The following is a 288,358-nucleotide window of genomic DNA, read 5'->3' on the forward strand; positions in this document are numbered from 1 at the left end:
GTAGTGTTATACTATATAACCATATTACCTCTGCAGAATGTACTTTGCTTCTACACGTGTCATACTTTTAGTTTCAGGGGAGTAGAGTACCCTGTACACAAGGACAGCAAAATGTTAGACAGATATATATACCTTGGACATTTGTGGACTGGGACTACAAGTAATGTTACATAGTTACATAGTTAGTACGGTTGAAAAAAGACATACGTCCATCAAGTTCAAGCAGGGAATTGAAGGGTAGGGGTGAGGTTGCGATATTGGGGAAGGAATGGGATTTTATATTTCTGCATAAGCATTAATGTTATTTTGTTCCAGGAATGTATCTAATCCTGTTTTAAAGCTATTCATTTTTCCTGCAGTGACCAGTTCCTGAGGTAGACTGTTCCATAAGTTCACATTTCTCATGGTAAAGAAGGCGTGTCGCCCCTTGAGACTAAACTTTTTCTTCTCCAGGCGGAGGGAGTGCCCCCTCGTCCTTTGGGGGGGTTTAACCTGGAACAGTTTTTCTCCATATTTTTTGTATGGGCCATTAATATACTTATATACATTTATCATATCCCCCCTTAAACGTCTCTTCTCAAGACTAAACAATTGTAACTCCTTTAATCGCTCCTCATAGCTAAGATGTTCCATGCCCCATATTAGTTTAGTCGCGCGTCTCTGCACCCTTTCCAGCTCCACAGTGTCCCTTTTATGGACTGGTGCCCAAAACTGAACAGCATATTCCAGGTGAGGCCGTACCAATGCTTTATAAAGGGGGAGTATTATGTCCCTGTCCCTCGAGTCCATGCCTCTTTTTATACATGACAATATCCTGCCGGCCTTGGAAGCAGCAGCCTGACATTGCATGCTATTCTGTAGTCTGTGATCTACAAGTACACCCAGATCCTTCTCTACCAGTGACTCTGCCAGTTTAATCCCCCCTAAGACATACGACGCATGCATGTTATTAGTACCCAGATGCATAACTTTACATTTATCCACATTAAACCTCATTTGCCAAGTTAATGCCCAGACACTTAGTCTATCCAAGTCATCTTGTAACCTATACACATCCTCTATAGACTGAACCTCTGTAGACTGTACCGTGTTACAGTCCTAACTTGAGTGTTTACATATGAACTCACTATGTGTGGTACATAACCTTATACACTATGTTGTGAGCTAATATTTGTACCTTGTGGGAATTTGTCCTTGTGTTGAGGTAGTGGCTACGCTTTTCCTGACCGGGTCAGGATACCTCCTATATAAATTGCCATGAACAACAGACACGGTACACCAGTGATTCCCGACCGGGGTGCTGCGGGATTTTGTCGTGAATTTTAATTTTTTTTTATTTCCCGCCCCGACCTGCGCACTGTGCACACAGTGTCTCTCGGCGTCCCCCAGTGTCCCTCTCCCCCCTGTGGCGCAGTGAGCCGAAAATGGTGCCCTGCTACACCGAAGAGGGGAAGAAGCTGTGGAACTGCAAGCTGCGCCGGATTCCTGTGCCAGCTTACTTAAGGTACAGTACCCTTTCTACCCCTCTGTTACCCCTTTTCAACCCTGTCCAACCCCAACCCCCCGTCATCCATGTCCACCTTCCCCCGTCACCCATGTCCACCTCCCCCCGCCACCCATGTCTGCATCCCCATCAACCCCCCTGTCACCCATGTCCACCCCTTCACCCATGTCCACCCCCCCTTTCACAGATGTCCACCCCCCCTTCACCCATGTCCACCTCCCCCTTCACCCACGTCCATCTCCATAACCCATGTCCACCCCCACCCCGTCACCCATGTCCACCCTCCTGTCATTCATGTCTGCCTTCTCCACCCCCAGTCTACGCTGTCACCCCTTTGTCACCCCTCTCTTACCCCCTTGTCACCCCTGTTCACCTCCCGCCCTCATCCATGTCCACCTTGGCCACCCCCCTATTCACCCCTCTGTCACCAATGTTCATCCTCCTGTCCACCCTCCAATCTACCCCTCTGTCACCAATGTCTACCCCCCCTATTTACCCCTCTGTCATCCCAGTCCACCCCTCTCTGTCACTCCTGTCCACCCCTCTTTTACCCCTTGTCACCTTCCTGTCATCCATGTCCACCTTGGCCACCCCCCCCTATCCACCTCTCTGTCATCCCTGTCCATCCCCCTGTCACCCATGTTCACTCTCCATTGTCCACCCCTCGGACCACATCCTTGTGACCCATGTCCACCCCCTATTCACCCCTCTGTCCCTTTGTCACGCCTGTCCACCCCTCTGTCACCCCTTACACCCCTCTGTCACCCATGTAAACTCCTCTCCACATCTGTCACCATATACACCTCTCTACAACCATATGACACCCATGTATACTCCTATTAACCTCTCTGTCCCTTTGTCACGCCTGTCCACCCCTCTGTCACCCCCTACACCCCTCTGTCACCCATGTACACTCCTCTACACCCCTCTGTCACCCATGCACACACCTCTACACCCCTCTGTCACCCATGTAAACTCCTTTACACCCCTCTGTCACCCATGTACACCCCTCTGTCACCCTCTATGCCCCCTTGTCACTCATGTACACTCCTTGTGTGATGGCGCGGATCAGATGGAGAAGAAAAGGGAATGACGCTGAATAGAGAAGACGTCATTTGAGAGTTGCTGTCTAAAGCAGCACTGTAACCTACATACCCACAGATAAATAGATATTGCATAGTTTTTTTTTGTTTTTTTTTTTGCTTGTCAACCTTGGTACATTTTGTACAAACACATTGGCCCTCATTTACTGAAGTCCAACCGACTCTTTTTCTCGGTTATTGCGCCTAAATTTTTGTCGCAACAATTGTGCGACTATTTATGCAACGAAAATTTTGTCGCACAACCGATACATTAGAAAACACTCGGAGTGTTCTTTTTTCACTCTGAAATTGGCGTGTTTTATGCAAAAAATGGGCGTTTTACCGACAAAAAATAGTCGGAGTACTTCCAAAATCACTCGAGAAAAAGTGTGAGTTTGCCTCACACAATAAGCGACAGCCAAGAGGCCGAGTGAAATTCCAAAAATGGAGTGATTTCTAACAAGGGACTGTTTGCCATTGTGTTTTTTGTGAAAGTAACTTGTTTTATAACCTGAAAACCTTTTGTACAGTTAAACACTTTTATGAATAAAATATTGAATGATTTTGTGATAGTTAATGTTTATATATTTCTTTTTAACACATTTGCAATATTAGGTTTAAATCAATTTACACCCAAGCTGATAAACAAGGATAATTGTTGTAATGTTTGAAAAATTATAACACATGAATTCTTTTGATTCATGGAAACATTTTTAAACAAACAAACCTAAACCATTTTGACTCACACAACTAATTTCTTTAGCTCGGAGTTTGTGAGACACAATTGACTAGTGCGACAGAAAAATCACCGACATGTGTGACAGAATAGTAAATAAGCCTGAAATAAAAGACGAGTGATATTGAAATCACTCCAGAATAAACACTCCACTCTTAGTAAATCACAATAACCACAATAAATCACAATAACATTTTATTACAATATACAATAACCATTATAGTACACCAACATAAGTATTTACTTGTGCAAAGAGAATGAGGAAAAATATATTACTCTAACGGTATATACATATTTTCATTGTACCGCTCCACAGTCCTGGTACACTTTGGGAGATCTTAGTAAGGAATCACAGCTAAAAGCTGGGCACATACACTTACGCCACTGGTTACAAATAAACTTCTTGACAAGTTCGTCAGGCACTTCTTAAATGTTGCATAATCTGTGGAGAACAAAAAGTACTTCACAAGGAAAGTTAGTGATATACAGTAGAATTATCATCGGTAGATTCCTTTAACTTGGGAACTTGCCATCCCAGCCACGCTGGTCGGACTGCTTCCGAGGCTGGGACATGTAATGGGGTCCACGGGACTGTGCCCCCCTCCGTGGACTCTGTAATAGTGGGGTTGATGGTGACCACTATTTTCACTGCAGCGGCTTGTGCCAGAAGGCGCTCCCTCATGTATCGAATGAGTCCAGGCTCATCCCCAAACAGGTAATGTAATGGTGGTGACTAGTGTTGCTCGCAAATATTCGCAATGCGAATTTTATTCGCGAATATCGCGTATTATCGTTTTTTAAATTTTTTTTTTTTTTTCACAGTACACATCACAGTGATCATCCCTCTCTGCTTCCAGCTTGTGTGGTGTAAAGAAGGCTCTAATACTACTGTGTGAGACTGGTGCGCGCATTTTCGCATATGCGGAAATTTGCATATGCTAATTTTCGCATATGCGAATTGTCGCTTATGCTAATTTTTTTATATGCTAATTTTCGCATATGTTAATTTTTGCATTCGCGAATTTTCGCTTATACGAAAATAAAACGAGAATATTACGAATATTCGCGAATTCGAATATGGCCTATGCCGCTCAACACTAGTGGTGACTGAGGGCGTACAGCAGACTTCTGGGCCTGGGGGTTTTGCTCTGGGCTAGGGGTCGAAGGAGGGGTAGAGAAAGCTGTCTCAGCCGGGGTACTCACTTCTGACCAGGACCCCCAGGTCCAGTTGTGAGGGGACAGCCTCACCGACGATGATGCACAAGAAGATGCCGGCGTTCCATCCTCCGGGGTCGGTGGCCAGTCTCCATCGTCCTCGGACAGTGGGACTTGGTAGCAGGCCTTTACGGCCCCCGAGATCTTCTGGAGACGGTCAGTTACCTCTTGAAACAGGTGCGCAGCGACAACTTTCCAGGCCTACGGCACCATGTTGGGACTCTCTGCACGTGTGCTTGCCTGTTCCGCAATGTTGCTCCACCTGCTGAGTTCGGGCAAACTGGGAGGATCCAGAAGCGCTGCTCCTTTTATGCAGGACTTCCGGAAAATGGCGGTGGGCCAGAAGTGCTTCAGCGGTGTAGCACTGACTTCCGCTACCCCGGCAACAAGGGGCCAATATTCACAGTTCCACTTTGGCATGGATACAGCAACATGGCTTCCACGCCCAAGGGTGGGACGCTGATCAGCACTTGACATTTTGGCGCGCTTCTCTGGCACATCTTTAACCCTTGCAGGTACAGGCAATACTTGGCAACATAACATAGCTTCAGACCTAATCTTGCACATGGCTGACACTAGAGGTGCACCGAAATGGAAATTTCAGAACCGAAACAAAACTGAAATAAAAATAAATGTCCGGCCGAAACCGATAACAAAACCGAAAATGACTTCTCCCCGTCTTCTGGTAAAATGCAGCGCTCCGCTCATTAGATTAGATTCCCCCACATTAGATTGCCAGCTCCCCCACATTAGGTCGGGAGTTCCCCCACATTAATAGGCAGCTCCCCCACATTAATAGGCAGCTCCCCCACAATAGTAGGCAGCTCCCCCACATTAATAGGCAGCTCCCCCACATTAATAGGCAGCTCCCCAACAATAGTAGGCAGCTCCCCCACATTAGGTCAGCATTTCCCCCACAATAGTAGGCAGTTCCCCCAACAATATTAGGCAGTTCCCCCCACATTTGTAGGCAGCTCCCCCCCCCCCACATTAGGTCGGCATTTCCCCCACAATAGTAGGCAGGTTCCCCACAATAGTAGGCAGCTCCCCCCAACAATATTAGGCAGCTCCCCCCACATTTGTAGGCAGCTCCCCCCCCCCCACATTAGGTCAGCAGTTCCCCCACAATAGTAGGCAGATTCCCCACAATAGTAGGCAGTTCCCCCACAATATTAGGCAGCTCCCCCCAACAATATTAGGCAGCTCCCCCCACATTTGTAGGCAGCTCCCCCCCACAATATTAGGCAGCTCCCCCCACATTTGTAGGCAGCTCCACCCGACAATAGAAGGCAGTTCCCCAACAATATTAGGCAGCTCCCCCCAAATTTGTAGGCAGCTCCCCCCCACAATAATAGGCAGCTCCCCCCCCAACAATATTAGGCAGCTCCCCCCACATTTGTAGGCAGCTCCCCCCCACAATATTAGGCAGCTCCCCCCACATTTGTAGGCAGCTCCCGCCCACAATATTAGGCAACTCCCCCCACATTTGTAGGCAGCTCCCCCCCACAATATTAGGCAGCTCCCCCCCAACAATATTAGGCAGCTCCCCCCACATTAGGTCAGCAGTTCCCCCACAATAATAGGCAGCTTCCCCCCACCCCACAGACATACAGCCTCCAGCCATACACAGTGTATGGCTGGAGGCTGTATGTCTGTACTGCTGCCCCCACAGTGATCCGGTCACCGCTCCTCCGGCCCGGGGTCACATCTACTGCTATGGCCTATGGACCATAGCAGTAGGTGCCGGGACCGGAGGAGCGGTGACCGGAACACTCAAGAAGATGACGCGCCGCCGGTCACTTACCAGGCCCCGGCCAGCGCACGTTCTCCTGCGACGATCCTGCGGTCCTCCTGCGTCTCTATGGTTGTACGCACGGGACGTCAGTGACGTCCTGTGCGTGCGACCATAGAGGCGGAGAAGCGAGGCACCAAAGGAGGATCGCAGGAGGACGCCGGGGAATATATGCCGGCGGACATCCTTATGTCCCGAAAAGATTTTTCGTGACACAGGGATGTCCGGGATAGGAATACTTCTTTTTATGTGCCCGGGCCGGCTCCCGTGTGTGGCTGCAGTCGGGGGCCGGCCAGAACATATAAAACCTAATACTGTATACTAAAAACCAGGGGGCCTCCAGTAGTTGTGAAACTACAACTCCCAGCATGCCCGGACAGACTTTGCAGGTCCGGGCATGCTGGGAGTTGTAGCTTCACAACAGCTGGAGGCCCCCTGGTTTTTAGTATACAGTATTAGGTTTTATATGCTCTGGCTGGCCCCCGCCTGCAGCCACACACGGGAGCCGGCCCGGGCACATAAAAAGAAGTATTCCTATCCCGGAGAGCGCGCCCCCCCCCCCCCCCCAGATGTTGTGCCCAGTGCGGCCGCCCCCCCCTGCACCCCCCACGCTACGCCTCTGCCACTGGCAGTGTTTGTAACTTGTGCTGTGGGCGGGCAGGGGAGGTGGGTCATTATCGGCAAATTTTTTGTTGTTTCGGCATTTCCCCGAAATAGCTATTTTCGGCCGATATGTATCGGCCGCCGATATATCGGTGCATCCCTAGCTGACACAGTACTTTTCTCCACATCCCCCTCTATTTCACAAGTGCCACGAGTAAACCACTTTTCATTTGCAAAGTCCCATACACTTTCTGGCATAGACTTAATTCGCATCGGCATGCGGTTTTTGCAGACAATATTGGACACGGTTCAGACTTGGGAAGGACTTGTGGCATAAGGCGCATACCCGTATTCTGTCTGTAGGATGCCAAAAGTTGTGGTAGCAGGGTGTGATGGGGGCAGATGTTGTTACCCTAGGGGCAGATGGCATTAACCCCTTGTATTCGTGATGCCAGGGCACGGTTTAACCTAAAACCACCCGAAGGTATACCGCTGGATCCTGGGCTAGGCACGGGGGCAATAAAGTTACAGACAACGGTAGCTTTACTGAGGGTAGACAGTTGGTAAATTCTATACAGTTCAGCCAGGGCCCAAGGAGGTGACCAGTGACGCAGAGACCTTAAGGGCTTGCTGGGACTTGTAGTAGGATTGGACAATTGAATGTAGACCACGTTGACTTGACAGATGACAGGGACTGACTTGACTTGATTCATAAAGCTGTGACTTTAGCTTACTTGAATTGATGGTGGCTGGAGGACTTGACTTTGAGGTCTCAAACACTCTGGACACACACACTTTGCACGACGGGATAGGAGGTCAGGATAGGAGGTCGGGATAGGAGGACGGGATATGGGGTTAAGATATGACAACAATATATGAGGACGGGATATGAAGTCAAAAGCTTCCTCCTTTGTTTATTTTCCTCCCCAACAAGGATTAGGATACAATACATTGCAGAACATATGTACAGGGGGGAAACAGGTACAAGGGGCCCTGGGGACACTGAAGAAGGCTGCCTGACGGGGCAGCAAGGGTATGGGTCAACATCTCCCGTATTGGGCCACCACAATAACTTCATTACCACTGTACAAGACTAATCCTTAAAGGAAAACTCCGATGCAGCCCCCCCTGAAAAAAAAAATGTATGCCATAATGTAGCCCATTAAAATACCTTTTGATGGAGCCCTCAATCTTTTTGAAGGGCCCAGCCATTTTCGCGTTATGTGCCTGGCCCGCGCTGTAAAAACTACATCTCCCAGCATGCCCGCTCGTCACATCCGGCCAGCTCCTGCCTGTATCTCCCCTGCTCGGCCCCCTCCAGAAATTATAATAAATCACGCCCCCTCCGCGTTTGCTGAACTGAGCCTATGGCAGCTCAGCTCAGCGCATATATGAATATATTAGTGAGGGGGGAGTAGCCGACTCCGGGCTGGGAGGACGGCAGAGCCCGCAATGACTCATGGGAGGTATGAGTCACTGGGCTAAGTTGCCGGCGGCGCGCTCGGAATAAGCGGTCGAGCGTCATCAAATGCAGGTAAAGGACCCAGCTTCTGGTCGGCGAAAAAATGCAGGAGAAGACCGGGAAAAGGGCCATATGGAAAGCGCAAGTATATTAGAATGTTCTATAACTTTGCTTGATGCTTCTTTTGCCCCAGAAAAGATTTGCATCGAGTACTCCTTTAAAGGAAATCTGTCATCAGAATCACCCGCACTAAACCTGTTACACAGGCTTGTAGTGCGGGTGATCCTGATTAAAACGCTCCTTACCTGGTTAAAAATGGTTCAGCGCTTCTTAAGATATCTGTATTTTTAGTTTTCTGTTATTCCCTGGCTTAGGACTCAGTGGGAGGTGTTATCATCTGGGACTCGGCCACACGTCATTCTAGCTGGGCGGAGCTGCCGCCCGGCTCATGAATATTCATGAACTTATCCTCCTGGCCTAATTCTTCTTTCTCGGTCTGTTTGTGAATAAATACACCCTCCGTCCCTCCCTTCCTCCCGCTTCCGGGTGTACGGAACGCGGCGCATGCGCGGCCCTCCACACCAGAGCGAGAAAGAAGAATTAGACCAGGAGGATAAGTTCATGAATATTCATGAGCCGGGCAGCAGCTCCGCCCAGCTAGAATGACGTGTGGCCGAGTCCCAGATGATAACACTTCCCACTGAGTCCCAAGCCAGGGAATAACAGAAAACTAAAAATATAGATATCTTAAGAAGCGCTGAACCATTTTTAACCAGGTAAGGAGCGTTTTAATCAGGATCACCCGCACTACAAGCCTGTGTAACAGGTTTAGTGCGGGTGATTCTGATGACAGATTTCCTTTAACAGCTGGTCTGTACGTTCTTAAAAAAAAAAGTGTAAAAAAAAAGGCGCAAAAAATAGCTTTAGGTGCAGCACTTCACATAAATAGAGACAAATCTACACACAATACAGCTCTAAAGACAATGATAAATGCCCCCATATGTCTTTGCAATAGAGGAGAATGCCGAACTATGGTCTCTCTGAATAACACTAATCTTTTGGACCGTCTACAGATGGAATTAGTGCTGCCACTTCAGGGAGACTTCCCAAGATGTGCCTTTCCGAGTGTTGTGTCACAAACATCACCCCTAAGTGAGCATAGTGAAGTCTACATTTTGCACCCTGTACAACAGTGAACCAACCTGTGAAGACCCTAATCAGTAGTTTTAGTAACATTGGACTGGGAACTTGAGAGTCAGAGAACATATACATACATCTGCATTAGACATTACACATACACGTGCTAAGGCAGCACATAAGGATTGGTAAATTCAGTAAAGCTGCTCTAAAACCAAGGGAGAGTGACAAATATCCATTATTTTGGCTAAAAAGCTGTAACATTTCAAACTATACCAAAACAACTGTGTTTTAAGGAAGTAGGAAAGAGGAAGTTTAAGGAAAGAGTTAAAGTTGTTTCATTTAAAGGGGTACTCCGGCCCTAAGACATCTTATCCCGTATCCAAGGATTGGGGATAAGATGTCTGTTCGAGGGGGTCCCAACGCTGGGGACCCCCCGCAATCTCTCATGCAGCACCAACTGTCTCAGCTGCACGAAGCATCATCACGCCCCCCTCCCATAGACTTGAATTGAGCGGGCGGGACGTTATGTCCCAAGGGGGCGGAGTCGTGACATTACGATACTCCAGCCCCGTGGACATGAGGCTTCAGACACGGAGCGATCATTGCTTTGTGCAGCAGAGACAGGTGCATGAGAGATTGTGGGGGTCCCCAGCGGCGGGACCCCCGCAAACAGACATCTTAGGGCTGGTGTACCCCTTTAATCCTGGTGCCCAGAGGTCTCATTCTTGCTTTCTGTATACAGGAACAGATGGATTGACAAAAAGATAGTCCTAGGGTTCACAGAGGTACATAAGGTTAGTCCGCCACTCTGCCATGTGACACAAATCAAGGACCACTACACCCACCAAAACCCTCTGCACTTCCTGTAGCCACCACAATAAGATTGTTAGGACACATTACTGACCTGTGACATACACAATGGGATTCAGAATGTGCGGTTTTATAGTATTGCAAGGACACATTACTGACCTGACGTATACAAAGATGCAGAATGTGGGTTATTATTGTATTGTGGGAATATATTATCATATACACCAGGGGTATCATAGTATTGTGAGGACACATCATAGACCAGGAGATACAGAATGTTGGTTATTATAGTATTGTGAGGACACATATACACCATGATATGCATAATGTTGGTTATTATAGTATTGTGAGGACACATCATAGACCAGGATATGCATAATGTTGGTTATTATAGTATTGTGAGGACACATCATAGACCAGGATATGCATAATGTTGGTTATTATTGTATTGTGTGGATATATTATCATATACACCAGGGGTATCATAGTATTGTGAGGACACATCATAGACCAGGAGATACAGAATGTTGGTTATTATAGTATTGTGAGGACACATATACACCATGATATGCATAATGTTGGTTATTATAGTATTGTGAGGACACATCATAGACCAGGATATGCATAATGTTGGTTATTATAGTATTGTGAGGACACATCATAGACCAGGATATGCATAATGTTGGTTATTATTGTATTGTGTGGATATATTATCATATACACCAGGGGTATCATAGTATTGTGAGGACACATCATAGACCAGGAGATACAGAATGTTGGTTATTATAGTATTGTGAGGACACATATACACCAGGATATGCATAATATGGGTTATTATTGTATTGTGGGAATATATTATCATATACACCAGGGGTATCATAGTATTGTGAGGACACATCATAGACCAGGATATGCATAATGTTGGTTATAATAGTATTGTGAGGACACATCATAGACCAGGAGATACAGAATGTTGGTTATTATAGTATTGTGAGGACACATCATAGACCAGGATATGCATAATGTTGGTTATTGTCACGATTCGGCTGGCTGGAGGTGGATCCTCTGTGCCAGAGAGGGATTGGCGTGGACCGTGTTGGTGGACCGGTTCTAAGTTGCTACTGGTATTCACCAGAGCCTGCCGCAATCGGGATGGTCTTGCAGCGGCGGTAGCAACCAGGTCGTATCCACCAGCAACGGCTCAACCTCTCTGACTGCTGAAGATAAGCGCGGTACATGGGAGTAGACAAGAGCAAGGTCGGACGTAGCAAAAGGTCAGGGCAGGCAGCAAGGATCGTAGTCAGGGGCAACGGCAGGAGGTCTGGAACACAGGCTAGGAACACACAAGGGAATGCTTTCACTGGCACAATGGCAACAAGATCCGGCGAGGGAGTGCAGGGGAAGTGAGGCATAAGTAGGGAGTGCACAGGTGATGACACTGATCAGGCCTGCTGCACCAATCAGTGGCGCAGTGGCCCTTTAAATTGCAGAGACCCGGAGCGCGCGCGCCCTAAGGAGCGGGGGCGCGCGCGCCGGGACAACACAGACGGGGAACGGGTCAGGTACGGGAGCCGGGATGCGCATCGCGAGCGGGCGCCTCCCGCGTCGCGAATCGCATCCCGGCTGGGAGTGATATTGCAGCGCACCCGGTCAGCAGGTCTGACCGGGGCGCTGCGAATGAAAGGATGCTGCGAGCGCTCCGGGGAGGAACGGGGACCCGGAGCGCTCGGTGTAACAGTACCCCCCCCCCCTTGGGTCTCCCCCTCTTCTTGGAGCCTGAGAACCTGAGGATAAGACTTTTGTCTAGGATGTTGTCCTCAGGTTCCCAAGATCTCCCAATCCACCAAGAAGAATTTTTTACCTCTGACTGTCTTGGAGGCTCGAATCTCCTTCACCGAGGAGACGTCAGACGAACCGGAAACAGGAGTGGGAGAAACAACTTTGGGAGAGAAGCGGTTAAGGATGAGTGGTTTAAGGAGAGAGACATGGAAGGCATTGGGAATACGGAGAGAAGGAGGAAGAAGGAGTTTGTAAGAGACAGGGTTAATCTGGCACAAGATTTTGAAAGGACCAAGATAGCGTGGTCCCAGTTTATAACTGGGGACACGAAAGCAGACATACTTAGCGGAGAGCCATACCTTGTCTCCGGGAGCAAAAATGGGGGGAGTTCTTCTTTTTTTATCAGCAAATTTTTTCATCCGGGATGAAGCCTGTAAAAGAGAATTTTGGGTTTCTTTCCATATGGTGGAAAGATCTCGAGTCACTTTATCCACAGCGGGCAAACCAGAGGGCAAGGGAGTGGGGAGGGGAGGAAGAGGGTGACGGCCTTACACCACGAAAAATGAGGATTTAGCAGAAGATTCAGAGACTCTGAAGTTGTATGAGAATTCGGCCCATGGTAGAAGATCTGCCCAGTCATTCTGGCGGGAGGAAACAAAATGCCGTAAATAGTCACCCAGGACCTGATTAATTCTTTCTACTTGCCCATTGGATTGGGGATGATAAGAAGAAGAGAAGTTTAATTTGATCTTGAGCTGTTTACAGAGGGCCCTCCAGAATTTAGACACAAATTGGACGCCTCTATCCGAGATGATATGCGTGGGCAAACCGTGAAGGCGAAAAATGTGTATAAAAAATTGCTTTGCCAACTGAGGCGCTGAAGGAAGGCCAGGAAGAGGAATAAAATGTGCCATCTTGGAAAATCGATCAACGACCACCCAAACAACTGTGTTGCCACGGGATGAGGGCAAGTCCGTAATAAAGTCCATACCAATCTGTGACCAAGGTTGTTCAGTAACAGGCAGAGGATGAAGGAGACCAGCAGGCTTCTGGCGAGGAGTCTTATCCCGGGCACAGACAGTACAGGCCCGCACGAAATCAACAACATCAGTCTCCAGAGTCGGCCACCAATAAAATCGAGAGATGAGTTGAAAGGATTTTTTGATGCCCGCATGGCCTGCGAGGTGGGAGGAGTGTCCCCACTTGAGAATCCCGAGACGCTGGCGTGGAGAAACGAAGGTCTTCCCTGGAGGAGTTTGCCTGATGGAAGCTGGAGAAGTGGAGATCAGACAGTCCGGAGGAATGATGTGTTGCGGAGAGGCCTCTACTTCAGAGGCATCTGAAGAACGAGAGAAGGCCCTAATGTTCTTGTCAGCAGGGCGAAAATGGATTTCAAAGTTAAAACGGGCAAAGAACAATGACCACCTAGCCTGGCGAGGGTTCAGTCATAGGAGAGATTCTTGTGATCAGTGTATATAATAACTGGATATTTGGATCCCTCCAGCAGGTGCCTCCATTCCTCAAGCGCCAATTTTATGGCCAGTAGTTCTCGATCACCAATGGAGTAGTTTTTCTCCGCCGGAGAGAAGGTCCTAGAAAAAAACCCCACAAGTAACAGCATGCCCGGAAGAATTTTTTTGTAGAAGAACTGCTCCAGCTCCCACGGAGGAGGCGTCTACCTCCAATAAGAAGGGTTTAGATGGGTCAGGTCTGGAGAGCACGGGAGCAGAAGAAAAGGCAGACTTGAGATGTTTAAATGCGTCTTCCGCTTGAGGAGACCAGGACTTAGGATTGGCATTTTTCTTGGTTAGAGCCACGATAGGGGCCACAAAAGTGGAGAAGTGTGGAATGAATTGTCTGTAATAATTGGCGAACCCCAAAAAACGTTGGATAGCACGGGGTCCGGAGGGGCGTGGCCAATCTAATACGGCAGATAGTTTATCTGGGTCCATTTGTAGTCCCTGGCCAGAGACTAAGTACCTAGGAAAGGAAGAGACTGACATTCAAAGAGACATTTTTCCATTTTGGCATAAAGTTGATTGTCCCGAAGTCTCTAAAGAACCATGCGGACATGCTGGCGGTGTTCTTCTAAGTTGGCAGAAAAAATCTGAATATCGTCCAGGTAAACCACAACACAGGTATATAGGAGATCACGAAAAATTTCATTAACAAAGTCTTGGAAGACGGCAGGGGCGTTGCACAGGCCAAAGGGCATGACCAGATACTCAAAGTGTCCATCTCTGGTGTTAAATGCAGTCTTCCATTCATCCCCCTCCCTGATGCGGATGAGATTATAAGCACCTCTTAAGTCCAGCTTGGTAAAGATGTGGGCGCCTTGTAGGCAATCAAAGAGTTCCGAGATAAGAGGTAAGGGGTAGCGTTTTTTTACCGTGATTTTATTAAGTCCGCGGTAATCAATGCAAGGGCGTAGGGAGCCATCTTTTTTGGAGACAAAAAAAAATCCAGCGCCGGCAGGAGAGGAGGACTTGCGGATAAACCCCTTTTTTAAATTCTCCTGGATGTACTCCGACATGGCTTGGGTTTCTGGAGCAGACAGAGGATAGATTCTGCCCCGGGGTGGAGTAGTACCCGGGAGGAGGTCAATAGGACAGTCATAAGGCCTGTGAGGAGGCAAAGTCTCTTGCAAAAACATCAGCATAGTCCAGATAGGCCTTAGGAAGACCAGATACCGGGGGAACCACAGGGTCACGACTGTGAGTACTGGGAACCGGTTTAAGACAGTCTTTGTGGCAAGAAGTACCCCAGTTCTTGATTTCCCCTGTGGTCCAATCAAGGGTTGGGGAATGGTGTTGAAGCCACGGTAATCCAAGAAGAATTTCTGAAGTGCAGTTAGAGAGGACCAAAAATTTAATTTTTTCGTGATGGGGTCCGATGCACATTAGGAGAGGTTCTGTGCGGTAACGCACGGTACAGTCCAATCTTTCATTGTTAACAGAATTGATGTAGAGGGGTCTGGCGAGACTGGTCACCGGGCTGTTGAACCTGTTGATGAGAGAGGCCAAAATAAAATTTCCTGCAGATCCGGAATCCAAGAAGGCCATAGCAGAGAAGGAGAAGGTAGAAGAAGATATCCGCACAGGCACAGTAAGGCGTGGAGAAGCAGAGTTCACATCAAGAGCTGTCTCACCTTTGTGCGGAGTCAGTGTGCGTCTTTCCTGGCGGGGAGGGCGGATAGGACAATCCTTCAAGAAATGTTCGGTACCGGCACAGTACAGGCAAAGATTCTCCATGCGGAGTCGTGTCCTCTCTTGAGGTGTCAAGCGAGACCGGTCAACTTGCATAGCCTCCACGGCGGGAGGCACAGGAACGGATTGCAGAGGACCAGAGGAGAGAGGAGCCGGGGAGAGAAACCGCCTCGTGCGAACAAAGTCCATATCCTGGCGGAGCTCCTGACGACTTTCGGAAAAACGCATGTCAATGGGGGTGGCAAGATGAATAAGTTCATGCAGGTTAGCAGGAATTTCTCGTGCGGCCAGCACATCTTTTATGTTACTGGATAGGCCTTTTTTAAAGGTCGCGCAGAGGGCCTCGTTATTCCAGGATAATTCGGAGGCAAGAGTATGGAATTGGATGGCGTACTCGCCAACAGAAGAATTACCCTGGACCAGGTTCAGCAGGGCAGTCTCGGCAGAAGAGGCTCGGGCAGGTTCCTCAAAGACACTTCGAATCTCCGTGAAGAAGGAGTGTACAGAGGCTGTGACAGGGTCATTGCGGTCCCAGAGCGGTGTGGCCCATGACAGAGCTTTCCCAGACAGAAGGCTGACTACGAAAGCCACCTTAGACCTTTCAGTAGGAAACTGGTCCGACATCATCTCCAAGTGCAGGGAACATTGCGAAAGAAAACCACGGCAAAACTTAGAGTCCCCATCAAATTTATCCGGCAAGGATAATCGAAGGCTGGAAGCGGCCACTCGCTGCGGAGGAGGTGCAGGAGCTGGCGGAGGAGAAGATTGCTGGAGCTGTGGTAGTAGCTGCTGTAGCATCACGGTTAGTTGAGACAGCTGGTGGCCTTGTTGCGCTATCTGTTGCGACTGCTGGGCGACAACCGTGGTGAGGTCGGCGACAATTGGCAGCGGGACCTCAGTGGGATCCATGGCCGGATCTACTGTCACGATTCGGGTGGCTGGAGGTGGATCCTCTGTGCCAGAGAGGGTTTGGCGTGGACCGTGTTGGTGGACCGGTTCTAAGTTGCTACTGGTATTCACCAGAGCCCGCCGCAAAGCGGGATGGTCTTGCAGCGGCGGTAGCAACCAGGTCGTATCCACCAGCAACGGCTCAACCTCTCTGACTGCTGAAGATAAGCGCGGTACAAGGGAGTAGACAAGAGCAAGGTCGGACGTAGCAAAAGGTCAGGGCAGGCAGCAAGGATCGTAGTCAGGGGCAATGGCAGGAGGTCTGGAACACAGGCTAGGAACACACAAGGGAACGCTTTCACTGGCACAATGGTAACAAGATCCGGCGAGGGAGTGCAGGGGAAGTGAGGTATAAGTAGGGAGTGCACAGGTGATGACACTGATCAGGCCTGCTGCGCCAATCAGTGACGCAGTGGCCCTTTAAATTGCAGAGACCCGGCGCGTGCGCGCCCTAAGGAGCGGGGCCGCGCGCGCCGGGACAACACAGACGGGGAACGGGTCAGGTACGGGAGCCGGGATGCGCATCGCGAGCGGGCGCCTCCCGCGTCGCGAATCGCATCCCGGCTGGGAGTGATATTGCAGCGCACCCAATCAGCAGGTCTGACCGGGGCGCTGCGAATGAGAGGATGCTGCGAGCGCTCCGGGGAGGAGCGGGGACCCGGAGCGCTCGGCGTAACAGTTATTATTGTATTGTGTGAATATATTATCATATACACCAGGGGTATCATAGTATTGTGAGGACACATCATAGACCAGGATATGCATAATGTTGGTTATTATAGTATTGTGAGGACACATCATAGACCAGGAGATACAGAATGTTGGTTATTATAGTATTGTGAGGACACATCATAGACCAGGATATGCATAATGTTGGTTATTATAGTATTGTGGGAATATATTATCATATACACCAGGGGTATCATAGTATTGTGAGGACACATCATAGACCAGGATATGCATAATGTTGGTTATTATAGTATTGTGGGAATATATTATCATATACACCAGGGGTATCATAGTATTGTGATGATACATCATAGACCAGGAGATACAGAATGTTGGTTATTATAGTATTGTGAAGACATATCATTTACACCAGGATATGTAGAATATAGGCTAGTTTTGTAAGGACACATTATTGACCCGTCATATCCACCAGGATATGCAGAATGTTGGTTATTATTGTATTAAGAGGACATAACATATAGACCAGGAGATGCAGAATGTGGGTTATTATAGTATTATGAGAACACATTATTATACAGACCAGGATATACAGAATGTGGGTTATTATAGTATTGTGAGGACATAACATAGGAGGTCGGGATAGGAGGTCGGGATAGGAGGTCGAGATAGGAGGACGGGATAGGACGACGGGATAGGAGGTTGAGATAGGAGGTCAAAATAGGAGGACGGGATAGGAGGTCGGGATAGGTCAAGATAGGAGGACAGGATAGGAGGTCTAGATAGGAGGTCAAGATAGGAGAATGGGATAGGAGGTCTAGATAGGAGGTCAAGATAGGAGGATGGGATAGGAGGACGGCATAGGAGGTCTAGATAGGAGGTCAAGATAGGAGGATGGGATAGGAGGTCTAGATAGGAGGTCAAGATAGGAGGATGGGATAGGAGGACGGCATAGGAGGTCTAGATAGGAGGTCAAGATAGGAGGATGGGATAGGAGGTCTAGATAGGAGGTCAAGATAGGAGGATGGGATAGGAGGTCGAGATAGGAGGTCGGGATAGGAGGTCGGGATAGGAGGACGGGATAGGAGGTCGGGATAGGAGGTCAAGATAGGAGGACGGGATAGGAGGACGGGATAGGAGGACGGGATAGGAGGACGGGATAGGAGGACGGGATAGGAGGACGGGATAGGAGGACGAGATAGGAGGATGGGATAGGAGGACGGGATAGGAGGGTGGGATAGGAGGTCGGGATAGGAGGACGGCATAGGAGGTCGGGATAGGAGGGTGGGATAGGAGGACGGCATAGGAGGTCGGGATAGGAGGACGGGATAGGAGGGTGGGATAGGAGGACGGCATAGGAGGTCGGGATAGGAGGGTGGGATAGGAGGACGGGATAGGAGGGTGGGATAGGAGGACGGGATAGGAGGTCGGGATAGGAGGGTGGGATAGGACAGGATATGAGGTCGGGATAGGAGGACGGGATAGGAGGACAGGATATGAGGACGGGATATGAGGTTAGGATATGACAACAATATATGAGGACGGGATATGAAGTCAAAAGCTTCCTCCTTTGTCTATTTTCCTCCCCAACAAGGATTAGGAAGGAAAACCGCCTGTACTCAGCTAGTATATATACCAGGAGATACATAATGTCACTACACCTGGACACCCTGCCTGCTCCCTAGTAATAAAGTTGGTGGCACCCTGGCACAGGCAGGGGGCAGCTCCATGCAGTATATGCAGTGTATTCTCTGTAGAGTTCAGGCTGGGGCGGCACTGCAGGTTGTGTATGTAATGACAGGCTGCCAGGGCCCAGCCATGAAAGAAAGGGGGGCTGTGAGGGAGAGCCAGGAATAGGAGGGGGAGGAGGAGAGGGAGCGGACCTGCTGCATTTTCTACAGCATCGAGGCGTCATCATCTGCATCTACCCAGGAAAGGAGGGATCAGCGGCGGCGGCAGCCCGGGCTTCAATGTGAACGGGGGGAAATCGCCTGCGCATCTCCTCGGAGCGGGGGGGAAGGGGCTGTATCTGGGGAGCCCGCACCGGCCGCCCCTGCCCCCCTTGTGTATCGGGCTGTATTCGGGGGGTGAGCCATGAATTCAGCAGAGCAGACCGTGACATGGCTCATCACACTGGGGGTGCTGGAGTCCCCCAAGAAGACCATTTCCGACCCGGAGGGCTTCCTGCAGGGGTCCCTGAAGGACGGGGTGGTGCTGTGCAGGCTGCTGGAGCGGCTGCTGCCGGGCACCATAGACAAGGTAAGGAGGGGGGGGGGGGGGGGGGGGGGGTCATCCTCTGGGGCACTGAAGAGGTTAATGTGCAGCCCCTCCACCGCCCCCCATTCTGAAGGGTTATGGGGCCGACAGCTGGAGGTGGAGGAGGTGCCCGAATGCTAGGAGTCATTGTCCCTCGTACATATGGCAGATGTGTGTATACATGGGTATATATAGACTGTATATAGGCCGCTGCCCTAGTACACAGAGCAGAGGGCATTGTAGTGTGATGGGTGCAGTGGTGGACCCTAGCTGGGATGTGAGGGGCTATCCAGGCTTCCACACAAGGAGATGGCTATGACAGCTGTGCTCTTTGTCAGTGTGAGATCTTCCCAGACACTCCTACTGGTGGAGATCCACACTACAGCCAATGGCAGGCCGAGGAGGCTTCTGGGTCACATGCTGCTGGCCATCACCTCAATGATAGCCAGGGGTTCCCAACCACGGGGCCTCCAGCTGTTGCAAAACTACAACTCCCAGCATGCCCAGACAGCCGAAGGCTGTCTGGGCATGCTGGGAATTGTAGTTTTGCAACAGCTGGAGGCACCCTGCTTGGGAAACACTGACCTAGATACTGTCTATTGATCACTAGTGATGAGCATCATATTCGAATTTGCATGTTTGCAAAATTCGCATATTCGCTATGTTCATTCCCTTTTTTTTCCCATGCGAAAATTGGCATGAAAAATGCGCAGAAAAATTTAGCATGTGAAAAAAACAAACAAAAAAAAATTTGCAGTAAAAATTTGCATGTGAAAAACAAAACAAAACAAAAAAAAAACAAGGAATATTCGTCATTACGAATCTATATAGCACTATATTCTAAATATTCGCCAAATCGCAAAAGTGCTGATATTGGCGATTAAAAATTAGCATTCCGAATATTCGTGCTCAACACTGTTGATCACATGACGTGTATAGAATAGAAGTACTGTCTAAATTCACCTATGGGGACGAGGCGCTGCTGTATTTTCTCGCTTTGTTATACATTGCATCTTGTGCTGTTATTTCCAGGTTTTACACTATTAGTGATTGTAAACATTTAGCATTGTGGTTTTATAGACAGGTGTAAACAAACAAATACATATCAGCATGATTGTTATGTTTTAGATAGCGTTATGTTTTAGATAGCACACTCTTTTAGGTGTTTCAGTACTATCTTAGTCCCAGGGAATCAATGTGTCTCAAGTGCCTGTAAGGGTACGTTCCCACACGGCGTATTTTGCTGCGTATTTGCTGCGTATTTGGTGCTGCGTATTTTCCTACCCATTGACTTCAACAGAGAAAATAAAATACGCAGCAGCAAATACGCAGCAAATACGCCGTGTGGGAATATACCCTAAGGGTGCATTCCCACCTGGCGTATTTTGCTGCGTATTTGCTGCTGCGTATTTTCCTACCCATTGACTTCAATGGGAAAATAAAATATGCAGCAGCAGTTACGCAACAAATACGCATCAAATACGCCAGGTGGGAACGTACCCTAAGGGTGCATTGCCACCTGCCGTATTTTGCTGCGTATTTTGCTGCGTATTTTGCTGCGTATTTGCTGCTGCAAATTTTCCTACCCATTGACTTCAATGGGAAAATAAAATATGCAGCAGCAAATACGCATCAAATACGCCAGGTGGGAACGTACCCTAAAACATTATATATGTGCCAGCTTGTAAAGTGCCATACATGCTTGCATATATACTTATAGGGGGAGGGGGGAATTTATCAATACCTGGGCAGTAAGGACTTATTAAATCATTGGCACTGTTTTGGCAGGGGGGGGTTATAGACACGTGGGTGACCTGCGAGGTCCCAAGGGCTCTATACTCTTTAAGGGTACGTTCCCACACGGCGTATTTTGCTGCGTATTTGCTGCGTATTTGGTGCTGCGTATTTTCCTACCCATTGACTTCAACAGAGAAAATAAAATACGCAGCAGCAAATACGCAGCAAATACGCCGTGTGGGAATGTACCCTAAGGGTACGTTCCCACACAGCATATTTGCTGCGTATTTGCTGCTGCGTATTTTATTTTCCCTGTTGAAGTCAATGGGTAGGAAAATACGCAGCACCAAATACGCAGCAAAATCCGCCACGTGGGAATGCACCCTTAATAAAACATTTATGGACAATCCAGAAAATAAGTGTGTTATCCTATCACTAAGGTAAACAGATAAAGGTTACCAAATAGTTTCTATTGCTATAGCGGAATCCAGGTTGTCTACCTATTATTGCCTCAAAACCTTAAAGGGGTTATCCAGGACAAAAACTTTTTTTTATATATCAACTGGCTCCAGAAAGTTAAACAGATTTGTAAATGACTTCTATTAAAAAATCTTAATCCTTTCAGTACTTATGAGCTTCTGAAGTTAAGGTTGTTGTTTTCTGTCTAAGTGCTCTCTGATGACACGTGTCTCAGGAACCGCCCAGTATAGAAGCAAATCCCCATAGCAAACCTCTTCTAAACTGGGTGTTTCCCGAGACACGTGTCATCAGAGAGCATTTAGACAGAAAAGAACAACCTTAACTTTAGAAGCTCATAAGTACTGAAAGGATTAAGATTTTTTAATAGAAGTAATTTACAAATCTGTTTATCTTTCTGGAGACAGTTGATATATAAAAAAAAGTTTTTTCCTGGATAACCCCTTTAACCCCTTAAGGACTGGGGCTTTTTCCGTTTTTTCGTTTTCAATTTTTCCTCCTTAACTTTAAAAAATCATAACTCTTTAAAATTTTCACCTAAAATTCTATATGATGGATTATTTTTTGCGCCACCAATTCTACTTTGTAATGACATAAGTCATTTTACCCAAAAATCTACAGCGAAACGGAAAAAAAAAATCATTGTGCGACAAAACTGAAAAAAAATGCCATTTTGTAACTTTTGGGGGCTTCTGTTTCTACGTAGTAAATTTTTCGGTAAAAATGACACCTTACCTTTATTCTCTAGGTCCATACGGTTAAAATGATACCCTACTTGTATAGGTTTGATTTTGTATTACTACTGAAAAAAAAATCATAACTACATGCAGGAAAATTTATACGTTTAAAATTGTCATTTTCTGAGCCCTATAACTTTTTTATTTTTCCATGTTCAGGGGGCTATAAGGGCTAATTTTTTGCGCCGTGATGTTTTTTTCGGTACCATTCTTGCATTGATTGGACTTTTTGATAGCTTTTTATTAATCTGTTCATGATATAAAAAGTGACCAAAAATACGCTATTTTGGACTTTTGAATTTTTTTGCGCATACACCATTGAACGTGCGGTTTAAAAAGCGGTATATTTTTATAATTCGGACATTTCGGCACGCGGCGATACCACATATATTTATTTTTATTTTTATTTACACAGTTTTTTTTTTATTCTTGGAAATGCTGGGTGATTCAAACTTTTATTAGGGGAAGGGATCATTGAAATGGTTAATGATTTTTTTTACACTTTTCTTATGCCATATTATAGCCCCTAGGGGGGGCTATAACATGGCATTTACTGATCTTTAACAATGATTGATGCATCTCCCTAGGAATGCATCAATCAGTGTTTTCGGCGATTGAATGATGAAGCCTGGATCTCAGGCTTGAATCATTCAATCGGCGATCGGACTTCAGGAAGGAAGGTAAGAGAACTTGCTCCTGAAGTATAGCTGTTCGGGATGCCGCGATTTCATCGCAGCGATCCCGAACAGCTACCTGAGCTAGCCGGGCACTTTTAATTTCGGTTTTAGCCGCGCGGCTCAGCTTTGAGCGCGCGGCTAAAGGGTTAATAGCGATCGTGGTGCCGCGCGCTATTAGCGGCGGGTCCTGGCTTCACTATGACGCTGGGCCCGCCGTGATATGATGCGGGGTTACTGTGTAACCCCGCTTTATATCACGGGAGCAGAACCAAGGACGTTCTCTAACGTCCTTCGTCCTTAACAGGTTAAAGGGGTACTCCAGTGGAAAACATATATATATATATATATATATATATATATATATATATATATATATTTTTTTTTTTTTTTTTTTTTAAATCAACTGGTGCCAGAAAGTTAAACAGATTTGTAAATGACTTCTATTTAAAAATCTTAATCCTTCCAGTACTTATCAGCTGCTGTGTAATACAGAGGAAGTTCTTTTCTTTTTGAATTTCTTTTCTGTCTTACCACAGTGCTCTCTGCTGACACCTCTGTCCATGTCAGGAACTGTCCAGAGCAGGATAGTTTTGCTATGGGGATTTATTCCTGTTCTGGACAGTTCCTGACATGGACAGAGGTGTCAGCAGAGAGCACTGTGTGAGACAGAAAACAACAACTCAACTTCCTGTGTAGTATACAGCAGCTGATAAATACTGGAGGGACTAAGATTTTTAAATAGAAGTAATACACAAATCTGTTTAACTTTCTGGCACCAGTTGATAAAAATAAAAAAGAATGTTTTCCAGCCAGAGATTGCCGAAGACAGCGCTTTGGCTCTGCCATAGAGCTGTGTTGAGGGGGCGTGTCGGCCACCGCTTCGTGCGGAGGTCGACGCGCCCCCTTCCCGCGGGCTGTCGGGGCTCCGTACAGGAGATCGCAGGGGGCCCCAGCGGTCGGACCCCCGCGATCTCAAACTTATCCCCTATCCTTAGGATAGGGGATAAGTTGTTCACCACTGGGTTCACCACTGGACTGCTCCTTTAAGGACCGAGCGATTTCACGTTTTTGCATTTTCATTTTTTCCTCCTTGCCTTTAAAAAATCATAACCCTTTCAATTTTGCACCTAAAAATCTGTATTATGGCTTATTTTTTGCGCCACCAATTCTACTTTGCAGTGACATTAGTCATTTTACCAAAAAATCCACGGCGAAACGGAAAAAAAAAATCATTGTACGACAAACTTGAAGAAAAAATGGCATTTTGTAAATTTTGGGGGCTTCCGTTTCTACGCAGTACATTTTTTGTTAAAAATGACACCTTATCTTTATTCTGTAGGTCCATACGGTTAAAATGATACCCTACTTGTATAGGTTTGATTTTGTATTACTTCAGAAAAAAATCATAATTACATGCAGGAAAATGTATACGTTTAAAATTGTCATTTTCTGAGCCCTATAACCTTTTTATTTTTCTGTGTACAGGGCGCTATGAGGGCTCATTTTTTGCGCTGTGATCTGAAGTTTTTAGTGGTACCATTTTTGTTCTGACCAGACTTTTTGATCACTTTTTATTCATCAAAAATGCGCTATTTTGCACTTTGAAATTTTTTGGGGCGTACGCCATTGAACGTGTGGTTTTAAAAGCAGTATATTTTTATAACTCGGACATTTCCGCACGCGGTGATACCACATATGTTTATTTTTATTTACACTGTTTTATTTAGTTACTAGGAAATGCCGGGTGATTTAAACTTTTAATTCAGAAGGGAATACCTGAAAGGGTTAAAGGGGTACTCCGGTGAAAACCTTTTTTCTTTTAAATCAACTGGTGCCAGAAAGTTAAACATATTTGTAAATTACTTCTATTAAAAAATCTTAATCCTTCCTGTACTTATTAGCTGCTGAATACTACAGAGGAAATTCCTTTCTTTTTGGAATGCTCTCTGATGACATCACGAGCACAGTGCGCTCTGCTGACATTATTATAATAAGTCTTTATTTATTTATTGTTGTCCTTAGTGGGATTTGAACCCAAGACCCCAGCACTGCAAGGCAGCAGTGCTAGCCACTAAGCCACCATGCTGCCCTTAGCATACATCTGCTATGCACGGTTGCTAAAATGGACAGATATGTCAGCAGAGAGCACTGTGCTCGTGATGTCATCAGTGTTCCAAAAAGAAAGGAATTTCCTCTGTAGCATTCAGCAGCTAATAAGTACTGGAAGGATTAAGATTTTTTAATAGAAGTAATTTACAAATATGTTTAACTTTCTGGCACCAGTTGATTTAAAAGAAAAAAGGTTTTCACCGGAGTACCCCTTTAACTTCTTTTTGACACTTTTTTTTGCGAGCTCATAGCTCCTATAGGGACCTATGAGCTTGCAATGGCTGATTGCATACACAGATTGTTGCCTTGCCGTTGCATGGTAACAAGCTGTGGAATCGGCGGTTGATTGCTCCATCCTGTAACTCTGGCATGGAGCAATCAATCAGAGCCGGGACGCTGACGGAAGAAGGTAGGGACCTTCTTCTCTCTGGGTAGCTGATCGGGGCATTTTTTATCGCGATGACCCCGATCAGCCCGACTGAGCAGCCGGGAAGCATTTACTTTCACTTTCGATGCGGCGCTCAGCTTTGAGCGCCGCATCGGAAGGGTTAATAGCGCGTGGCCGAACAATCGCGGCCGCACGCTATTAGCCGCGGGTCCCGGCTTTAAATAGGCGCCGGGACCATCCCGCTATGACGCCGGGACCCCGCGTTATAGACAGGGACCGGACTTAGGACGTACTCATACGTCCTAAGTCCTTAAGGAGTTAAAAGAACTAAGGGCATACCTGTACGCCCCGGAATCCTTAAAGCGTACCCGTCAGATCCAACAAAAACATTTTTTTAAATATATCACTCAGTACCTAATCCTGACCATGTACATCTCATTTTTATGTGTCTAGCACCTTTTATTATTATTTTTTTATTACACTTTTAATTTAGCTCACTAGTCTGAATTCCTCTCAAAGGGAGGGGGCGTGGCCTCATTGTGCAGGTCTCCGCCCCCGCCCTCAGCATGCTGTCTGCTCACATCTCCCCTAGCATTAGCAAAACTACAACTCCCAGCTTGTCCTCACTGACAGTAGAGGGACACAAGCTGACAGTGGGAGGATTTTTCCTCCAGCTGCGACCCCTGTGCTCACAGCTGTCAATCAAGGAAGTGTGTCCATGACATAGGTGATGATGCATGGACACAGCAGGACTAGTATGTGTCCAAGCAGGCAGGGGGGGCAGTTGTGTGACTGGCTTTTTCAGTATGAAATATTGAACATTTTCTAATGAGAGCAATTGCAAAACCTATTGGTTATACATGCTTTACAACATATCAAAAGTTTTTGTATCTGACAGTGCCCATTTAAAGGGGTTACTCCGGTGGAAAACAATTTTTTTCATATCAACTGGATCCAGAAAGTTTGTAAATTACTTCTATTAAAAAATCTTAATCCTTCCAGTACTTATCATCTGCTGTATGCTCAACAGGAAGTTGAGTAGTTCTTTTTTAGTCTGATTACAGTGCTCTCTGCTGACACCTCTGTCCATGTCAGGAACTGTCCAGAGCAGGAGAAAATCCCCATAGCAAACCTCTCTTCTCTGGACAGTTCCTGATATGAACAGAGGTGTCAGCAGAGAGCACTGTGGCCAGACAGAAAAGAACAACTCAACTTCCTCTGTAGTATACAGCAGCTGATGGTTCTGGAAGGATTATGATTTTTAAATAGAAGTAATTTACAAATCAGTGTAACTTTCTGGCACCAGTTGATTTGAAATTTTTTTCCCCACCGGAGTACCACTTAAAGATCACTGATGTGGCACTTCATTTTCAATATCTGTAGGGATTTCAGGCCAGTTTATTCTTAGGATAGGTGGCCTCTATTCATATGTAATTAGTTTATAAATCTAATTATCTTAGATCTTATTTTTGACATGCTGCTCAGATAGTGAAATTTTCAAAAAATATAACAAAGGATACAAAATAGAGTATGATAAGAAAGCTCTGCCATTACAGTGTCCGTAACAATATGAAACACAAGTGCAAGGAGCATTATTATGATCAATGTAGATTTGCCCATACACATTAGACCAGTGCTTCCTTCTAAGGGTATGTTCACACAGTAGGAAAATGTGCAGAATGTGGGCCCGGAAAACACGGGCGGACATACCGCACATTTGAATAATCCAACGGGCACTAGGAACACTCCGAAATATGCTGTCTCATAAACGGCAATGCATTTCCGAGCAAAATCTACAAAAAGAATAGACAAGTCTATTCTTTTTGCAGACAACAGAATTGGGATTTGTGCGGCAGAAACACAGTGTGCACAGTGCAGCAGAATCATATTGAAATCAATGGAACTCTGCAGCGTAATGTCTGTGCGGAATATTCTGGCGGGATTTTGCACGGGCATTCCGTTGTGTAAACATAAAACTGTGAGGCCTTACCACATTTTTGGAAAGCCACAGGACAGGATAGGGGATACAGTGGGGCAAAAAAGTATTTAGTCAGCCACCAATTGTGCAAGTTCTCCCACTTAAAAAGATGAGATGCGCCTGTAATTTTCATCATAGGTATACCTCAACTATGAGAGACATAATGAGAAAAAAAATCCATAAAATCACCTTGTCTGATTTTTAAACAATTTATTTGCAAATTATAGTGGAAGATAAGTATTTGGTCACCTACAAACAAGCAAGATTTCTGGCTCTCACAGACCCGTGACTTCTTCTTTAAGAGTCTCCTCTGTCCTCCACTTGTAACCTGTATTAATGGCACCTGTTTGAACTAGTTATCAGTATAAAAGGCACCTGTCCACAACCTCAAACAGTCACACTCCAAACTCCCCTATTTCCAAGACCAAAGAGCTGTCGAAGGACACCAGAAACAAAATTGTAGACCTGCACCAGGCTGGGAAGACTGAATCTGCAATAGATAGAAAAGCAGCATGGTGTAAAGAAATCAACTGTGGGAGCAATTATTAGAAAATGGAAGACATACAACACCACCGATAATCTCCCATGATCTGGGGCTCCACGCAAGATCTCACCCCGTGGTGTCAAAATGATCACAAGAACAGTGAGCAAAAATCCCAGAAACACATCGGGGGACCTAGTGAATGACCTGTAGAGAGCTGGGACCAAAGTAATAAAGGTTACCATCAGTAACACACTACGACGCCAGGGACTCAAATCATGCAGTGACAGAACGTGTCCCCCTACTTAAAGGAGTAGTCCAGTCCTGAAAAACTTATCACCCAATCCTAAGGATAGGGGATTAGATTCAGATCGCTGGGGGCCCCGAGATCTCCTGTACGGGGCCTCGGCAGCCTTAGTCATACCCCCTCAATACAACTCTATGGCAGAGCCAGAGCGATACCTTCGGCAATCTCCGGCTCTGCCATGGCGCTGTATTGAGGGTGTGTGTCGGCTGCCGCTTCATGCGGTGGTCAACATGCCCCCTTCATGCGGTGTGTTGGTAAAAACTCAACTCATCGTGTTTGGAGGGGAAAGAATGCTGAGTTGCATCCAAAGAACACCATACCTACTGTGAAGCCTGGGGGTGGAAACATCATGCTTTGGGGCTGTTTTTCTGCTAAGGGACCAGGACGACTGATCCGTGTAAAGGAAAGAATGAATGGGGCCATGTATCTTGAGATTTTAAGTTAAAACCTTCTTCCATTAGCAAGGGCATTGAAGATAAAACAAAGCTGGGTCTTTCAGCATGACAATGATCACAAACACACCGCCCAGGCAACGAAGGAGTGGCCTCATAAGAACCATTTCAAGGTCCTGGAGTGACTTAGCCAGTCTCCAGATCTCAACCCTATAGAAAACCTTCGGAGGGAGTTTAAAGTCTGTGTTGTCACAGTGACTGCCCCAAATCATCACTGCTCTCGAGGAGCATTTGCAAGCTTATGACTAACTCCAATACCTTTAAATCATGTGTCACTAATATCAGTTATAATATTAAAAGTTACATTAACTGTCAAACACATCATGTTGTATACAGTATTACCTGTTTAGAATGTATGCTTCAATACATTGGATGTACCAGTCGAAAATTAAAAATCAGAATACAAGAACATCTCAATTTACCTTCACCAGGTCAATTTTCAAATAGATCCTTGTCGGGCATAGCCAAACATATAATAGAAAAACATGATGGCATCGTTCCCAGGATAGAAGTTACAGGTCTGGAGAGAGTACATCCTCCTCGTAGAGGAGGGGACTGGTGCAAGTCCTTGTTCAGACGGGAGGCGTTTTGGATCCTGTGTATGGATTCACGCTTCCCGTCTGGACTCAATTATAGACATGATTTGTCATATATATACTAGTCATTATACATCCTTCATAATGTCAAGTGTATATAGATGTATGTTTACTTATTTATATACACATTTATTATTATTATTATCTTTATTTTTATTATTTTTCATTCATGTCCTAATACTAGATCACGGTGGTTTTATTTAACGGGACTGTGTTGCATTGTTTTCCCCACCTGTGGGTACACACCCATGGGTGTTTCTTCCTCTCCTATGGGATATGACGATATAAAAGGAAGTCTTGCTGGGTTTTGTAGTTGCCATGACTAAGACTTAGCGTTAAGTCGAAACGCGTCGGTGCGTTCGGTGTTGTTCTTTCTTACATTGCTTTTATTGTTTGCTCATGCACTGGATTTTTTATATGAAGAAATAAAGTTGAATGTTTTATCCAGCCTTGGGAGCCGGAACTTCCTTTTCTCTTTCCTGATTGCTTCACCTGAGGACTTGGCCTCAGAGACCATCCGGAGCTCCCGCTGGTGCAGGTGTATTGTGCTATCTTCTATATACCTTGAAGACGACTTGGTGAGCTGATTCTTTTTATCTATTGTTACTGCTCTCGAGGAGACCTGCATGGAGGAATGGGCCAAAATACCAGTAACAGTGTGTGAAAACTTACATAAAACGTTTGACCTCTGTCATTGCCCAACAAAGGATATATAACAAAGTAGGGATGCACCGAAAAGGAAATATTGGTCCAAAACCAAAAATTTAGGCTGTGCTTGGCCGAAAACTGAAACCGAAAATGCATTGCCCCCGTCAGGAGCCCCCACCATACGCAGTGGCAACCAGTTAAATGACGGACATCTGATCAATCTCCGATGTCCGTCATTGCAGGCAGATGTTAGCTGCTGATAGCAGCAGACATCTCCCTGTCATGATGCAGACCTGACCCGCGGCCTGCGTCATGTCCTCGGACGATAATCTTCGGCGGACGAAATTGAACTTTTGTTATTGACCAAATACTTATTTTCCACCATAATTTGCAAATAAATTATTTAAAAATCAGACAATGTGATTTTATGAATTTTTTTTCTCATAGTTGAGGTATACCACTGTCCATTTTAGGAACTATCCAGAGCAGGAGAAAATCCTCATAGAAAACATATGCTGCTCTGGACATTTCCTAAAATGGACAGGAGAGGTCAGCAGAGAGCACTGTGGTCATGACATCAGAGAAATCTAAAAAGATAAGCATTTCTTCTGTAGTAAATATCCCCTAAAAAGTACTGGAAGGATTAAGATTTTTTTAATAGAAGTAATTTACAAATCTGTTTAACTTTCTGGCACCAGTTGATTTAAAAAAAAAAAAAAAAAAGTTTTCCAGGGGAGTACCCCTTTAAGTAGTGGAAAATGGAAGTGGCCTATCCAACGCTTGATGGACACAAACAGAGCCTGACGGACACCAAAGGCTTTAATGGGGTCCAGCACTCCGCATTCAGGGGCAATGTCCGCACAGAGATATTCCATGTGAACATAGCCTTAATTCTGAGATAGCAGATGTCCATATGATGGATTATTGCTATCTTTCTTTGAGCAGCAATTCTTAATAAAGACTGTTTAAACAATTGCTTCATTTTGTATTCCGGAAATAATAAAAGAAATATATGCAAAGGTGTTCAGAGCCTTTATTGTAGTTATCTTATGGATAAAAACGTATCCCCTATCCGCAGGAATCCGAGCACTGGGCCCCCCTGCAATCTCCTGTATGGAGCTCCGGCTCTTCCCTGGAGCAGCGCATCACGACCCCCGCCCAAATCGGGGGGCCGTCATGCCCCCCTCCATATAGCTGTATGGCCCCAGCACTCGATCCCCCCGCGATCGAAGTTTTTTCATGAAACTACATTTTACACCAGTTTAAACCATATTAGGCAAGGTTCACATTGCCGTTTGCATCCGACCCGTTAAGGGTTCGATCGGCTTTTTTTTTCTTTTGTTGAGCTGATCAAACCCTGAAACGGGTCGGATTCAAACAGCTACTGTCTGGTCCCGACAGCCCCCATTCACTTGCATCGGGCCTGTTGGTGATCCGGTAATTTAGCAGAAATTTTGAGAGAAAAAAAGATAGCGCTCTCACCATTTTTTTCTCCGCTAAACTTGATGTAACTGCCAGCGGAGCTCCACCTAACGGAGCCCGATGACAATGTGAACGAGGCCTTAGATGTGCATACAGATTTACTGGAAATTAATCATTATGTTGACACATTTGTAAAAACTATAATGATATTTATTTTAATGTGAATCTAACGTAGACACGAAATATCGACGGAGTTTGATTAAAACATGGCCGAGGGCAATGTCACCCTGACTAAAGGACCTTTGCTGTTCCCTCTTAATTATTGTCTATGAGCAACTGCATAATTCTGAGAGCTGGAAAAATATCACGTAGGATTTATTTCATTGGTGGAAGCTGGTTGTTATCTGAGAGATTGGTTGGTATATTCAAGACAGTTTTGGCAGTGTGTTCCAACTAGTGTGTGTCCAGCTGTTGCAAAACTACAATTCCCAGTATGCCCGGACAGCCGTTGGCTGTCCAAGCATGCTGGGAGTAGTAGTTTTGCAACAGCTGAAGGTACACTTTTTGGAAAACACTGGTCTGTGGATAGTCTTATCTCTCTCACCCATCCTAGACTTTAGATTGCTAGCAGTATCTACCAAAACTGTCTCATTTTGCCCTAAAAAAACTGACAAACTGATGAATTTGTTTATTCAGCTGGCAATTGACCCTGATATGAAAGGTTGTTTACAAAACCCCAAGGGCTCGTTCACACAGTGGCGGATTTGATTGCAAACTCGCAGCGTGTTTCCTGCTGCGAGTTTGAATGGGGGCTGCGGCGGATTATCAGGGGCGGGCTTTCCGCCAGCTGCTGATAATCCGCCGCAGCCCCCATTCAAACTCGCAGCAGGAAACACGCAGTGGGAAACACGAGTTTGCAATCAAATCCGCCACTGTGTGACTGTGCCCCTAGAATAGGTTATAAAAGACTCACGATATTGAAGTTATCTTCACCATTATGTCGTGTTCTTGCATAGATGTGAGGCTAGGTTTCCACTTCGGGTTTTTTCTGGCAGTTTTTGGAAAGCCGCCACTGCAGTTTTTGAGCAAAAGCCAGAAATGTATTCAAAAGGAATAGGACATATAAAGGAAGGACTTACACTTCTCCTCCCTTATGGATCCACTTCTGACTTTGGCTCAAAAACTGTAGTGACAGTTTTCTAAAAACTGCCAGAAAAAAAAACAAGTGGAAACCTAGCCTTAGTGATGTGGTCCTGGATGACACATCTAGGGCTGCAACTAAGGATCATTTTCATAATCGATTAGTTATCTGATCATTTGTTCGATTAATGGAATTTTAAAAAACAGGATTAGGGGACCAGGAAAGAGTTAAAGGCATTATGGGGTGTGATTTTTTTTCCCCCTATTTTTTTATTTTTTATATAACAATGCCCATTCTACAGTATATATATATATATATATATATATATATATATATATATATAAAAAACAGCGAGTTGTGCTCCGTGTCTGGTTCCGGTCTCCTAACTATCGATGAATCGATTATTGTTGACAACAATTTCTAATATACAGGGTGGGCCATTTATATGGATACACCTTAATAAAATGGGAATGGTTTGTGATATTAACTTCCTGTTTGTGGCACATTAGTATATGTGAGGGGGGAAATGTTTCAAGATGGGTGGTGACCATAGCGGCCATTTTGAAGTCGGCTATTTTGAATCCAACTTTTGTTTTTTCAATAGGAAAAGGGTCATGTGACACATCAAACTTATTGGGAATTTCGCAATAAAAACAATGATGTGCTTGGTTTTAACGTAACGTTATTCTTTCATGAGTTATTTTCAAGTTTCTGACCACTTATAAAATGTGTTCAATGTGCTGCCCATTGTGTTGGATTGTCAATACAACCCTCTTCTCCCACTCTTCACACACTGATAGCAACACCGCAGGAGAAATGCTAGCACAGGCTTCCAGTATCTGTAGTTTCAGGTGCTGCACATCTTGTATCTTCACAGCATAGACAAATGCCTTCAGATGACCCCAAAGATAAAAGTCTAAGGGGGTCAGATCGGGAGATCTTGGGGGCCATCAACTGGCCCACGACTACCAATCCACTTGACCCTCTTCCTATTGAAAAAACAAAAGTTGGATTCACAATGGCCGACTTCAAAATGGCCGCCATGGTCACCACCCATCTTGAAAAGTTTCCCCTCCTCACATTTACTAATGTGCCACAAACAAGAAGTTAATATCCCCAACCATTCCCATTTTATTAAGGTGTATCCATATAAATGGCCCACCCTGTAGATTTTAATCCATTTATCCCCAGTTATCCACTCCTAACCGGAGAATATTCCCTAAATGTCCCATCTATCCTGGTTGTAGCGGGTGTAGGTGGGCAGTAAGCTGAAAACAGCAGAATGGCTAACCTTTTTAAGTGCTATGCCATGTTATCTGTCATAATACATCCCTAGAAAACAATAAATTGGCAGTATTTTATGACAAAACCAACTAAATGTTAATAGAGAATCTTAAAGGGTAGCTCCCACCATCCTATTTTTTTTTGCTAGCCTGTTCGCACCCCCCCCCCCGCTACAGCACTAGCCCATTCCCTCCTCACCCCCCCCCGCCCCGCATATCCCGTTCCCTCATTACACTTGCAGTTACTGCAGAGTCCGGCAGCCGGCGTGCAGGGACAGCAGCGGCAACGAGGCAGCGGCGGTGATGTGCGGGAGGAGTGGCCTCCCAGCCAGTGGCCGGGGAGCCAATGCGCTCGCTCCCGTCTGTCTGATTGACAGGCAGGGTGCAAGTGCAGCCTAACTGTAAAAGGACTGATTGCCACTCCAAAATCAGTCCTTTTTGGGTGGCCGGTTTTTAAATGTAAATTAAACCTTTTTAATGAAAAAAAAAAAAATAATAAAAGTATATTAGAGATATGTTGTAGTACATAAGTACTACAACATATCAAAAAATAAAGTTGGTGACAGTGCCCATTTAATATAAGACTACATACAGATTTTCTAAGCAGTCCTGGTTACATCTGCTCCAAGGCAGATGGATGTTCAACCAAACTGTTATGAATCCTATACAGCTCCGGAGACAAAATGATGTTACCCATCTGGTGCCAATAGAATTAAATAGGATGCCAGTCAGGGGGGTAACAGGGCAAGCATCTAAAAGTGTTATGTAACCTATTGGTTGCCTTTTTGGCTACTATGTTTTTCTCATTGGCTAGTATGTGTAGCAAATTATTGATAGCTCTTATCTTTGTATCTGGTCTACTGTACAGTTCTTTAGGTTGTAATCCATGCTGATCTGTTATGTAAAGTAGAGGACAATACCGTAGGGAGTGTACCACACAAACCTCAGGAAGGATCCTATTACTTGTTTCCCTGGAGTTCATCCTTTTCCACCATCTGGTGCAGTGAACTCCAGTGATTGACTGCATATTGGCTGCAACTCCAGAAGAGTCCCGTGAGCAGGAGCATAACTATAAGGGCGGTACATGACCCTGGTGCCACATAAGGAAATATTAATATTGCAAGGAAAATTCTTTGAGACAATCACCCGAAATTGCATTGAAAAGAGACCAACGTACAAAAGATACAGGAGAAATGAAAATGTGTCATAAAAAGGGTTGGTGGATTTAGGGTGCATTCACTCCACGTTTGCGAGATCCGGCTGGGAAATTTAAATACCGGGCGCTCCTGTATCCCAGCCGGACCGAAGCCGAATCTCATTTTTGCCCCATATACGGTTTTGTGGCCAGACTGAAAACTGTGGTATACTATCTGACTCCGGTTGGCACATTTAAATGAATGTGATTCGACACTGTTCCAGCTGGCATACTGGAGCACCTGGTTTAGAAATGTCTTAAACCTGGTGTGAATGCACCCTTACTGGATTATGACCCATTATTTACTATCACTGTTCTGCTCCTTGTCATTTAGCTCCGGACTTTATTATGTCTGTTGTCTTTGTTCTGTGACATCACTATGGACATTTTTCCCTTACTGTGATTTACCCTTTCCCATGACTGTACTCATGTATGGTAACATCACTGTTTGTTGTTCCTGTCTTGTGCATACATTGTGTCCATGATTATAGTTCTGTGGCATCACTGTGTACAATAACACCTTCCTGTGAAGTCTGTGAGCATCATCCTTACTGTGACATCACTGTGACTATTATTGCTGTGCTGTTACCTCACTTTGGTCATTACTCTTGTGCTGAGACATCACACTGGTGCACAGAGATCACTTTATTATACATGTGTCTATTATCCTTGTTCTGTGACATCACACTGGTGCACAGAGATCACTTTATTATACCTGTGTCTATTATCCTGTGTATATTATCCTTGTGCTGTGACATCACACTGGTGCACAGAGATCACTTTATTATACCTGTGTCTATTATCCTTGTACTGTGACATCACACTGGTGCACAGAGATCACTTTATTATACCTGTGTCTATTATCCTTGTGCTGTGACATCACACTGGTGCACAGAGATCACTTTATTATACCTGTGTCTATTATCCTTGTGCTGTGACATCACACTGGTGCACAGAGATCACTTTATTATACGTGTGTCTATTATCCTTGTGCTGTGACATCACACTGGTGCACAGAGATCACTTTATTATGCCTGTGTCTATTATCCTTGTTCTGTGACATCACACTGGTGCACAGAGATCACTTTATTATACCTGTGTCTATTATCCTTGTGCTGTGACATCACACTGGTGCACAGAGATCACTTTATTATACCTGTGTCTATTATCCTTGTACTGTGACATCACACTGGTGCACAGAGATCACTTTATTATGCCTGTGTCTATTATCCTTGTTCTGTGACATCACACTGGTGCACAGAGATCACTGTATTATACCTGTGTCTATTATCCTTGTGCTGTGACATCACACTGGTGCACAGAGATCACTTTATTATACCTGTGTCTATTATCCTTGTGCTGTGATATCACACTGGTGCACAGAGATCACTTTATTATACCTGTGTCTATTATCCTTGTGCTGTGACATCACACTGGTGCAGAGATCACTTTATTATACCTGTGTCTATTATCCTTGTGCTGTGACATCACACTGGTGCAGAGATCACTTTATTATACCTGTGTCTATTATCCTTGTGCTGTGACATCACACTGGTGCACAGAGATCACTTTATTATACCTGTGTATATTATCCTTGTGCTGTGACATCACACTGGTGCACAGAGATCACTTTATTATACCTGTGTCTATTATCCTTGCGCTGTGACATCTCTTTTTTTAAGTGATGTCACAGTACATGCTATATTCACCTGCGCTGACAGTCCTGGTCATTTGCCTCTTTTGGGTTCCTCTGACATATAGAAGCCAGACACTCACTGCTGCCCATCATTAACCCTTTAGACTGTGAACAATGCCAATCACGGCATGTAAACATATCTAGGATAGGTCAGTGGGCTAATTGGACCCCCCAAACATGATTGCGGGGGTCCAATGAGCTACAATGACAGAAGTGGGTCCCTTCACCTTCCCCCTGCTGCCAGATCATCCTTCCAATAATACAGCCTGGCTGTAGCAGTGGAGCGCCGATCTCACTGTATAATGCTATGCAATAGGCATAGCATTATACAGCAAATGCAATCTAATGATTTCATATAAATGTTTCCTTTTGGGACTTTTAAAAACATTTTTTTATTTTACACTCCATTCCAATAGGAGGCTTGGGTCCCTGTTCTTAAGATCACAGAGGGATTAAAAAAAAAAAAAGGAATGCGGACACATACTGCCTGAGGACATTTATTGGCATACATTTGATATAGGCTGTGGTGAGATTTCCTGATGTATACGGCAAATGTACACCACAAAAGTCGTATGAAAAAAGCCTTGTTGGAGGAGTATGTTAGAAGGTTGACTACCTTTGGTACATTTCCCAAGTGTATACTTAGGCTGCGTTCACATCACGATTTCTCCATCTGACTTAAGTACATGTTTTTCTAACTTAAAATCGTATGAAATTGTATATAAAGTCGGATCCATTGACCTCCATAAAAAAAAAAAAAATCGGATCCATTACACACATCCGATTTGATCCGCATGGTTGGCACCGACTGACCAATCACAGCTCCCAGGTGGGATATGAACTTACAGCTCCATAACCTCTTATTCCCTGGCGGGAGCCCTGATTGGTTGTCCCTGACTGACTAATCACGGCTCCAGGCAGAGAATATGAATTTACAGCGCCATAATTTAATATTCCCTGCTGGAAGCCCTGATTCGTCCGCACCGCCTGACCATTCACTGCTCCCAGCAGGGAATATGAACTAATGGGAGGCGGTCAGGGTGCAGGGCCATAGATGTCCCCCTAAATGTTTGGGATATGGACTGAACTTGGTCACCAGCAGACTATGTTCAGTCTATTAATCTCAGTGGACCCGCTGGCAGTACACCGCGGTATACATTGGCTTACCTTGCTGATGGACACTTCCATACTGGAGACTAGAGATGAGCGAACTTACAGTAAATTTGATTCGTCACGAACTTCTCGGCTTGGCAGTTGATAACTTATCCTGCATAAATTAGTTCAGCTTTCAGGTGCTCCCGTGGGCTGGAAAAGGTGGATACAGTCCTAGGAGACTCTTTCCTAGGAATGTATCCACCTTTTCCAGCCCACCGGAGCACCTGAAGGCTGAACTAATTTACGCAGGATAAGTCATCAACTGCCGAGCCGAGAAGTTTGTGACGAATCGAATTTACTGTAAGTTCGCTCATCTCTACTGGAGACATTAGGTGTGAACAGAACCTAAATATTCACCGTATTCTAATACATTTTCATACAAGTTGCGGAAGTCAGGTGATGTAGAAGTGACATGTCTGATTCACCAATGTGTCTGTGTAGGCCAGCAGTCTTCAAACTGTGGCCCTACAGATGTTGCAAAACTACAACTCCCAGCATGCCTGGACAGCCAACGGCTGTCCGGGCATGCTGGGAATTGTAGTTTTGCAACATCTGGAGGGCCACAGTTTGAAGAACACTGGTGTAGGCTTAGGCCAGTGTTTTCCAACCATGGTTCCTCCAGGTGTGGCAAAACTACAACTCCCAGCATGCCCTGACAGCCTATGTTCACACACAGTATTTTTAACCAGAAGCAGGAGTGGAGCCAATACAGAGAAAAACTATAGTGGAAAGACTTGCAGCTTTGTTTCCCTTCTAGTTTGGGATATGAGAAGCCATCTTTAGGCTGGGTCCACATCACATTTGGGCCCGGTACTGCTGGTGTACATCAAAATATCTCAAAATACAAGAGGGTGATGCGGCCTAAGCTTTCTATAGACCAAATGTCCTCTACTAGTGACGTCTGGTCTGTTTATGTATCTGTATAGTTATGATTTGTTTCTAAATATGATTTAATATTACACAATCTTGGTAGACTACTCTGTGGTGACCCGCACATAAAACAGACCAGATGTAGTCGCTAGTACCTTATGTTTAAGTCCATGACTGTGCCACGGTATATGTTGGCATATCTTTATATGTATGCCCTTGGCTATAGCCCAAACGTGAGGTGAAGCAATTACAGAACATGGCCATACAAGTAATAGACAGAACATGGCCATACAAGTAATAGACGGCCTCATGATGGCCCTCAGGCAGGTGGTTTGTAACCTGGCGGATCTTTTGGTCCCTATGGAGATAAGCGCCAAAGGTGTCTGGCAGCCGCTTGTCCCTATCTGAAATGCAAGGCTTGGCTGATCGTGGATGTGGTTACATAGCTGGGTGTCAGATATATACTAATGACAGAATACAATATCCCCCCCCCCCCTCCCCGCCAGTGGCGGGGTTCTCTTAGGGGGCTCCGGCAGTGGCGGGGTTCTCTTAGGGGGCTCCGGCAGTGGCGGGGTTCTTCTAGGGGGCTCCGGCAGTGGCGGGGTTCTCTTAGGGGGCTCCGGCAGTGGCGGGGTTCTTCTAGGGGCTCCGGCAGTGGCGGGGTTCTTCTAGGGGGCTCCGGCAGTGGCGGGGTTCTCTTAGGGGGCTCCGGCAGTGGCGGGGTTCTCTTAGGGGGCTCCGGCAGTGGCGGGGTTCTCCTAGGGGGCTCCGGCAGTGGCGGGGTTCTCCTAGGGGGCTCCGGCAGTGGCGGGGTTCTCCTAGGGGGCTCCGGCAGTGGCGGGGTTCTTCTAGGGGGCTCCGGCAGTGGCGGGGTTCTCCGAGGGGGCTCCGGCAGTGGCGGGGTTCTCCGAGGGGGCTCCGGCAGTGGCGGGGTTCTCCGAGGGGGCTCCGGCAGTGGCGGGGTTCTCCTAGGGGGCTCCGGCAGTGGCGGGGTTCTCCGAGGGGGCTCCGGCAGTGGCGGGGTTCTCTGAGGGGGCTCCGGCAGTGGCGGGGTTCTCTGAGGGGGCTCCGGCAGTGGCGGGGTTCTCTTAGGGGGCTCCGGCAGTGGCGGGGTTCTCTTAGGGGGCTCCGGCAGTGGCGGGGTTCTCCTAGGGGGCTCCGGCAGTGGCGGGGTTCTCCTAGGGGGCTCCGGCAGTGGCGGGGTTCTCCTAGGGGGCTCCGGCAGTGGCGGGGTTCTCTTAGGGGGCTCCGGCAGTGGCGGGGTTCTCTGAGGGGGCTCCGGCAGTGGCGGGGTTCTCTTAGGGGGCTCCGGCAGTGGCGGGGTTCTCTGAGGGGGCTCCGGCAGTGGCGGGGTTCTCTTAGGGGGCTCCGGCAGTGGCGGGGTTCTCTTAGGGGGCTCCGGCAGTGGCGGGGTTCTCCTAGGGGGCTCCGGCAGTGGCGGGGTTCTCCTAGGGGGCTCCGGCAGTGGCGGGGTTCTCCTAGGGGGCTCCGGCAGTGGCGGGGTTCTCTTAGGGGGCTCCGGCAGTGGCGGGGTTCTCTTAGGGGGCTCCGGCAGTGGCGGGGTTCTCCTAGGGGGCTCCGGCAGTGGCGGGGTTCTCTGAGGGGGCTCCGGCAGTGGCGGGGTTCTCTGAGGGGGCTCCGGCAGTGGCGGGGTTCTTCTAGGGGGCTCCGGCAGTGGCGGGGTTCTCCTAGGGGGCTCCGGCAGTGGCGGGGTTCTCTGAGGGGGCTCCGGCAGTGGCGGGGTTCTCTGAGGGGGCTCCGGCAGTGGCGGGGTTCTCTGAGGGGGCTCCGGCAGTGGCGGGGTTCTCTGAGGGGGCTCCGGCAGTGGCGGGGTTCTTCTAGGGGGCTCCGGCAGTGGCGGGGTTCTCCTAGGGGGCTCCGGCAGTGGCGGGGTTCTCCTAGGGGGCTCCGGCAGTGGCGGGGTTCTCTGAGGGGGCTCCGGCAGTGGCGGGGGTCTTCTGGCACATCACTGGAGCACAGGTAATGTGGCCCTAGGGGCTCTGCACGGAGGGGGAGGCCCCGTCTTCCCTGCACTACACGTCATTTCCTGAGCTGGGATTTGTTTCCTGGTGGCATTAAAAAAGAAGCCGCAGAAAGAGGAGATAAATCTATAAGGTGCGGAACCTCCTGCAGACCGCAACCAGTGACCTGTACGGGGATGAGGCGGGGGTCCTGTGTTCAGTCTGGGGGGATTCCCGGGGTTATCTGTCCTGCCTCTAATCCGGTGTCTGTCTGTCTGTCCTGCAGGTGTACCCGGAACCGCGCACCGAGGCCGAGTGCCTGGGAAACATCAGGGAGTTCCTCAAGGGCTGCAGCCACTTCAATTTGGAGGTGAGTGCCCCCCCCCCCTATAGATGTGTTCTGGATTATTGGACTGTCTGCTGTCACACTGTTTCCCCTATAGATATGTGCTGGATTATTGGACGGTCTGCTGTCACACTGTTTTCTCCTATAGATATGTGCTGGATTATTGGACTGTCTGCTGTCACACTGTTTTCTCCTATAGATATGTGCTGGATTATTGGACTGTCTGCTGTCACACTGTTTTCCCCTATAGATATGTGCTGGATTATTGGACGGTCTGCTGTCACACTGTTTCCCCTATAGATATGTGCTGGATTATTGGACGGTCTGCTGTCACACTGTTTCCCCTATAGATATGTGCTGGATTATTGGACGGTCTGCTGTCACACTGTTTCCCCTATAGATATGTGCTGGATTATTGGACGGTCTGCTGTCACACTGTTTCTCCTATAGATATGTGCTGGATTATTGGACGGTCTGCTGTCACACTGTTTTCTCCTATAGATATGTGCTGGATTATTGGACTGTCTGCTGTCACACTGTTTCCCCTATAGATATGTGCTGGATTATTGGACGGTCTGCTGTCACACTGTTTTCTCCTATAGATATGTGCTGGATTATTGGACTGTATGCTGTCACACTGTTTCCCCTATAGATATGTGCTGGATTATTGGACGGTCTGCTGTCACACTGTTTCCCCTATAGATATGTGCTGGATTATTGGACTGTCTGCTGTCACATTGTTTTTCCTATAGATATGTGCTGGATTATTGGACTGTCTGCTGTCACACTGTTTTCTCCTATAGATATGTGCTGGATTATTGGACTGTCTGCTGTCACACTGTTTTCCCCTATAGATATGTGCTGGATTATTGGACGGTCTGCTGTCACACTGTTTCCCCTATAGATATGTGCTGGATTATTGGACGGTCTGCTGTCACACTGTTTCCCCTATAGATATGTGCTGGATTATTGGACGGTCTGCTGTCACACTGTTTCCCCTATAGATATGTGCTGGATTATTGGACGGTCTGCTGTCACACTGTTTCTCCTATAGATATGTGCTGGATTATTGGACGGTCTGCTGTCACACTGTTTTCTCCTATAGATATGTGCTGGATTATTGGACTGTCTGCTGTCACACTGTTTTTCCCTATAGATATAGATATGTGCTGGATTATTGGACGGTCTGCTGTCACACTGTTTTCTCCTATAGATATGTGCTGGATTATTGGACGGTCTGCTGTCACACTGTTTCTCCTATAGATATGTGCTGGATTATTGGACGGTCTGCTGTCACACTGTTTTCTCCTATAGATATGTGCTGGATTATTGGACTGTCTGCTGTCACACTGTTTTTCCCTATAGATATAGATATGTGCTGGATTATTGGACGGTCTGCTGTCACACTGTTTTCTCCTATAGATATGTGCTGGATTATTGGACGGTCTGCTGTCACACTGTTTTCCCCTATAGATATGTGCTGGATTATTGGACTGTCTGCTGTCACACTGTTTTCCCCTATAGATATGTGCTGGATTATTGGACGGTCTGCTGTCACACTGTTTTTCCCTATAGATATAGATATGTGCTGGATTATTGGACGGTCTGCTGTCACACTGTTTTCTCCTATAGATATGTGCTGGATTATTGGACTGTCTGCTGTCACACTGTTTTTCCCTATAGATATAGATATATGCTGGATTATTGGACTGTCTGCTGTCACACTTTTTCTCCTATAGATATGTGCTGGATTATTGGACGGTCTGCTGTCACACTGTTTCCCCTATAGGTATGTGCTGGATTATTGGACTGTCTGCTGTCACATTGTTTTTCCTATAGATATGTGCTGGATTATTGGACTGTCTGCTGTCACACTGTTTTCCCCTATAGATATGTGCTGGATTATTGGACGGTCTGCTGTCACACTGTTTCCCCTATAGATATGTGCTGGATTATTGGACGGTCTGCTGTCACACTGTTTCCCCTATAGATATGTGCTGGATTATTGGACGGTCTGCTGTCACACTGTTTCCCCTATAGATATGTGCTGGATTATTGGACTGTCTGCTGTCACACTGTTTTTCCCTATAGATATAGATATGTGCTGGATTATTGGACGGTCTGCTGTCACACTGTTTTCTCCTATAGATATGTGCTGGATTATTGGACTGTCTGCTGTCACACTGTTTTTCCCTATAGATATAGATATATGCTGGATTATTGGACTGTCTGCTGTCACACTGTTTTCTCCTATAGATATGTGCTGGATTATTGGACGGTCTGCTGTCACACTGTTTCCCCTATAGATATGTGCTGGATTATTGGACTGTCTGCTGTCACATTGTTTTTCCTATAGATATGTGCTGGATTATTGGACGGTCTGCTGTCACACTGTTTTCTCCTATAGATATGTGCTGGATTATTGGACGGTCTGCTGTCACACTGTTTCCCCTATAGATATGTGCTGGATTATTGGACTGTCTGCTGTCACACTGTTTTCCCCTATAGATATGTGCTGGATTATTGGACGATCTGCTGTCACCTTGTTTTCCCTATAGATATATGCTGGATTATTGGATGGTCTGCTGTCACACTGTTTCTCCTATAGATATAGATATGTGCTGGATTATTGGACGGTCTGCTGTCACACTGTTTTCTCCTATAGATATGTGCTGGATTATTGGACGGTCTGCTGTCACACTGTCTTTTTCTATAGATGTGTTCTGGATTATTGGACTGTATGCTGTCACACTGTCTTTATCTATAGATATATGCTGGATTATTGGACGGTCTGCTGTCACACTGTATTTATCTATAGATATGTGCTGGATTATTGGACGGTCTGCTGTCACACTGTATTTATCTATAGATGTGTTCTGGATTATTGGACGGTCTGCTGTCACACTGTTTCCCCTATAGATATATGCTGGATTATTGGACGGTCTGCTGTCACACTGTTTCCCCTATAGATATGTGCTGGATTATTGGACTGTCTGCTGTCACACTGTTTTTCCCTATAGATATAGATATGTGCTGGATTATTGGACGGTCTGCTGTCACACTGTTTTCTCCTATAGATATGTGCTGGATTATTGGACTGTATGCTGTCACACTGTTTTCCCCTATAGATATTTGCTGGATTATTGGACGGTCTGCTGTCACACTGTTTTCTCCTATAGATATGTGCTGGATTATTGGACTGTCTGCTGTCACACTGTTTTCCCCTATAGATATTTCCTGGATTATTGGACGGTCTGCTGTCACACTGTTTTTCCCTATAGATATGTGCTGGATTATTGGACTGTATGCTGTCACACTGTTTTCCCCTATAGATATTTGCTGGATTATTGGACGGTCTGCTGTCACACTGTTTTCACTCATAGATATGTGCTGGATTATTGGACGGTCTGCTGTCACACTGTCTTTTTCTATAGATGTGTTCTGGATTATTGGACTGTATGCTGTCACACTGTCTTTATCTATAGATATTTGCTGGATTATTGGACTGTCTGCTGTCACACTGTATTTATCTATAGATATATGCTGGATTTTTGGACTGTCTGCTGTCACACTGTTTTCCCCTATAGATATGTGCTGGATTATTGGACGGTCTGCTGTCACACTGTTTTCCCCTATAGATATGTGCTGGATTATTGGACGGTCTGCTGTCACACTGTTTTCTCCTATAGATATATGCTGGATTATTGGACGGTCTGCCGTCACACTGTTTTCTCCTATAGATATGTGCTGGATTATTGGACGGTCTGCTGTCACACTGTTTCCCCTATAGATATAGATATGTGCTGGATTATTGGACGGTCTGCTGTCACACTGTCTTATAGATATGTGCTGGATTATTGGACGGTTTGCTGTCACACTGTTTCTCCTATAGATATAGATGTGTTCTGGATTATTGGACGGTCTGCTGTCACACTGTTTCTCCTATAGATATAGATGTGTTCTGGATTATTGGACGGTCTGCTGTCACACTGTTTCTCCTATAGATGTGTTCTGGATTATTGGACGGTCTGCTGTCACACTGTTTCTCCTATAGATATGTGCTGGATTATTGGACGGTCTGCTGTCACACTGTTTTCCCCTATATATGTGTCCTGGATTATTGGACGGTCTGCTGTCACACTGTTTCTCCTATAGATATAGATGTGTTCTGGATTATTGGACGGTCTGCTGTCACACTGTTTTCCCCTATAGATTTGTCCTGGATTATTGGACGGTCTGCTGTCACACTGTTTCTCCTATAGATATAGATGTGTTCTGGATTATTGGACGGTCTGCTGTCACACTGTTTCTCCTATAGATATAGATGTGTTCTGGATTATTGGACTGTCTGCTGTCACACTGTTTTCCCCTATAGATATGTGCTGGATTATTGGACGGTCTGCTGTCACACTGTTTCCCCTATAGATATAGATATGTGCTGGATTATTGGACGGTCTGCTGTCACACTGTTTTATGGATATGTGCTGGATTATTGGACGGTCTGCTGTCACACTGTTTCTCCTATAGATATAGATATGTGCTGGATTATTGGACTGTCTGCTGTCACACTGTTTTCCCCTATAGATATGTGCTGGATTATTGGACGGTCTGCTGTCACACTGTATTTATCTATAGATATATGCTGGATTATTGGACGGTCTGCTGTCACACTGTTTCTCCTATAGATATGTGCTGGATTATTGGACGGTCTGCTGTCACACTGTTTTCTCCTATAGATATGTGCTGGATTATTGGACTGTATGCTCTCACACTGTTTTCCCCTATAGATATTTGCTGGATTATTGGACGGTCTGCTGTCACACTGTTTTCTCCTATAGATATGTGCTGGATTATTGGACTGTATGCTGTCACACTGTTTTCCCCTATAGATATTTGCTGGATTATTGGACGGTCTGCTGTCACACTGTTTTCCCCTATAGATATTTGCTGGATTATTGGACGGTCTGCTGTCACACTGTTTTCACTCATAGATATGTGCTGGATTATTGGACGGTCTGCTGTCACACTGTTTTTCCCTATAGATATGTGCTGGATTATTGGACTGTCTGCTGTCACACTGTCTTTTTCTATAGATATATGATGGATTTTTGGACTGTCTGCTGTCACACTGTTTCCCCTATAGATATATGCAGGATTATTGGACGGTCTGCCGTCACACTGTTTTCTCCTATAGATATGTGCTGGATTATTGGACGGTCTGCTGTCACACTGTTTCCCCTATAGATATAGATATGTGCTGGATTATTGGACGGTCTGCTGTCACACTGTTTTATAGATATGTGCTGGATTATTGGATGGTCTGCTGTCACACTGTCTTATAGATATGTGCTGGATTATTGGATGGTCTGCTGTCACACTGTCTTATAGATATGTGCTGGATTATTGGACGGTCTGCTGTCACACTGTTTCTCCTATAGATATAGATGTGTTCTGGATTATTGGACGGTCTGCTGTCACACTGTTTCTCCTATAGATATAGATGTGTTCTGGATTATTGGACGGTCTGCTGTCACACTGTTTTCCCCTATAGATATGTGCTGGATTATTGGACGGTCTGCTGTCACACTGTTTTCTCCTATAGATATGTGCTGGATTATTGGACGGTCTGCTGTCACACTGTTTCCCCTATAGATATAGATATGTGCTGGATTATTGGACGGTCTGCTGTCACACTGTCTTATAGATATGTGCTGGATTATTGGACGGTCTGCTGTCACACTGTTTCTCCTATAGATATAGATGTGTTCTGGATTATTGGACGGTCTGCTGTCACACTGTTTTCTCCTATAGATATAGATGTGTTCTGGATTATTGGACGGTCTGCTGTAACACTGTTTCTCCTATAGATATGTGCTGGATTATTGGACGGTCTGCTGTCACACTGTTTCTCCTATAGATATAGATGTGTTCTGGATTATTGGACGGTCTGCTGTCACACTGTTTCTCCTATAGATATAGATGTGTTCTGGATTATTGGACGGTCTGCTGTCACACTGTTTCCCCTATAGATATGTGCTGGATTATTGGACGGTCTGCTGTCACACTGTTTCTCCTATAGATATGTGCTGGATTATTGGACGGTCTGCTGTCACACTGTTTTCTCCTATAGATATGTGCTGGATTATTGGACTGTATGCTCTCACACTGTTTTCCCCTATAGATATTTGCTGGATTATTGGACGGTCTACTGTCACACTGTTTTCTCCTAGAGATATGTGCTGGATTATTGGACTGTCTGCTGTCACACTGTTTTCCCCTATAGATATTTGCTGGATTATTGGACGGTCTGCTGTCACACTGTTTTTCCCTATAGATATGTGCTGGATTATTGGACTCTATGCTGTCACACTGTTTTCCCCTATAGATATTTGCTGGATTATTGGACTGTCTGCTGTCACACTGTTTTCACTCATAGATATGTGCTGGATTATTGGACGGTCTGCTGTCACACTGTCTTTTTCTATAGATGTGTTCTGGATTATTGGACGGTCTGCTGTCACACTGTCTTTATCTATAGATATGTGCTGGATTATTGGACGGTCTGCTGTCACACTGTATTTATCTATAGATGTGTTCTGGACTATTGGACGGTCTGCTGTCACACTGTCTTTTTCTATAGATATATGCTGGATTATTGGACGGTCTGCTGTCACACTGTTTCCCCTATAGATATATGCTGGATTATTGGACGGTCTGCCGTCACACTGTTTTCTCCTATAGATATGTGCTGGATTATTGGACGGTCTTCTGTCACACTGTTTCCCCTATAGATATAGATATGTGCTGGATTATTGGACGGTCTGCTGTCACACTGTTTCTCCTATAGATATAGATGTGTTCTGGATTATTGGACGGTCTGCTGTCACACTGTTTTCCCCTATAGATATGTGCTGGATTATTGGACGGTCTGCTGTCACACTGTTTCTCCTATAGATATAGATGTGTTCTGGATTATTGGACGGTCTGCTGTCACACTGTTTTCCCCTATAGATATGTGCTGGATTATTGGACGGTCTGCTGTCACACTGTTTTCTCCTATAGATATGTGCTGGATTATTGGACGGTCTGCTGTCACACTGTTTCCCCTATAGATATAGATATGTGCTGGATTATTGGACGGTCTGCTGTCACACTGTTTCTCCTATAGATATAGATGTGTTCTGGATTATTGGACGGTCTGCTGTCACACTGTTTCTCCTATAGATATAGATGTGTTCTGGATTATTGGACGGTCTGCTGTCACACTGTTTCTCCTATAGATATAGATGTGTTCTGGATTATTGGACTGTCTGCTGTCACACTGTTTTCCCCTATAGATATGTGCTGGATTATTGGACGGTCTGCTGTCACACTGTTTTCTCCTATAGATATGTGCTGGATTATTGGACGGTCTGCTGTCACACTGTCTTATAGATATGTGCTGGATTATTGGACGGTCTGCTGTCACACTGTTTCTCCTATAGATATAGATATGTGCTGGATTATTGGACTGTCTGCTGTCACACTGTTTTCCCCTATAGATATGTGCTGGATTATTGGACGGTCTGCTGTCACACTGTTTCTCCTATAGATATGTGCTGGATTATTGGACTGTATGCTGTCACACTGTTTTCTCCTATAGATATGTGCTGGATTATTGGACTGTATGCTCTCACACTGTTTTCCCCTATAGATATTTGCTGGATTATTGGACGGTCTGCTGTCACACTGTTTCCCCTATAGATATGTGCTGGATTATTGGACGGTCTGCTGTCACACTGTCTTTTTCTATAGATGTGTTCTGGATTATTGGACGATCTGCTGTCACCTTGTTTTCCCTATAGATATATGCTGGATTATTGGATGGTCTGCTGTCACACTGTTTCTCCTATAGATATAGATATGTGCTGGATTATTGGACGGTCTGCTGTCACACTGTTTTCTCCTATAGATATGTGCTGGATTATTGGACGGTCTGCTGTCACACTGTCTTTTTCTATAGATGTGTTCTGGATTATTGGACTGTATGCTGTCACACTGTCTTTATCTATAGATATATGCTGGATTATTGGACGGTCTGCTGTCACACTGTATTTATCTATAGATATGTGCTGGATTATTGGACGGTCTGCTGTCACACTGTATTTATCTATAGATGTGTTCTGGATTATTGGACGGTCTGCTGTCACACTGTTTCCCCTATAGATATATGCTGGATTATTGGACGGTCTGCTGTCACACTGTTTCCCCTATAGATATGTGCTGGATTATTGGACTGTCTGCTGTCACACTGTTTTTCCCTATAGATATAGATATGTGCTGGATTATTGGACGGTCTGCTGTCACACTGTTTTCTCCTATAGATATGTGCTGGATTATTGGACTGTATGCTGTCACACTGTTTTCCCCTATAGATATTTGCTGGATTATTGGACGGTCTGCTGTCACACTGTTTTCTCCTATAGATATGTGCTGGATTATTGGACTGTCTGCTGTCACACTGTTTTCCCCTATAGATATTTGCTGGATTATTGGACGGTCTGCTGTCACACTGTTTTCACTCATAGATATGTGCTGGATTATTGGACGGTCTGCTGTCACACTGTCTTTTTCTATAGATGTGTTCTGGATTATTGGACTGTATGCTGTCACACTGTCTTTATCTATAGATATTTGCTGGATTATTGGACTGTCTGCTGTCACACTGTATTTATCTATAGATATATGCTGGATTTTTGGACTGTCTGCTGTCACACTGTTTTCCCCTATAGATATGTGCTGGATTATTGGACGGTCTGCTGTCACACTGTTTTCCCCTATAGATATGTGCTGGATTATTGGACGGTCTGCTGTCACACTGTTTTCTCCTATAGATATATGCTGGATTATTGGACGGTCTGCCGTCACACTGTTTTCTCCTATAGATATGTGCTGGATTATTGGACGGTCTGCTGTCACACTGTTTCCCCTATAGATATAGATATGTGCTGGATTATTGGACGGTCTGCTGTCACACTGTCTTATAGATATGTGCTGGATTATTGGACGGTTTGCTGTCACACTGTTTCTCCTATAGATATAGATGTGTTCTGGATTATTGGACGGTCTGCTGTCACACTGTTTCTCCTATAGATATAGATGTGTTCTGGATTATTGGACGGTCTGCTGTCACACTGTTTCTCCTATAGATGTGTTCTGGATTATTGGACGGTCTGCTGTCACACTGTTTCTCCTATAGATATGTGCTGGATTATTGGACGGTCTGCTGTCACACTGTTTTCCCCTATATATGTGTCCTGGATTATTGGACGGTCTGCTGTCACACTGTTTCTCCTATAGATATAGATGTGTTCTGGATTATTGGACGGTCTGCTGTCACACTGTTTTCCCCTATAGATTTGTCCTGGATTATTGGACGGTCTGCTGTCACACTGTTTCTCCTATAGATATAGATGTGTTCTGGATTATTGGACGGTCTGCTGTCACACTGTTTCTCCTATAGATATAGATGTGTTCTGGATTATTGGACTGTCTGCTGTCACACTGTTTTCCCCTATAGATATGTGCTGGATTATTGGACGGTCTGCTGTCACACTGTTTCCCCTATAGATATAGATATGTGCTGGATTATTGGACGGTCTGCTGTCACACTGTTTTATGGATATGTGCTGGATTATTGGACGGTCTGCTGTCACACTGTTTCTCCTATAGATATAGATATGTGCTGGATTATTGGACTGTCTGCTGTCACACTGTTTTCCCCTATAGATATGTGCTGGATTATTGGACGGTCTGCTGTCACACTGTATTTATCTATAGATATATGCTGGATTATTGGACGGTCTGCTGTCACACTGTTTCTCCTATAGATATGTGCTGGATTATTGGACGGTCTGCTGTCACACTGTTTTCTCCTATAGATATGTGCTGGATTATTGGACTGTATGCTCTCACACTGTTTTCCCCTATAGATATTTGCTGGATTATTGGACGGTCTGCTGTCACACTGTTTTCTCCTATAGATATGTGCTGGATTATTGGACTGTATGCTGTCACACTGTTTTCCCCTATAGATATTTGCTGGATTATTGGACGGTCTGCTGTCACACTGTTTTCCCCTATAGATATTTGCTGGATTATTGGACGGTCTGCTGTCACACTGTTTTCCCCTATAGATATGTGCTGGATTATTGGACTGTATGCTGTCACACTGTTTTCCCCTATAGATATTTGCTGGATTATTGGACTGTCTGCTGTCACACTGTTTTCACTCATAGATATGTGCTGGATTATTGGACGGTCTGCTGTCACACTGTTTTTCCCTATAGATATGTGCTGGATTATTGGACTGTCTGCTGTCACACTGTCTTTTTCTATAGATATATGATGGATTTTTGGACTGTCTGCTGTCAAACTGTTTCCCCTATAGATATATGCAGGATTATTGGACGGTCTGCCGTCACACTGTTTTCTCCTATAGATATGTGCTGGATTATTGGACGGTCTGCTGTCACACTGTTTCCCCTATAGATATAGATATGTGCTGGATTATTGGACGGTCTGCTGTCACACTGTTTCCCCTATAGATATAGATATGTGCTGGATTATTGGACGGTCTGCTGTCACACTGTTTTATAGATATGTGCTGGATTATTGGATGGTCTGCTGTCACACTGTCTTATAGATATGTGCTGGATTATTGGATGGTCTGCTGTCACACTGTCTTATAGATATGTGCTGGATTATTGGACGGTCTGCTGTCACACTGTTTCTCCTATAGATATAGATGTGTTCTGGATTATTGGACGGTCTGCTGTCACACTGTTTCTCCTATAGATATAGATGTGTTCTGGATTATTGGACGGTCTGCTGTCACACTGTTTTCCCCTATAGATATGTGCTGGATTATTGGACGGTCTGCTGTCACACTGTTTTCTCCTATAGATATGTGCTGGATTATTGGACGGTCTGCTGTCACACTGTTTCCCCTATAGATATAGATATGTGCTGGATTATTGGACGGTCTGCTGTCACACTGTCTTATAGATATGTGCTGGATTATTGGACGGTCTGCTGTCACACTGTTTCTCCTATAGATATAGATGTGTTCTGGATTATTGGACGGTCTGCTGTCACACTGTTTTCTCCTATAGATATAGATGTGTTCTGGATTATTGGACGGTCTGCTGTAACACTGTTTCTCCTATAGATATGTGCTGGATTATTGGACGGTCTGCTGTCACACTGTTTCTCCTATAGATATAGATGTGTTCTGGATTATTGGACGGTCTGCTGTCACACTGTTTCTCCTATAGATATAGATGTGTTCTGGATTATTGGACGGTCTGCTGTCACACTGTTTCCCCTATAGATATGTGCTGGATTATTGGACGGTCTGCTGTCACACTGTTTCTCCTATAGATATGTGCTGGATTATTGGACGGTCTGCTGTCACACTGTTTTCTCCTATAGATATGTGCTGGATTATTGGACTGTATGCTCTCACACTGTTTTCCCCTATAGATATTTGCTGGATTATTGGACGGTCTACTGTCACACTGTTTTCTCCTAGAGATATGTGCTGGATTATTGGACTGTCTGCTGTCACACTGTTTTCCCCTATAGATATTTGCTGGATTATTGGACGGTCTGCTGTCACACTGTTTTTCCCTATAGATATGTGCTGGATTATTGGACTCTATGCTGTCACACTGTTTTCCCCTATAGATATTTGCTGGATTATTGGACTGTCTGCTGTCACACTGTTTTCACTCATAGATATGTGCTGGATTATTGGACGGTCTGCTGTCACACTGTCTTTTTCTATAGATGTGTTCTGGATTATTGGACGGTCTGCTGTCACACTGTCTTTATCTATAGATATGTGCTGGATTATTGGACGGTCTGCTGTCACACTGTATTTATCTATAGATGTGTTCTGGACTATTGGACGGTCTGCTGTCACACTGTCTTTTTCTATAGATATATGCTGGATTATTGGACGGTCTGCTGTCACACTGTTTCCCCTATAGATATATGCTGGATTATTGGACGGTCTGCCGTCACACTGTTTTCTCCTATAGATATGTGCTGGATTATTGGACGGTCTTCTGTCACACTGTTTCCCCTATAGATATAGATATGTGCTGGATTATTGGACGGTCTGCTGTCACACTGTTTCTCCTATAGATATAGATGTGTTCTGGATTATTGGACGGTCTGCTGTCACACTGTTTTCCCCTATAGATATGTGCTGGATTATTGGACGGTCTGCTGTCACACTGTTTCTCCTATAGATATAGATGTGTTCTGGATTATTGGACGGTCTGCTGTCACACTGTTTTCCCCTATAGATATGTGCTGGATTATTGGACGGTCTGCTGTCACACTGTTTTCTCCTATAGATATGTGCTGGATTATTGGACGGTCTGCTGTCACACTGTTTCCCCTATAGATATAGATATGTGCTGGATTATTGGACGGTCTGCTGTCACACTGTTTCTCCTATAGATATAGATGTGTTCTGGATTATTGGACGGTCTGCTGTCACACTGTTTCTCCTATAGATATAGATGTGTTCTGGATTATTGGACGGTCTGCTGTCACACTGTTTCTCCTATAGATATAGATGTGTTCTGGATTATTGGACTGTCTGCTGTCACACTGTTTTCCCCTATAGATATGTGCTGGATTATTGGACGGTCTGCTGTCACACTGTTTTCTCCTATAGATATGTGCTGGATTATTGGACGGTCTGCTGTCACACTGTCTTATAGATATGTGCTGGATTATTGGACGGTCTGCTGTCACACTGTTTCTCCTATAGATATAGATATGTGCTGGATTATTGGACTGTCTGCTGTCACACTGTTTTCCCCTATAGATATGTGCTGGATTATTGGACTGTATGCTGTCACACTGTTTCTCCTATAGATATGTGCTGGATTATTGGACTGTATGCTGTCACACTGTTTTCTCCTATAGATATGTGCTGGATTATTGGACTGTATGCTCTCACACTGTTTTCCCCTATAGATATTTGCTGGATTATTGGACGGTCTGCTGTCACACTGTTTTCTCCTATAGATATGTGCTGGATTATTGGACTGTATGCTGTCACACTGTTTTCCCCTATAGATATTTGCTGGATTATTGGACGGTCTGCTGTCACACTGTTTTCCCCTATAGATATTTGCTGGATTATTGGACGGTCTGCTGTCACACTGTATTTATCTATAGATATATGCTGGATTATTGGACGGTCTGCTGTCACACTGTTTTTCCCTATAGATATGTGCTGGATTATTGGACTGTCTGCTGTCACACTGTCTTTTTCTATAGATATATGCTGGATTTTTGGACTGTCTGCTGTCACACTGTTTCCCCTATAGATATATGCTGGATTATTGGACGGTCTGCCGCCACACTGTTTTCTCCTATAGATATGTGCTGGATTATTGGACGGTCTGCTGTCACACTGTTTCCCCTATAGATATAGATATGTGCTGGATTATTGGACGGTCTGCTGTCACACTGTTTCCCCTATAGATATAGATATGTGCTGGATTATTGGACGGTCTGCTGTCACACTGTTTCTCCTATAGATATAGATGTGTTCTGGATTATTGGACGGTCTGCTGTCACACTGTTTCTCCTATAGATATAGATGTGTTCTGGATTATTGGACGGTCTGCTGTAACACTGTTTCTCCTATAGATATGTGCTGGATTATTGGACGGTCTGCTGTCACACTGTTTCTCCTATAGATATAGATGTGTTCTGGATTATTGGACGGTCTGCTGTCACACTGTTTTCCCCTATAGATATGTGCTGGATTATTGGACGGTCTGCTGTCACACTGTTTTCTCCTATAGATATGTGCTGGATTATTGGACGGTCTGCTGTCACACTGTTTCCCCTATAGATATAGATATGTGCTGAATTATTGGACGGTCTGCTGTCACACTGTTTTATAGATATGTGCTGGATTATTGGACGGTCTGCTGTCACACTGTCTTATAGATATGTGCTGGATTATTGGAAGGTCTGCTGTCACACTGTTTCTCCTATAGATATAGATGTGTTCTGGATTATTGGACGGTCTGCTGTCACACTGTTTTCTCCTATAGATATAGATGTGTTCTGGATTATTGGACGGTCTGCTGTAACACTGTTTCTCCTATAGATATGTGCTGGATTATTGGACGGTCTGCTGTCACACTGTTTCTCCTATAGATATAGATGTGTTCTGGATTATTGGACGGTCTGCTGTCACACTGTTTCTCCTATAGATATAGATGTGTTCTGGATTATTGGACGGTCTGCTGTCACACTGTTTTCCCCTATAGATATGTGCTGGATTATTGGACGGTCTGCTGTCACACTGTTTTCCCCTATAGATATGTGCTGGATTATTGGACTGTATGCTCTCACACTGTTTTCCCCTATAGATATTTGCTGGATTATTGGACGGTCTACTGTCACACTGTTTTCTCCTAGAGATATGTGCTGGATTATTGGACTGTCTGCTGTCACACTGTTTTCCCCTATAGATATTTGCTGGATTATTGGACTGTCTGCTGTCACACTGTTTTTCCCTATAGATATGTGCTGGATTATTGGACTCTATGCTGTCACACTGTTTTCCCCTATAGATATTTGCTGGATTATTGGACGGTCTGCTGTCACACTGTTTTCACTCATAGATATGTGCTGGATTATTGGACGGTCTGCTGTCACACTGTCTTTTTCTATAGATGTGTTCTGGATTATTGGACTGTATGCTGTCACACTGTCTTTATCTATAGATATGTGCTGGATTATTGGACGGTCTGCTGTCACACTGTCTTTTTCTATAGATATATGCTGGATTATTGGACTGTCTGCTGTCACACTGTATTTATCTATAGATATATGCTGGATTATTGGACGGTCTGCTGTCACACTGTTTCCCCTATAGATATATGCTGGATTATTGGACGGTCTGCCGTCACACTGTTTTCTCCTATAGATATGTGCTGGATTATTGGACGGTCTTCTGTCACACTGTTTCCCCTATAGATATAGATATGTGCTGGATTATTGGACGGTCTGCTGTCACACTGTTTCTCCTATAGATATAGATGTGTTCTGGATTATTGGACGGTCTGCTGTCACACTGTTTTCCCCTATAGATATGTGCTGGATTATTGGACGGTCTGCTGTCACACTGTTTCTCCTATAGATATAGATGTGTTCTGGATTATTGGACGGTCTGCTGTCACACTGTTTTCCCCTATAGATATGTGCTGGATTATTGGACGGTCTGCTGTCACACTGTTTTCTCCTATAGATATGTGCTGGATTATTGGACGGTCTGCTGTCACACTGTTTCCCCTATAGATATAGATATGTGCTGGATTATTGGACGGTCTGCTGTCACACTGTTTCTCCTATAGATATAGATGTGTTCTGGATTATTGGACGGTCTGCTGTCACACTGTTTCTCCTATAGATATAGATGTGTTCTGGATTATTGGACGGTCTGCTGTCACACTGTTTTCCCCTATAGATATGTGCTGGATTATTGGACGGTCTGCTGTCACACTGTTTTCCCCTATAGATGTGTCCTGGATTATTGGACGGTCTGCTGTCACACTGTTTTCCCCTATAGATATAGATGTGTTCTGGATTATTGGACGGTCTGCTGTCACACTGTTTTCCCCTATAGATATGTGCTGGATTATTGGACTGTCTGCTGTCACACTGTTTCCCCCTATAGATATATGCTGGATTATTGGACGGTCTGCTGTCACACTGTATCTATAGATGTGTCCTGGATTATTGGACGGTCTGCTGTCACACTGTTTTCCCCTATAGATATGTGCTGGATTATTGGACGGTCTGCTGTCACACTGTTTTCTCCTATAGATATGTGCTGGATTATTGGACGGTCTGCTGTCACACTGTCTTTTTCTATAGATGTGTTCTGGACTATTGGACGGTCTGCTGTCACACTGTCTTTTTCTATAGATATATGCTGGATTATTGGACTGTCTGCTGTCACACTGTATTTATCTATAGATATATGCTGGATTTTTGGACTGTCTGCTGTCACACTGTTTCCCCTATAGATATATGCTGGATTATTGGACGGTCTGCTGTCACACTGTTTCCCCTATAGATATAGATATGTGCTGGATTATTGGACGGTCTGCTGTCACACTGTCTTATAGATATGTGCTGGATTATTGGACGGTCTGCTGTCACACTGTTTCTCCTATAGATATATTGTGTTCTGGATTATTGGACGGTCTGCTGTCACACTGTTTTCCCCTATAGATATGTGCTGGATTATTGGACGGTCTGCTGTCACACTGTTTTCCCCTATAGATGTGTCCTGGATTATTGGACGGTCTGCTGTCACACTGTTTCTCCTATAGATATAGATGTGTTCTGGATTATTGGACGGTCTGCTGTCACACTGTCTTATAGATATGTGCTGGATTATTGGACGGTCTGCTGTCACACTGTTTCTCCTATAGATATAGATGTGCTCTGGATTATTGGACGGTCTGCTGTCACACTGTTTTCCCCTATAGATATGTGCTGGATTATTGGACTGTCTGCTGTCACACTGTTTCTCCTATAGATATAGATGTGTTCTGGATTATTGGACGGTCTGCTGTCACACTGTTTTCCCCTATAGATGTGTCCTGGATTATTGGACGGTCTGCTGTCACACTGTTTCCCCCTATAGATATATGCTGGATTATTGGACGGTCTGCTGTCACACTGTATCTATAGATGTGTCCTGGATTATTGGACGGTCTGCTGTCACACTGTTTTCCCCTATAGATATGTGCTGGATTATTGGACGGTCTGCTGTCACACTGTTTCTCCTATAGATATGTGCTGGATTATTGGACGGTCTGCTGTCACACTGTTTTCTCCTATAGATATGTGCTGGATTATTGGACGGTCTGCTGTCACACTGTTTCCCCTATAGATATAGATATGTGCTGGATTATTGGACGGTCTGCTGTCACACTGTTTTATAGATATGTGCTGGATTATTGGACGGTCTGCTGTCACACTGTCTTATAGATATGTGCTGGATTATTGGACGGTCTGCTGTCACACTGTTTTATAGATATGTGCTGGATTATTGGACGGTCTGCTGTCACACTGTTTTATAGATATGTGCTGGATTATTGGACGGTCTGCTGTCACACTGTCTTATAGATATGTGCTGGATTATTGGACGATCTGCTGTCACACTGTTTCTCCTATAGATATAGATGTGTTCTGGATTATTGGACGGTCTGCTGTCACACTGTTTTCCCCTATAGATGTGTCCTGGATTATTGGACGGTCTGCTGTCACACTGTTTCTCCTATAGATATAGATGTGTTCTGGATTATTGGACGGTCTGCTGTCACACTGTTTTCCCCTATAGATATGTGCTGGATTATTGGACTGTCTGCTGTCACACTGTTTCTCCTATAGATATAGATGTGTTCTGGATTATTGGACGGTCTGCTGTCACACTGTTTTCCCCTATAGATGTGTCCTGGATTATTGGACGGTCTGCTGTCACACTGTTTCCCCTATAGATATAGATATGTGCTGGATTATTGGACGGTCTGCTGTCACACTGTTTCTCCTACAGATATAGATGTGTTCTGGATTATTGGACGGTCTGCTGTCACACTGTTTCTCCTATAGATATGTGCTGGATTATTGGCCTGTCTGCTGTCACACTGTTTCCCCCTATAGATATATGCTGGATTATTGGACGGTCTGCTGTCACACTGTATCTATAGATGTGTCCTGGATTATTGGACGGTGTGCTGTCACACTGTTTTCCCCTATAGATATGTGCTGGATTATTGGACGGTCTGCTGTCACACTGTTTTCCCCTATAGATATGTGCTGGATTATTGGACGGTCTGCTGTCACACTGTTTCCCCTATAGATATAGATATGTGCTGGATTATTGGACGGTCTGCTGTCACACTGTTTCTCCTATAGATATAGATGTGTTCTGGATTATTGGACGGTCTGCTGTCACACTGTTTTCCCCTATAGATGTGTCCTGGATTATTGGACGGTCTGCTGTCACACTGTTTCTCCTACAGATATAGATGTGTTCTGGATTATTGGACGGTCTGCTGTCACACTGTTTTCCCCTATAGATATGTGCTGGATTATTGGACTGTCTGCTGTCACACTTTCGCCTATAGATATAGATGTGTTCTGGATTATTGGACGGTCTGCTGTCACACTGTTTTCCCCTATAGATGTGTCCTGGATTATTGGACGGTCTGCTGTCACACTGTTTCTCCTACAGATATAGATGTGTTCTGGATTATTGGACGGTCTGCTGTCACACTGTTTTCCCCTATAGATATGTGCTGGATTATTGGACTGTCTGCTGTCACACTGTTTCCCCCTATAGATATATGCTGGATTATTGGACGGTCTGCTGTCACACTGTATCTATAGATGTGTCCTGGATTATTGGACGGTCTGCTGTCACACTGTTTTCCCCTATAGATATGTGCTGGATTATTGGACTGTATGCTGTCACACTGTTTTCCCCTATAGATATGTGCTGGATTATTGGACGGTCTGCTGTCACACTGTTTTCTCCTATAGATATGTGCTGGATTATTGGACGGTCTGCTGTCACACTGTCTTTTTCTATAGATGTGTTCTGGACTATTGGACGGTCTGCTGTCACACTGTCTTTTTCTATAGATATATGCTGGATTATTGGACTGTCTGCTGTCACACTGTATTTATCTATAGATATATGCTGGATTTTTGGACTGTCTGCTGTCACACTGTTTCCCCTATAGATATATGCTGGATTATTGGACGGTCTGCCGTCACACTGTTTTCTCCTATAGATATGTGCTGGATTATTGGACGGTCTGCTGTCACACTGTTTCCCCTATAGATATAGATATGTGCTGGATTATTGGACGGTCTGCTGTCACACTGTTTCTCCTATAGATATAGATGTGTTCTGGATTATTGGACGGTCTGCTGTCACACTGTCTTATAGATATGTGCTGGATTATTGGACGGTCTGCTGTCACACTGTTTCTCCTATAGATATAGATGTGTTCTGGATTATTGGACGGTCTGCTGTCACACTGTTTTCCCCTATAGATATGTGCTGGATTATTGGACGGTCTGCTGTCACACTGTTTTATAGATATGTGCTGGATTATTGGACGGTCTGCTGTCACACTGTTTTATAGATATGTGCTGGATTATTGGACGGTCTGCTGTCACACTGTTTCCCCCTATAGATATGTGCTGGATTATTGGACGGTCTGCTGTCACATTGTTTTCCCTATAGATATATGCTGGATTATTGGACGTTCTGCTGTCACACTGTTTTCCCTATAGATATAGATGTGTCCTGGATTATTGGACTGTCTGCTGTCACACTGTTTTCCCCTATAGATATGTGCTGGATTATTGGACGGTCTGCTGTCACATTGTTTTCCCTATAGATATATGCTGGATTATTGGATGGTCTGCTGTCACACTGTTTCCCCTATAGATATATGCTGGATTAGTGGACGGTCTGCTGTCACACTGTCTTTTTCTATAGATATGTGCTGGATTATTGGACTGTCTGCTGTCACACTGTTTCCCCTATAGATATATGCTGGATTATTGGACGGTCTGCTGTCACACTGTATTTATCTATAGATATATGCTGGATTATTGGACGGTCTGCTGTCACACTGTCTTTTTCTATAGATGTGTTCTGGATTATTGGACGGTCTGCTGTCACACTGTCTTTTTCTATAGATATATGCTGGATTATTGGACGGTCTGCTGTCACACTGTCTTTATCTATAGATATATGCTGGATTATTGGACGGTCTGCTGTCACACTGTCTTTTTCTATAGATATATGCTGGATTATTGGACGGTCTGCTGTCACACTGTTTCTCCTATAGATATGTGCTGGATTATTGGACTGTCTGCTGTCACACTGTTTCCCCTATAGATATATGATGGATTATTGGACGGTCTGCTGTCACACTGTATTTATCTATAGATATATGCTGGATTATTGGACGGTCTGCTGTCACACTGTATTTATCTATAGATGTGTTCTGGATTGTTGGATGGTCTGCTGTCACACTGTCTTTTTCTATAGATATATGCTGGATTATTGGACGGTCTGCTGTCACACTGTTTTCCTCTATAGATATTTGCTGGATTATTGGACGGTCTGCTGTCACACTGTTTCCCCTATAGATATGTGCTGGATTATTGGACTGTATGCTGTCACACTGTTTCCCCCTATAGATATATGCTGGATTATTGGACGGTCTGCCGTCACACTGTTTTCTCCTATAGATATGTGCTGGATTATTGGACTGTCTGCTGTCACACTGTTTCTCCTATTGATATGTGCTGGATTATTGGACTGTCTGCTGTCACACTGTTTTCCCCTATAGATATATGCTGGATTATTGGACTGTCTGCTGTCACACTGTTTTCCCCTATAGATATATGCTGGATTATTGGACTGTATGCTGTCACACTGTATCTATAGATGTGTCCTGGATTATTGGACGGTCTGCTGTCACACTGTTTCCCCCTATAGATATAGATATGTGCTGGATTATTGGACTGTATGCTGTCACACTGTTTTCTCCTATAGATATGTGCTGGATTATTGGACTGTCTGCTGTCACACTGTTTTCCCTATAGATATGTGCTGGATTATTGGACGGTCTGCTGTCACACTGTTTCTCCTATAGATATAGATGTGTTCTGGATTATTGGACGGTCTGCTGTCACACTGTTTCTCCTATAGATATAGATGTGTTCTGGATTATTGGACTGTCTGCTGTCACACTGTTTTTATCTATAGATATATGCTGGATTATTGGACGGTCTGCTGTCACACTGTATTTATCTATAGATATATGCTGGATTATTGGACGGTCTGCTGTCACACTGTTTTCTCCTATAGATATGTGCTGGATTATTGGACGGTCTGCTGTCACACTGTTTTCTCCTATAGATATGTGCTGGATTATTGGACGGTCTGCTGTCACACTGTATTTATCTATAGATATATGCTGGATTATTGGACGGTCTGCTGTCACACTGTCTTTTTCATAGATATATGCTGGATTATTGGACTGTCTGCTGTCACACTGTATTTATCTATAGATATATGCTGGATTATTGGACGGTCTGCTGTCACACTGTTTTCTCCTATAGATATGTGCTGGATTATTGGACGGTCTGCTGTCACACTGTTTTCTCCTATAGATATGTGCTGGATTATTGGACGGTCTGCTGTCACACTGTATTTATCTATAGATGTGTTCTGGATTATTGGACGGTCTGCTGTCACACTGTTTTCTCCTATAGATATGTGCTGGATTATTGGACGGTCTGCTGTCACACTGTATTTATCTATAGATATATGCTGGATTATTGGACGGTCTGCTGTCACACTGTCTTTTTCATAGATATATGCTGGATTATTGGACTGTCTGCTGTCACACTGTATTTATCTATAGATATATGCTGGATTATTGGACTGTCTGCTGTCACACTGTTTCTCCTATAGATATGTGCTGGATTATTGGACGGTCTGCTGTCACACTGTTTTATAGATATGTGCTGGATTATTGGACGGTCTGCTGTCACACTGTTTCTCCTATAGATATAGATGTGTTCTGGATTATTGGACGGTCTGCTGTCACACTGTTTCCCCTATAGATATAGATATATGCTGGATTATTGGACGGTCTGCTGTCACACTGTTTCTCCTATAGATATAGATGTGTCCTGGATTATTGGACGGTCTGCTGTCACACTGTTTTCTCCTATAGATATGTGCTGGATTATTGGACGGTCTGCTGTCACACTGTTTTTCCTATAGATATGTGCTGGATTATTGGACTGTCTGCTTTCACACTGTTTCCCCTATAGATATATGCTGGATTATTGGACGGTCTGCTGTCACACTGTATTTATCTATAGATATATGCTGGATTATTGGACGGTCTGCTGTCACACTGTATTTATCTATAGATATGTGCTGGATTATTGGACGGTCTGCTGTCACACTGTCTTTTTCTATAGATGTGTTCTGGATTATTGGACTGTATGCTGTCACACTGTCTGTATCTATAGATATATGCTGGATTATTGGACTGTCTGCTGTCACACTGTATTTATCTATAGATATATGCTGGATTATTGGACTGTCTGCTTTCACACTGTTTCCCCTATAGATATATGCTGGATTATTGGACGGTCTGCTGTCACACTGTATTTATCTATAGATATATGCTGGATTATTGGACGGTCTGCTGTCACACTGTTTTCTCCTATAGATATGTGCTGGATTATTGGACGGTCTGCTGTCACACTGTCTTTTTCTATAGATGTGTTCTGGATTATTGGACTGTATGCTGTCACACTGTCTGTATCTATAGATATATGCTGGATTATTGGACTGTCTGCTGTCACACTGTATTTATCTATAGATATATGCTGGATTATTGGACGGTCTGCTGTCACACTGTATTTATCTATAGATGTGTTCTGGATTATTGGACGGTCTGCTGTCACACTGTCTTTTTCTATAGATATGTGCTGGATTATTGGACGGTCTGCTGTCACACTGTTTCTCCTATAGATATAGATGTGTTCTGGATTATTGGACGGTCTGCTGTCACACTGTTTTCCCCTATAGATATGTGCTGGATTATTGGACTGTCTGCTGTCACACTGTTTTCCCCTATAGATATGTGCTGGATTATTGGACGGTCTGCTGTCACACTGTTTCTCCTATAGATATGTGCTGGATTATTGGACGGTCTGCTGTCACACTGTTTCTCCTATAGATATATGCTGGATTATTGGACGGTATGCTGTCACACTGTATCTATAGATGTGTCCTGGATTATTGGACTGTCTGCTGTCACACTGTTTCCCCCTATAGATATGTGCTGGATTATTGGACGGTCTGCTGTCACACTGTTTTCCCCTATAGATATGTGCTGGATTATTGGACTGTCTGCTGTCACACTGTTTCTCCTATAGATATGTGCTGGATTATTGGACGGTCTGCTGTCACATTGTTTTCCCTATAGATATATGCTGGATTATTGGACGGTCTGCTGTCACACTGTCTTTATCTATAGATATATGCTGGATTATTGGACTGTCTGCTGTCACACTGTCTTTTTCTATAGATATGTGCTGGATTATTGGACGGTCTGCTGTCACACTGTCTTTTTCTATAGATATATGCTGGATTATTGGACGGTCTGCTGTCACACTGTTTTCCCCTATAGATATGTGCTGGATTTTTGGACTGTCTGCTGTCACACTGTTTCTCCTATAGATATGTGCTGGATTATTGGACTGTCTGCTGTCACACTGTTTCTCCTATAGATATGTGCTGGATTATTGGACGGTCTGCTGTCACACTGTTTCCCCTATAGATATAGATATGTGCTGGATTATTGGACGGTCTGCTGTCACACTGTTTCTCCTATAGATATAGATGTGTTCTGGATTATTGGACGGTCTGCTGTCACACTGTTTCCCCTATAGATATAGATATGTGCTGGATTATTGGACGGTCTGCTGTCACACTGTTTCTCCTATAGATATAGATGTGTGCTGGATTTTTGGACGGTCTGCTGTCACACTGTATTTATCTATAGATATATGCTGGATTATTGGACGGTCTGCTGTCACACTGTTTTCTCCTATAGATATGTGCTGGATTATTGGACGGTCTGCTGTCACACTGTTTTCTCCTATAGATATGTGCTGGATTATTGGACGGTCTGCTGTCACACTGTCTTTTTCTATAGATGTGTTCTGGATTATTGGACTGTATGCTGTCACACTGTCTTTATCTATAGATATATGCTGGATTATTGGACTGTCTGCTGTCACACTGTATTTATCTATAGATATGTGCTGGATTATTGGACGGTCTGCTGTCACACTGTTTTCCCCTATAGATATTTGCTGGATTATTGGACGGTCTGCTGTCACACTGTTTCCCCCTATAGATATATGCTGGATTATTGGACGGTCTGCCGTCACACATTTTTCTCCTATAGATATGTGCTGGATTATTGGACGGTCTGCTGTCACACTGTTTTCCCCTATAGATATGTGCTGGATTATTGGACTGTCTGCTGTCACACTGTTTCTCCTATAGATATGTGCTGGATTATTGGACTGTCTGCTGTCACACTGTTTTCCCCTATAGATATATGCTGGATTATTGGACGGTCTGCTGTCACACTGTATCTATAGATGTGTCCTGGATTATTGGACGGTCTGCTGTCACACTGTTTTCCCCTATAGATGTGTCCTGGATTATTGGACGGTCTGCTGTCACACTGTTTCTCCTATAGATATGTGCTGGATTATTGGACTGTCTGCTGTCACACTGTATCTATAGATGTGTTCTGGATTATTGGACGGTCTGCTGTCACACTGTTTCCCCCTTTAGATATGTGCTGGGTTATTGGACGGTCTGCTGTCACACTGTTTCCCCTATAGATATAGATATGTGCTGGATTATTGGACGGTCTGCTGTCACACTGTTTTCCCTATAGATATGTGCTGAATTATTGGACGGTCTGCTGTCACACTGTTTCTCCTATAGATATAGATGTGTTCTGGATTATTGGACGGTCTGCTGTCACACTGTTTCCCCTATAGATATAGATATGTGCTGGATTATTGGACGGTCTACTGTCACACTGTTTCCCCTATAGATATAGATGTGTTCTGGATTATTGGACGGTCTGCTATCACACTGTTTCCCCTATAGATATAGATATGTGCTGGATTATTGGACGGTCTGCTGTCACACTGTTTTCCCCTATAGATATGTGCTGGATTATTGGACGGTCTGCCGTCACACTGTTTTCTCCTATAGATATGTGGTGGATTATTGGACTGTCTGCTGTCACACTGTATTTATCTATAGATATATGCGGGATTATTTGACTGTATGCTGTCACACTGTTTTCCCCTATAGATCTATGCTGGATTATTGGACGGTCTGCTGTCACACTGTTTTCCCCTATAGATATATGCTGGATTATTGGACGGTCTGCTGTCACACTGTATTTATCTATAGATGTGTTCTGGATTATTGGACGGTCTGCTGTCACACTGTCTTTTTCTATAGATATATGCTGGATTATTGGACGGTCTGGTGTCACACTGTCTTTTTCTACTTTTTCTATAGATATATGCTGGATTTTTGGACTGTCTGCTGTCACACTGTTTCTCCTATAGATATGTGCTGGATTATTGGACGGTCTGCTGTCACACTGTTTTCCCCTATAGATATGTGCTGGATTATTGGACTATTGGACGGTCTGCTGTCACACTGTTTCTCCTATAGATATGTGCTGGATTATTGGACTGTCTGCTGTCACACTGTTTCCCCCTATAGATATATGCTGGATTATTGGACGGTCTGCTGTCACACTGTATCTATAGATGTGTCCTGGATTATTGGACGGTCTGCTGTCACACTGTTTCTCCTATAGATATGTGCTGGATTATTGGACTGTCTGCTGTCACACTGTTTCCCCCTATAGATATATGCTGGATTATTGGACGGTCTGCTGTCACACTGTTTTCCCCTATAGATATAGATATGTGCTGGATTATTGGACGGTCTGCTGTCACACTGTTTTCTCCTATAGATATGTGCTGGATTATTGGATGGTCTGCTGTCACACTGTTTCCCCTATAGATATAGATATGTGCTGGATTATTGGACTGTCTGCTGTCACACTGTTTCTCCTATAGATATAGATGTGTTCTGGATTATTGGACGGTCTGCTGTCACACTGTTTCTCCTATAGATATAGATGTGTTCTGGATTATTGGACGGTCTGCTGTCACACTGTTTCTCCTATAGATATGTGCTGGATTATTGGATGGTCTGCTGTCACACTGTTTCCCCTATAGATATAGATATGTGCTGGATTATTGGACTGTCTGCTGTCACACTGTCTTTTTCTATAGATATGTGCTGGATTATTGGACGGTCTGCTGTCACACTGTTTCCCCTATAGATATATGCTGGATTATTGGACTGTCTGCTGTCACACTGTATTTATCTATAGATATATGCTGGATTATTGGACGGTCTGCTGTCACACTGTCTTTTTCTATAGATGTGTTCTGGATTATTGGACGGTCTGCCGTCACACTGTTTTCTCCTATAGATATGTGCTGGATTATTGGACGGTCTGCTGTCACACTGTCTTTTTCTATAGATGTGTTCTGGATTATTGGACGGTCTGCTGTCACACTGTTTTCTCCTATAGATATGTGCTGGATTATTGGACTGTCTGCTGTCACACTGTATTTATCTATAGATATATGCTGGATTATTGGACGGTCTGCTGTCACACTGTCTTTTTCTATAGATGTGTTCTGGATTATTGGACTGTATGCTGTCACACTGTATTTATCTATAGATATATGCTGGATTATTGGACGGTCTGCTGTCACACTGTATTTATCTATAGATATATGCTGGATTTTTGGACTGTCTGCTGTCACACTGTTTCTCCTATAGATATATGCTGGATTATTGGACGGTCTGCTGTCACACTGTTTTATAGATATGTGCTGGATTATTGGACTGTCTGCTGTCACACTGTTTCTCCTATAGATATGTGCTGGATTATTGGACGGTCTGCTGTCACACTGTTTCCCCTATAGATATAGATATGTGCTGGATTATTGGACGGTCTGCTGTCACACTGTTTCCCCTATAGATATAGATATGTGCTGGATTATTGGACGATCTGCTGTCACACTGTATTTATCTATAGATATATGCTGGATTATTGGACTGTATGCTGTCACACTGTTTCCCCTATAGATATATGCTGGATTATTGGACGGTCTGCCGTCACACTGTTTTCTCCTATAGATATGTGCTGGATTATTGGACGGTCTGCTGTCACACTGTCTTTATCTATAGATATATGCTGGATTATTGGACTGTATGCTGTCACACTGTCTTTATCTATAGATATGTGCTGGATTATTGGACCTTCTGCTGTCACACTGTATTTATCTATAGATATATGCTGGATTATTGGACGGTCTGCTGTCACACTGTCTTTATCTATAGATATGTGCTGGATTATTGGACCTTTTGCTGTCACACTGTATTTATCTATAGATATATGCTGGATTATTGGACTGTATGCTGTCACACTGTTTTCTCCTATAGATATGTGCTGGATTATTGGACGGTCTGCTGTCACACTGTATTTATCTATAGATATATGCTGGATTATTGGACTGTATGCTGTCACACTGTTTTCCCCTATAGATATTTGCTTGATTATTGGACGGTCTGCTGTCACACTGTTTCCCCTATAGATATATGCTGGATTATTGGACTGTCTGCTGTCACACTGTATTTATCTATAGATATATGCTGGATTATTGGACGGTCTGCTGTCACACTGTTTTCTCCTATAGATATGTGCTGGATTATTGGACGGTCTGCTGTCACACTGTCTTTTTCTATAGATGTGTTCTGGATTATTGGACTGTATGCTGTCACACTGTCTGTATCTATAGATATATGCTGGATTATTGGACTGTCTGCTGTCACACTGTATTTATCTATAGATATGTGCTGGATTTTTGGACTGTCTGCTGTCACACTGTTTCTCCTATAGATATATGCTGGATTATTGGACGGTCTGCTGTCACACTGTTTTCTCCTATAGATATATGCTGGATTATTGGACTGTCTGCTGTCACACTGTCTTTATCTATGGATATATGCTGGATTATTGGACGGTCTGCTGTCACACTGTTTTCCCCTATAGATATAGATATGTGCTGGATTATTGGACTGTCTGCTGTCACACTGTTTTCCCCTATAGATATGTGCTGGATTATTAGACGGTCTGGTGTCACACTGTCTTTTTCTATAGATATATGCCGGATTATTGGACGGTCTGCTGTCACACTGTCTTTATCTATAGATATGTGCTGGATTATTGGACTGTCTGCTGTCACACTGTTTTCCCCTATAGATATGTGCTGGATTATTGGACGGTCTGGTGTCACACTGTCTTTTTCTATAGATATATGCCGGATTATTGGACGGTCTGCTGTCACACTGTCTTTTTCTATAGATATGTGCTGGATTATTGGACTGTTTGCTGTCACACTGTCTTTTTCTATAGATGTGTTCTGGATCATTGGACTGTATGCTGTCACACTGTCTTTATCTATAGATATATGCTGGATTATTGGACTGTCTGCTGTCACACTGTTTTCCCCTATAGATATGTGCTGGATTATTGGACGGTCTGGTGTCACACTGTCTTTTTCTATAGATATATGCCGGATTATTGGACGGTCTGCTGTCACACTGTCTTTTTCTATAGATATGTGCTGGATTATTGGACTGTCTGCTGTCACACTGTCTTTTTCTATAGATGTGTTCTGGATTATTGGACTGTCTGCTGTCACACTGTCTTTATCTATAGATATATGCTGGATTATTGGACTGTCTGCTGTCACACTGTATTTATCTAGAGATATGTGCTGGATTATTGGACTGTCTGCTGTCACACTGTTTTCTCCTATAGATATATGCTGGATTATTGGACGGTCTGCTGTCACACTGTATCTATAGATGTGTCCTGGATTATTGGACGGTCTGCTGTCACACTGTTTCCCCCTTTAGATATGTGCTGTGTTATTGGACGGTCTGCTGTCACACTGTTTCCCCTATAGATATAGATATGTGCTGGATTATTGGACGGTCTGCTGTCACACTGTTTCCCCTATAGATATATGCTGGATTATTGGACGGTCTGCTGTCACACTGTTTTCTCCTATAGATATGTGCTGGATTATTGGACTGTATGCTGTCACACTGTTTTCCCTATAGATATGTGCTGAATTATTGGACGGTCTGCTGTCACACTGTATTTATCTATAGATGTGTTCTGGATTATTGGACTGTATGCTGTCACACTGTCTTTATCTATAGATATATGCTGGATTATTGGACTGTCTGCTGTCACACTGTATTTATCTATAGATATATGCTGGATTATTGGACTGTCTGCTGTCACACTGTCTTTTTCTATAGATATGTGCTGGATTATTGGACGGTCTGCTGTCACACTGTTTCCCCTATAGATATATGTTGGATTATTGGACTGTCTGCTGTCACACTGTTTTCTCCTATAGATATGTGCTGGATTATTGGACGGTCTGCTGTCACACTGTCTTTTTCTATAGATGTGTTCTGGATTATTGGACTGTATGCTGTCACACTGTCTGTATCTATAGATATATGCTGGATTATTGGACTGTCTGCTGTCACACTGTATTTATCTATAGATATATGCTGGATTATTGGACGGTCTGCTGTCACACTGTATTTATCTATAGATATATGCTGGATTATTGGACGGTCTGCTGTCACACTGTATTTATCTATAGATGTGTTCTGGATTATTGGACGGTCTGCTGTCACACTGTCTTTTTCTATAGATATGTGCTGGATTATTGGACTGTATGCTGTCACACTGTCTTTTTCTATAGATATATGCTGGATTATTGGACTGTCTGCTGTCACACTGTTTTCCCCTATAGATATATGCTGGATTATTGGACGGTCTGCTGTCACACTGTATTTATCTATAGATATATGCTGGATTTTTGGACGGTCTGCTGTCACACTGTTTTCCCCTATAGATATGTGCTGGATTATTGGACGGTCTGCCGTCACACTGTTTTCTCCTATAGATATGTGCTGGATTATTGGACTGTCTGCTGTCACACTGTTTTCCCCTATAGATATGTGCTGGATTATTGGACGGTCTGCTGTCACACTGTTTCCCCTATAGATATATGTTGGATTATTGGACTGTCTGCTGTCACACTGTTTTCTCCTATAGATATGTGCTGGATTATTGGACGGTCTGCTGTCACACTGTCTTTTTCTATAGATGTGTTCTGGATTATTGGACTGTATGCTGTCACACTGTCTGTATCTATAGATATATGCTGGATTATTGGACTGTCTGCTGTCACACTGTATTTATCTATAGATATATGCTGGATTATTGGACGGTCTGCTGTCACACTGTATTTATCTATAGATATATGCTGGATTATTGGACGGTCTGCTGTCACACTGTATTTATCTATAGATGTGTTCTGGATTATTGGACGGTCTGCTGTCACACTGTCTTTTTCTATAGATATGTGCTGGATTATTGGACTGTATGCTGTCACACTGTCTTTTTCTATAGATATATGCTGGATTATTGGACTGTCTGCTGTCACACTGTTTTCCCCTATAGATATATGCTGGATTATTGGACGGTCTGCTGTCACACTGTATTTATCTATAGATATATGCTGGATTTTTGGACGGTCTGCTGTCACACTGTTTTCCCCTATAGATATGTGCTGGATTATTGGACGGTCTGCCGTCACACTGTTTTCTCCTATAGATATGTGCTGGATTATTGGACTGTCTGCTGTCACACTGTTTTCCCCTATAGATATGTGCTGGATTATTGGACGGTCTGCTGTCACACTGTTTCCCCTATAGATATAGATATGTGCTGGATTATTGGACGGTCTGCTGTCACACTGTTTCCCCTATAGATATAGATATATGCTGGATTATTGGACTGTCTGCTGTCACACTGTTTTCCCCTATAGATATGTGCTGGATTATTGGACGGTCTGCTGTCACACTGTTTCCCCTATAGATATAGATATGTGCTGGATTATTGGACTGTCTGCTGTCACACTGTTTTCTCCTATAGATATGTGCTGGATTATTGGACTGTCTGCTGTCACACTGTTTTCTCCTATAGATATGTGCTGGATTATTGGACGGTCTGCTGTCACACTGTTTCCCCTATAGATATATGCTGGATTATTGGACGGTCTGCTGTCACACTGTTTTCTCCTATAGATATGTGCTGGATTATTGGACTGTCTGCTGTCACACTGTCTTTATCTATAGATATGTGCTGGATTATTGGACCTTCTGCTGTCACACTGTATTTATCTATAGATATATGCTGGATTATTGGACGGTCTGCTGTCACACTGTTTTCCCCTATAGATATTTGCTGGATTATTGGACTGTCTGCTGTCACACTGTTTCCCCTATAGATATTTGCTGGATTATTGGGCGGTCTGCTGTCACACTGTTTTCTCCTCAAGATATGTGCTGGATTATTGGACGGTCTGCTGTCACACTGTTTCCCCTATAGATATATGCTGGATTATTGGACGGTCTGCTGTCACACTGTTTTCTCCTATAGATATGTGCTGGATTATTGGACGGTCTGCTGTCACACTGTTTCCCCTATAGATATATGCTGGATTATTGGACTGTCTGCTGTCACACTGTCTTTATCTATGGATATATGCTGGATTATTGGACTGTATGCTGTCACACTGTTTCCCCTATAGATATAGATATGTGCTGGATTATTGGACTGTCTGCTGTCACACTGTCTTTTTCTATAGATATGTGCTGGATTATTGGACGGTCTGCTGTCACACTGTTTCCCCTATAGATATATGCTGGATTATTGGACTGTCTGCTGTCACACTGTATTTATCTATAGATATATGCTGGATTATTGGACGGTCTGCTGTCACACTGTCTTTTTCTATAGATGTGTTCTGGATTATTGGACGGTCTGCCGTCACACTGTTTTCTCCTATAGATATGTGCTGGATTATTGGACGGTCTGCTGTCACACTGTCTTTTTCTATAGATGTGTTCTGGATTATTGGACGGTCTGCTGTCACACTGTTTTCTCCTATAGATATGTGCTGGATTATTGGACTGTCTGCTGTCACACTGTATTTATCTATAGATATATGCTGGATTATTGGACGGTCTGCTGTCACACTGTCTTTTTCTATAGATGTGTTCTGGATTATTGGACTGTATGCTGTCACACTGTATTTATCTATAGATATATGCTGGATTATTGGACGGTCTGCTGTCACACTGTATTTATCTATAGATATATGCTGGATTTTTGGACTGTCTGCTGTCACACTGTTTCTCCTATAGATATATGCTGGATTATTGGACGGTCTGCTGTCACACTGTTTTATAGATATGTGCTGGATTATTGGACTGTCTGCTGTCACACTGTTTCTCCTATAGATATGTGCTGGATTATTGGACGGTCTGCTGTCACACTGTTTCCCCTATAGATATAGATATGTGCTGGATTATTGGACGGTCTGCTGTCACACTGTTTCCCCTATAGATATAGATATGTGCTGGATTATTGGACGATCTGCTGTCACACTGTATTTATCTATAGATATATGCTGGATTATTGGACTGTATGCTGTCACACTGTTTCCCCTATAGATATATGCTGGATTATTGGACGGTCTGCCGTCACACTGTTTTCTCCTATAGATATGTGCTGGATTATTGGACGGTCTGCTGTCACACTGTCTTTATCTTTAGATATATGCTGGATTATTGGACTGTATGCTGTCACACTGTCTTTATCTATAGATATGTGCTGGATTATTGGACCTTCTGCTGTCACACTGTATTTATCTATAGATATATGCTGGATTATTGGACGGTCTGCTGTCACACTGTCTTTATCTATAGATATGTGCTGGATTATTGGACCTTTTGCTGTCACACTGTATTTATCTATAGATATATGCTGGATTATTGGACTGTATGCTGTCACACTGTTTTCTCCTATAGATATGTGCTGGATTATTGGACGGTCTGCTGTCACACTGTATTTATCTATAGATATATGCTGGATTATTGGACTGTATGCTGTCACACTGTTTTCCCCTATAGATATTTGCTGGATTATTGGACGGTCTGCTGTCACACTGTTTCCCCTATAGATATATGCTGGATTATTGGACTGTCTGCTGTCACACTGTATTTATCTATAGATATATGCTGGATTATTGGACGGTCTGCTGTCACACTGTTTTCTCCTATAGATATGTGCTGGATTATTGGACGGTCTGCTGTCACACTGTCTTTTTCTATAGATGTGTTCTGGATTATTGGACTGTATGCTGTCACACTGTCTGTATCTATAGATATATGCTGGATTATTGGACTGTCTGCTGTCACACTGTATTTATCTATAGATATGTGCTGGATTTTTGGACTGTCTGCTGTCACACTGTTTCTCCTATAGATATGTGCTGGATTATTGGACGGTCTGCTGTCACACTGTTTTCTCCTATAGATATATGCTGGATTATTGGACTGTCTGCTGTCACACTGTATTTATCTATAGATATATGCTGGATTATTGGACGGTCTGCTGTCACACTGTATTTATCTATAGATATATGCTGGATTATTGGACGGTCTGCTGTCACACTGTTTTCTCCTATAGATATGTGCTGGATTATTGGACGGTCTGCTGTCACACTGTCTTTTTCTATAGATGTGTTCTGGATTATTGGACTGTATGCTGTCACACTGTCTGTATCTATAGATATATGCTGGATTATTGGACTGTCTGCTGTCACACTGTATTTATCTATAGATATGTGCTGGATTTTTGGACTGTCTGCTGTCACACTGTTTCTCCTATAGATATATGCTGGATTATTGGACGGTCTGCTGTCACACTGTTTTCTCCTATAGATATATGCTGGATTATTGGACTGTCTGCTGTCACACTGTCTTTATCTATGGATATATGCTGGATTATTGGACGGTCTGCTGTCACACTGTTTTCCCCTATAGATATAGATATGTGCTGGATTATTGGACTGTCTGCTGTCACACTGTTTTCCCCTATAGATATGTGCTGGATTATTAGACGGTCTGGTGTCACACTGTCTTTTTCTATAGATATATGCCGGATTATTGGACGGTCTGCTGTCACACTGTCTTTATCTATAGATATGTGCTGGATTATTGGACTGTATGCTGTCACACTGTTTCTCCTATAGATATGTGCTGGATTATTGGACGGTCTGCTGTCACACTGTCTTTTTCTATAGATGTGTTCTGGATCATTGGACTGTATGCTGTCACACTGTCTTTATCTATAGATATATGCTGGATTATTGGACTGTCTGCTGTCACACTGTTTTCCCCTATAGATATGTGCTGGATTATTGGACGGTCTGGTGTCACACTGTCTTTTTCTATAGATATATGCCGGATTATTGGACGGTCTGCTGTCACACTGTCTTTTTCTATAGATATGTGCTGGATTATTGGACTGTCTGCTGTCACACTGTCTTTTTCTATAGATGTGTTCTGGATTATTGGACGGTCTGCTGTCACACTGTCTTTATCTATAGATATATGCTGGATTATTGGACTGTCTGCTGTCACACTGTATTTATCTAGAGATATGTGCTGGATTATTGGACTGTCTGCTGTCACACTGTTTTCTCCTATAGATATATGCTGGATTATTGGACGGTCTGCTGTCACACTGTATCTATAGATGTGTCCTGGATTATTGGACGGTCTGCTGTCACACTGTTTCCCCCTTTAGATATGTGCTGTGTTATTGGACGGTCTGCTGTCACACTGTTTCCCCTATAGATATAGATATGTGCTGAATTATTGGACTGTCTGCTGTCACACTGTTTTCTCCTATAGATATGTGCTGGATTATTGGACTGTATGCTGTCACACTGTTTTCCCTATAGATATGTGCTGAATTATTGGACGGTCTGCTGTCACACTGTATTTATCTATAGATGTGTTCTGGATTATTGGACTGTATGCTGTCACACTGTCTTTATCTATAGATATATGCTGGATTATTGGACTGTCTGCTGTCACACTGTATTTATCTATAGATATATGCTGGATTATTGGACTGTCTGCTGTCACACTGTCTTTTTCTATAGATATGTGCTGGATTATTGGACGGTCTGCTGTCACACTGTTTCCCCTATAGATATATGTTGGATTATTGGACTGTCTGCTGTCACACTGTTTTCTCCTATAGATATGTGCTGGATTATTGGACGGTCTGCTGTCACACTGTTTTCTCCTATAGATATGTGCTGGATTATTGGACTGTCTGCTGTCACACTGTTTTCTCCTATAGATATGTGCTGGATTATTGGACGGTCTGCTGTCACACTGTCTTTTTCTATAGATGTGTTCTGGATTATTGGACTGTATGCTGTCACACTGTCTGTATCTATAGATATATGCTGGATTATTGGACTGTCTGCTGTCACACTGTATTTATCTATAGATATATGCTGGATTATTGGACGGTCTGCTGTCACACTGTATTTATCTATAGATATATGCTGGATTATTGGACGGTCTGCTGTCACACTGTATTTATCTATAGATGTGTTCTGGATTATTGGACGGTCTGCTGTCACACTGTCTTTTTCTATAGATATGTGCTGGATTATTGGACTGTATGCTGTCACACTGTCTTTTTCTATAGATATATGCTGGATTATTGGACTGTCTGCTGTCACACTGTTTTCCCCTATAGATATATGCTGGATTATTGGACGGTCTGCTGTCACACTGTATTTATCTATAGATATATGCTGGATTTTTGGACGGTCTGCTGTCACACTGTTTTCCCCTATAGATATGTGCTGGATTATTGGACGGTCTGCCGTCACACTGTTTTCTCCTATAGATATGTGCTGGATTATTGGACTGTCTGCTGTCACACTGTTTTCCCCTATAGATATGTGCTGGATTATTGGACGGTCTGCTGTCACACTGTTTCCCCTATAGATATAGATATGTGCTGGATTATTGGACGGTCTGCTGTCACACTGTTTCCCCTATAGATATAGATATATGCTGGATTATTGGACTGTCTGCTGTCACACTGTTTTCCCCTATAGATATGTGCTGGATTATTGGACGGTCTGCTGTCACACTGTTTCCCCTATAGATATAGATATGTGCTGGATTATTGGACTGTCTGCTGTCACACTGTTTTCTCCTATAGATATGTGCTGGATTATTGGACTGTCTGCTGTCACACTGTTTTCTCCTATAGATATGTGCTGGATTATTGGACGGTCTGCTGTCACACTGTTTCCCCTATAGATATATGCTGGATTATTGGACGGTCTGCTGTCACACTGTTTTCTCCTATAGATATGTGCTGGATTATTGGACTGTCTGCTGTCACACTGTCTTTATCTATAGATATGTGCTGGATTATTGGACCTTCTGCTGTCACACTGTATTTATCTATAGATATATGCTGGATTATTGGACGGTCTGCTGTCACACTGTTTTCCCCTATAGATATTTGCTGGATTATTGGACTGTCTGCTGTCACACTGTTTCCCCTATAGATATTTGCTGGATTATTGGGCGGTCTGCTGTCACACTGTTTTCTCCTCAAGATATGTGCTGGATTATTGGACGGTCTGCTGTCACACTGTTTCCCCTATAGATATATGCTGGATTATTGGACGGTCTGCTGTCACACTGTTTTCTCCTATAGATATGTGCTGGATTATTGGACGGTCTGCTGTCACACTGTTTCCCCTATAGATATATGCTGGATTATTGGACTGTCTGCTGTCACACTGTCTTTATCTATGGATATATGCTGGATTATTGGACTGTATGCTGTCACACTGTTTCCCCTATAGATATAGATATGTGCTGGATTATTGGACTGTCTGCTGTCACACTGTTTTCCCCTATAGATATATGCTGGATTATTGGACTGTCTGCTGTCACACTGTCTTTTTCTATAGATATGTGCTGGATTATTAGACGTTCTGGTGTCACACTGTCTTTATCTATAGATATGTGCTGGATTATTGGACTGTCTGCTGTCACACTGTCTTTTTCTATAGATGTGTTCTGGATTATTGGACTGTATGCTGTCACACTGTCTTTATCTATAGATATATGCTGGATTATTGGACTGTCTGCTGTCACACTGTATTTATCTATAGATATGTGCTGGATTATTGGACGGTCTGCTGTCACACTTTTTCTCCTATAGATATGTGCTGAATTATTGGACGGTCTGCTGTCAAACTGTTTCTCCTATAGATATAGATATGTGCTGGATTATTGGACTGTCTGCTGTCACACTGTTTTCCCCTATAGATATAGATATGTGCTGGATTATTGGACGGTCTGCTGTCACACTGTCTTTATCTATAGATATATGCTGGATTATTGGACGGTCTGCTGTCACACTGTATTAATCTATAGATATGTGCTGGATTATTGGACGGTCTGCTGTCACACTGTTTTCCGCTATAGATATGTGCTGGATTATTGGACGGTCTGCTGTCACACTGTTTTCTCCTATAGATATAGATGTGTGCTGGATTATTGGACTGTCTGCTGTCACACTGTATTTATCTATAGATATATGCTGGATTATTGGACTGTCTGCTGTCACACTGTTTTCTCCTATAGATATATGCTGGATTATTGGACGGTCTGCTGTCACACTGTTTTCCCCTATAGATATGTGCTGGATTATTGGACTGTCTGCTGTCACACTGTTTTCTCCTATAGATATGTGCTGGATTATTGGACGGTCTGCTGTCACACTGTTTTCTCCTATAGATATGTGCTGGATTATTGGACGGTCTGCTGTCACACTGTATTTATCTATAGATATATGCTGGATTATTGGACGGTCTGCTGTCACACTGTCTTTTTCATAGATATATGCTGGATTATTGGACTGTCTGCTGTCACACTGTATTTATCTATAGATATATGCTGGATTATTGGACGGTCTGCTGTCACACTGTTTTCTCCTATAGATATGTGCTGGATTATTGGACGGTCTGCTGTCACACTGTTTTCTCCTATAGATATGTGCTGGATTATTGGACGGTCTGCTGTCACACTGTATTTATCTATAGATGTGTTCTGGATTATTGGACGGTCTGCTGTCACACTGTTTTCTCCTATAGATATGTGCTGGATTATTGGACGGTCTGCTGTCACACTGTATTTATCTATAGATATATGCTGGATTATTGGACGGTCTGCTGTCACACTGTCTTTTTCATAGATATATGCTGGATTATTGGACTGTCTGCTGTCACACTGTATTTATCTATAGATATATGCTGGATTATTGGACTGTCTGCTGTCACACTGTTTCTCCTATAGATATGTGCTGGATTATTGGACGGTCTGCTGTCACACTGTTTTATAGATATGTGCTGGATTATTGGACGGTCTGCTGTCACACTGTTTTCTCCTATAGATATGTGCTGGATTATTGGACGGTCTGCTGTCACACTGTTTCTCCTATAGATATAGATGTGTTCTGGATTATTGGACGGTCTGCTGTCACACTGTTTCCCCTATAGATATAGATATATGCTGGATTATTGGACGGTCTGCTGTCACACTGTTTCTCCTATAGATATAGATGTGTCCTGGATTATTGGACGGTCTGCTGTCACACTGTTTTCTCCTATAGATATGTGCTGGATTATTGGACGGTCTGCTGTCACACTGTTTTTCCTATAGATATGTGCTGGATTATTGGACTGTCTGCTTTCACACTGTTTCCCCTATAGATATATGCTGGATTATTGGACGGTCTGCTGTCACACTGTATTTATCTATAGATATATGCTGGATTATTGGACGGTCTGCTGTCACACTGTATTTATCTATAGATATGTGCTGGATTATTGGACGGTCTGCTGTCACACTGTCTTTTTCTATAGATGTGTTCTGGATTATTGGACTGTATGCTGTCACACTGTCTGTATCTATAGATATATGCTGGATTATTGGACTGTCTGCTGTCACACTGTATTTATCTATAGATATATGCTGGATTATTGGACTGTCTGCTTTCACACTGTTTCCCCTATAGATATATGCTGGATTATTGGACGGTCTGCTGTCACACTGTATTTATCTATAGATATATGCTGGATTATTGGACGGTCTGCTGTCACACTGTTTTCTCCTATAGATATGTGCTGGATTATTGGACGGTCTGCTGTCACACTGTCTTTTTCTATAGATGTGTTCTGGATTATTGGACTGTATGCTGTCACACTGTCTGTATCTATAGATATATGCTGGATTATTGGACTGTCTGCTGTCACACTGTATTTATCTATAGATATATGCTGGATTATTGGACGGTCTGCTGTCACACTGTATTTATCTATAGATGTGTTCTGGATTATTGGACGGTCTGCTGTCACACTGTCTTTTTCTATAGATATATGCTGGATTATTGGACTGTCTGCTGTCACACTGTCTTTTTCTATAGATATATGCTGGATTTTTGGACGGTCTGCTGTCACACTGTTTCTCCTATAGATATGTGCTGGATTATTGGACGGTCTGCTGTCACACTGTTTCTCCTATAGATATGTGCTGGATTATTGGACGGTCTGCTGTCACACTGTTTCTCCTATAGATATAGATGTGTTCTGGATTATTGGACGGTCTGCTGTCACACTGTTTTCCCCTATAGATATGTGCTGGATTATTGGACTGTCTGCTGTCACACTGTTTTCCCCTATAGATATGTGCTGGATTATTGGACGGTCTGCTGTCACACTGTTTCTCCTATAGATATGTGCTGGATTATTGGACGGTCTGCTGTCACACTGTTTCTCCTATAGATATATGCTGGATTATTGGACGGTATGCTGTCACACTGTATCTATAGATGTGTCCTGGATTATTGGACTGTCTGCTGTCACACTGTTTCCCCCTATAGATATGTGCTGGATTATTGGACGGTCTGCTGTCACACTGTTTTCCCCTATAGATATGTGCTGGATTATTGGACTGTCTGCTGTCACACTGTTTCTCCTATAGATATGTGCTGGATTATTGGACGGTCTGCTGTCACATTGTTTTCCCTATAGATATATGCTGGATTATTGGACGGTCTGCTGTCACACTGTCTTTATCTATAGATATATGCTGGATTATTGGACTGTCTGCTGTCACACTGTCTTTTTCTATAGATATGTGCTGGATTATTGGACGGTCTGCTGTCACACTGTCTTTTTCTATAGATATATGCTGGATTATTGGACGGTCTGCTGTCACACTGTCTTTTTCTATAGATATATGCTGGATTATTGGACGGTCTGCTGTCACACTGTTTCTCCTATAGATATGTGCTGGATTATTGGACTGTCTGCTGTCACACTGTTTCCCCTATAGATATAGATATGTGCTGGATTATTGGACGGTCTGCTGTCACACTGTTTCTCCTATAGATATAGATGTGTTCTGGATTATTGGACGGTCTGCTGTCACACTGTTTCCCCTATAGATATAGATATGTGCTGGATTATTGGACGGTCTGCTGTCACACTGTTTCTCCTATAGATATAGATGTGTGCTGGATTTTTGGACGGTCTGCTGTCACACTGTATTTATCTATAGATATATGCTGGATTATTGGACGGTCTGCTGTCACACTGTTTTCTCCTATAGATATGTGCTGGATTATTGGACGGTCTGCTGTCACACTGTCTTTTTCTATAGATGTGTTCTGGATTATTGGACTGTATGCTGTCACACTGTCTTTATCTATAGATATATGCTGGATTATTGGACTGTCTGCTGTCACACTGTATTTATCTATAGATATGTGCTGGATTATTGGACGGTCTGCTGTCACACTGTTTTCCCCTATAGATATGTGCTGGATTATTGGACTGTCTGCTGTCACACTGTTTTCCCCTATAGATATTTGCTGGATTATTGGACGGTCTGCTGTCACACTGTTTCCCCCTATAGATATATGCTGGATTATTGGACGGTCTGCCGTCACACATTTTTCTCCTATAGATATGTGCTGGATTATTGGACGGTCTGCTGTCACACTGTTTTCCCCTATAGATATGTGCTGGATTATTGGACTGTCTGCTGTCACACTGTTTCTCCTATAGATATATGCTGGATTATTGGACTGTCTGCTGTCACACTGTTTTCCCCTATAGATATATGCTGGATTATTGGACGGTCTGCTGTCACACTGTATCTATAGATGTGTCCTGGATTATTGGACGGTCTGCTGTCACACTGTTTTCCCCTATAGATGTGTCCTGGATTATTGGACGGTCTGCTGTCACACTGTTTCTCCTATAGATATGTGCTGGATTATTGGACTGTCTGCTGTCACACTGTATCTATAGATGTGTTCTGGATTATTGGACGGTCTGCTGTCACACTGTTTCTCCTATAGATATAGATGTGTGCTGGATTTTTGGACGGTCTGCTGTCACACTGTATTTATCTATAGATATATGCTGGATTATTGGACGGTCTGCTGTCACACTGTTTTCTCCTATAGATATGTGCTGGATTATTGGACGGTCTGCTGTCACACTGTCTTTTTCTATAGATGTGTTCTGGATTATTGGACTGTATGCTGTCACACTGTCTTTATCTATAGATATATGCTGGATTATTGGACTGTCTGCTGTCACACTGTATTTATCTATAGATATGTGCTGGATTATTGGACGGTCTGCTGTCACACTGTTTTCCCCTATAGATATTTGCTGGATTATTGGACGGTCTGCTGTCACACTGTTTCCCCCTATAGATATATGCTGGATTATTGGACGGTCTGCCGTCACACATTTTTCTCCTATAGATATGTGCTGGATTATTGGACGGTCTGCTGTCACACTGTTTTCCCCTATAGATATGTGCTGGATTATTGGACTGTCTGCTGTCACACTGTTTCTCCTATAGATATATGCTGGATTATTGGACTGTCTGCTGTCACACTGTTTTCCCCTATAGATATATGCTGGATTATTGGACGGTCTGCTGTCACACTGTATCTATAGATGTGTCCTGGATTATTGGACGGTCTGCTGTCACACTGTTTTCCCCTATAGATGTGTCCTGGATTATTGGACGGTCTGCTGTCACACTGTTTCTCCTATAGATATGTGCTGGATTATTGGACTGTCTGCTGTCACACTGTATCTATAGATGTGTTCTGGATTATTGGACGGTCTGCTGTCACACTGTTTCCCCCTTTAGATATGTGCTGGGTTATTGGACGGTCTGCTGTCACACTGTTTCCCCTATAGATATAGATATGTGCTGGATTATTGGACTGTATGCTGTCACACTGTTTTCTCCTATAGATGTGTTCTGGATTATTGGACTGTCTGCTGTCACACTGTTTTCCCTATAGATATGTGCTGAATTATTGGACGGTCTGCTGTCACACTGTTTCTCCTATAGATATAGATGTGTTCTGGATTATTGGACGGTCTGCTGTCACACTGTTTCCCCTATAGATATAGATATGTGCTGGATTATTGGACGGTCTGCTGTCACACTGTTTCCCCTATAGATATAGATGTGTTCTGGATTATTGGACGGTCTGCTATCACACTGTTTCCCCTATAGATATAGATATGTGCTGGATTATTGGACGGTCTGCTGTCACACTGTTTTCCCCTATAGATATGTGCTGGATTATTGGACGGTCTGCCGTCACACTGTTTTCTCCTATAGATATGTGGTGGATTATTGGACTGTCTGCTGTCACACTGTATTTATCTATAGATATATGCGGGATTATTTGACTGTATGCTGTCACACTGTTTTCCCCTATAGATCTATGCTGGATTATTGGACGGTCTGCTGTCACACTGTTTTCCCCTATAGATATATGCTGGATTATTGGACGGTCTGCTGTCACACTGTATTTATCTATAGATGTGTTCTGGATTATTGGACGGTCTGCTGTCACACTGTCTTTTTCTATAGATATATGCTGGATTATTGGACGGTCTGGTGTCACACTGTCTTTTTCTACTTTTTCTATAGATATATGCTGGATTTTTGGACTGTCTGCTGTCACACTGTTTCTCCTATAGATATGTGCTGGATTATTGGACTATTGGACGGTCTGCTGTCACACTGTTTCTCCTATAGATATGTGCTGGATTATTGGACTGTCTGCTGTCACACTGTTTCCCCCTATAGATATATGCTGGATTATTGGACGGTCTGCTGTCACACTGTATCTATAGATGTGTCCTGGATTATTGGACGGTCTGCTGTCACACTGTTTCTCCTATAGATATGTGCTGGATTATTGGACTGTCTGCTGTCACACTGTTTCCCCCTATAGATATATGCTGGATTATTGGACGGTCTGCTGTCACACTGTTTTCCCCTATAGATATAGATATGTGCTGGATTATTGGACGGTCTGCTGTCACACTGTTTTCTCCTATAGATATGTGCTGGATTATTGGATGGTCTGCTGTCACACTGTTTCCCCTATAGATATAGATATGTGCTGGATTATTGGACTGTCTGCTGTCACACTGTTTCTCCTATAGATATAGATGTGTTCTGGATTATTGGACGGTCTGCTGTCACACTGTTTCTCCTATAGATATAGATGTGTTCTGGATTATTGGACGGTCTGCTGTCACACTGTTTCTCCTATAGATATGTGCTGGATTATTGGATGGTCTGCTGTCACACTGTTTCCCCTATAGATATAGATATGTGCTGGATTATTGGACTGTCTGCTGTCACACTGTCTTTTTCTATAGATATGTGCTGGATTATTGGACGGTCTGCTGTCACACTGTTTCCCCTATAGATATATGCTGGATTATTGGACTGTCTGCTGTCACACTGTATTTATCTATAGATATATGCTGGATTATTGGACGGTCTGCTGTCACACTGTCTTTTTCTATAGATGTGTTCTGGATTATTGGACGGTCTGCCGTCACACTGTTTTCTCCTATAGATATGTGCTGGATTATTGGACGGTCTGCTGTCACACTGTCTTTTTCTATAGATGTGTTCTGGATTATTGGACGGTCTGCTGTCACACTGTTTTCTCCTATAGATATGTGCTGGATTATTGGACTGTCTGCTGTCACACTGTATTTATCTATAGATATATGCTGGATTATTGGACGGTCTGCTGTCACACTGTCTTTTTCTATAGATGTGTTCTGGATTATTGGACTGTATGCTGTCACACTGTATTTATCTATAGATATATGCTGGATTATTGGACGGTCTGCTGTCACACTGTATTTATCTATAGATATATGCTGGATTTTTGGACTGTCTGCTGTCACACTGTTTCTCCTATAGATATATGCTGGATTATTGGACGGTCTGCTGTCACACTGTTTTATAGATATGTGCTGGATTATTGGACTGTCTGCTGTCACACTGTTTCTCCTATAGATATGTGCTGGATTATTGGACGGTCTGCTGTCACACTGTTTCCCCTATAGATATAGATATGTGCTGGATTATTGGACGGTCTGCTGTCACACTGTTTCCCCTATAGATATAGATATGTGCTGGATTATTGGACGATCTGCTGTCACACTGTATTTATCTATAGATATATGCTGGATTATTGGACTGTATGCTGTCACACTGTTTCCCCTATAGATATGTGCTGGATTATTGGACGGTCTGCTGTCACACTGTCTTTATCTATAGATATATGCTGGATTATTGGACTGTATGCTGTCACACTGTCTTTATCTATAGATATGTGCTGGATTATTGGACCTTCTGCTGTCACACTGTATTTATCTATAGATATATGCTGGATTATTGGACGGTCTGCTGTCACACTGTCTTTATCTATAGATATGTGCTGGATTATTGGACCTTTTGCTGTCACACTGTATTTATCTATAGATATATGCTGGATTATTGGACTGTATGCTGTCACACTGTTTTCTCCTATAGATATGTGCTGGATTATTGGACGGTCTGCTGTCACACTGTATTTATCTATAGATATATGCTGGATTATTGGACTGTATGCTGTCACACTGTTTTCCCCTATAGATATTTGCTTGATTATTGGACGGTCTGCTGTCACACTGTTTCCCCTATAGATATATGCTGGATTATTGGACTGTCTGCTGTCACACTGTATTTATCTATAGATATATGCTGGATTATTGGACGGTCTGCTGTCACACTGTTTTCTCCTATAGATATGTGCTGGATTATTGGACGGTCTGCTGTCACACTGTCTTTTTCTATAGATGTGTTCTGGATTATTGGACTGTATGCTGTCACACTGTCTGTATCTATAGATATATGCTGGATTATTGGACTGTCTGCTGTCACACTGTATTTATCTATAGATATGTGCTGGATTTTTGGACTGTCTGCTGTCACACTGTTTCTCCTATAGATATATGCTGGATTATTGGACGGTCTGCTGTCACACTGTTTTCTCCTATAGATATATGCTGGATTATTGGACTGTCTGCTGTCACACTGTCTTTATCTATGGATATATGCTGGATTATTGGACGGTCTGCTGTCACACTGTTTTCCCCTATAGATATAGATATGTGCTGGATTATTGGACTGTCTGCTGTCACACTGTTTTCCCCTATAGATATGTGCTGGATTATTAGACGGTCTGGTGTCACACTGTCTTTTTCTATAGATATATGCCGGATTATTGGACGGTCTGCTGTCACACTGTCTTTATCTATAGATATGTGCTGGATTATTGGACTGTCTGCTGTCACACTGTTTTCCCCTATAGATATGTGCTGGATTATTGGACGGTCTGGTGTCACACTGTCTTTTTCTATAGATATATGCCGGATTATTGGACGGTCTGCTGTCACACTGTCTTTTTCTATAGATATGTGCTGGATTATTGGACTGTCTGCTGTCACACTGTCTTTTTCTATAGATGTGTTCTGGATCATTGGACTGTATGCTGTCACACTGTCTTTATCTATAGATATATGCTGGATTATTGGACTGTCTGCTGTCACACTGTTTCTCCTATAGATATGTGCTGGATTATTGGACTGTCTGCTGTCACACTGTTTTCCCCTATAGATATGTGCTGGATTATTGGACGGTCTGGTGTCACACTGTCTTTTTCTATAGATATATGCCGGATTATTGGACGGTCTGCTGTCACACTGTCTTTTTCTATAGATATGTGCTGGATTATTGGACTGTCTGCTGTCACACTGTCTTTTTCTATAGATGTGTTCTGGATTATTGGACGGTCTGCTGTCACACTGTCTTTATCTATAGATATATGCTGGATTATTGGACTGTCTGCTGTCACACTGTATTTATCTAGAGATATGTGCTGGATTATTGGACTGTCTGCTGTCACACTGTTTTCTCCTATAGATATATGCTGGATTATTGGACGGTCTGCTGTCACACTGTATCTATAGATGTGTCCTGGATTATTGGACGGTCTGCTGTCACACTGTTTCCCCCTTTAGATATGTGCTGTGTTATTGGACGGTCTGCTGTCACACTGTTTCCCCTATAGATATAGATATGTGCTGGATTATTGGACTGTCTGCTGTCACACTGTTTTCTCCTATAGATATGTGCTGGATTATTGGACTGTATGCTGTCACACTGTTTTCCCTATAGATATGTGCTGAATTATTGGACGGTCTGCTGTCACACTGTATTTATCTATAGATGTGTTCTGGATTATTGGACTGTATGCTGTCACACTGTCTTTATCTATAGATATATGCTGGATTATTGGACTGTCTGCTGTCACACTGTATTTATCTATAGATATATGCTGGATTATTGGACTGTCTGCTGTCACACTGTCTTTTTCTATAGATATGTGCTGGATTATTGGACGGTCTGCTGTCACACTGTTTCCCCTATAGATATATGTTGGATTATTGGACTGTCTGCTGTCACACTGTTTTCTCCTATAGATATGTGCTGGATTATTGGACGGTCTGCTGTCACACTGTCTTTTTCTATAGATGTGTTCTGGATTATTGGACTGTATGCTGTCACACTGTCTGTATCTATAGATATATGCTGGATTATTGGACTGTCTGCTGTCACACTGTATTTATCTATAGATATATGCTGGATTATTGGACGGTCTGCTGTCACACTGTATTTATCTATAGATATATGCTGGATTATTGGACGGTCTGCTGTCACACTGTATTTATCTATAGATGTGTTCTGGATTATTGGACGGTCTGCTGTCACACTGTCTTTTTCTATAGATATGTGCTGGATTATTGGACTGTATGCTGTCACACTGTCTTTTTCTATAGATATATGCTGGATTATTGGACTGTCTGCTGTCACACTGTTTTCCCCTATAGATATATGCTGGATTATTGGACGGTCTGCTGTCACACTGTATTTATCTATAGATATATGCTGGATTTTTGGACTGTCTGCTGTCACACTGTTTTCCCCTATAGATATGTGCTGGATTATTGGACGGTCTGCCGTCACACTGTTTTCTCCTATAGATATGTGCTGGATTATTGGACTGTCTGCTGTCACACTGTTTTCCCCTATAGATATGTGCTGGATTATTGGACGGTCTGCTGTCACACTGTTTCCCCTATAGATATAGATATGTGCTGGATTATTGGACGGTCTGCTGTCACACTGTTTCCCCTATAGATATAGATATATGCTGGATTATTGGACTGTCTGCTGTCACACTGTTTTCCCCCTATAGATATGTGCTGGATTATTGGACGGTCTGCTGTCACACTGTTTCCCCTATAGATATAGATATGTGCTGGATTATTGGACTGTCTGCTGTCACACTGTTTTCTCCTATAGATATGTGCTGGATTATTGGACTGTCTGCTGTCACACTGTTTTCTCCTATAGATATGTGCTGGATTATTGGACGGTCTGCTGTCACACTGTTTCCCCTATAGATATATGCTGGATTATTGGACGGTCTGCTGTCACACTGTTTTCTCCTATAGATATGTGCTGGATTATTGGACTGTCTGCTGTCACACTGTCTTTATCTATAGATATGTGCTGGATTATTGGACCTTCTGCTGTCACACTGTATTTATCTATAGATATATGCTGGATTATTGGACTGTATGCTGTCACACTGTTTTCCCCTATAGATATTTGCTGGATTATTGGACTGTCTGCTGTCACACTGTTTCCCCTATAGATATTTGCTGGATTATTGGGCGGTCTGCTGTCACACTGTTTTCTCCTCAAGATATGTGCTGGATTATTGGACGGTCTGCTGTCACACTGTTTCCCCTATAGATATATGCTGGATTATTGGACGGTCTGCTGTCACACTGTTTTCTCCTATAGATATGTGCTGGATTATTGGACGGTCTGCTGTCACACTGTTTCCCCTATAGATATATGCTGGATTATTGGACTGTCTGCTGTCACACTGTCTTTATCTATGGATATATGCTGGATTATTGGACTGTATGCTGTCACACTGTTTCCCCTATAGATATAGATATGTGCTGGATTATTGGACTGTCTGCTGTCACACTGTTTTCCCCTATAGATATATGCTGGATTATTGGACTGTCTGCTGTCACACTGTCTTTTTCTATAGATATGTGCTGGATTATTAGACGTTCTGGTGTCACACTGTCTTTATCTATAGATATGTGCTGGATTATTGGACTGTCTGCTGTCACACTGTCTTTTTCTATAGATGTGTTCTGGATTATTGGACTGTATGCTGTCACACTGTCTTTATCTATAGATATATGCTGGATTATTGGACTGTCTGCTGTCACACTGTATTTATCTATAGATATGTGCTGGATTATTGGACGGTCTGCTGTCACACTTTTTCTCCTATAGATATGTGCTGAATTATTGGACGGTCTGCTGTCAAACTGTTTCTCCTATAGATATAGATATGTGCTGGATTATTGGACTGTCTGCTGTCACACTGTTTCCCCTATAGATATTTGCTGGATTATTGGGCGGTCTGCTGTCACACTGTTTTCTCCTCAAGATATGTGCTGGATTATTGGACTGTCTGCTGTCACACTGTTTTCTCCTATAGATATGTGCTGGATTATTGGACGGTCTGCTGTCACACTGTTTCCCCTATAGATATATGCTGGATTATTGGACTGTCTGCTGTCACACTGTCTTTATCTATGGATATATGCTGGATTATTGGACTGTATGCTGTCACACTGTTTCCCCTATAGATATAGATATGTGCTGGATTATTGGACTGTCTGCTGTCACACTGTTTTCCCCTATAGATATGTGCTGGATTATTGGACTGTCTGCTGTCACACTGTCTTTTTCTATAGATATGTGCTGGATTATTAGACGTTCTGGTGTCACACTGTCTTTATCTATAGATATGTGCTGGATTATTGGACTGTCTGCTGTCACACTGTCTTTTTCTATAGATGTGTTCTGGATTATTGGACTGTATGCTGTCACACTGTCTTTATCTATAGATATATGCTGGATTATTGGACTGTCTGCTGTCACACTGTATTTATCTATAGATATGTGCTGGATTATTGGACGGTCTGCTGTCACACTTTTTCTCCTATAGATATGTGCTGAATTATTGGACGGTCTGCTGTCAAACTGTTTCTCCTATAGATATAGATATGTGCTGGATTATTGGACTGTCTGCTGTCACACTGTTTTCCCCTATAGATATAGATATGTGCTGGATTATTGGACGGTCTGCTGTCACACTGTCTTTATCTATAGATATATGCTGGATTATTGGACGGTCTGCTGTCACACTGTATTAATCTATAGATATGTGCTGGATTATTGGACGGTCTGCTGTCACACTGTTTTCCGCTATAGATATGTGCTGGATTATTGGACGGTCTGCTGTCACACTGTTTTCTCCTATAGATATAGATGTGTTCTGGATTATTGGACGGTCTGCTGTCACACTGTTTTCTCCTATAGATATAGATGTGTGCTGGATTATTGGACTGTCTGCTGTCACACTGTATTTATCTATAGATATATGCTGGATTATTGGACTGTCTGCTGTCACACTGTTTTCTCCTATAGATATATGCTGGATTATTGGACGGTCTGCTGTCACACTGTTTTCCCCTATAGATATGTGCTGGATTATTGGACTGTCTGCTGTCACACTGTTTTCTCCTATAGATATGTGCTGGATTATTGGACGGTCTGCTGTCACACTGTTTTCTCCTATAGATATGTGCTGGATTATTGGACTGTCTGCTGTCACACTGTTTTCTCCTATAGATATGTGCTGGATTATTGGACGGTCTGCTGTCACACTGTTTTCTCCTATAGATATATGCTGGATTATTGGACTGTCTGCTGTCTTTTTCTATAGATGTGCTTTAGATGAGGCTGCAGGAGCTCAGTGTGTTCTGTTCTGGATTATTGGACAGTGTATGTATAGTGTATAAAGCACAGCACAGGACAGTGTCATTTGTTGGATACCCCTGGCGTCCATCAGACTCCATTGACGTATGAGGAGGCTCAGTGCTCTCTGTGGTTTTTACAGGAAAAATAATGATGTGTACAGTTCTGTTATTCTGGTCAGATCTGATGGAATTTTTGATGGTGTCTCAGATAAAGACATGTCCATAACCTGTAGTGTATGGGCCCCCACTGGAGGCATCGTGTAAACTGGTGCTTCTGTTCTTGTGAGATTCCAGGTTCAGGCTCCGCTTTTATTTACGTTTAACCCATGTGTTTTTATCCTCTTAAAACTGATAGAAACAGACATAAATGTAAACATTGAGTTCTATGGTGTCCATGGATTATTTTCATTTGGGCTATGTTTTGGTTTTTGTGTTGCAATCGTTTACATGTATGGCAAACAGCATCCGTTTGTATATATATATATGTATGTAAGTATGTGTGTGTGTGTGTGTATATCGGGTTGTAAGTCTATGTTGCTTTCTTACCCGACTGCTTTTTTCCCCTGGTATTTATTATTATGTCGCATCCTGTTTGTCGCACGTGGGTTTTGTTGGTTTTGGTTTCCAACTCCTCTGAGCTGTCGGGAAAAAAATCCACAACAATTCAACAAATTCGGGTTGGAAACCTTAATAAATACGTGGGAAAGCTCAGAAATGTCAGGTAACGCCCCTTTTTCGGGTTTGGGAGAATCCACATCTGGTCCGTCGGGAAAAAATGTCGCATAGTGTCGCAGACTGGCGCACGATGTCTGCGACATGGCGCAGACAAAGATGCGACAAAAAAACCCGACAAAAGAGGTCGGGTTTAGAATAGTAAATGAGGGCCATTCTCTTGATGAGCTCCAAGACGTAGTCACCTGAAATGGTCTTCCAACAGTCTTGAAGGAGTTCCCAGAGATGCTTAGCACTTGTTGGCCCTTTTGCCTTCATTGGGTTCAGGTCCGGTGACTGGAGGCCAGTTCATCTGGTGCAGCACCCCATCACTCTCCTTCTTGGTCAAATAGCCCTTACACAGCCTGGAGGTGTGTTTGGGGTCATTGTCCTGTTGAAAAAGAAATAATGGTCCAACTAAACGCAAACCGGATGGAATAGCATGCCGCTGCAAGACGCTGTGGTAGCCATGCTGGTTCAGTATGCCTTCAATTTTGAATAAATCCCCAACAGTGTCACCAGCAAAGCACCCCCACACCATCACACCTCCTCCTCCATGCTTCACGGTGGGAACCAGGCATGTAGAGTCCATTTGTTCACCTTTTCTGTGTCACACAAAGACACGGTGGTTGGAACCAAAGATCTCAAATTTGGACTCATCAGACCAAAGCACAGATTTCCACTGGTCTAATGTCCATTCCTTGTGTTATTTAGCCGAAACAAGTCTCTTCTGCTTGTTGCCTGTCCTTAGCAGTGGTTTCCTAGCAGATATTCTACCATGAAGGCCTGATTCACACAGTCTCCTCTTAACAGTTGTTCTAGAGATGTGTCTGCTGCTAGAACTCTGTGTGGCATTGACCTGGTCTCTAATCTGAGCTGCTGTTAACCTGTGATTTCTGAGGCTGGTGACTCGGATGAACTTATCCTCCACAGTAGAGGTAACTCTTGGTCTTCCTTTCCTGGGGCGGTCTGCTTGTGAGCCAGTTTCTTTGTAGCTCTTGATGGTTTTTGTGACTGCACTTGGGGACACTTTCCACCTAGAATCTGACATATTTTCAGTTGTTTCACATTTTTTTGTTATGTATATAATTCCACATGTGTTAATTCATAGTTTTGATGCCTTCAGTGTGAATCTACAATTTTCATAGTCATGAAAATAAAGAAAACTCTTTGAATGAGAAGGTGTGTCCAAACTTTTGGTCTGTACTGTATATACACATATATATATTATATAAATATACCCAGGATGCTAAAAAAGAAAACAAAAAAAAAAACCTTGTACTTTCCTCCCCAGTACCCCCAGCCTCTGTTATGGCAGCGCTGAGTCTCAGTTGTTCTCCACTTGCTAGTGCTGTGGTAAATAAATCACATTGCTGCATAGCCAATCACTGGCCGCAGCATTGTCCCGCCTCGTATAGTGGTTAGTTGCGCGGCGATGGAGACAAGGGCTATGGTCAATTTGACGCATTGCCATCACTATCTGAGGTGGGACACTGCTGTGGCCAGTGATTGGCTGAACAGCAATGTGACATAGACGGCAATTTATCTCCTTGTGGAATCTACAGATTGAATAGACATGCCTATTCTTTCTGTGGATGCCGAATTTGGTATTTCCGTGACATAAACATCTGGCATGGCAATTCTGCCCTGTGATCAGTGCAGCAAAAACCCATTGAAATCAATGGAACTCTGCTGCAGCGTAATGTCTGTGCAGAATTCCAGGATAGGACATATCTAGCTGATCTGTATGGGTCAGTGCTGGACAATGTTTGGAAGCCCTATAGAAAACGAATGGTGCGCTGATCACGAATAAATGCTGATACTGCTGAATTACTTTTGGGGGACATTTAGCCTTTGTTTCCTGGATTGGTGGGGATCCAAATGCTGGAACCTCAACTGATCAGCTAGTTGGATTTTGGGATAACCATTTTAACAGTTAGCGCAGAGAGGTGAGTGGACAAAAGATGTTTACACTGTTTGGGCAATATATCTGATGTATACAAACATGTACTGTAATATTATACAAATGAAGACAAACAGGTACCCGCACCCACCGCGTGGAAACAGCAAACCGACTCTCCTGGACTCTAGGAAATTCCCGGCATCAGGCTGGTAGCAGGGTGCTCAGAGTGGAGGCGACTGCCGGCAAAGTTTTGCGCAGGACGCGCTTCTTCCGGCCTGGTACGAGTCCAGGAGAGTCGGTTTGCTGTTTCCTCGCGGTGAGTGCGGGTACCTGTTTGTCTTCATTTGTATATTGTTGAGTGACTTTGGATTTCTCGGTCCCCAGCACCCCCGGACTCAAGGGCACCAGGACTCCACGTGGCCACAGTGACATTTCATTAGGCTCCTTATTATATGCTGTTATACAAATGGGCATTGGTGTCGGTCCCTTTTTTCAGCAGTGCCCTCTATCTTGTGTTTGACATGTACTGTAATATTCCTATAGATATTTAACATTACAAACCTGTGGCAAAACAAGGTCTCTTATTGATCCTCCATCTAATGATCCATGTACATTACATTCGTCAGCTGCAGATTTTCTGTACATTGATTTGTACTGCTTATGCGGAGATTAGTTCACGCTGTGCAGCAGGAAATACGTTGCATATTCTCTGATTCAAATTCCATCCAAACCAAAGACATAGCAAACTGCAGCGGCATATGGGTGAATAAAGTGGCTAGAAGTTTATTTGCACCAACAAGAACATGTGACGTTTCGGCCAAATGGCCTTTCTCAAGCATGTTCTGATGAGCATACGAAACGGGCAACCTGGCAGCAGCCCATTATGTTCAGTGAGGTTTGGAGGCGGGGCCACGCGCAGGTATAACTGTGACGCACGGCCCGCCTACAAATCTCACAACATACACAGTATGCCGCCGGGTGGCCCTGTGTGTATACTCATAGGAAAATATGCAGCATGTTTTCTGCTGCGCAGCATGAAGTATGCTGTATACACGCTATGTGGTTAGGGTCACGTGCCATATTTTGCGGCATATTTGCTCCTGCGAATTTTCTTACCCATTGAAGTCAATAGGTATTAAAATCAAATGCAAAAATGTGCAGCAAAATACAGCATGTGTGACCCTACCCTTAGGCTATGTTTACATGACTGAAAATCCGCAATTACGCTCAAATTCCCTTCTGCAAAGCTTGGCATGGAAATTTTGCGGAATTGCAAATTTTCATCCGAATTTTTGCAGAATTTTGGCTGAATTTCTGTGTGCTCAAAATGAATTTGCAGAATTTAAAGACCAGTCTTTTTGCAGAAGGTTGAATTTCCATTTATGTCTGCCCACGGAAATTCTGCTGTGCGAATAGGACAGAATGGGCATTAAATTTGTGCTGAATTTTTGGCAGAATTATTCAATGCGGAAATTCTGCCATGTGTATATACTCCTTAGGGTACATTCACAGGGTGGAAAGTCCTTGCGGATTTCTGCTGGAATGTTCCGCACGGACATTCAAGCCCAAGATTTGAGAGGACTTGTGTAGGTCTCTTACCTTCCTCTTGCTCGTCTGATCAGTGCTTCAAGAATGAGTGATGTCATTACAAAGTACATTAGGGGAGATTCTCCAAAACTGCAGTCATTTCTGTTCCAGCGATATTGTTCACACCTTTTTTTTTTTTTTCTCCACACATTTTCAAAAGTCTTTTGCGGTGGTTTGAAAATATTTGAAAATTCATTTTCGCAGCACTTTTTTTTTTTTTCGCGCCCAAATTTTTTTGTTGCAGCCATATTAGATTTTTTTTTGCGCCAAAATCGGTAATTTTGGCACCAAAATTGCAGAATATTGCTCCAAATTTTACATCCCAGAAAACTCTGGCAGAAACATCTCACGAAATATTCCATGGTTACTAGTGCCCAGACAAGCGATAACGTTATAAATAAAGCATTTCTGAGCTTAAATGTGAGTGCAGGTGCAGTGACCAAGAAAAAAAAAAAAATATATATATATATATATATATATATATATATATATATATATTTTAATAACTTTTTAAAATAATTAAAAAAAATTATTATTTAACACCTTTTCCCCCAAAAAACTAAGAAAAAACTACAACCATTTCTGTGATTAAAAAGCTGTAGTGAAATTTTTGCTGTAAACTGGACTCTCACCCCTTTGAAAATATCATGTAAAGCAGACAATATACATGGACATGCCCATTTCTATAAAACTGATGTGAACAGTGTAAGCTGCTACACAAAGCTCTTTGAAAATGTGGTCGATACTTTTTGCGGCAAAATTTTGGCGCAGAATTGATTTTTTTTTTTGCCACAAAATTCTTCCCCCAATATTATCTTTATTCTGTAGGTCTGTATTATGACTAGGATATCCAATTTATGTAGGTTTTATTTTGCTATTGAAAGAAAAATATTACTTTTTGTAAGAATATTGGTATGCTTAAAAGTGTCCTCTTCTGACCTCTCTAACTTTTTTATTTTTCTGTATACAGGGCGGTATGAGGGCTAATTTTTTTTGTGCCGTGATCTTTACTTTTTAATGGTACCATTTTTAGTTTTTAAGGGGCTTTTCTTATGAATAAGGGATCACGTCTTATTCATTTTTTTCTGCTACAGTGGGGGTCAAAAGTTCGGGCACCCCAGGTAAAAATTTGTATTAATTTAACCTCTTGGGGATGTAGGGCGTATGCATACGCCCTGCATCCCCGATCCTTAAGGAGTCAGGGCGTACCTGTACGTACCTGTCCGATCAGCTGGGACGCAGGAGGAGGTCTCCTTACCTGTCTCCGCGGCGTCCGATCGGGGTTTGATTGCTCCAAACCTGAGCTACAGCCTTGAGCAATTGAGCCCCTATCTCACTGATCCGTGCAAAGCTATGGCTTTGCAGTGATCAGCATAAGAGATCAGTGTGTGCAGTGTTATAGGTCCCTATGGGAGCTATGGCACTACAAAAAAAAAGTAAAAAAAAAAAAGTTAACAAAGGTCATTTAACCCCTTCCCTAATAAAAGTTTGAATCACCCCCCTTTTCCAATAAAATAAATAAATAAAAATAAACATATGTGGTATCGCCGCGTGCGGAAATGTCCGAACTTTAAAAATATATGATTAATTAAATCGCATGGTCAATGGCGTACATGTAAAAAAATTCCAAAGTCCAAAATAGCGTATTTTTGGTCACTTTTTATATCACGAAAAAATGAATGAAAAGCGATCAAAAAGGTCGATCAATACAAATATGGTACCGATAAAAACTTCAGAACACGGCACAAAAAATGAGCCCTCATACTGGCCCGTATGCTAAAAAATAAAAAAGTTATAGGGGTTAGAAGATGAAAATTTTTAACATAGAAATTTTCCTGCATGTAGTTATGATTTTTTTTCGAACTACGACAAAATCAAACCTATATTAGTAGGGTATCATTTTAACCGTATGGACTTACAGAATAAAGATAAGGTGTTATAAAAATGCACTGCGTAGAAACGGAAGCCCCCAAAAGTTACAAAATGAAATTTTATCTTCAATTTTGTCACACAATAAATTTCTTTTCCGTTTGCTGTGGATTTTTTTTTGTAAAATGCCTGTCACTGCAAAGTAGAATTGGTGGCGCAAAAAATAAGCCATCATATGGAATTTTATGTGCAAAATTGTAAGCGTTATGATTTTTAGAAGGTGATGAGGATAAAATGAAAATGCAAAAAACGGAAAAACGCTGAGTCCTTAAGGGGTTAATGTGCATAAAGAAGCCAAGGAAAGATGGAAAAATCTCCAAAAGACATCAAATTACAGATTAGACATTCTTATAATATGTCAACAAAAGTTAAATTTTATTCCCATCATTTACACTTTCAAAATAACAGAAAACAAAAAAATGGCGTCAGCAAAAGTTTGGGCACCCTGCAGAGTTAATATCTTGTACTGCCCCCTTTAGCAAGTATCACAACTTGTAAACGCTTTTTGTAGCCAGCCAAGAGTCTTTCAATTATTTTTTTGAGGTATCTTTGCCCATTCTTCCGTGCAAAAGTCTTCCAGTTCTTTGAGATTTCTGGGCTGTTTGTCATGCACTGCTCTTTTAAGGTCTATCTATAGATTTTCAATTATGTTGAGGTCAGGAGATTGTGAAGGCCATGGCAAAACCTTCAGTTTACGCCTCTTGATGTAATCCCCCGTGGATTTCGAGGTGTTTTTAGGATCATTATCCATTTGTAGAAGCCATCCTCTCTTTAAAGGGGTTCTCCACTGCCTTAACCTACTTTTGGCAGTTAGTTAGTTCTGTGGTTATATGTTATTATGGCTTTTTTTCATGTTGCTAACGGTTCTGTATGTGGTGTTTTACTTACCTTTTTTCCAGACCCGGAAGCTGGTTTCTTCATTTGCTTCCTGCCTTGCCTCGACCACTTTTTTTCTTTTCTTCCGCCGCCATCTTGCCATCGGGACGTCACCGTGGAGGGTGGTGTGTTGGAGGCCGGCCTGCCCCTCGCTCCGTACGTGCCTGCCTCCTGCGAGACGGAATCCTCTGTCGTCATCAGCGCGCACCCTCCTTACTTTCAGCTTCTTCTAAGCTGAATGCGGATTGGGCTGCTTTCGGCGAATCGGATGCCGTGATGGGCACATGCGCAGTTGGTCCTCGCTCTGGAGGATCATCTGCGCATGTGCCATAGTGATGTCAGCATCGGGCCTGACGCGCTGGAGGATTGTTAACCCTAACCTGGCCAGAGGTGAGTCCCGGAGCACTGGACAGCTCCTGAAGGTTTGCTATGGCAGTGTTTCCCAACCAGGGTGCCTCCAGCTGTTGCAAAACTACAACTTCTAGCAAGCCCAGACAGCCTTCGGGGGTCTAGGTATGCTGGGAGTTGTAGTTTTGCAACAGCTGGAGGCACCCTGGTTTTGAAACCCTGCCATAGCAAACCTTCAGGAGCTGTCCAGCGCTCCGGAACTCAGCTCTGGCCACGTTAGGGTTAAAAAAAAAAAAAAACAGCGGCGGAAGAAAAGAAACAAAGTGGTCGAGGCAAGGCAGGAAGCAAATGAAGGAACCAGCTTCCGGGTCTGGAAAAAAGGTAAGTAAAACACCACATACAGAACCGTTAGCAACATGAAAAAAAGCCATAATAACATATAGCCACAGAACTAACTAACTGCCAAAAGTAGGTTAAGGCAGTGGAGAACCCCTTTAACTTCAGCTTTTTCACAGATTGCATCAAGTTAGCATCCAAAATTTGCTGAAATTTTATTGAATCCATTTTTTCTTCTACTCGTGAGATGTTCCCTGTGCCACTGGCTGCAATACAACCCCAAAGCATGATTGATTCACCCCCATGCTTAACAGTTGGACAGAGGTTCTTTTCATTAAATTTTGTTCCTTCTTCTCCAAACGTACCTTTGCTCATTCCGGCCAAAAAGTTAAATTTTAACCTCATCGGTCCACAGAACTTGTTTCCAAAATGCATCAGGCTTGCCTATATGTTCATTTGCAAAGTTCAAACGCTGATTTTCGTGGTGAGGATGTAGAAGAGATTTTCTTTTGATGACTCTTTCATGAAGACCATATTTGTACAAGTATCTCTTTATAGTGGAATAGTGTACCACAACTCCAGTATCTGCCAGATCTTTCTGGAGGGATTGTGCAGTCAAACGTGGGTTTTGAATTGTTTTTCTCACAATCCTGCGAGCTGTTCTGTCTGATATTTTCTTGGTCTTCCAGATCTTGCTTTAACTTCCACTGTTCCTGATGACCCATGTCCCATTTCTTAATAACATTCCGAACAGAGGATATTGACATCTGAAAACATGTTGCTATCTTCTTATAGCCTTCTCCAGCTTTGTGAGCGTCAACTATTTTCAGTTTCAGATTTCTAGACAACTGCTTAGAAGAACCCATGGTGCTGATTGTTGGGGCAAGGTCAGATGAGTTTGGGCATTTAAAACCTTTGAGATTGACATCACCTGGTCCTCCCAGATGATGATTGAGAACAATCCATGACACTGGCAGGTCTCAGCTTTGCAAAGGGGGCAGTGCAGGCTATAAATTCTGCAGGGTGCCCAAACTTTTGCAGACGCATTTTTTTGTTGTCATTTTGAAAGTGTAAATAATGGAAATAAAATCTAACTTTTGTCGACATATTATAAGAATGTCTAATCTGTAATTTGATGCCTTTTGGAGATTTTTCCATCTTTCCTTGGCTTCTTTATGCACATTAATACAAATTTTTACCTGGGGTGCCCAAACTTTTGATCCCCACTGTATATGAAGGGGCCAAAAATGTGACAAATAATTCAGACATTTACGTACACGGCGATACCACATACCGTATTTTTTCAGCACGATTTTTCGTGCTGAAAACGCCCCCTCGGCTTATACGCGAGTGAACTTTTTGCCTGTCAATCCCTTCATCAGTGGTCTTCAACCTGCGGACCTCCAGATTTAGCAAAACTACAACTCCCAGCGGCTGTCCGGGCATACTGGGTGTTGTAGTTTTGAAACCTCTGGAGGTCCGCAGATTGAAGACCACTGCGACCTTCGTCATCATCCAGCCCCCCCACCCCCCCCTTTTGTTTTGTACATACCTCCCCTCGGCGGGAAGTTAGGGTGAGCTCGTCCGGGCCATCTATGCTGCAGGGACCATCCAGTGGGGATGGTTAGTCGTTGCAGGCTGTCCATTTTCACTGGGGGGCCTCTTCTCCGCGCTTCGGACTAGTGACATTGCCTTGACGACGACGCACAGGGGCGTTGCGCATGAACGTCCCTGTGCGTCGTCGTCAAGGCAACGTCACTACTCCGGGGGGCCTCTTCTCCGCGCTTCGGGCCCGGCCCTGGAATAGTGACGTTGCCTTGACGACGACTCACAGGGACGTTCATGCGCAACGCCCCTGTGCGTCGTCGTCAAGGCAACGTCACTAGTCCGGGCCCGAAGAGCAGAGAAGAGGCCCCCCAGTGAAAATGGACAGCCCGCAACGACTAACCATCCCCACTGGGCGGTCCCTGCAGCATAGATGGCCCGGACCAGCTCGCCCTAACTTCCCGCCGAGGGGAGGTGAGTACAAAACAAAAGGGGGGGGGCTGGATGATGACGAAGGCCGCAGTGGTCTTCAACCTGCGGACCTCCAGAGGTTTCAAAACTACAACAACCAGCATAACCGGGGTGCGCGGATGACGGGGGTCTGGATGATGCCATGGGGGGGGATGATGTATTTCCCACCCTAGGCTTATAGTCGAGTCAATAACTTTTCCTAGGTCTTTGGGGTAAAATTAGGGGCCTTGGCTTATATTCGGGTCAGCTTATACTCGAGTATATATGGTATGTTTATTATTTTTATTACATTGTGTTTTTATTTTTTATTTTTTTTTTATTCAATAAGAAGAGTCGGAGGCGTTATACACATTTATTATATTTTATTTTATTTATTTTTTAAGTCCCCATAGGGGACTGTGACATGGAATCTATCGATTACTAACACTGATCATTGCTGTGCTACTACACGGCATTGATCAGTGTTATCTGCACTCTGTTGCTCCAGCCTGCAAAAGCAGGCTGGAGCCACAGACAGATCGAATGTCATGGAGGCAGGTAGGGACCTTCTGGTCATCCTGTAAGGTGATCGGGACAGCTTGATCATTCTGCTGCGGTCCCAATCACCCATAGCAACCAACTGGCAATGTTGAATTACTGGCTTTAGATACTGCGATCAGCTTTGATCATGGGATCTAAAGGGTTATTAGCCTTGCAGCAGGCTATTAGCTGCGGCATACCATGGTTTTCAGTCCAGCCAGAAAATCGTATATGGGGGAAATAATGAGTTGACTGGAGTCACTTTCTGACTCGGGTCGGTGCAGTTAAATAAATAAGATTTGGTGCTGGTCCAGCTGGGATACTACAGCGGCCAGTTTTGGAATTTCCCAGCCGGATCTTGCAGCCGGCTCTCTGAAACTTGGTGTGAATGCCCCCTTAGGGTGGGTTCACACCACGATTTTGCTATACGGTTTCGGTATACGGTTTCATTTAATAAAAAAAAAAAAAAAATAAAAGTGTATACAACCGCACAGAAAACCGTGCCCATAGACTTCCCATTCAAAACCGTATGCACCATATTGTAAACGGTTGTCTCTGTTTTTCAAACCACACGGTTTTTTACTTTTTTTTTTTCTGGACATAAAACCTTGGCCTACCACTGTTTTTGGTCCGGGTGAAAAACCGTATTAAACCGTATACGTTTTTTCTTAACATGGGAGTCAATGGGAACCGTATGTGCGTACGGTTCCATCCAGTTTTCACCATACGGTTTTTTACTTCCCACATTTTTTTTTCTTGGAATTTCAATCAAACAAGTGAAACTTTATTCATAATGGAGTGAAAAGTTCAAAACGTATACGTTTTTTTTTCTTAAAAAGCGGATGCAACCGGACATCATTTTTCCAACTGTATACGGTTTTCAACCGTATACAGATAAAAATTTGTACACACGTTTTGATACAGTTCTCAGGTTTTGAGGAATCTGTTTTTTTTTTAATCAAAAACCTGACACAGGACCTGTATAGCAAAATCGTGGTGTGAACCCAGCCTTACTGGTGTTGCTTTTCACTGTACTTTGTCTATGATGAGGAAAAGGCATGACTGGGAAATAATCTGTACAGAACAGGAAGTCTCCGCGTTTTAGGCTAAGTATCCACTTGGTTATTTTCTGGCAGTTTTTGGAATACCGCCATTGCAGTTTTTGTGCCAAAGTCAGAAGTGAATCCATAAGGGAGGAGAAGTGTAAGTCCTTCTTTTATATGTCCTATTCCTTTTCAAAACATTTCTGGCTTTGGCTCAAAAACTGCAGTGGCGGCTTTCCAAAAACTGCCAGAAAAACAAGTGGAAACTTAGCCTTAGTCCTAGTGGCTAGAATAGAAGCTGCAAGATTTCAGAATTATTATAATATATAGATAAAAAATTAAAACTTTAGAAGAAACAACACCAAAAATTCGTAAAAATATGTTTAACACGAAACCTGATTAAAATGGGTAATTTTCTGATGACACATTCCCTTTTAAATCTGATTTAAAGGGAGTATCCCTTTTAAAGGCTATGGGAGTGAGACAACCACATTTTCTGCCTGTTTTTGTTAATCACCTGAGTGTTGAGGTTATGTTTCTTGTACTTGCAGGGCCTACAAGAATGAAGCAGGATATTTCTATATCAACACCATTATAGTCAAAATCATGTCAAAATCATGTCTTGGGCCACGACAGAGCTATAGATTAAGTCCAGTCAGCAATGTTGTGTATAAAGCTGGGTTCACACTACTCGTATGCAGTGCTTCCCAGGTATATGTCTGTGACCTGTGAAAAAAGGGATAGCATGATACTCATGCCATGAATGGGAAGGGAAGCAGTTCTGCTGTCTCTTGAGGAACTTGTCCGTCCATCAGGCATGGAGAGAGAAAATCTATGTACTCACATGAACCAGAAAGCAGAAGTGAATGGTGCCAGCTGCAGTGCACCACAGTATCAGCCATCTTTTTCTTTGACAGGATGCAGATGTATACCTGTGACGCACCTTGAACTCAGGCTAACCGGGGTCTTTTCTTGCTTCTGCCCTCTGGTTTATGTAAATACACATTTTTTCCCTCCATGCCTGCTGAATGGACTGGTTCTTCCTAGAGATGGCAGAACTGCTTCCCTCTCCATTCACAGCATTCAAAGTCTCTCACGTAGGCTGAGGGACTGCAACATGATCCAACTCTCTCCCCCCCCCCCCCCCTCATACACTGTAGTAGAGGTACTGCAGCTTACCCTCACCCTCCTGTCAGTGTAGCCTGTACTGATTTCTACGTGATGGGTTTTTGGTTACTGTGGAACACCCCAAAGATTTCTGCTCTCTGAACTGAAACATCTTTATGTAATATATATATTGTCATGGACTATATCTGATCCTGATCGATCTCTGGGAGATTTGAGGGAGGCCTTCTACCCTGTGTGTAGCCAATTTTTGCATTGCTGATCCATTGTAAATTAGTGTTTCTATGGCTTTAACCTACCATAACAGTGTTCAAAGTTGAGCCAACTAACTAGTGTCATTGATTCGTCTTTCTGCTGCGGAAAATTCACTGCAGACCCTATTGACTTTAATGAGGCTTGTGTCAGATTTTCCACATCGGAAATTCTGCAGCCTAAAATCTGCTTCGGACAGCCGGGAAGAGCCTGCCCCCTTTTAAACATGCAGCTGGAAACCCACTAATAAATCTGTTCATGTGAACGCCCTTAGTGTTCACACATACATATTCTTCAACATAAAAAAAATAAATGAAATAAATAAAACAATAATAATAATAATAATAGTGAAGAGAATCTGTCATCAGTGTCACCCGCACCTACCTATTGGTATAGGCTTCTAGTGCGGGTGATGCTGATGCAATTGATGCTTACAATCCCCATTTTTGCTCTGCCATGCTGGGATTTGTAGTTTTGCAACATCTGGAGGGCCACAGTTTGGAGATCACTGTACGGTGGTCTCTAAACCGTGGCCCTCTAAGTCTTGCAAAAGTACAACTCCCAGCATGCACTACAGCTGTTGCATAACTACATCTCCCAGCATGCCCTTTGGCGATCAGTACATGCTGGAAGTTGTAGTTTTGCAACAGCTGGAGGCACACTGGTTGGAAAATACAGAGTTAGGTAACAGAACCTTATTCAAGGTTTTCCAACCAGTGTGCCTCCAGCTGTTGCAAAAGTACAACTCCCAGCATGCCAGTGCATGGTGTGAGTAGTAGTTTTGCAACAGATGGTGTTTTGCAACCGCTGTTGCAAACCTCCAGCTGTTGCAAAACTAGAGTTAGGTTCTGTTACCTAACTCTGTATTTTCCAACCAGTGTGCCTCCAGCTGTTGCAAGTACAGGGTACATACACATGGGCGGGTGAGTTTACAGTGAGTTTCCTGATTCAAGTTTGTGCTGTGGAAAATTTTCCGCTGCAGCTCAAACTCCTAGCAGGAAACTCACTGTAAACCCCGCCAATTTGAGTGTACCCTAAAAACACTACACTAACACAAAATAAAGGGTAAAACACTACACATACGAACACGTGCACTCCCCCCCCCCCCCCCCCCAAATAAAGATGAAAAATGTCTCTTATAGCAGTGTTTACAAAACTGAGCCTCTAGCTGTTGCAAGACAACAACTCCCAGCATTTCCAGACAGCCAAAAGCTGTCCAGGCATGCTGGGAGTTTAGCAACAGCTGGAGGCACCCTGTTTGGGAATCACTGGCATGGAATATTTTTGGTAGTGGAGCCAATTGTAACGCTTGCATCTGAGTCCACCCCTATGCAAATCCCTGTTTTAGGTCTCAAATACGCATGGCGCTCTCTCAATTTGGAGCCCTGTCGTATTTCAAGGCAACAGTTTAGGATCACATATGGGGTGTCTCCGTACTCGGGAGGAATTGCGTTACAAATTTTGGGAGGCTTTTTCTCCTTTTACCCCTTACGAAAAGGTAAAGTTGGGGTCTACACCAGCATGTTAGTGTAAAAAAAAAAAATGCTGGTGTTGCCCCATACTATGGAAATACCCCATATGTGGGCACAAAATGCTCTTTGAATGCACAACAAGGCTCAGGAGTGAGAGCGCCTCGGTGTACAGAGCCCCGCTTGTCCTCAGTGCGCAGAGCCCCGCTTGTCCTCAGTGCGCAGGCAGAGCCCCGCTTGTCCTCAGTGCGCAGAGCCCCACGGGGTATGCGAGTGAGCACAGCACTCCCGCCTGTCTGATTGACAGGCAAGGAGCTGCACTGAGCTGGTCACGTGCTCAGCCAGCGGTCTGTGATTTCGGACTCCCTGCCAGGCCGGTGTAAGTCCGAAATCAATAGAAATGCTTGCCTCCAGGGACAGAGATGTCAGCATAGTCTATGGGATTTTTCCAATAGCCGTTTTAACCCGTTATCGCCCGTTATTATGACGGGCGAATGAACGGAAGAAATAGTGCATGCACTATTTCTCCCGTTCCTATCTCCCATCACAAAATAATGTCCATTATTAATAACGGGCGATAACTGGTTAAAACGGCTATTGGAAAAATCCCATAGACTATAAAGGGATTTTCTAACGGCCGTTTAACGGACGATTTCCAGGGTTTTTGTAACGGGCGTTTATAACGGAGGTATTTTTATAGTGTGAAAGCAGCCTAAGATGTTGGATATACATGTGTAATTTTATGAATATATATTGGACATGTATGTATTGGGAGGATTGACATTGGACAGCTATCCTTGTACCTGTAGTACATAATCTGCTGCAGGATTTGCTGCAGACCCATTAAAGTGAACAGGTCATCAAAACCTGCAGCAGATTATGTACGTGTGAACGTACGGGTATAAAAAGCTTTCAAAGATAAGGTATGTACATGTCAAGATGTTTTAGTATTGTAAATGTTAACGGGATTAATGCGTTATCATTTTGTGTTGTACTGGTTGGGGGAAGTGGGTAAGAGAGGGGACTTGTCTACATACAGAAACTTATATTAAAAGTACAGAAAATGAAAATCGGACAAAACAAAATCCTTGAACAGCTTGCAACAAAAGGGTTACTTCTTTTATATTAAACTGCTATTTTTGGGTTTGCTCAGATAAGTATAACCACCTTTGCCTCTAGGCTTGAGGTGGCTAACATCAGGTAGAGGGGGAATAAACTTGTTTTACTAGTGATGTTAATGTTGAATTTTTGGGATTTGAGTAATTAGAATTGATTCTGGTTTTAGGGGTATGAGGTGCTGATTGAATCCGTTAGCACTAGGCTGTCAGAACCTTTCACATGCTTGTGTATGACTAGTGAGTTCTACTCTCATCCTATTACCAGCCCACACAGTATGTCAGTAGTCGCCCATATTGAACTGGAGGCCACTGAAAACATTGCCCCTACTTGACAGTCACATACTAAAGATGTCAGATTGAAGTTTCTTGAAAAGGTTGTTGCTCACTTTTGATCTGTGTAAGATTTAGTTCTGTATGACAAATGTCAAATGTTAAAATTACACCTTTTTAATGATTCACGGATTGTTGTCTTAATCTGTCACCTGAAAAAAAATTGTATTTGACGTATTATTGTAGTCTCATGGAAATGTTTTTTGTTTTGGTTTTATGTTGGTTTTTGGCACATTGGGACAAACATTTTTTTTTTTTTTTTTAATCAACTGGTGCCAGAAAGTTAAACAGATTTGTAAATGACTTCTATTAAAAAATCTTTACCCTTCCAGTACTTTTTAGCAGCTGTATGCTACAGAAGAAATTTTTTTTTGTCTTGTCCACAGTGCTCTCTGCTGACACCTGATGCCCGTATCAGGAACTGTCCAGAGCAGGAGAAAATCCTCATTACAAACCTATGCTGCTCTGGACAGTTCCTGACACGGACAGAGGTGTCAGCAGAGAGCACTGTGGACAGGACAAAAAAGAAATTCAAAAAGCAAAGAATTTCCTCTGTAGCATACAGCTGCTTAGAAGTACTGGAAGGATAAAGATTTTTTTTAATAGAAGTAATTTACATATCTGTTTAACTTTCTGGCACCAGTTCATTTAAAAATTTTTTTTTAACTAGGAATAACATAATGTATGGGGCTTATACACATTCCCTATATAGCGGTACTTTAGCTATTGCAGAATAGGTTGATTGCCTTGATCTATCTATAACTTGGCATAGGCTTTAATTGACAATATGTGTAGTATACTACTGGCTGTAGACTTCCTTTCCCAAATAATAAGACATTAATGTACTCTTGTATATTCCTATAGTGGTCCAATACCATATAGACAACATTTTTCCATAGTTCTGTTAGACTTGAACACCATCTAATCCTGCTGATTTGGAAGGGAATTGTGAAGCCTCAAATGGATGGGAGTGTCACAAATCTACATTTATGGCAGATGTTTGTGCCATATTAGATTTCGACATGCCTGATTCTTGTCACCATTAGTTGTGTGGCAGCGCAGGGAGCAATAACAGTAGGTCTAATAGCTAAGTAAGACAGGTGGCAGATATCCTCTATGAAGAATGGCCCATACTCTAGTCTAGCAGATGTACTAGGAACACAGTCCTACAGTAGTAGCATAGTGCTGGAGCTGCCACACAGAGTAATGTTCCCTGGGTGGACAACTTGGAACATGTTAAAGGGGTAAAACAATTTTTTTCAAATCAACTGGTGCCAGAAAGTTTACAGATTTGTAAATTACTTCTGTTTAAAAATCTTAATCCTTTCAGTACTTATCAGCTGCTTTATGCTCCACAGGAAGTTGTGTAGATTTTTTTCTGTCTGATCACAGTGCTCTCTGCTGACATCTCTGTTCGTGTCAGGAACTGTCCAGAGAAGGAGCAATCCCCAAAGCAAACCTTTCCTTCTGGACAGTTCCTGACATGGGCAGAGGTGTCAGCAGAGAGCACTGTGGTCAGAATAAAAATAACTATATGAATTTTAGAGAGAGAGAGAGAGTATACAGCAGCTGAGAAGTACTGAAAGGATTAAGATTTTTAAATAAATAAAGGTTGATCTGAAAACAATTTTGTTTTCCACCGGAGTACCCATTTAATGGAAGTTTTCACTGGTTTGCCTGATAAATCTTCAACTCTTAACCCTTTCAGGACCGAAGGACGTATTTGTCCCATGTTTTAATTGCCTGTATCGGGCAATTAACAGTGAAATGTGTTGTCAAACAGTGGACGAGCCAAGTATGTGCAGCGCTTCCTGCATATAAAACAGAGCTGCTTATTCACGTACAGTCACTGGTATATAAAAGTTTTCCAAGAAAATAGCTGCTCCTTTATTCTAAATTCTTTCACATTGTAGATGAATAGAGCAGTCACCAGGAATTTTGCTCGGTATAGTCTCACCGAATTGCCAGTGTATCACGTAGGGGAAGGACCCTCCAGCTGTAAGCAGGACACCCATCACACATGTTCTATAGGTCTTGGTGTCAGATATTTCTATACATTTTTACAAAGGTAAACTCTTATGTAATAGTAATGTGTGCATATCTGAAGAGAGAATATATCTTTGTAATGGCTGACGTGCAGTTGTTTTTGTCTAGCTCTGAAAAGCTTGCGCAGCCCCTGACATTCCAACATAGGTATGGGTGTGAGAAATTGGGTGGGAATTTAAATGTCGTGTGACACGAGAGGCTGCAGAAGTCGAACATGAGGCCCTTACTAACCCTCATAATTAAGACATGCCCCTAGTACTTGGGTAGGGAATCCGCCCCTCCCCCTTTCCCTATTAGGTAGAAGCTTTTATAGGTATTGCATCCCCCATTAGGTAGATGTTCCCAATAGATTGGTAATTCCCCTCCCCGCCTCTATTAGGTTGAAGCCCCCAGTAACTAGATAGGCAATCCGCCTATGTGGTAGAAGCCCCCAGACGATAGGTAGGTAGAGAATCCCCTTTGTTAGGTTGAAGCCTCCTCTAGGTAGTTTGGTAGGGAACTCTTCTATTTAAAGGGGTATTCCAGGCCAAAACTTTTTTTTTTATATATCAACTGGCTCCGGAAAGTTAAACAGATTTGTAAATGACTTCTATTAAAAAATCTTAATCTTTCCAATAGTTATTAGCTTCTGAAGTTGAGTTGTTGTTTTTTTGTCTAACTGCTCTCTGATGACTCACGTCCCAGGAGCTGTGCAGTTCCTCTGGGGATATTCTCCCATCATGCACAGCTCCTGGGACGTGACATTATCATTGAGCAGTTAGACAGAAAACTTCAGAAGCTAATAACTATTGGAAGGATTAAGATTTTTTAATAGAAGTAGTTTACAAATCTGTTTAACTTTCTGGAGCCAGTTGATATATAAAAAAAGGTTTTGCCTGGAATACCCCTTTAATGTAGAAGCCCCCTGTAGTTAGGGATTTAGGTAGGTAGGGAACCTCCATATAGGTAACTTGCCCCATTATGTTGCTTTCCCCAATAATTCCCCTCCAAAAAAATAAATAAAAAAATCTCACTCACCTTCCCTTTGCCTTACACGTGCTTTTTTTGTTCGTGGTGCTTCTTCTGCAAGCCAGAGTGGTGCAGGTCATGCCCTCTAAAGAAATGACGTCCTGCACCTCAGTGTGGTAGCATTTGCAGGAACAAATACCTATTATCTGTGCTTGTTCTATTTTCCTATACCAATAACGGTATCGGGACATCATTAATTGAAGTTAACCACCCCATGTATCATACAGGCTACCAGTGTAAACCTCTCAACATTCTTCTCATGGACTTTTGGGAATAAGAAGTTTAATGCTTAGTGATACATACATTTCCTATATTTCTTTATAATGATCAGGATAAGAACCTTATGTGATGTGGTGTGATGAGAACGTCTGATGACATGATGACAAGTGTCTCTCTACAATGTTGGTGACACCTCCCACAGGTGGGGTGTAGTACTGCAGTTCAGTCCTATGTACTTCAGTGGAGCCGAGATGCAGTACCAGATAGCACTTGTGTCAGGAGTTGTACTGTTTTGGATAGAAAGAAGCAGCGTTTCAGATATCCTAGACCACTTTAAGGCATCTGGAGCTTTACCCTTTCTGAGAACTGACATGTTGGTCATCATTCCTGTGACTGTTCCTACAGTGGTGCGACTGTAGAATCTATTGATTGCTTCCCATTTGTGTGTTTTTCCTGTAATGCTCATACAACTCAGTCCTGGTGATACGTTGTTTCTGTAGATTTCCTATTCTATTTGCTTCCTATTAGTGGGGTTTTCCTGTAATGCTCATACAACTCAGTCCTGGTGATACGTTGTTTCTGTAGATTTCCTATTCTATTTGCTTCCTATTAGTGGGGTTTTCCTGTAATGCTCATACAACTCAGTCCTGGTGATACGTTGTTTCTGTAGATTTCCTATTCTATTTGCTTCCTATTAGTGGGGTTTTCCTGTAATGCTCATACAACTCGGTCCTGGTGATACGTTGTTTCTGTAGATTTCCTATTCTATTTGCTTCCTATTAGTGGGGTTTTCCTGTAATGCTCATACAACTCAGTCCTGGTGATACGTTGTTTCTGTAGATTTCCTATTCTATTTGCTTCCTATTAGTGGGGTTTTCCTGTAATGCTCATACAACTCAGTCCTGGTGATACGTTGTTTCTGTAGATTTCCTATTCTATTTGCTTCCTATTAGTGGGGTTTTCCTGTAATGCTCATACAACTCAGTCCTGGTGACAATTGCTGTTTCTGTAGATCTCCTATTCTATTCTAGAGGATATGAGAGCAGTGTTTAAGAAGAAAAGCCACACAATATATAGATTCCCTAGGAGCGTGCTTCTTTTTCCATAAGTTGAAGAGGCCAGTTCCCACAGAGCAGGGGTCCGCTGTATCCTCCAGTCATATTGTTTCCACCTAACTAATCTTTGGATGTACGTCCATGGAACAGGAAGCCTAGAAAAAGGCTGGAATATCCTGTTATTCATTTTATTGCTGGACAAGATTTGGTGAACAGTGTCTTCTATGAGATCTTCCACAATGAAGGTTTGGTAACGTTTATATTCCTTTTTTATTGAGTTTTTTTCTTCTTCAGGCTCTATAATGTATATTTCCCAATGACTTACATACACGGACCATTCTCTTTGTAGTACAAGAACGTTACCATTTTGGATGTGTTTTGTTTTTCAGACCTTCGAGGCCAATGACCTGTATCAAGGGCAGAATTTCAACAAGGTGCTGAATTCCTTAGTTCTTCTGAATAAAGTCACAGCAGGTATGTATGTACAGGTAAAGCTTAGTCTTTGCAGTCATGTTTATAGCTGGTCATATACCTAAATGTTACCATTATTAGTGCTGACTGTTACTGTAGTGCTAAAATCTGTTGGAATACTACGATGGTGCTTTCAAATTTTTCTTTCTCATTGCTGGTAAAGTTCATTCAAGAAAAATACATGAGAAATATATGCATTGTGACAAGAATATATATTTTTGGATTACAACTTTAGATCTGGTTATTTTTATTAAACTTGCTTTAGCAAAGGCCATCAATATCCGATCTGTAAAGGTATCACCAGTTAGCACGATTTTTCCTTCATTGTTTATCGAATATGGCTCTATATGTGCTCTAGTGGCTGTGCCTGGTATTACATGTCCATTGATTGCTGTAATGTCAAGCAGAGCTGCTACAATATATACAGAGCTGTGTCTAGTGCACAATGAAGGGGATGGGGCCCCCATAGTCAGCAGAACTTGGGGTGTCAGGAGTTTAAATGGGCACTCTCATTTAAACAAATTTTTGCTATTGCACTCCTTATGGAAAATAAAAAGGGGGGCATTTATCATTGTAGGTGTAAGGGAAGCATTTTTCTACACCTTTTTATGTGTGCTGGTAATGTGTAGGATTTATTAAATGGTCGCAGAGCATTTCATAAATTTTGTGCAGGTCCAAATTTTCTGAAAGTTTACTCTTCACATACACCATAAAGCTAAGTCTGGGCTGGTGTAGTTTAGAGACTTTTCAGTGCAACATTTCGCAAAAAGGCGCAGTTCATAAAACCCTTCCACGTCATGTGTTTTGCCAAATCAGTGGATTGCAACTCAAAATCAGTGTAAATGTGTAAACCAAAAGGCGCAAATAAACCCTGCTTGCACCTTTTTTGCGCCTTTTCTAGACACAAAAAAATGTCTAAAGACCATGATAAATGTCGGCCAAAATCTTTCTAATGTTTAAAAAAATTAAGCTTTCTATGTTATATTTGTGTTTAAAAAGGCTGCCACTAGGTGTCTCCCTACTTGTTCAGAGCACATCCCCCCCCCCATCTCTTGCACAGACTTTGGACTCCTGCTGGCCTGGCAGAAGTCTGAAATCAGGAAATTCAGTCTGGAGTGCTGAGGGTGTGTGTGCAGCCTTAGCCAATCATAGCTCATCTCACACACTGAACTGCTCTGGGCTGTGTGTAGCAGAGTGAGGGAGGAAGTTCTTCCCTGTATGGCTTCAGATGATGTCACACCTGCTGGGTAATGCCCCTTCCCAGTCTGTGAATCTGAGCAGAAAATACTGAGCAATATCAAGGTAGAAAACTAAAACATAATAAAAATAAAGGCAGGGGGTGGTTTATCATGATGGGGCAGTGATCTGGGAGGATTATAAAATTTAACAAGATCATGACAGATACTCTTTTTAATATTGACCAGTCGAACCTTCATTGCCTAAGATAAGGATAATCCATCAATATTATAGTCCCAGAAAACCCTCTTAATTAATATTAAAATGCATAAAGAACTCTAGTGCAAATTATACACCAGAACTTTGTGCATGCTTTAAAGGCATAGTCTCTGAGCGCTGGGGCCCCCGTGATCTCCTGTACGGGCCCTCTGCTCTCGGCAGAGCCCCTGCCCAAAACGGGTGCTGCTACGCCCCCTCCATATGGGTGAGCCTTTCGGTTTCTGCCAGCTTTCAGCCCCTCTTCCCCCTACATCAGTGTTCTCCAAACTGTTTACCTTCAGATGTGGCAAAACTACAACTGCCAGCATGCCCGGGCAGCCTTTGGCTAGCATGCTGGGAGTTGTAGTTTTGCAACATCTGGAGGTCTTCAGATTGCAGACCACTGCCCCACGTGTTATAAATAAGAGTTTTGTACATCATTGTTACATCTTGGGCTTTCATCTTCATGAATGTGAAAAATATTTTGAATTTTGAACCTTCTCCACTAAATTCTTGTCTGTAAAAAGAGAGATCCTTCATGCCCATGCACTTGCACATAATGGCCCTTATTTACTAAGAGTGTTGTGTAGGTTTCTTTGTGGGTTTTAATTCCCTACAATTTATTTTCCACAGTATTTACTAAGGTTTCCCTACATTTTCCACTTTTCCTACACTTTGCTTTTTTTTTTACACATGTTCTGATCTGTCTGGTTTTCCCTCAGCTGAAATCCACCACATTTTATGTGGAAACCTTAGTAAATATGTTGGGTTTTTGTGGAAATGTTGGGGGACACGCCCCTTTTCGGAGACCACGCCCCATTTCCCACACAGCCACGCCCCCTTTTCAGGTTTTCTTCAATTCTGGCGCAGATTCTGGCGCAGACAGAATTTGTGGCGCAGATTCTGGCACAGACAGAATTTCTGCCGCAATGCGACAGAATCTGGCGCACAACCCGACAAAACATGTCAGGTTTGCAATAGTAAATGAGGGCCAATATCTTGTGCAGAAGGACAAAATGCCTGGTCCTCTTTCTACACTTTTGGTTTAATGCAGTACCACGTATATTGGAGCCTGTGTTGGTTTTTGTTAGGTTTGCTTTCATATTTTTACCGTGTACAAGCTTTGTTTCTGGTGTATGTGCTCTATATTTGCTCCCAATTGTATACACGTGGGCGTCCTGCCTTGTCGTCTCCCAGCTGCTTCCTCTTTAAGCAGCAGGCAGTGAACAATGAGTATGCAAGTCAGGGCAGCAGTGGAAAACGCACATCCTGTTCCTCTCATCTTCCTGAGAGAGGTGGCCTACATCAGCCCAAGCAGTCCAGATATTTCACACCATTTTACTTATGATGCGGGCTGTGGTAGAAGAATGGCCCTTGCCAAGTCTTAAATGTTAGCTTAGCCACCTAAAATGGGTCTGCAGTAGTTATTTATGTAGAGTAAGTGCGCAATAATCTCCTTAAAGGTCACCCTAAATAACCCACCAACCTAGTTCTGAAATCTAGGCAAACATATGTTTAGAGAAGGATCAGTATCCTACATTATGCTGCTTTTGTCTTTGTCTGCATGGTCAAACAGGTTGCTCAGATGCTTTGTGCCCAGCTGATATTTTATACTACTGGTCAGTTTTCATTGGTTTAGGGAAGTCTTGTCCCAGATTATATAAAATAACCCAGATTGCCTGTCAATGTTTGCATTGGTTTATCTCCTTGTTTGAAATGATGGAGTTGCCATGTAGAGCCTTGCGCAGGACTGATTTATTTTTAATTTTTTTTATTTTAAATCACTCTTCCGATAAATTTCTTACACTTACCACCGGCTTCTTCAAGGTGTTTGTTCCACTCCCGCAGTGGGTGTCCACTCCCATTGCTCCCGCTAACTAAGGAACATACAAACACTAGCATGCAATGCTTTTCGCCCTCAAATAGGAATGTACAGACACTAGTGTACAATGCTCTGCTCATACCCCCATGTGTAAAGTAATGTACAGACACTATGATATAATGCTCTGCACATACTTCTATGTGTACAGGAATGCAGCTGGGCATATACATGCTATGATGGTCATAAGAAGTGACTGGAAATGATCTTATGGAATGAATAAAAGTATGTGTGAAGCCATTCATAATTATCAGCAAGGTCGGTTATAGAGCGGGCAAGCTGCAGTCACCTGCGACCCATGTATGTGTATACCAGCTAATGAGGTGGCAGCAGGTCCATCTGGACAGGCTCCGGAACAGCCGCTTTACATACTACGCTCACAACATACTACAACGCGTAGTGTACCACCTACTGTCAGCGGGGGCTAGGAGACAGCAGAACAGGAGGCTGGGCATGCACATTGCACCAAGTAAGATGCCGGTTGAGCTCATCTTGGACTCGGGATGGAAGTGTGGGACCTAAATTATAGAGGCTGGGTCTGCGGTAAACGACCCTTCTTACCGCCTGCAAGTTTTGCATAGGATCCTGCAGGAAGGTTCCACTTCAGGGCTCTACTGCCATGTGTAACAGAGAGATAAAGAGAGGAAATTATGAATCTTGGCTTCTACAGGTTTTAAAGATATGCCCTTGTTCGCCACAACCTTTATAATGTCCTTTTTCTTGGTTTCTGAAAAGGTCTGCAGCTTTTAAAATATACTTTGCATTTCAGCTCCTCAAAGTTTTAAAATCCTTGCTTGCTGTGCAGTGTAAGAAATATTTTCTGAAATGATTGCAGATCTTCCATTCTTGGCCCTGCTGCTGGTCTATCTCTTTTAATGGAAAGGAAGCACTATCACGTCACAAGACTTTGCCAATGAAGGCAAATTTTTTTTAAAGTGGGAATATATATATATATATATATATATATATATATATATATATATATATATATATATATCTCAAAAAAATAAAGGGAACACTAAGATAAAACATCCTAGATCTGCATGAATGAACTAATTGTATTAAATAGTTTCGTCTTTACACAGTTGAATGTGCTGACAACAAAATCACACAAAAATTATCAATGGAAATCAAATGTATCAACCCATGGAGGTCTGGATATGGAGTCACTCAAAATCAAAGTGGAAAACCACACTACAGGCTGATCCAACTTTGATGTCCTTAAAACAAGTTAAAATGAGGCTCAGTAGTGTGTGTGGCCTCCACGTGCCCGTATGACCTCCCTACAATGCCTGGACATGCTCCTGATGAGATGGCGGATGGTCTCCTGAGGGATGTCTTCCCAGACCTGGACTAAAGCATCCACCAACTCTTGGACAGTCTGTGGGGCAATGTGACGTTGGTGGATGGAGTGAGACATGATGTCCCAGATGTGCTCAATCGGATTCAGGTCTGGGGAACGGGCGGGCCAGTCCATAGCATCAATGCCTTCCTCTTGGAGGAACTGCTGAAACACTCCAGCCACATGAGGTCTAGCATTGTCTTAAATTAGGAGGAACCCAGGGCCAACTGCACCAGTATATGGTGTCACAAGGGGTCTGAGGATCTCATCTGGGTACCTAATGGCAGTCAGGCTACCTCTGGCAAGCACATGGAGGGCTGTGCGGCCTCCCAAAGAAATGCCACCCCACACAATTACTGACCCACCACCGAACTGGTCATGTTGGAGGATGTTGCAGGCAGAAGAACCTTCTCCACAGCATCTCCAGACTCTGTCACATCTGTCACATGTTCTCAGTGTGAACCTGCTTTCATCTGTGAAGAGCACAGGGTGGTGAATTTCCCAATCTTGGTGTTCTCTGGCAAATGCCAAATGTCCTGCACGGTGTTGGGCTGTAAGCACAACCCCCACCTGTGGATGTCAGGCCCTCATACCACCCTCATGGAGTCTGTTTCTGACTGTTTAAGTGGACACATGCACATTTGTGGCCTGCTGGAGGTCATTTTGCAGGGCTCTGGCAGTGTTCCTCCTGCTCCTCCATGCACAAAGGCGGAGGTAGCGGTCCTGCTGCTGGGTTGTTGCCCTCCTACGGCCTCCTTCACTTTTCCTGGTAGTGCCTCCATGCTATGGACACTACGCTGACAGACACAGCAGACCTTTTTGCCACAGCTCGCATTGATGTGCCATCCTGGATGAGCTGCACTACCTGAGTCACTTGTGTGGGTTGTAGACTCCGTCTCATGCTACCACTAGAGTGAAAGCACCGCCAGCATTCAGAAGTGACCAAAACATCAGCCAGGAAGCTTGGCAACTGAGAAGTGGTCTGTGGTCACCACCTGAAGAACCACTCCTTTATTGGGGGTGTCTTGCTAATTTCCTATAATTTCCATGTGTTGTCTGTTCCATTTGCACATCAGCATGTGAAATTGATTGTCAATCAGTGTTGCTTCCCGAGTGGACAGTGTGATTTCACAGAAGTGGGATTGACTTGGAGTTACATTGTGTTGTTTAAATGTTCCCTTTATTTTTATATATTTTTTTATTTATATAAATATTACATTCAAGCCCCTATAATATTGATTGTGTCACAAGGTGTGTCTCTGAGAGTGCTTGGACTAGGGCTAATAACTAAAATCTAAATTGTATTTTATGGGGGAAATTAGGAACTACTAAATTACCTGAATCGACCTGTAGAGAGCTTAGTATATAGGTATTATACCCTCAATCCCTAGTGTGAAGTAAAAATAAATAAGCAGGAAAGTCTTTTGCTATAGAATACAGATACATATATGCTGCATAAAGTGTGTGCTAGCAATCAATACTCTATACAGTGGTCCCTCAAGTTACAATATTAATCGGTTCCAGGATGACCATTGTATGTTGAAACCATTGTATGTTGAGACCAGAACTCTATGGAAACCTGGTAATTGGTTCTGAAGCCATCAAAATGTCAACCAAAAATGGGAAATGGTGAGGATTAAAGAAAAATAAGTAGATAACTAATATAGATAAAGCAAATCCTTACATATAAAAGTAAGAAAGATCTGCTGGGAGCTGTAAATCACTGTCTATGTCAGTGTTTCCCAACCAGGGTGCCTCCAGCTGTTACAAAACTACAACTCCCAGCATGCCCGGACAGCCGTTGGCTGTCCGGGCATGCTGGGAGTTGTAGTTTTGCAACAGCTGGAGGCACCCTGGTTGGGAAACAATGGTTTATGTAGAGGACAGGAGCTTTTTCAGGGTCCTGTACAGTACACACAGTGTCCCAAATGGAGCCACCCTTACTTGGTGTCCAAAGGAGCAGCTAACCCTGGCAGAGGTAAGTAGAAGTACAGAACTTGTAGTTCCTCCCTGTACTGTAGGGGGCACTACCAGTCAGTGCATGCACTTCAGTAATACAGGTGATTTACCAGTAAAGTGCCAATTCTGATTGGTCAGTTCCTCCAGTTGTGACACGTTTCACAGATCTGGACTGTCTGTAGCATTGTATGTTGAGTCTGGTTTCAAGTTATAATGGTCCAGAAAAGACCTCTGTATGTTGAAACTATTGTATGTTGAGGCCATTGTAAGTTGAGGGATCACTGTGTGTGTGTGTGTGTGTGTGTGTGTATGTATGTGTGTGTGTATATATATATATATATATATATATATATATATATATATATATATATATATATATATATATATATATATATATATATAATGCTACCAGACACACACAGAAATAATTAGGTATGGGTGTTAAGTGAGTCGAATAGGAGGATAATGTTTACAATGCAGGCTACAAGAGTCTGTATCCAAAAAGCATAAACCACACTAATCAGAAAGCAAACTGCTCTCCGCACTGCCGTTGCCTACAAACCCACAGCCCCCTACGTCCTCCTTTCTCAGGGGGATGTTTGTCACCTATTAAAACACTGTCCAATCAAATAATGGAAATAAAGTAGAAAACCTGGGTGATATTAAGGGAAATGAACCCTTACCAAAGAAGCAAGGGACGCAGGACATCTGCCATTACTACTCACTCACTGGGGGAGATTTATCAAAACCTGTATAGAGGCAGAGTGGTGCTGTTGCCCATAGCAACCAATCAGATTGCTTCTTTAATTTTTCACAGGTCTCTTTAGAAATGAAAGAAGCTATCTGATTGGTTGCTATGGGCAACTGCACCACTCTTCCTCTGCACAGTTTTTGATAAATCTCCCCCACTGTGTACATATATGTCAGTGAATGACACTGCACACATCCATCATTTTGTTAGTCTTGTTAGCATTATCCTCCTTTTTTGACTCCTGTAAAGCAGTTGCCCCTACCATCCATACTGAATTATTTCTCCCTCTATGTGTGTATGGTAGCATTATTTCCGCTGGTCATTTGTGACATATACCCATATTGATTGTTAGCACGCTATTTATGACTAAAGACTTTGCTGCTTATTTATTTGTATTTCATACTAGGGCTGAAAATATATTTGAATGCTTTTAACAATGCAAATTTTTATTTTACCTGCTCCTTTTTTTTTTTAATGTTGTTACAATATTTCTTTGACTTCAAGAAGATGTAAGATTGTTACACTATTGGTGTTGTGTGTTCTGGTATGCAGTGTAATGTCACAAAGACATGTCAAAAGTTTTGATTGGTGGGTGTCTGGGTGCTGAGACCTCCACTGATCTGTAGAATGCGCAAAGAGAAGCCTGCAGTAGCGCGCCCCCCTACCTAGCCCGCAGTGATCTCCATTCTGCTCTCCCACTGTAAACTATAGGACCACCCAGAGAAGAGGAGATTTCTGTAAGCCAGGGAGTGGATCTTCTCCTTGCTGGTTCTTGTGATCTCGATCAAGAAAAAGTTTTTCTTAATGACAGTTACACTTTTAAAGGGGTGCTCCGGTGTAAAACCTATTTTTTTTTTTTTTTAAATCAACTGGTGCCAGAAAGTGAAACAGATTTGTAAATGACTTCTATTTAAAAATCTTAATCCTTCCGGGACTTATCAGCTGCTGTATACTTCAGAGAAAGTTCTTTTCTTTTTGAATTTCTTTTCGGTCTGACCACAGTGCTCTCTGCTGACACCTCTGTCCATGTCAGGAACTGTCCAGAGCAGGAGAGGTTTGCTATGGGGATTTGCTCCTACTCTGGACAGTTCCTGATATGGACTGAGGTTTCAGCAGAGAGCACTGTGCTCAGACAGAAAAGAAATTAAAAAAGAAAACTTCCTCTCTTGTATACAGCAGCTGATAAGTACTGGAAGGATTAAGATTTTTAAATAGAAGTCATTAACAAATCTTTCACTTTCTGGCACCAGTTGATCTAAAAAAAAATGTTTTTCCACCGGAGTACCCCTTTAAATGACACCTCTAATAAAACATAAAGGGGGAGATTCATCAAAACTTGTACAGAGGAAATATTTACCAGTTGTCTGTAGTAACCAACCAGATTGTTTCTTTTATTTTTGTAATCTGATTGGTTGCATTGGTTTATGGGCAATGGTCAACTTTTCCTCAGCACAGATCTTGATAAATCTTCCCCAAAGTCAGTCAAATTAAAACCAGCCAGATATGTCATTTAAAATAAAAGCCTCAAAAAATGGTAGCCCTAGGCAATCAAAAATAAATCTCTGTCCATTTTAGGAACTGTCCAGAGTAAAAGGAAATCCCCATAGCAAACATATGCTGTTCTGGACAGTTCCTAAAATGGACAGAGATGTCAGCAGACAGCTCTGTGTTTCAAAAAGAAAAGAATTTCCACTGTAGTATTCAGCAGCTAATAAGTACAGGAAGGATTAAGATTTTTTTTAATAGAAGTAATTTACAAATCTGTTTAACTTTCTGGCACCAGTTGATTAAAAAAAATTAATGTTTTTCCCCAGAGTACCCCTTTAAACCACCACGTGCGCAAAATCTCTATGTTGGTCATTTAGGTGTGAAACAGTCTGGTTAAAAGCAAATCAGCTGCTGTTATTTCCATTAATGGTTAACCCTCTTAATGGGCAGAAAAATCTGAATTCTGCTCATATATTAGACATGTAACTGGCTTTTTTTTTCTGAATGTGACTATCCATTTTTTCTATCTGTAGATATTGGCTTGGGAAGTGACTCTGTGTGTGTTCGTCCATCTTCACATCGAATAAAGTCCTTTGATTCCCTTGGGTCCCAGTCTGTACTCAGCCGCTCCTCAAAATTACTGCAGGGTCAATATCGAAGCCTGGTGAGTAATGTTGTTGTATCCCATCCTACTTCTCTATTTTGCATGACTTCTAAATTCCTAGGCTTTGGGCACGCTGCATACTCGTGCACAAGTAATAACTCTAACCTTGTATAACCTCAGCTATAATTTATGCTATATCCCTATGAAATTGCTACTTAATTTTCTAGGCTTTACATCTTCCAGTAAATAATAAAACATTTTCCTTGGCTGTGTGTATCTTGGCAGTGAGCACATTATTTTAAGAGATTGGGCACAGGGAATTAATATCAAATACGTTTGTGTCATCAGATTCCAGGTTCATTAACTCTTAGAATCATCACCTTATAGCGTGCAGCAGATGTTAGGAGAAGGTCTGCACCGTACATGGAATATATGCAGCTCTTACTGGGGTAGCTTCAAATGAAGTGAGCAGAAGTTTCAATGGCAATTTAAGATTTAGATTACCGTAAGAGCACAACAAAACCTACAAAAAAAAACTGACACTTGTGTAAATACAAAATGCTTTATTGAATCCAAGTCTTTTATACAGGACACCCACCCACTTAAAAACCCCTACTCTTAAATACCCCAAACACCAGAAAAGGTGGAGGGCAACACTTAGCCAGAGCACAACTGTAGTCCCTCTAAACAAATCGCATCTATAATAACCATATGCATGGGTAAGCAAAAGGGGAAGTAAATAAAGATCTCAATTACCTGATAGGGACAAGCTGAAACTTGGTTAATGCACCCACCCCCACCTCGACACGTGTTCCGGCACTCTTCGTCTTGAAGTCTGTAAAAGCAGTCTCCTCCATAGACGTTGTAAGATAAACTCTGTAAGTTGTGTATTCTCCTTTACACCCCAGTTTTCAAGGTGTTGCTCACATTTTCCTTTTGGAATTTGTTTATAATGGAAGCTACAAAAATCTCCTGTATCTGGCACACAGCTTGCACTACTGGTGCCTATAAGACCCTGTTGACTAATGATGAGGTCACCTGGTTTTGCAAAGTTTTTTTTTTTCCCTGCCTAAAATGATAGTCTCTGTTTACTTTGCCGATTTCTAAAATAAAACGTCATCTACCTAAAAAGTTCCCTCATTTTTTTTAGTAACAATACATTGCAATACAGATCCAGATATACAGTCCTGAGCAGCAGTAACAATTATTCTACCTTCAGAGCTGAAATCTCTTAATTGCATTGCTATATCAGTATTCCAATGATAAAGAAGTAGTCATTGCCTTTTAATGAACATGTTTTAATGGACGGCTTTTTACTTCTATTGTAGGACATGACCGATAACAGCAACCATCACATTGTGGTGAGGGCTAAGTTTAACTTTCAACAAACCAATGAAGATGAACTGTCTTTCTGTAAGGGTGATATAATCCATGTTACACGGCTGGAAGAAGGCGGCTGGTGGGAGGGATCACACAGTGGCAAGACTGGATGGTTCCCAAGCAACTATGTCCGAGAAATCAAGTCTTCTGGTGTGTATCTTGTGTATTTCTAATTTCGTATGAGCGCTTCCTGATCATTTAGTTTGGATTATACTTTAGTTTTGTTATTCTGTATGTTGAAACACTTCTGCTGCACCTTAGCTAGAATGGTACTTCCTGAACTTTTTAATGAAATGGGTCACATACATGTTACAATTAGTTTGTGGACGCGGAAAAATCAATACTAAAATAAATACACAACTTTGGTGGAAAAGGCACTATGCACTTCTAGCATATGCCGCCGACCCTTTGTTTTTTTATTTTAATTGCATTGTCTGTACTATCGCACAGTTTGTGATACAACGGTTAAGACTGTGGACTGCGTTGGGATGTTTAGATGCCTGCTTGACAGATGCACATATGGTATAAACAGCATTGCAAAGAAACAACCAAAGGTACTGGTGCTCAAGATCTTAACTAAATATGAAAATAACTGATATATGAGAATATTATTTAGATTTGTCATTTTCATATAGGTGTTAGTACCTTTTATTGCTACTTTACATTTTGCATAACCTGGGGTATAGGTGAAACCAATAGCATTGTTATTGCCAAATGAGAATACTTGTAGCTGCCTTGACATTACTGTTCAGGATTTTTGGCTGCAAGGTGTTGAAATAATCTTTTTTGCTTTCTTTAATTATGTCAATTTTAAATATATGGGGCCAATAAATCTGGCTAGTGCTGAGGCTTCCAGGTCAGGGCATAAAAACTTACGGCAGACTTTGTTGCCATTGCTTAATTTCTTTTTTTTAAACTGTAATTTTTATAAATTTTTCGAAATAAAGAACATACATAGACAAAGTCAAGGGAGAACAAGTCCCCATGGCATAAAACACAGCATAAGGCATAGCATAAAATATGAGCATCAAGGTGGAACAAAATGTGTACAGAGAACACCAATAACGCTAAGTCAGTAACAAATCCAGCCAATCCAATACTATCAAAGAACAACAGAGAGAGAGAGAGAGCGAGAGAGAGAGAGAGAGAGAGAGAGAGAGAGAGAGAGAGAGAGAGAGAGAGAACAAACCCAGGAGAGAGGTTAGCGATTAAGGAGGTTGCCTATCAGTGAATCTATCCCACAGGTCCCAGACAGAAAGAAACAACGGAATAGTATTGTTTAAGGAGGCCGTGAGCGATCCAAGAGAGCGAATCTCTCGGATCCTAGCCAAGAGATCATCCTCTTTGCAATCAGTGTCTTGGCAGCCAGGACAATATGTAAGAACAGTTTGAATGTTTTTTTTAGTCAAAAGTGTAGTGGAGAAGTGTAAAAGGAAAATCAAGGGGTCCAACAGAACCGTCACCCCCAATACCCCCAAAACCAGCCTCTGAACCCCAACCCAAAATGGTACTATGAGTGGACAGGACCAGAAAATATGGAAAGTGTCGCCCAGGCCCACCCCACACCTCCAGCACTGGGGAGGGACATCGGAATTCAGTTTGTTCAGAAGGACCGGAGTGTGATACCACCCCATCAACATCTTAAATTGAGTTTCTTTATAGGCAGTACAAATGGAGGCCCTAGAAGCCCTTTCCCAGATTACCCTCCACTGAGGAATAGTAGTAGTAGTACCGAGAGCCGACTCCCAGCGCTCCATGTAGCGCAGGGCCGGGGCTGCACCATCCAGAGGGGAAATTAAGAGGGAATATATACTGGAAAGGAGGCCCGCTCCTACACAGCCTCTCGAAGCCCGTGGGCAGAGATACAGTCAGAGATTTCTGAGTCGAGGACAGGTAATGACGAAGCTGCGTATAGCGGGTCAGCTTAGAGGAAGGGAGGCTCCAGCGGGAGACGAATTGATCAAAAGGCAGGAGGGATCTGGTTAGAGGATCCACCACATCAGCCCAACAGAAAAGATCACAGGAGCCCCACTCTCTAACCATAGTGGAGGTCACTCCAGGGGGGGGGGGGAAGTCCGGGTGATAAAGGAATGATCGTGAAGGAGGAAGAGAGAAGCCCAAAGCAATAAGTCCACACATAGCGGGAAAGAGACATCGGACCGAGAAGAGGGCAAGGGGGAGAAGGAAGAGGGTATGTCTATAAGAGGGAATTAGGCCATTGCTCAATTTCTTTGCACACCTGAAAGTACTGCATACTTTCATTATTTTATGCTTTTATATGCTAAAATTCCATCCACATTCACTTGTTGAAATTTTCCTGTATGTATTTTAATAGTAACCAGACTGAAATTTTGGTGTTGATAGGGAAAGTAACTAGAAGTTAGGTGCCAGCAGCACCTTTTTTAGAACAGTATGTGTAGTCAAATGGAATATTTTACATGAAAGCTATTGGTTACTGGTGATTCTGAATGCCAGAGCATTGCTCAAATAGCTGAATCTGTCTGCCCTTATTTCTCAGGGTAACAAAGGATGGGGCATGCCCAAGGATGATTTCACCTTTCTACAGTAATAAATGTTTAACATGAGCACCAGGAGAGCTCCTAGCATATATGTAAAACTTGCCCATAGAATCCCACTATCTAATGGGGTCAAAAGAGTGTAAGATTTGCCTCCATTTGGGTTTGCTGGATGGAATAAATTGAATTGACCCAGTTAAAATGTACTGTACAATATGAAACCCTATGTATGATGGTTCCCACTATGTGGCATTAGCCACATGGACAGTATACATCAGGAAGTCCCCCATGTATATTTACAACAGACCTTGCAAGACGCAGTGTGAAATAAGTCTTGCCCTGCTTTTCCTAATTTTGTAGATTTGGACAGTAGTCAGATTAGCCCTTTTAGATGTCACATAGTTGAAGTGTATCTTAAAGGAAATCTGTGAGCAGCATCACCCAAATATTTAAAAATCTGGTGCTCGCCATTCTGGAGATAGGGATACATAAAAAATCTCAATATGCAAATGAACTTGGAGCTGTGGGGCATTCCCCTGCCCCTTGGTGCACTGTTCTTTCCACCTGGTTGGTCCCTGTAGTACAGATTATTTATCTTCTTTTCCCCAGCACATCACCCATACGTGCTGTGTCCTTGTCATCATGTACAACCCAAGACTGCGAGACCGCATATGCTGCTTCTCCGAGGACACAGCACGTAAGGATGACGTCTGGAAAGGAGAAGATGAATATTTGTGAAGGGGCTATATTAATTTTAGTTGGTAACTGAAAGGATATTTCGGCTAACATAACATATGGTTACTGAACTATATTGAAACTTCCTTTTTGTATTTTACTGAGCTGTGTGCAGTGTGCTTGTATGGGCAATCCTGATCCAAAGGCTGTAAAGTGACTTAACATACACTGTCACATTAAAAATCAAAGTGGAAAACCACACTACAGGCTGATCCAACTTTGATGTAATGTCCTTAAAACAAGTCAAAATGAGGCTCAGTAGTGTGTGTGGCCTCCACGTCCCGTATGACCTCCCTACAATGCCTGGGCATGCTCCTGATGAGGTGGCGGATGGTCTCCTAAGGAATGTCCTCACAGACATGGACTAAAGCATCCGCCAACTCCTGTACACTCTGGTGCAACGTGGCATTGGTGGATGGAGTGAGACCTGATCTCCCAGATGTGCTCAATCGGATTCAGGTCTGGGGAACTGGCAGGCCAGTCCATAGCATCAATGCCTGCCTCTTGCAGGAACTTCTGACACACTCCAGCCACATGAGGTCTTGCATTGTCTTGCATTAGAAGGAACCCAGGGCTAACCGCATCAGCATATGGTCTCACAAGGGGTCTGAGGATCTCATCTCGGTACCTCATGGCAGTCAGACTACCTCTGACAAGCACATGGAGGGCTGTGTGGCCCCCCAAAGAAATGCTACCTCACACCAGTACTGACCCACCGCCAAACCAGTCATGCTGGATGATGTTGCAGGCAGCAGAACGTTCTCCACCGCGTCTGTCACATGTGCTCAGTGTGAACCTGCTTACATCTGGGAAGAGCACAGGGCGCCAGTGGCGAATTTGCCAAACTTGGTGTTCTCTGGCAAATGCCAAACGTCCTGCAAACATCCTGCCAAATGTAAGCACAACCCCCACCTGTGGACGTCGGACCCTCATACCACCCACATGGAGTCTGTTTCTGACTGTTTGAGTGGACACATGCACATTTGTGGCCTGCTGGAGGTAATTTTGCAGGGCTCTGGCAGTGCTCCTCCTACTCCTCCTTGCACCAAGGCAGAGGTAGCGGTCCTGCTGCTGGGTTGTTGCCCTCCTATGGCCTCCTCCACATTTCCTAATGTACTGGGCTGTCTCCTGGTAGCGCCTCCATGCTCTGGACACTACGCTGACAGACACAGCAAACCTTCTTGCCACAGCGCGCATTAATGTGCCATCCTGAATGAGCTGCACTACCTGAGCTACTTGTGTGGGTTGTAGACTCCGTCTCATGCTACCACTAGAGTGAAAGCACTGCTAGCATTCAAAAGTGACAAAAACATCAGCCAGGAAGCATAGGGACTGAGAACTGGTCTGTGCTAAACCTGCAGAACCACTTCTTTATTGGGGGTGTCTTGCTAATTGCCTATAAGTTCCACCTGTTGTCTGTTCCATTTGCACAACAGCATGTGAAATTGATTGTCAATCAGTGTTGATTCCTGAGTGGACAGTGTGATTTCACAGAAGTGTAATTGATTTGGAGTTACATTGTGTTGTTTAAGTGTTCCCTTTATTTTTTTTTGAGCAGTGTATATCTGTATTGAGGTTATGGCATTAGATTATAGACTTATGGTAATGGAGTAATAATATACATCACTAGCTGCATATCTTGATCCATAGGCCACTCATAACTCCTTATTATACGATTTGTAAGGGGTGACATACATTTATCAATTGCCATCTGTATAGAAGAAACCTTATTGGAAAATATTGGACACTCACTGCTCTGACTATCCATTACATTTTTAAGGTGAGCCAACTTTAGATTTTCAGTGTTATTTTTTATTTTTTTCCCTTTCCTTAGAAAAACCAGTATCTCCCAAGTCTACATCACTGAAAAGCCCTCCAAAGGGGTTTGAGACTTCTGCAATCAACAAAAGCTACTACAATGTGGTGAGTATACTCTACTGAACGGATGGTTTCCAAGAAATGTCTTTTTTTCATTTCACAACTTTACAGGTAGAGCAAGAGCGTTTTTAGCATTTTTGACCCCACCAGTGTGCCATTTTCGAAATTTTTTATTTAGTATAACGTTCTTTTTATACATCTGATTCATTACAGCACATATAAGTCCATCTTGAACAATTCCATTTGCATAACCCAAGATCTGTATTTAAGCTTCTATTCTGTTTAGTCTGCAGACAGTATGGAGAGGAGATAGCATTGAGGCCGTAGGTACAGCATGATGCCGTACACTCTCTATATGCCAGTGTTTCCCAACCAGGGTGCCTCCAGATGTTGCAAAACTACAACTCCCAGCATGCCTGGACAGCCTTTGGCTGTCCAGGCATGCTGGGAGTTGTAGTTTTGCAACACCAAGAGGCACCCTGGTTGGGAAACTGCTCTATGCAGTGCACAATAGTCAGTTGAGTGAACAAGACAGAATGGAAGCTTAGATACAGATCTGAATAAGCACTTAGGTGATGTCATTGAAACTGTTCAAGATTATCTTATATTTGTATAAGAATATTTTATTTATGCAAAAAATAAATAAATGGATTCTCTGTTTTTTCGAATTATAATGAGCTAATATAACCTGCCTTAAAGAGGTACTCTCGTGGAAAACTTTTTTTTTTTTTTTTTTTAAATCAACTGGTGCCAGAAAGTTAAACAGATTTGTAAATCACTTCTATTAAAAAAATCTTAATCCTTCCAGTACTTTTTAGGGGCTGTATACTAAAGAGAAATCCAAAAAAAAGAAATGCATTTCCTGTGATGTCATGACTACAGTGCTCTCTGCTGACCTCTGCTGTCCATTTTAGGTCAGCAGAGAGCACTGTGGTCGTGACATCAGAGGAAATGCATTTCTTTTTTGGATTTCTCTTTAGTATACAGCCCCTAAAAAGTACTGGAAGGATTAAGATTTTTTAATAGAAGTGATTTATAAATCTGTTTAATTTTCTGGCACCAGTTGATTTAAAAAAAAAAAAAAAGTTTTCCACTGGAGTACCCCTTTAAAGGAGAACGGTAGTGCAATATAACTGCAGTTATATTGTAAGTGATAAGTTATAAAACACGGGGGAGTCCGACCACTGGGACTCCCTGCGATCTTCTGTATGAAGTTTACATACCCGCTGCTTAAATGTTGGTGGTCATAGCAATCAATGCACAAGCAGCTGGGACCCCGGTAGTGAGCTGTTTTGAATTCCTTTAACTGGCAGTCTGCTATGGTTTGCTGAAGTGAAATGGATCAGAATTCCAATTGAATAATTAATCTGGATAATTTTTTTACAGACGCAAATAGCCATAAAACAACGCTGCCCTCTTGTGGTTTAAAGTATTTTATATTCAGGAAATATGCTATCCTGTGTGGGGGCAGCATGAATTGGTGGCAGAAGCATATAATGAACTGGGTAGGCACTATCATGTCATGTCAGAGTGCTAGCACACATATTAAAGCATGCCTTACAAAAGGGAAAAGAACAGCAATATACAAACAGGACTGCACCTCAAGAAATTCCATGTAAAAATGCACAACAGCAGAAAAAAAATAAACATCTAAATAAATCCCTCTATATACCTTCGGTCAAAGAAACAATAATGCAATATCCAAACCAAGCAAACAATGTACCACAAAAGTATATATGATATTCAGAATGAGTGTAAGACATGTCCATGAATACAGAAGTGCATCTCCCAATTGTCTGCAAGGGCAGTTCTTATTGGAGAGCACTAATAATGTGCGTGTGCCCTGTAGTCTTGAATATCCAAACCACTTCCCCTGTTACTAGTGTGTTGGCTTTCTATACTATATACTGTAATGTGTATACTATGAAACTGCACGTTGGGGTCATGGCCATCATTGTAGTCTTTACAACCATTTCAGTCTTAGATTCTTTGCAGGAGACATGACTTATTTTGAAACCTAGGACTACTCATGTATTGGTGACTTGTGATTTAGGTCCTATTACTTGTGTTATGTACTTATGTCTTACAGTGGGATTGAATTCTAATTGGATCATATTATATTTGAGTTATTCATTTCATCTATATAATAATTTATGTAATATGTCTATATTTGTATACACCACATGACTTGTCTTATGTGTAAAACTTTATTTGTTTTTTTTAATTGGATGTCCTAAAGTTGGTTTATTAATTTCACTTAGCAAATTTTAACATGAACCTTTTATCTTTTAGGATCCAGAGCCATTGCATTAAAATATCACCTGTCAGAACATTATCTGCTTTTCATAGTTGTCTAGTTGTCAAACGTAGCTTTGAGTTTATGGCTTTGTATTTAGAGTGTATACTCTGTATGGGATTTATTTTGGGTATTGAAAGAGCTTTATTGATCGTTCAGTCATTACAAGTCCTACAATAAATTACAATCACATGAAGCATGACAGTACCATACCCAGCAAAGGTTCCGTAAGCTATATATCGCACAGCATGCTACTCTAGCACTCCGCTCAATCCTGAAAGAGAAAAGCACAACAAATCAACATGACCAAAACAATACAATCTGTGATCGGGGGAGGGGCGTGGGGCTATGGGGCGGGGCTGGGGTCATAGGGCGTGGAAGGCTATGGGGGTAGTGAAGGGGCAGGTCACTGGGCCAAACTACTGGGCGATAACTTCAGGGGGACATGGGGAAGGAGAGGGGTCTTCACTCCTCTTCTTCATCGACTGCCGAGCCGTCCAAGATGGAATAGTCTCTGAGCAGGCTCCAGATGAACCTGCAGTAGTCCCGGATGGACATGTTCTCCCTGTTGATCACAAGGCTGTTTATGGCAAGCCACACAGTGTCCTTAACGACCAAGGACGTATATTTACGTCCTTGGCCGGCTCCCGCGATATAACGCGGGGTCACGCGGTGACCCCGCGTCATATCGGGTCGGTCCCGGCATGTATCTGATGGCAGGACCCAGGGCTAATAGCGCGGCAGCGATCGCAGTGCCGCGCGCTATTAACCCCTTAGTTAAGTTGAACGCCGCATCTAACCCGAAAGTGAAAGCTACCCGGCTGCTCAACGGGGCTGATCTGGACTACCGCAGTGAAAATGCAGTGTCCAGATCAGCTGGGACGCGAGCGGAGGTCCTCTTACCTGCCTCCGGCGTGTCCCCTCGGCGATTGATTGCTCCAAGCCTGAGATGCAGGCTTGAGCAATCGACCGCCAATAACGCTGATCATTGCAAAGCTATTGCTTTGCTGTGAACAGTGCTGGCAATCAGTGTGTGCAGTGTTATAGGTCCCTATGGGAGCTATAACACTGCAAAAAAAAAGTTAATAAATATGATTTAACCCTTTCCTTAATAAAAGTTCAAATCACCCCCCTTTTCCCATAAAAATAAAAACACCATGTAAATAAAAATAAATATAAACATATGTGGTATCGCAGCATGCGTAAATGTCCGAACTATAAAAATATATCATTAATTAAACCGCACGGTCAATGGCGTATGCGCAAAAAAATCCAAAGTCCAAAATAATGTATTTTTGGTCGCTTTTTATATCATGAAAAAATGAATTAAAAGCGATCAAAAAGTCCGATCAATACAAAAATGGTACCACTAAAAACGTCAGATCACGGCGCAAAAAATGAGCCCTCATACCGCCCCTTATGCGGAAAAATAAAAAAGTTATAGGGGTCAGAAGATGACAATTTTAAACATATACATTTTCCTGCATGTAGTTATGATTCTTTACAGAAGTACAACAAAATCAAACCTATATAAGTAGGGTATCATTTAAACCGTATGGACCTACAGAATAAAGATCAGGTGTCATTTTTACCGAAAAATGTACTGCGTAGAAACGGAAGCCCCCAAATTTTACAAAATAGCGTTTTTTTTCCTCAATTTCGTCGCACAATGATTATTTTTTTTTCTGTTTTGGCGTAGATTTTTGGGTAAAATGACTGATGTCACTGCAAAGTAGAGTTGGTGTCGCAAAAAATAAGCCATCATATGGATTTTTAGGTGCAAAATTGAAAGGATTATGATTTTTAAAAGGTGAGGAGGAAAAAACGAAAGTGGAAAAACCCGTGGTCCTTAAGGGGTTAAAACAGTTCATAAGGTGCCAGCCTCCTGGATGGCCTCCACTTCATGGGTCCCAGGTAACAGACCGTAAAGCACTGAATAGTACGATAGGCAGTTCCAGGTACAGAGTCTCTGAGTTCATGTTCCACGGCACCCAACAGACCCTGCGCAAACGGGCACTGCCAAAACACGTGCAAAGATGTTTCCTTCACAAAGGGGCACCGTGGGCAGTACCGGATTCAGCACAGGCTGCGGGCATGCATGAATTACCTAAGAGACAGTCCTCCCTTAAAGGGTACCTCTCTTCAAAAAAACTTTTGATATATTATAGATTAATGTATGCAGAATAACTTTACAATTGCATGTTATTAAAAAATATGCTTCTTTCTATTTAATTTTCCACTTTGAAGAAATGACCACTAGGGGTCTCCCTACCAGTCCTGGCAGCAAGCATTTCAGACTCATGCTGGAGTCCTAAACACTACGAGCCTGCTTTGTTCACAAAGGAGAACACTCAGAGCTGCCAGCCTGCTTTGTTCACAGCCTCTTTGGCTGTGAAGAAAGAAGGCTGGCAGCTCTGAGTGTTTAGGACTCCAGCATGAGTCAGAAATGCTTGCTGACAGGACTGATCGGGAAAAATACAATAGAAAGAAGCATATTTTTCATTAACATGCTATTGGAAAGTTATTCAACATTCATTAATCTAAAATATATCAAAAGTTTATTTGATGAGAGGTACCCTTTAATGGCCATCCATGACAAGTCCTTATGTTCATTGGTAAGCTGCTTTGAAGCCACATTGGTCCAAACAGTCTCTGCCGTGGCTGCGGGGAGCCACGGAATGAGCGCCAACAAGTCCTTAGCTTGGATGAGCTTGTAGATGGTCTCTGGCTTCCACAGTTCGGGCTTCAGTACTTCCAGCTGGTGCTCCCTCACAAACCGGACAATGTCCCCATAGAACCAGGGAGTGTTCCAGTTGTAAGGGATGGAGCTGTCCCACTTGTCCCTGCCGAGCCCTCTCCAGAGGGGCAAAAGAAACAAGACATGGAGCTGCCCGCTGAGCCAGTCTTTTCCACCAGAGTACGCTGCACATTCACACATGCAAAGAAGGCCCTCAGCAGAGTGGTTATATCAGGCACTCCCTTCCCACCCTTGCGGGTCTCCTTGTACATCACAGTCCATTTGACTCTGTCCATTTTGCCCCAGATGAAGCGAAACGCGGTCCGGGTGATGGCCTTGCAAATGGTGGCATGGGGAGGCCAGGCATGTGCGATGTATTTGAGCACAGGCAAAATGTCACTCTGCAAGACCAGTGTTTTTCCCTCCATCGAGAGCTTTCTGGAGCTCCACAGTCTGATTTAAAGTTCTCCCGCCCCCTTCCCAAGACTTAAGAGCCACTCCTTCCTTCCTTCCTTCCCAAACCAGACTCCCAGGATTTGGATGAAATCTGGTTTAACAGTAACGGGGAAGGGGGTGGAAGAAGCCAGGTGCCATTCCCCGAAGAGCATAGCCTCCCATTTCCCGCAATAGAGTTTTGCCCCCGAAGCTTAGCCGAAGTTCTCGCAGGTCTGGACAAGTGCAGTCACCGAACTCAGATCAGCGCAGAAGACGGTCATGTTGTCCATGTAAAGCAAGCACTTGACCTCGTAGCGATCTGGTCCCGGTGCGGTGATCCCTCTGATCTCTCCATTCTACCGGATAGACTCCGTGAAGAGCTCTTTAACACAAACAAAAAGAAGAGGTAAAGAGGACAGCCTTTTTTGACCCCCAGAAAGGATAGGGAGGGGTCAGTCTTCCAGCCGTTCACCAACACCGTGCTGCAAATATCAAAATACATACATAACAAAAGAGCAAAACATCTTCCCCAGACCCAGCTTGGGCAAAACCCTGCCAATGAAAGTGTGGGAGACACCATCAAATGCCTTCCCCTGATCCAGACTGACCAGGGCTCAATGGCCCTGGATGTAATAGACCGTGTCTCCCACAAGGGCAAGGTCATCGGTGATCCTGAGACTGGGGATGCCGCAGGTCTGGTCCCGGTGGACGTTCTGCCCAATGACAGATTTCAGCCTTTTGGCCAGCATCTTGGCGAGTATCTTGTAGTCCACGTTCGAAGAGAGATGGGACGCCACTTTTTCAGGTCACATCTCTCCCCCTTCCGCTTATACAAGATCGTGATCATCCCTACCCTCAATGACGGAGGCATTCTGCCCCCCCACCACCATCTCCTCGTACACCTCCAACAGGTCGCCCAGTGCTACAGAGAGCACGGCCAGAAGACCGTCACTGCCTGGGGTCCTGCCGGGCTTAAAGGATTTTGCAACAGAGAGCTCCTCCCCCACTGTCAAGGGATCGTCCATTGCCACGGCACCTGCTGGATCAATGTTAGTAATACCTGACAGGAACCTCTAGGTGGCTTTGGGGTCTGATGACTTTGGGGCATAAAGATTGCTGTAGAAGTCCGAGACGACCCCCATCACCTCCTCCTTTCCCCTCCGCATGTGTCCGGTCTCATCTCACAGCTCTATCAGGGGCATGTGGCCAGCATGGAGCTTCCTGAAAAAGAAAGAGTTGCACTTCTCACCCTTTTCCAGGTTCTCCACTTTGAGGAGGATTCCAAGCGAATTGCAAGCGTTCCAAAGTGCCTTTTCAAGCTCTTTTTGGTCTCCTCCAGCTCCTCCCAGCCACACTGGAGCAGATCTTGCAGTGACTGCAACAAGTCCCACTTCTTCTCCCACGCCTGTTGTCTGCCTTTTGCCTGAAAGAAACAATGAAACTCGACTTTAACATACTCCCACCAATCGCTGGGACTGTTAAACACATTTTATCATTAAGCCATACAAGGTAAGTATCTCTAAGTTCCTCCATGACCTCCCTCTGCACCAACAGGGCACAATTCAACTTCCAGGAGCCTGGACCAGGTAGGAATCCATGGCACAGAGTCCCCTGAAATCGAATGGCCTGTGGTCAGAGAAGCACTGGACCATAGAGTATGACACCTTTCTAACTGCTCTCGACGTGAAGATGAAGTCTATCCGAGTACATAGCGAGCCATTGGGGCGGCTACACGTATAGTTTAACCCCTTAAGGACACATGACGTATTGGAACGTCATGTGTCCGCTCCCGATCTATAACGCGGGGCCACGGCATGGCCCCGCGTCATAGCGGGTCGGGCCCGGCCTCTAACAACGGCCGGGACCCGTGGCTAATAGCGCGCGGCATTGATGGGGGAAGGAAGGAGGTGAGCCAGAGAACCGCAGCACAGAGCGGGATCAGGTAAGTATCGTTTTCATCAGTGCCACCTGCACTTGCACTACCTGTCCGTACCGACGGGTTAGTGCAGGTGAAACTGACAGATTCCTTTTAAAAGAAAAGCAAAGTTAGTCAATGGTTAACCCCTTTTAAAGGGTCTGCTGCGAACACCTTGGTGCTAGATATCAGAGATCTTGTGAAGTCCATAACTTAGTGGGTCAGAGCTATTTTGTCAGGATAATAGGAACATACATCGTAGAAGCAGAAAAACTAATTTACGATGTTTCACGTCTCTCATTCTGATTTTTAATGGGTTCTATCATGGTATCCATCGATTTAATGGGAAGAACAGCACCATTTTTTTATTTTTTTAAAATATAAAATACAGTAGAATATGTGCCTCCAACACCGATGTGAAGTTCGTGCCTCATTGGGTCAAAGCTGTTTTGGCAGGAGGAGGGAACCTATACAGTATTAGGCAGGTGGTTTTAATGTTGTGGCTGCTTGGTGTTAAAGGGGTACTCCGGCACTTAGACATCTTATCCCCTATCCAAAGGATAGGGGATAAGATGCCTGATCGCGGGGGTCCCGCCACTGGGGACCCCCGTGATCTTTCACCCCAGTTAAAATCAGTCCCCAGAGCATGTTTGCTCCGGGTCTGATTACCGGCGACCACGGGGCAGGCGGCGTGTGACATCACGCTGACAGCTATCACGCCCCCTCCCATAGGCTTGCATTGAGGGGCGGAGCGTGACGTCACATGGGGGCGGAGGCGTGACGTTACACGCCGTCTGCCCCGTGGTTGCCGGTAATCAGACCCGGAGCAAACATGCTCCGGGGACTGATTTTAACTGGGGTGCAAGATCTTACAATTTAAAAGGGGTACTTCGGCGCTTAGACATCTTATCCCCTATCCAAAGGATAGGCGATAAGATGCCTGATCACGGGGGTCCCACCGCTGGGGACCCCCGTGATCAGGCATCTTATCGCCTATCCTTTGGATAGGGGATAAGATGTCTAAGCGCCAAAGTACCCCTTTTAAATTGTAAGATTCGATAGTATTGCTCACTGGTTCTGTTAGTTCACTGCTGTAGATGCCTCATTGTACTGTGAGGAAAGATATCCTTTTGGGTGTTACTAGTACCCTATTTCTCACTGATGTCTTGCCTGTTTGCTGAAGTTCTCTGTGAAAATACTGTGAGCTGTCTAGAGACCCCCCCCCCCTCCCCTCCGTACACTGGGATGTCTCCTAGCTGTGATGACCATTCATAGCTTCCTTGGCATGGATTGTTTATCCTGTGCTTCAACAGCAGGGCTCTGTTTTAATGCTGGTCAATTCCTTCGGAGCATTGGTGGGATGGGGAGGCGAGCGAAAACTGTGTCATGGGGTCTTCAATGAGCGTTCCCAGTACTTGCAGCCCACGCAAGGGGATATGGCTGAAGAGAGGGCAAGGAGAGGTGACTTTTTTTCCTCTTGCATTCATAGATCTTATTTCTGGGGTTTACTGAATACAATGCACTTGTACTGTTAGGGTATGCTCACACTGGACTGAAAGGCTGCAGGTTTGTTGCACATTTTCATCAGGTTGGTTTCCTTATTGAAGTTAATTGGGAAAATCTGGAGCATTTCAGTCCTGTAATGAACATACATTTTACTTGTTGTATAAAGTTTGTTTCAGGTTTGTAAATGCATTTTATGGTTTTGTCTTGTTCAGATTATTGTTCTAATATGTAAAAGTCACTCTTTCCTTCACAATAATATTTTTTATAAACTCGATCTTCCTTTTGTGCTGGCAAAAGTATATTGATTCCTTTGTATATTGATTCCCGTTAAGGTGTTATTTTAGGGGGTGTTTAACTCAATCACTCTCTCTCTCTCTCTATAAGTAAATACATTTTATTTTATTTTTTTGCCTGTGCACTGTCTGTTCAAGTTTTTTCCAGATTTTTGAAGTTTCTGAGACACACAGGTTCGACACCAGTTTACTGAAAAGGTCAACAATTAGGTTCTGGGGAGTGAATGAAATGGCAAAATTCAACAAAAATGCCCTTATTCCTCTCTCTGTGTAGTTAGAAATGAATGGGGGCATTGAAGGCAAATGAACAGGCTGTAATGTAGTCACAGACAGAAATATCAAGCCTTTCTGTCCGTGCTATCAAGTCTGCTCTGCATGGCGAATACTGAAAGCCTTGCTGTGTAGACTTTTTGGTATTTTATGCTGTGTGCCTGTAGATCTCTATGCAGTGTTATGCCGCTTGTCATTAATGGCTGTCTTATTTTATATGTAAAAGATGGTGGACGTGTTGGCATAGTCAGGATTTGGCATGACCTGTGCATAGTTAGGAGACCAGATTTTTTGTGAACTGACTTTTTAAATATGTTGTAATGGCACATGATCAAATATTTTATTTTATTATATTGTTTATTATGTTTAAGATTGTATCTACTATAGTCTGAATGGCCAGTCACATACCGTATATACTCGAGTATAAGCCGACCCGAATATAAGCCGAGGCCCCTAATTTCACCCCAAAATCCCAGGAAAAGTTATTGACTCGAGTATAAGCCTAGGGTGGGAAATACATCATCCCCCCCCTGTCATCATCCAGACCCCCGTCATCATCACCCTCATCATCATCACCCTCATCATCATCACCCTCATCATCATCCCCCTTCATCATCCCCCCTTCATCATCACCGCCTGTCATCATCCCACACACCCCCTTCATCATCCCCTTGTCATCATCCCCACACCCCTTCATCATCCCATTGTCATCATCCCACACCCCCCCTGTCATCATCCCACACCCCCCCTTCATCATCCCCTTGTCATCCCACCCCCCCTTCATCATCCCCTTGTCATCATCAGTTGTAGTTTTGAAACCTCTGGAGGTCCACAGATTGAAGACCACTGCGGCCTTCGACATCATCCAGCCCCCTCTCACCCCCTTTAGTTCTGTACTCACCTCCGCTCGGCGCTGGTCCGGTGCTGCAGGACTGTCCGGTGGGGAGCTCGTCCGGTGGGATAGTGGTTCCGGGCTGCCATCTTCACCGGGGGGGGGGCCTCTTCTCAGCGCTTCGGACCCGGAATAGAGGCGTTGCCTTGACGATGACGCAGAGGGACGTTAGTAATGAACGTACCTCTGCGTCGTCGTCAAGGCAACGTGACTATTTCGGGGCCGGGCCCGAAGCGCGGAGAAGAGGCCCCCCGGTGAAGATGGCAGCCCGGAACCACTATCCCACCGGACCACCTCCCCACCGGACAGTCCTGCAGCACCGGACCAGCACCGAGCGGAGGTGAGTACAGAACTAAAGGGGGCGAGAGGGGGCTGGATGATGTTGAAGGCCGCAGTGGTCTTCAACCTGCGGACCTTCAGAGGTTTCAAAACTACAACTCCCAGCAAGCCCGGACAGCCGATGGCTGCCCGGGCTTGCTGGGAGTTGTAGTTTTGAAACCTCTGGAGGTCCGCAGGTTGAAGACCACTGAGGGCAGAGAGTTCACTCGAGTATAAGCCGCGGGGGGTGTTTTCAGCACGAAAAATTGTGCTGAAAAACTCGGCTTATACTCGAGTATATACGGTATTCACATAGTGGTCAACAAAAATAAAGACTGTTTGCAGCTTATCTAATGCCGGATGTGCTTAGCTGCTTGTAAAGTAGTAAATTTGAAAGGTGTGTCTTTGTAAAAAATTGACGTTTTAGTAATGTCCAGCAGGATCTGTCCATGAAGTAAACACTGAAGAAATCTACTGTTATAAATGGTTTCTGCACATAGAAATAGATGGCAGATATGACAGTGGAAAAGCGATGTGTACTTGGAAGATTCCATGATGAACCTAATCATGTCTATAGTTTGCCTTTTATATATGCAGCCTGAGGTTTTTTAACCTTATAAGTGTTTTGTAGAACATGAGAATTTTCCATGCATTACCGAACACAACACATCGTGATGCACTCTGTATCCTGTTAAGTCACAAGCTCTAGATGTTGTGTTTGCTCTTGGCAAGAATTTTCTCATGTAACGAACAAGTTAAAAAGAAGTCTTTTGTGAGTCATCCATCATACAGCTTGCAGCTAGTTATCTTTTGGAGGCTTTTGGTTATTAGGAATGATGTCAATACATGGTAGTGCTTAGTAAATCATAAATGAAATAAGAACAGAATTGGTCCAGTATGACTAAGTGTGGCACACATCCGAAACGCTTGACACTGCACACACCACCCGTATCTTGGTTTTTATGGACTATTCAGGACACATTCACTGCACTTATTGTGCACTGATTCCTTTCTCATTTCAAATTTGTCTATTGGGTGATGCCCAGCACTATTCATGGCACAGAGGAGGATGATTACTGCTATCTGCATATTAGTAACTCATAGTATCATAAGATTATAACAAGTAAATTAACTGGTTATCACTACAAAGTCAGCATGTTGCATATGTGATTTGCATTACTTACAGACAGGTGAGATCATCATAATATTAAATATTTAAAAACGTATAGCTATTTTTTGCGCATTTTTGTCATTACTAAGAGTTATTAAAATTTTTTTATTTTTTTTTATTGCAGGTGCTACAAAACATTTTAGAAACAGAAAATGAGTACTTAAAAGAGATCCAGAATCTATTATCCAATTATCTTCGTCATTTACAAACCAGTGAAAAGTAAGGCTAGATTTATTATATCTCCTTTTCTATGTCCTTTTTGTTCAAAATCAACAGCTTTAAGGTATCCATATAATTTTTACTTTTATAAACATGTCAAATTAACATGTTAGAAGTTTTAATTGGTTGACGCTGGGATCTCCAGGTATTGCTAAAATAAAGGGGCGTTAGTGCTGAGTGGTTCCCATTTTAAACCCCACTAATCAAAGACTGATATGTCTTTATGACTTGCCATAAGGTTAAAGGAATTGTGCCACCAGGGGAAGCCATATCCATATGCTCTTTTTTGGAATATGGACATCATAGAGGGGAAAGCTTTGCATTTGCTGCTGCTGGGGAATTGTCCAGCTGGCTAGCTTCACCTAGTAAAATCAGCCAATTAACAGCTATTCAGGAGGATCTCTTTGTATTACAAATTGCACTAAAAAAAGTAATAAGATACTTAAAATTGAAAATGCATGAAATGTATGTAAAATGTACAATGTTTCTACTATCACCATTGTTAGTGTGTGGAGCTTGAAAGGCCATCAAGACTCCACTGTGCTTTCTGGATAGAGGGAATATGCAAAGCAGCTCACTCCCACCACCTTTTCAGGTAGCATTCCCTAAACTTCAGGTTTAAACTCCAGTTACAGAGTTTGAGGAACCGTTTGACATTTAAAGGGGTACTCCGCTGGAAAACATTTTTTCTTTAAATCAACTGGTGCCAGAAAGTTAAACAAATTTGCAAATTACTTCTATTAAAAAATCTTAATCCTTCCAGTATTTATCAGCTGCTATTTGCTCCACAGGAAGTTTTCGTCTTTTTGAATTTCCTTTCTGTCTGACCACACTGCTCTCTGCTGACACCTCTGTCCATATAAGGAACTGTCCAGAGTACAAGCAAATCTCCATAGCAAATCTCTCCTGCTCTGGACAGTTCCTGATATGGACAGAGGTGTCAGCAAAGAGCACTGTGCTCAGACTGAAAAGAACTCCAGAGCACTGTGGTCAGACAGAAAGGTAATTTAAAAAGAAAATAACTTCCTGTGGAGCAAATACCAGCTGATAAGTACTGGAAGGATTAAGATTTTTAAATAGAAGTAATTTACAAATCTGTTTAATTTTCTGGCACCAGTTGATAAAAAAAAAAAAAAAAATGTTTTCCAGTGGAGTACCCTTTTAATGCCGAGCCAGAGATCTCCCCAGAAGGAAAGAGGACTCCTCTGCAGACAGCACTGTTTCAGGGTTGTTGCCCCTCGTCAGTACAGAGCTGCCTCTCAGAACACCCTGGTCTGTACTGACTAAGGGGCAACAACTCTGAAACAGAGCTGTCTGGAAATGGGTCCTCTTCCCTTCCGGAGAGATTTCTGGCTTTGCATTAAATCAATTCCTAAAACTCTGTTACTGGAGTGAAAAGCTGATGTTTAGGAAATGCTACCTGAAAAGGTGGTGCAAGTGAGCTGCTTTGCATATTCCCTGTTCCTGAAATTTATGTAAAAGGAGAAAACAAAGCAGAAACTCCTGGGCACTAGTATTGATCTAGTGCTGTGGTTTTAAATAAATTAAAATGTGATTGGTTTAAGTAATTATAATCCTGAAAAGCAGTCCCTGGATAGACTGAACATGCTTTTCACTATAATCTGTGCATACATTGAAACATAAAGGAGTAGTCCAGTATTGTAAAACTTATCCCCTATCCCCAGCGGTCAGACGCCCAGCGTTGTGAAACTTCTCCCCTATCCTTGGAATAGAGGATACGTTTTTTAACACTGTATAGATCTCCTTTAACCCCTTAAGGAACCGTTTTTTTTTTTTTTTTTTCTGTTTTTGCACTTTCATTTTTTCCTCCTTACCTTTTAAAAAGTCATAACTCTTATCAATTTTGCACCTAAAAGTCCATATAATGGCTTATTTTTTTGCAATGTTATAGCTCCCATAGGGGACTATAACACTGTACACACTGATCTTTTACATTGATCATGGATTTCTCATAGGAAACCATTGATCAATGATTCTGCCGCTTGACTGCTCATGCCTGGATCTCAGGCACTGAGCAGTCATTCGGCGATCGGACAGCGAGGAGGCAGGTAAGGGGACCCTCCTGCTGTCCTACAGCTGTTCGGGATGCCGCGATTTCACTGCGGCGATCCCGAAGAGCTCCCTGAGCTAACCGGCATTGGTTTACTTTCACTTTAGATGCAGAGTTCAACTAGTGCCGCGCACTATTAGCCACGGGTCCCGGCTGTGGCCCCGCGTTATAGAAAGGGAAAGGACCTAGGGCGTACCAGTATGTCCTTGGTCCTTAAGGGGTTAAAGCAACACGCTGTATGGCTATGTTATAAATGTCAGCCATCTGAGGCCCTTGTAAAAGACTTGTGAGGTTAGTGTCTACAGGTGGCTTCCTATTGTGACATGCTCACCAGAATAGTTTTTGGCTGCCCACACTGATATATGTTAACATAGTCTTTGCAGTCTGTCTGACCCACCACTGCTTATTGTGATTCATGATGACTTCGGTGTATATTTTGTGCTTCATCTCTAGTCTTTTTAACGTTTCACTTTGTCCTTTTTTTCCTTTAAAGGATGAGTCCCACTAGTATCTCTTATTTAATGGGGAACCTAGAGGAGATTTGTTCTTTTCAGCAACTATTGGTTCAGTCATTGGAGGATTGTACAAAGTAAGTTATGCAGTATCAAACATTTGTGATCTGTTGAAAATCTCACTTTCCTGAATTTTTTGGGTGTTTTTGTTGCATATTTTTTGAAAAGTTAAATTTTTTGGCATTTTATAATAACAAAACAGCAGCTACACAGGGAGCGCCCAAATCAGAAAAGGGAAAGAATCAGATGCTACAGGCAAACCCCATAAAATACAGAAACATATAAAAAAAAATTCAAACAGGAACGGGCCCACCCCGTGCAACCTCCAGAGAGAACAAGTTATTTTTAACATGTGTTTTTCATCCCCTATAGTGAGGAGTATGAAAAAGATACTGGTTTAAAGGAAAACTGACAGGAAAATCACCTGCACATACCTGAATATACAGGAATATAGTGCTGGTGATCCTCTTTCTGACTATATTTACCTCATGCAAATCCGTCTAGCCGTTCAGAAGATATGAGCAAAAATGTATTTATGCTAATTTGCATAGATTAGCAAAGAGGGCGTGACTATGAATGTATTAGTAATGATAACACAGCAATGGTAACGCCCCCATTCAGGGGTCAAGTCCTGGGGAAAAAAAGTGTGGGAACTCACCCAAAATTTCCACTTAAGGGGGTACGAGACATCTTATCCCCTATCCAAAGGATAGGGGATAAGATGTTTGATCCTGGGGGTCCCAATGCTGGGGACCCCCACGTTCTCCCTGCTGCAGCCGGCATTCATTTAGAGCGTTGGGTGCAGCGCCGGAGGCTCGTGACATCAGTCATAGCCCCTCAATGCAAGTCTATGGGAGGGGGCGTGACGGCTGTCACGCCCCCTCCCCTAGACTTGCATTGAGGGGGCATTAATGTGACGTCACAAGCCTCCGCCCCGCATCACCAGTCATCCGGCACGGAGCGAAGCTCGCTCCGTGCACCGGATGTCTGGGGTGCCACAGCCGAGATCCCGGGGGTCCCCATGATCTCACATCTTATCTCCTATACTTTGGATAGGGGATAAGATGTCTAGGGGCAGAGTGCCCCTTTAAGGGCTGGTCCTGCAGGACTCCTGCTAATGGGAACTGCATTCCTGCTGTGGAAAAAGTGTAGGAACTCCGTTCCCATGAGTTCCTGCAGGACTTGAGCCCTGCCCCCATTGCTAGCTTCTTTAATTTGCATAAATACATTTTGCTGATATCTTCCGAATGGATAGACAGGTTCTGGTGAGGTAATCATTGCCAGAAAAAAGAACACCGTGCTATAATCCTGTAGGTTAGTGCGGGTGATCCGACTGTCGGGTTCCCTATTTGACAACATATTCAGAGCATGCTGCTGCATTTTAAAAAGAAGGACTCAAAAAATGCCACAAACAAAAACAAATATTTTTATTTTACTACGGAGACCTTCATGTAATGTTTAGTTGAAAGAAAAGCCAGGTTTGTACCTTGTAAACCCCTACAACAAACCTGGGATATTTTGTTTTCTAAAGTATAAGTAATGGTTGCATTTTCAAGGTGTTGACTGCCTTTTTGTTTTCTCGCGACTCATTAGGGATATTCTGCGTTGGGGGTGAATCCAAATCTAATGTCATTTAAAGCTTGGCTGTTGTTTTTATCTTTATAAGTGTGACCTGGCCGTAAAGTTCTTACTATAACTGCAACAAGCTATCCCCTGCAGCTTTCCATAGCCATCCAAAGAACACATCAGCTGAGACATTGTTTTGGGGGTATACATGTTTATTAAAGGGGTATTCCACTGGAAAGAAAAAATGTAATCAACTGGTGCCAGAAAATTAAACAGATTTGTAAATGACTTCTATTAAAAGATCTTAATCCTTCCAGTACTTATCAGCTGCTGTTATGATCCACATAAAGGGGAAAATAAAATGTTTTCCAGTGGAGTACCCCTTTAACAAGGAGTGTCTTTAATCAAGATGTGACCCATATGTCTGTCTTCTGCTACATGACTCATTGAGGCTAGGTTCACACCATGGAATTGCAAGGGTATATGCTAAGCCAGTGGTCTTCAACCTGCGGACCTCCAGATGTTTCAAAACTACAACTCCCAGCATGCCCGGACAGCCGATGGCTGTCCGGGCATGCTGGGAGTTGTAGTTTTGCAACATCTGGAGGTCTGCAGGTTGAAGAACACTGTGCTAAGCCATGCTCTAGCCTTTATCCAGCCAGAGAGACTACTATGCTTTTGGCATTTTACATTTCTAGTTATATATTACATTCTGAATGTTTTATAACTAGAGATGAGCGAACATACAGTAAATTCGATTCGTCACGAACTTCTCGGCTCGGCAGTTGATGACTTATCCTGCATAAATGAGTTCAGTTTTCAGGTGCTCCGGTGGGCTGGAAAAGGTGGATACATTCCTAGGAAAGAGTCTCCTAGGACTGTATCCACCTTTTCCAGCCCACGGGAGCACCTGAAAGCTGAACTCATTTATACAGGATAAATCATCAACTGCCGAGCCGAGAAGTTTGTGACGAATCGAATTTACTGTAAGTTCGCTCATCTCTATTTATAACCCAAATGTTTTCACACATCACTCAAGTATGTTTACTAAATAGAGTTTATGGAACAATTAATTTGATGTTCTTTTTGAAGTTTAAGTACCTCTTTTCACTTTCTAGTGACTATGACTACTAGTGACTATGCATACATGGCCAACTTTGTAAATGGGCATGCGTGTTCACAAGGGCAGTAGTGTGCCATTAATGGGGTACTCCGGTGAAAAACTTTTTTTTTTAAATCAACTGGTGCCAGAAAGTTAAACAGATTTGTAAATTACTTCTATTAAAAAATCTCAACCCTTCCTGTACTTAATAGCTGCTGAATACTACAGTGGAAATTATTTTCCGTTTGAAACCCAGAGCTCTCTGCTAACATCATGAGCACAGTGCTCTCTGCTGACATCTCTGTCCATTTTAGGAACTGTCCAGAGTAAAAGGAAATCCCCAAAGCAAACATATGCTGTTCTGGGCAGTTCCTAAAATGGACAGAGATGTCAGCAGAGAGCACTGTGCTCATGATGTCAGCAGACAGCACTGTGTTTCAAAAAGAAAATAATTTTCGCTGTAGTATTCAGCAGCTAATAAGTACAGGAAGGATTAAGATTTTTTTAATAGAAGTAATTTACTAATCTGTTTAACTTTCTGGCACCAGTTGATTTAGAAAGAAAAAAGTTTTTCACCGGAGTACCCCTTTAACTGTGTCTCCTTCGGTCTGAATAGTGACGTGTTGCAAAAGAATTTTACTGACACTCATCATAAACATGATGTTAAGATCTTATTGGGTCGTTTGTTTTTGTTCATTAGATTACCAGAAGGACAGCAAAGAGTTGGAGGTTGTTTCCTGAGCCTAATGAATCAAATGAAGAGCTTGTATATGGCGTATTGTGCCAACCATCCTTCAGCAGTAAATGTCCTTACACAGCACAGGTATGAGAGCTTGTTTGCAGAGAAGTATGCCTTCCATAACTGGCTTTGACAAGGCGTTCGTATAGCTGTTGTTATGCAGTTTAGTACAACAGATATAATAAAACAATTCCTATTGTGCTTTATATTAATAAGCATCCTTTAATGAAATACTGAATTTGTAATCTACTTCATACTACATTCTTTTCATTGTGATATAGCAGTCTGCACAGACATAGTGCTTATATATGCATACTGCATCTTCTGTGCCAGACATACCCATTGCTTGTATTTGTGGTGGAACATTAGGAATGCTACCCATGTACGGTGCTTGTTAACCCCTTAACGACAAAGGACGTAAATGTACGTCATGGTGACGTGGTACTTAACGCACCATGACATGCATTTAAGCGCCGACATGATCGCGAGCACCGGAACGGTGCTCACGTCATGCCCGGCAGGTCCCGGCTGCTATCAGCAGCCAGGGACCCGCCGGTAATGGCAGGCATCCGCGATCGCGCAGATGTCTGCCATTAACCCCTCCGATGCCGTGATCAATACAGATCACGGCATCTGTGGCATTGCGGTGCTTTGAACGGATGATCGGATCGCCCGCGGCGCTGCCGCGGGGATCCAATCATCCAGCATGGCGCCCGGAGGTCCCCTCACCTGGCTCTGTCAGTCTCCCGGGGTCTTCTGCTCTGGTCTGAGACCGAGCAGACCAGAGCAGAAGATCACCGATAATACTGATCAGTGCTATGTCCTATACATAGCACTGAACAGTATTAGCAATCAACTGATTGCAATGAATAGTCCCTTATGGGGACATAAAAAGTGTAGAAAAAAAAAAAGTAAGAAATGTAAAAAAATTTGAAAAGTCCCCTCCCCCAATAAAAAAGTAAAACGTCAGTTTTTTCCATTTTACCCCCAAAAAAGCGTTAAAAAAATTTATACACATCTTTGGTATCGCCGCGTGCGTAAAAGTCTGAACTATTAAAATATATTGTTAATCATCCCGTACGGTGAACGGCATAAACGTAAAAAATAAAACAAAGTCCAAATTGCTGCTTTTTTGTCACATTTTATTCCAAAAAGAATTTATAAAAAAATTTATAAAAAGTAAAACCAAAGCAAAAGTGATACTGATAAAAACTACAGATCATGGCGCAAAAAATGATCCCTCATATCGCCCCATATACGGAAAAATGAGAAAGTTATAGGTAGTCAAAATAGGGCAATTTCAAATATACTAATTTTGTTAAAATGGTTTGAGATTTTTTTTAAGCGATACAATTATAGAAAAGAATATAATCATGGGTATCATTTTAATCATATTGACCCACAGAATAAAGAAAACATGTCATTTTTACCATAAAGTGTACCGTGTGAAAACAAAACCTTGCAGTTTTCTTTTCAATTTTCCCACATAAATAATATTTGTTTGGTTGCACTGTACATTTTATGGTAAAATGAGTGTTGTAATTACAAAGTACAATTGGTGATGCAAAAAACAAGCCCTCATATGGGTCTGTGGATGGAAATATAAGAGAGTTATGATTTTTAGAAGGCGAGGAGGAAAAAACGAAAATGCAAAAATAAAATTGGTCTGGTCCTTAAGGCCAAAATGGGCCTGGTCCTTAAGGGGTTAAGGAGAATTTCTAGGTAGGTGATACTTCACAAAGAAACTTCAGAAATGTTCTCTCAGCATTGCTTGATGGCCTAAGAGTTAAAGCCCTTTTACTCAAGATGAAAATCTGCCAAATGTGTATTGCCCCATGTAAAAAGGCTTATTTATTGGCTTATTACATCTTTAATGCAGTGCTAACAATAATCTTTTGCCGACAACACGTGCCCCCAATGTAAACAGGTTATGTGCCTCTGACAATAATGCCTCTTGCAGCCATTCACTCTCGACTATAAATTGTCCTGTCAACAAGCACTGATCAACTTTTACATACTCGAACAGCATTCATATTGGGCAACTATTTACCGGTGTATAAGGATCCTTAATAATACAATGCAATTCACAGCAAATACTTATCCATAACATTTTGGTGTGGAACTTAGACCGGTATTAAACAGTCTGTACACCAAAAATACAGAAAGCACACCAAATGGTGCTGTTTTGCCATATATGGTTATAGGGGGAAATTTGTCAAAAGTTGAGCTAAGGAAAAATGATGCAGTTGCCAATAGCAATTGCCCAAAGACTGATTCTTTAATTTAAAAAAATCTATTTTTCAAAATCCATCTTGCTATTCCTCTGCACAGGTTTTGATACATCTGCCCAATAGTATAACATTTTTTAAGAATGTGGTTCTATTTTTGTTTTCGACATTAAAACAGAATCCTCTTTGAGATGTATGTACATTTTACATGCTGTCTTTTTTAATCCCCATTTTTTGGATAATTGGCTAGGTAAGAATCTGTTTCATAAAGTATCATTGGGGCTTTTTTCCTGTAGTGTTTTCTTTTGTCTGCGGCCTACATACTAGTGATAAATCTCATCACATTGGGCAATAGTAACAGAGTACTTAGTTTCTTGGGTACATCACACCCAAGAAATACAACAAAAGCACAACAGAAAAGTATCTGGAACTATATGCAGTATTTAAAATAAATAAATACACACAATGCTATGTGTGTGACCCTTCCCTAAAAGTATAAAGTGCAATCATGTGCTTCATTGCAAGGTAGCACCTATTAATCAGCTTGCCAATAAATAGGAAAATAATCAGACAATTCACAATGACACGTAGAAGTAAAGCCCCAAAATGTTATATAAATATATATATATATATATATATATATATAATTTATTATTTTTTTAAACTGATAAATGTGCTACCGATCAGCAGAACACAGGCGGATTTCAAAAAGCTAAGGCAAAGGCATACAACAAATTGTGTATGCTTTAAGACCAGCCTTGCTGGTTGGTCAATGGATATTAGGCACATAGTGGGGTGATCATTGTTCAGAAAGTTAAGACTGTGTGTAGTCAATCCATAATGAAGAAGGCTGCAAATATATGTGCTTACACAACAGCATGAAGTCTCTCAGGTTAGTCCAGTCACCTGCAATATGCAACGAGAATATAATGTGTGAATTCTACCTGCTGGCCCGACACTTTTCTTGGATGCTTTTGGAAGCCTCTACTGGTCATAGTGTGTTAAAGAACAGTGCTGATTCTGCACCACGCTTTTCTGCAAGTTTTGTGTGGTATTGCAGCTCAGTTACATTGTAGTGAAACGAGCCAAGAATAATATCATACGCAACCTGCAGATAGATGTGTTGTTTTTTTGGGGAAGAAATTAGCTCTATTTTGCTTTTGTGCGATAACCCCTTTTTAAGATGCTCACCCGGTCATGGGCTTTTATCAGTGGGCACGGGTTACACAGATACAGACACTTAGGCAGAAGTATGTGATGCACTGTTTGCTCTGACACCTTTTTGTCATGTTCAGCATTTTACTTTTTAGCAATATGTGCTAGAGTAGCTCTTCTTTAGGCTTCAACCAGATTGGATCATTTTGTCTACCCACACACAGGAGTGAGACTTGGGTGCCCATAAAGCAGTTGCTGGTTCACTGGTTGCCCTTGTTCGGTAGGTATTATGTACTGCATACCAGTACCCCTCATGACCTGCTACATGCTATGCCCCAGTCATCTAGCCAAATTTGCTTAGATCTTTTCACCCTTTTTCCTGCTTCTAACATTTCTTCAAGCCCTGACTGCTCACTTACTGCCTAATATATTCCACCCTATGGGGCCAGCACATTGTCATTTTAGGCAGCTGTATTGGCAGAAAACCTTGGTGTATGATCTCTGTGGTTAATTACAGGCACCCATGGGGTTTTTGCTTCATCTGTTCTAAAACAAAATCTGCAAATGCCAAATCTTAGTCTTGGGGTGCGTTCACACATGCCTATTTTCCGTTGCAGATTTGCTTCAGCAGATTGAACTGCCCAATGGAGTCAATGGGCAGCAGAATCTGCAGCATAAATACGCATGTGTGAACGCACCCTTAGAATGAATTCTTGTGTGGAACATTTTCACTTTTTGTTGAGCCATGACCAAGAGTGGAGCTGGGCAAACCACCTATACTAAGTTGTCTTTATTGAGCCAAGTAGTGAAGCAGAAAATAAGCTTAAGTGTAAGCTGTGTTTGTTCAGAGTAAGTGTGTCTGGTGAAAGCTCGGTATCTCTCCAGAATAACTGGAGCATGGATAAGCCAGGCACAGGATTCTTTGTGTCTTCTCCTGCACGCTGCCTTCCCCAGCTTGGCTGTATGCAGGAGAGGTGATGTCATCCTCCCATCAGAGCCTACAGAGAAAGGAGCCCCAGCCTTCTATCAGGACATAAGACATACAGCTCCTAGTCAGTGCGCTTGTGCCCTCAGTACAATGCGGTGCCTGTGTGCCATCCTAAGGCCTGTCAGTGCGGAAAGTTCCTGCTCCATCTACTACAAGCAGAAATCCTCCTCCGAAGTGTAAGTCTCACATAGGAATTGTAGAAGAAGCTTATTAAGACTTTATAGGTTACTATAGTTACTTAGAAAGCATTGACTGTGTGTGTTACAAAATGCATATTCTAAATGTATCGGTGCCTGGCTGGGGGAATTGAAAAAAAAACAAAACAATTATTCTATTGGGGATTGCTTTTATGAGCAAATATATTTATCTATTTTGTAGTAACTTTGTTGACGTTATTTTTGTTCTTTCTTTAAAAACCATAGAAATTAACTAGTAATGTGAGTCCAGAGCCACATTTTAAGGCATCATGCAAGCTTGGGATTAATGTGTTGGTTCCTGAGGCTTTATTTTCCTGGTGACTTGAGTTCTGGGCTGAGAGATGGCATAGGCATGGAATTTGTTCTTCATTGTCTTGTAGGTGGGTTAGTGTTCACTGTGTGTTTTTCTATTGTATGTCTGTAGTTTTCAATGCTTGTAAGCTGAGCACAGGAGAAGGTTTCTGCAGAGCTTACAAGTATTCAGACAAGCCTCATGAAAGAATGTTTTGTCTTGTTTAGTGCAGCTGGGGGCAGAGAATGGTTGGGTATAATTTTGCTGCCCCTTTTTTGCAGATAACACAGGCACTGTGGCAAAGTGAAACACCAGGGAATCTAGAATTACTGCATTCAGCTAGTCATGGTTTCCTTTCTTTTTATAGTCCAGCAGAGAGTACCTTCATATATGTATGGGGAATGTTTCACCTGAAAATAAAAGCACTGGGCAGAAATACCCTTATAAATCTGGCATTCACAAATATACAATGTAGTAATAACAGTGGCTTCTGTAAAATTAGAATTCCATTTGTATAACTTGTAGCCTGTTGCAGTGTCTGGGTTCGTTCACACGTACAGGATCCTGTGCAGATTTGATGCGCAGGATTTGTAACTGCAGATTAGAAGTTGTGCTCAGTCATTTAGTTTACACTGAAATCTGCAGCAGAAAATCCTGTGCATCAAATCTGTGCAGGATCCTGTACGTGTGAACGTACTCTAAGTGCAGTTTTATTATACAAAATAGAAAAGGTCTTGGCACTTGGATAAATGCTTGTGAACTTTATTGATGATTCATAAAAACCTTACAGACAGGTGCACAGATAAGGGAACAAAAATGCAGTAAAGGTCTACGACTAACGATTACAGGCTCATCATAGTAATAATCTAATCATGGCCTGAAACACGTTGATCGTGTACCTTTACTGCATCTTTTTTCCCTTATCTGTGCACCTGTCTGTATGGTTTTTATGATCATTAGTAAAGTTCACAAGCATTTATCCAAGTGCCGGAACCTTTTCTGTTTTGTATGGGCGCCGGAGTTTTGTTGCATGGTGAACAGGTGAGCTGACTACTTCTCTCCTCTGCCTTTTTATTATGTTTGAGAATACTTGTTCTGATATTGGTATACATGGAGTAAGGATGATGAGAGGGGTAGGGTATTAGGGGATGAGGTTGGTCTTTCATTATGACATTTTCTATCTGTCTGGAGATAGTGGCTTATGCTGTGGGATTATATTTGTGGGGTGTCTTACTCCCCTATGGAACTTTTAGACTGTACGGCCACACAATTGTTTAGCCCTGACTTGCAGAGAGACTACGGAAGAGATCTATCAATAACTGTGTATAGGAAAAGCTGCCCAGTTACCCATAGCAACCAATCAGATCGCTTCTTTAGTTTTTAACAAGGCCTCTGCAAAATGAAAGAAGCGATCTGATTGGTTGCTATGGGCAACTGGGCAACTTTTCCTCTCCACAGGTTTTGATAAATGTCCCCCTATAACAATAGCATACTGTTATATAAGAAGTGAACCATTTCATTATAATTATCAAATCTTCACATTGGGCTTTTATTCATATCTATGCAGACTTTTTTTTTTTTTTTTTTACCATGACAAGAGACCATTAAGCCACCAATGGACTCCTATTACAATTGTATGGGAAATAGATTGTCTGGTATAGGAAATATATGGAATGTGGTGGTCGGCACTTCCGTAGGTAGAGGTGGTGTTCGTGGCAAAAGAATCCAATGTAAGAAATAATAAAGGCCCAGCACTCGCCAAATTTAGAAAGGTGAATTTTATTCACATCAGTAGTGTTACAGGATGCATCTCGGCGGGTTGCAGAGGAAGGCTACTTGCCAAAACATGTCCTGTAACACTACTGAGGTGAATAAAATTCACCTTTCTGCAGCTATTCGTTGAGTGCTGGGCCTTTACTATTTCTTACATTGGTAAAGGAAATGGTGAGACAGAGCTTGCAGCAAAATTGAAAAAGAAAGTCAAGTGATCCAGACATGTTATGATGGAGACTTTTGCTTCATAATATATACAGTGGAAATGCAGAGTTTCTGGCCAGCAGGATCTTCAGCTCTAGCGTGGGGAGATGCTGGGTAGTCCAGTTGCCGAGGCATCCATGTGATGCCCAGCGAGTTCTGTGCATGAGCCCTTTTCTAATTAATTGGGCTCGTGCACAGAGCTTGCAGAGTGTTTTATGGTTGCCTTGGCAACTGTACCAGCCCCTATCTCCCCCTTAAGTTTTAAGATTTGATCAGTCAGTCGTTTTCCTTAATTTGAACTCCCTTAGAAATTCTCACCCCAATAGACAAAACATATTATTTATCATTCTAAAAAAACATATCCCTTACTCCTTTTTTGTTTCGTTATTTTTTTTCAGGGGAAAAATGATCGGCTTTGAAAAAAAAAATTTTGAAAAAATTTGTTTGGTTTTTCCCCACAATTTTTTCTGTTTTTCCAGGCTTTCTCATCTCTAACCACTACTAACCTTCACATTGAAATGTAACAAAAAATAAAGTATAGTTTCTTCTATTCTTGCACTGCAGTGAAGAGCTTGGTGAATTCATGGAGATAAAGGGTGCAAATAGCCCTGGTATTCTTGTGCTAACCACAGGCCTCAGTAAACCATTCATGCGTCTGGACAAGTACCCAACACTGCTAAAAGAGCTGGAACGACACATGGAGGTATGGAAAACATTACTGCACAAACACTCTTGGTGATGTGTGTAATACAACAAAGTGTATAATGTCTCTTTTTCTGAATGGAGAACTGTAAAAATAGATGCAACGTGTAAGGTAGAGGTGGTCAATTCTTAAAATAGTATAATTGACAGATGTTTGGAATTTTTTTTATGTAGATAAAAGTAGCACTCAGCACTGGGAAGCATCAGTGAAGAAATATCTTTATCAGTTCCTGCTGATAAGCCACATTTATAGACCAGGTTGGCTGGAAATAGGTTGTCAGCCTCTTACATCTATCTGGCAATGACCGAAGTAGTTTTTTGTCTTTGTTTTTTTTACACTTTGAAACACTTTATTTTTTTTTTTTTTTTTATGTCCTTATGATTTAGAAAATATACCATGCACAGAGCTGCAGATTCTGTCAGATAGGTGCTAGGAGAATAAAATTAATCGTACCTTTTAGTTTTGCAGATCACTGTTTGTTTGTAAAGTTAGGAAAGTGCATTATTTTTTAACAGCCGAAGAGTGAAACTGAGCTGCAGCAGGACCTCCTGCCTTTCCCATCCCTCTCTGCTTTGACAGATTGACATATAGGGCTGGAAACCGAGCCCTGTACATTAATCATGCAGGAAGGATTGTGATGTGGTATTGCAGCTCAGTTTCATTAAAGGAGATATGTGGCAAAAAACTTTTACCTCTCCCTGTGCCCGGCTGCAAAAACAAAAATACTTTAACTCTCCTTCCTACGTTCCTTCATTGCTCCGGTACTGGTGTCCCATTCCTCCGCTTCCTTCTTCTTAGGCTCGGAACTACAGTGCTGTCAGCATGTGGCCGGCCGCATCAATGTTCCCCCTTGGCCGGTGATGTCATGTAAGAAGCTCTGACCGGCTCCTTACATAACAGTGCACTCAGCCTATCACCAGCCGAGGCGGAACATCTCTTCGGCCAGTGATACGCTGACAGCACTGTGACTTTCTGAGCCTAAAAAGCAGGGAGCAGAGCAGCGCCGGATGAACGGGATGCCAATATTGGAGCAACGGAGGAATGTAGTAAGGGGAGTTAAAGTTTTTTTTTTTTTTATCTTTTTGCAGCCCCAGCACAGGGAGAGGTAAACATTTTTTGCCACATATCTCCTTTGAAGTGAATGGAGCCGAGTTGTAATACATCGTACAACCTAAGGACAGTTGTGGAACTTTTTTTTAATATTGATTGATTGGCTTATTTATTTTTTGGGGGGAAAAATGTTTTTGCTAATGCTGAATAAACTCTTTAGAAAGCATAACTTGTTTTTTTATTAGTGTAAGTTACAGTTTATACTACACTATATGCCATTGCACCATCACACTGCACCACTTTTGTAGAAATAGATTTTTTTGCATCGATCATGTTAAAATACTTCTTTTTAAAGCTGCTATAGATTTAGTTTTGGAAAGACACTCCTACTGAGTTACAGTAAAGAAAAACGTCACTTTTTTTTATCCATCTCTACGGAATAAAGTCTTGTTCTGGTCCAAGCGTCTGTTTAGTTTTTTGCTAAATAAAAGGTGATGTGGCGGCAAGGTAACAGTGCTGGCTTGCTCAGAGGTTTTACTATGTCTTTACATTTTGTTTTGCAAGATGTGTTAAAGTTATCAACCTTTATGGTATACTCTGGCAGAAGTCTTCTTGTACTGACCGCTTTAGGACAGCTAACACAGTTTTTCCGGCCTTACCCCACCATTCCTGGGTTAGTGAAATGAGCTGTTTCTATGGGCAGGAGTCCCTGTGACACTGAGCTCATGTCTTCATTCAGAGCCAGTGCACATAAAGCTGAAAGCAGGATAATGCTGAAGCCTAGTGAGCATGCATATGCCAGGGCATCCTTAGTTGTGAAAACAACTTTTGTATTGGTCAAAAGGCTTTTATATGCAGTGAGTATAAAGCAGTATGTCTAAGGAGTTGTGGAGAAGGAGAAAAGATTGGGCTTACTTTTTATGAGCATAAAGTAAGTGATTAACAGTGCAATTGCGTTATATTGAAAGCCTGCAAATGTTGTCTTTCACGCGTGCTGAATTTTTCTGCGTATTTTCTGCTGCATATTTTTCTACACATTGAAGTCAGTTTGCAGCTAATTTTGCTAACCATTCACTTCAATGGATAGAAAGATACACAGCAGCAAAATATGGCATAATTGGCCCTGCCCTTAAAGGGGTACTCCGGTGCTTAGACATCTTATCCCTTATCCAAAGGATAGGGGATAAGATGCCTGACCGTGGGAGTCCTGCCGCTGGGGACTCCCGTGATCAGTCCCCGGAGCGTGTTCGCTCCGGGTCTGATTACGGGCGATCACAGGGCGGCCGGCGCGTGACGTCACGCATGCGCCCCTGTGTGACGTCACGCTCTGCCCCTCAATGCAAGCCTATGGGAGGGGGCGTGATAGCTGTTACGCCCCCCTCCCATAGGCTTGCATTGAGGGGCGGAGCGTGACGTCATAAAACAAACAGCACACAAAAACATACATGGACCCAACAAAGCACAACTCTACAAACAGCATCTTCAGGCTGCAGTTGGAGATTCAGAAAGAGCCTCCTGATGTTATCGAACGTCTATTTCCCAGGCATAAACCTTGTCTGACCTCCATGCACCAAAGTAGTAATGACACTTAAGAGACGGTTGGCCAAGACCTTCGCTATTAACTATACAGGGATAGAGGTGTACCCCTGCTGAGCTCTAATAGTATGAGCCAGCAGTCGACCCGTACTTTCGCCACTCCCAAAATAGCGCTGCTATTGAAAGAAACGCTTGTTATCTGCCATCTGCAACAAATGGGAGTCTAACAGAGTCTGCAAAGATTGCCAACTATCTCTATTCAGACCAGAAGGATCACTGAGAAACTTCAATGAATCCCATACGGTACCCACCGAAGCAGTCCCCACATTGATCTCGAGAAAGGCTTCCACATCAGACCTAAGCGTAGGGCCTACTGAGTGAACTTGAAGCCAAAATGGATTCAGTCCCACAGAGAACCCCGCAATCTAGAATGAGAATTGAAAGTAAGATGTACAAATACAGGGGAATGATCAGAAAGACTACGGGGGAGATACTCCACCGACACAACCAGGGGGAAGATTAGTTCATTGCCTAGCACGAGATCAATGCGTGAAAGCGTACCATGAGAACTAGAATAGCAGGAGTACTGCATCTTAGTAGGATTAAGTCTTCTCCATAAATCTAAATAAGCCACGCCCCCACAATGAACACTATTAATAAAAATAATAATCTGATGATAGGATACAATAGCATAGTTTGGCGTGTGAGTATCTTTTGCTGCCATTGGTTGCCTTAGGCTTGTGTATCAGCTTGAGATCTGTGAATTCACAATTTGTGCTTTGACGTATTCAGACCTAATTTAATAATGTAATGGGGCTTAAGATGTGCATATTAAAGGGGTACTTTGCTGGAAAACCTTTATTTTTTATTTAAATTTTTTTAAGTCAACTGGTGCCAGAAATTTCAACAGATTTGTAAATTACTTCTATTTTAAAATCTTAATCCTTCCAGTACTCATCAGCTGCTGTATGCTCCAGAGGAAGTTCTTTTCTTCTCCCTTTCCTTTCTGTCTGACCACAGTGCTCTCTGCTGACATGTCTGTCCATGTCAGAAACCGTCCAGAGTAGGAGCAAATCCCCCACAGCAAACCTATCATGTTCTGGACAGTTCCTGACATGGACAGAGGGGTAAACAGAGAGCACTGTGGTCAGACAGAAAGGAAGTTAAAAAGGAAAAGAACTTCCTCGGTAGTATATAGCAGCTGATAAGTACTGGAAGGATTAAGATTTTTGAATAGAAGTAATTTACAAATCTGTTTAACTTTTTGGCACCAATTGATCTAAAAAAATAAATTAAAAAAAAAAAAAAAAATGTTTTCCAGTGGAGTACCCCTTTTAAGCTGTCCTTTATATATGTACAAGCAAGCATTTGGCATAGCTAGAAGAGGATGAGATGGTTACTGTTGTGGAGCGGACCTCTAGTGAACTAGTTACCTAAGGATTCATTCCACGTTTCTTTGATAAAGAGCAGGGCTCTTCAAACTGTGGCCTTCCAGATGTTTCTAAACTACCACTACCAGCATGCCCGGACAGCCGTTGGCTGTCCGGGCATGCTTGGAGTTGTAGTTTTGCAACATCTGGAGGGCCACAGTTTGGAGACCATGGGTATAAAGTATCGGCACAAGAACCTAGATTTTTACCCTCCTTTTGTGCCAAATAAATGCTATCTTCAAAGAAGTATTGTCACATGTGATAGGCAAAAGGGCTATTGCTTTTATACATATGAGATCAAATTTAAGTAAGGTAATTTTGGTCCGGGGTCCGTAAACTACATATTATGAGCTCTGCCATTTATAACAAGAGTTGTGATGGTGCGAAATCATTTCTAAAGTTCTGATTGTGCTATTGTCTGACATAAAGTCACATGACTACTGTGTTACATTTTTGCAGAGGCACTGTCTACATGGATGACACGTTACTTTGCTCCAGCATAGACATAGAACCAGCAAAGCACTTGGACATTAGCAATAGCGGGCTAGAGAGATATTGCCGCAATGCATATATAATACCAATCATTACACCGTGACATATGACTGTTTTGGTGAATTCAAGTAGTGCAACAAAAAAGCTGCAAAACTGTAGCCTGCTAATTTAGAAGGCTTGGCTGGCTACAAGATGCATTCATTGAACTTTCCAATTCTCCAAATGCAGCTACTGCTTACTTTTTACATCAGGACTGAAGAGCTGTCCTAAACGGTTTAGAGCTCTTGTGTTTTGTTTATACTTCTAGGTTTCTGTTGCCTTTTATTGTGCATAGCTGACAGGTCTACGTTTTCGTTTTGTTTATTAAACAAATTACTTGTTCTTACAGGATTATCATCCAGATAGGCCAGATATCCAGAAGTCCATGACCGCTTTCAAGAACCTTTCGGTAATCGAGTATTTATTTAAACCATGCTTTTATCTGTGTATATATGTCCATGTACTATAAAAATAAAAATAAAAAAATCCATATCCAATTTTAGTTTAAAGGGATACTTCAGGATTTTTTTTTTACTATGCTACAGGGGCTGTAAAGTTAGTGTAGTTCATAATATAGTGTCTGTACATGTGTGTGACGGTTTTCTCACAATTCTTCTGTGATTTTCACCCCACTATTTATTTTTACCAGCGTACAAAATGACTGTTGTCTCGGATTTTTCCCAGCTTGCAATGCAGCCAAGATCCGACTCGCTAGTCAGCTGATGACAGGGAGCCTGTCTGCTTCAATGGGTGGAGGGATCAATCTGCATCTAATGCAACAGCTGTAGGCACCCTGATTGAAAACCACAGTTCTGCAGCTCATTTATGTTTCAATGGGTGGGGTGGCTGATTTGTGAGAGGGAGGAAAATGGCATTGTGGGATTTGTAGTCAAAAAAACGTAAGTCAAACAGGAAATACAAGTTCACAAAAAGCTAGCCACAGTGTTATGGTAATCTCATGACATAGCCATTTAGTCCCAAGAAAAGTGCAGACCCTTCCTAAGCATGTCCATTACTGTCTGCCAGATACATACTAAAATCACCTTATGGTGGATAACCCCTTTAATTCATGGAGCTGTTAAAATGGATTTTGCACTCTAGCGGCATTAAGGGAGAGCTACAGCAAAATAAAATGATCTTTATATAGCTGCACATGTTAAAGCACATACCCTGTTTCTCTCAGCTTTTCCTCCAGGCAGGCAGCCCATTAGTTCTTAGCACACATGATGACTGTAGTCTCCACTTTGCTCGGTGCAGATTACATGTCACTTTGCAATGTCACACTCCCTTCTGTTCAGCTCTCATAGACCCAAGGGTGCTTCATTAAAGGGGTACTCCGGCGCTTAGACATCTTATCCCCTATCCAAAGGATAGGGGATAAGATGCCTGATTGTGGGTGTCCCGCCGCTGGGGACCCCCGTGATCTTGCACACCGCTCCCCGTTAAAATCAGTCCCCGGAGCGTGTTCGCTCCAGGTCTGATTACTGTCGATCACAGCTGTCACGCCCCCTCCCATAGGCTTGCATTGAGGAGGGCGGCCCCGTGAACGACAGTAATCAGACCCGGAGCGAACACGCTCCAGGGACTTATTTTAACGGGGTGCGGCGTGCAAGATCACGGCGGTCCCCAGCGGTGGGACCCCCGCGATCAGGCATCTTATCCCCTATCCTTTGGATAGGGGATAAGATGTCTAAGTGCCGGAGTACCCCTTTAAATTAATCTGTTGTGACTGACTGAGGCACACTTCCCTCATCTATATTCACTAGGGTGTTTCATTTTGTAAGGCAAAAAATGAAATGTAAAATTTTTGCAGACTTTGCTTACGTCCCAAGTCTCAGTGATGTAAAAGATATATATATATATATAGGCCAAATTTCAAGAAGATTGAATAATATTTAGAGGTTGCACAAATACAATTTTTCAATGTAAATATCTTTTATTGTGAAAACTAGAAATCACAAACTTAAAATAATAGTAAAACTAGACACTAGGATCAATAGGTAGTATGATAGGCAAAACATGTGTTCTATTAATCAACTTTGAACGATGCAATCCCTTCTTTTGTTGACTTGGTGATGACTTTTCTGTGATGCTCGACTACCCTCAACAAGAATTGTTTTTGTTGTTCGTCCCTGACCGATTTGTAAAAAATGTTTTATTAGAACAATTCTGCGGTATCATTGACCACCTTAAGAGCAATCACATGGCTGTTCTCCATCCCAAGTAGACGTGAGTGTCTAGAGGTTTTAATCTAGGACTTGAACGTAATTTTTTGGTTGCTGGAAGCGAAAACTCTGCCTCTTTGTCACTAGGTGCTGATGATGATGGAGAGGAGTCTTCCAGTATAACTGTCTTATTGATTTCAGCGATAGCTTTGTAATGTTTATTCTTACATGAATCATTTTTGTCTTCTTTTGTACACTTAGAGTGGGATTTATCGAAACCTGTGTAGAGCAAGAGTGGTGCAGTTGCCCATAGAAACCAATTAATAATTAAAGAAGCAATCTGGTTGCTATGGGCAACTGCACCACTCTTCCTCTACACATGTTTTGATAAATCTCCCCCTTAGTTCTTATTTTAGAGGCGAAAACCTTGTCTACTCCGCTCATTGGACGAACTCATACGATCTTCTCTTTGTGACCTAAGAATTCTTTATCTTCTTGTGATACGCTAATCATGTCCATCACATTTTTGCCAAATAATGTCAAAAAACTCGACAAGATCACCTTTCCAAATCTGCCGTTTCACATTTTGCCTTATCCATGTTTCTCGATTTCTCTTTACCCAGATTTTGGTATTCTGTGTACAGCTTCTGTATACCAGCTCGGATATTCTCCTCCGTTTTTACAGGGATATTTGATTTCCTCCACACTTCCTCTAGTTTAGTACTGGTAGATTTAGCAGCATTCGAAAGGGTTTCTTTCATTTCCTTGTGATGGTAAATAAAAACTAAAAGTACTTGTTCTTTGAAGGGAGCGGAGCTCCTAAAAGCTCACCACTAGGCACTTTTTCTAGCAGCCAAATTCCTCTTTTGGTTCCCATTGGTTTGGTTGAAAGAAATATATGAGAAGCCCATTAGTACAAAGCACTTCAATATTAGAAATGTTACTAGTTTGTGATAAAAAGTGATAAATGTGTGCAACCCCTAAATATTATCCATATATGAATATCAGAGAAAAAGTAAATATTAGGGTGTTTCATTTTTCCAGATGAAACACCCTAATATTCACTTTTTCTCCTACCATGTGACCTGCTCAACTGTCTGAAGGCAGCTCCTTCTGCAGGTTACATTAAAAACATACATCGGGGGGTGATGGTCTGTTTAGTTTTCGACAGCTTTCTCCACCCTGCACAAACCAGGAATTACCTGGATTTTTAAAGACTCTCTATGTGGGGGGGGGGGGGGGGGGGGGGCGCTATAGTGGTCGGATTATGAAACTAATTAGCTGGTATTTCTTGTGGAGTCATGGTGGGCGCACATGAGATGTGTGTGTGTATATATGTATGTATATATATATATATATATATATATATATATATATATATATATAATATGTGTGTATGTATGTAAATTTTTGTTTTTATTTTACCACCTTTGGCCAGATATCTCCATATCTCTAAGGTCATTCAACTAAATTGTACAATTTTGATGAAGAAATTGTGTAGGTTTATGGTGGTTGTTGCCTTTTCAGATAAGATCCATGTTTCAAAATAATTACAAAATGATATTGTTTACAGGCACAATGTCAAGAAGTGAGAAAAAGAAAGGAATTGGAATTGCAGATTCTAAATGAGGCTATCCGTGGCTGGGAAGGGGACGATATTAAGACACTGGGTTCAGTTATATATATGTCCCAAGTAATAATACAGTGTGCAGGAAGTGAGGTAAGCTATTTTCATACCAGGTGACTTGGACATGTACTTGTCTTTTTGTTGTATTTTTCTTTTTAGAATGTGGACATATAACTTGTTACCTCTTTATTAGTGATTCATCGGTGTGGGTTGTGAGCAGAACATATATTAAGGTGACAGACATGGTTACCATACTTTGGTAAAGCTGGCCATTTTGGTACTGTACCAGCCAACCAGCACTGCAGAATTTCTTACTATCCAAATGTGTTTAAGGGGAGAACATTTTAAAGATGTCTTCAGTGATGAAAATAACTTGTGTGAAATATTGTTCCCACTCTTACAAATACTTACAAATACTTTTTTTTTTTTTTTTATTGCTTCCATATATCATACTGTGTTATATTATTTTACATTTCCTATGATTACTGTTTTGTTTTTTAATTGTGATAGGTTTTGTAAAGTAGTTTAATAAACCAAACAGTTTATTTATGCTTTAAAAAAATATACTCGAGTATAAGCCGACCCGAGTATAAGCCGAGACCCCTAATTTCAACCCAAAATCCCAGGAAAAGTTATTGACTTGAGTATAAGCCTAGGGTGGGAAATACATCATCCCCCCCTGTCATCATCCAGACCCGTCATTAACATCCTCATCATCATCACCGCCTGTCATCATCCAGACCCTCATCATCATCACCTGTCATCATCCCCTTTTCATCCCACACATCCCCCCTTCATCATCCCCTTGTCATCATCCCCACCCCCCCTTCATCATCCTCTTGTCATCATCCCACCCCCCCCCCCCTTCATCATCCCCACCCCCCTTCATCATCCCACACCCCCCCTTCATCATCCTCTTGTCATCATCCCACACCCCCCCTTCATCATCCTCTTCTCATCATCCGCCCTCAGTGGTCTTCAACCTGCGGACCTCCAGAGGTTTCAAAACTACATCTCCCAGCAAGCCCAGGCAGCCATCGGCTGTCCGGGCTTGCTGGGAGTTGTAGTTTTGAAACCTCCGGAGGTCCGCAGGTTGAAGACCACTGCGGCCTTCGACATCCTCCAGCCCCCTCTCACCCCCTTTAGTTCTGTACAGTACTCACCTCCGCTCGGCGCTGGTCCGGTGCTGCAGGGCTGTCCGGTGAGTAGGTCGTCCGGTGGGATAGTGGTTCCGGGCTGCTATCTTCACTGGGGGCGCCTCTTCTCCGCGCTTCCGGCCCAGAATAGAGGCGTTGCCTTGACAATGACGCAGAAGTACGTTGGCAATGAACATACCTCTGCGTCGTTGTCAAGGCAACGTGACTATTCTGGGGCCGGGCCCGAAGCGCTTAGAAGAGGCCTCCCCGGTGAAGATAGCAGCCCGGAACCACTATCCCACCGGACCACCTCCTCTCCGCACAGTCCTGCAGCACCGGACCAGCGCCGAGCGGAGGTGAGTACTGTACAGAACTAAAGGGGGGTGAGAGGGGGCTGGATGATGTCGAAGGCCGCAGTGGTCCTCAACCTGCGGACCTCCGGAGGTTTCAAAACTACAACTCCCAGCAAGCCCGGACAGCCGATGGCTGCCCGGGCTTGCTGGGAGTTGTAGTTTTGAAACCTCTGGAGGTCCGCAGGTTGAAGACCACTGCGGGTCGAGAGTTCACTCGAGTATAAGCCGAGGGGGGTGTTTTCAGCACGAAAAATCGTGCTGAAAAACTCGGCTTATACTCGAGTATATACGGTATATACTTTTGTCCACTAGGTGTCTCCTTCCTTGAAAAAATGCCATCCACCTACCAATTTGGATTGAATTCTGTCTCTACCAACTACTAGACAAGACTGAATGCAGAAAGTAGGGGCGAGACTGACAATCCAATCGTTCAATTCTTAGCAACAACGTTCTTATGGCTCTCCTCTATGTGAAACATTTACTAACATAATAGAGAGGAGGGACTTAAGAACAAGGTTGCTGAGGTTTGGAGCATGATCTTGATGGCATGGCTAAGCTGAGGTAAAGAAGCGGAAGTTCCTAGCAATGCAGTGCACACACACACTGTTTCTAGCAGCCTGTCCCTTTTGTGGTGTGTTCAGGGAATCTTCACCTGTTGTCTGGCAGAGCATGGCCGGTAGAATCCCGCCTGTCACTGGCAGGTTTCTTCCTAAGCACAATCATTGGCGGGTGGATTGGTCAGGAGTTACTGTTTTTTTTCAGGCCAAGCATGCCAGATAGTTGGTGTAGATTTTCTAAATCTACAATTTGTATTGCTATAAGGGACAGATCTCAGGAATCTATGCGTGGGTCCCTATAGCTTACAGATTACCTTTTTTAAGAAGCCATGATGAGTAGTTTTATTGTAATATTTTCCCTAGAACCACTGCTCCTTGGGGCAATCCAGTGACACCCAGATGTCCAGTTTGTACAGAGAGTACAGAGTGGAACAGACTGGGTTTATCCCGCAAAGCTGGATTGTGGTCTGTACATGGTGTGTGATGTTGAACCCATTGAAACAGTGTAACTTACTGCTGACACCTAGTGTTATGTCATCTGTGTGGTCCATGTGCTAACTGCTAATGTTCTTTCTTTCCTAAAGGAAAAGAATGAGAGATATCTTCTCCTATTCCCCAATGTATTATTAATGCTTTCTGCCAGTCCAAGAATGAGTGGTTTTATTTATCAGGTAAATCCATAGTTTTTTTTCCTATACTCTGATTTACTTGTTATGCACTGGTCTGTGCGGTCACCTTGTTCAGCTTATTTGCAAAGAAGATCTGTTTAGCTGAGACCAATGAAAGTTATTCTCTTACAAACCACATTATTTCAGATTTCTCACATTTAGCACAGATAGACTCCACATTAAGTACATTAACCCCAGACCTGTGTGTATGTTGCTCCTGGTAGTTAGTTAACACAAAACAATGTATATGTACAATCACATGATCATATCCTTTGTGTCCTTGTGATTAAGAGAAAGCTGTACTGATGAAAGGGAACATAGTAAATCTTTGTAGTAAAGATCTAAAGAAAAGCACAATGTTATTATTAACTTTAATTGTTTTATACATTTTAAGCAAATTCTATGTACAGACAGAGAAAGAGGTCAGGCCAGCAAGTTATACACTTGCAGAATCAAATAATCCTGTCAGTACAAGCAGGATACATTTTTAAAGGAGCACACTGGAAGTTTAAAAATACAGTGAAAATCTATTGAGACGATATTTTGTGGTTATCTTTTTAATAATTTTTTTTTTGTATGTTGTTATGCGGCCACCATCTTGCCTGAGCTGTTTTCCCTGCATTTAGAGAGATGCTTTAAAGCAAGCCCCATGAGCTGTCCTGTTCACTTGAATTGGGAAGGTTACTGAGCATACTCTGTGATCTTTGCAAAGGTTATTCCACAGGGAGGGAAAGGCTAAGCAGTCAGCTTTATCTATTTTCTTACCGATCTACTGGTGTCACCTTTCACTTTAATGCTGTACTGATCACTTTCCAGCAGCCTCCTCCTTACCATTACAGACAGAAAAGGAAGTGTCTGTGCCTAGTTTTAGGCTTAGTAGTTAAAATGAAAATTTGCAAGATATCTGGATTATTCTATAATACAGATAGTAAAATGGAAAATAAGGAAAAAATTTTTTATTTTATTTATTTTTTATAAATTTAACATTCTATTTTTATTCACACATTAGGTCATTTTCTGATGATACATTTGTTTCAAAAGCCCATTGAATTTCAGTCTCATGATTGTAGACATATGAAGAGCATTTCTACATAGAATACAAAAATGTTGCCAATTTGTAAAATGCTAGGTATTATTTCTGTAATAAGCTTTTATTTATTTAAAAAAAAAAAATCCTTCCTGAAATCCATCAGACCTTGTCTGACCGATCTACAGACACTCCTTCCTACTCCTACAGACACTCCTTGAGAACTCCTCTACACACATGATCAAATCAGAAGCTGCAGGACCCAAATTGATCACATTTACTTACTAACCCATTTATTTATTTTAACCCATTATAAAAAATAAATAAAAAAAAGCCACAAAGGCGTTCTTTAAGATTGGGTTTACCTATATTAAAACTGGCAAATTATTTTATTTATTATTTGCCTGAACCAGAGACAACTGGTAACAAAGTTGTGCACTTTAACTGTGCTGAAATCTGTAGTGAACTCACAAGATGACCCAGAGGGAAATAGAGAGGCCAAAACACTATAACTCTCTCCAAACCCCAGGGCCGTAGCCTTTTGAGAACGCCGTGGAGATGGCGAAACATGTAGAGGCGGCAATCTAGTGTTTTTAATATAGTGCCTCGGTTGGGATATTGGGTGTCTGCAGAACCCCAGATATAAAGGGCTAATTGCTCAGTACATACTGTTACAATCCCACCTGGCACTAATATTTTAATGTCACCTACTGGGTTTATTTGATCTTAAACAAATACATTAAAAGTTATATTGTAATACACTTTTTTGGGGGGAAATGAATAGAGGTGTTTTGCACCCTGGACTACGGCCCTGGGGTTTGGAGAGAATTATTGAAATCTGTAGTGTAACCAAAATCTAAGCATTTTCTATCCAGGGCTGAGAGATATCCCATGTCACAGCTTTAACCTTCTAACACAATTTTTCCAAAGGATTCCATGGGATCAGTTTTGTTATTAGGAAATTGCGGCTGGAGGTCCTGGACATACATGTAAGCCTGAAAGTGCTATTTTGAGAAAACTTAATTTGCAATTTCTGAAACTTCCGATCAGTAGGGCAGACAGTTTTCTAGACTTCCTGTGTATAGCCTTATTGATGAACACTACAAACATCCTTTTCTCATATGACTACTTAGTGGGAACAATAGATGACATTCAGTGACACAACATATAAACTTAGATTAAGCTTTCCTTGAACTAGTACATGGCAATCTCTTGTGCTATTGTAGTTGAGATCGAAGTATTCTCCACCCTGCCAACCTTGTTCTTCTGTTTTTAGATTTAGACGTTTTTCATGTTAGGAAAGTTAAGTCTTTAAAGGGGTACTCCAGCCGTAAGACATCTTATCCCCTATCCAAAGGATAGGGGATAAGCTGTCTGATCACTGGGGTCCTGCCGCTGGGGACCCCAGCTATCTTGCATGCAGCACCCACCTCTGGGAGCTGCATGCCGCGCTGCAGCCTCAGAGTCTGCCGCGTCACCTACAATAGACTTGCATTACAGGGGCGGAGTCGTGATGTCACGATACTCCGGCCCCGTAGTCGTGTCCTGACAGACTCCGAGGCTGCAGCGCTGCGTGCAGCTCCCAGAGGTGGGTGCTGCATGCGAGATAGCGGGGGTCCCCAGCGGTGGGATCCCCCCCCCCCCCGATCAGACATCTTATCCCTATCCTTTGGACAGGGGATGAGATGTCTTAGGGCCGGAGTACCCCTTTAAGATCAATTATTCCTTATTCATAGGGAGATGCCAGTATTATTATTTATTTAGTATAGATTGTCACTGTGGTCTTTTTATGTCTCAGGGGAAACTTCCACTGACAGGGACTTGCATCACAAAGCTAGAAGACAATGAAAATCTCAAGAATGCCTATGAAATATCTGGTAATCTTGAATATCCTTACTTTTATATCTCAACTGATCAGCTTTGGGGTACATTCACACTTGTGTATTTTTCAGCAGATTTTATGAAGTCAATGGGTAGGAAAATAAGCAGCAGAAGATCTGCAGTAAAATACACACGTGTGAGCGTGCCCATATAATGTTAAGAAAAATTGTCTACATTTTAAAGGGAACATGCCAGGAATAGTTATGAAGCTTTTGCTGAGATCTGTTATCAATATTGACATTAAGTTTACAAGTCCTTACATTAATGTTACCCAATCAGGGTGTTTCCATTTGTTGCAAAACTATAACTCCAAGCACGCAGTGTGTGTCTGTCGGTAAGGGCAGCATAACTAACCTGAAAGGTTCCCATAAGTTCTGTTCCAGTACTTAATGTTTTATTTTTGCTATGGGTTCTATTGTAGAGTTATTGAATTAGTTATTCAGTTCTTCTTATTAGATCTTAATAGAACAACATGTTTGGTGTGTTATTTTGTTCATTGTGTTTCAAGTGCTTGTATTAGTCCTGTGTATGCGACTGAGGCAGCTAACAAAATCGTTTTTTCTTATTTCTAGGTAACATGATTGAACGGATAACTGTGTCATGTAATAACCAACAAGATCTACAGGAATGGGTTGACCATCTACATAAACAGACAAAATACACCTCTATGACCACCCCCACAATAAAGCCTCACTCTGTGCCCTGTCACACTGTAAGACTGATTTACCAAAAAAAGATTTGCATGTACCAGATGCTTGCAGGCCTTGCTGTAATTAAAAAGAAAAAAAATTGCTTATTTATCAAGATACTGATATCAAGGGCACTAGTTTGTTACTGCTGTAGTAAACACACACAGTGGGGGCTGTGTTTTGTTAGCTTTTATGCCTAAGTTATAGTAACTTGCCAGCAGCAGTCTTGTTTTGTCATAGGCAGCGTATTCTATTGCCTGTTCTTAACCATCACATTGTAACAAAATGCTGTAGATCTATGTCCGTGACGCTGCTACAGCTGTATACTGAAAATGATACATAGTAAGGATGTTACAGTATAGCCCTACACCTTCAGAGCGCTTGCAATATTTAATTTGTATACACTTGCTTGTCATTCCTTAAACCTCAGACAAGAGAAACATTGTGTTACTTTGTACGTTCATGTCCTGTGTGAGTACATTTTGGTTATGGCCGTGTGTATGGCCCAGCATAATTCTGGCTAAATATTTACTGGCCAGGATGAGGTAAATATACCTCATGTATAATATTATGTTCTGCTATAGCTCCTATATTACAGGCTGTAACACTAAGGGGGGGGGGGGGGGATAATATTCTCTATAATAACCCTGTATGCTGTGTGAGTAGAGAAGAGATAACTTTGACGATTGTAATGATTAGATTCTCCTGATGGATGACTTTTACTATGCAGCACAGGAATGAGCTTCTGCAATAATGACCGCTGGGAAATAAAGTTCAGAGCAAATCATGTAACAATCAGAAGCTCCTCCCACTACACAGATTTTCATATGAAAAACTGATTTTTCAGAAAAATGGACATGTTGAATTTCCATTCCCAATCCTCTTGTACTCCATCGGAGTTAGTCTATTGCTAGAGGTATCTGGCAGAGGTTTATTTCCCTCTCCCCATTAAATAAACATGCATGTTCAGCCAAAGATGTATGTGTGCATGGTTATGAGTGTTAGGAGGAGAGAGCTGTTGGTGAAAAACAGACCAATCTGGCGACAGATATATAATTTTTTTTCAGTAAAAAGTAAAAAGTTCAGATCGCATCGGGTCTTGGTCCTGAGACCCACTGCAATAACAAGTTACAGCCAGATGAAGTGTTCGGCAGCAGGTGCCTCACTTCCCGGCTGTTACTCAAACCCGACCCCTGTTACGCCATAGACTTATGCAGTGGAAGGTTATCTTAGCCAGCCAACCAGGAATTGCAGCATGCTGCCGCGCACTTCACTGGCTTATAACTCTCAATCGCAGCTCCTGGTGCAATCTCAACTAGGACAAAGTTGTTCTAAATTACAGTGACTCTTTAAAAAGTTACTATCTTTTCACATGGCTTTGGGATATGGATAATACTAAAAACGCTATCCTGTTGACTAAGACTTGAATGGGGCTTCCGGGATGAAACCTAAGGCAGTCCGTCTGATGACGTGAGTAACGGCACTAGTCTCAGGCAATGGGATAGTGCTTGTAGTTTCACCCATATCCTGTTCGCCAGCTGAAACGATAGTAACTCTATAAACAAAGCTTTTTGGTCTGGCTACTGAATGAATGCTGTTAAAGGACAAGTCCCATGCCGCTAAGTACAGAAAAACGTATCCCCTATCCGCACATCCGCCAAAGTGCTCTGACCCCCCGCGATCTAAAACTTATCCTGCGGATAGGGGATAAGTTGTTCCGTACTTATCGACAGGGGACTTGTCCTTTTAAATTTAAAATGGAATTCCCTGCTGAAATGGAGGCTTGTGGTTTTATTGAGGTCCTTTATACAGCCTTACAATTAGGGTTTTGTTTTTTTCTTCAGTTAATACATTTCTGGCCAAACTTCAGCATTTTACATAATTATGTGAGGCAAATGTTAATTCATAGGTAAAGGTTACATTAACATATCCTGATAATAAAAATGTATTTTCATAATAGGTCAAATTCTAACAGTGAATGTATTTCACAGTGTGAATCGCTTGGAACTCATTTGTATACAGAATGTAGAAGTTATTATGAAGCAGTGAGTTCAGTAAATAAGTGCAGGATCTTTACAATAATCAGGGAATGCTAATGGGTTGAAGGCAAACTATACCAAATAATTTCCTGTTCTTGCAGTTATGCAAAATCAGTTTCCAGTGGTAATGGTCAGTTCCACATGTATTCAAAATGTTGAATACAATAAAAATCTTAAATACATAGATTCACTGTAAATCCACAAAACATTCATACTTATAGAAAATGTGTGACATATGGATGAGATCTGTAAACTTTGATTTACTTGGCTGTTATACTGTGTATTTTTTAATTTAAATTTTTACTGTAAATCTTTGCTTGGTACAGATATGCACCAAACGTAAGCTCTGAATGTGATGTGAATATGGCAATATTAGAATTGTTTCTCATTACCGTGTCAGTGGCTTAGTATAATGTGTCATTTTGTCTTCAGCTTCCTTCACATCCAGTGACACCATCAAGCAAGCATTCAGACTGCAAGCCAGCACCTCACACACCTGCATATCATACATTACCACACCTTTCACACCACGGGACTCCACACAGCATCAATTGGAGCCCATTGGAACCACCTAAAACATCAAAGCCATGGAGCTTGAGTTGCTTGCGGCCTGCTCCTCCTCTTCGGCCTTCTGCAGCACTGTGTTACAAAGAGGTAAGGGAAAGTTTCAGATGAGACTGTAAGAACTCTGCAGCTCTTTTCAGTGTAAATCATTTACATTTCTAAAGCAATTTGCGCTGGATCCATCATAATCATGTAGCTACATTGTTCATCATGAACCATGAATGATTGCAGAGTAACAAAAAAGCCAAATAAATGGTCAGAGGTAACTTGCATTTCAAAAACTGCTTTCAATGCTGGCCGGCATAATGCTCACTACTTTGTTTTTGCTTCTTTTACTCTATTAGAGGATGTCTTGTATTCTTAAGGTAAGGGTTAGGCCCCTCTGTGTCCTCTTAGAATGGCATGTAGAGCAGATCTGCACACAATGCATTACCACCTTGCTAGTGGTCTGTTCCCTTTTAAGACAACTTGTTTTCCATTCATGGTAAACAAAAAAATGTCAGTCTCCCTCCTGCTTTAGGATCCTCACTCCACGTCTTTCCTGCCTTCATTCCCAGATAGCTGTGAATTAATGTATTTGTTCCAAGACACACTTCCTTTTTGTGCGTGTTTACCACTTGAAGTCTTCACCTGCCTAGGAACGCATGAGGCTGACTGGATATAATGCAGTCTAATTGTCATACACTACGTAAAAACTGATACAGTTTATCTAAAGTCAAACTTGGGAATAGAGAAGGATTTATAAGAAGGTTTTCTTCTGTCTTTAACTGTAACCACACTCTGTGGACCAATCTCTGGTAAATATCTAAGGCTCTGTTCACATCATGATCAGAATCGACTCAAAACTGTATATCGGGAGGATTTTGTGAGGTATGCTTTCAAGGGAAGGTTATATTAAATGTATAAAAAAGTATACTGTAGGATATACATTGGTTTTACTGTATACTTTTGTATGGAACACTTTACCTTACTATGCAATTTCATATTGCAAATGCAAAGGGGGGATTTTTTTTATTATTATTTCAACACAAGAATGTGTGAATTTTGTATAATTTTTTTTTTTTTTGCTAAAACCTACACAGAAGCCATTGATGCATTTCTCCCAAATAGTATAATGGCTAAACAGAGGCCAAAAGCCAAATTTTTTAGCCTTCTGGTAAAGAGCCCTATGGTTACGTGTAAGTGGGGCGTTTTTCTCTGCGTGTACACCAAATGTAAGCTCTGAATGTGATGTAAACACAGCCTTATCTCTGACAGAAATTGCAGCAGAATAGTTGAGGTTTGCCACTCTCCCTTTCCCTTTTTATGTTCTTTTTTATGTCCGTGGATCCCCTTGGTAGCTAGTGCAGGTGTTTTTGACAGTACCCATGGAATGAGGGATTTCCTAAGAAGAAACTGTCTGAGAGTGGGTTATGGTAGAGGGAGATAGGCTAAAGTCAGATATGTGAGTTATAGGATATCCTTAAAGTAATCCTGGGTCAGATAGTGGGAGTCCTGCTTGCCCCACCCGCACAGGATGATTGACAACTTACCCTGCCTCAGTCTGTGTATAGATAAGTCTGTGAAGACATGGTAAGCAGGACTCTCACTGTCTCTCCTATGAGTCCTGTCCAGATTTACACTGCTTCTCAGATATTCTCCTCCAAATTCCACAAACCTGTATATCACTGAATTTTGCTTCTCTCCCTCTTATACACTGCTCCCGGAAAGGATAGCAGAAATCCCATAACACTGCAGCCTTTTTATCAAACTACTGCATTGTACAGACAAACACGTACACTGTTTTTCTTTCTCCTTTGTGTGTTTTCCAAAAACTTTCGTCTCTTACCTTTTGAATGGGATTATTAATAATGATAAACCTTATATTGAACCATTTTTTTTTACTTTCCCTGTTACCAGGATCTCAGTAAGAGCCCCAAAACTATGAAAAAATTACTTCCTAAGCGAAAGCCAGAAAGAAAACCCTCAGATGAAGAGTTCGCACTTAGAAAAAGTATGTGGGGAGAGTACTACAATGCAAAATTTACTGGTTTTTCCATTTACTTACATTATGTTTATGTATAATTTGGCATGTAAATTGCTGATAATCCAGTAAGTACATGAATAAACATGGTCTTATTTTTTGTTGTTGTGGAGATAGACGGTTCTAAAGACATATTCAAACTGAGCTGATTGTATTTTTAGGGCTCCCCCCACTCACTAATTTCATAGCGGTTTTATTGCTACATTAGTGAGATTTTTTTTTTTTTTTTTGTAGCTTGTATTCCAAGTTCTAAATAAAAGCCTTTGTTAAAGACAAAGGAAAATTCTGCTAAACAAGCTATGTAAATCCAGCCTTAAAGGGGTGCTCCGCCCCTAGACATCTTATCCCCTATCCAAAGGATAGGGGATAAGATGTCAGATCGCCGCGGTCCCGCTGCTGGGGAGCCCCGGGATCCCTGCCGAGTCACTGCGCTATCATTACAACACAGAGCGAGTTCGCTCTGCACGTAATGACGGGCAATACAGGGGCCGGAGCATCGTTACGTCACGGCTCCGCCCCTCATGACGTCACGGCCCGCCCCTTTCAATACAAGTCTATGGGAGGGGGCGTTTGGATAGGGGATAAGATGTCTAGGGGCGGAGTACCCCTTTAACCCCTTAAGGACAATGGACGTACTCCTACGCCCCCGTTTCCGAGTCCTTAAGGACCGAGGACGTAGGAGTACGTCCTGTCCTTTCCCGGCCCCCCGCCGCTAGCCGGAGGGGAGCCGGTGCCCGATGCCTGCTGAAATCGTTCAGCAGGCATCGCGGCATATCGCCCAGGGGGGTCATTATGCCCCCCCATGTCGGCGATGGCCGCAGATCGCTGGACAATTCAGTCCAGCGATCTGCGGCGATTCCAGGTCAATCGGGTCTCCAGTGACCCGTAATTACTGGCTGATCGGGGCCGTCAGAGACGGCCCCGAACAGCCAGAGCCTGCAGGGGTGAGGTGGCACTGGTGCCACCTCACGATCGCCCTGATTCGTCGGCCGGATTAACGGCCGACCAATCAGGGCGCCTGCTGCGGGTGTCACTCCCGCACCCGCTCCGCCCCTCTTCCGGAGCACGTGAGCGGGTGCGGGACGTGCACCCCGGGTGCTGGGGACCCCGATCCCCGGCGTTAATGTTGGGATCGGGGCCCCAGGAGCGACGACGGCGGCGGCGGCGGGACTGACCTGTGCGGCTATCAAGCAGCAGCAGGAGGTGAGTGACAGCCTCCTGCTGTTGCTTAGCAACAGCTCCCAGCATGCAAAAAGGGCATGCTGGGAGCTGTAGTTATGCAACAGCAGGAGGCAGACCACCACAACTCCCAGCATGCACTTATGGGCATGCTGGGACTTATGGTTTTGCAACAGCTGGAGGCACATTCTTTCTATGGAAAAGTGTACCTTCAGCTGTTGTGTAACTACAACTCCCAGCTTGCACAAACAGCTTAAGTGCATGCTGGGAGTTGTAGTGGTGCATCTGCTGGTTGCATAACTACAACTCCCAGCATGCCCGTTGGCTGTCGGTGACTGCTGAGAGTTGTAGTTTTGCAACAGCTGAAGGCACACTGAGTTAAGTAGCAAACCAGTGTGTCTCCAGCTGTTGCATAACTACAACACCCAGCATGCCCTTCCGCTGTCCGTACATGCTGGGGGTTGTAGCTTTTGCAACAGCTGAAGGCACACTGGTTGCAAAACACTGAGTTTGTTGCCAAACTCGGTGTTTCACAACCTGTGTTTCTCCAGCTGTTGCAAAACTACAACTCCCAGCATGCACTGATAGACCGTACATGCTGGGAGTTGTGGTTTTGCAACAGCTGGATGTTTCCCCCCCCCCCCAATGTGAATGTACAGGGTACACTCACATGGGCGGAGGATTACAGTAAGTATCCGGCTGCAAGTTTGAGCTGCAGCAAATTTTCTGCTGCAGCTCAAGCTGCCAGCGAGAAACTACTGTGAACCCCCCGCCCGTGCGACTGTACCCTAAAAACACTACACTACACTAACACAAAATAAAATAAAAAGTAAAAAAAACACTACATATACACATACCCCTACAATAAAAATGAAAAACGTCTGGTACGCCACCGTTTCCAAAACGGAGCCTCCAGCTGTTGCAAAACTACAACTCCCAGCATGCACTTATAGACCCTACATGCTGGGAGTTGTAGTTTTGCAACAGCTGGATGTCCTTCCGTCCCCCCCCCCCCCCCCCAATGTGAACGTACAGGGTACACTCACATGGGCGGAGGATTACAGTAAGTATCCGGCTGCAAGTTTGAGCTGAGGCAAATTTTCTGCCGCTGCTCAAGCTGCCAGCGAGAAACTACTGTGAACCCCCGCCCGTGCGACTGTACCCTAAAAACACTACACTACACTAACACAAAATAAAAAGTAAAAAACACTACATATACACATACCCCTACACAGCCCCCCCTCCCCTCCCCAATAAAAATGAAAAACGTCTGGTACGCCACTGTTTCCAAAACGGAGCCTCCAGCTGTTGCAAAACAACTACTCCCAGTATTACCAGACAGCCACTGACTGTCCAGGCATGCTGGGACTTTTACAACAGCTGGAGGCACCCTATTTGGGAATCACTGGCGTAGAATACCCCTATGTCCACCCCTATGCAAGTCCCTAATTCAGGCCTCAAATGCGCATGGCGCTCTCACTTTGGAGCCCTGTCGTATTTCAAGGCAACAGTTTAGGGTCACATATGGGGTATAGCCGTACTCGGGAGAAATTGTGTTACAAATTATGGGGGGTATTTTCTGCTATTACCCTTTTTAAAAATCAAAAATTTTTGGGAAACCAACATTTTAGGTAAAAAATTTTTTTTTTTTTTTTTTACATATGCAAAAGTTGTGAATCACCTGTGGGGTATTAAGGTTCACATTACCCCTTGTTACATTCCACGAGGGGTCTAGTTTCCAAAATGGTATGCCATGTGTTTTTTTTTTTGCTTTCCTGGCACCATAGGGGCTTCCTAAATGCGGCATGCCCCCAGAGCAAAATTTGCTTTCAAAAAGCCAAATGTGACTCCTCCTCTTCTGAGACCTGTAGTGCGCCAGCAGAGCACTTCTCACCCCCATATGGGGTGTTTTCTGAATCGGGAGAAATTGACCTTCAAAGTTTTGGGGGTATTTTCTGCTATTACCCTTTTAAAAAATGTAAAAATTTTGGGAAACCAAGCATTTTAGGTAAAACATTTATTTTATTTTTTTTACATATGCAAAAGTCGTGAATCACCTGTGGGGTATTAAGGTTCACTTTACCCCTTGTTACGTTCCCTGAGGGGTCTAGTTTCCAAAATGGTATGCCATGTGGTTTTTTTTTGCTGTCCTGGCACCATAGGGGCTTCCTAAAGGTGACATGCCCCCCAAAAACCATTTGACGCTCCTTCCCTTCTGAGTCCTCTACTGCGCCCGCCGAACAATTAACATAGACATATGAGGTATGTGCTTACTCGAGAGAAATTGGGTTTCAAATACAAGTAAAAATTTTCTCCTTTTTACCCCTTGCAAAAATTCAAAAATTGGGTTTACAAGAACATGCGAGTGTAAAAAATGAAGATTGTGAATTTTCTCCTTCACTTTTCTGCTATTCCTGTGAAACACCTAAAGAGTTAATACACTTATTGAATGTCATTTTGAATACTTTGGGGGGTGTAGTTTTTATAATGGGGTCATTTATGGGGTATTTCTAATAGGAAGACCCTTCAAATCCACATCAAACCTGAACTGGTCCATGAAAAATAGCGAGTTTGAAAATTTTGTGAAAAATTTCCAAATTGCTGCTGAACTTTGAAGCCCTCTGATGTCTTTCAAAAGTAAAAACTCATAAATTTTATGATGCAAACATAAAGTAGACATATTGTATATGTGAACCCAAATTTTTTTTATTTTGAATATCCATTTTCCTTACAAGCAGAGAGCTTCAAAGTTAGAAAAATGCAAAATTTTCATTTTTTTCATCAAATTTTGGGATTTTTCACCAAGAAAGGATGCAAGTTACCATAAAATTTTACCACTAAGTTAAAGTAGAATATGTCACAAAAAAACAATCTCGGAATCAGAATGATAACTAAAAGCATTCCAGAGTTATTAATGTTTAAAGTGACAGTGGTCAGAATTGCAAAAAATGCTCTGGTCCTTAAGGTGTAAAATGGCCTGGTCCTTAAGGGGTTAAAGGCTATCCCAATATTGAAAATTATCACCTATTCACAGAATAGGAGATCTGTGGGAATTTTACTGCTAGGGCCACTACTGATCTCAAAAAAGGTTATTTGTCCCCCAAATGAACTGAGCAGCAGTGCTTATGTTTGCAGCCAAAACTCTCTATGGGGCTTCCTGAAATGTATTCATAACGGTCCAAGTTTATTGCAGAATGTGTCTTCCCCATTGAAGTCAATAAATCTACATCATACCTGTGACATAAATTTGTATGCAGTAGATTTAAAATCTGTATGTGTTTTAAAAAACAAATTGCAATTTTTTTTATGCAAAACACAGTGTGCAAAACACAGTTGCAATTTTTTGTGCAAGATGAGACTTGTACACATAAATATGACATTGTTATGCTAGAAACTGGCATGAAAACCTTGATAAATACACCCCTTAGTATTTCCTGATAAAACTGTCCACGATTGATGTAGCCCGTCTTTAAGTCTGGTGCCACAGAGACATGTCAAAAGTTTTTATCAATGGGGGTCTCACTGAGTTCGCAGTAGAGCACTTTACTTCTTGGCTCGCAGAGATTATCCGCTCTGCAGCCGCATTATAAATTTAGGGAGCTATCCTGTGAAGCAGGACTGAGATTGCTGCGAGCTGTGAAGTAAAGAGTGATTTTTCTCTGCTTGTTCTGCTGTCAGTGGGGATCTCAGCACTGAGACCCCTTCTGATCAAGCTTTTGGCATATGTATGTGACATTGTGTTTTTGAACTGCCTCTACCATAGTCAAACATATGGTCCTTTCTCTCCAAGTGCATTATTTTACATTTTGAAACATTAAACTGTACTTTCCATTGTTATGACCATTTCTCCAATAGAGAATATTCCATGTTAAATATAGCTCTGAGAATACAAACCCTATTTTATGTCTTAAGTAAATTGGCAAACCTTACCTACCAAAACTTCTACTGCACAAACCTGCCAATCTTCTTTCATGGCAAATACCAATAAAATGGATTGCACGGTGTGTTGGGCTTCTTTCAAATGTCCTTCATTTTTTCAGGCACAGCAGCACTAGAGGAAGATGCTCAGATTTTAAAAGTTATTGAGGCCTACTGTACAAGTGCCAAAACGCGTCAAACATTGAATTCCAGTAAGTAATACTGCGCTACAAAACTATGCTATTTGTCTTGTGGGTTAATAGTTTTAGCTTTTTTTGTAAATGTTAATTTAAGAAACTGTTCATATTAGTTTGTCATGTGAGAAACTACATATACTTGAACTGCACTGTGGCTTACATGGAGATCTAAGTTCAGGGTCATTTTATCCTATACCCAGCAAAGTCAATCTTATATTGTCCAAAGATAGGAAAAAGTTTGTCGGCACGGCCGCATACCAGTAACCGCGGGTAGTGTGAACAGCTTCCGACACACGGAGTTAATGCAGGCTGTGCTCGTATGGTGCTCAACCCCACGGAAGCAAAAGTCCAGTGGATCCAAAACAGAGAAGCAGGGAGGCACTCGTGAATGCAATAGCGTTTATTCAGATATGGTCACAGGATACAATAAAGGCCAATGGGCCGTTTCACACACACCTTTGCTAAATCATGACTTGTCCCAGAAGCCTCAGCTCCCACCTTAAAGGACATCTGCAGCGTTACAAACACTTATCCCCTATCCTCAAGATAGGGGATAAGTGTTTGATCGCGTGGGGTCCGAACGCTGGGGCCCCCGGCGATCACCTGTACGGGGCCGAGGCTCTCCCGTGCAGGGGGCGTGCCAGCCGCAGCATGACGTTGCGGCCGGCACTCCTCCTCCATACATCTCTATGGGAGAGGCGGGGAGACAACATTCATGCCTCCCCGTATCCCCCATAGAACTGTATGGAGACGGGGCGTCACCGTCGACCTCTAGGTCGACGCTACGCGCCTTAGCGCTCACCATGAGCGCTTATGGCGGTGCCCCGTTAGGGAGATCGGGGGGGGTCCCAGCGGTCGGACCCCCCGCGATCAAACACTTATCCCCTATCCTGTGGATAGGAGATAAGTGTAATGCCGCTGCAGTTGTCCTTTAAATACACCGGGATTCACCCAACTTTCTTTACGATCCCTAAAAACAGTTGGTAGTACACGATTTATTAATCATATGAATGAGGTACATAAGAACAAAGTAGGTGAACTGAGATTTCTTGGATTGGGGGTTCAGAGGGCTCCCGATAGAGGGGGTGATAGGAACAAATTGCTATTACAAAAAGAGACAGAATTAATTTTACACACAGAAACACTTGGTGCTTTTGGTTTAAATACAAAAAGTGACTTGAGTATGTTTCCACCTAATTAATATTGACTTAGTTTTGTATAGTTCCCATATCTAGATTTGTATACCTTGTGTAACTATATATAGTTATACACATCTTCCTCCTTGTGATGAGGTTATAACTTGATCCAGTGTAACCTGTTTGAATGTTTAAATATATTTTGTGCAGATAAGTTTTCCACCTGGATACTTCTATATATGTTTTTAATAAGATCCTATTTCTTATATATTTTTTTTTATTAGTGTTGGTTGTCAATAAAGTTGGGTGAATCCCGGTGTATATAAGGTGGGAGCTGAGGCTTCTGGGACAGGTCATGATTAAGCGCAGGTTTGTGTGAAACGGACCGTTGGCCTTTATTGTATCCTGTGACCATATCTGAATAAACGTTGTTGCATTCACGAGTGCCTCCCTGCATCTCTGTTTTTGATTCAATCTTATATTACCTGTAAGCATTATTATAAACAGAAATGTACTTGTTGTTTGTTTGTTTTCCTATTTATTTTGTCTTAAGTCAGATTTTTTAGTAAGTGATAGTTTATATTTTTAATGTTTCTTTTAATTTAGTCTATTGGCACTATCATAAGCATGTAAGGCTGTTTTTACACCATGCACTTGAATCTAGTTTCTGGTGCAGTTTTACCAAAATGTAAGGTGTTTTGTTTTCCAAAGCATCAAGCTAAATAGTCACAGTTGTATTACCCTTTTAAAGGCCTTCATGGCCTGTAAGGCAGCCATGGACTCGTTGTCTGTAGCTCTGTATTGTATTGATCTACTTATCTTCTCTATGGGAATTCTCGTGTCTTTGCTCCTGGTGTAATAATAATTCATTGATAAAATCTTCAGTCAGTATTTTAAATGCATGTGTTTATTTTTTTATGGCTGGTAGGTTGGATGGGTTTGCTTTTCTGTGATTTTTAGGAAGCAGGTAAGCAGAGATATCTATATTAAGGAACCGCAGATTTCCAGCCACGTTCTTCATAACTTTGCAATGAACAGAATAGTTTCTTTCCTATATTCTGCTGATTTGCTTATATATCACAACCAAGCAGCTTTTCCCATGTGCTTTGCAGATGATATATAATTTTATAGAATGATTGTATCAAGGTGTGAAGCAATCATGTTTATATCAAGCTTCTCCATTTTACTTTCTTCCTTCATGTTTTATGCCTCTGCACCCTTCTCAATGGCTTATTATGTCTTCCAGCCTGTTGCATCTGCCTCTGATGCTGATTTTAAATAGTATATCTATATGACATAACTTTCTCAGCCATGTAGTGTGCACTGACATATTTCTCACTTATTAACCCTAGAATGCAAAAGAGCAATTTTTCTTAATAAAGCTGCCTACACAATGTAGTCAGCTATGCTATTTGTAAAACTATTAAGCTATGGTTTCCTGTATTAGTTATTTAACTAGGGCTATAATCATTAGTCTTATTTATAACAGTCTGTCTACTAAATATCAGCTTGCTTGAAGTACACTGCTCAAAAAAATAAAGAGAACACTAAGATAACACATCCTAAATCTGAAAGAATGAACTAATCGTATGAAAAACTTTCATCTTTATATTGTGCTGAATGTGCTGACAACAAAATCACACAAAAATTATCAATGGAAATCAAATTTATCAACCTATGGAGGTCTGGATATGGAGTCACACTCAAATTCAAAGTGGAAAACCACATTACAGGCTGATCCAACTTTGATGTAATGTCCTTAAAACAAGTCAAAATGAGGCTCAGTAGTGTTTGTGGCATCCACATGCCCGTATGACCTCCCTACAATGCCTGGGCATGCTCCTGATGAGGTGGCAGATGGTCTCCTGCGGGATGTCCTCTCAGACCTGGATTAAAGCATCCGCCAACTCCTGGACAGTCTGTGGTGCAATATGGCTTGGTTAATGGAGCGAGACATGATGTCCCAGATGTGCTCAATCGGATTCAGGTCTGGGGAAAGGGTGGGCCAGTCCATAGCATCAATGCCTTCCTCTTGCAGGAACTGCTGACACACTCCAGCCACATGAGGTCTAGCATTGTCTTGGATTATGAGGAACCCAGGGCCAACCGTACTAGCACATGGTCTCACAAGGGGTCTGAGGATCCTATCTCGGTACCTAATGGCAGTCAGGCTACCTCAGGCAAGCACATGGAGGGCTGTACGGCCCCCCAAAGAAATTCCACCCCACATCATTACTGACCCACCTTCAAACTGGTCCTGCTGGAGGATGTTGCAGGCAGCAGAAAGTTCTCCACGGTGTCTCCAGACTCTGTCACGTCTGTCACATGTGCTCAGTGTTAACCTGCTTTCATCTGTGAAGAGCACAGGGCTTGGTGTTCTTTGGCAAAAGACAAACGTCCTGCACGGTGTTGGGCTTTAAGAAAAAAAAACACATGTGGACGTCGGGCCCTCATACCACCCTCATGGAGTCTGTTTCTGACAGTTTGAGGGACACATGCACATTTGTAGCCTGCTGGAGGTCATTTTGTAGGGCTCCTCCTGCTCCTCCTTGCTCACAGGCGGAGGTAGAGGTCCTGCTACTGGGTTGTTGCCCTCCTACGGCCTCCTCCACGTCTCCTGATGTACTGGTCTGTCTCCTGGTAGCGCATCCATGCTCTGGACACTACGCTGACAGACACAGCAAACCTTCTTGCCATAGCTTGCATTGATGTGCCATCCTGGATGAGCTGCACTGCCTGAGCCACTTGTGTGGGTTGTAGACTCCGTCTCATGCTACCACTAGAGTGAAAGCACCACCAGCATTCAAAAGTGACCAAAAAATCGGCCAGGAAGCATAGGAACTGACTGGTCTGTGGTCACCACCTGCAGAACCACTTCTTTATTGGGGGTGTCTTGCTAATTGCCTATAATTTCCACCTGTTGTCTGTTCCATTTGCACAACAGCATTTGAAATTGATTGTCAATCAGTGTTGCTTACTGAGTGGACAGTGTGATTTCACAGAAATGTCATTGACTTGGTGTTATATCGTGTTGCTTATGTGTTCCCTTTATTTTTTTTTGAGCAGTGTACATATGGATATTCCCACTTAGGTAAACAGTGGCATATTGCTAGGATATGCCATCTTTTTCTGATCAATGGCAATGCAATATTATGTACATGATCCATAGAGTAAAGGGGCCATAATGCTTATTAAATACTGCAGGTCCTCCCCCCAGGTATTTATCTACAACATAGTCCCATTTACTTGAATTGTGAGTTTTTATGGTCCTGTGCACAGGGGTGGCTGGGATAGCCTATATGCAAAAGAAATGTCCAGTTGCCAATTAGTCCCATAAGATGGACACCCTACCATTCTTAATGTTATAGCCTAGTGATGTTAATACTACTTTAAAGGGATATTTAAAGTTACTTATCCCTTATCCACAGGATAGGGGATAAGTGTCAGATTTTCAGGGTGCCAACAGGTAGGCCCCCAGGTCTTTATTATGAATGGAGTAGGAAGTTACCCATGCACACTGCCGCTTCATTTATTTTTTTTATGAGAGCTGCCAAAGGTAGCTGAGGGTTGCAGTCTGCTTTCTTTAGCAGCTCAATAGACAGAATGAAGTGGTGGTGCGCATGTGCAACTTACCGCTCCATTCATAACAAAGTCCTGAGGTTGTATTATGGAGATCCTTGGGGAGGGGGGTTGCAGTAGTTGAACCCTCCCACGATCTGATGCTTATCCCCTAGCCTGTGGATTGTAAGTAATAGTAATTAGTAATATTTGTTTGACTTGGAAATACCCCTTTATTTTTTTAAACAAAATCTATCCATAAAAAGTATAAATCTTAAATGGCAGCCTGCCACGTGCTTCATGCTGCCCAAATTATGGTTGTACATCTTTGTTGATAGCCCAGTCCCCATACTGAATGCATTTCGTGAGTAGTTACTGTAGACTCACTAAATGCAGTTACACCTAACAGTAGTTATAGCTATTTCTGGATGCACAGTCTTATCTCATAAAAAGTAACTAATGAAATCTGCAAAGCTTTGTTCTCCTTTTTAACAATATTTTCTTTTTCCCTCTCTTCCCATCACCCTTTTTTGCTTTTTTGTTTTGTTTCATGTTATGATTTTGGTTGTGGCTTTTCCTGTCCTGTTCTCCTTCTCCTCCTCCTCTGTTCATTCCTTCCATCTTTGCCTCCCACCATTGCCATTTCATTTCACCCATACATCATCCTTAGCATGGCAAGGCACTGACCTGATGCATAATCACGTCTTGGCTGATGATGACCAATCAAGTCTAGACTCCTTGGGTCGTCGCAGTAGTCTTTCACGTATGGAGCCTTCAGACCTCTCCGAAGACTCTGACTATGACAGTATATGGACAGCCCATAGTTACAGAATGGGGTCTACTTCTCGTAAGAGCTGTTGCTCATATATCTCTCACCAGAACTAATGCACTTCTAAACTTTTTTTCTTAACAAAATGCTTGTTATACCACAACCTACTTTTTTCTTAGATGTTTACTTGTGTTCTGTCTAATGTGATTATTATAAGAACTGGAGTAGTTTCTGGTACTACTTGTATATAGGTAAATATATGGATATGGATCCAGGTTCCTTTTTCTGCTGGGAAAAAATAATAATCTATTCACGAAGGTAAAATGTATATTGGTAATATACCTCACACTCTTGAAATGCTTGCAGTAAATTCCTAGCTTAGTTTTATGTAAAAGAATGTGAGGATTTTTTTAAACTATGGCAGACTAAGTATTCTGTCTTTGATGTTTCTTTTGAAGTGATAATTTTATGTGTATTTTTTGTAATTTGGAAACCTTAAAGCATACAGATTTGTGAGGACCTTTTGTGAATATATAATTTTGTATAGAAATAACTCCTAAAATAAGTTAGTTCTGGAAGTAAGATAAGGAAAATCTCCGCAGCATAGTACGTGACTGGCAAGAATAGTGTTTGCACAACCCATGTGTGGAAGGCATTGCAGCACACGAAGCTTAATGGTGATAGAAGAGAACATCCCCAACTTGCCAGCATTTGCTATGATCACTGTTTGTTTGTGTTCTATTTTAATGTGCCTGTTTGTACTTTACAGTATTTTAAATTATTTTCTTTTGTCTTATGTTCTTACTGCTATTATTTTAATTGTTTCTCATGCACATAACGTATCTGATGGTATCAAAGAGGCTTCCCACCTAGTAAATTTATGGCATAGTTTATCAATATGAGACCTGTATATGGTGGGAAAACCCCTTTTTCTAAGTATCATACAGAAGCTGCTACTTGTCTATATTATAAATTTTTTTTCTTCCTACTGTGTAGATCAGGGTTACCTATTTAAGCTTCTCAGCATCTCTACTCCCTAGATGTTGGCAGCTACTGTTGTGCACCAGTGATCCCTGGTTAAGAACTCTATGAATGAGAGCTAACTTCAAATCGCCAAAAATCCACAGGACGCCACAAACTACTGAGAAAGAGGAGTCCTTTTTGTTTTGTATTTTCCATATGCCAACATGTTTGCAATGTATTGCAGAAAAGTTATTTCGTATTCTCAACCACCTGTAAAGTATTTGTATGCAAATGTATACGACCATTCAGTCATTTGTTGATCTTTATCAAGTTGGATCGGCTGCAGTGAGGTAGAAGACATGGCAGATTGTTCCCTCATAGCAGCCAATCCTACTTGATAAAGATCAACAAATGATGGAATGGTCTTGTACAACTAAATACAAATACTTTACATGTGGTTGAGACTATGAAAAACTGTTTTCTCCAATACATTTAAGACACATTGGCATATGGAAAATACAAAAAAAAAAAAAAAAAGTTTCACCTTTCTCACTTTAACTTGTGACTTGCTGTGCATTTTGGTCATTTGTATTACAGGTTGCAGAATCCTTCCGCTGAGTACCCACCACAGTTGAGAGCATGCGGAGCCAATTCTATATGATTAACAGCTGACTTCAGCCTAAGAAGTTTGTCACTAAAGCAACCATGATTAAACTGTACATTGCACTACACCTCTTCCTCTTGCATCTTTATGCTGAAATTTCTGAAACCTGTCATCTAATTATGTTCCTTTAAGTCATCAGGGTGGTCCTTGGTGGCTTCTTCCTGCCCTGCCCACACTGACTCGTTGTTCAGGCAGCATAAAGGTGATGACAGGTTCCCTGTCCACCTGATCTATTTGACTCTTGACCTACAAATGGTTAAGATTTCTGGTACAGACAGTGTTCAGTAGAGAATATGAATTGCTTCATAATCGCTCATGCATTTTTAGTTTTTGGGTCTATTTGCATGTAGCAAATACACTGCAGCTTTGTTGTGAATTTTCAACTGATCTGCAGCATATCCACCTTATGAGAACAAAGCATTGGCTCTGTACACTCATGCACTGAAACAAAGACCAAAAATGGTTGCAAAAGTTATGACGCTATATTGCAAGTAGTCCCAACTAAAAATATCATTTTATTAGACTGTTTTCCAAGTTAAAATGGTTACTAGTAAAGTATTCTTTAGTTCTACTGTTACAAAGTATTTGTTTTCCTAAAGATTAGTATTATTGCATGGTAGAATTATTCTTTACTGCATTTCAAAGCACTATGTATGGGTTCTTTTCCTTATTTATATTTGTTTAATGTACAGAGATCCATGCAAAAGCCTTAAACCCCCTCTATAGAATATATTTTCAATACATTCCGAAATTGCAATGTTACATTTATTATATATACTTAAAGGGACAATTGTATTCTGTTTTCTCAATATAACACTGCAGGGATTATGAACTTATTACCGTACTTACCCATACTGTGAGGCTTCCCTGCAGCCCCATTCTCTCACATCACCCTGCTCCACTCCCACTTGGTCTTTGATCCTTGCACCCAGCCGGACACCTTATCGACCATATGTGGCTGCCTATGGAGGATTATACACATCATTGTGCCTCCTCCATAGCATTACACTGTGTTTTTAACGAATATATATAATATATAAAAAATAGCAACGAATTCTGGTGCAGTGGAGGAGGCACAATAATGTTTGTCAAATGCTCCTCCATAGGCAGTTATGTACTGATGACAAGCTGTCTGGCTGCATGTAGGGATCGAAGGCTGAGCGGGAGCGTTGCCTGGTGATGTGAGAGAATGGGGCTGTAGAGAAGCCTTGCAGTATAGGTAAATATTACGTTTGTAAACACTGCAGTGTTTTATTGAAAAACAATATAAAGGTGGCCAACCCATTTTATGCAAACCAGTTAATTTGGTGAGTTCCCCTGTTATGCAGTTTAGGAGAAGATCTCATACCACTTCCTGAAGTATTTAAAGGAAACATTTTACCTGTACACATTTCCTTTAGATTAGCTGTCAAAGATAAAGCTGGTTGAATACTTCATCTATAGCGAAGGGTGAACTAAAACTCCTTGACCTAAAGTCCTATTTAAGATTATTCATGTCTGTAGAGAATTGCCATGTGTCCTCTCAGTTCTCTGCACAATGATAAAATAAACCGGAATTTAGGTGGAGAGTGGTCATACACCAATCAGCCATAATATTAAAAGGTGAAGTTAATAACCCCTGTAAAGGGGTGACATATATTAGACAGCAAGGCAGTTTCATTAGTTGATTAATTGGAATTAGGAAAGTTGGCATTTTTTAGAACAATCTAGCCCTTATTGCAGCCTCTCCAACTAGCATGTTTTGTATGGTGATGGCAGTGTTCACTGGTATGCAGCTTGTTGCATATAAGGCTACACTGCAAAAAATGTTTAGTAATGGTTTGAGGAACATGACAAAAGTTCAGTGTGATAAATGGCCTTAGGATTCCCCAGATCTCAATACATATACGAATACGTGGGATGTACTGAATAAACTAGTCTGATCCATGGAGACCCCATCTCACATCTAGAGGATCTACTGTTAATGTGTTGGTGGCAGATTCCACAGGACACATACAGAGGATTTTTTAGGTTTTCATAGGTCAGAGCTGTTCTTGTGGCATGAGGTGGACCTACACAGTATTTAGGGGTTATTGCTGAAAGGTACCGTATATACTCGAGGATAAGCCGACCCGAATATAAGCCGAGGACCCAAATTTCAACCCAAAAACCCAGGAAAAGTTATTGACTCGACTTTAAGCCTAGGGTGGGAAATACATGATCTCCCCCCCCCCCCCCCCCATGTAATCATCCAGACCCCCGTCATCACCACCGCCTGTCAATCCCTTCATCAGTGGTCTTCAACCTGCGGACCTCCAGATGTTGCAAAACTACAACTCCCAGCCCCCCCCCCCCTCTTTTTTGTTTTGTACTCACCTCCCCTCGGCGGGAAGTTAGGGTGAGCTGGTCCGGGCCATCTATGCTCCAGGGACCGTCCGGTGGGGATGGTTAGTCGTTGCAGGCTGTCCTTTTTCACCGGGGGGCCCTCTTCTCCGCGCTTCGGGTCTGCCCAGGACTAGTGACGTTGTCTTGACGATGCACAGGGATGTTCATGCACAACGTCCCTGTGCGTCGTCGTCAAGGCAACGTCACTAGTCTGGGCCCGGAGCGGAGAAGAGGGCCCCCCGGTGAAAATGGACAGCCCGCAACGACTGACCATCCCCACCGGACGGTCCCTGGAGCATAGATGGCCCGGACCAGCTCACCCCAACTTCCCACCGAGGGGAGATAAGTACAAAACAAAAGGGGGGTGGGCGCTGGATGATGACGAAGGCCGCAGTGGTCTTCAACCTGCAGACCTCCAGAGGTTTCAAAACTACAACACCCAGCATGCCCAGTCAGCCGATAGCTGTCCGGGCATGCTGGGAGTTGTAGTTTTGCAACATCTGGAGGTCCGCAGGTTGAAGACCACTGAGAAGGGTATAAGCCGAGGGGGGCGTTTTCAGCTCGAAAAATCATGCTGAAAAACTTGGCTTATACGCAAGTATATATGGTACATAAACTAGATAGCTCAGTCTATTGCTCAGAACTTAACCTGTTGTTCGATAGTTACAAAAAGTTGCAGAGTAGCCCTGGCCTTATCAGGTAAGACATCAGTTGTTCTAATGCAGTATTATAATTTTTGGCTCATCAGGTCCATTGCAGACGGTTTTTCTAGATCTCATTTTACCCTTCAACTCTTCCCCACACATTCTGGGAAACCACAGATAAGATTTTTTTTTTGTTTTAGAATATGTTTGCACAACAAAATTTTTTAGCCAGAAAAATATGCAGGAAAATGCACCCAGAAGGCATCCTTACTGAGTTTTGTAATGTATTTCATTCTCTACTGCTACAGATTTTGCTGTGCTTTTAGATGTAGATTCTCCCGACCAAATGGGGCTAATCCATGTCCTGACCACCTGATTCTTTTTCAGCTTGAAATAAGAGTTTATTATCCACATGGCTTCTAAATACACAGCTGATTAAAAATGTGTGCATCAGTTCAATGTGTGTATAGCTACAAAAATCATGTGTAATACACATCCAATGGGTGAAAAATACGACATGTGGTCCTTAGAGCAGTGTTTCCCAAACTTGGCCCTCAAGTACCCCAATAGGTGATGTTTTCAGGATTTTCTTAGCATTTCACAGGTAATCTAATTATGGTCAAGGCATTAGGCATCACCATAATTATATCACCTGTGAAAGACTAAGGAAACCCTGGAAACATAACCTGTTTGGGTACATGAGGATCACACTTGTCATATTTAGCTGCATAGATTTTGCTACCCGTTGACTTCAATAGGTAGGAAAATACAAAGCGGCAACATACGGCACATGTGACCCTACCCTAAGGGCACATTCCCACTGTGCAAAATCTGCGAAATGCGCTGCGTATCCCTCGCTCCCCATTCACAAAGGGCTTTCAGGTGCCAGCCCTATGTGTGCAGTGAGTTTTGGAGGCGGAGCTGTGTGTCAGCGTGACTGTGACGTGCGGCTCCGCCTCCAAAACTCACTACCCACATAGGGCTGGCACCTGAAAGCCCTTTGTGAATGGCGAGCGAGGGATACGCAGCGTATTTCCCGCTGCTTCTGCAGATTTTGAGCAGCGTGAAATATGCTGCGTATACACCAAGTGGGAACGTGCCCTAAGAGTGTAAAATCAGTTTCCTGGTCTTTGGTATTACACATTTTTAAACTATAGTGAGGCATTTTCCCTAGGTATTATGCAATTTTGTTTTCTTCTATTATTCATCAGTATACTACAGATGTAAAAGAACTAAACAATATGTTTGTATATAAAATATGAGTGAGAGGGGCTAGAAAATTGTAGCTTGTAGTTTCACTATTTTTTTACACTTGCCATTTCAATCTAACATGAAGACAAACTATTACCAAATCTTACAAAGATGCCAGAAAAAAATGTTTTTGACTCTTAAAACCTCTCACTGGCCTATACTTACAAATCTTAATCTTATTTTACGGCAGATAAAGAATTCCCAGATTCCTGCATTTTAGAAAAGTTGTGTATATTATGGAGTGGATGTTCCTCTTCATGTATACATCTGACCTATGAAGCCCAAATAATGATGTGGATATTAAACCAGAAAGCTGTAGTAAGATTATTTCATTCTAAGCTACGCTTTGGATCAGAGTTGAGATTTCCTTCTCACGTTTTCCTGTAATTTATCTAATTTTTCCTAAATTTCTTATAAACTATAGTGCTGAGGACTGCCTGCGTTAAAGGGAGTCTGTTAACTGTATTTGACTGATTTGTTGGGTTATACAAGCAAAGTAAGTTTTCTGGAGCTTATGATGGATGCCAAAAATATGAAATCACCCTTTTGTTTCTCAGCCAAGTGCCAAGGAGGCAGAGCCAAGCTGCTCAAGTGCCACAGCTTGACATGTCTGCTTGCTTGCCCTCTCTTCTCAAATCCTCTATAATTGATTTACAGCATTCTGTATGACTGTCAGGGACTGGGAGGGTGAATGTGAAGGCATGCTGAACTGTGGCGCTTGTACACATGTAGCAAATACGGCACTCCCAGGTAGTTGTGGGTGCTCTTGTAGTATCCCAATCCTTCTAATAATATCATATGCAACTCCACAACAGAAGATAAAGAAAGCGGAGCGCTCACCGTTCCATAGTAGGCTCAGCAGCCTGACGAAGCGCCTAGGGGCGTGTAACAATCCGTGGCCCGACCTCTGAGCTCCCCCCGGTTTCCAGCTGCTGCCTCCCTGCTTGGACCTATGCACAATCCCGGGATCACTCCATCGACGTGACCCGCTTACTATGGAACAGTGAGCGCTCCGCTTTCTTTTTCTGTTGTGGAGTTACATATTTGTTTGTTTCTTAGCGTGTAGTGCCCACCTTGCTTCCACTACATTCACCTAGACATCCAAAGGTTAATTGCACAGCATCTATATAGCACGGTAGTGCTGGCTTTGACTTTGTTCTTTGAGATTAGAGTCTTCTTATAGTTTCAAAGTAGACAATTAGGCACTCCACTTAAATAAAAATTATCGGAGGAGATTTATCAAAACCTGTCCAGAGGAAAAGTTGCTGAGTTGCCCATAGCAACCAATCAGTTTTTTTTTTTTTTTTTTTTTCATTTTTGAAAAGGCCTGTGAAAAATGAAAGAAGCAATCTGATTGGTTGCTATGGGCAGCTCAGCAACTTTTCCTCTGGACAGGTTTTGATAAAGCTCCACCATTGTGTTTATTTTAAACAAGCAATAACCTTCCTCAGACCTGTGCACATAGGATACAACCTTAAATCACAATTTGAATCCAATGTCAATAACAATCAAACAAAACTGAGGCGCTTGAGCAGCTCGGCCAGCATCCTTGACACTTGGCTGATAAAGAGCTTTCATATGTTAGGCAACTACCATCAGCTCCAGAAAAGGTACAGTTTGCTTTTATATCCAAACGGCTATCAAACAGCTCTGTGCAGAATATAAAGGTAACAGGCATGTTCTTTATGTGGCGCAGGGGACATGCCATTGTCACATGGTACTTTCCTCAATCTAATTTACCCAGCAAGGCTGCATTAAGCTCACTCTTTATCTTGCTCTAACCTACATGAGAAATCCCCTTTTTAGATGTTAAACGCACAAAAACAAGGGCACCACAATAAAAACCTAAGAAATCCTTTTAACGTAGATTAACAATGTCAATAATTACTAAAATGATGATTTTATGAATTATTCAATTTAATACATACAACTTTATTATAAACACAAACCTGTCTGGTTAAAAACAAACCGGGTGGAAGAGCACAGATAAAACACATTTAGAGCAATATATAAATGCTTCAAATATGGTTAAATACAGGGTCATAAAAATGTAATATGGACAGTCATACACTGTAATGTTAAGGGGGAAAAAAAACTAAGAATATATATTTAATGCTCTGGATGCCATTTATTTAATATATATCATTTTTTTTTTGTTTATACCACCAATTCACAATTTTGTTCAAATGTCTCACCCAAAGGGCTTCACATAAACCAAGTTGTATACAAAAGAGGCCTTCCCCTATAAAGCGGCTCTCCCTTCATAGTGTTTCATTGTCCTTCATTTCAGGAGCAGTGAGGTGGAGGGGCACAAAGTCACTTTATAACTTATTAGTGTATATAGTATTAATTAAAGGGGTATTCCACTGGCCAGCGTTCGTAACATTTAGTTCCAAATGCTTTGTGCGCACTGCTGGGATCCACCATGCCCCCTCGTGACGTCATGTCACGCCCCCTTAATGCAAGTCTATGGGAGGGGGTTGTGATTGCTGCCACGCCCCCTCCCATAGACTTGCATTGAGTGGCCATGGCTCGACATCATTAGGGGGTGTGGTTGACCTCCTCAACGCGCACACCGTGTTCGGAACTAAATGAACGCTGGCCAGTGGAGTACCCCTTTAATGGGGAACATTCAGCAGGTAAGAAGAATCTAGCCTGCTAATAGGGCAGGGACACTGATTAATAATGTACCTTTTATTGTCCCTGTCCGCTGCACTATTTTTGTGTAACATGAGTTTTTAATATACTAATGGGGGCGTTCGTTGCACTGGGAGCGTTCCGCTACCCTTAGATGCTCCCACTGCTGTAACAGCGCCTCATCATGAATATTCATCCGGCCCTCTGCAGTGATAAGCTGCCTTGAGTTACATCACTGCGGAAGGTCGGATGAATATTAATGAATAGGCATATTAATAAAAATAAATGGTGCATAAAAACTGGCAGACTGAGAGGAATAATATGCCTTAGCATCCATATTACCTGGTTAGATTCTTCTTACCTGCTGTAAGCGTCCCTTTAGTTGTGTGTGTATGTATAATTAATAAATAAATAAATAAATAAATAAATATATGTAGCATCACTGTCCTTGTTTTGCCCCTTTATCTATTTAATCATATTTGAGGTATGTATTTATTGCTCTAAACTTTAAGGTGTGTCATCTAAGCTCCTTCACCTGTTTTTTTTTTTCCTGCAGTCTGTCATGTTTGTGTGTTTACATGTATTAAAAAAAATAATAATTAGTAAGTATGATGAAGTATAATAGGTAATAACATTGTGATTTTAATAATTTGATTATTATTCAATGTGGAAGGATTTTTGTGGGTGTACACTGTATTTTGTTCTACATCTAAAGCCTGAGAATAATTCGAAAGACTTTTGTTGTGCATGTCATATTTTATTTCCTGCTGTTCTTTAGTGTTTATCTGTTCTTTTGTCTGTGAGAGTATTATTATGGAAACCTGCCCATGATAGTTTTGTGTCTTCACTTTGTTTCAAATGGGTACTCTGCCCCTAAGACATCTTATCCCCTATGCAAAGGATAGAGGATAAGATGCCTGATCGTGGGGGTCCCGCTGCTGGGGACCCCCGCTATCTCCGGGTCTGATGAATCACGATCACGGGGCCGGAGTATCGTGACATTACGGCTCCACCCCCATGTGATGTCACGCCCCACCCCCTCAATGCAAACCTATGGGAGGGGGCTTAATGGCCGCCACGCCCCCTCCCATAGGCTTGCATTGAGGGGCACGGAGTGTGACGTCAAACAGGGGGCAGAGCCGTGTTGTCACGATACTTCGGCCCCGTGATCGTGATTCATCAGACCCTGAGCGATGTTAGCTCCAGAGGCTGATGATAGCGGGGGGCTGCATAAAAGAATGCGGAGGTCCGCAGTGGCAGGACCCCGTTGATCAGGCATCTTATCCCCTATCCTTTGGATAGGGGGTAAGATGTCTTAGGGCCGGAGTACCCCTTTTAAAGAGGACCTTTGAGCAATTCTATCTTGTCTGTTTTTTGTAAATATTTGTGTTTACTATGAAATAGTTACTCCAGAGTTGTTTCTCATGGAAAAAATTATAGTATAACCTCTTTAAGGAGACCACCGGAAATCGCATTCAAAGTAGTCGTCCGTTATTGGTGTACTCAAAGAAAATGGCCAATATCCATAATGTGTGGTAGACTGAAAGTCTGTTAAAAGAAATGTGTGAAGAAAGGGTTGTTCTTCTTAAAGAAGTGGTCCTTTGGAGAGGTTTCCCTGTATTTACTAAACTAAAATGTTGAGAGCTGTCAAGTGCTCTTAAAAGAGGGGTATTTTTCCACCTGTGGTTTTGTCAAAAACAGGGTACCCTGACCACCATCCTGCCACAGCATCCCAAGGGTATATTGACCCAGCGTCAAATGTGTGGAATGTCCGCTTGGAAAACAAGGCGGGCATTCCACACATTTGAATAATCCGGCAGGCGCTAGGACCACTCGGAAATGCGCCATCTCATAGACTGCAATGCTTTTCCGAGCAAAATCCGTAGAAAGAATGTACATGTATTTTCTTTCTGTAGAAGCCGGAATCGGGATTTCCGCGGCAGATTCCACACTGACATTGTGTCGTGTGAGCATACCCAAACACAGAATATTTGGAGAGATGGCCGTATACCTGATAAAAGAATATCCCTTTTAAGTCCAGGTCCTGATCACAATAAGTTGCTACAATTGACTATAGGATGTTTATAGAAAGCATACACCCATGGTTATATTTAGGAATGTGAAACTAGAATTTGACCCTCTTAATTTTCTTCTCTTTTAAATGTGTAGTCTCTGTAACTGATGGTTCACAGTGAGTTAGAGATGATTCTCCAAGTAGAGATCTTACCTAAATTATAGATGTCAGATACACCTAAATTTCAGAGCTAATCATTTCCTGCAGCTAAATATCCAGATAGTTCTATGCCAAAGGTCAGGTAACTGCCTGTAATTCAGTGTCGCCCTTTACCAAAGTGTCTGTATGTCTGGTATTAACATTTTGACTAAAATGACACTTAAAGGAAGACTGTTACTTACTAAAAACTGATGTAAATGGCACAATAGTGACAACCTTCATCTTTTTGGAGTAGAATTGTTTGTATATTTTAGTTTTTTGCATAAAAAAAATGACTCCATCCACAAGCAATAACAAAAGCATTTTCTGATCCCTCTCTGTAGAGAGATATTGAAATACAGGGTGCCCATGAAACTCTGCTCTATTTACATACAAAAGCTATAGTGTGGAATGAACAATGATGTGTTTCTCATTCGATGATATCATTCTTGCCATCAAAAGTTGCCCAAACTCTCAACTGATTTCCACACAGATATAAAAACAGACATTGATTTTTATAAACATTGATAAAAATTTTTTTTTTAAACTGTCATGCTCTTGACTGATCAGTAGCTGGGTGAAGCAGAGTTCTTCTCTCTCCGACAGGTTGCATATACTTACTATAGAATTTTTTTTGCCTGCCTTGAGACAAGCAGAGTAGCCTGTTGAGGAGAGAAGCACTCTTCTTTTGGCTTTTTCTAGCGAACAGTGAGGGGTCTTTACACCCAATCTCTGCCCAATAAGAACTTTTGACATGTCTAAACTTTTTCAAAAACTTTCCTTTTTCTGAATGCAGCTCACATGTATATATCTATGTATACATGTCCCTTGACACACTTATGGCAGCATCCATTGTGTACATTACTGGCTGCATTTAGAAAAATGGAAATGTGACCAATAGAAAAACAGTTTTATATTGCTAAGCTACTTTTGTTATTGTCTTAGTATTTTTTTTTAGAGACATGAAGAATGTGTCTCTAGTTCATCTCCTGTATCTTCTATGCTCTTATGACTGAAAGGTTTTAATGAAATATGAAGTATTATAAACTGTTCTGAAGTGTTAAGCATTTTTTTCTTTAGTAACGTAAAATAACAAATATTTCAAGATAGTCAATGTTTCTATTTTTGTGAGTCAAGTGAACACTTTGTTTATGCAATTCTGTAACATATATACATATATAAATATACATATATTCATGTACATAACTATATATGACAAACAAGGGCATTAGATCCAAACTAGAGGTTAGCGAATGTCCTGATCCCTTTCCACCTCAATGACATGACCTGTCGCACTGTATTTCTCTGCATTATATAATGCCCATCTCTATGTTCAGTGTTTCTGTATCTGCGGCAAAAGCACATTACCCAGTGTTCAGTGGTGTGAGTAATTTCCTGTGCATCTCATTTACAGAAGAGTAAAGCCATGTCTGGTGGGACATTGCCTTCTTAAGACTACAAACTAAAATACAGCTGTATTCCTGAATGTTGTATTGTACAGTATAAATATGCCTTGTGGTTCAGTGTGACATTGAAGTATTTGCTTTCTCAAAAAAGCAAAGTCAGAGAGAATGCATTTGTTATGTACAGTTGAAATAAATTTTGCCTTTGTTAGTCTGTGCCTTCAAAAGTGACTTTTTTTACTTGATGTATATGGCGACCACAGTTGAAGAAATGCAGGTACACAGACCAAATACCATGGTATTCATTTTAGTCTTCCACTTTTATAGCACTAGGGTGATTTACCTCACTATATAGATACATATATTCATCTGTTTCTATAACCTGTTTTCCAAAAACACGATCAGTACAGTGCAGGTAAGCTACATTGTACTCTGGCAGTCTTTGAAAATAGGTATACCTGTAGAAATGACAGCAACGTAAGAAGGACATTTAAGTTACGTACCACACAGTTGTTAGTCAATACCTTTAGATTAAAGTACAAAACAAATCTATTTGCCATTACTCAGTAGTTTACAACATATTGAATGGTTTGAAGCACAGAAAGCCAATGGGTGTTGTCAGATTTGCTGGATGTATGACCGTGTGCCTGAGATATTTAATCAGGGATCCATATAAAATGTGACATGCAGGATGGCAGCTGTTGCTGTGTGTAAGTTTATAGATACTTCTTAAAATACCTCAATAAAATATTCACTTTAGGTTTTCTTGTTTGTAGTTTACTTTAATTCTAGGGCAACATGGTGATTTTGGCCATTACAGGGGTTGCGAGACCAAAAATCGCTGTGTCTGGATCATGCCCAAGGGTCATGTTACAACCCCTTAAATGCCACTTGTGGGTCAGAACACAAACCCCATTCAGCTACCTTAGCCCTGATGCAGTACAATCCACACAGTGCAACACAGCCATTCTTACTGGCGAGGCCCCTGTCATAGCCAAAATTACAGTATACCGATGGTAGTGAACATGGCAAGAAGATCTATACTAAAAAGTCTCTTTGCAGCAAGTCTATTTTGTTAGGATGAGTCCTTAGTGGTCTTCTACCGTAGTTAGGCCGTAATTATGTTGGACATACCAAATAAACTAGTGCAAAACAAAACCGAGATAACATTTGAAATCGGCTAAACTCTTTGTTCATACACTTGATCATCATAATCTGCAACACTGAACAAACTTTCTTTTCCATATGGGAATCTAAGAGCTGATTCACCCATACAAAACCTTATACACAGGGTTATAGTGCGGGTGAACCGGATTAAAATATTGTGTTACTCACCTGGATCGGTTTTCTGGTTCCGGAGATGCACGCTGTAATAGGGTCTGTTGCTAATCTGTTCATTAGCCCCCTTTGCGCAATGAAGGCGGGAGCTGGTGTTCTCAGCTTCTCTGTCTTGTCTGCTCCGATATACCTACCCACCTTGTAAATATTGTAATTATAAGTCTTCACACATGTGAGCATGAGGTGCCCGGGCATACAGGCGCAGAGAGGACGGAGGCAAGGAAGCTCAGAACACCAGTTCCGGCCTCCATTGTGCAAAGAGGGTTAATTAACATATTAGCAATGGACCCTAATACAGCGTGTATCTCTGGACCACGGATCTGGGTGAGTAATACAACATATTAATCTGATTCACACTACGTTTGTGAGATCTGGCTGGGAAATTTCAAAAGCGGGCATTCCCATATCCAGTTTATTGGCCCGACTGAAAACCGTGGTATGCTACAGTTTTCAGTCCGGTCACAAAACTGGATACGGGGCAAAAATGAGCCGACCGGAGTAACTATCTGACTCTGGATGGCTCATTTAAATGAATGAGATTCAGCCCTGGGATATGGGAGTGCCCGGTTTTGAAATTTCGCAGACTGATCTGACAGTTGAATTTCAAAAACGTGGTATGTGTGCACCCTAACCCTGTATATTGGGTTTAGTGAAGGTGAAACAGTTGTCAGCTTCACTTCACCACCAGTGCACCATTGTAAAATTTCATAAATGTCAATGTCAATTTTTGTACAGTCAAATGTCCATTTTTGTATAGTTGAATTCTGGTTATTGAATTTTCAGTGTTCTATTTTTCCCCACTACCCAGTGCATGTTTAATCCCTATAACATTAGTGATCGCCACTCAGCATTTTAGTGACTAGTTCATATTCCATGCAGTTCCTGAAGCTTTTTCTAGTTCCATATGTTTGCAAGCCCATGTTTTCAGTCTCTTGCTTTTCCATGTTCCTGTTTCATACGAGCTACTATATAATTTACCTTTCATTGAAGTACAGCTGCTTTGCAGTCCTTCTCTATTTGATTGTCGATCATACCCAAGATAGCAGACATTATGACTTGACTGAATGCTGCAACAGGTGCATATGGAAGGTTATAGTAGGTTAATGTATTCTGGGAGATCTCTGCTGTTGCTTTTGTGTCGATCACGTGACTCCCTCTTCAAGGTTGAGTGACAGCCTTTAGATAATCGAGGCTGATTTTTAGAAAACACAAGACCTTCAGCTGCAATATTCAGGGGTTGTTATTTCTCAGTTTTTTTTACTCCTTTTTATAAACCTGTTAAGAGTAGCTTCTTCTCAGATGTGGTCTCAAGTCACATTGATCTATGGTCTTTTCAGCACTGAAGAGGTTATGCTGCATACTACTGCATCACAGGCATGTCTCCTGTGTAATAGGCTTGTCCTTGTCAATAGATGTCCTAGTATTTGTGTAAATGTAAATCTCTTACAGTTTACCATGTGTAATGCTTTGTTTTAATGTGTTCCCTTTCCTTATTGCCTGTTTTAGGTAAGTTTTTACTGTAAATTGCATTGTAATAAAATAAAACTCTGATGCTACAGATATTGTAAGTAGATTTTCAAAATGTTTTATGTACAATGGGAATCACAGCCATATAACTACCTTGTCTAAATCTATGAAAATCTCCAGCAAATAAGTTGAGCTCTTTAAGCCCTTGTTGCTCTTTTCTTCTGGCTATAAGGTAATATAGATATCTCGCTTTTGTATTTCAGTCTATAGGCGTCATAGTTGTAGCTTTTAAAGACTTGAACCTGACATAGATGCATAGCAGTAGTATGAATGTTTAGGGCTCCACTTAACGTTCTTCATCTTGCTATATTTAGGTTCACGCAAAGAATCTGCTCCTCAGGTTTTACTTCCAGAAGAGGAGAAAATTATTGTAGAAGAAACCAGAAGCAATGGGCAGACTGTCATAGAAGAAAAGTAAGTACCTGTATTCTCGGCTACGTTCTTTTCTAATATGCAGCTAAAGAAAGTAAAGGACCACTTTTTCTGTTGCTAATTCATGTTAGTCTTTTACTCTTCTCCTCATTGGGGATGGTTGGGTTGATGGTATTCTACAGAACAGAAACGTCCCCAAACATTTCCAGGTTTTGCTTTTGTGGTGTTCTTTTTATTCCAGGAAAGCTGAATCTTTTTGTTTTCTCTTAGGAGTCTTGTTGACACAGTTTATGCTTTGAAAGATGAGGTTCAAGAGCTAAAGCAGGTCTGTATATTTTGATATTTTAACCTTTACAGTAACACATATTTTTATGTCTGTATATAGAAGCCAAATTTTATTTACAACTGTTTTTTTTTTATTATTTAAATAAAATTTATATTTATGTTAATAGGCTACTACAGCTTAGGAAGCGTCATTGAAATATTAAGCTATCTTAAGTAGAGCCTTTTGTCTGAATCATATATTGTTTAAGAGCAATCCAACAGTAGCCATCCTTGATATTAGGGATTGATCTTTCTTGAGCTCATATGAAAAACGCCCACATCTTGTTCCATTGTAATTAACAGGATGGCAAAAAGATGAAGAAGTCTTTAGAAGAAGAGCAAAGAGCACGTAAGGAACTTGAGAAGCTCATCAGGAAAGTCCTCAAGAACATGAATGATCCGTCTTGGGATGAGACCAATTTATAATGGTGCATCCAGTGTCTTCCTTATTCCACGCCAGGGATCAAAGACTTGGACCTTATGTTTTGTGTGTGTCCTCGTAAAAAACAGAAACACTGCTTATTGAGATTTAACTGGATTGTAATATGACTCTCAGTTGTACTGAACTGAATCCATACGTTGCTGCCTGCCTGCAGACATCTTTCAGCAGTCGCAAATGTGAAGTGTATAGCCTTGAACAATGCCAGTTGGATACCCTTTAAACTTCACGTGTGAATTACCTCATTTTGCAGAAGGAGCAGTGGCTAAGAGTCTGATTACTTTTTTTTTTCTACCAGAATTTTTTCAGCTGGTATACAGATATGTATTCTTCTCTTATGTATATAGTGTTTTGAATGCATATTTAAAGGGCACTAAAATCTCTTTATACATTTTTTTTTTGTTTTTGTTTTGTGGATCTATTTACTGGTCACCTGTACATATTTTAAAATGGTCTACCTACTCATTGGAGGAGAAAAAAAAAGCTGTCTGCTTACCATTGACATGCTTGAGTGGTCCCTGTGTTAAAGTAATTTAATTGCATTATTTAAGGCTAAGCCAAGCAAGGGAAACTAAACCTTCTCAATGTTAAACTGCTCACTAACAACTTGCCACCTGTGTTTATACAAATATATAAATATATATTTATTATATTGTTTATCTTCTAACCTGACATGGGAGGCATCTAAAGATGTATATATCTACTTGTTTTTGTTCTTGTTTTTTCCTCCTAAATTTCACTGCTTAACTTTCTATATATACCTATAAAAATTTCTTGACTGCAAAATTTATTGAAAGGCATATACATTTTACCTCTTATTTCCCACTGCAAGCCATTAAATATTCAATATTAACGGACTTTCCATTTGAGCTACACTGCAGTGAACCCTATAATGTAGCAACTAAAGAGTGTTAAAGGGGTTCTCCACCATAAGGTGATTTTATTACATACCTGACAGACAGTAATGGACATGCTTGGGAAGGATCTGCACTTGTCTTGGCTAAATGGCTATGTCATGAGATTACCATAACACTGAGGCTAGCTTTTTGTGAACTGGTATTTCCTATTTGAGTTTTCTTCTTTTGCCTACAAATCCCATAATTCCATTTTCCTCCCTCCCACACATCTGCTACCCCACCCATTGAAACATAAATGAGCTGCATCCATTCAAAAAAACTGTGGTTTTCAATCAGGGTGCCTACAGCTGTTGCATTAGTTGCAGATTGATCCCTCCACCCATTGAAGCAGACAGGCTCTCTGTCATCAGCTGACTAGTGAGTCAGGTCTCGTTCGCATTGCAACCTGGGAAAAATCTGAGACGACAGTCATTTTGTATGCTGTTAAAAATAAATATTGGGGTGAAAATCACATAAGAATTGTGGGAAACCCGTCACACACAGGTACAGACACTATATTATGAACTACACTAACTTTACAGCCCCTGTAGCACAGTCAAATAAAAAAAATCCTGGAATACCCCTTTTAAAGTTATGTATAAGCAAAGAGAACAATACTAATACTTAATGAGGTTGTCCAGGAGTTTAAGAAAAATAGTCTTGACAGCAGGAAATATAATGAAGTAAAAAAGAAAACTGTTACTTTCGCCAACGCTCCTGTGGTCCCTGCCAGTCTGGTGCAGTGGATGTCCATGATACCACTACAGCAAAGTAAACTAAAGCCAGGTAACTTATGGTTAGTTTTAGATTTCATCACGGTTCTTAATGGTAAGCTAGCTATTTTTTTTTATACTTCTCAGCAACCACTTAAAACAATCTGTTTAAAACACATGAGCAACCAGATTATTAAAAATAAAACGATTGTCCAATGTTATGTTATCCCTGTCTAATTCAAAAAGTTAAAGGTATGGTCTGATTGGTTTAAGGCCATATTCACACACCATTTTTGGCAGTAAAAAAAAATTTGCAGACTTGTATGCAAAACTGGTTTCTTTTTGTCTTTTTTTTTGTGTTTGAAGATGGCCTTCAGCTAGAACTGTAAAATAATGAACTATTCTCCCAGTCTAGTCAGTCTCTCAGTCTCCCTCTCTCTCTCTCCCTCTCTCTCTCCCTCTCTCTCTCCCTCTCCCTCTCCCTCTCTCTCTCCCTCTCTCTCCCTCTCTCTCCCTCTCTCTCCCTCGCTCTCTCTCTCCCTCTCTCTCTCCCTCTCCCTCTCTCTCTCTCCCTCCCTCTCTCTCTCCCTCCCTCTCTCCCTCCCTCTCTCCCTCCCTCTCTCCCGCCCTCTCTCTCTCCCTCTCTCTCTCCCTCTCTCCCGCCCTCTCTCCCGCCCTCTCTCCCTCCCTCTCTCCCTCCCTCTCTCTCTGTCTCTCTCTCTCTCTCTCTCTCCCCCTCTCTCTCCCCCTCTCTCTGTCCCTCTCTCTCTCTCCCTCTCCATTAATGTTTCTACTCACAGACATCAAGTAGAGATTTTAAACAGGGGTATTTTCATACAAAGTGTGATTAAAAAGTTGTAGAACTTGTCATTATATAGTAGACGAGCTTAAAACGAGTTCTCTGCAACCCTCAATGATCGGCTGGATCTGTCAGGAAACCTTGCCACACACAGCACAAATGCTGCTTAAAAATCTGCATCAAATCAAAATTGAATGGTAAAAGGTAGATATATTTCCCACGTGTCATACATTAATCAAAAATTGCTGAGTTGCCCATAGCAACCAATCAGATCGCTTCTTTCATTTTTGAAAAGGCCTCTGAAAAATGAAAGAAGCCATCTGATTGGTTTCTATAGGCAACACAGCAACTTTTCCTCTGGACAGGTTTTGATAAATCTTCCCCTATGAGCATGTTGACATACATGTACATTGAGAGATTTTCTTGCTATATACAGTACAGACCAAACGTTTGGAAACACCTTCTCATTCAGAGTTTTCTTTATTTTCATGACTATGAAAATTGTAGATTCACCCTGAAGGCATCAAAACTATGAATTAACACATGTGGAATTATATACATAACAAAAAAGTGTGAAAATATGTCATATTCTAGGTTCTAGCAACCTTTTGCTTTGATTACTGCTTTGCACACTCTTGGCATTCTCTTGATGAGTACAAGAGGTAGTCACCTGAAATGGTCTTCCAACAGTCTTGAAGGAGTTCCCAAAGATGCTTAGCACTTGTTGGCCCTTTTTGCCTTCACTCTTCGGTCCAGCTCACCCCAAACCATCTCGATTGGGTTCAGGTCCGGTGACTGTGGAGGCCAGGTCATCTGGCGCAGCACCCCATCACTCTCCTTCTTGGTCAAATAGCCCTTACACAGCCTGGAGGTGTGTTTGGGGTCATTGTCCTGTTGAAAAATAAATGATGGTCCAACTAAACGCAAACCGGATGGAATAGCATGCCACTGCAAGATGCTGTGGTAGCCATGCTGGATCAGTATGCCTTCAATTTTGAATAAATCCCCAACAGTGTCACCAGCAAAGCACTCCCACACCATCACACCTCCTCCTGCACACCAGCACACCTGTGAAGTGAAAACCATTTCAGGTGACTACCTCTTGAAGCTCATCAAGAGAATGCCAAGAGTGTGCAAAGCAGTAATCAAAGCAAAAGGTGGCTACTTTGAAGAACCTAGAATATGACATTTTCAGTTGTTTCACACTTTTTTGTTATGTATATAATTCCACATGTGTTAATTCACAGTTTTGATGCCTTCAGTGTTAATCTACAATTTTCATAGTCATGAAAATAAAGAAAACTCTGAATGAGAAGGCGTTTCCAAACTAGCGTTTTTTTACATGCAGAAGACCTTTACACTTATATCCAGGACAGTAAAACTCCTGGAAAGTTTCATAGACAGGAAGGATCAGGGTTGTGTCCTATTGTATTTGATTTGTATTGCAGTCTTTCGATATTGTTGGGAAATACCGTAATATACAGTCCCCAGGAAACCAGGCAGGTTCTTATTTTTTTATTTATTTATTGTACTGTCTCTATTTCAAATTATGTAGTCACCTAACATGTAGCAGTGTTTCAAAATGTCTGCCTTATTTTTTTGGTTATATGTTACTGGTTAAACAGACTGCTGTCCGTATATACTCATTTAGGTGACAATGCCACCTAATTATCCATCGCTTACCTACTGCTATCAATGGTAAGTGTAATATTGAGATACAGAACAGGCTAGATGTAAAAGTATGATATTCCACTGTCCTGTAGGGCAAGCTGCCTATCTTAAAGATGCTGGATGAACTGTCAAACATCTAAGACTGTATTCTAAAATAGTATGCCTTATGTATTCTCAGGACACAATGGCCCAGATTTATCAATTAGTTTGAGAAAAAAACTGTGTTGTTTGCACATAGCAACCAATCTCAGCTTTCATTTTTACCAGAGCCTGTTTGGTTTTACCCAGCTCAGCTTTCATATCCTGTCAGTTTTTGTTTTAGACAAATTGCTAAACCTGGGCCAAAAGCTGAACCATTTTATTTTCCCTATTTGACCCAGTCTGAAGGTAGTAATATTTTGCAGTGTGTGTATATATATATATATATATATATATACCGTAGTCTAAAAACGTTAAGGTTATTACATTAAAAGCCATACAGGGAATAGTTCATTTTGTAATTTAGCCTTGTCTATGTGTATAAAAGACCAGAATGGTGGTTGAAAGCTTAATAAAATTAACCCAATTTTCTGTAGCAGAAATATCCTTTGGCCCAGTCCTATAAAAGTGTAGGTTCAGTTGGCACACGGGAAGGCATCACCCAAGCTCAAAAGAGTTTACACTGAGCGGTACATTGTAATGAAATGGGAATTTGAAGCAATGTTTAAACAGCTGTGCTTGTTTGAATAACATTTTTCGATTTTTTTTTTTCCCAGCCATAAGTGGACAGAAAAAAAGAGCTCAACACTTAAAGCTTTAAAATTGGCATGTAGCCTAAAAATGTCAATTACCGTATATACTCGAGTATAAGCCGAGTTTTTCAGCACGATTTTTCGTGCTGAAAACACCCCCCTCGGCTTATACTCGAGTGAACTCCCCCACCCGCAGTGGTCTTCAACCTGCGGACTTCCAGAGGTTTCAAAACTACAACTCCCAGCAAGCCAGGGCAGCCATCGGCTGTCCGGGCTTGCTGGGAGTTGTAGTTTTGAAACCTCCGGAGGTCCGCAGGTTGAAGACCACTGCGGCCTTCAACATCATCCAGCCCCCTCTCACCCCCTTTAGTTCTGAGTACTCACCTCCGCTCGGCGCTGGTCCGGTCCTGCAGGGCTGTCCGGTAAGGAGGTGGTCCGGTGAGGAGGTGGTCCGGGCTGCTATCTTCACCGGGGAGGCCTCTTCTGAGCGCTTCGGGCCCGGCCTCAGAATAGTCACGTTGCCTTGACATGACGCAGATGCGTCGTTGTCAAGGCAACGGCTCTATTCCGGGCCGGAAGCGCGGAGAAGAGGCGCCCCCGGTGAAGATAGCAGCCCGGACCACCTCCTCACCGGACCACCTCCTTACCGGACAGCCCTGCAGGACCGGACCAGCGCCGAGCGGAGGTGAGTACTCAGAACTAAAGGGGGTGAGAGGGGGCTGGATGATGTTGAAGGCCGCAGTGGTCTTCAACCTGCGGACCTCCGGAGGTTTCAAAACTACAACTCCCAGCAAGCCCGGACAGCCGATGGCTGCCCGGGCTTGCTGGGAGTTGTAGTTTTGAAACCTCTGGAGGTCCGCAGGTTGAAGACCACTGAGGGCGAATGATGAGAAGAGGATGATGAAGGGGGGGGGGGGTGTGGGGATGATGAAGGGGGGATGTGTGGGATAAGGGGATGTGTGGGATGATGACAAGGGGATGATGAAGGGGGGATGTGTGGGATAAGGGGATGTGTGGGATGATGACAAGGGGATGATGAAGGGGGGATGTGTGGGATGATGACAAGGGGATGATGAAGGGGGGATGTGTGGGATGATAAGGGGATGTGTGGGATGATGACAAGGGGATGATGAAGGGGGGATGTGTGGGATGATGACAAGGGGATGATGAGGATGTTAATGACGGGTCTGGATGATGACAGGGGGGGATGAGGTATTTCCCACCCTAGGCTTATACTCGAGTCAATAACTTTTCCTGGGATTTTGGGTTGAAATTAGGGGTCTTGGCTTATACTCGGGTCGGCTTATACTCGAGTATATACGGTAGTTATTTGTGAAAATGCAAGACTACAGAAAAAAAAAACCACATAAAAAACTAAATGTTTGTAGCCCATTTTAATGTCTGCTGCAGTGTGTATTTGTACAAAAACAGCAGGTAAATGTACTTTTTTTTTTTTTTGTTTGCAAACATGTATCCTACAAATGTGTTTCGTGTGAACTCTGTTAAAGTAGTTTTAAAACCGATCATAGTGGAAACGCTCAGTCTCAATCACATTGCTTTGCAAGTTCCAGCAGTCGACTATGCAACTAGGAATCCAAAGACTCTTTGGTGTATTTGCTGTATTTGAAAATTCATAGTTATCAAGTTATTTCTATCCAGGTACGTCTGCTTTTAAGCGAAATAAGCCATCTAATAGGAAAGACTGACAGTTTTGGCAAAGTCTGTAATAAAGTTGGGATTTAAGGTGGACATACACATTAGATACAAGAAGGTTGATATAAACACGATTGCCAGATGACTGGTCACTCCTTTTGATCAAGCCATACTTTTTAGTCCATATTGGCCTGTTAGTTGTTGGAGCTTATGTTAAGTCATCCTAGACTGAGGATGATTGTTCGTATAACATAAAAAGTAGTACAATGAAAAATGAGCAGCTGCTATTTCATAGCAACCAATCAAAATGCAGTTTTCTAAAAAAAAAAAAATATTCCATTGGCACTGTAAAGGAATGTGATATGGTGGCAGGGTGTGATATGGTATTAGGTGGGATTTTAAGCAAGTCCATGTAGGACTATGAATCAGAATTGAAAGGATCAGAGTAACCTGTGATGCTCTTAGTTTGGGTCATTTGACCTGTGGTCCGAACAGGACTTCGATGTCCCAACCCCCAGAAACAAGACTTAGCCCAAGCTATGGTCTGATGGTTGGAACTAACAGCTTTCAGACAGTGACTTGCAACCAAAATAAGCCCATGATCTCATGCTATGCTGAAAATTTTAAAAAGCTCCACTGGAATTTTTTATATATATATATATTTTAGAACCTATAGAGATATCGATGCAGACCAGAAGGTAACATGCTGTTTTAAATGTATGGATCCCACAAGAATAACACATGGATCAACATCATCTTATCTATTGTTTTAAAGGGAATCTGTCATCAGCATCACCCACACCATTGATGACAATGGTTTGCAGATCCGTGGCTTTTTTCTTTTGATATTTCTTTTTTTTATGCAAATGAAGGAGCTTGGTGCACACAGAGCATTCCCAATCCCTAAGTGCTCGGCCTGGATCTTTTTAGTAACACCCTCCTCCGATGCAGAATGAAGTGCCACTCTCCATCTAGACCCCCTCTCCTCTGCTGTGAAATATCTCTTGTGAGAGATATCACAGTGGAGGAGAGGTGTCTAGATGCAGCAAAGAAGAAACAGCACAGGGAAGAAGGGAGCAACTAGGAGGATGACATCCAGATATCACAGTGCACTTGGGGCCTGGGAACTACCCATGTGCACCAAGCTCCTTCACTTGTAGAAAAAGACAAAAATTCATATCTAAAGAAAGAAGCCACGGATCTGCCAGTAAGTGCTGTTGTCACTACAAGCCTATACGAAATGGTTAGTGAGTTAGTGCGGGTTATGCTGATAACAAATTCCCATTAAAGCATGAAAAAGTCCTAGCCATGATATTGTCAAGTCACCCTGTAGAGGGTGAAACATTGCCAAAACCCTTGTGATGCCTAATCTTAAGGATTGCAATACAAAACAAGAAGACCATCTGTTTATCAGAATGGTGACATAAGATAGCATCCTTAATTGAATGTGAATTTATAAAAAATTTATTTTGTATTAAGATCTTAAAATCTGTTGTACTCACACTTAGCCATCAAAGGCATGGTTAGAACAGATCAGATCCAAAGACCTTTACTTTATATATATATATATTATATATTATTTAATGATATAAGACCTTAATTCAATAAGCCTTTAGTATCTCATTGACATCTGTTAATAAGATATTAGGGATATAAAGCCATACTTTAGGTCTAAATAATGTAATGAATCTTGACAGCTCTTTTTGCCTTGTTTTAAAACTAGGTGTCTTAATCCTGCCATCCAAGGAAATGTATTGAATATATTCCATTCCTGTTGCCAGCCACTTTTTAGATCATTTTTGCTGATGTCACAATAAAAATCCTGCCCATGGAAGAAAGGGGATTGCGTCATGTTGACACAACAACATTCGTTACTGTAACTACACAGTTTTAAGTAATTTTGGTTGTAATAAACCAGTCACTGTATTAAATGTAATGTAGGTTGCCAAGGGACTGTAAAGCAATGTACTTTCTGTACTGCGTATTTGTTACTGTGGAGAGAATGCACACAGGCTTCATAATGCATCCAACAGACCACTACAAGATTTGTATTTCATTATTGTATATAAACATGTACTTTATAAAAAATAAAACCTGTCTCATTTTATATTTTCTGTTTAAATTTTTTGTGTTAATTTATAACTTCAGAAAATTAAAGGGTAATGAAATTTAATGGTGTGTGATAAGATGCGTTATCAAAAAATATTTATTAGGGGTATATTCTGTAAAATGGCATAAGGAATTTTAGGGTGCACATACACTTGGATGGCCACCTTTTTATTTGAGCGACACATCTAGTAGGAGTCTTTACCTCTTCTGGCCTTCAGAACCACAGCAATTCATTCTGGCATAGATTCCACTGGGTGTTAAAGGAGTACTACGCCCCTAGACATCTCATCCCCTATCCAAAGGACAGGGGAAGGGGATAAGATGACTGATCGTGGGTGTCCCGCAGCTGGGACCCCCACGATCTCTGTTCAAAACCTGGCGTTCATTTAGAATGCTGGGTGCGGGCAGCAGGGGTCGTGACATCACAACCACGCCCCCTTGTGATACCATGCCACCCCCATGCAAGTCTATGGCTGCCACGCCCCCTCCCATAGACTTGCATTGAGGGGGCGAGGCGTGACGTCACAATGGGGCATGTCCGTGACATGACTCCACTCCAAGCGTTTGGAACAAAATGTTCCGAATGCTGGGGCAGCGGAGTACCCCTTTAATGTTCTGCATCCATTTACCAATGCAGACATGATAGCTGCTTGTGTAGATTTCAATACACATCACCTAACAAATGTATTAAGCGGTGTGCGCTTTATTAATAAATTATGAAAACTAAAAGCCAGCAGAATTTTTCTTAAGACCAGCATGTGAAATGCCAATTCTTGACCAACTATTGTGCCATGGTGCAATGTCCTGCTGTAAGTGTCTTTCTGCAATGAAAGGAGCATGCTGGCTATTAGCGGCGGCTCCCAGCTACTGAGAACAGCAGGGGGCGGCAGAGTATGGAGCAGGCATGAGTCTGGAGCCCGCTCCATACTCAAATTTGAGCACCGCCGTGCTTGTCAGGTCCGGCCCTGTTTGCCCGAAGCCAAAAAAATTCACCTGCCCGGGCGTCGGGCGATAGGAGTTCCACATCCCTGCACTGTAATAAAGTGGACGTTTAGCATATGTTTACCTTTATTGTATACAGATAACTAATATGGCTGAATTAACTCTTATGATCTTGTGCCTATTCTTAAAATATTAAGCTGAAATTGTAACAAATTCCAATCTTTTAAACAAAGATACTTAATTGTTTTGCAATCTAAAGCCAGGCTCCAGTGATCAGAAGTGGTTCAGGAAATCAAGCAGAATAGGACGTGCTGGTGCATGCAGGCCTGGACACTTCAAACTGACGGGCCGCCTGCTTGGTGTCAGTTTGAATTTTCACCTCGGTGGTCTGTAAGGAAAAAAAAGCTGCATTGCCCTGTTAAAAGAGGTATTTAAGGTGGTGTCTGATTTATGGATCGCTCATAAAAGCCATTTACAAGACGTTTGTGTATAGTTTATCCAACATACGTGTCATAAGCATCTTTTTGGTGGCAGATCAGCAGTTACATTCGTCATGAATGTCAGAAAGGAAAAGGTGCCTGCACCCATCTTCTTCCCTCAGGACTGACTTTAACACTTATTGTTTATAATAAATAGATGTTATCATATCATTTTTAAGACCCTTTTCGTAATAAGAAAATGTTTACTTATACTATGTATGATACTGCATTACTGTAGGTTGAGAAATAAACAGAATGAAAGACTAGTCCAATATAATATCAAGTTTAGTATATACTTGACTCTAATGAATAGACACTGACAGGTCTCCACAGTTAGTTTCTAAGAAAGTGTTAAATGGTTATTTAAAGCTGGGGCAAATCCTCCAGGATAAGAAAAACAGAGCTAATTTCTTCCAAAAATAACACCACCTTTGTCCTCAGGATGTATATGATGTTGCAGCTCAGTTCCGTTGAACTGAATGTGCCAAGTTGTAATACCACAAATGCAGGTGTAGTTTTTACCAATATGCAGATTCCATAATTTAGTACCTGCCTCAGTGACACAGGCACAATTTTATAGTAGTTATGGATTGGCCTTGAGCCTACGATGCAAAATTAGAAAACATTTACAGCAGAAGTCACCTAAATACCATGACTAAATGGACTAACAGTCTTGTGCGCCTGCTACCACTTCATTTACTTTCCATTGAACAAATTGAGATAGCCGAGCTGATAGATGCATGACTGTTGCATCATTCAGATGGAGACTCAGTAACTTTCTCAAAATCCGGTAGATCTAAGTGTTCAGACATAGCAATAATACATATAAAACTTATCCTGTTGATGGGTGATAAATGTTTGTGGGACAAGGTTTGCTATGGCAATGTACATGTCACAATGTACAGGCTATGTTCCCTAACTATTCCTAACACCCCTCATAGTAACATAGTTCATAAGGTTGAAAAAAGACCAGAGTCCATCAAGTTCAACCTATATCCCTAATGAGTCCCTACTGAGTTGATCAGTAAGAAGGAAAAAAAAAACTCATACTAGAGGTAAAAATTCCTTCCCGACTCCAAATATGGCAGTCAGAATAAATCCCTGGATCAACGTTCTGTCCCTATAAATCTAGTATACATAACCAGCAATGCTATTATTCTCCAAAAATGCATCCAAACCCCTTTTAAATTATTTTACAGAGTTCACCATGACCACATCCTCCGGGAGAGAATTCCACAGTCTCACTGCTCTTACAGTAAAGAACCCCCATCTGTGCTGGTGTAGAAACCTTTCCTCTAAACGTAGTGGATGCCCCCTTGTTATAGATACAGTCCTGGGTATAAATAGATTATGGGAAAGATCTCTGTACTGTCTCCTGATATATTTATCCCCTTAAGGACTGGGGGTTTTTCCGTTTTTGCACTTTCGTTTTTTGCTCCTTGCCTTTAAAAAATCATAACTCTTTCAACTTTGCACCTAAAAATCCATATGATTGCTTATTTTTTGCACCACCAATTCTACGTTGTAATGACATCAGTCATTTTGCCCAAAAATCTACAGTGAAACGGAAAAAAAAAATCATTGTGCGACAAAATTAAAAAAAAAAACGCCGTTTTGTAAATTTTGGAGGCTTCCGTTTCTACGTAGTACATTTTTCGGTAAAAATGACACCTTATCTTTATTCTGTAGGTCCATACGATTAAAATGATACCCTACTTATATAGTTTTGCTTTTGTCGTACTTCTGGAAAAAATCATAACTACATGCAGGAAAATTAATACGTTTAAAGTTGTGATTTTCTGACCCCTATAACTTTTTTTTTTTTTTCCGCGTATGGGGCGGTATTAGGGCTCATTTTTTGAGCCGTGATCTGAAGTTTTTAATTTTTGCATTGATAGGACTAATTGATCGCTTTTTATTCATTTTTTCATGATATAAAAAGTGACCAAATATGCACAATTTTGGACTTTGAAATTTTTTTGCGCGTACGCCATTGACCGTGCGGTTTAATTAATGATATAGTTTTATAATTCGGACATTTCTGCACGTGGCGATACCACATATGTTTATTTTTATTTACACTGTGTTTTTTTTTTCTATGGGAAAAGGGGGGTGATTCAAACTTTTAATAGGGGAGGGGTTAAATGATCTTTATTCACTTTTTTTTCACTTTTTTTTTTTGCAGTGTTATAGCTCCCATAGGGACCTATAACACTGCACACACTGATCTTTCACATTGATTATTGGTTTTTCATAGGAAACCAGTGATCGATGATTCTGCCGCTTGACTGCTCATGCCTGGATCTCAGGCACTGAGCAGTCATTCGGCGATCGGACAGCGAGGAGGCAGGTAGGGACCCTCCGGCTGTCCTGCAAGCTGTTCGGCATGCCGCGATTTCACCGCGGCTATCCCGAACAGCCCACTGAGCTAACCGGCAGTTACTTTCACTTTTAGGCGCGTGGCTCAGCTTTGAGCGCGAACCGGCTAAAGGGTTAATAGCGTGCGGTACCGCGATCAGTGCCGCGCGCTATTAGCGGCCGGGTCCCGCCTTCACTATGACGCCGGGCCCACCGAGATATGATGCGGGGTCACCGTGGGACCACGTTATATCACGGGAGCGGGACCAAGGACGTACTCATACGTCCTTGGTCCTTAAGGGGTTATACATAGTTATTAGGTCTCCCCTAAGCCTTCTTTTTTGTAAACTAAATAACCCTAATTCTGATAATCTTTCTGGGTACTGTAATCCTCCCATTCCCCGTATTACCCAGGTTTCCCGTCTTTGAACCCTCTCCAGCTCCACTTTATCTTTCTTGTACACTGGTGCCCAGTACTGTACACAGTGTTCTATGTGTTGTCTGACTAGTGATTTGTACAGCGGTAGAATTATTTCCTTGTCGTGGGCATCTATGCCCCTATTGATGCACCCCATGATTTTTTTTTTATTTGTTTTGGCAGTAGCTGCCCGACACTGGTCACTGCAGCTAAATTTACTGTTATCTAAGACTCCTAAAACCTTTTCCACATCCGTCGTCCCAAGTGTTCTCCCATTTAATACATAATCCCAGATTTTCCTCCCCATGTGCATTAGCCTACATTTATCAGTGTTGAACCTCATCTATCACTTCCCAGCCCAAACCTCCAACCTATCCAGACCCATTTGTAACAGTGCACTGTCCTCTATTGTGTTTACCACTTTACAGAGTTTAGTATCATCTGCAAAGATTACTACTTTACTATTCAACCCCTCTACAAGGTCATTAATGAATATATTAAATAGGACAGGACCCAAGACTGACCCCTGTGGTACCCCACTAGTAACAGTCACCCAATCAGAATAAGTAATTACCACTAATTACCATTAATAACCACCCTCTGTTTCCTATCACTGAGCCAGTTACTTATCCACTTACACACATTCTCCCCCAGCCCAATCCTTCTCATTTTATGCACCAAGCTTTTATGTGGCACCGTATCAAATGTTTTGGAAAAATCCAGATATGCGACATCCAGCGATTCCCCCTTGTCCAGTCTGGGGCTCACCACCTCATAAAAGCTAATCAGGTTAGTTTGACAGGACCGATCCCTCATAAAGCCATGCTGATATGGAGTCACATAAATTTTTATCAAGATACCCCAAAATAGCATCTCTTAGAAAACCCTCAAACAATTTACATACAACGGAGGTTAAACTAACAGGTCTATAATTCCCTGGGTCACCTTTTGTCCCCTTTTTAAATATTGGCACCTCATTTGCCATGCACCAGTCCTGGGGAACAGTCCCTGTTACTATAGAGTCCCTGAATATTAAAGATAGGGGTCTGTCTATTACATTACTTAATTCCTTTAGAACACGGGGGTGAATGCCATCTGGACCTGGCGATTTGTCTATTTAGATTTTTCGTAGGCGGCACTGTACTTCTTCCTGGGCTAGACAGGTGACCTGCACTGGGGAATTTACCTTGTCTTGCTGTATTTCACCTGGCATTTCATATTCCTTGGTGAATACTGTGGAGAAGAATTCGTTTAATATATTTGCTTTTTTCTGATCCTCGTTTATAATTTCTTCTTTATCGTTTTTTAAAGGGCCTACACTTTCATTTTTGACCTTTTCACTATTTATATAGTTAAAGAACATTTTGGGGTTAGTTTTACTCTCTTTGGCAATGAGTCTTTCTGTCTCTATTTTTGAAGCTTTTATCTGTTTTCTATTCATCCATATTGGTTTTCTTTTATTTCTGACCCTTTTATTCCCATAAGGTATATACATCTTACAGTGAGAGTTTAAGATATTTTTAAAAGTCTCCCATTTAGTGTCACTATTCTTGTTTTTGAGGACATTATCCCATTTTATATTGTTAAGGGCTTCTCTGAGTTGGTCAAACTTTGCCTTCCTAAAGTTCATTGTTTTTGTGGCCCCTCGAGAGATTCCCTTATTGAAGAACAAGTTATAATGTATTATATTATGATCACTATTTCCTAGGTGCCCTACTACTTGCACATTAATTACTCTGTCAGGTCTGTTGGTTAATATTAAGTCTAGTAGGGCGCCCCCTCTGGTCGGGCTCTGCACCATTTGGGACAGATAATTGTCTTTAGCTATAGTCAGAAACCTGTTTCCTTTATGAGATTCACAGGACTCAGTTTCCCAGTTTATATCAGGATAGTTAAAGTCCCCCATTATTATCACCTCATTCTGATTTGCTGCCTTGTTTATTTGCCTCATTAATTGATCTTCTGCCTCTTCCATTATGTTTGGTGGCTTATAGCAAACCCCTATCAGACTTTTTTTTATCTCCATATATTTCTACCCATATTGACTGCACATTATCGTTTCCCTCCCATATATCCTCCCGCAGTGTGGCCTTCAGACTGGACTTTACATAAAGACAGACTCCTCCCCCTTTCCGTTTTGTCCGGTCCTTCCTGAATAGACTATAACCCTGTATGTTGACCGCCCAGTCACAGGTATCGTCCAACCAAGTCTCTGTTATACCCACTATGTCATAATTCTCCTCAGACATCAACCCCTTCAGTTCATCTGTTTTATTGGTCAGACTTCTGGCATTAGTCAACATGCAATACAATGGTGTATGTTTTTTCTTCCTTTGAAGCCTAACCCTATTAACTATTCTAACCCCTCACTCCGCTCCACCCCCAGGCACATTAATAAGTCCCCCCTCTCTATCTTTACTATCTTCCCCCTCTATGTTGTAGGTTCTCTCCCCCCCCCCCCCAGTGCCTAGTTTAAACACTCCTCCACCCTTCTAACCATCTTCTCCCCAAGCACAGCTGCACCCTCCCCATTGAGGTGCAGCCTGTCCCTATGGTAGAGGCGGTAACTGACAGCGAAGTCGGCCCAGTTCTCCATGAACCCAAACCCCTCCTTCCTACACCAGCTTTTTGAGCCACTTGTTTACCTCCCTGATCTCCCGCTGCCTCTCTGGCTTTAAAAAGCTCTGTATCATACCTTTATTCTTGCTCACAGCAGGAGAAAGTGGGCGTTTCCTAGCGGGGCATGACACCACTGAAGCCTGCTGGGGACCACTTCCGCCCTCACAGGTTGCAGTGCTGTGATGAATAGAAGACCTCAAGCTGGCTCTATGCATGTTTCAGTGAGGCTCTTTGCAGCTTTCAGTGAGGCTCTGTGCAACTGTCAATCAAGCTAAGAGCAGAGAAGCACTTCCTGAGTATGGTCTACTGCCAAGCCGGGAGGAGACAAAACTAACTGTATTAATTGTGGCAGGGAACAGAACAGAGTCACCTAGTGCCCTTTTTTTGTATTACACTTTTATGTTGATAATTTTAAAAGCAAATAAATAGAAAAGTGTCTGCTTATTACACAAGGAACACTATATGAAAAAAGTTTTATTTGGAAACAGGTACTCTTTAAATAAATATAACAATGTTTCTCTGCTGAAGACTTTTTAAATTAAATAGTAATTATAATAAAGGCAAATCATGTGGCCACAGGATGTCCTGTATGTGTCGCTGAGCTATTAGTGTCCTTTGTATCACTAGTAGGGATAACACCAACTGTTGTATGGGATGGCTTCCCAGATTATTACACCAGCAGTTGGGGCGGTGTGTCACTCCACAGCAAGGGCAGAAAGAGAGCTTAGCTCAAGGCCTTCGCGTTCAAATATGACCTATGTTGGATTCCAGTACTCAGATTCATCAATAAAGACAATACTGTCCAGTCCGTAACATTCCAGGTTTCTTGTTCGTGATACCACTGCAAACAAAAGAAATGGCGACTGTCGGTCAATGACAGGACATGTAATGGGCCCCATGATACCAATTTCTTTCTGCTGAGCACCTGGAAATGGTCCGGGCAGAGACAGGCATGTGTCTAAATAGTGGACAAGGAAATTATGAGAGCTGCTCACGTTTGTCGACGGATCAAATGATCCTCTACTGGTGGTCTGTTTCAACTGTCCAGAGTCTGTTTGCCGTGTATGCATGCCCTCTTGTTATCACTGCTCCCAACACCTCCTTATGGTTTGGTTAGAATGGCCTCGATGGTGGGCAATACATTGAAACATTCTACTTCAATCAGATGATGCACCCTCCTGGGCAAAATGTTATCTATGTTATCAACAATCTCTTAACAGGATGTGCATTACCCAAAAGAAGCCTGTTTGAGCCTTTTTATTGGGCAGCCGGTAAAACATTTTCCTGCCTTCTTGTGGAAGATAAGGTGTTTAATCAGACTACATATGTACATTTTTTTTTTGTTGTTTTTAATTCTCAATTTTGTTATTTTGCAGGAAACCACCATATTTTCAAAATGAGCAAATATAATCTTCCCTACCTATTCAAAAGACAATTTATTGACCTGTTGGCAGGTATGATATATATTATATATAATACATGGGAGGAGATTTATCAAAACCTGTTCAGTGGAAAAGTTGCTGAGTTGCCCATAGCAACCAATCAGACAGCTTCTTTCATTTTTGAAAAGGCCTGTGAAAAATTTAAAGAACCAATCTGATTGGTTGCTATGGGCAACTCAGCAACTTTTCCTCTGGACAGGTTTTGATAAATCAAAAGATATCTCAGTCCTCTAGGTTATATGAGTGAAATTAGTGGAGAAAAATAATAATAAAAATATAACTATGTGATATTAGAAATCAGGTATATAGGTAATGGTATATAGTAAATAAATCGGATGTTATTCTATGCAAATAAGTAACATAAATGGAAACAATACAAATACATTTATTAAAGGGGTACTCCCGTGGAAAACTTTTTTTTTTTTTTTTAATCAACTGGTGCCAGAAAGTTAAACAGATTTGTAAATGACTTCTATTAAAAAAAATCTTAATCCTTCCAGTACTTTTTAGAGACTGTATACTACAGAGGAAATGCTTTTCTTTTTTGGATTTCACTTCTGTCATGACCACAGTTCTCTCTGCTGACCTCAGCTATCCATTTTAGGAACTGCCAGAGCAGCATATGTTTGCTATGGGGATTTTCTCCTGCTCTGTACAGTCCCTAAAATGGACAGCAGAGGTCAGCAGAGAGCACTGTGCTCGTGACAATCCAAAAAGAAAAGCATTTTCGTTGTAGTAAACAGCCCCTAAAAAGTACTGGAAGGATTTAGATTTTTTTAATAGAAGTAATTTACAAATCTGTTTAACTTTTTTGCACCAGTTGATTTAAAAAAAAAAGTTTTCCACGGGAGTACCTCTTTAAGATATCGGTGAACTAGGTGGTGTAGTCACAGGGCCCTTGTGACTCACAACCAATACATATAATAATTTGTATAAAATACAATCATAAAACAATAATATATAAAATGCTGCTAGTATATATTTACTTTGTTTAGAATGAGCTGGTATCTGTAACTGCCTTTTGTGTGATACAGCTTGAACAGTACTTTTTAGGGAAAGCTGGGATTTGTAGTCTCCGTGGGTTAAGTCACATATATCATATACCCACTTGATATATTCATTGGTGGTATAATAGATAACAAATGTGGGTAGTGACTGTTATTGCCAGTATTTGTAGGGCATGCTGGGATTTATAGTCTCCGCAAGTGAGATCGTTGATGGTATAGTGGATAACAACCAAAAAATAGTTGATGTCCGTTGCGCTCGTTAATGCCCATTGTGCACCACTGGCAGGCTCCTCTGTTAGTCGCCAAACAAATAGACTGAGAATCCGAAGGTAGAAAACAAGATAGATCTATCTGGAAGATAGAAATGATTCGCGGACTGCGCCGCTTCCTAGAGATTAACGATCTGCGTCGCTCCGTTGGTAGAATTGCGGACTGTGCCCTCCAATAGGTAGAATGATAAGTGATAGGAGATGGGCCAGGTGGAACAGTGTCCTCGTGGATGCCTGGCAGGATGTTGGTGTATTTGCACACCAGATGTAGGAAAGGCAGTTAGAACTTAAATACTAATAGTAGTAAAAGACAGCAATGTAGGTTTAAAATATCAATTGGCTGGACGGGTTTCAGGATAGAAATCCTTTCTTCAGCAGCCTGTGTGGAATACAAGATAATTATAGTGATGTTCCTTTTTGCATAGAATTTATAGCCAGAGAGTGGATGTGATTGGTTATGCCATTTTGATGGCAAGTGCATGCCAATTAGTGTGCATGACAATCAGTGTACTGAACATGGTTGCATTTGGGATTGGAGTTTAAAGTCAAATTGTAACAAAACAAGGAATGTATTTTACATAGAGAATGGATGGTGAAATAATGTAGTTTATGAACATAAATTTGGTAAATAGTGAGTAACAAATAATTGGTGAAAAATAAATAAAATGAATTTGGATTCCTATATGACAATGGAGGACAAAGTAAAGAAATATCTGCTATGATATGCAGAAAGACTCATAGCGATTTACAGTAGGAAATAATTGCAAGAAAATTAATAAAAATTAAATAAATAAAAATAAAGATAAAAATAATAAAAAAATAAGAATAAAAATGTAAGATGAAAAAATATGAGATGAAAAAATTTATAAAAAATATATAAATATAAAAAATAAAATAAAAATAAAAAATATAATAAAAATGAAAGTGGTGGTCAGTATGCCTGCCCTACGGAGGTCCTGAGGTATGTACTACTCCTGATCTCCTGATCTGCTCTAGCTCTCTCCTCCTACCCCTCTCCCCCCCTCCCACTTCCTCTCTCTTCATCCCTGCGTTTTTCTTCCTTGTCTTTCTCCCTTTTTTTCGCTCCTCCTGCATCTCAATTGGACTGGCAGCATTTTACCACTCGTTCATCGCCAATTCCAGCCTCAGGCTCCCATTCGTAGCCCTGACCTCTCTGTCTGCTGATTGAACCCTACATAGTATTGCGAGTATTGTCTTACTTTCCTTATGCATAGGCATTGCACCCCCTCTTCTATTGTCTCACATATTATTCTGATTGTGCTGAGCCCTAGTGTGCCTGGTGCCTTATTGGCGACTTCAGCTGCTTCTGACTGCATGTCGGTTCTCTTCTTTGTGCCTTAGTTGTATGAGTGCCTTGATTTGACATGATTGTGCATTTCCTTGTTACTTGGTCCTACCGCCCTGTTGGTTTTATACTTATCTTCTGGATACTTGGAAAAAATTTCAGTGAGTGAAAATGTAAATATAGATATATATATATATATATATATAAATGAGAATGAAAATGAGACACTGGAACATATATATAGACTGATAGCTGATTATTAGGTTGGACCGGAAATCATACTGTTGTAAAATCCAGTAGGGCACAAGCTAAGGATCTGTCACCTCACTGGTAGACAGCCTGCAGAAGACAGGCCATGGGCGAGGTCCCCAACTGGAAAAGGTCCAATCTTCACTATGTTCAGATGAAACCAAATAATTCTATCTCTTTTCATTTAGACCTGCTGGGGCGAAGCTTTCAAAATCAAATATCTTATGGGATTCGGCCCTCGACATGGCCGAAATATAGTTCCCTCCCCTCCAGTTCTTTTAACAGTTTCTAGGGCAGCAAATGTGATTTTTGAAGGGTTCATATTACGGAATTTTTTTAAATGGATTGATAGTGGGTGCTTGTCACTACCTTTTTTAATATTGTAAAAATGTTCGGCCATCCATGTTTTTAGTTCTCGTTTGGTTCAGCCAATGTATTGCTTGTGGCAAGGGCATTCTAAAATATAAATAACTTCTTTTGTGTGGCAGGTTAATAGTTAATTAATTTCCCATTCAAAATTATTAGTTTTTGAGGTTACTTTGACGTTTTTTTGGGGGAAATTGGTGCCCTTGCAGCTAGAGCAGATTCCACATCTGAAAAAGCCTGCTTTTGATAACCATGTGTTGTCTGTTTTCGTTGATGTTTTTTTTTTGTTTAACCGTGGGGGCCACCTTTAAACCTAGATTGGGAGCCTTTTTTTTTTAAAGATTAATGGCAGTTTTGGAAGTGTTGGGGCTAAAATGTTGTCATTACTGACAAAATGCCTGTTTTTTGTATATTTTTTGTAACTGTTTTGTGGTCTTTGCAAAAGGGAATTATGATTTTGGAAGTATTGTCTATATTTGTAGTGTTGTCAAGTGTTTGTTCTTTAAATAATTCATTTCTGTTGAGTTTTTGTTCTTTCTTGAGGGGCTCTTGTAATGTGATTTCTAGGTACTCTTTGATTCTGAATTGATGCATCATGTCAGATGTTTCTTTATTGAATTTTTCTTCCTGTGTGCAATTTCTCTTTAGTTTTCTAATTTGGCTGCTGGGAATGTTCAGTAGCCCATGGGGTAGATGGCAGCTGGAAAATAAAATGTAACAATTTTTGTGCAATGTAGTTTATTTCCAGATACTGAGATTTGTAGGTCTAGAAATTCAACTTTTTCCTGACTGATATTTGGTGAAAGTGTAATGTTATAAATATTGGTGTTCAGATCTAAAAGAAAAATGTGTAACTGTGTTTCTGTTCCTTTCCAAATCGAAATGAATATATTCGCATAGCTGGGCGCGAATTTGGTGCCTATGGCAGTCCCTGTGATTTGTTGGTAATACTCCCCTCAAAGTAAAAGTAATTATGTGTCAAAATAAAATAAATATATTGTATTGTGAATTCTATTTGTTCATGTGGAATCTGGGCTTGTTGTAGGAAGTGACTTACTGCTGTTGTGCCTATATCGTGTTGAATAATGTTATATAATGAGTTGACGTCTAATGTAACTAAAATATTATTGGATTCCCAGACCAGATTTTCAATGATTTTGATGACTTGAGTGGTATCTTTTAAAAGTGTTGGAGTGGTTTGGACTAGTAGTTAAAGAATTTTGTCTATGTATAGTGAGAGAGTTGTCGTAAGTGAACCTATTCCAAATATAATCGGACGGCCTGGGGGATTTAAGAAATGTTTGTGCATCTTGGGTAAACAGTAGAATATAGGTAGTCTATGTTGTATCCCTGTAATAAAATCAAATTCTTTACTATTGGGTATAGTGCTTTCTCGCATGCAAAACGAAATCATGCAGAGTAAGACAAAAAAAAATTAACTGGCAACTACATAAAAATGACACATCAAAAAAGACATTATTCCAAACCAAAAGGAAGTAACAAGAGACACCAGTCATCCAAGTGCACATGAGCAATCCCAATATAATGTCCCTACTCACAACAGATATACCCCACTCGACAATCATTTTATAGGACACCACACACCTCAGAGACTATACCGCAAGAGAGAGAATATTCACCACATTATACCAGACCCAGAAGCCCATACCACAGGTATCCACATTACACCCACCCTACACCACACAGTCCACATTACCACAATGACACATCATATCACAACCAACACACTTACTATCCCATACACAACACTCACCAATCCAGAACACATGCACACCACACTTTCCCATGCCAAAACACACACACACACTCCCAACACTCGCCTACCTCACAACACTCACATTGCAACTCAATCCAAGCCCCCAATTACTAGTCACCAACACCACTCTATTACAAACCATGAAAAAACAAGAGTTTGTAATAATACCAGAATCCACAGTCCAACACCTCCATGAAAAGACAGTACACAGAAGAAATAGAAGAGTTAGAAGAGGTAAGCCAACCACAAGGCAAAACAGGGAAGACAAATTAACACAGGACTCTATCAGGGCCGGCGTTAGGGCAGGGCAAACCAGGAAATTGCCTGGGGCCTCCATCCCCAAGGGGGCCCCCTGCCGGCTGCTTTTAAAGTGGCCGCAGTGCTGGCTGCTTGTTAAACATCAGCAGCCCGGCTACGGCCACTTTAAAACAGTGACCAGCGGTGGGCCCTGTGGGCCCGGACACTTCTCCTCCTGCATTTTCTATTTTTCATATTTCCTTACCTGGCCGTGCTCGGCAGGCTCAGGTAATCTGGCGGGTCTTGTGGGCTGTGTAGATCCTCTGCACGGCATCAGGGACGTCACTCGTTCCCTGCAGCGCTGGCTGCTTAAGTTTAGCAGTCTGGTGTAATGAAGAAAACTGTGCCCTGTAGCGGCTGCAGGAAATGAGGAGTGACGTCCCTGACGCCGCGCAGAGGAGCCGCAGGAGACGTCACTCATCATATTATCCACACAGCCTACAAGACCCGCCACATTACCTGAGTCTGCCGAGCGTGGTCAGGTAAGGAAATATGAAAAATAGAAAAAGCAGGGGAAGAGGGGTGGGGGGGGGGAGCAATATTCCGGGGAACTATACTGCCAACCTAATGTGGGGGAACATACTGCCAACCTAATGTGGGGGAACATACTGCCAACCTAATGTGGGGGAACATACTGCCAACCTAATGTGGGGGAACATACTGCCAACCTAATGTGGGGGAACATACTGTCAACCTAATGTGGGGGAACATACTGTCAACCTATTGTGGGGGAACATACTGCCAACCTAATGTGGGGGAACATACTCCCAACCTAATGTGGGGGAACATACTGCCAACCTAATGTGGGGGAACATACTGTCAACCTAATGTGGGGTAACATACTGTCAACCTATTGTGGGGGAACTATACTGCCATCCTAATGTGGGGGAACTATACTTCCAACCTAATGTGGGGAAACTATACTGCCTACTGAATGTGGGGGAACTATACTGCCAACCTAATGTGGGGAACTATACTGTCAACCTAATGTGGGGAACTATACTGCCAACCTAATGTGGGGGAACTATACTGCCAACTTAATGTGGGGGAACTATGCTGCCAACCTAATGTGGGGGGAACAATGCTGCCAACCTAATGTGGGGAACTACACTGCCAACCTAATGTGGGGGAACTACACTGCCAACCTAATGTGGGGGAACTACACTGCCAACCTAATGTGGGGGGAACTATACTGCCAACCTAATGTGGGGAACTATACGGCCAACCTAATGTGGGGGACTGTACTGCCAACCTAATGTGGGGGAACTATACTACCAATCTAATGTGTGGAAACTATAGTGCCAACCTAATGTGGGGGACTGAACTGCCAACCTAATGTGGGGCGACTATACTGCCAACCTAATGTGGGGGAACTATACTGCCAACCTAATGTGGGGGAACTATACTGCCAAACTAATGTGGGGGAACTATGCAAAAATATAAAATTGTACTATTCTGATCCCTATAACTCTTATTTTTCTGTATATGGGGATGTATGAGGGTCATTTTTTGCGCTGTGATTTGTAGTTTTTATCGGTACCATTTTTGTTTTGATGGGACCTTTCAATTGCTTCTTAGATTTTTTTTATGGTATTTGAAGTGACCAAAATTTTGCACATCTGGTTAGTGCACTATTACGACTTTTGGGGCCCCTAGTTTGATTTTGCCCAGGGCCACGCTAAGCCTAAAACCGGCCCTGGACTCTATAAGCACTATCTCCCTCACAGAACCCCCAAAAAACTTTTAGATAAAGGCTTAAAATTTGCCCCTAGTACATCCCTCAATAAATTTGAAACTTACATTGGAGTAGTACAATATATAAGAAACTATAAACTGTTAAAAAGAACTGGATGGGAGGGGGACTATATTAGGACCAAATCCCATAAGATATTTGATTTTGAAAGCTTGGCCCCAGCAGATCTAAATGAAGAGATGGAATTATTTGGTTTCATCTGAATATAGCGAAGGTTGGACCTTTTCCAGTTGGGGCCCTCGCCCATGGCCTGTCTTCTGCAGGCTGTCTACCAGTGAGGTGACGGACCCTGAGCTTGTGCCCTACTGGATTTTACAACAGTATGATTTCCGGTCCAACCTAATAATCAGCTATCAGTCTATATATATATATGTTTCTGTTCCAGTGTCTCGTTTTCATTCTCATATATATATATATATATATATATATATATATATATATATTTACATTTTCACTCATTTAAATTTTTTCCAAGTATCCAGAAGATAAGTATAAAACCAACAGGTCGGTAGGACCAAGTAACAAGGAAATGCACAATCATGTCAAATCAAGGCACTCATACAACTAAGGCACAAAGAAGAGAACCGACATGCAGTCAGAAGCAGCTGAAGTCGCCAATAAGGCACCAGGCGCACTAGGGCTCAGCACAATCAGAATAATATGTGAGACAATAGGAGAGGGGGTGCAATGCCTATGCATAAGGAAAGTAAGACAATACTCGCAACACTGTGTAGGGTTCAATCAGCAGACAGAGAGGTCAGGGCTATGAATGGGAGCCTGAGGCTGCAATTGGCGATGAACGAGAGTGGTAAAATGCTGCCAGTCCAATTGAGATGCAGGAGTGAGGTGAAGGACCCTGAGCTTGCGCCCTACTGGATTTTACAACAGTATGATCTCGGGTCCTACCTAATAATCAGTCTATATATGTTTCTGTTCCAGTGTCTCATTTTCATTGTCATTTATAAATATTTATATTGACATTTTCACTTTCAGTTTTCTTATATATTTTTTATTTTATTTTTTATATTTATATATTTTTTAAATATTTTTTTCATCTTAAATGTTTTAAATTTTTTTTATTCTTATTTTAATTATTTTTATCTTTATCTTTATTTATTTATTTATTTTTAATAATTTTTCTTGCAATTATTTCCTACTGTAAATCGCTATTTTTATCTTTATCTTTATTTATTTATTTTTTTTTAATTATTTTTCTTGCAATTATTTCCTACTGTAAATCACTATTTTTATCTTTATCTTTATTTATTTTTTAAAAATTATTTTTCTTGCAATTATTTCCTACTGTAAATCGCTACTTCCTGCGCTATTTCCTACTGTAAATAGAGTCTTTCTGCATATCATAGTAGATTTTTCTTTACTTTTTCATCCATTGTCATAGGAATCCATATGTATTTTATTTATTTTTCACCAATTATTTGTTACTCACTATTTACCAAATTATTATTACGTTCATAAGTTATTTCACCATACATTCTCTATGTAAAATACATTTCCATCCAATACAAATTACTTGTTTTGTTACAATTTGACTTTGAACTCTAATCCAAAATGCAACCATCTTCAGTACACTGATTGTCATGCACAGTAATTGGCATGCACCTGGCATCAAAATGGCATAACCAATCACATCCACTCTCTATAAATCCTATGCAAAAAGGAACATCACTATCATTAACTTAGGCTGCTGAAGATAGAATGTCTATCCTGAAACCCGTCCAGCCAATTGATATTTTAAACCTACATTGCTGCCTTTTACTACTATTAGTATTTAAGTTCTAACTGCCTTTCCTACATCTGGTGTGCAAATACACCAACATCCTGCCAGGCATCCACGAGGACGTTGTCCCATCTGACCATCTCCTATCACTTATCATTCTACCTATTGGAGGGCACAGTCCGCGATTCTACCATCGGAGGGACGCAGATCGCTAATCTCCAGGAAGCGGCGCAGACCGCTAATCATTTCTATCTTCCAGATATCCATGTACCTGCTACCAGCTAGTGCCGCATGCGCGAACTAGCGAATCCCCATCCCATAGTTACATTGCAGGGAAAGGACTCACACAGGAGTGGGTAAAATCTATCTTGTTTTCTACCTTTGGATTCTCAGTCTATTTGTTTGGCGGGTAACAGAGGAGCCTGCCAGTGGTGCACAACGGGCATTAACTGTTGCTATTTTTCCTGCAAGGATACTGTACGTGTGAATAGACCCTTAGGGTAGGTTATATGCAACGTATTTCACGCTACAGGAAATATGCTGCGTATTATGAGCAGACACACAGGACTACTACTCGTGGCAGCCCTGTGTGTGCGTAAGGTTTGGAGATGGTACCAGTGCGCCGGCGTAACTGTGACGCACGGGCCTGCCTCTAAACCTCAGTGCGCACACAGGGCTGGAGCATATGGGAAATATACTGCGTATACACAATGTGTGACTCTATCCTTAGGAGGAAACAGTGCAAACTGTGTTATGTATGTTTAGAGATAACCCAGCATCAGAAGGAAGAACAGCAGAATATTTACATCTGCCAATTCAAACATTATGAATGCACGCATTTTCTAAAATATTCCGTTTTGCAGCTCTATTGGACTCACATCATTACACTCACACAAAAGTCTTAGGTTATTAAGTTCACTTGGGCCCTTTAAAAGGAAATACTTTGTTATGATTATCCCCTACAAATTATAGTACAGTTAGTAAGAAACCTAATTTATTTAGGAGATTGGCCAATACGTTATAAACAAATTATTGCATTTTAGAAGGAGCTTGTTAAAATGTGTGTTATATTGTAACTATTGCACTGCTACTGTACTCAATTCTTTGTTAGTTTGTGAGCTGCCTCTGAATGAACCCTGCAATGCAAATAAAACAAGGATAGGATGCACACTACAAGACTGCTGCTTCTTCATGGATGCCTGCTATCAAAAGACTGTTCCAGGTAAAGAGATGACTTATTTTGTAGAAAGTAAAAGACCTGCCATGAGATACTGCAAATAGTTTTGGAAGACTTAGGCTGGGTTGACACTATGGAATTTCTGGCTGGACAAAATTCTAAGCAGAATTCTTATTGGAAATTCATTAGTAGGAACCTAACCTTAGCGTTTTTCCATTTTTGCATTTTCATTTTTTCCTCATCATCTTCAAAAAATCATAACGCTTTCAATTTTGCACATAAAATTCCATATGATGGCTTATTTTTTGCACCACTACTTCTACTTTGCAGTGACATTAATCATTTTACCCAAAAAATCCACAGCGAAACGGAAAAGAAATTCATTGTGCGACAAAATTGAAGAAAACATTTCATTTTGTAAATTTTGGGGGCTTCCGTTTCTATGCAGTGCATATTTCGGTAAAAATTACAGCTTATATTTATTCTGTAGGTCCATGCGATTAAAAGGATACCCTACTTAGGTTGGATATTGTGGTACTTCTGAAAAAAATCATAACTACATGCAGGAAAATTTATACGTAAAAAATTCTCATCTTCTGACCCTCTAACTTTTTTATTTTTCCGCATACGGGCCGGTATGAGGGCTTTTTGCGCCGTGTTCTGATGTTTTTATCAGTACCATTTTTTTTATTGATCTGACTTTTTGATCGCTTTTTATTAGTTTATTAGTATATAAAAAGTGACCAAAAATACGCTATTTTGTAATTTTGTAATTTTTTTCCGTGTATGCCATTGATCGTGCAGTTTAATTAACTATATATTTTTATAGTTCGGACATTTCCGCACGAGGCGATACCACATATGTTTATTTTTATTTGCACAGGTTTTTTTTTTTTATGGGAAAAGGGGGTGATTCAAACTTTTATTAGGGAATGGGTTAAATGACCTTTGTTAACTTTTTTTTCCACTTTTTTTTTTGCAGTGTTATAACTCCCATAGGGACCTATAACACTGCACACACTGATCTTTTACCCTGATCCCTGCAAAGTCATAGCTTTGCATGGATCAGCGTAATAGGGGGTTGATTGCTCAAGCCTGTAGCTCAGGCTTGGAGCAATCAAACGCCGATCGGACGCGACGGAGCAAGGTAAGGGGACCTCCGCTCGCGTCCTAGCTGATCGGGACATCGCAATTTTATCGTGATGGTCCCGATCAGCCCGACTGAGCTGTAGGGAAGCTTTTACTTTCATTTTAGATGCGGCGATCAACTGCGATCTCGCGTCTGAAGGGTTAATAGCGCACGGCACAACAATCTGTGCCGCACGCTATTAGCCCAGGGTCCCGGCTATCATAAGCAGCTGGGACCGACCCGGTATGACGCGGGGTCACGGTTTTAAATACCAGGACCGGGTGCAGGGCGTACAGGTATGCCCTGTGTCCTTAAGAGGTTAAAGGGGTACTCCGGTGGAAAACAATTATTTTATCAACTGGTGCCAGAAAGTTAAACAGATTTGTTAATTACTATATAATACTATATAATTCTAGTACTTATCAGCTTCTGTATGCTGCAGAGGAAGTTGTATAGTTCTTTCCAGTCTGACCACAGTGCTCTCTGCTGACACCTCTTATCTATGTCAGGAACTGTGCAGAGCAGGAGAGGTTTGCTATGGGGATTTGCTCTACTCTGGACAGTATCAGGAAGGATGAAGATTTTTAAATAAAAGTAATTAAAAAATTTGTTTAACTTTTTGGAACCAGTTGATTTAAAAAAAAAAAAAAATGTTTGCACTGTAGAACCCCTTTAAAGAAAACCTGTCAGCAGAAAACAGTGGTGTAAATAAGCCCATTGCTAGATAGGGCTAATTATCAGCCCTGAGATATAAGCCTTTTTGTGAATATGCAAATCCTGACTTCAAGGGCTCAGGGGGCATTCCCCATCACTATAAGAACCCAAGAAAGTCCAGCCCCTCTCCTCTTTATCCCCGCCCCACGACACGCTTGCATCTTTCTACCCTGTTTAACTCACAGCCACTAGATAAAGAGGCAACAAGCTGCATTTAGCTGGGCACTTGCTGTGGCACTTGAGTCACATTTGCATATTAACAAAGAAGGCTTATATCTTGCCAATGGAGTGGACTATTAAAACGAAATGGTAGGCTTGGAATCATGATGAATAGCCTGATCTAGTTATGGGCCTATTTACACCCCTGTTTTCCAGCTGACTGCTCTGCTTTGAAAATACAAAAATAAAGATGGTATCTATTCAGTGATGATATAGAAAATCTCCAATAGGTTTGTTTTTCACCGGAGGACCTTGTTAGGGTTATATGGTGGCTTTGCGTCACATAGCCGAACATCAACGTATTTTGCTCCCCGTCTCATGCTGCATCACGGTGAATGTGTTTACACTGTAACCCGCTGTTGGCCCCATCCAGATGATTGCTGGGTTGCTGTCACAACACAATGCCATACACTGGTATTAGCTGCAATGCAGTGGGAATCAGGGGGCGCAAAACTGTGCTGCAGTCAAAATCGCCATGGCCTAAATATGGTTTGCAATATAATGACATAAAATATATGGATACCATTCAGACAGAAAAATGATTGCTTCATGGCACATTACGCAGTGACTATGGTTAGACGCAGTAGAAATTGTTTGGATCACATCCAAAATCTGAAAGTCACTTGTTGCATGGGCGGGGGGGTATAGTCTGCGAGGATCAGTGTCTACAATTCACCAACTTCACTGATATGTAGATTTTATCAAGTGCCCAACCAGAGAGACCTTTGTTAACTTTTAATTTATTGTGAATGCCTTATATAGCAGTGATGGCGAACCTTTCTGAGCCCGAGTGCCCAAACCGTAATGCACGCCAACTTTTTTCTCCCTCAAAGTGCCAGCACAGCAATTAAATCAGAATACTGAGGTTTAAGTTTAGAAAAAAACAACTTAGGTAGGCAGTATATTCCCCCCCTATTAGGTTTTAGTTCCCCCACATTAGGTAGGCAGTATGTTCTTCCACATTAGGTAGGCAGTATAATTCCCCCACTTTAGGTGTGCAGTATAGTTCCCCCACATTAGGTTGTAGTTTCCCCACATTAAGTAGGCAGTATCGTTCCCCCACATTAGGTTGCAGTTCTCCCACATTAGGTAGGCAGTATAGTTCCCCCACATTAGGTTGTAGTTCCCCCACATTAGGTAGGTAGTATGTTCCCCCACATTAGGTTGCAGTTCCCCCACATTAGGTTGGCAGTATGTTCCCCCACATTAGGTTGTAGTTCCCCCACATTAGGTAGGCAGTATGTCCCCCCACATTAGGTTGTAGTTGCCCTACATTAGGTAGACAGTATGTTCTTCCACATTAGGTAGGCAGTATAATTCCCCCAATTTAGGTTGACAGTATAGTTCCCCCACATTAGGTTATAGTTCCCCCACATTAGGTAGGCAGTATAGTTCCCCCACATTAGGTTGGAAGTATGTTCCCCCACATTAGGTTGCAGTTCCCCCACATTAGGTAGGCAGTATGTTCCCCCACATTAGGTTGCAGTTCCCCCACATTAGGTTGTCAGTATGTTCCCCCACATTAGGTTCCCAGTATGTTCCCCCACATTAGGTAGGCAGTATAGTTCCCCACATTAGGTTGGCAGTATGTTTCCCCACATTAGGTTGGCAGTATAGTTCCCCCACATTAGGTTGGCAGTATAGTTCTCCCGCATTAGGTTTGCAGTATGTTCCCCCACATTAGGTTGCAGTTCCCCCACATTAGGTTGGCAGTATGTTCCCCCACATTAGGTTGACAGTATGTTCTCCTACATTAGGTTGGCAGAATGTTCCCCTACGTTAGGTGCAGTATAGTTCCCCCACAGACATACAGCCTTCAGCCATATACAGTGTATGGCTGGAGGCTGTATGTCTATGTTCTGCCTCACAGTGCTCCGTTCACCGCTCCTGGTTGGAGCACTGAAGATGACGTGCAGGTAACTTACCATGCCTGCGCGTCCTCCTCCTCGATGCTCTGATGCTCCGCTCCTACGTTCCTATGGGCGCACGGGCGCCACTACCCGGCGGGGCCGCAGAAAGGTAACTTTCACTAACACAGGGAAGTCCCAGTTTGCCCTGCCTGGCGAACTATGGCTGCATGCCCACAGAGGGGGCTCGGCATGCCACCTGTGGCACGCGTGCCATGGGTTCGACATCACTGTTATATAGCATAGTATTGTGAATACTATATATATAGCATTACTGGTCTGCAAACATATGGGCCCAGATTTATCAGTCTGCCTGAAACCAAAACTGTCTTGCATTGCCCATAGCAACCAATCACAGCATAGTTTTCATATCTCTGGTAAAATGAAAGCTGAGCTATGATTGGTTGTTATAGGCAAAACCAGACAGTTTTGGTTTCAGTCAGATTAATAAATCTAAGTTTGGCTCATAGCCTTCTGTCTTTCAGCTTTGTCTCCCTAAGGCTAGGTTTTTTGTTTTTTTTCTGGAAAACTGCCACTGCAGTTTTTGAGCCAAATTCAGAAGTGGACCCACTGGGAAGGAGAAGTATAAATCCTGCCTTTATATTTCCCATTCCTTTGAATACACTTCTGGCTTTGGCTCAAAAACTGCAGTGGCAATTTTCCAAAAAACAAAAAAAAATAAAAATAAATAAATACGCCAGAAAAAACCTGTGTGCAAACCTAGCCTTATAGTGCACTGTGTTGTCTATTTCTAATTTTTTTTAGCAATTGCAAACAGTTAAGTTGGCACACAGTCTAGGTTTGGCCTGTTGGCATAATCAGCAGGTTTGTAAATTCTGGGCAAATTTATCATTTGGGCAAACATAGTCTCACACTTTTGATCAGTGATTTTTACAACATAGATTGTGACATCTGAATTACAGTGAGAATAACTTACACCTTACAAGCAAATTGTATTCTTAATTTTTTTTTGAGAATACTAATTAGATTGGTTTCCTTTAAAGAGTATAATATAAGTACATTTTTATATGCAGTTTTGTAGTTATTTGAACTTTGAGGCATGAAATTACTTGTGTATATCTGCTTGGTGAATGGCCTCAGGTTTGAGGAGGGTGCAGACTCAGAGTAATTTACATGGAAAAGTTCATTAAAGGGGAATTTTTATTTTTTTTTTAAATCAACTGATGCCAGAAAGTTAAACAGATTTGTAAATTACTTCTATTAAAAAATCTTTATCCTTCCAGTACTAATTAGCAGCTGTATGCTACAGAGGAAATTCTTTGGTTTTTTAAATTTCTTTTTTGTCTTGTCCACAGTGCTTTCTGCTGACACCTCTGTCCGTGTCAGGAACTGTCCAGAGCAGCATAGGTTTGCTATGAGAATTTTCTCCTGCTCTAGACAGTTCCTGATACGGGCATCAGGTGTCAGCAGAGAGCACTGTGGACAAGACAAAAAAGAAAAGAAAAGAATTTCCTCTGTAACATACAGCTCCTAAAAAGTACTGGAAGGATAAAGATTTTTTTATAGAAGTCATTTACAAATCTGTTTAACTTTCTGACACCAGTTGATTTAAAAATGTTTTCCACCGAAGTACCCCTTTATTCCTTCTAGTACTTATCAGCTGCTGTATGAGCCACAGGAAGTTCTTTTCCTTTTGAATTTCCTTTCTGCCTGACCACTCTCTGCTGATGCCTCTGTCCATTTTACAGGAGTTGGAGCAAATCCCCATAGAAAACTTATCCTGCTCTGGATAGTTCCTAAAATGGACAGAGGTGTAAGCAGAGAGCACTGTGGTCAGACAAAAAAGGAAATGAAAAAAGAACTTCCTGTGGATCATAACAGCAGCTGATAAGTACTGGAAGGATTAAGATTTTTTAATAGAAATGATTTACAAATCTGTTTAACTTTCTGACACCAGTTTATTTAACTTTGAAGTTTTACTTTGAACAAATTTGAATTAAAACTAAAAATCTTATTATCATTTCCATTACAGGCCACATAATTGTGTTTTATAGCTTGATCGCTGTACTCATAATCTTATTTTGGATACTTCTAGGATTTTGGTAAGTACCATAAAACTATACTAGATTTTTATTGAAATAAGGTACATTTGTAGAAACTTTAAGAATATTTACGGAATAAAACATTTGACAATAATTTGAATTATGTGAAGTATAGATCAGGAAGGAACTTCTTTAAATTGCTGGTACCCTAAAGATTACGCAGAATCTTTTAGAAATTTAGAAAAATTGTTTAAAATTGACTAATAAAGTTGACTAATAAAGCAAATTAAACTAAAGATAAATATGAAAACACAAAGGATTTTTAAATACCGGCTCCACACAGTATGGTTTCAGAGCCTAAAATGCACAAACAAATTAGCAAAATCCCATTCACAAAGGGGAAATGTGCAGCAAAGTCTGTACGTAACATCTGTGATGTTCGAGCAAACCCATGGACTCGCATTAAGTTTTTGCCTTCCGCTCTCCAGCATCATCGGACTATTTTTTTGTCTGAAAAAATGTCTCAGCTGTGCATGATGGGAGGGAGATTTATCAAAACCTATGCAAAGGAAACAATGCCCATAGCAACCAGTCAGATCGCTTCTTTCATTTTGCAGAGGCCTTGTTAAAAATGAAAGATGCGAGCTGATTGGTTGCTGTGGGCAACTTTTCCTCTGGACAGGTTTTGATAAATCTCCCCCGATACGTAAAAAAAATGGTGTGAAAATTAATTGCTAACCAAGTATAGCTATTATATTCTATCTAATCGTTTAAAGGGACACTCCGGTGGAAAACAATCAATTTAAAATCAACTGGCTCCAGAAAGTTAAACAGATTTGTAATTTAAGGAAAAATGATGCTTGTGTATCGGCGCACATAAAAGGAACACCCATATGGGAATACACTTACTTAATACAGTTGGTTTACTGGTATCTGTGTAAGATAGGAAGATTATGATGAATAAGCTGGCATTGGTTTCGTTCACTAGGCAGAAAAATGAAAAAATGCTTTTGAGTGAACAATCCAGTTACTGTGTCTATGTCACAGAATTGTATCGGCTTTGTATCAGTAAATATTGTAGCAAGGAAACTTACTTAGATGTCCTATTAGAGTTGGTCTATGATGAAAATTGATGCCGTCTCCCCACCACACTGGACGGAGTTGACGGAGCAGTTCTATCTCAGTCACTGTATATATTTATAAAATAAATCAATGATTACGTAATTAGAGTATATTGAATACAATGTGCTTACATGCAAACGAAGGTGGCAAGATGCATGACTGTATATGGCACTATGTATTGGACGCTGCAAAATGTCAAAGGTACCTGTAGTTTTGATGCCGGTTTACACAAAGTGATCCACGGAGCCCTGTTCATCCTGAGCTACGATGTAGGATGCCGGTATACACGATGCGGTCCACAGAGCGTTGTTCGTCCTAGGGTACGGTGTGGGTACTAACAAGATCCCTCCAGGAACTCCCAGAGTGAGGGTAAGAGAGACAGTCCAGGTGCACAGAGGGTATAGGCTCCGGGAGATCTGCTCCGGCCGTGAGCGTCTCACCGGTGCGACCGCACTGTGATAGTTCGCACAGAGATCTGATTACTGAACGTGACGTCACGGTTACAGCTACAGCAAGGCGCAGGAGGCAACCGGAGTACCCGTTTAACCCCTTAAGGACTTAGCCCTTTTTCACCTTAAGGGCTCGGCCGTTTTTTTGCAATTCTGACCACTGTCACTTTAAACATTAATAACTCTGGAATGCTTTTAGTTATCATTCTGATTCCAAGATTATTTTTTCGTGACATATTCTACTTTAAGCAAAAAGAAAGGTAACACGTAGCGACTCACCACTTCTGTAGAATCTTGTTTAATAGTGCTGGTAAGCGTACAGCTGGCACAAAACAACGGGAACGGGTGTGCAGGGAGGGCTAGACGTGGCGGGGGGAGCTTGAGACGATGGATCCTATTTCGCGTCCAGTGACGCTTCTTCCGATCCGGAAGAAGCATCACTGGTCCGGTCCCAAAATTTGTAACAATTTCTCCCGAGTACGGCGATACCCCATATGTGACCCTAAACTGTTGCCTTGAAATACGACAGGACTCCAAAGTGAGAGCGCCATGCCCATTTGAGGCCTAAATTAGGGACTTGTATAGGGGTGGACATAGGGGTATTCTACGCCAGTGATTCCCAAACAGGGTGCCTCCAGCTGTTGTAAAACTCCCAGCATGCCTGGACAGTCAGTGGCTGTCTGGCAATACTGGGAGTAGTTGTTTTGCAACAGCTGGAGGCTCCGTTTTGGAAACAGTGGCGTACCAGACGTTTTTCATTTTTATTGGGGAGGGGAGGGGGGCTGTGTAGGGGTATGTGTATATGTAGTGTTTTTTACTTTTTATTTTATTGTGTGTTAGTGTAGTGTAGTGTAGTGTTGAGCGGCATAGGCCATATTCGATTTTGCAATATTTTGCGAATATATGGACGAATATTCGTCATATATTCGCTAAATTTGCATATTCGTAATATTCGCGTTTTATTTCCGCATATGCGAAACTTCGCGTATGCGAAAATTTGCATTAAAAAAATTAGCATAAGCGACAATTCACATACGCGAAAATTTGCATATGCTAATTTTCACATATGCGAAAATTCGCACGCCAGTCTCACACAGTAGTATTAGAGCCTTCTTTACACCACACAAGCTGGAAGCAAAGAGGGGTAATCACTGTGATGTGTACTGTGAAAAACAAACAAAAAAAACCCCGAATATTCATAATTACGAATATATAGTGCTATATTCGCGAATATTTGCGAATTCGCGAATATGCGATATTCGCGAATAAAATTCGTATTGCCAATATTCGCGAGCAACACTAGTGTAGTGTTTTTAGGGTACAGTCGCAAGGGCGGGGGTTCACAGTAGTTTCTCGCTGGCAGTTTGAGCTGCGGCATACTTGCAGCCGGATACTTACTGTAAACCTCCGCCCATGTGAGTGTACCCTGTACGTTCACATTGGGGAGGGGGGTGGGGGAACATCCAGCTGTTGCAAAACTACAACTCCCAGCATGCGCTGACAGACTGTACATGCTGAGAGTTTTAGTTTTGCAACAGCTGTAGGCACACTGGTTATGTATCACTGAGTTTGTGACCTAACTCAGTGTTTCACAACCAGTGTGCTTCCAGCTGTTGCAAAACTACAACTCCCAGCATTTATGGTGCATGCTGGGAGTTGAAGTTTGCAACAGCTGGAGGCACACCGGTCGTGAAACACTGAGTTAGGTAAAAAAAACTGAGTTTCACAACCAGTGTGCCTTCAGCTGTTGCAAAACTACAACTCTCAGCAGTCACCGTCAGCCAACGGGCATGCTGGGAGTTGTAGTTATGCAACCAGCAGATGCACCACTACAACTCCCAGCATGCACTTTAGCTGTTTGTGCAAGCTGGGAGTTGTAGTTATACAACAGCTGAAGGTACTCTTTTCCATAGAAAAAATGTGCCTCCAGCTGTTGCAAAACGATAAGTCCCAGCATGCCCATAAGGGAATGCTGGGAGTTGTGGTGGTCTCTCTCCTGCTGTTGCATAACTACAGCTCCCAGCATGCCCTTTTTGCATGCTGGGAGCTGTTTCTACGCAACAGCAGGAGGCTGTCAATCACCTCCAACTGCTGCTCCACGCCGCCGCACTCAGGTCAGTCCCTCGCCGCCGCTCCTGGGGCCCCGATCCTAACAGGGACGCCAGGGATCGGGGGGCCCCAGCTGCCGGAGTCAACTTCCCGCACCCGATCACATCCTCCGGAAGAGAGGCGGAGCGGGTTGCGGGAGTGACACCCGCAGCAGGTGCCCTGATTGGTCGGCCGGTAAACTGGCCGACGAATCAGGGCGATCATGAGGTGGCACCAGTGCCACCTCACCCCTGTTGGCTATGGCTGAATTGTCCAGCGATCTGTGGCCATCGCCGACATGGGGGGACATTATGACCCCCCTGGGCGATATACCGCGATGCCTGTTGAACAATTTCAGCAGGCATCCGGCTCCGGTCCCCAACCGGCTAGCAGTTGACACCGGATTTCCCACGGGCGTATGGATACGCCCTGCGTCCTTAAGGACTCGAAATGCAGGGCGTATCCATACACCCTTCATCCTGAAAGGTTAAAGAGTACCTATCATCAAACCATATTTTCTAAACAAACTCAGATTATATTCCCAAACTACTTCTAACACCCCTCCTGGCCTTCAAATAAAATTTCCAAGCTTTGAAAAGCTGGCCCAGAAGAAGCACGTTTATAGTGTGAAACAGCTCTGTTGCCAAGCATCGATACCCCCCGCACCGATCCCTCTCCCTCCATTGTGATGTTTGTATTGGGAGTATTTTGCATTAAAGAAGAACTCTTGAACGAAGCTTGGTGAGTTTGTCGACTTTTTCTTCATCTATCTGTCTGAAGATAATTTACAAATCTGTTTAACTTTCTGGCACCAGTTGATTGAAAAAAAAAAAAAGTTTTCCACCGGAGTACTCCTTTAAGGTGTTTTGTATATAATATATTTATCAATTAATTATATTTAAATGGGCACTGTCATTTAAACAAATGTTTGCTATTGCACTATATCTTTCTAATATACTTTGTTAAAAAAAAAAGTTTTCTATGTTTTATGTGTGTTTAAAAAAGCTGCCAATAGGTGTCTCCCTACTTGTCCACAGCACATTTTCCCCCATCTCTTGCTCAGACTTTGGACTCCTGCTTGCCTGGCAGAAGTCCAAAATCAGGAAATGCAGTCTGGAGGTGGGGGGGATAGAGTGGGGGGGGGGGGGGGGGACGCTGCCTGTATGGCTTCAGATGATGTCACGCTTGCTGGGGAACTCCACTTCCCAGTCTGACTGAGACTGAGCAGAAAATGTAGAGCAATATCAAGGGAGAAAACTAAAAAAAATAATGAAAATAAAGGCAGGGGGTGGTTTATCATGATGGGGGCAGTGAACTGGAAGGTTATAAAATTTAACAAGATCGTGACAGGTACTCTTTAATACATAACCACATGTATGTTTTTGTAGTCTTGGGTCAAAGGGGTAAGATTTCTCCTTGAGGAGAACACCATAATGGTGTATGGAGATTCTTAAGACACTGGGAATTCAGGGAAGTTTGACGTCTGTCACTGATATATGTCGAGACATTAGCAAATAATGATGCTGACGTATACCATGGCATGCCTGCGGCAGACCGATTGAGGTTAATATACAGAATAAAGTCTTCTACTCCTGAACATATACTTGGGTGGTACAGACTACTCTTTTGAATCCTGTACAAAATAGGTATGTTTTGGTAATGTATCGAACAGTCACTAATAGATCTTCTGTCCAATAAATGTAATTATGCTGCAGTCTACTCGACATGCCTGTTTGCTGGTGTCCCAAAATATACAGGTACAGACAGCAAAAATAAATGTGAATGCAGTCTGAAATAGTGTTTTCTCTGAACTATCTGCACTATGTATAGAATGTGCTTTAATATCTCTCTTACATAGGTTTTACAAATACAGAAAACAAAAGCAAAAGCTTGCTGATATTGAGAATGAAAATCGTCCAGATGAAATAGGTGAGAAGACAGGACATCTCTTCTAAATATCATATGTCCAAACTGACAAGCAAATATCGATGGCCTAATCCGTGCAAATGTATTTTTCACCTTAAAACCTGTTTACCTCTCATACAAGTGTTCCATACATACATACTTTATATTTAATGTGTTTATACTATACGGATGATGTAGTATAATACTACATCCTTAAATGGGTATTCTCATGTTAGCAAGTTATTCCCTAGGATACAGGATAACTTGCAGATTAATAGTTTTCTTATCAGTGGGACGCCCTGTGACCTGCTCTTTTCATTCAGGGGCACAGCTTACTAGTGTTTTTTGGGCTCACAGGCTTTCAATGGCCGGACATCCACAGATCTGAACGTTATCTCCTATGCTGAATAGAAAATACCTCTTTAAGTTTTTACTGTTTACCTCCAATGCCCCTCTATTTATCTCTATAAGAGAGGAGGACACACCACATTCGCATGTCTCTGCCTCTCCAAATGAAATGAATGGAGGAGGTGTATTTCCATCGGGTGATGTGCTGGATACGATACTCACTCTAGCAGAGCTGGTGCCGAGCCAGGGTCCCAGCGGTCGGCCCCCTACAACCTCAACCCCCACGGGGCAACAGACATTTATCCCCTATAATTTTTTACCTCTACTTTAAGCTCCTTATAGGATGTATATTAATGAGTTTTCTTTGCAAGACAGTTTTAGGCTGGATTCACAAATTTCTTTGTGAATTGTAACCATCAACATGCCATTTCTAGTGCATAATTTTTCCACCAATCTACAGTGCGATAGATTATATCTCCAGCCAAATCCATAACAAAATCCCTCTGTAACAAATGTCAAGTTTGCTGCAGACTTCCTACTGCATATGTTTTATGGAAAATTAGTCTTAAAGGCATACCCCTAGACATCTTATCCCCTATCCAAAGGATAGGGGATAAGATGTGTGATCGCGGGGGTTCCCAGCAGTGGGATCTCTCCTGCAGCACCTCTGTCATCTGGTGCACGGAGCAAGCTTCGCTCCATGCCTGATAACTGGTGATGCAGCGGCCGTAGGATCGTGACGTCATGGCCCCGCCCCTTGTGACGTCACACCCCACCCCCTTAATGCAAGTCTATGGGAGGGGGCGTGGTGGCCACCACACCCCCTCCCATAGACTTGCATTAAGGGGGTGGGGTGACATCACAAGTGGGCGGGGTCAGGACATCACGATCCTCCGGCCGCTGCATCACCAGTCATCAGGCACAGAGCGAAGCTTGCTCCGTGCACTAGATGACAGGGGTGTCGCAGGAGAGACGGGATAAGCTGTCCTTTGGATAGGGGATAAGATGTCTAGAGGCGGAATACCCTTTTAAGAATAAATCAGAAGTAATTTGATATTGGGAGGCACAGCACAGTGTTTTTCTATGTGTGTCTTTATTTCATACTACATTTAGTGTCTTTATATGCCTTTCATCAAAAATCACATTTCTTTTTAAAAAATTATGCACTTTGTTTATGTGAAAGAAATTCATCATTTAGAAAATGACATCATCTTTAAATCAATATTAATTACATTTTATTAGAAACATGTTTAAAAATAAAGTTTTATATGGCTGTTCTTATAAACATAAATCTTGATCTATTCCAGTTTTCGTGTTGGCCATTAGAAAAGTCAATGTAGGCAGACACTTCTGTTTTCTATGGCTCTTCTGCTGGATTTATGTGTATTCTATTATTGGAGATTCAAATGGTTATCATTATCCTTTGCCATGTTCACACAGGCAAAGGACATTCTTTTTTTTGTATGCGGAGAGTGTCCAAAACATTGTCCAAAACATTGCAGTGTCACTGCCCAAAACCTCATTCCCATTGACTTCAATGGGAGAAGGGGAAAGCTGTGACCAGTCAATAGAGCGTCAAGGCCGGCTCACCGTGCTGTCGACGGCTCAGAGAGAGCTATACAGAAGCGCTTCACACAAACACATCTAGAGCCCATGTGAACATACCATTAGAGGGCAAGGGATTTGATGGCAAATTGTGACATTTCTTGCCCAATGTTGCTGCCATTAGGCCTTTTTATTTTTGATAAGCCTTGTTCCCTTTTAGAGCGATAAACAAAGTGTCTAAAACACATAATAAATGTGGTTGAAGGTATGTATGCCAGTTTTTATGCAGTAATTGGCCAAAAATCTGGCACATTTGCAATAGTAAATCTGCCCCACATTTATCATCTGTATATTAGGCATTATATAATAAAAATAAAATGAAGCGCCTTCTCCTTATATTTCAGATAAAATTTATTATACAAGCTTCTTTTTGTTCACATTCTTCTTGTTAGGCACTAGCAGTAAAACGCAGGAAAAAGGAAACCAGGCTGAAACCAGTCATGTGAAAGAATGCAGGGATGAAACAGGTTGGGGATGTAGAAAATGAAGGCTTCAAATATAAATTTTTGTAATTCAGAAGAAATGCCAAAAATATATGTTCAAGAGATGGAAGTCTAGAAAATTGTATTATACTATTTATCATAGTAATTATTATATTGTATTTATTTTATATTAGGTATATTTTAGAAAATAAATGTTTTACTAAGGTTGTTTAAATTTTCAAGGAACTGGCAAGAACTGTACATGAAATGACCAGAGTATTACAGTTATTTCACCAGAAAAGTGATGCCCCATAGTTATTAAAGACATATGTTTTCAATTAAGTTTTGTACATTAGAAGAAGATTTTGAGGATGCTTTAAAGGGGTATTATGGACTCGTGCCATCAAGTTAAAATTAGGGATCGACCGATTATCGGTTTGGCCGATATTATCGGCCGATATTCACGATTTTGGACACTATCGGTATCTGCAATTACCTTGCCGATATGCTGATAATGCATTGACCCGGCCAGAGACCACCGCTGAAATGGCCGCCGCTGCCCCATTGCCCCCCCCATTCCAGTTTTATAATTACCTGTTCCCGGGGTCCGCGCTACTTCTGGCCCCTGCGACGTCCTGCGGCGCGCTGCGCAGCGCAATGACGAGTAACGTCCTCAATGCGACGTCAACGTCAGTGCGCACAGTGACAGCTCAGGACGCCACCTGAGCCAGAAGTAGCGCGGACCCCGGGCCCTGGGAAAAGGTAATTATAAAACCGGCGATGGGGAAGGCAATGGGGCAGCGGCGGCGGTGGTGGTTGGACTAGGGAGGACCCCAGGACAGGCAGAGGGAGAGAAGTGGGTGGCGGTTTCTGACCCCGCAAAAGCCGCTGCAGTTCATTGATTTAAAGCGCCCGCTTTAAATCATTGATCTGCGGGGCCGGGGGGGGGGTGATAGCCAATAACTTATACCGGAATATCGGTATAAGTTATCAGCCTGAAAGGTCACAGATTATCGGTATCGGCCCTAAAAAATCGATATTGGTCGATCCCTAGTTAAAATCGAAAAAACACTCCTAATAATGCAACTTTTTATTGTAGATTTTTAATAGGGTACTGTGGCAATGGATGTGTTGCCTGCAATAGCCTCATGGGCAGCAGATCTGGGCCACTGCACCACCAATGACAATTGTAATGGCCATTTAGATGCCGTCATTAACTTTGACAACAGAATCTAAATGATTAATAGCTGACAGTGAAGAATGCTCCATGCCAGCTGGTAGTGGTGACCCTCTGTTACTCAAAACGGCCAAGTAAAGATCGAGTTCTGAGCCTTCTTCATACTTCCTCAAAGGGGTTATTGATCAAAAATATATTGACCCATTATGCTCGGGTTGCTGCAATTAAAATAATAAAGTTTATCTTACCTCTCACCACTCCACTTGTGCCATTGGTATCTCTCTCCCGTCCTCCTGTGCGGTCTTCTTTCTGCTTTTGGGTTCTGACGTATTACACTCCGTTCAGCTTAGCACAGGCGCAGCAGTGTTCTGCCTTGACCAGTTATACAATGAATAAACAGGTAAAAGATGAGGAAAATAAAATCTTCAAATATTCAATATTGGGATTCAGAAAAAGGGTGATAAATTATATATTTTTTTACATTGAGAGTAGCAGCAAAGAGGATTGAAGCCCAGAAACTAGCAACATAATTCTAGAGTTTTTATTTTATGCAGACAGCCCCAAGAATTTTTATGAAACATTTTTATAGGGAATCTCACCTGCACTAACCTGAACATACAAGTAGATAGTGGGTTTGACTCTGTTTCACTTATGACAGGGAGATTATCGGTGCAGCTGCTAAGGAGATATATATATAAATTCCTCTACTCTCCTCAGTCTCCTGCCGGATCTTTGTTGCCTTGAGCCTGAGAGAAAGCATTCTTGTTATTGCCTTGCCGTGTATCTGATCTCTTGCTTTGTGACTCGACCTTGCTCCTCTGTCGCCTGCCTACTGACCTCCTGCTATGTCTAGACTATGCTACTGTGCCGCCTGCCCTGACCTTCTGCTATCCAGACTACAAGCTGCCTTATCCTTCCTGTGCCTCACATCTCCTCAGCCGGCTGTGTGGTCGAGCCATGCCAGGGGTAGTGACCTGGGTGTTGCCCGCAGCAGCAAGTCCATCCCGCTTTGCGGCGGGCTCTGGTGAAAGCACCTTAGACTCCGCTCCCTGGTACGGTCCGAGTCATCTGTCACACAGGTTCAGCGGATCTACACCCACCGGGGTTCCTGTCTTCAGAAACGTGAGTGTTACACCAGACATCACCGATCGGGCTGATGTCTGGCATTAACTCTTTAAACATAGTGATTAAATTTGATTGCCGCGTCTAAAATGAAAGTAAACATTGCCGGTTAGCTCAGTGGTGCTGTTCGGGACCGACACGGTGAAATCGCGGCGTCCCGAACAGCTTGCAGAACGCGAGGAAGATCCCTACCTGCCTCCTCGCTATCCCATCGCCGAATGACTGCTCCGTGCCTGAGATCCAGGCAGGAGCAGTTGAGCGGCGATAACACTGATCAATGACATGGCAGTGATCAGTGTAGGAAATCAGTGTGTGCAATCTTATAGTGTTAATAAGTGTGATTTAACCCCTTCCCTAATAAAAGTCAGAATCATCCCCCCCTTTTCCCATAAAAAAAAAACAAAACTGTGTAAATAAAAATAAAAATATTGGTATCACCGAGTACGTAAGTTTCCGAACTATAAAAATATATAGTTAATTAAACTGCACCGTCAATGGAGTACGCGCAAAAAAATTCCAAATTCCAAAATAGCGTATTTTTGGTCACTTTTTATATCATGAAAAAATGAATAAAATGCGATCAAAAAGTCCTATAAATACAAAAATGGTACCCCTAAATACTTCAGATGACAGTGCAAAAAATTTAGCCTTCATACTGCCCTGTATGCAGAAAAATAAAAACGTTATAGGGGTCAGAAAATGACAATTTTAAACAATTAATTTTCGTGCATGTAGTTATGATTTAAGTAAAAAAATATCAAACCTATAAGTAGGGTATCATTTTAATCGTATGGACCTACAGAATAAAGATAAGGTGTCAGTTTTACCGAAAAAATTTACTGCGTAGAAACGGAAGCCCCCAAAAGTAAAAAAAAAATTGTTTTTCTTTAATTTTGTCGCACAATGATTGATTTTTTTGTTTCACCGTAGATTTTTGGGTAAAATGACTGATTTCATTACAAAGTAGAATTGGTCGCGCAAATAATAAGCCATCATATGGATTTTTAGGTGCAAAATTGAAAGGGTTATGATTTTTAAAAGATTAGGAGGAAAAAATTTAAGTGAAAAAACGGAAAAACGCTCAGTCCCTAAGGGGGTAAAGCAGAAAGAAGGCCAGGGCCAGAGGACTCGAGAGTGACACCAGTGGCCCGGCCCAAGGGGATCGACAGGAGGTAAGTCAACGTTTATTATTTTAATTCCAGCTGCAGGGGCATAATGGGGTATAAATATTTAGCAGGATAACCCTTTAACAACCCCATGATGAAAATAAACGCCATCTGTTGGTAAGGGGTTAAAGAATAAAAAATAACTGCCAGCTGTCATCTGTTATGTCACACATGCATGTACATATTTATGTGTATACTGACATTACGTTAAGTTTATTTCTTTCATCCTCCAACATCATCATATTTTTTTGATCTGAAAAATGACAAGCTAGTATTTTCTATTGAATCTTTATATATATATATATATATATATATATATATATATTGTAGCATAATGTTTCATACATAATACGTACTCTGTTACTGGTATATATTGAGACACCAGTAAAAAGTAATGCCCATCTAATGCCCACGGTAAACCTGCAGCAGGCTCACTGATGTTAAGAGACAGAAGAGGAAAATATCACTGCTTTTACTGTTTTTTGTGGTGTTGATTTGTCCCACGATTTGTCACAGTTGATGTATGATTTTGATGCTTTTTTGTAAAACTGTTTAGCTAAGTCCATAGTCAGGTTAACTTTTTGCAGTAGTCATGAAATTTATTATTTGCACTTTGTTGCACATTTTGTCGCAAAGCCCCCAATTTGTTGCAAATCTTCACCAGCCCAAACCAAAACTGCTGTGGATAGCATTTTGTAAAAAGTTGCATATTTTGTCGCATAGTGTTAAAAAGTTGCAGAATGGAAATCAAACAAAGTGGTGTACTGAAGTATAATAAGAAAAAAAAATGCGTACTAGTGCCATATTTATCACATACCAGACAGCCACTTAATACATTTGGTGCATGTACACATTACCATCACCATACAAATAAAAGGTGTAGAAAAATCGTTAACCTACACCACTCTTGATAAATTACCCCCTCCATATGTAGTCTTCTACTGACGATGCTCAATCCATTTCCTAAACATTTACTTGTGCCAGACAGACCATGCTATTGAGTCCAATACAAAAAGGTATGTTTGGGAAATGGACTGAACATAGTAACATAGTTCATAAGGTCGAAAAAAGACCAGAGTCCATCAAGTTCAACCTATAATCCTAATGAGTCCCTACTGAGTTGATCCAGAGGAAACAAAAAAAAAAAAAAAACTCATACTCAAGGTAAAAATGAATTCCCAACTCCAAATATGGCATCAGAATAGATCCCTGGATCAACATTCTGTCCATATAGATCTAGAATCCATAACCTGTAATGTTATTATTCTCCAAAAATGCATCCAGACCTCTTTTTAATTCTTTTACAGAGTTCACCATGACCAACTTCTCTGGCAGAGAATTCCACAGTCTCACTGCTCTTCCAGTAAAGAACCCCCGTCTGTGGTGGTGTAGAAACCTTCTTTCCTCAAGACGTAGAGGATGCCCCCTTGTTATAGATACAGTCCTGGGTATAAAATAGGTCATGGGAGAGATCTCTGTACTGTCCCCTGATATATTTATCCATAGTTATTTGGCCTCCCCTAAGCCTTCTTTTTCTAAACTAAATAACCCTAATTCTGATAATCTTTCTGGGTACTGTAGTCCTCCCATTCCCTGTATTTCTCTGGTTGCCCGTCTTTGAACCCTCTCCAGCTCCACTATATCTTTCTTGTACAATGGTGCCCAGTACTGTACACAATATTCTATCTGTGGTCTGATTTGTACAGAGTTGGAATTATTTGTTTGTCGTGGGCATCTATGCCCCTATTGATGCACCTCATCATTTTTTTTTGCCTTGGCAGCTTCTCGACACTGGTCACTACAGCTAAATTTACTATTAACTAAGACTCCCAAGTCCTTTTCCACGTCAGGCATCCCAAGTGTGCTCCCATTTAATACATAATCCCAGCCCGGATTTTTCCTCCCCATGTGCATAACCTTACATTTATCAGTGTTGAACCTCATCTGCCACTTCCCAGCCCAAACCTCCAACCTATCCAGATCCATTTTCAACAGTGCACCGTCCTCTATTGTGTTTACCGCTTTACAGAGTTTAGTATCATCTGCAAAGATTGCTACTTTACTATTCAACCCCTCTACAAGGTCATTAATAAATATATTAAATAGAACAGGACCCAAGATGGACCCCTTTGGCACTAGTAACAGTCACCCAATCAGAATAAGTACCATTAATAACCACCCTCTGTTTCCTATCACTGAGCCAGTTACTTACCCACTTGCACACATTTTCCCCCAGTCCAAGCATTCTCATTTTATGCACCAACCTTTTATGTGGCACCATATCAAATCCTTAGGAAAAATCCAGACATTCGACATCCAGCGATTGCCCCTGGTCCAATCTGGAGCTCACCTCCTCATAAAGGCTGAGCAGGTTAGTTTGACAGGACCGATCCCTCATGAAGCCATGCTGATATTGTGTCATACATTTATTTTAATCAATACACTCCAAAATAGCATCCCTTAGAAAACCCTCAAACAATTTACATACATCGGAGGTTAAACTAACAGGCCTATAATTCTCGGGGTCACCTTTTGTCCCCTTTTTAAATATTGGCACCACATTTGCCATGCGCCAGTTCTGGGGAACAGTCCCTGTTACTATAGAGTCCCTGAAAATTAAAAATAGGGTTCTGTCTATTACATTACTTAATTCCGTTAGAACACGGGGTGAATGACATCTGGACCTGGTGATTTGTCTATTTTGATTTTTTGTAGGCCGCACTGTTCTTCTTCCTGGGTTAGACAGGTTACCTGTACTGGGGAGTTTACCTTGTCTCGCTGTATTTCACCTGGCATTTCATTTTCCTTGGTGAATACTGTGGAGAAGAATTTGTTTAATATATTTGCTTTTTCCTCATCCCCGTTTATAATTTCCTCCTCATCATTTTTTAAAGGGCCAACACTTTCATTTTCAACCTTTTTGCTATTTATATAGTTAAAAAAAACATTTTGACGTTAGTTTTACTCTCTTTGGCAATGCGTCTCTATTTTTGCGGCTTTTATCTGTTTTTTTTTATATATTTTACATTTTTCTCTATAGCTTTTTACTGCTTCTTCACTGCCATCCTGTTTTAGTAGTTTAAATGCTTTATTTTTGTCATTTATTGCCCCCTTAACACTTTTGTTCATCCATATTGGTTTTCTTTTATTTCTGACCCTTTTATTCCCATAAGGTATATACATCTTGCAGTGAGAATTTAAGATATTTTTAAAAGTCTCCCATTTAGTGTCAGTATTCTTGTGTTTGAGGACATTATCCCATTTTATATTGTTAAGGGCTTCTCTGAGTTGATCAAACTTTGCCTTCCTAAAGTTCAATGTTTTTGTGGCCCCTCGAGAGATTCCCTTATTGAAGAACAGGTTATAATGTATTATATTATGATCACTATTTCCTAGGTGTCCTTCTACCTGCACATTAGTTACTCTGTCAGGTCTGTTGGTTATTACTAAGTCTAGTAGGGCGCCCCCTCTGGTTGGGCCCTGCACCATTTGGGACAGATAATTGTCTTTAGCTATAGTCAGAAACCTACAAACCTGTTTCCTTTACGAGATTCACAGGTCTCAGTCTCCCAGTTTATATCAGAATAATTAAAGTCCCCTATTATTATCACCTCATTCTGATTTGCTGCATTGCCTTTATCCCGTCCCTGGTGGTCCAGTGGGGTGGATCACCCCCCTGCAGCGTGATGGGGGGGCGATCCGCTGTGGAGGTAGCCGGAGGGCTTACCTCTCCTTCCATGCCGGGCCAGGCGTTATCAATCGAGCGCAGAGCACACTGATCAATGTAGTTCTATGGAACCATATTGATCTGTATGAGGAATCAAATGATTCCTCCTAAAAGTCCCCTAAGGGGACTAAAAGTGTAAAAAAAAAAAAAAAAAAGTTTTAAAAAAGTTTAAAAACACACACATTAACCATTTCTTTTTAAAAGTTTAAATCAGTTTAAAATTTCAAAGTCCAAAATAGCGTATTTTTGTTCACTATTTATACCATAAAAAATTGAATAAAAAGCGATCAAAAAGTCTGATCAAAACAAAAATGGTACCGATTAAAACTTCAGATCACAGCACAAAATATGAGCTCTCATACCACCTCATACGCAGAAAAAATTAAAAGTTATAGGGGTCCAAAGAGGACAATTTTAAATGTATTAATTTCCAAGCATGTAGTTATGATTTTTTCCAAAAGTACGACAAAATCAAACCTATATAAGTAGGGTATCATTTTAATCATATGGACCTACAGAATAAAGATCAGGTGTCATTTTATCAAAGAATGTACTGCGTGGAAACGGAAGCCCCCAAAATTTACAAAATGGTGTTTTTTCTTCAGTTTTGTCACACACTGATTTTTTTTCCTTTTCGCCGTAGATTTTTGGGTAAAATGACTGATGTCATTACAAAGTAGAATTGGTGGCGCAAAAAAATAACGCTTGGTCCTTAAGGGATTAAGCTTGCGGCCTAAGTCCCTGAAATCATTTTTAACCCCTTAAAGGGGTACTCTGGTGAAATCCTTTTTTCTTTTAAATCAACTGGAGGCAGAAAGTTAAACATATTTGTAAATTACTTCTATTAAAAAATCTTAATCCTTCCAGTACTTATTAGCTGCTGAATGCTACAGAGGAAATCCCTTTCTTTTTGGAACACTAATGACATCACGAGCACAGTGCTCTCTGCTGACATCTCTGTCCATTGTAGCAACCATGCATAGCAGATGTATGCTAAGGGCAGCATGGTGGCTGCCTGCTGCTGCCTTGCAGTGCTGGGGACTTGGGTTCAAATCCCACAAAGGACAACAATAAATAAAGCCTTAATATTATTATAATAACGTCAGCAGAGAGAACTGTGCTTGTGATGTCATCAGAGAGCATTCCAAAAAGAAAAGAATTTCCTCTGTAGTATTCAGCAGCTAATAAGTACAGGAAGGATTAAGATTTTTTAATAGAAGTAATTTACAAATATGTTTAACTTTCTGACACCAGTTGATTTAAAAGAAAAAAGGTTTTCACTGGAGTACCCCTTTAAGGACTGAGCGTTTTCCCACTTTTGCACTTTCATTTTTTCCTCCCTACCTTTTAAAAATCATAACTCTTTCAATTTTGCACCTAAAAATCCATATGATGGCTTATTTTTTGCGCCACAAATTCTACTTTGTAAAGACATCAGTCATTTTATCCAAAATTCTATGGCGAAACGGAAAAAAAATCATTGTGCCACAAAATTTAACAAAAAACGCCATTTTGTAACTTTTGGGGGCTTCCGTTTCTACGCAGTACATTTTTCGATAAAAATGACACCTTATGATTATTCTGTAGATCCATACGATTAAAATGATACCCTACTTATAGGTTTGATTTTGTCGTACTTCTGGAAAAAATCATAAATACATGAAGGAAAATTTATACGCTTAAAATTGTCATCTTCTGACCCCTATAACTTTTTTATTTTTCTGCGTACGGGGCGGTATGAGGGCTAATTTTTTGCGCCGTGATCTGAAGTTTTTAGTGGTACCATATTTGTATTGATTAGACTTTTTGATCGCTTTTTATAAATTTTTTCATGATATAAAAAGTGACCAAAAATACGCTATTTGGAATTTTTTGCGCATACGCCATTGACCGTGCGGTTTAATTAACTATATATGATCTTTATTAACTTTTTATTTTCACTTTTTTTTGCAGTGTTATAGCTCCCATTAATTAACTATATATTTTTATAGTTTGGACACTTACGTACTTGGCAAAAGCAATATTTTTATTTAAACAGTTTTTTTTTTTAAATGGGAAAGGGGGGGGGGTGATTCTGACATTTATTAGGGAAGGGGTTAAATCCAACTTATTAACACTATAACATTGCACACACTGATTTCCTATACTGATCACTGCCATGCAATAGCATGTCATTGATCAGTGTTATTGCCACTCAACTGCTCCTGCCTGGATCTCAGGCATGGAGCAGTCATTCGGCGATCGGACAGCGAGGAGGCAGGTAGGGATCCTCCTCGCGTTCTGCAAGCTGTTCGGGATGCCGCGAATTCACCGTGTCGGTCCCGAACAGCACCACTGAGCTAACCAGCAATGTTTACTTTCGTTTTAGACGCGGCAATCAAATTTGATCGCTGTGTCTAAAGAGTTAATGCCAGACATCAGCCCGATCGGTGATGTCCGGTGTAACACTCACGTTTCTGAAGTCAGGAACACTGGTGGATGTGGATCTGCTGGACATGTGTGGCTATTTTGGACTTTGGAATTTTTTTGCGCATACGCCATTGATTGTGTAGTTTCATTAACAATATATTTTTATCATTCAGACTTTTCGCACGCGGCGATATCACATATGTTTATTTTTATTTACACAGTTTTTTTTATGGGAAAAGGGGTGTAATTCAAACTTTTATTAGGGAAGGGGTTAAATGATCTTTATTAACTTTTTATTTTCACTTTTTTTTGCAGTGTTATAGCTCCCATAGGGGGCTATAACACTGCACACACTGATCTTTTACATTGATCTTTATTATCCCATACGATAACATAGATCAATGATTCTGCCGCTTGACTGCTCATGCCTGGATCCCAGTCAATGAGCAGTCATTGGCGATTGGAAACCAGGAGGCAAGTAAGGGGACCCTCCTCGTGTCCTACAGCTGTTTGGAATGCTGCGATTTCACCACAACGATCCCAAACAGCCCCCTGAGCTAACTGACAGCAGTTAGTTTCACTTTAGATGCGGCGATCAACTTTGAACGCCGCGTCTAAAGGGTTAATGGAGCACAGCACTGCGATCAGTGCTGTGTGCTATTAGCCACGGGTCCCGGCTGTTGCTAGGTGCCAGGCCCGACCCGCTATGACGTGGGGCCACGCTGTAGCCCCTGCGATATAGTAAGGGAGAGGACTCAGGACGTACCGGTACATCCTTGGTCCTTAAGGGGTTAAGGACTCTCCCCCTACCTCTTACTTTGTCATTGGTGCCAATGTGTATCATAACTGCTGGGACCTCTTCAGCCCCACCCAGCAACCTGTGAACCCGATCCGCGATGTGCCGAACTCGAGCACCAGGAAGACAACACACTGTTCGGTGATCCCGGTCTTTGTGACAGATCGCCCTGTCTGTTCCCCTAATAATTGAGTTCCCACTACCAGTACCTGTCTGGCCTGCCCTGCACTCCTCCCTCCCCCTTACTGGAGCAGACACCCCCCTGGCAGTCAGAGGCAGAGTCCTGCTGCAGTACTGCTAGCTCTGAAATGGCATCCCGCTCATCTGCCAACCGGACAAACTTGTTGGGGTGTGTCAGTTCGGGACTAGCCTCCCTGACACTTTTCCCTATACCCCGTTTTCTAACTGTAACTCAGCTAGCTGCCTGACTGTCCTGCACTTCTGTCCAACTATCCTCCCCCACCTCTACCCCAGAGACAACTTGCTCAGTGAGAAGGAGACTCCTCTCCAAGTATTCAATGCGTCTCAGTGTTGCTAGTTGCACCCTTTTAAGTCCCTCTCACTTTTATACTTACACTCACTTGTATACTTTACACTCTTGTATGCAGACACACAATCACTAGCTCAGACAATTGCTTAGTATACTTTATTTTATAGTTACCAGACACCACCTCTCTCTTCCACTGCCTGGAAGTGAATGCAAAGGGCTAGCTGGCTGCAAACAGCTGTATTTTATCTGCTGCTAATTATTTAACTACTCCAATCACTCTCCACCTGTATTCCTTCCAGACAGAGAAAGAGAAAAAAAAAACACAGAAATGCACTCAATACTCTCAATACTTCTTACAGTATTCCCTTAATTTTAAGTTCCTTTCACTTATATACTTACACTCACTTGTATACTTCACACTCTTGTATGCAGACACACAATCACTATCTCAGACAATCGCTTAGTGTACTTGCTTTTATAGTTACCAGATACCACCTCTCTCTTCCACTGCCTGGAAGTGAATGCAAAGGGCTAGCTGGCTGCAAACAGCTGTAATTTATCAGATGCTAATTATTTATCTACTCCACCCACTCTCCACCTGTATTCCTCCCAGACAGAGAAAGAGAGAAAAAAAAGAAATGCAGTCAATGCTCACAATACTTCTTACAGTATTCCCTTAATTTTAAGTCCCTCTCACTTTTATACTTACACTCACTTGTATACTTCACACTCTTGTATGCAGCCACAAGGTCACTAGCTCAAACAATTGCTTAGTGTACTTGCTTTTATAGTTACCAGATACCACCTCTCTCTTCCACTGCCTGGAAGTGAATGCAAAAAAATTATATACTTCTGTCCATTACATGCATTTATGTTGTTTCAGGATTGACTTACCACAATGTTCATGGCTCAAAAAGAGCTGAACAGAAGGGTTCCACACAAGCACATGTTGCCTGTGTGAACATAGAGCTCAGTGATGGTTCCATTAGGCCATTTTTCTTACTTGATAAGCCTTGCCTAACTTTTTAAAGTAAAAAGCAAATTGTATGAAACACATAATGATTGGAGTTCAATGCATGTATTTCAGTTTTTTGGCATTAATGTTCCAGAAATCTGGCACATTTGCCAAAAGTAAATCTGCCCTGTTCTATCTGTAATTTTTATATAACAAAACGAAAATTAAGCACTTGAGACATTCTCTCTATGACGTGGGGCCACGCTGTAGCCCCTGCGATATAGTAAGGGAGAGGACTCAGGACGTACCGGTACATCCTTGGTCCTTAAGGGGTTAAGGACTCTCCCCCTACCTCTTACTTTGTCATTGGTGCCAATGTGTATCATAACTGCTGGGACCTCTTCAGCCCCACCCAGCAACCTGTGAACCCGATCCGCGATGTGCCGAACTCGAGCACCAGGAAGACAACACACTGTTCGGTGATCCCGGTCTTTGTGACAGATCGCCCTGTCTGTTCCCCTAATAATTGAGTTCCCACTACCAGTACCTGTCTGGCCTGCCCTGCACTCCTCCCTCCCCCTTACTGGAGCAGACACCCCCCTGGCAGTCAGAGGCAGAGTCCTGCTGCAGTACTGCTAGCTCTGAAATGGCATCCCGCTCATCTGCCAACCGGACAAACTTGTTGGGGTGTGTCAGTTCGGGACTAGCCTCCCTGACACTTTTCCCTATACCCCGTTTTCTAACTGTAACTCAGCTAGCTGCCTGACTGTCCTGCACTTCTGTCCAACTATCCTCCCCCACCTCTACCCCAGAGACAACTTGCTCAGTGAGAAGGAGACTCCTCTCCAAGTATTCAATGCGTCTCAGTGTTGCTAGTTGCACCCTTTTAAGTCCCTCTCACTTTTATACTTACACTCACTTGTATACTTTACACTCTTGTATGCAGACACACAATCACTAGCTCAGACAATTGCTTAGTATACTTTATTTTATAGTTACCAGACACCACCTCTCTCTTCCACTGCCTGGAAGTGAATGCAAAGGGCTAGCTGGCTGCAAACAGCTGTATTTTATCTGCTGCTAATTATTTAACTACTCCAATCACTCTCCACCTGTATTCCTTCCAGACAGAGAAAGAGAAAAAAAAAACACAGAAATGCACTCAATACTCTCAATACTTCTTACAGTATTCCCTTAATTTTAAGTTCCTTTCACTTATATACTTACACTCACTTGTATACTTCACACTCTTGTATGCAGACACACAATCACTATCTCAGACAATCGCTTAGTGTACTTGCTTTTATAGTTACCAGATACCACCTCTCTCTTCCACTGCCTGGAAGTGAATGCAAAGGGCTAGCTGGCTGCAAACAGCTGTAATTTATCAGATGCTAATTATTTATCTACTCCACCCACTCTCCACCTGTATTCCTCCCAGACAGAGAAAGAGAGAAAAAAAAGAAATGCAGTCAATGCTCACAATACTTCTTACAGTATTCCCTTAATTTTAAGTCCCTCTCACTTTTATACTTACACTCACTTGTATACTTCACACTCTTGTATGCAGCCACAAGGTCACTAGCTCAAACAATTGCTTAGTGTACTTGCTTTTATAGTTACCAGATACCACCTCTCTCTTCCACTGCCTGGAAGTGAATGCAAAAAAATTATATACTTCTGTCCATTACATGCATTTATGTTGTTTCAGGATTGACTTACCACAATGTTCATGGCTCAAAAAGAGCTGAACAGAAGGGTTCCACACAAGCACATGTTGCCTGTGTGAACATAGAGCTCAGTGATGGTTCCATTAGGCCATTTTTCTTACTTGATAAGCCTTGCCTAACTTTTTAAAGTAAAAAGCAAATTGTATGAAACACATAATGATTGGAGTTCAATGCATGTATTTCAGTTTTTTGGCATTAATGTTCCAGAAATCTGGCACATTTGCCAAAAGTAAATCTGCCCTGTTCTATCTGTAATTTTTATATAACAAAACGAAAATTAAGCACTTGAGACATTCTCTCTATATCTCATATAAAATGTATTTCACATGCCTTTTTTGTTTACATTTTTCTTGTTAGATACCAGCCATATAATGCAGGAAAGAGAAGACCAAACTGAAACCAGTCAGGTGGAAGAATGCAGTGATGAAACAGGTTAGAGAGGTAGAAAATTAAAGCTTCAAACATAAATTATTTGTATTAAGAAAAAATGGCAAAAATATATGTTCAAGAGATAGAAGTCAAGAAACTAGTGTTATGCTACTTATAATACATGAATATACATGATCCCTGATGTGTGTCATTAGCAGTGTATCTGTCCACTGATAGCAGCCATTTCACACCTCCTGCGCCGCTTCATAGACACTGCAGGACGTAAATGTAGTTCCTCCTGCTTGAAGTTCCAGGAAGAAGTGTCTAGGTGCCAAAGAGGCACGCTTACAGTGAAATACCTGGGACTTGTATGGAATGCCATACTGCCCTGGGAACTAGTTGCTCCTCATTTACATACAAACTGATTTCTACACTTTTCAAGCATCAAGCCAGGGAACATCATATCTGTGCGTAAAACTGGTTAGTGGTGGTTACAGGGTTAAAAAAGGCTGACAGATTAATTTTAAAGGAAATATGACAGCTCTACATCATGTTCAGAGTTTACATCATGTTCAGTGTCTGCCACAGCTCTGACCAGGACAAATTCTCTTTAACTGCATTTTAACTTTTTAGTAATGGAGCTAAATTTGGCCTAAAGAGGTATTCTGGTGTACAAAACTTGATCCTATTACAGAGTAAACACCCTAAATTTATAAATGCAGCCCAATAGGGTACTAGAGCTCCTTTCTATTGTACAGTTTTCTTCAATAAACATATCCTTTTACTATTATTGTGCATTCACACGTGCATATTTTCTGCTACAGATTTGCTTTAGCAGATTTTAATGCCTATTGAAGTCAATGGGCAGCAAAATCTGCAGCAAAAATGTTCACATGTGAATGTACCCTTAGGGCTCGTTCACACGGACGTATCCGCAACGTATTTTACACTTCGGATTTTGCAACGCTGGACCCTACAGCACTGCCTCCATCTGTGCCTGCTCATAGTGACAATCCGCCGATAAGAGCAGGCACACTGCGATGTGCGCACACCTGCACAGTATCCTCACACACATCTCGGCTGCTCTCGGCCTTGTGCGATTATACAGCGACTCTCACATAGCAGCCTGTCTGCTCGTAGCGGTGGATTGCTGCTATGATCAGGCACAGATGGAGGCAGCACTGTAGGGTCCATCGTCGGCGGATCCGAGAGCGTAAAATATTTAACGCTGCGGATTCGTCCACGTGAACGAGCCCATATATACGGTGTCCATTTTAGGACATCGTCAGCCGTACCTCCGTCCTCCGTCAGGCAAAACAGCATCACGCCTCCTCCCTCAGACCAATCTCTGTCAGGCATCAGCCGCAACTCCCTCCTTCCTCCCTTGTCATCCTAAAGTCTCACATCTAGAACTGCAACAATTAATCAATAAAATCATCGAATAATCGTCCGATTTGTTGTCCGTGGCGGCAGGGAATGAATGAAGCTGACATGTCCCTCATGTAGGCTTCATTCATTCACCGCCGCCGCCCGACATGTCCCTGTTGCTGCTCTACTCCTAGCACAATTAGCGCAGCGCCAGGACATGTCTATTCTTTGCTGCTCATCACTGTACCCGATGGAGATGAGCAGCAGAGAATATACATGTCCTGGCGGTGCACTAATTGCGCTAGGAGTAGAGCAGCAGCAGAGACATGTCAGATGGCGGCAGTGAATGGAAGTATCGGGCCAATACTGGCAATTTGCATGGTATCAGGGACTCGTTCAGTGTCCCTGATACCAAAACCGATACCTGCTTCTCCCGTTCTCCCGTCCGCATCCCGTCCCATGGAGGAGCATGTGACACACACATCACTCCACCTCCTCCCTCCACGCCCAGCGTAACACTACAGAGGAAGCAGAGTGACGTGTATGTCACATGCTCCTCCATAGGACGACATGATGCGGACAGGAGAACGGGGCAGAGGACAGCCGCAGGTGAGTGCTGTCTACAAGGGTGGGGGCTACCGTCTACTGGAGGGGCTGCTACTAATGTTTACGTGGGGCCCTGCTGTCTAAAGTGGGGTGGCCCTGCTGTCTAAAGTGGGGTGGTCCTGCTGTCTAGAGTGGGGTAGCCCTGCTGTCTAAAGTGGGGTGGCCCTGCTGTCTAAAGTGGGGTGGTCCTGCTGTCTAAAGTGGGGTGTCCCTGCTGTCTAAAGGGGGGTGGCCCTGCTGTCTAAAGCGGGATGGCCCTGCTGTCTAAAGTGGGGTGGCCCTGCTGTCTAAAGTGGGGTGGCCCTGCTGTCTAAAGAGGGGTGGCCCTGCTGTCTAAAGCGGGATGGCCCTGCTGTCTAAAGCGGGGTGGCCCTGCTGTCTAAAGCGGGGTGGCCCTGCTGTCTAAAGCGGGGTGGCCCTGCTGTCTAAAGCGGGGTGGCCCTGCTGTCTAAAGTGGGGTGGCCCTGCTGTCTAAAGTGGGGTGGCCCTGCTGTCTAAAGTTGGGTGGCCCTGCTGTCTAAAGTTGGGTGGCCCTGCTGTCTAAAGTGGGGTGGCCCTGCTTTCTAAAGTGGGGTGGCCCTGCTTTGTAAAGTGGGGTGGCCCTGCTTTCTAAAGTGGGGTGGCCCTGTTGTCTAAAGTGGGGTGGCCCTGCTGTCTGAAGAGGGGTAGCCCTGCTGTCTAAAGTGGGGTAGCCCTGCTGTCTAAAGCGGGGTGGCCCTACTGTCTAAAGCGGGGTGGCCCTGCTGTCTAAAGCGGGGTGGCCCTACTGTCTGAAGTGGGGTGGCCCTGCTGTCTAAAGCGGGGTGGCCCTGCTGTCTAAAGTGGGGTGGCCCTGCTGTCTAAAGTGGGGTGGCCCTGCTTTCTAAAGTGGGGTGGCCCTGCTGTATAAAGTGGGGTGGCCTTACTGTCTAAAGTGGTGTGGCCCTGCTGTCTAAAGTGGAGTGGCCCTGCTGTCTAAAGGGGGTGGCTCTGCTGTCTAAAATGGGGGCCTTGCTGTCTAAAGGGGGGGGGGGCTACTGCCTAAAGGGGGGAACAAGGGTGCAATGCTCTGCACATACCCCCATCTGTATAGGAATGTACATACACTGCTATACACAAGGGGGGGGGGGGGGGGTATGTGCAGACTGCATAGCATTGAACCCTAGGGTCTGCAAAAGCAATGCTCTGCAGTCTGCACATACCCCCATGTGTATAGGAGTGCTATATAAAAAAAAGCAACAAAAAAAAGTAAATTAACTGCTCCCCCAATAAAAATTAGCTCCCCCTTTTCCTATTGCTATACAAAAAAGTAAAATAACTTTTTCTTTTACATATTTGATACTACCGTATGGCTAACTGTCTGAACTATTAAAATATTAGTGAATCATTAACATTTTATTTTAATAGTTCAGACAGTTACCCATTAATATCAATTTTATGCTGGTTTCTGTACAGGATCATTAATTATGACAGCAACCGGCGTAAATGTAAAAAAAAAAAATCCAAAATTACTGCTGTTTGGTCACATCACATGCTATAAACTTTTAATATGACCATTGTACATAATTTTTCAAGTAGAATCAGCTGAACCCCTTTTTTTTTGGCATTTTGACATTTTTTCTGATTAATCGATTAAATAATCAACAACTAATCGATTATTAAAATAATTGTTAGCTGCAGCCCTACTCTCTTCCAAAACTCCATCTTCCTAAAGTCTCTCATCCAAAACTCCGTCATCCCTCAGACAAAAAAACCTTCCTGCCATGCAGCAGAGCCGAGTCAGTGTCGTCTCTCTGCTATACGGGTTCTGCTGTACATGCGATTCAATGTCGACTCTGCTATAGAGTGCTGTGCAGCTTCGGCTCTGCTATGCGTCAGGAAGTTGCGTCTGAGGGAGAATTGTCAGAGGCATGACCGCGTTTTGGATGAGGGACTTTCGGAGGAGGAAGTTGTAGCTGAAGGATGACAGCGATTGGTGTGAGGGAGGAGGCAGGATGCCGTTTCGCCTGATGGAGGACGGAGTTGCAGCTGACGGCGATTGGTCCAAGGGAGGAGGTGGGACGCTGTTTTGCATGAAGAATGACAGAGTTGCGGCTGACGACTGATGGCGATTGCTCCGAGGGAGGAGGCGGGACGCGGTTTTGCCTGACGGAGGACTGAGTTGCGTCTGACAACTGACGGCGATTGGTCCGAGGGAGGAGGCGGGATGCTGTTTTGCCTGATGGAGGACGGAGTTGGGGCTGACGACTGATGGCGATTGGTCCGAGATAGGAGGTGGGACGTTGATTTGCCTGACGGAGGACGTAGTTGCGGCTGACAACTGCCGGTGATTGGTCCAAGGGAGGGAGCGAGACACTGTTTTGCCTGAAGGATGACAAAGTTGCGGCTGATGACTGATGGCGATTGGTCTGAGGGAGGAGGCGGGACGCTGTTTTGCCGGACGGAGGTACGGCTGACGATTGACAATGTCCTAAAATGGACACTATATATATAATGTAATCATTTACATATATCATTATTACATTTACACATTTTATTTCTGTTTTATTTAATTTCAACAATTCCTTTTTATGCATTATTTTTTTTGTCAGTGAGTGTAAAAGTTTATCAAGGCCTGTTACGCCGAGCGCTCCGGGTCCCCGCTCCTCCCCGGAGCGCTCGCAACATCCTCGCTACTGCAGCGCCCCGGTCAGATCCACTGACCGGGTGCGCTGCGATACCGCCTCCAGCCGGGATGCGATTCGCGATGCGGGTGGCGTCCGCTCGCGATGCGCACCCCGCCTCCCGTACCTGACTCGCTCTCCGTCGGTCCTGTCCCGGCGCGCGCGGCCCCGCTCCCTAGGGCGCGCGCGCGCCGGGTCTCTGCGATTTAAAGGGCCACTGCGCCACTGATTGGCGCAGTGGTTCTAATTAGTGTGTTCACCTGTGCACTCCCTATGTATACCTCACTTCCCCTGCACTCCCTCGCCGGATCTTGTTGCCATCGTGCCAGTGAAAGCGTTTCCTTGTGTGTTCCTAGCCTGTGTTCCAGACCTCCTGCCGTTGCCCCTGACTACGATCCTTGCTGCCTGCCCCGACCTTCTGCTACGTCCGACCTTGCTTTTGTCTACTCCCTTGTACCGCGCCTATCTTCAGCAGTCAGAGAGGTTGAGCCGTTGCTAGTGGATACGACCTGGTTACTACCGCCGCAGCAAGACCATCCCGCTTTGCGGCGGGCTCTGGTGGATACCAGTAGTAACTTAGAACCGGTCCACTAGCACGGTCCACGCCAATCCCTCTCTGGCATAGAGGATCCACCTCCTGCCAACCGGCATCGTGACAGTAGATCCGGCCATGGATCCCGCTGAAGTTCCTCTGCCAGTTGTCGCCGACCTCACCACGGTGGTCGCCCAGCAGTCACAACAGATAGCGCAACAAGGCCATCAGCTGTCTCAACTGACCGTGATGCTACAGCAGCTACTACCACAGCTTCAGCAATCATCTCCTCCGCCAGCTCCTGCACCTCCTCCGCAGCGAGTGGCCGCTTCCAGCCTACGACTATCCTTGCCGGATAAATTTGATGGGGACTCTAAGTTTTGCCGTGGCTTTCTTTCACAATGTTCCCTGCACTTGGAGATGATGTCGGACCAGTTTCCTACTGAAAGGTCTAAGGTGGCTTTCGTAGTCAGCCTTCTGTCTGGGAAAGCTCTGTCATGGGCCACACCGCTCTGGGACCGCAATGACCCCGTCACTGCCTCTGTACACTCCTTCTTCTCGGAAATTCAAAGTGTCTTTGAGGAACCTGCCCGAGCCTCTTCTGCTGAGACTGCCCTGCTGAACCTGGTCCAGGGTAATTCTTCCGTTGGCGAGTACGCCATACAATTCCGTACTCTTGCTTCCGAACTATCCTGGAATAATGAGGCCCTCTGCGCGACCTTTAAAAAAGGCCTATCCAGCAACATTAAAGATGTTCTGGCCGCACGAGAAATTCCTGCTAACCTGCATGAACTCATTCATCTAGCCACTCGCATTGCCATGCGTTTTTCCGAAAGGCGTCAGGAGCTCCGCCAGGATATGGACTTTGTTCGCACTAGGCGTTTTTTCTCCCCAGCTCCTCTCTCCTCTGGTCCTCTGCAATCCGTTCCTGTGCCTCCCGCCGTGGAGGCTATGCAAGTGGACCGGTCTCGCTTGACACCTCAAGAGAGGACTCGACGCCGCATGGAGAATCTTTGCCTGTACTGTGCCGGTACCGAACACTTCCTGAAGGATTGTCCTATCCGTCCTCCCCGCCTGGAAAGACGTACGCTGACTCCGTACAAAGGAGAGACAGTTCTTGATGTCAACTCTGCTTCTCCACGCCTTACTGTGCCTGTGCGGATATCTGCCTCTACCTTCCCCTTCTCTACTATGGCCTTCTTGGATTCCGGATCTGCAGGAAATTTTATTTTGGCCTCTCTCATCAACAGGTTCAACATCCCGGTGACCAGTCTCGCCAGACCCCTCTACATCAATTGTGTTAACAATGAAAGATTGGACTGTACCGTACGTTACCGCAGGGAGCCCCTCCTAATGTGCATCGGACCCCATCACGAAAAAATTGAGTTTTTGGTCCTCTCCAATTGCACTTCCGAAATTCTCCTTGGACTACCATGGCTTCAACGCCATTCCCCAACCCTTGATTGGTCCACAGGAGAGATCAAGAGCTGGGGTACTTCTTGTGTCAAGGACTGTCTTAAACCGGTTCCCAGTACTCCCTGCCGTAACCCTGTGGTTTCCCCTGTAACCGGTCTCCCTAAGGCTTATATGGACTATGCTGATGTATTTTGCAAAAAACAAGCTGAGACTTTACCTCCTCACAGGCCTTATGACTGTCCTATTGACCTCCTCCCGGGCACTACTCCACCCCGGGGCAGAATTTATCCTCTCTCCGCCCCAGAGACTCTTGCTATGTCTGAATACATCCAGGAAAATTTAAAAAAGGGGTTTATCCGCAAATCCTCCTCTCCTGCCGGAGCTGGATTTTTCTTTGTGTCCAAAAAAGATGGCTCCCTACGTCCTTGCATTGACTACCGCGGACTTAATAAAATCACGGTAAAGAACCGCTACCCCCTACCTCTTATCTCAGAACTCTTTGATCGCCTTCAAGGTGCCCACATCTTTACCAAACTGGACTTAAGAGGTGCTTATAATCTCATCCGCATCAGGGAGGGGGACGAATGGAAAACTGCATTTAACACTAGAGATGGACACTTTGAGTATCTGGTCATGCCCTTTGGCCTGTGCAACGCCCCTGCCGTCTTCCAAGACTTTGTTAATGAAATTTTTCGTGATCTCTTATATTCCTGTGTTGTTGTGTATCTGGACGATATTCTGATTTTTTCAGCCAACTTAGAAGAACACCGCCAGCATGTCCGCATGGTTCTTCAGAGACTTCGAGACAATCAACTTTATGCCAAAATGGAGAAATGTCTGTTTGAATGTCAATCTCTTCCTTTCCTAGGATATTTGGTCTCTGGCCAGGGACTACAAATGGACCCTGATAAACTCTCTGCCGTCTTAGATTGGCCACGCCCCTCCGGACTCCGTGCTATCCAACGTTTTTTGGGGTTCGCCAATTATTACAGACAATTTATTCCACATTTTTCCACTATTGTGGCTCCTATCGTGGCTTTAACCAAGAAAAATGCCAATCCTAAGTCCTGGTCTCCTCAAGCGGAAGAAGCATTTAAACGGCTCAAGTCTGCCTTTTCTTCTGCTCCCGTGCTCTCCAGACCTGACCCATCTAAACCCTTCCTATTGGAGGTTGATGCCTCCTCAGTGGGAGCTGGAGCGGTCCTTCTACAAAAAAATTCTTCCGGGCATGCTGTTACTTGTGGTTTTTTTTCTAGGACCTTCTCTCCGGCGGAGAGGAACTACTCCATCGGGGATCGAGAACTACTGGCCATTAAATTGGCACTTGAGGAATGGAGGCATCTGCTGGAGGGATCAAAATTTCCAGTTATCATTTACACCGATCACAAGAATCTCTCCTATCTCCAGTCTGCCCAATGGCTGAATCCTCGCCAGGCCAGGTGGTCTCTGTTCTTTGCCCGTTTTAATTTTGAAATTCATTTTCGCCCTGCCGACAAGAACATTAGGGCCGATGCTCTCTCTCGTTCCTCGGATGCCTCGGAAGTAGAGCTCTCTCCGCAACACATCATTCCCCCTGACTGTCTGATCTCCACTTCTCCAGCCTCCATCAGGCAAACTCCTCCAGGGAAGACCTTCGTTTCTCCACGCCAACGCCTCGGAATCCTCAAATGGGGTCACTCCTCCCACCTCGCTGGCCATGCGGGCATCAAAAAGTCCTTGCAACTCATCTCTCGTTTCTTTTGGTGGCCGACTCTGGAGACGGATGTTGTTGATTTTGTGCGGGCCTGTACTGTCTGTGCCCGGGATACGACTCCTCGCCAGAAGCCTGCTGGTCTCCTTCATCCTCTGCCTGTCCCCGAACAGCCTTGGTCTCTGATTGGTATGGACTTTATTACAGACTTACCCCCATCCCGTGACAACACTGTTGTTTGGGTGGTCGTTGATCGATTTTCCAAGATGGCACATTTTATTCCTCTTCCTGGTCTTCCTTCAGCGCCTCAGCTGGCAAAACAATTTTTTGTACATATTTTTCGTCTTCACGGTTTGCCCACGCAGATCGTCTCGGATAGAGGCGTCAAATTCGTGTCAAAATTCTGGAGGGCTCTCTGTAAACAACTCAAGATTAAATTAAACTTCTCTTCTGCTTATCATCCTCAATCCAATGGGCAAGTAGAAAGAATTAACCAGGTCCTGGGTGACTATTTACGGCATTTTGTTTCCTCCCGCCAGGATGACTGGGCAGATCTTCTACCATGGGCCGAATTCTCATACAACTTCAGAGTCTCTGAATCTACTTCCAAATCCCCATTTTTCGTGGTGTACGGCCGTCACCCTCTTCCCCCCCTCCCTACTCCCTTGCCCTCTGGTTTGCCCGCTGTGGATGAAGTGACTCGTGATCTTTCCACCATATGGAAAGAGACCCAAAATTCTCTTTTACAGGCTTCATCTCGCATGAAAAAGTTTGCCGATAAGAAAAGAAGAGCTCCCCCCCGTTTTTTCTCCCGGAGACAAGGTATGGCTCTCCGCTAAATATGTCCGCTTCCGTGTCCCCAGCTACAAATTGGGACCACGCTATCTTGGTCCTTTCAAAATTTTGTGCCAAATTAATCCTGTCTCTTACAAACTTCTTCTTCCTCCTTCTCTTCGTATTCCTAATGCCTTTCATGTCTCTCTTCTTAAACCACTCATCATCAACCGTTTCTCTCCCAAACTTGTTTCTCCCACTCCTGTTTCCGGTTCTTCTGACATCTTCTCCGTAAAGGAGATACTGGCCTCCAAGAAGGTCAGAGGGAAAACTTTTTTTTTGGTTGATTGGGAGGGCTGTGGTCCTGAAGAGAGATCCTGGGAACCTGAGGACAATATCCTAGACAAAAGTCTGGTCCTCAGGTTCTCAGGCTCCAAGAAGAGGGGGAGACCCAAGGGGGGGGGGTACTGTTACGCCGAGCGCTCCGGGTCCCCGCTCCTCCCCGGAGCGCTCGCAACATCCTCGCTACTGCAGCGCCCGGTCAGATCCACTGACCGGGTGCGCTGCGATACCGCCTCCAGCCGGGATGCGATTCGCGATGCGGGTGGCGTCCGCTCGCGATGCGCACCCCGGCTCCCGTACCTGACTCGCTCTCCGTCGGTCCTGTCCCGGCGCGCGCGGCCCCGCTCCCTAGGGCGCGCGCGCGCCGGGTCTCTGCGATTTAAAGGGCCACTGCGCCACTGATTGGCGCAGTGGTTCTAATTAGTGTGTTCACCTGTGCACTCCCTATGTATACCTCACTTCCCCTGCACTCCCTCGCCGGATCTTGTTGCCATCGTGCCAGTGAAAGCGTTTCCTTGTGTGTTCCTAGCCTGTGTTCCAGACCTCCTGCCGTTGCCCCTGACTACGATCCTTGCTGCCTGCCCCGACCTTCTGCTACGTCCGACCTTGCTTTTGTCTACTCCCTTGTACCGCGCCTATCTTCAGCAGTCAGAGAGGTTGAGCCGTTGCTAGTGGATACGACCTGGTTACTACCGCCGCAGCAAGACCATCCCGCTTTGCGACGGGCTCTGGTGAATACCAGTAGTAACTTAGAACCGGTCCACTAGCACGGTCCACGCCAATCCCTCTCTGGCATAGAGGATCCACCTCCTGCCAGCCGGCATCGTGACAAGGCCTATATTGTTACAGAAATCTGTGTCAGTACTTATTGTCTATATACTGAAATGTATTTAAACTAAAATGAAACACGAGACATGCTCCTTAAGGAGGTTATCCAACATAAGGTGACGTTAGTACTTACATAATAGACAATAATAGACAGGCTTAGGAAGGATTCATGCTAAATGGCTGTGTTGTGAGTCCAGCATAACGCTGCTGCTTTCTTATTGTGAAATGACTATTTCCTGTTGGAGTTCCCTCCCACCAACTACAAGTCCCAGGATTCCTTGTTTGTAAGTGTGAGGTCCCTTTTCTCCCTCCCACACATTATTCACCCCACCCATTGCAGCACACCTGACTAGGGATAAAATGTCTCAAGCCACACTGCAACCTGGGAAGAGACAACACTCATTTTGAATGCTGCTTAAAATGAACATCGGGGCAAAGATCACATAAGAATTGCAAGACCAGTCATCAAACACAGGTACAGACACTATATTATGAACTATACTAACTTTAGAGCCCCGTGGCATAGTCAAATTAAGAAAAAAACGTAATGCGCCTTTAAAATGTAATATGCAATCCTATTTCTGTTCACATATTTTTGTTAGATACCAGCAGTATAACCCAGGAGAAGGAAGATCAAGCTTTCGCCAGTCATGTGGAAGAATACAATGAAAAGACAGGTAAAATATGAAGAAAAGAAAATCTTCAAATATGCAATATTGGGATTCAGAGAAAGGGTGATAACATCCCCCCAATAAATTACATTGAGAGAAGTAGCAAATAGGATTGAAACCCAGAAACTAGCAACATAATTCTAGAGTTTTTATTTTATTTTATGCAGACAGCCCCAAGAATTTTAATTAAAGGGAATCTCACTTGCACCTGAATATACAGGTAGATAGTGAGGTTGACTCTGTTTAACTTATGACATGGAGAAAATCGGTGCAGCTGCTCAGGAGATATTCTTCTGGGCAATGGAAGCAGCTGCTGCTGTATGAGCAACGCTTTCTTCCGCCCATTCCGGCTGGTGTTACCAACCCTGTCGTGTCGTGATAATGAAGTAGAAATGAATATTCATGAAGGGGGCCATAACATTGGTTAGAATGGGGGGGGGGGGGGGGAGAAAACATTGTCTATACTGCAGCACCCCATCTCCATTGCACAGAAGAAGGAAATATCATATTTGCAACCAGTCAAATATCTGCTGGACAGGTGCACCATCTTTTGCCCCGTTAAAAACGATGTCACCCGCACTATCTACTTGTATATTAGGTGAGTCAGGTAAGTCCCTTTAAAGACAATCTGACAGCTGTTCACCAGCACTAAACCCTGTATACTTATGTCCTTTGATGATGTTATTCCTATTGTGCTCCAGCATGCATTGAGGTGGGGAGCCGACTCAACCAGCTCTGCCTTATCAGCATTTACTCCCTGGCCCGTCCCCTTCTGTGATGCCAGAGCCTAGGCGCGTTGGAGCGCAATAGGAATAACATCATCAAAGGACATAAGTCTGCACCCACGCCACGAAAAACATTGAGTGACCTTTCATTTTAAAGCTCTTCATCCGCACTATAAGCCAGTATACTGCCAGTGCTGGTAAACAGCTGTCGGATTATCTTTAATAATTTTCTTTCAAAATACTAGTTTTACCAGGAAAACCTTTTTTTTTTTTTTTTTTTTTTTTTTTATGAAAGTGGGTTGATGGATTCTCAAGCTCTGATAGGTTAATATTCTTTTATATGTGGATGATGTTTTATTATTCATTAACAATCCAAAATAATACATTGACAAGATTATTTTGGGAATTGAGAAATGGGGTGTTATCTCCGGATAAAAAAATAATTGGACTTAATCTTGTCTTCTCCCTATATGTGAGACTCCTATCCCTAGTATAGGGGACTGCAGATCCTCCAGAGAGGATAACACTTTAAGTATTTGGGAGTTAAAATCTCTCCCCAAATTAAAGATTACATCAGTTTCAACTTGGTCCCTGCAATTATGGGTATAGAGAAGCGGAGTGCTATTTGGTTAAAATTCCCTCTGTCCATGGCGGATCGTATTTCCCTTATCAAGATGATAGTATTCCCGGTTATATTATATTTTTTATCTGCAGCCCCCACTTATATTCCAGATAAGTGGTTTAAAAAGGATAGATAGAATTCTGAACGACTTAATATGGGGGAGGAAACATGTAAGGAAGAAATTCGATTTCTTAACTACCCCCAAAAAAGACTTTCGATCCCTAATTTTAGAAATGTTTCACAAATGTGGTACAACCCCCGTTCAATTCAATTGCATTCCCCTACTATAAGCTTGAAAACACTGGAGTTATAGTTATCCTTTCCATGATAACTTATTAGAAAGATAAATATCCATAATCTGCATCTTTTAGGTTACTTATTATTGTAGTTTAGCAGGTTGTGGAGCTGAAAGAGTCTCTTTAAGGCTATGTTCACACAATGGCATTGCCGTGTGGAATTCCACACGGCATTCCACTGCACACTGTGCACATGGTGGAATTCCGCGGCATGTTTCTGCTATGGAAATCTTGATTCCGGAGTCCCCAGAAAGAAAAGACATATGTGTTCTTTCTGCAGAGTCTGCACAGAAATGCATTGCTCTCTATGAGACGGCGCTCTGCTGTTGGTGGAATGTCCGCACAGAAATTATAAACATTTTCTAAAAGATGTTTAATGTGTTCACTATGTGTATTACCAACAGACAGGAGAGAGCACAGAGGAGTGCTATTAGACAGGAGAGAGCACAGAGGAGTGCTATCAGACAGGAGAGAACACAGAGGAGTACAATCAGACAGGAGAGAGCACAGAGGAGTGCTATCAGACAGGAGAGAGCACAGAGGAGTACTATCAGACAGGAGAGAGCACAGAAGAGTACTATCAGACAGGAGAGAGCAGGGAGTACTATCAGACAGGAGAGAGCACAGAAGAGTACTATCAGACAGGAGAGAGAACAGAGGAGTACTATCAGACAGGAGATAGCACAGAGCAGTACCATCAGAGAGGAAAGAGCACAGAGGAGTACTATCAGACAGTAGAGAGCACAGAGGAGTACTATCAGACAGGTGAGAGTACAGAGGTGTGCTATCAGAAAGGAGAGAGCACAGAGGAGTGCTATCAAACATGAGAGAGCACAAAGGAGTGCTATCAGACAGGAGAGAGCACATAGGAGTGCTATCAGACAGGATAGAGCACAGAGGAGTCCTATCAGACAGGATAGAGCACAGAGGAGTGCTATCAAACAGAAGAGAGCACAGAGGAGTGCTATCAGACAGGAGATAGCACAGAGGAGTGCTATCAGACAGGAGAGAGCACAAAGGAGTGCTATCAGACAGGAGAGAGCACAGAGGAGTCCTATTAGACAGGAGAGAGCACAGAGGAGTCCTATTAGACAGGAGAGAGCACCGAGGAGTACTATCAGACAGAAGAGAGCACAGAGGAGTACTATCAGACAGGAGATAGAACAGGGGAGTACTATCAGACAGGAGAGAGCACAGAGGAGTGTTATCAGACAGGAGAGAGCACAGAGGAATCCTATAAAACAGCAGAGAGCACAGAGGAGTGCTATCAGACAGGAGAGAGCATAGAGGAGTCCTATCAGACCGGAGAGAGCACAGAGAAGTGCTAATAGACATGAAAGAGCACTGAGGAGTACTATCAGACATGAGAGAGCAGAGAGGAGTGCTATCAGACAGGAGAGAGCACAGAGGAGTAATATCAGACAGGAGAGAGCACAGAGGATTACTATCAGACAGGAGAGAGCACAGATGAGTACTATCAGACAGGAGAGAGCACAGAGGAGTATTATCAGACAGGAGAGAGCACAGAGGATTACTTTCAGAAAGGAGCAAGGACACAGGAATGCTATTCGACAGGAGAGAGCCCAGAGGAGTACTATGAGACAGGAGAGAGCGCTGAGGAGTGCAATTAGACAGGAAAGAGCACAGAGGAAAGAGACCGTGAACTGTTGGCTGTTAAGTTGGCACTTGAGGAGTGGAGACATCTTCTGGAAGGATCCCTTCATCCCATCACCATCTATACTGATCCCAAAAATTTGTCTTATCTTCAATCCGCCCAGCAGCTAAATCCTCGCCAGGCTAGATGGTCGTTGTTTTTTGCCCGTTTCAACTTTCAAATCCATTTCCGTCCCGCAGACAAGAATGTCAGGGCTGATGCTCTATCTCGTACCACCGATGCCTCTGAAGCTGAGACCCTTCCTCAGCACATCATCCCTCCTGAGTGTCTGATCTCTTCTGCTCCCGCTTCTCTGGTGCCTATCCCTCCAGGAAAAACTTATGTTCCTCCACGTCTTCGCCTCCGGATCCTCAAATGGGGCCATTCCTCCCTTCTGGCTGGTCACACTGGAATCAAAAAATCTATACAGTTTATTGCCAGACACTATTGGTGGCCCTCCCTGGAAAAGGATGTGACCGATTTCGTACGAGCCTGTACAGTGTGTGCACGTGACAAGACCCCACGCCAGAAGCCTGCAGGTCTTCTCCTTCCTCTGCCGGTGCCTGAACAACCTTGGTCCCACATTGCCATGGACTTCATCACTGATCTTCCTTTATCCCATGGCAACACAGTCATCTGGGTGGTCGTTGATCGTTTTTCCAAAATGGCTCATTTTATTCCGCTTCCTGGCCTTCCTTCTGCGCCACAGTTGGCGAAGCAATTTTTTCTGCAGATTTTTCGTCTTCACGGTTTTCCCACGCATATCATCTCGGATAGAGGCATTCAATGTGTGTCAAAATTTTGGAGAGCTCTCTGTAATCAATTAAAGATCAAATTAAATTTCTCTTCCTCATATCACCCCCAATCCAATGGACAAGTGGAAAGAGTGAACCAGATTCTTGGTGACTACTTGCGACATTTTGTCTCCTCCCGCCAAGATGATTGGGTCGACCTTCTGCCTTGGGCTGAATTCTCGTACAATTTCAAAAATTCAGAATCTTCCGCCAAATCTAAATTTTTTGTGGTGTACGGCCGTCACCCGCTGCCCCCCTCCCCATTCCCACTTCTTCTGGAGTTCCTGCCGTAGATGAAGTAACCCGGGAATTCTCCGCTATCTGGAAGGAGACTCAAAAGTCGCTCTTACTGACCTCTTCTCATATGAAGAGACATGCGGATAAAAAGAGAAGAACTCCTCCTGTCTTTCTCCCTGGTGACAAAGTGTGGCTCTCTGCCAAATACATACGGTTTTGTGTCCCTAGCTACAAGTTGGGTCCTCGTTACCTCGGGCCATTTAAAATCAAAAAACAAATCTATTCTGTCTCCTACAAACTCCACCTTCCTTCTTCTCTTCGTATTCCTAACTCTTTCCATGTATCTCTTCTCAAACCTCTTATACTTAACCGTTATTCTCCCAAGGTCACTGTTCCTGCTCCTGTTTCTGGCTCCTCTGATGTCTTCTCTGTCAAAGAGATCCTCGCCTCTAAGATCGTCCGAGGTTAAAGATATTTTTTAATTGATTGGGAGAATTGTGGTCCAGAAGAGAGGTCATGGGAACCTGAGGCCAACATTTTGGACAAAGAGCTTGTCCGCAGATTCCTGGGCTCCACAAAGAGGGGGAGACCAAAGTGGGGGGTACTGTTACGCCGAGTACTCCGGGTCCCTGCTCCTCCCCGGAGCGCTCGTGGGCCTGCAGCGTTCCTCTACGTGCAGCGCCCCGGTCAGACCCGCTGACCGGGAGCGCTGCACTGTTATCACCGGCGGGGATGTGATCTGCGTAGCGGGATGCGCCTGCTCGCGGGTCGCATCCCAATCTTCTCACCTGCCCCATCCTCATAGTTACATAGTTACATAGTTAGTATGGTTGAAAAAAGACATACGTCCATCAAGTCCAACCAAGTCCTGCTGTCCTGTCCCGGCGCGCGCGACCCCGCTCTCTAGGGCGCGTGCGCGCCGGCTCTCTGAAATTTAAAGGGCCAGTACACCATTAATTGGTGCCTGGCCCAATCAGTACCAAACACTTCCACATTATATAAACCCACTTCCCCTTCCTGTCCTTGTTGTTGCGTTGTGCCAGTGAAAGCGTTCCCGTGTGTCCTCTGCCTGTGTATCCAGACCCTTGCAGTTGCCCTTGACTACGAACCGTTGCTGCCTGCCCTGACCTTCTGCTACGTCTGACCTTGCCTTTTGCCTAGTCCTTCTGTACCGTGCCTGACTCAGCAGTCAGTGAGGTTGAGTCGCTATTGGGTGGAACGACCTGGGGGTTACCTGCCACAGCAAGTCCATCCCGCTTTGCGGTGGGCTATGGTGAAAACCAGTAACCCCTTAGATTCCGTTCCCCTGATATGGCCCACGCCATCACCTCACTGACAGAGGATCCACTACCTGTGCACTATACAACTTCTGTTAGGCTGCATTAACATCACATTTTTGCACCGTATCCGTTTTTGGGACTGGATTTGAAACCGTGGTATGCTACGGTTTTAAGTCCGGTCACAAAAGCTGATATGGGGCAAAAATTTGCCGACCGGAGTCACCATCTGACTTCAGTCGGCTCATTTAAGTGAATGAGATTTGGCGCTGGTCCGGCTGGGATACGGGAGCGCCAAGTTTTGAAATTTCCCAGCCGAACCCAGCAGCTGTAGTGACTAACCGTGATGTGAATGCAGCCTTATAGGAATGTTTGTTATTTAACAACACTGTGTTTTCTGCTGGCTGCCATTAGCTACAATCCTGTATTTTAAGTCCAATAGAACTATAATTGGTTATTACTTTTGTGATCTTGTGGCCATTATATTTCTAGTCAATGTAACATCATAGTTGTGTCTTTCCATCCTACCTTCCTAAGGACGTTGTTTATTAACTAGCAACAGAAACGCGTTGGCGGTATATGGTAGTATATTTTGGTGGTATATTTATGCAAAGTGCTGTACTTCTGGGATGGCTGGGCTCTGCAGAATCCGGGTGTTAGGCATAGAGTATACAGTAAAATCTCACTTAGCAGACACCTCCCAATAGCAGACAGTTTTTTCCCCCTGGCATAATGCCATAAGACTTTATGTATTTGCACCCTCCGGATAAGGGACACTCCCAATAGCGTATCTGGACACACCCGCTCTGAGCAACACATTCCCAATAGCGGAAAACTAGGCTTATGTGCCAGCCCTACCAGGCCCTACTTTGTACACAGGGCCACCAGGGGGTAAAGCTAATACCCCAGTAAGAGGCCCTGGCCCCCCGTTGCACCCCCCTGCAGCAGCCCAGCACAGACGCAAAAGACTGCTCTGTGTGTGAACCTAGTCTTATTGGAATAAGCATTATTTTAGAAAAGTGCCTAATAGGTTGCTGAGCCACAACATTAGACATACGTGTTTTTATTTGCACAACTATTTATTACAACTGATGCCTATAAAACGTTCTCTTTGAGCTTATATTCAACAGCCAGTTGACAAATTAATTTTTAGCTATGAATATCTTTAGATCATAATGAATGTTTCCCTAAGGTTGTGGTAAAATTTAAATAAACTCTTAGGAGTTAGACATAAAAATGAGTAGAGGTTTTTAATATTTTCGCCATGCTTTGCTATTAATACCTAAAATAGTATGGAATCCTATCAAATATATTTGAAATAATTCTTTTGGCACACAATCTTCCTTGGACATGGGAATGTTACATGTTTCTACCTGTATAGTTTTTTTTTTTTAGTATACATCAGATGTATACTTGTTAGATGTGACAACATTTTGAAGTGTGTGGGAATATGTGTGTGGCTAGACACTGGCCAATTCCAATTCATCTCAGTGGTGTTTGATAGGGTTGAGAACAGGACTCTGTGCAGGCCACTCGTGTCCTCACACCAAACCTGTCAAATCATGCCATTGTGGCCCTTCCTTTTTGCACAAAGAGAAACACATCCAAGATTTTACTCAAAACTGTTAATCCTTTGCGAGACCTGTATATGGAGGGTTACATTAACCTATTGATCACATAAGGTGATCCACTAAGGCCCTAAATTTACCCTATAATAAATTCCTAATAATCTTTATTGTTTCTACTCTTACTAAAGTTTAAATCCCAGTGTATCTCCCCACCAATCAGAGTTTCAGAAGGCAGGTCAAGAGCACTAGGTAGTGCTACTTTGAGTATCTCTGACGCTGTGGCTGCGGTCCACTAGCTATATTGAGGAGATATCACTGTATTAAAACCAATCACTTAGCCCCCTCAACATATTTCACCACTAACACATGGCTTTGTCAAGAGGTTCTGGGCATGAAGTGAAGAGAATGCCGTTTGTGGGTTTTTTTTATAACCTAAGGTTATGAGTATGACGTAGGTTTGTAGGTAATTGATGTGCATACAACCAATAGAAAGCGTCCATTTCGTATCTACCAATAGTTTTCTTACTTCATTTGATGGACATTTGTACTTACCAATCAACTATAGTCCTGTTTCACCAATCATCTAAAGTGGTGGATGACCTTGCCTTTCATTGGCGCTTAGAGAGGTGACGTACCTGCGCATAGCGATCTGCGCTAGCTGTTTGTCTCTCCAGCATTCCGGCAGAGCGGGCATGCCCGGAAGTGACGGGATATTGTGCGCATGAACTTAGTCTTATTCGGCGTCTGTCCTATTTTGAGCACTCACGAATGCGCAAGCTCTTAGTATGTACATGTCCTCAAAACTGTTGTCACAGAGCTAAAAGCATGCCATTTATTTAAATGTCCTTTTATCTTGTAGCATAGGTTTTTTCCAGCAAAAAAGTATCTTACTCGGAGGGCCCATGCTTGCTATTTCCAGGAGGGAGGGGACTTCTCCCCCACCCTTGCGTTTTCCAGGACAAGGTCCCGCTCTCAGAGAAAGCACCTTCTTTAGACAACACACACTTTATTCATTTGCATGGGAATGCCAGCGATGCACAATTCTGTACTTTTACATCTCTGGCACTCCCATACAAATTAATTGAGCGCATTGCCTTCTACAACATGCTTCTCCCCGGATCAGATACCTATGCCTTATCCTGTGAATAGGGGATATGATATTTTTTGCTGGACAACCCTTTTAACATTTCCCTTCATTGGAAATAGGGATCTAGCCTAAATACCATAGAACTGTCCAACACCATTATCCCTCCTTCACCAAATTTCACAGTAGCTAGTAAGCATTTTCCAAACCTTGACAAAAGGCTGCCAAAAAGTGCAACATGATTCATCATTCCAGAGCACATTGCAATGCCTCAGACTCCAATGGAAGCACGAGTCAAGCCAAGGTTTGGGGTTGCACTTTGTTATTTTAGGAATGTGTGCAGCTGCTTGACCAAAGAACCACATTCCTTGTAGTTCCTGATGCACTTGTGGCCCTGTTCTGTCAGTTTTGCTTAATCTACAGCTCCATGGTTGAGCATTTGTAATTCTTAGATGTTTCAACTTAATCACAATAGCGCTTACAATTTACTGGGGCAGATCAAAAAAATGTATGAACTGACTTGTGGCAAGGTTGGTGTTGATAGGAGAGGTGAGAGCACAGAATAGTATTATCAGACAGGAGAGAGAGCACAGAGGAGTGCTATCAGACAGGAGAGAGCACAGAGGAGTCCTATCAGACAGGAGAGAGCACAGAGGAGTGCTATCAGACAGGAGAGAGCACAGAGGAGACCTATCAGACAGGAGAGAGCACAGAGGAGTGCTATCAGACAGGATAGAGCACAGAGGAGTCCTATCAGACAGGAGAGAGCACAGAGGAGTGCTGACAGGAGAGGGCACAGAGGAGTGCTATCAGATAGAAGAGAGCACAGAAGAGTACTATCAGACAGGAGAGCACAGAGGAGTACTATCAGATAGGAGAGAGCACAGAGGAGTACTATCAGATAGAAGAGAAAACAGAAGAGTACTATCAGACAGGAGAGAGCACAGATGAGTCCTATCAGACAGGAGAGAGCACAGAGAAGTACTATCAGACAGGAGAAAGTAGAGAGGAGTCCTATCAGACAGGAGAGAGCACAGAGAAGTCCTATCAAATAGCAGAGAGCACAGAGGAGTGCTATCAGATAGAAGAGAGCACAGAGAGTACTATCAGACAGGGGAGAGCACAGAGGAGTACTATCAGACAGCAGAGAGCAAAGAAGAGTGCTATCAGACAGGAGAGAGCACAGAGGAGTGCTATCAGACAGGAGAGAGCACAGAGGAGTGCTATCAGACAGGAGAGAGCACAGAGGAGTACTATCAGACATGAGAGAGCACAGAGGAGTGCTAGCCCACCCTCACTTACTGGACTTTGTCTATGCCTGTGCTTCAGCTTGGACGAATTCATAATTTTTATAAAAAATAAATAATATTTTTCTTATGAAGTATATTAGAAAGGTTAATGTTTGCCAAGATGTACAACATATAAAAAGTTATTGTATCAGACAGTGCCCATTTAAAGAAATGCCTATATACTTTTGGCCATACAGTATATTATTGGTATGAAACCCTTGTTTAACCCCTTAAGGACTAAGGACGTACCGGTACGTCCTTGGTCCTGCTCTTCTGATATAACGCGGGGTTACACAGTAACCCCGCGTCATATCATGGCGGGCCCGGCGTCATAGTGAAGCCGGGACCCGCCTCTAATAGCGCGCAGCGCCGATCGCGGCGCCGCGCGCTATTAACCCTTTAGCCGCGCGCTCAAAGCTGAGCCGCGCGGCTAAAAGTGAAAGTGAAAGTTCCCGGCTAGCTCAGTCGGGCTGTTCGGGATAGCCGCGGCTAATCGCGGCATCCCGAACAGCTGACAGGACAGCGGGAGGGCCCCTACCTGCCTCCTCGCTGTCCGATCGCCGAATGACTGCTCAGTGCCTGAGATCCAGGCATGAGCAGTCATCCGGCAGAATCGTTGATCACTGGTTTCTTATGAGAAACCAGTGATCAACATAGAAGATCAGTGTGTGCAGTGTTATAGGTCCCTATGGGACCTATAACACTGCAAAAAAAAAGTGAAAAAAAAAAGTGAATAAAGATCATTTAACTCCTCCCCTATTAAAAGTTTGAATCACCCCCCTTTTCCAATAAAAAAAAAACAGTGTAAATAAAAATAAAAATAAACATATGTGGTATCACCGCGTGCGGAAATGTCCGAATTATAAAAATATATCATTAATTAAACCGCTCGGTCAATGGCGTGCGCGCAAAAAAATTCCAAAGTCCAAAATAGTGCATTTTTGGTCACTTTTTATATCATTTAAAAATGAATAAAAAGTGATCAATAAGTCCTATCAATGCAAAAATGGTACCGTTAAAAACTTCAGATCACGGCGCAAAAAATGAGCCCTCATACCGCCCCATACACGGAAAAATAAAAAAGTTATAGGGGTCAGAAGATGACAATTTTAAACGTATTAATTTTCCTGCATGTAGTTATGATTTTTTCCAGAAGTCCGACAAAATCAAACCTATATAAGTAGGGTATCATTTTAATCGTATGGACCTACAGAATACATATCAGGTGTCATTTGTACCGAAAAATGTACTACGTAGAAACGGAAGCCCCCAAAAGTTACAAAACAGCGTTTTTTTTTCAATTTTGTCGCACAATGATTTTTTTTCCCGCTTCACCATAGATTTTTGGGCAAAATGACTGATGTCATTACAAAGTAGAATTGGTGGCGCAAAAAATAAGCCATCATATGGATTTTTAGGTGTAAATTTGAAAGAGTTATGATTTTTTAAAGGCAAGGAGCAAAAAACGAAAATGCAAAAACGGAAAAACCTCCGGTCCTTAAGGGGTTAAGTGCTTACTCGAGGGACCATTACTAGTATTCTCGAGGGACCATTACTTTAAAATGTTTCCATTTTTATTGTTGAATAACCCTTTAACCCCTTAAGGACTCAGCCCATTTTGGCCTTAAGGACTCAGACAATTTAATTTTTAAGTTTTCATTTTTTCCTCCTCGCCTTCTAAAAATCATAACTCTTTTATATTTTCATCCACAGACTAGTATGAGGGCTTGTTTTTTGCGCGACCAGTTGTCCTTTGTAATGACATCACTCATTATATCATAAAATGTATGGCGCAACCAAAAAACACTATTTTTGTGGGGAAATTAAAACGAAAAACGCAATTTTGCTAATTTTGGAAGGTTTTGTTTTCACGCCGTACAATTTCTGGTAAAAATGACATGTGTTCTTTATTCTGAGGGTCAATACGATTAAAATGATACCCATTATTACATACTTATATATTATTGTTGCGCTTAAAAAAAATCACAAACTTTTTAACCAAATTAGTACGTTTATAATCCCTTTATTTTGATGACCTATAACTTTTTTATTTTTCCGTATAAGCGGCGGTATGGGGGCTCATTTTTTGCGCCATGATCTGTACTTTTTTTTGATACCACATTTGTATATAAAAAACTTTTAATACATTTTTTATAATTTTTTTTTAATAAAATGTATTAAAAAAGTAGGAATTTTGGACTTTTTAAATTTTTTTTCGTTCACGCCGTTCACCGTACGGGATCATTAACATTTTATTTTAATAGTTCGGACATTTACGCACGTGGCGATACCAAATATGTCTATAAAAAATGTTTTTTACGCTTTTTGGGGGTAAAATAGGAAAAAACGGACGTTTTACTTTTTTATTGGGGGAGGGGATTTTTCACTTTTTTTTAACTTTTACTTTTACATTTTTTTACATTTTTTTTTACACTTGAATAGTCCCCATAGGGGACTATTCATAGCAATACCATGATTGCTAATACTGATCTGTTCTATGTATAGGACATAGAACAGATCAGTATTATCGGTCATCTTCTGCTCTGGTCTGCTCGATCACAGACCAGAGCAGGAGATGCCGGGAGCCGCACGGAGGAAGGTGAGGCGACCTCCGTGCGGCGTTATGAATGATCGGATCCCCGCAGCAGCGCTGCGGGCGATCCGATCGTTCATTTTAATCGCGAACTGCCGCAGATGCCGGGATCTGTATTGATCCCGGCACCTGAGGGGTTAATGGCGGACGCCCGCGAGATCGCGGGCGTCGGCCATTGCCGGCGGGTCCCTGGGTGCGATCAGCAGCCGGGATCAGCCGCGCATGACACGGGCATCGCTCCGATGCCCGCGGTTATGCTTAGGACGTAAATGTACGTCCTGGTGCGTTAAGTACCACCTCACCAGGACGTACATTTACGTCCTGCGTCCTTAAGGGGTTAAAATATTGTGCTCAGTTTTTCAATATTAAAGGAAATCTGTCATCAGAATGACCCGCGCTAAACCTGTTACACAGGCTTGTAGTGCGGGTGATCCTGATTAAAACCCTCCTTACCTGGTTAAAAATGGTTCAGCGGTTCTTAAGATATCTATGTTTTTAGTTTTCTGTTATTCCCTGGCTTGGGACTCAGTGGGAGGTGTTATCATCTCGGACTCGGCCACACGTCATTCTAGCTGGGTGGAGCTGCCGCCCGGCTCATGAATATTCATGAACTTATCCTCCTGGTCTAATTCTTCTTTCTCGGTCTGGTGTGGAGGGCCGCGCATGCGCCGCGTTCCGTACACCCGGAAGCGGCGTTCTCTCCCCCGGCTTCACTCAAGCTATACAAGTAAGAAGACGGGCTGCATAAGTGAAAAGCCGGGGGTGGGAGAAAGGGAGGGACGGAGGGTGTATTTATTCACAAACAGACCGAGAAAGAAGAATTAGACCAGGAGGATAAGTTCATGAATATTCATGAGCCGGGCAGCAGCTCCGCCCAGCTAGAATGACGTGTGGCCGAGTCCCAGATGATAACACCTCCCACTGAGTCCCAAGCCAGGGAATAACAGAAAACGAAAAATATAGATATCTTAAGAAGCGCTGAACCATTTTTAACCAGGTAAGAAGCGTTTTAATCAGGATCACCCGCACTACAAGCCTGTGTAACAGGTTTAGTGCGGGTGATTCTGATGACAGATTTCCTTTAAAAGAGTCTGGACTTTAGACCTGTCGTTTTACAGTAATATATATTTTTTTGTATTTATTTTTTGTTAGCTATTGCCACAGCTAGAAATGCATCAGAGATGGAAAAAAGGAGTGATGATATCAATGCTGCAGAAAAGAAGACAGGTCCAACAGGTGAGGCCATAACAAAGTTCTTTTCTATGCACCTTTTAAGCGGAACCACTCTGAAAGGCATGTCACTTTTTTAACCATGTGGTTATTATAAACATTCCCCATTGGAAAACGCTTTTGTTTTGGCAGGTTTTCTGGCCTGTGAGCATACTCTCGGACAGGGTTCACACATGGCATTTTGGTCAGTATTTTTAGGTAAAACAGGAATGGGTTCAAAACACAACAAATGCTGCAAATCTTTTCATTATAGTTTTTCTCTGTGTCAGTTCCACTTCTGGTCTTGGCTAAAAATACAGACCAAAATACTGACTAATATGCTGCCCAAAATACTGTGTGTGATCCTAGTCTTATTTTAGTAACCTCTGTTCATTCTTATAGAAAAGGGCTTGATAGACGGCTAATGCTACAAAAGCTTTCTCTTTAAAGGGTGCGTTCCCACAGGGCGTATACGCAGCGTCTTTGACGCTGCGCAAATTTTACGGCAGCAGCGGGAAATACGCTGCGTATCCCTTGCTCACTATACACACAGGTCTTTCCAGCGGCAGCCCTATGTGTGTAGTGAGTTTTGGAGGCGGGGCCGTGTGCCGGCGTGTCTGTGATGCGCGTCTCCGCCTCCAAAACTCACTGCACACATAGGGCTGCTGCCTGAAAGCCCTGTGTGTATAGTGAGCAAGGGATACGCAGCGTATTTCCCGCTGCTGCCATAAATTTTGTGCAGTGTGAAATACGCTGCGTATACGCCCTGTGGGAACGCACCCTAACAATCTTGTGCTCAGTTTTGTAACATTAACCCCTTAAGGACCCAGCCAATTTTCACTGTAGGACACGGCCATTTTTTGCACATCTGACCACTGTCAATTTAAACATTAATAATGTGAATTCGGGTAGAAAAACAGACATGGTGCACATCTACAATCTTGTATAATGATCTGATTGCTTCTCAGCATAATATCAAAAACTAACAGGTTGTTAGTATACATTTTTGATCAAAAAGTACAAGCCCACTCGCCACGTCAAGGCCACCTATCCAGAGTGGGTCCCTAACATCCCTAGCATAAAATGGCGCAGCACCGGGCGGCGACCACCACCGCCGCGACGCCAATGCCCACAGGGGGAACGACCCACCGGCAGAGCGGCCCCAATGCCACTCAAACCAGTCTATGGGCCGCACCCCCCGCAGACACGGCGCCACAGCAGCAACGGACACCGCACAGCACCACACCAGTGTGAACAGGGATGTAATAGCTCACTTACCATACTCTCCCAGTCAGACTGGGAGGCAGCTAGGAAAGAAATGGCCCATGTGCAGCTAACTACTGCTTATATAGGGTTGGGCTGAGGGGGTGGGGAAGAGTGCAGCACATGTTAAAACAGAGAAAAAGGAGGGGATAGAAATCACAGTGTGAATTCGGGTAGAAAAACAGACATGGTGCACATCTACAATCTTGTATAATGATTTGATTGCTTCTCAGCATAATATCAAAAACTAACAGGTTGTTAGTATACATTTTTGATCAAAAAGTACAAGCCCACTCGCCACGTCAAGGCCACCTATCCAGAGTGGGTCCCTAACGTCCCTAGCATAAAATGGCGCAGCACCGGGCGGCGACCACCACCGCCGCGACGCCAATGCCCACAGGGGGAACGACCCACCGGCAGAGCGGCCCCAATGCCACTCAAACCAGTCTATGGGCCGCACCCCCCCGCAGACACGCGCCACGGCAGCAACGGACACCGCACAGCACCACACCAGTGTGAACAGGCATGTAATAGCTCACTTACCATACTCTCCCAGTCAGACTGGGAGGCAGCTAGGAAAGAAATGGCCCATGTGCAGCTAACTACTGCTTATATAGGGTTGGGCTGAGGGGGTGGGGAAGAGTGCAGCACATGTTAAAACAAAGAAAAAGGAGGGGATAGAAATCACAGTGTGAATTCGGGTAGAAAAACAGACATGGTGCACATCTACAATCTTGTATAATGATCTGATTGCTTCTCAGCATAATATAAAAAACTAACAGGTTGTTAGTATACATTTTTGATCAAAAAGTACAAGCCCACTCGCCACGTCAAGGCCACCTATCCAGAGTGGGTCCCTAACGTCCCTAGCATAAAATGGCGCAGCACCGGGCGGCGACCACCACGACGCCAATGCCCACAGGGGGAACGACCCACCGGCAGAGCGGCCCCAATGCCACTCAAACCAGTCTATGGGCCGCACCCCCCCGCAGACACGGCGCCACGGCAGCAACGGACACCGCACAGCACCACACCAGTGTGAACAGGGATGTAATAGCTCACTTACCATACTCTCCCAGTCAGACTGGGAGGCAGCTAGGAAAGAAATGGCCCATGTGCAGCTAACTACTGCTTATATAGGGTTGGGCTGAGGGGGTGGGGAAGAGTGCAGCACATGTTAAAACAAAGAAAAAGGAGGGGATAGAAATCATAGTGTGAATTCGGGTAGAAAAACAGACATGGTGCACATCTACAATCTAGTATAATGATCTGATTGCTTCTCAGCATAATATCAAAAACTAACAGGTTGTTAGTATACATTTTTGATCAAAAAGTACAAGCCCACTCGCCACGTCAAGGCCACCTATCCATTAAACATTAATAACTCTGGGATGCTTTTACCTTTCATTCTGATTCCGAGAATGTTATTTCGTGACATATTCTACTTTATGTTAGTGATAAAATTTTGTCGATACTTGCATCATTTCTTGCTGAAAAATTCCAAAATTTGATGAAAAATTTGAAAATTTCGCATTTTTTTTTTACTTTGAAGCTCTCTGCTTATAAGGGAAATGAATATTCCAAATAAATTATATATTGATTCACATATACAATATGTCTACTTTATGTTTCCATCATGAAGTTGACAAGTTTTTACTTTTGGAAGACATCAGAGGGCTTCAAAGTTCAGCAGGGACCAATTTTTTTTTCAGGGACCAATTCTGTTTTGAAGTGGATTTTAAGGGCCTTCTTATTAGAAATACCCCATAAATTACCCCATTATAAAAACTGCACCCCTCAAAGTATTCAAAATGACATTCAAAAGGTTTGTTAACCCTTTAGGTGTTTCACAGGAATAGCAGCAAATTGAAGGAGAAAATTCTAAATCTTCATTTTTTACACTCGCATCTTCTTGTAGACCCAGTTATTGAATTTTTACAAGGGGTAAAAGGAGAGAAATCTTCCTAAAATGTGTAACCCAATTTCTCTCGAGTAAGAAAATACCTCATATGTGTATGTCAAGTGTTCGGCGGGCGCAGTAGAGGGCTCAAAAGGAAAAAGAGTTTTTCTGAAATGTTTTTTGGGGGTCATGTCACATTTAGGAAGCCCCTATGGTGCCAGAACAGCAAAAAAAAAAAACCACATGGCATACTATTTTGGAAACTACACCCCTCAAGGCACGTAACAAGGGGTCCAGTGAGCCTTAACACCCCACAGGTGTTTGATGACTTTTCGTGAAAGTTGGATGTGTAAATGATTTTTTTTTCCCACTAAAATGCTAGTTTTCCCTCAAATTAAATTTTTTTACAAGGGGTAATAGGACAAAATTTTTACAAGGGGTAATAGCCCCCCAAAATTTGAAACCCCATCTCTTCTGAGTATGGAAATGCCCCATGTGTGGATGTCAAGTGCACTGCGAGCGAACTACAATGCTCAGAAGAGAAGGAGCGGTAAGTGGATCTTCGGCGCTGTTCCCTGTCGGGTTTCCCCGTCCTGCCCCACCTATTGTGGCGTAAACCCCCCTGCCCCCGATCTGCTATTGGTGGTCACGTTTAGACCACCAATAGCAGGGATAGGAGGGGTGGCACCCCTGCCACCTCACTCCTATACCTTCAGGGGGATAGTGCGTGTCATGGACACCCGTGATCCCCCTTCTATTACGGGCCACCGGGTCACCATAGACCCGTAATGACCTGTAATCACGCAAATCGCAAGTGTGAATTCACTTGCGATTTGCCGCGATCGCCGACATGGGGGGCTCTGATGACCCCCCCTGGGCCTTTGCACGGGATGCCTGCTGAATGATTTCAGCAGGCATCCCGGTCCGATCTCCACCCGGTGCGCGGCGGGGGCCGGAATTGTCCATGACGTACGCGTACGTCATGGGTCCTTAAGTACCAGGGTGTCATGACGTACGCGTACGTCAAGGGTCCTTAAGGGGTTAAAGGGGTACTCCTGTGGGGAATTTTTTTTTTCTAAATCAACTGGTGCCAGAAAGTTAAGCAAATTTGTAAATTACTTCTATTTATAAATCTTAATCCTTCCAGTACTTATCAGCTGCTGTATGCTCTACAGGAAGTTATTTTCTTTTTGAAGTTATTTTCTGTCTGACCACAGTGCTCTCTGATGACACCTCTGTCCATATCAGGAACTGTCCAGAGCAGGAGTGGTTTGCTATGGGGATTTGCTCCTGCTATGCACAGTTCCTGGCATGGACCGATGTGTCAGCAGACAGCATTGTGGTCAGACTGAAAAGAACTTCCTGTGGAGCATACAGCAGCTGATAAGTACCCTTTAAAGAATCTGGACTCTAGACCTGTAATTTTACAGTCATATATAATTTTTAGTATTTATTTTCTGTTAGCTACTGGCACAGCTAGAAATACATCAGAGATGGAAAAAATGCGTGATGATATCAAAGCTGCAGAAAAGAAGACTGGTCAAACAGGTGAGGCCATAACAACGTTCTTTTCTATGCACCTTTTAAGAGGAACAACTCTGAAAAAGAATGTATTTTCTTTTCTTTTTTTTTAATAACCATGTGGTTGTTATAAACATTCCCCACCGGGACCATGGAAAACTCTCTTGTTTTGGCACGTTTTCTGGCTTGGTTTTTGCGCGTGTGAGCAAACTTTTACACTAGGTTTACAAATTGTATTTTTAGGCAAAAACAGGAATGGGTTCAAAACACAACAAAGAATAAAAATCTTTCCATTATAGTTTTTCTCTGTGTTTGTTTAACCCCTGGTTTTGGCTAAAAAAAGACTAAAATGCTGCACAAAATACTGTTTGTAAATCTAGTCTTATTTGAGCAACCCCTTTTCATTATTATAGAAATGTGCTTGATAGACCGCTGATGCGGGACCGCCCTTTTTATGGTGGCCACCCCTCCTAGATTATCGATACCAGTGTAGGGTTATCTATGGTCAGATTAGTACCCTTAGACCCATTAGATCCCTGTTCCCATGCTAACTAGGTGGGTTCGGCCGCCCCTCCAGCCTGGGTTCCCTCCCTCTCCCAGTCTATATCTGACTTGGCTCAGGTCTCCCGTCATGTGGTGACTGCCTTGGAGAGGCCCTCCCTACACCGGGCCTCCGGAGGGTCCCGCTCTCCCCCTATTCTGACACTCTCGCAGCATCATTGGGGTGTGTCATCTGACTCATCCCCAGAGTCTTCTGGCAGGCACGGGCGCTCCTCTCGTAGGCATCGCCCCATTACTCCGACCTGTAGCAAGCGTCGCTCCTCTAGAGAATGCTCCCAGGGTCACCGCTCTGGCTCTCCAGACCCGCGTACCAGGTCATTCTCTCTCTCTCTCTCTTCCAGGGCCGCCTCACACGTTCCCATTCACCTGGAGAACTTGTGGAAGAAGTTTCTGATTCGGCCTCCGACCGCACGGATGTGCCTAATGTGGTGTACTCATTGGTTGCGGCCATAAGAGACACCTTCCAGCTAAAGGACCCAGGAACTTCGAACGGGGTCCAGAAGTTTCCTTTCATTGTGCTCGACCTCTTCCAGGGCTGCCTCACCTCGTTCCCATTCACCTGGAGAACTTGTGGATGAGGTTTCTTATTCGGCCTCCGACTCAGAGGACCGCACGGATGTGCCTGATGTTGTGTACTCATTGGTTGCGGCCATAAGAGACACCTTCCATCTAAAGGACCCAGGAACTTCGGACGTGGCTCCAGAAGTCTACTTCTCTGTGCCCGACCGGCACTCAAGACTTTCAGCTCTCACGCTGAATTTTACGCCCTGCGGGTATCCGCCTGAAGTCACCCTGACAAGAAGTTTCAGGAAAGAAGAGTGTTCAAGCGCGGTATTCCTTCGCCAAGGACCTCATTGCTCAGTGGACCTCCTCTCCAACTGTGGATCCTTCGGTCTCCCGCCTCTCTAAGGTGCCTACTCGGCCGTTGGCTGATGCGGCTGCCTTCAAGAATCCAGCGTACATGAAGGTGGATATTTTGGCAATCTCTGCCCTTGAGGCAGCAGGTTTTTCCTGCTTTTGCTTCTGCCTGGGTGTCAAAGGCCCTTTTTAGTATGGTCTTCCAACTCCACCAGGGTAGTCTTCAAGATCCCACTGGAGGATTTATTTAATCTAGCTCTCCAATGCTCTGCAGCCGGAGATTTTTCTGTGTTCCGCTTCCATGTGCAGCCACTGTGCTGCCTTTACCACAAGCTACCTGGTAGCCACCGTCCCTTCATGTGGCTTTAAGCTTAGAATGCGGACGCCACCTTCAGGAAGTGAGGCGACGGGCAGAAAAAGAGTTCTTTATTAGCTCTGGTAAGACTCACAGAACCGCTTTCCATCGTAAGTTCTCCTTCCGGTACTGCAGACCTTTGGTACCAACAAAGGGTACCAACAAAGGGTCCAGCCAGGCGCCTTCGTGGGAAGAGGGCTCATCTTTCCGATCCCATTCCTCCCGGAGGTCGGCTATCCGTTTCGACCGTTTGGCTGCCCCATTAGGCACCCGTAGGCCTTCCTCGGCCTGAAGGGTCGCCCCCACCCGCCGACCTCTCTCGGGTGGTTGGTCGCCTCTTACCCTCCGGGATGCCTGGACATGCAACTTCAGGGGAATGTTTTTGAGGTTTATTCCAACCTCTCTGTGGTCTCCAAGAAAGGCGTTTCTGTTCGCCCAGTCTTGGTTCTCGAGTATCTCAGCCAGTATCTTGTGTTCCCATCCCGAATGGAGTCTCTCCGTTCGGTGCTGGCGTCCATGGTTCAAGGGGAGTTTTTGTTCCTTGGTGGACATCGAGGATGCCTGCCTCCACTTCTCATTGTTTCCCGGTCATCAGCATTTCCTCCGCTCTGCAGTTCTGGATGGTCATTTTCTATTGTGGCTATCCATTTCGGTCTGGCCATTTCTCTGCGGACCTTTACCAAAGTCCTGGCACCTGTGATAGCCTTTTTTACGGACAACAGTTGTTTCCGTGATTCCTTATTTGGACTACCTCCTGATCTGAGCTCCAGCCAGGACCCAGATCTTGGAGAGTCTTAGTCTCAACCTCCAGACCTTGTCTCACTTCGGTTGGATGGTCATTTGGGACAAGCCCAACCGCTCTCCTGGGGCTCCAGTTCGATGCGGCCTCTGCCCGCTTTCGACTCCGCCGACTCTTTTCAAGAGTCTGATGCCTTCGGCTCCCTGCTCCAGTTTCCATTCGCTTTTGCATGGATGTCCTGGGTCGATTGGCGGCGGCCGTGGAGGCCGTGCCATTTGCCCAGTTTCATCACCGACCTCTTCAACTGGTGATTTTCTTCCGGTGTGATAGGTCTCCATTGTCTCTCAGCCGCAAGATCGTCCTCTCTTGTCAGTCTTGTTGGCCCCTTCTATGGTGTAATCAACTAGACGTAAATATGTTAGGTCCCACGTCAGACCACGCTTAAGCGTAATTCCACCCAGCATTCGAATATGTCAAAAGAACAGAAAAAGTATAAGTGTTCAGGGTAGTGCATAAAAATTAACTTTTATTTGGGTCATTTAAAAGTCACCCAAAAAAACCGTGTTTGATTCCAACACCATTAAAAAATAGAATAGATGTAGACCATCAGGAGCAGTAACCTTCCAGGATCGGAGGAGACGCTCAAACTGTGCCACAGCTACTTAGTAACTATAGGTTACCAAAGTTAGCAGCATATCATACCACTATTATATTATACCACCGACGCGTTTCTGCCATAAATTTATATGGCGTCCTCAGGGAGGCATATAATATGTACAAAGAAGTCAGATTGACAGGTATTATGTATATACAATCGGTATATCAAATCAAAGGAAGTATTAAAGAGGTCCTTGGCGTAGGCAACAGGTCATATATCTGCAATAACAATATTCTCATATCACTATAAATCCTATAGGGAAAAGCAGCAGGTATATATAAATAACAAGACTCTGTCCCTGTGTTATAAGCCAGGACTCTATCCGTTGGTCCACCTGTAAGAAAAGCAAAAATACACTATTCAAGGTTGCGCCCTGCAGGAGAAAGTCTGGATCACATATCATCATTGATCCAAAGTTTACTCACGGATCCCTGGTTTGCGGGGCGGGCGCGACAACCTGCTGTGGCGCAGGGAGCTGGCTCCATCCAGCTCTGTTCACTCCGGTGTGTGAACTGTCGGCGTCTGTCGTCACTTCCGGCAAGGGCCGGAGGTTATATGCGCGCCACTGCGCCCGTTCTCTGTGACGCGCTGAACAGAGGGGGCGCGTCCAATAAGGATATACAGTGGCATTCATTCTGAAGCCTCCGTTCCGGATTATGACGATTTTAAAGTTAGGGCTTATAGGCCGTTTAGCCGTGCACCAATTTCTACATTCATGGGCACTGAGATTATTAATACATTACTAAATTGTCGCAACCAACCCCAGTTTTTTAAAAAGGGAAATAAGCTGCGACAATTCATCTGAGATAAAGTTACTTTTATGTAAATGTAGCTGTCAACATTGTGCATTTAGTGCAACATTAGTACAGTAGAGAGAGGCGCCTAAGTCTGTCATGAGTAAGGGGTGTATTAAAACCAACGGCAGGGTATGTATACAGATACAGTCCTGAGTAAAAGTGGAAGGTATTGTAGGGATGGGGGGGGGGATGGATAGTTATAGTTCACCCCCATCTCCACAAAAGCCCAAACTGAGCAGGGTGAACGGTAGTAGGTGGGACAGTCCCTAGCCAAGGGGGTCCCTATAGTGGGGGGGGGGGGCGGGAACAAGGCGTGGGCCTAAAGGATCTACACTGTCCCTAAATTGCCCTATTCTTTAACCCTAAAGCCTAGGCGGGGTGGCCGCCCTAAAAAGGGCGGTCCCGCTCAGGAACCTCCTGTTAGGTGACTATATGCCCTATAGTAGATGAGAGGTGACTACTAAATCCTGTCGACCCTCTAAGGTCGTCCCTATCTACCTAGGAGTCACCCATTGTCCCACCACATACCATTTATAAGAAACACCCAAAATTTAAATGTTCATTTAGACCTTTGGGGGCCATTGAGTCAAGTTGATAAATCCAGCGGCATTCCCTTTGGAGTAGAAGTGTATCTGTATCTCCACCCCTCTGAGAGGGGATAATCCGGTCAATCCCCATGAATTTAATTGATCTCAGGTCACCCAAATGTTGTTGGTTGATATGGGTTGCCACAGATGTATCTCGATGATTTCTTATGTCCCCAATATGCTCAAGAATTCTTCTTCTGAATTCCCTCATAGTCTTCCCTACATATATGTGGGGACAAGTGCATATTCCAATATATATGATGCATTTGGATGAACAGTTAATGAATTCTCTAATGGGTATCACTTCTCCCTGTATGTTGGGTACCTTGTTACTCTTCTCAACATATTGGCATGCTCTACAATGGCCACATCTAAAGCAGCCTGAGATATCCGATAGTCTATTGAGCCAGTTTTGTGATGTCTGTTCTGGTTCAAGATGGCTCCGGACCACCAGGTCTCCTATGCTCTTGCCCCGTCGATATGTAATTTGTGGGTTCGGGCCAACAATATCCCGGAGGTCCGGGTCCATCCCTAGGATATTCCAGTGATGATTAATAATTTCTCTCACTTGAGGTGCCCTTCTGTCGAAGGTGCCAATGATTCTAGCACTTGTAGATGTGTCAGTCCTGGTTCTTGGTATAAGAAGCTCACTTCTAGGTGTTCTAAGTGCTGACTGATACGCCCTGGACAGTATGTGGTCCGGATACCCTCTATTGGTGAACCTCTGCCTCATGACAGCCGCCTCTCTCTTAAAATTTGTGTGTGACGAACAGTTCCTCCTGAGGCGGAGGTACTGCCCTTTGGGGATCCCCCTTTTCAGGGGGCCCGGGTGGCAACTCTCCCACCTCAGGAGGCTGTTCGTCGCTGTTTTCTTCCGATATATTGTACTCTGGACTGTGTTATTCCTATCTCTGTAAATTTTTACATCCAAGAAGTTAATTTCTTTGTCCTGAGTTTCATATGTGAAAAAGAGACCCAATTGATTTTTGTTTATAGAGTCTACCAGACTTCCGAATTCCTCCCTACTGCCACTCCAGATAATAAACACATCGTCTATAAAACGGAGCCACGTCAGGGCTCGCTCACAGAAATGCTCCCTCTCATCATT

At 42.8% G+C, this 288,358-nt stretch overlaps 2 protein-coding genes and 1 long non-coding RNA gene across 5 annotated transcripts; all 3 read left to right on the plus strand.

Moving 5' to 3' along the window:
• Positions 1-18,801: 18,801 nt before the first annotated feature.
• On the plus strand, positions 18,802-201,153 carry LOC130355532 (rho guanine nucleotide exchange factor 7). Of its 3 annotated transcripts, none has more exons than XM_056555779.1 (22): positions 18,802-19,223; positions 40,817-40,900; positions 111,373-111,457; positions 120,841-120,971; positions 122,240-122,441; positions 127,377-127,465; positions 139,378-139,472; positions 142,037-142,132; positions 145,424-145,546; positions 152,864-153,002; positions 157,899-157,958; positions 161,288-161,434; positions 163,972-164,058; positions 166,881-166,959; positions 167,536-167,675; positions 170,124-170,345; positions 172,155-172,248; positions 177,498-177,587; positions 182,937-183,113; positions 198,353-198,452; positions 198,681-198,735; positions 199,038-201,153. In XM_056555779.1, exons 1-22 carry the CDS (start codon positions 19,059-19,061, stop codon positions 199,158-199,160), a joined length of 2,583 nt encoding a protein of 860 aa, XP_056411754.1. In that variant the 5' UTR covers positions 18,802-19,058; the 3' UTR covers positions 199,161-201,153. The 3 variants fall into 3 exon arrangements, with proteins under 3 accessions (XP_056411754.1, XP_056411755.1, XP_056411756.1); XM_056555781.1 differs by lacking the exon at positions 18,802-19,223 and adding an exon at positions 40,508-40,549; XM_056555780.1 differs by lacking the exon at positions 182,937-183,113 and having other exon boundaries at positions 18,817-19,223; positions 199,038-201,151.
• A 7,861-nt stretch (positions 201,154-209,014) lies between these two features.
• On the plus strand, positions 209,015-240,061 carry TEX29 (testis expressed 29). Its single transcript, XM_056560499.1, has 6 exons — positions 209,015-209,114; positions 215,938-216,015; positions 225,877-225,987; positions 231,905-231,974; positions 237,432-237,502; positions 239,824-240,061. The coding sequence occupies exons 2-6, from the start codon at positions 215,958-215,960 to the stop codon at positions 239,916-239,918; spliced, it is 405 nt and encodes a 134-aa protein (XP_056416474.1). The 5' UTR covers positions 209,015-209,114; positions 215,938-215,957; the 3' UTR covers positions 239,919-240,061.
• A 13,719-nt stretch (positions 240,062-253,780) lies between these two features.
• On the plus strand, positions 253,781-278,047 carry LOC130357762 (uncharacterized). Its single transcript, XR_008889250.1, has 3 exons — positions 253,781-253,857; positions 264,595-264,669; positions 277,955-278,047. It is a non-coding gene; the product is annotated as an uncharacterized LOC130357762 (long non-coding RNA).
• Positions 278,048-288,358: the final 10,311 nt, after the last annotated feature.

Source organism: Hyla sarda, chromosome 2, assembly GCF_029499605.1.
Source record: "Hyla sarda isolate aHylSar1 chromosome 2, aHylSar1.hap1, whole genome shotgun sequence".
Lineage (NCBI taxonomy): Eukaryota > Metazoa > Chordata > Amphibia > Anura > Hylidae > Hyla > Hyla sarda.

Excerpts from the sequence above, each read along its gene's own strand:
- LOC130355532 (XM_056555779.1), top strand. The coding sequence starts at position 19,059 with ATGAATTCAGCAGAGCAGACCGTGACATGGCTCATCACACTGGGGGTG. Across the intron at positions 139,473-142,036 it reads CATTTACAAACCAGTGAAAA|GATGAGTCCCACTAGTATCT; the intron begins GTAAGGCTAGAT and ends TTTCCTTTAAAG. Across the intron at positions 170,346-172,154 it reads CAGCACTGTGTTACAAAGAG|GATCTCAGTAAGAGCCCCAA; the intron begins GTAAGGGAAAGT and ends CCCTGTTACCAG.
- TEX29 (XM_056560499.1), top strand. The coding sequence starts at position 215,958 with ATGAGCAAATATAATCTTCCCTACCTATTCAAAAGACAATTTATTGAC. Across the intron at positions 216,016-225,876 it reads ATTTATTGACCTGTTGGCAG|TTTGTGAGCTGCCTCTGAAT; the intron begins GTATGATATATA and ends ATTCTTTGTTAG. Across the intron at positions 237,503-239,823 it reads AAATCGTCCAGATGAAATAG|GCACTAGCAGTAAAACGCAG; the intron begins GTGAGAAGACAG and ends TCTTCTTGTTAG.